The 237,723-nt window shown below is 45.7% G+C and overlaps 14 protein-coding genes across 38 annotated transcripts; 9 read left to right on the forward strand and 5 right to left on the reverse strand.

Moving 5' to 3' along the window:
* Nucleotides 1–9,378: 9,378 nt before the first annotated feature.
* CYTH4 (cytohesin 4) lies at nt 9,379–26,087 on the reverse strand. 2 transcript variants are annotated; one of them, XM_085048832.1, is made up of 13 exons: nt 25,774–26,087; nt 20,440–20,522; nt 18,050–18,154; nt 17,753–17,815; nt 15,636–15,754; nt 15,208–15,288; nt 14,470–14,582; nt 13,750–13,898; nt 12,674–12,785; nt 12,176–12,252; nt 11,739–11,810; nt 10,760–10,914; nt 9,379–10,440 (listed from the first exon to the last, which is right to left on the reverse strand). In XM_085048832.1, exons 1-13 carry the CDS (start codon nt 26,060–26,062, stop codon nt 10,368–10,370), a joined length of 1,491 nt encoding a protein of 496 aa, XP_084904958.1. In that variant the 5' UTR covers nt 26,063–26,087; the 3' UTR covers nt 9,379–10,367. The 2 variants fall into 2 exon arrangements, with proteins under 2 accessions (XP_084904958.1, XP_084904957.1); XM_085048831.1 differs by having other exon boundaries at nt 17,753–17,819; nt 18,054–18,154; nt 25,774–26,086.
* A 5,647-nt stretch (nt 26,088–31,734) lies between these two features.
* RAC2 (Rac family small GTPase 2) lies at nt 31,735–39,546 on the forward strand. The gene is made up of 7 exons (XM_085048834.1): nt 31,735–31,933; nt 33,854–33,925; nt 35,112–35,229; nt 36,702–36,764; nt 37,432–37,591; nt 38,436–38,570; nt 39,265–39,546. Exons 1-6 carry the CDS (start codon nt 31,899–31,901, stop codon nt 38,564–38,566), a joined length of 579 nt encoding a protein of 192 aa, XP_084904960.1. The 5' UTR covers nt 31,735–31,898; the 3' UTR covers nt 38,567–38,570; nt 39,265–39,546.
* Nucleotides 39,547–39,691: 145 nt separating this feature from the next.
* SSTR3 (somatostatin receptor 3) lies at nt 39,692–46,931 on the forward strand. The gene is made up of 2 exons (XM_085048833.1): nt 39,692–42,559; nt 45,421–46,931. Exon 2 carries the CDS (start codon nt 45,476–45,478, stop codon nt 46,679–46,681), a length of 1,206 nt encoding a protein of 401 aa, XP_084904959.1. The 5' UTR covers nt 39,692–42,559; nt 45,421–45,475; the 3' UTR covers nt 46,682–46,931.
* Nucleotides 46,932–55,292: 8,361 nt separating this feature from the next.
* C1QTNF6 (C1q and TNF related 6) lies at nt 55,293–64,198 on the forward strand. Of its 2 annotated transcripts, none has more exons than XM_085048836.1 (3): nt 55,293–55,520; nt 59,375–59,612; nt 61,154–64,198. In XM_085048836.1, exons 2-3 carry the CDS (start codon nt 59,381–59,383, stop codon nt 61,699–61,701), a joined length of 780 nt encoding a protein of 259 aa, XP_084904962.1. In that variant the 5' UTR covers nt 55,293–55,520; nt 59,375–59,380; the 3' UTR covers nt 61,702–64,198. The 2 variants fall into 2 exon arrangements, with proteins under 2 accessions (XP_084904962.1, XP_084904963.1); XM_085048837.1 differs by lacking the exon at nt 55,293–55,520 and adding an exon at nt 58,096–58,504.
* Nucleotides 64,199–74,472: 10,274 nt separating this feature from the next.
* Nucleotides 74,473–91,237, forward strand: IL2RB (interleukin 2 receptor subunit beta). Of its 2 annotated transcripts, none has more exons than XM_085048843.1 (10): nt 74,473–74,790; nt 76,089–76,186; nt 76,503–76,629; nt 77,871–77,973; nt 79,133–79,244; nt 79,554–79,702; nt 80,117–80,303; nt 82,072–82,168; nt 83,967–84,051; nt 85,421–91,237. In XM_085048843.1, the coding sequence occupies exons 2-10, from the start codon at nt 76,105–76,107 to the stop codon at nt 86,246–86,248; spliced, it is 1,770 nt and encodes a 589-aa protein (XP_084904969.1). In that variant the 5' UTR covers nt 74,473–74,790; nt 76,089–76,104; the 3' UTR covers nt 86,249–91,237. The 2 variants fall into 2 exon arrangements, with proteins under 2 accessions (XP_084904969.1, XP_084904968.1); XM_085048842.1 differs by having other exon boundaries at nt 74,476–74,790; nt 77,862–77,973.
* A 118-nt stretch (nt 91,238–91,355) lies between these two features.
* Nucleotides 91,356–109,170, forward strand: TMPRSS6 (transmembrane serine protease 6). 4 transcript variants are annotated; one of them, XM_085048839.1, is made up of 18 exons: nt 91,356–91,442; nt 93,036–93,192; nt 93,365–93,507; nt 93,671–93,738; nt 94,976–95,160; nt 97,860–97,901; nt 98,639–98,843; nt 99,156–99,292; nt 99,855–99,967; nt 100,258–100,367; nt 101,422–101,567; nt 102,499–102,597; nt 104,535–104,648; nt 104,934–105,050; nt 105,773–105,941; nt 106,346–106,617; nt 107,221–107,357; nt 108,051–109,170. In XM_085048839.1, the coding sequence occupies exons 2-18, from the start codon at nt 93,045–93,047 to the stop codon at nt 108,207–108,209; spliced, it is 2,364 nt and encodes a 787-aa protein (XP_084904965.1). In that variant the 5' UTR covers nt 91,356–91,442; nt 93,036–93,044; the 3' UTR covers nt 108,210–109,170. The 4 variants fall into 4 exon arrangements, with proteins under 4 accessions (XP_084904965.1, XP_084904967.1, XP_084904966.1 ...); XM_085048841.1 differs by having other exon boundaries at nt 107,221–107,397; nt 108,051–108,174; XM_085048840.1 differs by lacking the exon at nt 91,356–91,442 and adding an exon at nt 91,473–91,541.
* Nucleotides 109,171–109,540: 370 nt separating this feature from the next.
* On the reverse strand, nt 109,541–117,235 carry KCTD17 (potassium channel tetramerization domain containing 17). 11 transcript variants are annotated; one of them, XR_014849303.1, is made up of 8 exons: nt 116,549–117,147; nt 115,863–115,971; nt 114,056–114,147; nt 113,032–113,127; nt 112,533–112,658; nt 111,667–111,817; nt 111,199–111,271; nt 109,541–110,284 (listed from the first exon to the last, which is right to left on the reverse strand). XR_014849303.1 is itself a non-coding variant. In XM_085048849.1 (8 exons), the coding sequence occupies exons 1-8, from the start codon at nt 116,753–116,755 to the stop codon at nt 110,263–110,265; spliced, it is 1,026 nt and encodes a 341-aa protein (XP_084904975.1). In that variant the 3' UTR covers nt 109,541–110,262. The 11 variants fall into 11 exon arrangements, 10 of the variants coding, with proteins under 10 accessions (XP_084904975.1, XP_084904974.1, XP_084904973.1 ...); XM_085048849.1 differs by lacking the exon at nt 111,199–111,271 and adding an exon at nt 111,272–111,488 and having other exon boundaries at nt 111,733–111,889; nt 116,549–116,755; XM_085048848.1 differs by having other exon boundaries at nt 111,199–111,488; nt 111,733–111,889; nt 116,549–116,755.
* Nucleotides 117,236–122,126: 4,891 nt separating this feature from the next.
* On the reverse strand, nt 122,127–126,268 carry MPST (mercaptopyruvate sulfurtransferase). Of its 2 annotated transcripts, XM_085048862.1 has the most exons (4): nt 126,235–126,268; nt 125,755–125,828; nt 123,706–124,358; nt 122,127–123,138 (listed from the first exon to the last, which is right to left on the reverse strand). In XM_085048862.1, the coding sequence occupies exons 2-4, from the start codon at nt 125,793–125,795 to the stop codon at nt 122,840–122,842; spliced, it is 993 nt and encodes a 330-aa protein (XP_084904988.1). In that variant the 5' UTR covers nt 125,796–125,828; nt 126,235–126,268; the 3' UTR covers nt 122,127–122,839. The 2 variants fall into 2 exon arrangements, with proteins under 2 accessions (XP_084904988.1, XP_084904989.1); XM_085048863.1 differs by lacking the exons at nt 125,755–125,828; nt 126,235–126,268 and adding an exon at nt 124,835–124,923.
* On the forward strand, nt 124,943–133,237 carry LOC146443802 (thiosulfate sulfurtransferase). Its single transcript, XM_085048866.1, has 2 exons — nt 124,943–125,622; nt 132,754–133,237. Exons 1-2 carry the CDS (start codon nt 125,037–125,039, stop codon nt 133,050–133,052), a joined length of 885 nt encoding a protein of 294 aa, XP_084904992.1. The 5' UTR covers nt 124,943–125,036; the 3' UTR covers nt 133,053–133,237.
* Nucleotides 133,238–133,955: 718 nt separating this feature from the next.
* On the forward strand, nt 133,956–137,542 carry CIMIP4 (ciliary microtubule inner protein 4). The gene is made up of 4 exons (XM_085048870.1): nt 133,956–134,061; nt 135,775–135,922; nt 137,085–137,195; nt 137,406–137,542. The coding sequence occupies exons 1-4, from the start codon at nt 134,053–134,055 to the stop codon at nt 137,471–137,473; spliced, it is 336 nt and encodes a 111-aa protein (XP_084904996.1). The 5' UTR covers nt 133,956–134,052; the 3' UTR covers nt 137,474–137,542.
* A 16,426-nt stretch (nt 137,543–153,968) lies between these two features.
* Nucleotides 153,969–165,406, reverse strand: CSF2RB (colony stimulating factor 2 receptor subunit beta). Its single transcript, XM_085048872.1, has 13 exons — nt 165,148–165,406; nt 164,204–164,333; nt 162,068–162,252; nt 161,593–161,741; nt 160,692–160,863; nt 160,469–160,601; nt 160,209–160,369; nt 159,181–159,326; nt 158,906–159,080; nt 157,845–157,935; nt 157,513–157,582; nt 156,630–156,733; nt 153,969–156,350 (listed from the first exon to the last, which is right to left on the reverse strand). The coding sequence occupies exons 1-13, from the start codon at nt 165,215–165,217 to the stop codon at nt 155,147–155,149; spliced, it is 2,790 nt and encodes a 929-aa protein (XP_084904998.1). The 5' UTR covers nt 165,218–165,406; the 3' UTR covers nt 153,969–155,146.
* A 2,396-nt stretch (nt 165,407–167,802) lies between these two features.
* NCF4 (neutrophil cytosolic factor 4) lies at nt 167,803–221,205 on the reverse strand. 6 transcript variants are annotated; one of them, XM_085048857.1, is made up of 13 exons: nt 218,776–221,205; nt 207,393–207,542; nt 178,411–178,499; nt 176,505–176,589; nt 175,225–175,378; nt 174,849–174,919; nt 173,332–173,459; nt 172,269–172,326; nt 170,590–170,688; nt 169,717–169,847; nt 169,558–169,623; nt 168,570–168,794; nt 167,803–168,220 (listed from the first exon to the last, which is right to left on the reverse strand). In XM_085048857.1, the coding sequence occupies exons 3-13, from the start codon at nt 178,440–178,442 to the stop codon at nt 168,211–168,213; spliced, it is 1,059 nt and encodes a 352-aa protein (XP_084904983.1). In that variant the 5' UTR covers nt 178,443–178,499; nt 207,393–207,542; nt 218,776–221,205; the 3' UTR covers nt 167,803–168,210. The 6 variants fall into 6 exon arrangements, with proteins under 6 accessions (XP_084904983.1, XP_084904985.1, XP_084904986.1 ...); XM_085048859.1 differs by lacking the exon at nt 178,411–178,499; XM_085048860.1 differs by lacking the exons at nt 176,505–176,589; nt 178,411–178,499.
* On the forward strand, nt 198,615–210,598 carry PVALB (parvalbumin). Its single transcript, XM_085048871.1, has 5 exons — nt 198,615–198,721; nt 202,358–202,425; nt 204,353–204,485; nt 204,952–205,061; nt 210,381–210,598. Exons 2-5 carry the CDS (start codon nt 202,365–202,367, stop codon nt 210,407–210,409), a joined length of 333 nt encoding a protein of 110 aa, XP_084904997.1. The 5' UTR covers nt 198,615–198,721; nt 202,358–202,364; the 3' UTR covers nt 210,410–210,598.
* A 217-nt stretch (nt 221,206–221,422) lies between the features above and the next one.
* IFT27 (intraflagellar transport 27) lies at nt 221,423–232,628 on the forward strand. 3 transcript variants are annotated; one of them, XR_014849304.1, is made up of 8 exons: nt 221,423–221,736; nt 225,260–225,339; nt 226,400–226,459; nt 227,128–227,187; nt 228,129–228,246; nt 228,555–228,664; nt 228,866–230,703; nt 231,939–232,628. XR_014849304.1 is itself a non-coding variant. In XM_085048867.1 (7 exons), exons 1-7 carry the CDS (start codon nt 221,703–221,705, stop codon nt 228,962–228,964), a joined length of 561 nt encoding a protein of 186 aa, XP_084904993.1. In that variant the 5' UTR covers nt 221,423–221,702; the 3' UTR covers nt 228,965–232,628. The 3 variants fall into 3 exon arrangements, 2 of the variants coding, with proteins under 2 accessions (XP_084904993.1, XP_084904995.1); XM_085048867.1 differs by having other exon boundaries at nt 228,866–232,628; XM_085048869.1 differs by lacking the exon at nt 226,400–226,459 and having other exon boundaries at nt 228,866–232,628.
* The last annotated feature ends 5,095 nt before the right edge of the window (nt 232,629–237,723 follow it).

Here is a 237,723-nt window from a genome sequence, read left to right on the forward strand (position 1 = left end):
TAGGTATGTGTCTGGGTGTTGGTCCATGCACACTGAGCGGAGAGACACTTTCCTCAAGATACAAAAATCCTTGAGAATGAGCAGAGTGAAAGATGGAAATGACAGATTTGTTGAACAAGGGGGTTGGACCTGAGATGACTGATGTTGTCAGTGCTGGGAAGAGCAGTCAGGCTGGGCTGGGGAGACAAAAGGAGGGATGGAAAGGGCTGAGGCTAGGGCTCAGGGATGGAACAGTCCATGTATCTTAGCTAATGCTCTCTGGCAGAGTAGCAGCGCTAATGGATATTAAAAGTGTCAGCCTCAAGATTTAGCAAAATGGTACCTCTCCTGATGCATCTCATCCTGGCACACAGAGCCCAGAGCAGAGGGAAAATTAGGGCCAACAGGCTGTATGTGCTGAGTACAGGGCTGCCCTTTCCTCTTGTCAGGGACCTCGCTGCTGTGACTCCACACCTCAGGAAGACAATCCTGTGCTGTTTGCTGACAGCATGCCTGTTTCTAGGTGGGAAGCCATTCTCCAGCACCCACAGCGATCTGCTCTCCTCATCTGTGCCCAGTGGAAAAGTACCTTTTCGTTGAGAAGAACAAAGGGAGACACGTCCATCCCTCAAAGGGAAGGAGGAAGGTTGTGTATGGAGCCATCTCCCCTGGCTGCTGGCTGGAGCCCTGCTGGGTGTTCCCAGCCTTTTCTGGTCGCAGCACCATCCTCAGTCAGGTCTGATTTGCCTCTCTGCTCTGTGGCAGAGCTCTGGCAAAGGAGATACTGTCATTCCCCAGCCCTTGGACACCCTCTGTGGAGGGGTGGTGAGAGGAAGGGATTCACCCAGTTTCTTCATGGAGCAAATGGGAAACTGCTGCATGTGGGGCACCAAGAGGAAAAAGGGAAAGAAAAGATAATTCAGGGAGAGGAAGAGCAATGTAGCCTTTGCCAGTTCCATGCACTTCCCTCAATCTGCTCTGCTGTCCCCTTGTATCTGTGGTGAGCCTTTTTTGGCACAGCAGCGTTGGCAATTGGTGTCTGATTTGGTGCTGGGAGGAAAAGCTAATGAAGGAGTAATTTGACCCTTTCTGACCCTTTCCTGCTCATAGGAGCACCAGGATTCATTTCTATTTATCCACACCCCTGCCTCACCCTCCAGAGTGGTGGAGAAACTGAGTTTTGTCCTTCTGCTGCTTCGCCTGGCTTGACAGAGTTGGACTCCATCTCCCTCTCAGGTTTTCCTTGGCTGCATTCTGATTTGATCCATCTTTTCTTCAAGTGTCTGACTGCCACACTGCCAACACTGGAGATGGAAGACCTTGTTACCCAGCCAGCAGGGAGCATTGCCCCTGGGGCAGACAACTTGTCAGTGACCCAAGTGATGCAGGTTTTTTGCAAGCTTACTCACAGCTGAAGAGCAAACCCTGAGGTCCCTTCCTGGCTTCCTCCAGGCTAGAAAAGAGCAATGTGCATAGAAATGTCTCACAGCTTCCTTGTGCAAATACCCACTGCTGTCTCAGAGGTGGTCACCCTGAAACCTCCAAATTACAAAATTATTGCCATTGACAATAATAAATCTTCCTTTATTTAACTTACATCTCTTTTGCTTGCAGTCAGGCTCCTCCACACCTGAGCTGCACCCCAAAATCAGCTCTGTAGCACATGGAGTCCCATGCAACTCTTGCATCCACCTGTATTGCTCATATTATCTTCCTTCTAGGTATTAAAGCCTGAACAGGGGAAGGAGGCAAGGGATTAAGGTCTCTGCAACAGTAGGGAAACAGCTTTGCTTAGTGTTTGTCCCTCAGAAGGCATTTGACCTCCTCACCTCCCCCAGGGCAGAGGATTTAACAAGATGAACTCTCTTGGATGCTTTGCAGAGGAGAGGCAGATCCAACAGAGCAAATCCCAGATTCCAGATTACAAAGTGGGTTTTTGTAAGGGAAATACACCTTGTGGGAAGTAGTGCATATGTTCCCTCTAAATGTCCCTTTGTGCTCACCTGACTGCAAAGCCTTGTACAAACCCAGTGCCTGCTCTCCCACAGCCCCATCTCTTGGGTCCCTTTCCTCCCAGATCCCTGGCCACATCCTACTTTTTCTGAAGGCATCCCTCCCCCAAACCATTCCCAGCTCTTTCCCTGGAGCATCCCTCTTCCTAGTTTTCCTCCATGCCCTTCATTCTGATCCCATTTGACACTTGACCTGTCTCTTCCCAAGCGTCCTTTCCACACAGAGCTGACCCACCTTCCCAGAAACTCATTTCCTTGCTCCTCTTCCCAGGAAGCAATCTTGCCCTCTCTCCTTCACTGCTGAGCTATTCCCACCTATAAATGATGCTTAGCACATTCCTAAAAGGACCAGATGAGGAAGCCAACAAGCCTGTGAGACTTGGGTGGTGTCGAGGGGTGAAGTCCCTCCTTTCCTCCTGTACAGATATTCTTCCAAAGCCTCAGTGGTTGGGACACACACTGAAGGTGCAGGGAGAGGAGCTGGAGCCACAAGGATGTCTTGAGAGCATTCCTGCTGAGGGGAGGTGCTGAGCTGGTTTGGGTATTCTGGTCACAGCAGCATGCAAAATCCCATTATGGCTTTACTATGACAAGTTTAATACACCAAACCCTTCATGGCTCCAGCTGCCCCTGCCAGCCATCTCCGAAATTCAAAGCAACAAGTTTTCAATCTCTTAGCAATTCTCATCTCATAGGAGCAACCTGTCTGCTCTGAGGAGGGGAAATATGCAACAGTTCCCCAGCCTGCCAAGAGGACAGAGGCTTTCTTCTCCTTGTTTCCTCACAGCAAAAACTCCATGGGTTTTCAGAGGGTTACCAGAGCCTCATGGATTCACCTGCAGCTCTGGCTGCTCAGGCCAAGCAGCCTGGCTCTGAAGGGTGCAAGATAAATGCTGCCATGGGGCCAGAAAAACATTGGCTTTTCCTTGAAAAAAGCAGAAACCAGACAGAAAAAAAAGGTATTTCTGTGTGTGATTGTGAAGAACTGCATGTGGTGCAGAGATGTTTGGGGCAGGGGAACATAGGAGGGCAAGCACTTGGGAGATGTGAGCATAAGGGCACACCTAACAGCAGGAGTGGAGCTGTCTGATGAAAGGAGTGCATGGAAGTGATACAGATTCTCACCCTTTTCTCCTAAGCATCATAAAAATTATTAATTTCCTTAAAGCCCCAGCACCTGGAGTCGAGGTAATGAAAAGATAATTTCAATTCTCAGACCAAATATGAAAAGGAATGAGGGAAGCAAGATTCTTTTTCTTCTCTAGATGAACAAATACCCTCAGAATATAGCTAGGCAACATTGAAATACAATCTTGTGATTTTTTTTAAAGTCTGGTCTTATGTTTGGGGAAATTGATGATATTTTGGTCTAACTTGGGAAAGACGTTGTCCAATCTAAATCTACCCTCTTTACATTTAAATCTGCCACCTGTGATCCCTCGGGATGGCATTCCTTCCCAACAGTGTGTCAAATGCACCACTTGGCTCAGTGTCATCCACAAATCTCTGAGACTACACTTAATCTCTGTCATTAATGAAGATATTAATTGATGAGGGTCCCAGGAGAGGGCACTGCTCAATACTGGATGTCTGAAATTGCTTGATCACTGGTGGTTCACACCCCTGATGTGTTACCTGTCATTACCTGAATTTTAACTGCATCAGAGTGAAGGCATCACTGTGGGGACACCAAGCCATGAGATGTGAAGCTGTGCATGTCTGGGGTTTAGGGTCAGCTGGCATTCCCAGGAACCTGGAAGATGTGCACTTCTTCCCCACAGTGTGTGGCTCTGAGCTGCTTGCTCCCCTCTGTCCCTTTCTGCTGTCTCCCTTGAAGTCTCTGTACCCTCTCTGTGTGCAAAACACACTTTTTTCTCCTGAATGCCCTCTGGAGAGGAGACCAAGCAGGCCATTAGCTCCTGGATATGGAAATCACATCTCCAGAGCAAGGTGGTGCAGCTGGCGAGGAAAGTGGAGGGCTGAAGCAAGGAAAACAGAGTTCTACAAAACAGAGCCCCTGTGCTCTATGATTATGATTTCAGACTTGCCAACCCTCTCTTCTCTTGCCTCCCTTTTTCTTTCCTCCCCTGTTACCATGCTGTTAATTCTGGGTCTATTATAAGCTCCCACTTTTGTTTTTTTTCCCCCATCCCATATTTGCTCAAAGCCAAGCATAATACCACAAGAGGAAGGGGATATCTGTGGTGCAAATTCTGAGGATCTTCTCCCACTCAGGCACAAAAAATCCACAGGATGCTCTCCAGGAAGCAAAAATGTGCAGAGCTGTCTCTATCCCTCTCCCTCCACTGAGGGTTGGAGGGAAGCCCTGGAAGCCCTGGAGGAATTCCCTGGAATTTGGGGCGTTTTTCTCAGTCAGAAGGCAGCAGGCAACAGGCAAATCACTGTTATCTGTGTCTCTTCCTTTTCAGGGAGGGCTGTGTGTCTTTTTCATTTAGGTAATAACAGGCATTTGGCTGCACCTCCAGCACAAACCCAAGCTGCAGGTGAGCAGTAGGAGCAGAAGAGTTTGGCTCAGGTTTAACAGCTCACATTCCACTGGTAATAGGGGTTTTCCCAGAGCTCTGCCAAGGCAGGATGAGTCTGTCCAGGGAGCAGGAGGGCAGGAGAGGCTGTGTCAGGAAAAAGGGGATTTGTTGCAGGTTTATGGAGAGGGATGAGCAAAGCCCAGGGTGGAAGGTAAAGAGAAATGGGAAGGAGAACCCAGAGGCAGAGGTGAGGTGAGAGGATTAGAGCAGAGAGAAAGGGACAGAATGGAGGATTCTGGAAAGCAGCATGGATCTGGACAAAGCTGAGAAGGGTCAGCATTTCTGATAATGATAGAAAGTCCCCAAAGTGGTATTTCTGAAAGAAACAAAATACTGGCTTTCTGCACACTTTATGGCATGTTGGGGGAAGGGTAAATTATAAGCTCCAAGAATTTCCTGCCTATTATATGAGTTTTCAGAGTTGCAGGGGTTTATATTTCTTCCCTTCTTATTTTCTCTCCCATGTTGCAATAGAAGATAAATGAGAAAGCACACACACAAAAGAAACCCCAACAAACAAAAAAGCAAACATCCAAATCCAACAAAACCAAAAGCAAACACCCAAGATCAAACTCAGCCATGTGTTGTTTGTTAATATATTCAGACTATTTCAAGGTGTCTCTTCCAAGAAGTCAATTTTCAAACCTCAGGTTTTCCACTTCTCCAAAAAAGGATTGAATACAATTTTCTGTGTTGACATTCCACATGTACCTCTCATGTGCATGTGGAGGGTTATACCTTTGTGACCTTTTGCCCCTCTGGGAGATCTGTGACCCCCAAAGGAGGCTCTGGCTTACCTGTGAATGTGATCCCAATCAGATAGGGCTTCACTGTCACTCAAAAGCTTGCTGACTAGCAATAAATATTCATAGAACTGATTAGATGTTAATTGCACAAATCACCACCTCTTCAGCCAACTCCAGAAACCTCGCTGCCACCCACCCTAGTTAAAGAGGCAGCAGAAAACGTCTCTTTTGTAGGTCCCTTAAGGTCAGCCTCAGATGGAGGAGGTTAAGTGACTCACCTTGCCATGTCCCTCAGCAGCCACAGCAGTCCTTCCCCAGTGCTGCCCCAGGTGAAGAGCTGTGCTCCTGCTGGTGGAGTGAGGAGCCCTGTGGTCTCTGTAGACATCTCTGCAGTCTGTCCCCCTTTCCCCACACACTACTTGCTGTCCAACCCCACAAGGACCTCCCTTCCCTGCTCCTCTGTGATCTCTTCCTATACAGAGCTCTGCCAGGTCCATCCAGCAAGGAAAGGGCAAGGAGGAGCACTGGGCTGGGCTGCACGTGGCTCTGGGTGTGCCTGTGGCTGCCCAGATGTGCTCTGGTGTGTGCCTGTGGGTGTGCAGGACACAGCTCTCACACACAGCTGTTCCCTGCTTGCACTCCCATGTGGGAAGGGACTGTGATGCCATTTGTGCAGCAAGGTGCAGGAGCAAAGCACGCTGTGCTGGCAGCACATATGGTCCTCTCCCTGCACAGGCTGTGCCTCTGAGGGCCCATCTGCAATGGCCACCTTGCACCATGTCCCCTGCCTCCCTGCAGTGTTGGGCTGGCATGTCCAGTGACACAACTGGTCCCCACGGAATGGGACAGCTGTCGGACACCCCTGGGTGCTGTGACCCAGCAGCTGTGGCAGGGGTTGCAGGCTGCTCAGAGGGTGTTTGTAGCTTACATCTTCCTGACATTTGTGCTGCCCCTGCTCTGGAGCTGAGCTGCAAGCCCTGTTCTTCTCAGTGCCCTTCTCAAGCCCTTCTTCATTCACTACCCACACAGCCCCCAACTCTTCCACCCTCCCTGACTCATTCCTTGCATACCTCTGCCCCACCATGCACAGCCTCCTTGAACCTGACCCAGCATCACCAGCCTTTAGCAGCAAGCTGCTGTCTGTATCTGGGCTCACACACATGGGAATGTGATAACCTGGGACAGGCAACATTCATCTTCATTGCAGAGAGGCAGCAGGATTGGAGATGGCATGGCAAGATGAGGCTGCAGCACGCCCCTGTCACAGGCACTTAGAGCAGAGCCACTGCAGATGTGACAGCAGTGACACTCCAAGAAATCCTGGTCAGGTCTCAACCCCTGTGTGCCTGAGCTTCCCCCAGCCCCCCAAAATGGGCCATCTGTCAGGCTGGAGGCAGAAGTGAGCCAGTGCAAGGTGCAGCAGAGAGGCCATGGTGCCTTTGAGAGATGTCCTGCTGTCCACCTTTAAGCTCTGGCCTTTCTGTGTGAAATGCATATTCAAAAAATGTTTAAGAAGGAAGCAGTGGGTCCCCCACCCTGGTAGCCAGTTGCTTTCCAACCAAAAAAACAAAAGGGGCGGGAGACAGGAGGAGCTGTTCCTGTTGGGCTCACAAATCTGACCACATCATTCCAAGCAGCTCCCATGCAGCAGGGCTGTGCTTCTTTCCATAAAAATGACTGATCTCACAGGGACAAGACTGGCTCCCATCCCTCTGAGGCCACTGCAATAGCCTTCCATCCCTAGAGATTTATGGTATGAGCTGACAAACCTGCTGTCCCCTCCTGGGGTCAATCCCTGCCCAGCTGTGGAGGGGTGAGGTACATAGGCTCACAGAGAGTGTCACAGAGGGAGTTAAAAGGCAGTCCTGGTGCATATAGCCCTGTTTAGCTGGCAGGAAAGAGCTCCTTGATCTTCCTGTTGTACTGAGGGCTCTGTGACACACAGCTGAGCAGTTTCAGACCTGCCAGGAATAGTCTCTAATGGGTGCTCTCACCTTGCCACTGAACACCACTCCTAGCCAGCTTGCATGCAGAGTCTTGCCTCCATTTGCTCCTGAGCCCCCACCACCAGGAGCATTCACCCCCTGGAAAAGGACAGGTGCAGCTGATGTCCTTTGATTGCTCTCAATCCATAATTCAGCCCACTGTGTCTCCATTTGTAGGCTCTCCTTCCCCTCCACTTCACAGAGATTTTCTCTACCTAAGCTGTAGTGCATGAGGCTGCTGGCTCTCCTCACAGCTGCTCCATCTCTGTCGCTGCAAACAATTTCTAGAATGCCTTTTTAAAATGTATTAGACTTCCAAAAAGGAGCTGATAAACAGGGGGCAGGGGGACAGGAAGGAGTGGGGAGGAGGCAGGATGCAGTGATGTGGTCTATTCCACACATCTGCAGTATTCTCCTCCCAGCCCTTTTATGAAAATAGATGGACATTTATTATGAAAAAGAAGGGCTGGGTGTGTGCAGGAATCCTGAGGCAGGCAGGGAATAAGTGTCAGGCTTCTGTGTGTATGTCTGTGTGAGCCACATACACTGCCTGTGAGAAGGGGAAATACCTCTACCATCCAGACAGCAATCTGTCAGACTGAGCACCTGAGGGGCTGTGTGTGTGTCTGTCTGTGTGTCTGTCTGTGTGTCTGTACCTGTGGGAGCTCCTGCAGCTGCCCTCAGCAAAGAGAACGTGTGATGGTGGTCAGCAACACGTTCCTGGTGGTGCCACTTGAGTGGCACAAGTTGTTCCCATCCTAAATTTCCAAGGCCTCCAGGAGTGTCTGTCAAAGCACACAGAGTGGGTGGTGAGTTTTATAGACCTGTCCTGAGACACCAATGCCAAACACATTGGGATGCAGGAGGCATGAGGTCAAGGACACCACTCAGACATTTCTGTGGTGGTGCAGAGTGGTTTCAGAGCAACACATGCTCTGTCTGAGTGCTGCCCATCAGCAATGTAACACTCAGGCAGAGCATGTGTTGCATTTCCGGTGGGCAACACCACATACCATTGCGTTCATGACACTGAGGAGACTGGGGCATCATGTAGCAAGGAGTTCAGACATGCATTTTCTGTGCTGGAGCCAAGGAAAGGCAACTGAAACTCAAATTTACCGTCTGTCTCCCTCCCTACCTCAGTTTCTAGGAGAGACAAAACATGGTTCCTGACTCTTGTGGTTAGTTTGATGGATGGAAATTACACAATTGCCTGTCTCTGTGCATTGTTTTGCCTCTCTCAAGTTGTACTTCCCACCCTGTCCCCGCTAGGAATGATTTTGCTCGGCAGTGTATGGGAATCTAGAGGAAGAAGGGAGGAGAAAGGACACAGACAGCATGAAGAAAATTTGAAGGACTGGGGATGAGGAAGGACAGGGAAGAGCTTGGATAAACCCTGCTGTCATAGGAATGATCCAGGTAAAGTGTAGGGAGGGCTTAGCCTGGATTCCCTGACCCAGCACCAGACAGTGGGTAGGAGACAGACTCCAGACTACATTTGGATGGCTTTTGTCACAGAGAGCATAAGCCTGAGAACAGACATTTCTCCCCCCAGCCCTAGGCTCTGGGGCATCTCTCACCAACCAAACGTACATTTATATTTCTCTTACAGACATGGGGGGTGCTGCCAAGGTAAGGGACCACATTCTGACTTGTCCTGCACCTCTGAACACCAGCCTGGTCCCTGCACTGAACCCAGAGCAGGAGTGAGTGTGTGAGTGTGAGCACGTGTGCTCAAGAGCAGTGGGCAGCAAACTCACTCCGTACCACGTCAGTAACAAAGAGATTCAGCACAGGAGACATTCGCAGGCATGAGCAGAAGAAAACCTTCACGTTCCTTCTCCAGGGTGAGCGCGTGCCTCAACTCCGAGATACGCTCCCTGCCTCTTGAAATTAATTCAACATTCCTGTGGCTTGGGCGAAAATAACCAGAATGAGTAATGGGGATGTGCTGGCCCTGCTGCAGATTGCCTGGTAGATGCAGCCCTCTGCAGGAAGGAAAAAGCCATGAGACCGCAGCAGTGCTCTGCTGGGCGCAGGAACATGATTCTCTTATCTCACATCCTCTGACTTTATTGCAAAAATGATCGCGTTACCCTGAGCTTTGGACTTGTTTCAAGCACTTTTATTTCTTTCTGTACACAAGAGGCAAAAACCCCCAGACTCCAGATGATACCATTGTGTGAAGATGGGAATGAATGCCTCTGTGTGTGTGTGCTGGTGTGGGGGAGGTATATGAACCTCTTGTTTTTGATGCCATCTGGTTGCAAAACTTCAGATACAAAACCCAGGCCTCTGAGCTGCTCAAGGAAGCAACCTTTGTTGGGCAGCCATCAGCCAGAAGGAGAGCTAGTGTTTGGGTTTCTTCCCTAAGGAAATCCATGGTGGTCCATGAGTCTCAAAAAAGAGAGACAAAACACCCAGACCTGCTTCCCAGGTCCCACAGCATACCTGTGCTCAGTTATTCCTTATGTTGAATAGGGATCCAACATCTTTAACTTTTTTAAATCTATGACTCAGTCACAGAGCACAGAGCATGGACTGCCCAGGATTACAGCTCTCACTACAGGTTTTAGGAAGGGGGAGAGAGAGATTTCTTCTGAACTGAGGGCTTCTTATCTCACCTTGACCTCTGGTTTCACAGTGAGTTTCTAAATATCAGTGGCCTCCACCCTGCAACTACTACACATCTGTTCATGGAAGAGAAACCACTGGGGCCTTTCTGCTCTGCAACTGACTGGACCATGCTCAGCTGCAGACACTGTGCAGACATTCCTGTCCCCTCTCAGATCCTGTCCCACATGTCTGGGGCCGTCTGGGAGAACCCAAAGGGCAGTTGCTGTTGAGCCTTCACGGTCAGACATGGGCAACCCCATGCCCACAGTTCTGACAGTCCTCAGTGGATCACACCCTGCGCCTCTGCCTTCAGTTTGGAAAGGGAAGAAGCAAACAGGGCAAGCTGTCCTGTCAGTCATCTTCCTGCCCAGTGGGAGGCAGAGGGAACCAATGCTCCCAAATTTCTTCACTGGAAGGGCCCAGCATGAGAGGGAAGCTGTCCAACAACCTACAGCTTCCTGATGGCAGTGACCAGGTCACGGTTCAGTTTTTGCTGGCAATCTTTTTCTTACGAGCTGAGACCAGATCATAGAAAGGATCCTGTGTGATGCTGGTCCTGGAAATAAGAGGAAATGGGAGCAAAAGTGAGAGATTCAATGAGGGAAATCATCACAGATAACTGAACTGAACCTGCACAGAGACACCACTTATCAAAATGTAGGACTGGAGGTCTGCAGACTCACAACAGAGAATTTAGCTGTGGCTGGAGATTCTCCAGGACTTTGAAACTCTTTAAAGTCAAGGGCTACCATAGTTGTTAGACTGCAAACATCTCTCTCCACTCCTCTTTGCAAGCTCTGATAGCCAAATAAACTGAGTGATCATTTGTCCCTGGGGCTGAAAAAAAGACAATTCAGACCTCAAGTTCTGCTCACCGTATTGCCTCAATCCACTCATCACGCTCTGCTGGCGTGGCTGCTGAGATCTTGTAGGACTGATGCTTGCCTTCAACCACCTTCCCATCCCCATCTGTTTTGCAGGCTTTGATCTTCTGCCCTTTGCAGTTGGGATTGAAGAGTTCAAAGCAGTTCTGTCAGAAAGGGAACAAAATGGAGCAGTAGGATAAGACAAGGTGGACCAAGGAGAATGCTGCCTTCAGCCATGGGTGACAGGCTCAGAGAGCTTACAGAGGGGAGGAGAGCAGCCTGTCTCCAAAATGCAACAGATCCTATCATTCCCCACACCAAACATTTCTCTATGAATTAGATGACCTTCCTTCTTAGATAAATACATCCCTCCTGTGAAGGACTGGACACTGAAACAGGCTTTATGGAGAGATGGAGCAATAACATTTATCAAAACACACCTTCTGGGATCTGTCACTCCACTCCACCCATGAAAATCCCTCCCCGTTTTAAGTAGATGCAACATCCTTTTTTCTGCCTGCCACCACACAGATAAAAGGCACTTTTCCCAGAGCCATGACACATTGGAGTATCCACAAAAGACACACCAAAAAATGTGTCACTTCCTGGGCAAGTTCCCTAACACCAACAGTTCTGTTTGGTCTCCACGTGCCGTAACTCATCATGGAGAGTCCCGAGGAGAGAAATTAAACCCACATGCCCTGGTGCAAAGTAAGTAGGAAGTCAGCTGTGTGCATTCATCTCTGCCCCCCTACACACACGTACACATGTGAAAACATACAATACATTCAGCCAAAGGACAGCTCTCTACTCACACCAGAAATATAAATTAAAAATATGGTCATGTTTAGGTGGGAGCACAAGGCAGTTTGGAATGGCGCCTTCCCTCTGAGAAGCAAGCAGAGTAGGAGTGATTTGTGTGCATCTTCTCTTCCCTCTGCCCATCTAACAGCCTGTGTGGGCAGAGTATCAACCCATGGAGACTTACTGGCTTTTTGGGATCATCCACCTTCCGGACTGATAGGTTCTCCAAAGGGATAATGCCCAGAGGCTCTTTGTCCTGAAGGCAAAGAAACATGAATTAACACCCAACATGCTCCCGAAATCTATGCCACTGTTTAGAACCTCTCTGATTTCCCCTCGGTGTGCCTTTGTGGAGGTGGCAAGGGCAGAGTACACCTGGGAAGATCCCCTCCACTGACACAGTGGGGAGCTTCATCCAGAGGAGATCACAGCTGTGATCCAACTTCTCTCCTTCTCCAGAGTGGAGGTGAGGAAACAGCACAGGAGAGAGTGGAAGTGTGAGCTCAGTCTGGAAGCACAGAATAGAAGAGAAGCCTTGCCCCCTACCCTCTGCTCCTCCCTGCCCCCCTAGAGGCTCATAACCACCCAGAACAGCTTCCCAACCATGAGTTAAGCCTTTACCGTGGTATATTCAAAGTAATACAGGCAGTTATCGGTCAGAATGAACCAACGGCGTTTCCAGGTTTTCACACGTCCTCCTAAAGGCAGTGAGGTTCAGAAATCATTAGTCACACGTTTTTCTGTCCTTCCCCCCAGCTCCAGACATGCACACACAGTCACACCCACCCAGCTATCCCTGTAAGTGAGCCCCAAGGAGACACTGTGGTATCACTGAGGCGATACCATGTGGTGGACACTCACACACGGAGCCAGTTTTACTCTGATGGGGCTGGGAATGGGAAAGGACACGTTTCTGAGTCCCTTTTTGAGCAGACAGAGCCTGCAGGAGCTGGGATGAGGGAGCAGGCAGCTGGTTCCAACAGCAGGTGTCAGCCTCAGCCCGCCACAGCCGACAGGAGCAAAGGACAGCAGAGATGACAGCAGGTTCCCGGGGGAGATTTAGGGTGGGAGGCAGGCAAGCAGGGAGGTCAGAGGAGCCAGGTCAGCCCTCCCCCTTACCCAGTTTCAGCAGCCAGCCTTCACGGTTGGGGTTGAAGAAAGTGTGGGTGAGGTCATTGCCATCGTCCTCTGGTATGGAGAACGGCTCGTTCTTTATGCTCTCAAACAGGTTCTGCCCCACAGCGTTGGTGGGCAGGGAGAGAGAAAGGAAGGAAAAAATATTGATTTCTGGCAAAGCTTGTACACAGCTGTCCTAGGTCCATCTGCTCCATCACTATTTTCACAAGGGAAGCTGGGTGAAGGGCAGGGGAGTGGAAAGTAAGCACTGGGGGTACAAAAACCCCCAGTCTGCACCCCACAGGGTCTCTAGGGGGTTCACCAGCTCTTCTCTGCATCTCACATAATAAAAGGAGTCTCAGTTTGGAAAATCAGAGGCACAAAATGGTGCTTGCATAGCAAGACAGGCTGCAGTGACCAAACCTGGCATGTCACAAGTGCTGCTGTGGGCAGCTTTTGGGACTCAACAGGGCAGAGGTGTAGCCCTATTTAGACCCTGGGCTGGTGATCCCAAACTCTGCCAGGAAGTGGCATTCCAGAGAGACCAGCACGGAGAGCCACATGGCCACAAGGAGGTACATTTCACAGAACCAAAGCTTTGGCGCCGAGGGACACAAAGGGTGACATTCATATCAGCACAGTGACAGGGAGGCAGCTTGCTGGCTTTCAAAGGATACTGAAATGTTGCTCACACCATTGTGTTTGCCATCATTCATTACACAAATCCCAAGCCAAGGGGGAAAAAAATAGACTACAGGCTCCTGCAACTTCCCTCAAATTGCCTGCAAGAAATGACATCCTGGAGAAAGATCTGAAGCTTTTACCCTGAGGAGATGCTGCTCAGCAAACCCAGGTGTGGGATGTAGGCAGTCTCTTTGACACAAGACAGAAGTTATTTTGGATGAAGCCAGATACACAGGCAGGCTGCCCACCTCTCCCTTGCCTCACAGGGCAGACCCCATCCCTTTGGGAAAATGGGAAAATGCCAGCTGCAGCTTTGCTAATGGATGCACCCCCTGTCTCTGCACCTTTGATTCTCAGTGGACCCCAGGGGATGAGAAAATGGGAATTCTTCTCACCTTCAAGAGCTCTTCTGGCAGGTCCCGTCCATTGTCAATGCCTCTGTTGATGGATACAAACCTTTCAAAGTGAGGTTTGTCTTTCACATTGGGGTTGTGCAGGCTGGTGTTAAGCATGATGATAGAGAAGGAGAGAATATAACAGGTATCTAGCAACGAGAAAGACAACCAGGATGAGTGGCACTTGTGCTAGAGGGCAGATCAATCCACACCTAAGTGGTTTCTAGTCACTGAAGAAGAGAGTCACCCTCTCATCTGTAGGAGATGAAGGGAGATGAAGGGAGATGAAGGGAGATGTTCCTTCTGCTAGGAAAAAGAAGGACAGAGTTCATCTCCAGTGATGGAGGTGATTCCATGCCCTCAGGATAATGGGGCCAAGTTGGGCAGATGTAGTCTAATAACAGCTCTGCCAGCAGGGAAGTTTCTGCAGACTTACACCTGCCAGAGCTATCCTGGCTGTGATAAGGTAATACCTCCTGTGAGGCTGGGAGCACTTCTCCAGCCTATTTCCCATTGGGATGGACTGGAGCACAGCAGCAAAAGGAGGACTGAAGGTGCTCAGTTTACTGAAAAGCTTCACAGGGACTGGGCTGCCTCCTTCAGCTCAAGGGGAAATGCACTTCCAAGTGATGCTCCCCGTGCTTAGTGAATGGAAAAGGAAGGCTCCTCACTCTGGCAAACAGCTTTGCTCAGCTTTACAGGCCTTCTCCCCATAGGTACCTGTGGACTGGAATACTCCTGGGTTGCACTTGCAGTACCAGTTGGCAAATGCCTCCATCATCCTGTCAATCTTCTGTGCCTCCCCAGGCAGCCGGAAGCTCCAGAGGAACTGTCTGCCAGGAGCAGAGTGCCAGAGAGCTGGTCAGGGTGGGTGCAAGGGACACTGATCCCTTCTCTCAACCCATGCCACACAACAAAAATAAGAGAAGTGATCCCATCACACTGGGGAGACAACACAGGAGCTCTGCTCCTCTCTAGAAATTGCCTGGATATTTCAGCCTCAAACTCTCTAAATGCAGGAAGTAGAACTCCCAGAAATCATGGCTCTGCTTCCCTAAGGAGCACACTGCAAGGCAAGGAGACCTCAAGAGAAAGAGTCCTGCCAGGAGGGGCCCTGTAACAAACCAAGGTGCCCTAAAATGGAATGACTTTCTTATTGATGTAAAGGGCACTGCGGACAGACGTTTCCTGCTGCAAAAAATAACTTTTCCATCCTCCCAGACACCGAAGCCACAGTGACCCACTTCTCTGCACGGGGCCACTCTAATCAAGGGGCCATGAAAGTGTTTCCTGCCCCCCTGAGAAGCTGTTGACACCTCACAGAGCAACAGCCCTGGAGCCAACACATGCAGCAGGGCCTTGGGAAGCTCCCATTTCAATCCTGCCCTTCCTGGGTGGTAAGAGCCAGGGGCTGAGCAGGCTCCAGCATTGTCCCCTGCATCAGGCATGCTCACTCACCTCAGTGCCTGCACTAGGTTGAGGTTGGCAAACTGGTGACATGCCACAAAAGCCTGGAGGATCTGAATGTTTGTGGGGTCCCTGGGAGAGGATAGAGAAAAGGTCAGATGAGAGCTTTGACCCTGCTCAGTTTGGATGTCCCTTGGTGTGATGACACACACCTGGCTCCATCCCAGTCTCACTTCCTCTCTGACCAAGAAGAAACCAAGGTGCACACTGCTGTCTGGGAGGACTGATCCCATTACAGGCAGGAGGAAAGATAACCCATACAGCCAGCCTTTGTCACACTCCAAAAACCCTCCCAGGGTGCCCTGCCCACCCAGCCCACTGTGGAGATAAGTTCAGCCCTGGCACCTGGCTGAGGTCTGTCCCAGGCCATCCCAAATGGTATTTCAGAGGGGTCTGTCTCCTCAGCCTGGGTTGCTCACCTGCCACCCAGGAAATCCCCAATGGCTGTCTTGTTCAGGCCTTCACCCTTGTGGAGGAACCTGGCGATCTCCTGCAGGTCTGAGGACAACACCTGGTGCTCAATCAGGTACTGGATCCCCTGGGAAGGAGAAGCAACACAGTGCAGTAAAAGAGCTCTGTGGTCTAATGAGAAAGGAGGATCCCAACACTCTGATATCAGCCTTCCTTAGCTTTGATGGACTTGCCTCCTCTGTTCCTCTCTAGCCCCTTTATGGGAGACCAAAGAGATGTTCTCATCTTTATGCAATCCCTCTTCATCTGCTCTGGGTCATCAGTCCCATTTTCATTTCATCCCTAGGTTTGGCTAAATGTTTCACTGGGATGGTAATTCAAACAAACAGAATAGGGCATTGTAGATTGAAAGTCCAAAAAGGCAAAGTCAAAATAATTAATTTTAGTATTTTCAATCAAAATGTCTTAATGTTCTGATCCTAAATGTTCTTTTTTTTCTAAATTAACTTAACTTAAAGGAAAAATTGTTTGTTTAAAAGAAGGCATAATAAAAAAATGTATTCAGACAAAAACATGGGCTTGAGACAACTTAAAACAATTTTTTCCTAGATTTTTCTTCTATGCCACAGAACAGAGAAGTCTGCAATCTTTTCACTCCATCCCTCCTAGACAATAAGGATGGAATATGCTTTTTAAGGAATATAGAGGGTGTGAGTTGGGTTGTGCAAAGAGTCAATATCCTATTTTAGAGAGAACTTCATGATTTTTCAAATGAAGTTTTTCTCAGCCAGAGAAAAAGCTGAGGCTTTGTTCAGAAGATTCTTGACAATATCTAACAACACTGCAGTTCTCCAGACCACAGTGCAATTCTCCTTGCAATATGCAATAAAGGAATGAAAATTGTTTTAGATCCATCAGAATGCTCTATTTCAACAGAATTTTTTCACTTTGCCTTGTAATATATATGAAACTATTTTTAAAATGCCCCAAAGAAAAAGCAGTTTCAAAAGAAGAAATAGAATTTTTTGTGAGATTTTTTCCACTTTATTTTCCTTTCTTTTTCCACAGATGGATTTCCAGGAAGATCAATCTAATTTTGAAAAGCATTGCAGTGATGATGGGGCTCCATTTTCCAGAAGAAAATGTTTCTCCCCAAAGGTTTTTATCCTCCAGATGCCTAATGCTTACCTCCTCTAGCCTCAGGAACTTTCCAGGGGATCTTGGAGATAGATCTCATTTATAAGTATCAGCATTGCATGGATGGAGTGTAACCTTAGAAAGGAGGGGCAAAGAAATTTCCTTGCATTGCAGCACCTCCTGCTCTATGGCACTCAGCAAGAGGGAGGCAACGATCAGAGATCCACATAATGCAGGCACACAGTATATAACATTTTGACCAGCCTGGCTGTCATTGAACTAACAGAGCTAAACTGGTTTGGGGTTAGAATTAGTCTGGGTGCTCCAGCACAGCATGGCACAGTGCCACACAGAGAGATGCCTCGGGGGCTTCAAACCAAGGTCAGCCAGAAAGGCACAATAAAACCTATTCTCACTGTGAGTTCTGACATTACTGCTCTAAAACAGCTCCCACTGGCAGAGCCATGCCCAGGGGACGGGCAAGCACTCCAGTTGAGCTGTGGACACTGGGGAAGGCATCTTGACGCTCTCAGCAGGGCACAGAGGAGGAGTGAGGAGCTGTCACACAGAGCCGAGGTGTCAGCTGACACCCGAGGTGTCAGCTGTGGTGCTTAGCTGATGATCAGCTATCTCTCCATCACAGCTTGTGGTTTTCCTTGAGAGCTCAAAAAGCGCTCCGCCTCCAGGAGGAAGGAAGAGGGAACTTCTTTCTCACATCTTCTCTACTTAATCGTGATGGTTTTAGGACTTTCTGCAGAGGGCTGGAGGCTATGGAGTCTTGACACCACTGGGCAGAGCCCCAGAAAGTGGAAAAGCTCTGTTTACTCCACAGTTTAGCCAATGCCACCAAAACCAAAACTGTTTCCAAAATGACAGAGGCAGCTTGTCCTCTTCTGTTCTGAATGAGCCGAGGAACCTGACACACTCTCAGAACTTCTCACTTTCTTCTTAGTTCACCCACCTCTATCACATTACAGCAAACTCCTACCTTTTCAGGATCCATGTTGAATTTCTTCCGGCCCAGGGACAGAATCTTATCCCTCTGTGACAGCTTGCTGCAAAGGCAAAAGAGAAGGAAAGTCAAACTTAGAATAAAGGACCATGTCATTTCACTCACAAGGTGACTTGGGTGTCTGACTATCCAGGAATAAGGAGAAATCTAAGAGGAGAGAAAGGTATTCCTGGCCTCATTTCCCTGTCCTTGCTGTGAACCAACTCCCATCAGTGTTTTCATTTTCTCAGCTTCAAAAGGGAGACTTTGTAAGCAAAGGAATACTCATTCCACTTGCCTGGTCTGCTCTCCAGGATTATTGTCTGTCTCTTGCTTCTCCTCTCCACGTTGGAAACACTCGATCTCTGCAAACACCTCAGCAATCTCTTCCTTCAGCTTCTGTAAAGGAAATATCAGGAAGATGAAGGCAATGGAGGGGAAAACAGCAGCCACACACAGAGCATGTCTTACTTCTTCCCTCAGTCATAGGAAAAGGATAGATCAGGTGCTCAGGACCAGCCAAGGATGCCTATGAAAAGGGCCCTGCTCTGGAATGACCCTGCTGGATTCCAGAGGAAAACAAGTGGAAAGAGAAAGATATTCTCATGTCTGTTGTCAATCAAGACTGGGAAAGCCAAGCTCAATCAGTGTGGTGAGTGCCAGAGAACTCACCCCACTGCTGATTTCAGTTCCTCAAACAATGTCAGCTGCAAGAATGCTTCCATCGTGCCCATTTCCTTTGAGATTTTACTTTGCACAGTCCTGCTACACGTCCAGGAAAGGGGAAGTGGAACTGCTAACTGTGAGATCAGTGTGAACCTGGAGTGGCTGAATTGTGAAACACAGAGTTTTTGATGTACCTGTCATTCAAATACCACTGAGCTAGTCTTCAGGTATTTACCACCTGTCTTCAGGTGGAGAAAAAAGAGAGGAGGAGTAAAAGTAGAGTAATTACTCCCAAATTTTAGAAAATCAATTGTGGAATTCGCTTTTCTTTAGGCTCATGACAGACCATGGCATTCTTGGCTGGATATTCTGTGTTGCCAAGGAAATGAAGGTGTCTGTATCTCCTTGCTTCCATCCTGCAGTTGTGGTCCACCTCAAAGCCAAAGTGCATCACAACTCTCTTCCAGGAATCACCCAAATTCTTCCCCATACAAGGGGAAGAAGGGTTATTTTATGACAGATCCTTTCTCATCAAGGAATGGGGGTGTGGATGGAGCAGATAATCAGATAGAGAAATTGAATTTCTGCAATAATTTCTGCTCATAATTTGAAAGAGCTTCTAGGTTTCAGTTTTGCTTTGGCCACCTTCTGTTATGCTTCATTAGTCCCCAGAGCTGTGAGTGTTCCTTACTAAGCTTTAGGTGTTGCACAGATGTGACAAAGCCATGACCTTAGCTTGCAAATTTCAAATTATTATCAATTTTGCTATTTTATTCACTAATGTCTTTTGGCAGTGTTACTGACAAGCCAAGACCCATCCCTTCCCCCAGACATCCCCCCAGATCTTTGTGTTTAAGGGTATTGATAGATATTTTCTGAAAAAAAATCTCCTGGGGAAAATGTCTCTCATTCTAAGATACTCTTTTCACCTAAACTCATTCTGCTCCATTGGACAATCCATACCCCATTGCTTAATGGCTTTGGGTTTTAAAATATGGGTTTGTGCTGCTTAGCAACCTTCCTTTGTCCATAGTGGGCAAAAAAATGCAGTATTCCTATTCAAATATCCTGTGCCCATGGCCTGTTCTGAAAATTGAAGAGGGAGGAACCACACATGAGCAAAACACAGGACAATACATTCATTATCTGTTTTGCAAGAGGGGACAAGAGACCATTCTGGTTTGCAGCAGAGAGAGGGGGTCTGGAAGCCTGAGAAGTAATATGTCGTTTAGCTTAATCCTTTCGTCTCTGCCAGGAAATATTGCAGCTATTCCCCAGGCATCTGGACAGCTTCATGTTGTGGGAAAATCAGTCCAAGTCCAATGATTCAGTGCAATAAGCTCTCTCAAATGGGAGGCCACATTTCATGGTGGAGGCAGAACAGAATGGAAAGAGGACAGCACTGTGCATGACTGGGATGCAGTGTTACTGACTGGTTTTGAATCTGTTACTTTCAGACATTTTAGGAGTCATTGGAGAAATGGTTGGGTCTGCTAAAAGAACAGGAGAAAAGCAAGTTCAACCACAGAAACTTGTGTGGAAGGTCCTGCCATGAGATCTCTTCAAAGAGACAGGATCCTTCATGGAGGACTGGTTAGAGCTCCATGAAGGAAACAAAAGTTGGATAAACACAGGAGGATGCTGCAGGCAATTGGGACTGATATGCCATTGATAGGTAATCAGTGATTAAAAATAATCATAAATGCTGAGCCAGATGCCTGCCAGTATGATTTACTGAAGACACTTCTTTAATCCTAAATATGCAATCCCAGCTCATCTGTGCTCAGAAATCCGACCAGCCTTTCTCAAGCATCCCATTATGGCAGCTGATGATTCCTGCAGCAAAGAGTAGCACAGGCTGGTATACCCTGGTGGAAAACAGGCCAGGGCAGCCTGAAGTTTAAAACTGAAGCTAGATCATGACAGAGAAAATGTCTTCTGTGCAGGAGCACTTCTGCATGGCCTGGACTGTTATGCAAAGAAGGCTAGGCAGGCATGAGGGGCAGGATGGTCCTTACCTTAATGTCATCCAGAAGCTCCTGTTTGTGCTTCCTGATTGTCTCTATTTCAGCCACCTCAGCCCCACTCAAGTCAGTTGACTCTGGAAGAATAGAGATGCCTGTGAAAACAGTGCTGGGGCCAACATACCATGGGAAAAGCTGCCCCAGCCTCTCAGCACTTAAAACTGGTGGTTTTCATCTCAGTTATCTTCAGGTGCTGAAAGTCTGTGACCTAAATACTTTGTGTATATTCAAACCTCCCAAGAATACCACTGGCTTCAAGAATTGATCTGCCATAGCTAGTCAGGAACGGCTTAAGAGATAAAACCAAGGTTTTTCAAGTGTGAGGGCAGGATCTGGGGGATGAAAGCCTTGCTGAAGAAGGAATGTCTTTGGGAAGCTGCTGTTCTGTGCACCACAGTTAATGCAGAAATATTAGCAGGCTTCCTAGTAATGCACAGGAGCTTGAACAAAGAGCAGCAGAGACAAGGCGACCACAACATGACTCATAAAATACTTAGAAGAATTGAGGCGACTGCATTGCTGCTAAATATAATCCAGGTGAAACACAGCCTCTTCAGCAAGGAGAATGAGAAGGCTGCAGCCCTGGAGAGGAGGCAAAGCAGAAGGTGAGGCCCAAGGAAAAAGGCAGAGCTCACAAAAGGCTGAGAGGACTGGAGGTCACTGCTGAACTTGCAGACAGAGTCCTCACTGCACCTAAACACTAAAGCAAGATAAAGCTCCCTGAGGTCAAGTCACTGCTCCTTCTCCATAGTTTCATAAGCCAAAATCCCCTGGGCCTCCTGTCTTCCTGGAAAAAGGGGAAGTATTACCAGATGCGTTGGAAACTCTCTTAGTGTGGATCTCACATGCAAAACAACTACTATAAATACGAGTGGAGGAAAAAACGGGAAGGAAACAACCACGACTGACAGAAGGAAAAGGGGACAAGGGCACTCATCTTAGTATGCTTCTTTCCTGTTACGGCCACAACTGCTCAGAAAGACCTGCCTTCCCCAGTCCTAATCTTTGCCCCATCCTCCTGGCTGGATGGATTTCCATGCACTGAGTACATTCCTGTTACTTTTCCCTCCTGTCACTCTTCCTGCTGGTTTCAAGCATTGCATTCCCTGGGGAGAGGCTGCTGAGTCTGTGGGAGTAAAGCACTGCACAAGGAGTCAGCATGAAGCCAGGCTGGGAAGGACCCAGGTGCCCTCCCAGCCCTGCAAGAGGAGCTGCAAGAAGCTGACTGATTGCTGAAGCCAGTCAAGAGGGAAGGAAAGCCTGTGGCATCCAGCAGCTCAGGGCAGCCAAACCTGTAGGTGAGGGGAAAACCAAAGCAAGCAGGAAGGTTAGCAAACAAAGAATAAGCAAACGAAAAGCAACCACAAGAAAACCAACCAAAACCATGCAGTGGCTCTGATACTTGCTAGGTGTGTTGCTGACTTCCCTTTGAATGTCAGCCCTGTGCCTCTGAGCAGTGCCCTGCAGTTGTGGTGTCTGCAGGAGGGGAGGGCAGCCTCTCAGTCTCTCCAGCTGTATCTCTCTCAGTCCTGTCAGGGCTTGTAATTGTGGAATCACTGGGGTGATTCCTTGACAAATTACCACTAAGACCTTTTGCCCTGTGTTTCTTTCCACAAAAGCACTGTAGGAGGACAGACCTGAGGAACCTTGCCTTTCCCCTCCCCATCAGCAAGCTCTGTGGTGTGGCTGGTTGCTTTGTTTCAGTTGTTCTGTGTCTATTAAAGCAGCCTAAAGCATCTCAAAGAGTTATGAGGCTCCCAGAGGATGCCATCTCACCCACACGACCCCAAACAAAACCATAAATAATGCAGGCTCCCTTCCTCCTGAACATCTGAAAACCCCAACTCCCAACGCCCATCTGCCCAGTTTGTCAGAATGAGAAAAGTGTGGGAAGGATTGTGTGTGTGGGGAGAGCAGGGGAGAAAAAGACTGAGTCATGGGGAAGGGGGAGGAATCTAAGGGTAAAAAGGCAGGAAAGGGTGACACAGTATGGAAAAAAATGCATGGATCAAACTTTCAGGGCAACTTAGATGGAGCTGCAGAGAGGGTCTTTGTTAGGTTTCCTAGACAGCTTAAATTCTTGATTGCCTTGGAAAATAATTCTGAGGTCTGGCTCACTCTGGACACTCGCAGAGGAGTCCAGCCCTCTACCAAGAGATTGAGGAATGGCCTCAGCCTTGTCAAAGTCCTCAGCACCACCTCAGTTCCACTTCCCTCTAGGACCAGGTCAGCACACAGATGAAGCACAGCCCTGGTCAGGGTTCTCTGCACAGGGGGAAATTTCACCCTGATTAAGAACACAGCACAAAAACACCCGCTGGTTTCAGAAGAATGCTGTCAGCCCAACCAACACTGAGGTTTTCCAGTTCAGACACACACAGAAAAATGGCTAGTATGCTCTCCAGAGAGGGCATTAGGTTCCTGTTTGGAATTTATTTCCAGAGAGCAAATGTTCAAAGGGGGGTGCATCAGCATCACATTTGTGGGTCTTACACCTGCTCCTGAGGTTGTTTTCCCACTCCCAGGGCAGAGCCAGAAAGAAAGACCTGCCAGTTCTTAATGAACTAACCAGGACTGTTTTTTCAGTGCTGCCACTCAAAACAGTACACAGACTTCAATTCCAGTTGTGGTGACTTATGCCTTCAGCCTCCCCATCTGGAGGGCAGGTTGGAGTTACCCAAACATCTGGGGACTTGTGTGGCCAGCAGAGAGTTCTGTGTTTGCTGTTACATTTCCCATTGCAAAGGGCTGTGCTGAACCATCCAGGTGCTAACTGAGGCTTTCAGTTCCATGGAAAATTATGTGAATAGGAAGATGGCTTTTGAAGCAGAGATGTAAGTGGGAAGTGACCACCCAGGAGAGACTGCAGAAGCAGCAGGGGAAGGTTATGAAGGACGATTCTGTCTGTGGCTGCAGACCATCCATGTGTTACACACCCACAGTAGGACAGCACAGGTTCATCAGGCTAATTTGCAAGGCAATTAAGGGCTTTGAGTGTAGCTGCTAAAGGGTTTGGGTGCCTCTACCCAGGGCAGTGCACAAGCAAAGCAGCCTGATGGGCAGCTTCTGCCTGAAGGAGGCTCTCTGGTAGGAAAATTTCACCTGAAATTCCTTTTCTTTTATTATATGGCTGCTGTGTCATCTCCAGTACAGACCACCTCCACAGCCAGGTACCACTCTGGTAACAGGGATATGACAGAAAGCCTTTCAGCTGCTCAAATCCTTCCAACCATGTGTATCTCCACTCCACAGTTCTCTGCCAGCTTGTGTCAGAAGAAATTCAACAAAAATCCCAACAGGTTTCATTTGCACATTTCAGCTATTGAGGGAAAGGTGGGAAGAAGAATTTATGTTGCCTCCTGGTCCCCTAATCCCACAGGACAACTTCCATCAATCCTTCAGGAAAGCTTCCAGTGCCTTTTGACTGTGGCTCTTACCCCACCCATCCCAGCACAGGATGCCAGAGCTCCAGTCAGCTCTCCCATGTTTCACTCATCCAACTCAAGGGCTTGGCACACCAGCTCTGTGGCCTCACCCAGACAGTCCTGAGAGGCTTCTGAGAGGAGCTGGAAGAGGACACACACTGCAGGGAGAGCAGCCTCCCCAAGGCAGCAAGTCTTACCTGCAAATGGATGTGAACCTAACAGGACCATTGCATCTCCAGGTAGGAGTGGCCCCAGGGAAAGGTGTACATGCATCTCTGACCTTCAGGACAATCATGCCATAAAGCAATTCCAAATGCGTTCAGTACACTAAAGCTCACTGGAAAACTGTTTCTGGTTGGCAGCCTTGGCTCCCAAGGGAGTTCAGCATCAAACAATCGTACTTCTCAACCAGCTGTGGAGTGACAGGATGGGACTGAGCAAAAGTATCAGTCAGAGCCAGCACATCTCTCCAAGCATTGCCTGTCTCCAGGCTCTGCCTCTACCCAGAGCTGAGCAAACCCACACTGTGGCTGAATAGGATCTCATTGTACCATTGCAGTGTGTATACTTCATTGAAAGTATACTTGCTTGAATGTGTAACTTTCGAGACATATTTAACTCTGTAACATATAACTTGACACTACTGTGTCATAGCTTCAGTTAGGAGACTCTCTGTTTCTGTGGAAGGCACACCCCAAAATAAATAGCCAAATATGAGTTATCCCTCCTCCTGCCCAGTTTGTCCTGCAGAAGCTTTGTCCACAGTTGCTTTCAGCAGTGAGTGCTGGGTGATCTGAAGAGACTCACTTTCACCAGCATTCAACACCAGTCAGATGCTTGGGAAGAACTCAGCTCCTACAGCTAATTTCCCAGGTAAGCAAGGCTGGTATGTGGTTTGAGCAAGCCCTTTCCTTGGCTGCACACCTCAGAGCTAAAAAGCACACAACACTTGTTGAAACTGGGCACTGCTTTTTGCTTTCACTCTGTGCTCCATATCCTATACACAAAAGCCTGAGAGGACAGAGTCAGATCAAGAAGAGACATTGCAAGGTGATCCTTTTTCTTTCTGCCCCTTGTTCAGGCTGTTCCCATTCAGCTCTCCCTCTTTGCTGGCTTTGCACAGACACACAGTCAGAGCTTCCTCAGCCAGAAGCTGGAAATGTTCATTCTCACGGTGTGCCTTTCCTTGCTGAATCCCAAACACTTCATCCACCACCTGCCGAAGCAGGAAATAAAACCTAAGATCTCTCTCAGTTCCTCAGATGTGGCTTATTTCCCTTCACTCACATCTGCCCACTGAGATTATTTCAGGGCCAGGCAGGCCCACTTGTAGATCACTTGGAGTTTCTAGAACCCTAATACACTCATTTACCTTAAACATGGCCATGAGCAAGAGAGGCCTCAGTACCAAAGCCTTGCAAGAGCTTTGCACTGGGACACCAAACTGCATGAGGGGCTCCACAAAGGCAAACCAGCTCCTGGGATCTGTAGGGAAACACCACTGAGGAGCTTGCCAGAGTTGAATGAAGAGAAGCCAAAGCCTGCAAGTGCTCACCCTGAATGTCACACACACCATTGATAGCCAGGAGTCAGTGCCCAGCTCAGCCCAGCATCGCCAGGAATCAGATTCGCCTGAGGAATCCCAGCAGTAGCATCTCAGCACAAAGGGCATTCAGTGGGAAAATTTGTCCTGATGGGAGAGCAAGTGAAAAGAAGCCCATGCTTAATGCTGAAGGCTGACAAGCAATTAACTGTAGCACCAGGGATCTTCCAGCATGTCACTCCTCCAGCCACCAGCCGCAGCATCCACTCTGGCTGCTGGAACTCCACACTGCGCTCTGCTCCATCAAGCTGAGTGCACAGCCCTCACCCCCCAAAAAATCACACCATGGTTGAGGCTTACCAGCAGGACACAGGTCCATCCTGAAGGGCACGATGTATTTTCGACACGAGTGTTGTTCCTCCTTGTATTCGGCTCGTTCAGATGCTTCACAGAACTGAAACAACTTGGAGCCAGCGAGCCAGCCCGCAGCAGCTTTAGGGCGGGCGGGTTTCCCTGAGACTCCTCCCTTCCTTTCATCTCCCCCCGATCGCATGTCACAAGCTTGTGGCTGTGGAAACTGTGTGTGGATGTTTCGATGAGCTGACAGGGGCTCACTGGCTACTTCTGAAATGCAAGTGCACAAGTGCATTTCCCATCCCAGCAGCTTTTTGGGAATCTCTGTTTGAGGAAACTAAAATGAGCAGTGAGAGGCTTTAGTCAGAGATACTCAGAGGAGAGGAGGTGGGGAAAAGGAAGTTCTTGATTCAGAAAACCCATCTGATTGGGGAAGTGGTTTCATTTTAAAGGGAAGATTCTTCCCATGTTAATTCTGCAGCAGGTTGGGATGGGGGCAGGGATGGGGATGAACACTCCAGAGCTGGAGGATGGTTGGTGAGAGGACAATAAAGTCATCAGACTCTTCTGCCTCTCTCACTCCTCAGTAAATCACCTTAAGCCTTGCTCCTTTTTTCCCCCCAACAAACTGTTTTTTCTTGTGAAACCTTGTAAGTAAGGATATATTATCCTTGTAAGGACAGAGTGAACTAAGAAGAAATGCAGTCCTGTCAGGTTTAGCAATATTCCTGCTGGTGAGAGAGCTGGCATTAGCAGGACTGTTTTGAAGGCACTTCTGCTGCTCTGTTCTCCTGTGAGGCACAGAGGTGCTCTTTCTCCTCCAAGCCCTCCACACAGCTCCAGGAGGCTGTACACATCCCCTTGAGCTGCTTTTGGTTGCTGTGTGATTTATGTGGTAGACCTGTGATGTGGACAATGTGAGGAAAAATCCCATGCAGGAGAGGAGCATATTAGAGCCAGAAGAGCTGATGACTGAATAAATAGACCAAGGTCAAATTCAAAACTGGTGTAATGCCCAAGTGCTTTTGCCTCCTCTGGCAGGACTGAAGCTCTAGAGGGTTGGGTCCCTGTAGCTCCTGTGCCAGGAACCAGTTTTTCTCCCCAGATGCTCCCTGACAGTGCACAAAAACCTAAATTTGATTCTGGCAGTCAAGAGGGAAAATATCAAACCAACAATGTGGGTGCACTTTTCTACTACTTGGTACAGGCTTAAAATAACTGTGTAAATAAAAAGGAAATATAAATATTTCCTGGTATTTTCAAGGGGGTAAGGACAGGGACAAAGTGCCATGTATTTCTCTGTGCTGAACATATCAGCTGTATTCCCAGAACTCTCCACAGAGCAACAAAGCACAGGTCTGTTCAAATTCAATAGCCCCTTCAGGAGGCTTAGGCTGCCATTCAGGTTGGGCTTAAGGGCTGGAGTCTATTTTATAGGTAGAAAGATGGTGATTATAAAAGGCCACAGGCAAGAAGAAACCCTCTTATAAAGATTGCAGAAGGGTCACTTAGAGTCTGATAAACTTGAATGAAGAGCCAGAGGGATTTTTTTGTTAGACTTGAAAGTGCAGCAAGGCTGAAGCTTTATGCCTTTGAAATAAAATGGTAGAAGGGAAGCACAAGATTTTACTATGGTTGTTCAGGAAATATTAGTCTTGTAAAACAGAGTAGCTATAGATTTCCTTAGTACTCCAAACAGCTCTTTTCACTTCCCTGGTGCAGCCTTCCTATAAGACATCATCACTTATGAGAAAAGATATGGATTAGATCAGTATTTACAAAACACAGTATATCTAACATCTGATAAGGTATAAAGAGTGCTAGCAGGCAGGGGAGTCAGGCCATGCAGCTGACACTCAAGTTTAAATTTACACATATAGTCTCTAGTCCTTGTTACCTCCCTTTTACAACAGGCAGGTGAAAAATGTTGTTCTACAGTCTAAGCACCTTGTGGGAAAGAATGCACAGTCAGATCTTGATCTGTATTTATTGGTATTGAAGTGGCAGACTGGTGTCACCAGCAGTGACTGGTTGTCACTGGCTGAGAGTAAAATGTCTCTGGGAATGGAAACCCATATCAGCATCTCTGGGGATCTGCAGAAGTGCAGAGAACCAGATAAGGCCAAGCCATAGAAACCGAGTATGATTTATCATCTGTGAACAGTTTCTCAGCTGAAGGAAGTGTAAGTGTGAAAAAGCCATCACAAAGAACTTGAAGCCCAAAGGTTTGTGCCATGCTCTTCTGCTCACCCAGATCCATAATGTAAAAGAGGAGGAGGAGTTCTTTCAGTGCTCCAGGTGGGAAGATGGCAGCAGAGCTTCTGTTTTGGCCCAAAGTGGAAAGGCTGAGAACAGTCACACTCTGAAGACAGAGAAGCATGAATGACACAAGGTGTCAGGAATGGATCACCTGGCCCTGATTGCAGTAGGGTTGTTCTCCAGAACAGCCTGTGAGTAAAACAGGATCAAGACTAAGTAAGCATTTTTTGCAAGATGAGTTGCTTTTGATGGATGTAAATGTAAGTAATTTGTGTTTAGGGAGGCTAGATTGGAAGCTTCATTCTTTTCCTAAGCTTTTGTTTGATAGAACAAATTTAGGCTGGAGAAGAGGGCCATATCAGAAAACAGATTCTGTATGAAACACCCCCAAGCCTCTCTAAGAGGGACCACAGAACATCATCATCCACTTCAGTTATGATCTGAACTCCAGAGTCAGGACAGGCTTTTCAAACAACTGTGGCAGTCTGAGAAACCACAGCAGTGAAGGGGGAGGGAGGCAGCAACTGGGAGGAGTGGGAATTTTGGAAAAGAGAAGCAGCAAAGCAAGAACTAAAAGCAGGAGACAGATGGTATGAAGCTGTGTCAAAGGGGAAGTGGGAAGGCGCAAAAGGGGAATATAGGAAGTGGGGACAGTTTGCAGCCCAGTCAGGCTGAAAAAAATTAATGTTTACCCTGGTGGGTACCCAATGCACAGAGAAAAGTTCTCATGGCCACTCAGGGCTGCCTGAGAGAGAGGTCACATCAGATAAATCCTATCAGGGCCTACAGTAATGAAAAGACATGCTGTGACCATGTCCTGTGAGTGCAAAGAAATGAGCCTTGTGCTCTTCATGAAAGAGTACTCCCTGCTATTCTCTCTGTGCTGAAGGACAAGCTCTTGCTCAGCTCCTGCCCTCCTGTGCAGGTCTGTGATGTGCAAACCTTGTTTCTGAAAGAGTTCCCTTACCTTTTTCCATCATCCTTGGGTGGGCAGAACAGCACAGAAAGAGAGGGGGAGATAGGTGGTCCTCACTGCTTTGGATCTGTGGGGGGGAAAAACAGAATCATGCATTTCCTGCCTTGTCTGCAGTCTCACATGGGTGCCATGCAAGCCCAGCACACTCTGAGGTGACCCAGCTCAGGACCCTGAAAGCCTGCCAGAACAAAACTGAGCAATTAATTCCCATTAGCACCTCCCTCAAACTCAGCAAAGGGAACAAGAAACCCCAGATATGTGCCCTGCTGCAGAGGCAGAAGGAAACTTGTGTCAAGAGCACCTCTTGGTGGTGTGAGAACATCAAAGCAGTAGAAAGTAGAACATCAAACCAGCAACAGACCTGGATGTGCTCAGTCCAGGGCTATGGGCCTCTTTCCTGCAGTTCCTTCCCTTTCCTGTAGTCTGTACAAATGGAAGGTTTTCATGCAGAAGGTGCCAGTTGTTCTCAGAGTGATTACTATATGTGTTATTTGAGTGTAATATCCCATTTTTTAATAATCCCATTTAAATATGATGGAAAGAAACATCCTGAAGGCTTTCATGTAGATCCCTACTGTCCCTCTGCAGAAGGGTTAAATTCCTCCTTGCCCATCCCAGGCTGCCTGCCCAGCCTAGAGTTCTCTGAATCTCTAGGGAGTCTACCAGCTCCAGCTCCTTGAGCCCTCACTTGTCACCCAGATGTCTCCCACAGAAAGCTCTAAATATGTCAAATTATGCACAGAGTGGTAATGATTTTCCTCCTTCCACCATAAGCATTTTTAGAGCCTGATACACCTGCCTTCTCTTCTAACTGAGTCCATATCTCCTGGCCCACTATATTCTGTGCCTGCCTGTCCTTTCCAGCTCCTCTCTGTAAAAGCCTTTGTCCCTCTCTCTTATATCCTTCTCTGGCCTGTATTCCTGTGTCCTCTTCCTGCTCTCACTTGCAGAGGTGTCAGTGGGTTTCCTTCCTCCCCTTTCCCTACCACCCACAGAGGGAACACCTCGTACAGCTGGTCACTCTGTGCTTCTGAAAGAGTGGCAAGACTTGGAAACATTCCATGGTGGAAGGTTTTTGGGTTGTAGCCAGCACTGAGTGACAGCTGGGAGTGCTCTCCTCCAGAGCAGGTCAGTCACAACAGCCTCCTGTGGCTGCAGCAGCACAAAGGTCATCAGCCTCTGGAGAAACACTTCCCTAAGTCACTTCCTTCAGGAACATCCCAGCTGCAAACCCACAATTCTTGCTCTAACTGGCCTCCTGACAAAGCCTGGAAATTCTAATTAATTCTGTGCCACCATATCCCATCTTCCATAAAACCCATGTCCTGCCCATCCACTCACCAGATCAGGCTGGAGCACACAGATGTGCACTCATACACTCTTTTCAAGGCTTGGTGTTGCATGGGAGGAGAAGGAAGGAAGAGGAGGAAAACCCTTATTTTGATAATGGAAAGGAAGTAGAGCTTCCTGGGATCATTCTGCTCCCATCTCTTCTTTTTTAGGGTGGTTGCTTCCTTCTTCTTGGTGCTTAGCTCTAAAAATCTTTTCTGAGGACAATGAGGACTGCCTGAGAGAGTTGGGGTTGTTCAGCCTGAAGAACAGAAGGATCTGGGGAGACATTACTGCAGCCTTTCAATACATTAAGGGGACCTATAAGAATGACAAGGACAGGCTTTTTAATAGAGCCTGTAGTGACAGGACAAGGGGCTATAGTTTTAAACTAAAAGAGGGTAGATTCAGGCTAGATATAAGAAAGAAGTTTTTAATGAGGGTGGTGAAACACTGGAACAAGTTTCCCAGAGAAGGGGTGGATGCCTCATCCCTGGAAATGTTCAAAGCCATGTTGGATTGGGCCTGAGCAACTCTGTTGAAGATGCCCCTGCTCATTGCAAGGGATGTGACTAGATGGCCTTTAAAGATCCCTTCCAACCCTAACTATTCCATGATTCCATTACAAGATATAAGAGGTTTGGCAGCAGCTCCCACTGGCTGCTTTTGCACAGAAGTAGTGGAGAGGTCGGATAGGGAGAGACTGGTTTGCAGGGGCTCCTCTCATCCAGTCTTGGCTCTTGTGGTTCTGTAAGGAGAGAGAAAACTGTTCACTGCACCCCTTGATGAACTTGCTCACCTTCATGGTGAGCACTTAGGTTCACACAACACTTCTTTGTAGTAATAGTCTGTACTATCTGTTCCTCCCAGGTGAGGAAGGGGAGCAGAACTTTATCCCTACAATGGGATAAAGAGGGAGAAGGATAAAGAGAGGAGGGAGAGAGCAACCATTGGGTGGCAGCTGCTTTCTAGAGGTTGCATGACTTCCTTGTTCAGCCTTCACAGAAGTGTTGTTCCGTGTGATATTTCACCCTTGATGCTTAGCTGCACTGGGAAGACCTGAAAAACCTTCATTATCCCTCATCACCCCACTACTCCCACTCCAGATTCCCTTCCCTGCTTACACCTCCTCCAAAGCTAGGATGATAAAGGAGGGAGGAGAAAACCCAGCCCTCCACGTTCTCACCCCACTTCCAACCCTTGCTCAGCTCCCCGGGAAAAGCAGTTTGGTGCCCCCCACCATTCACTGGGACAGGGTGGGAAGGGAGTGGGTGAGACACACAGGGAGAGCAAGACATCCTACAGCAGTCATCATCCCAAGCGAGAAGTCACGCCTGCTCCGCCTTCAGCCACCAGCCTGAGCCACAGAGCTGCGGCTGCGGTGCAGGGGCGGAGGGTGATCGGCGAGTGAAGTTCCCTCTTCCACTTCCTCCCTCCTTGCAACCTGCTACTCGCTGTGGCAAAAGGGCTGATCCCACGTTTGCCCATCTCTCCCGGCTGACTTTGCCTTGGCCTGACTTCCCTTGGCCTCGGGCACTGCCCTCCGACACGCCACGGGTCCGGAGCCATGCAAGCCATCAAGTGTGTCGTGGTGGGAGATGGGTATGTACCCTGTGGGGGTGCTGGGGGTGAGGGGTGGGACAGGCTGTGACCAGGGACACGGGTGAAGGTGGCTGCTTGGTGGAGCTTTGCTTCTGACCTCCTGCAGGCTGGCTACTACTGCAGGCATGTTCAATTCTCCCTCCCCAGGGCAAGGGACATTCCTCTGGGGGAGTGTGGAAGAGGGCATTTTGCAGGGCATCTTCAGAAGGAGCACAAAAAGTGGTGCAGATCTATCCCACAAACAGGAGGTGATGGTGTTCCTGCCAGATTCAGCTTGTAGGAAGGAGTTAGATTGAAAACCCATGAGGTGCAAGTGAATTCCTGCAGGTGAATGGCTCCTTGAAAGCCATCTGCTCACTGGGAATGACTGGGAGAGGGCATGGCACTCTGGTCCTGGCAAGTTGTCCACCAGGGTCTCTGTGTTCAGCTTTTCTCAGCAGGTTATCTCTGTATTGGGGTATGGTGGAGTCTGCTGGCAAGGGGCCTCTGTGTGCACATGGAGAAGTTATTTCCACTGAGATAGGCACATGTACAGGCCACTTTGGGAGTGGGAAGGAGCAAAACCTTGCTTTCACAACATTGTGGCGTCTCTACCTATGTCCCCTGATCCCTGGGAATGGCCTGATCCAAGCCATTGATGAGTCAAGCAGTCATCACTGCTTGGGGCAGGAGGGATGGAGTGGACAGAGTGCCTTCTTGCCCTGTGGGATAAGTAAATGTAGGGGAGGGAAGGAGGAGAGTCTGTGCTTGGAATGGAATAGTTTAATTCCTGTCCATCTAGAGCCTGATCAGACTGTTATCTGGGGCAGCTGTAAGGTAGCAGATGAAGAGACTTTTACAGCAGTGCTGCTCCCCACCGTCACTTCCTCCTTTAGAGCTCGCCTGGGAAAGAAGATGTCTGCGCATGTAACAGGATGTGTCAGACATGTTCTCAGGGGCTGGGCAAGGGGACAGGGAGAAGGGATGAAGATAGACAGAGCCTCAAATAAAAACAGTAACCTCTAAGAAAAGTCCCCTGAAAGTTTGAAGCTGGAGCTGGATGAACAACTCCACTGGGCATTTATCTGTTACTCCCCAAGTCTGCCCCTCACACACAGCACTGACTCTGAAGCATGGCCAAGCTTTTCCAGGCCACACAAACCTGATTTGCTTTACCACACCTGTCTTGGCTGCTTTATTTTCTTCCGATTTCTCTGCCCTTCTTTCCCTCTCCACAGGCTTCACCTTGCCCACTACACCTCCTTTGTTTCTCCTTATCCCGCCAATGCTCTCACCCAGTCTGGACTGTGCTGCTACCTTGCACTCCACCCTGCTGCAGCATGGGTGTGTGGGAAGCTGAGGAGAGAGGAAGCACCAGTTTCTAGCTCAGGAACACCACCAGCAGCCTCCATCAGCCATGGGGGCAGGCACCTTTTTGGCTCCTTACAGCTCTCTGTGCGAGTGCTGCTGCAGCTTACTGTAGATGAGAAAGACTGGGTAAGTCAGGAAAAGTTGCTACCAGTCCTTGTCCACAGCACCTCAAAAGCAGGTGGGAGTGCCTGTGCTCAAGTGCTGAGGCTGGCTTGGCACATTTGTCATGGCACACCTGTCCTGGCTGTGAGCCTGCAGCACTGCATGCACTGCAAAATGGGCTCTCACCTCCATCTAGAGTGGCTGTGTTTTAGCTGAGTGATCTCTGTACTAGATTGTAAAAATAAGCTTTCGTGCTCAAAGACAACAAACATTTCTGGGTAACATCCTGTCCTCCTTCCTGCCAGTTTTCTAACCCAGGGTTATGCACTGTCTGGTCCTGTGAATGTGTTTCTGCTTCCAGGGGTCTCCTGACAGGGCTAGGTTAGAGGTGTGGAAGGATTGCCCCATCTCCATCTCACCCTAGCAAGACTGCCATGAATTCCTGCTATTGTTTTCTTTCTCTTCTAGGGCTGTGGGAAAAACCTGTCTCCTTATCAGCTACACCACCAATGCCTTTCCAGGAGAATACATCCCCACTGTGTGAGTAATGCATGAACAGGTCCTGGAGTGGGTGGGAGGCATGGAAAGCAGGATGCAAAGGGGTGCAGTGACCCCTTGTTGTGCACTCCCTGGGTCACAGTCTCTATGCCAAGCAGAGGAAGGTCTACCAAACCAGTGAAAGTGTCTCTAACTTTGCATCTGTCACCTTTCACAAGAAGCAGCCTTACAAAACCATGGTATAAATGGGATATTTGGGAGACTCAGGCCAGCTCAAGGTCTATCTGCTTGCTAAGTTTACCAGTAGCAGATGGGATCCTGCTAGGCAAAACAAACAGGCACTAGCGTACAACAACTGGGCCAGACCCAAGAGAAGGCAGTTGGATGGACATGGGTCTCCACTTCCTTCCTCATCCAAGGCCCTTGCTGGCATTGGAGCAGTCACAGAATATGCAAGGAGCAGAATCATGGAATTGGTTGGAAAAGACCTCTGAGACCATTAAGTCCAACTGTTAGCCTAGGACTGCCAAGTCCACTACTAAATCATGTCCCTTGTAACGTGGATATGCCATGAACACATTCACAAGACCTTTGTGTTGGTTCCTCCCTGTCACTGGTTTCCCTTAGTCTGGAAAAAAAAGTACCAAAGGACCAGGAAACAAAATTTTCTAGGATGAGGGTAGGAACATCTCTATGGCTTTAATATCCTTTTTTCCCATCAAGTCTTTACTCCCCAGCAGGAAATCCTGACAGTTGCTCTCAAATATTTCAAAGAGTAAAGGAGGAGCACATTGTCCTCAGCTCCAGCAGGGCTGTTGAGGAGTGCAGCGAGCTACAGAGACATGGATCCTTCTTCACTTCTAAGAATAAAACTAGGTTTTCGAACACAGAAGAAAGACAGGGGCTTGGATCTAGAGCAGACACAGATGTGGGAAGGATATTGGGGGGAAAAATGGGAAATGAAAGGGTTTGTGGACCTGCATACAAGGTGTCAAAGGTGGATCTGCAGCCAGGCACCTGTCCAGGACAGCTGAATGATGGGGAGGAGGTTGATGCTCAGTGGGAATTCCATAAGGTGGAGGTTCACAGGAAACCAGCATCACTCAAGTGAACTGAGAGGAAGAATCAGCACCCTTTTCTCCTCATGCACCTACTGAACCCCACCTGCACTACTGCAAGGGCTCTCTCTTCTCCTGTGTGAGCCATGGCTTATGTCTCTGAATTTCAGGTTTGATAACTATTCTGCCAACGTGATGGTTGACAGCAAGCCTGTAAATCTGGGACTGTGGGATACTGCTGGACAAGAGGATTATGACAGGCTGAGGCCACTCTCTTACCCGCAGACGGTGGGTCACCCTCCATGCCCCTCCTCCCTTCCTCCCTCAGCTACACCTTCATCCCTCACTGCAAAACTCAACATTTGCCATGAAACAGTGACAGGACTGTTATTGTCTCTCTCTGCCCTTTTCTGAGAATATCTCTGTTGATACACAACTGCCTTGAAACCTGAAAGTTGAAAGACATCTAAGGATATTTTGGAGCCTTTATCTAAACTCCCATTACTGGTATAACTGAGCAAGAAAAGGAGACATTCAGAGACACTTTTAAACCTAGCTGACACTGACTTTGTGTGGGGCAGGTGCCTTACACAGCCCCAGTAAAAAACCTTCCTTTTGTAAAGTTAAGTGGCTCATGGAACTTAGGAGCTGAGGCAGGAGCTTGTCACATTTCTGTGAACCCCACTCCTCTGGCTTCTGCCTTTTAAAAGAGATCTAAAGTGTGGGCATGTGTTTGATCTGCTTGTGCCTTTAGCAGAACAAATGGGTGCCTCAGATACTGTGTTCACCAGTTTTTCACCACACTGACAGAAGGATTTCAGGGTTTAAAGATCACCTTCCCTGGAGAATATTGTTTCAAGCAGTCTTTCAGCAAGCTCAGAGAGACCTTGCTGCATCCGACATTGGTCTGAAGGCTGCTGCCTAACCAATAAGGTTAGGCATTGATCAGAAATTATTTGTTTGGACTAGGTTTAGCCACCTAAAAATCAAACACCTGGTGTAAGGTGGTTTTACCTGCAGGCAGTGCAAGCAGGCCTACTTCTCAACATGTTTGTATCCATGCTGGGACATATCTCAAGGATGGGAAGAGGAATGTTTCTTCAAGCTTTTTGTCTCTGATGGTTGTAGAAGTATGGAAATGGATAGGCTGGGTCTTGCACCTCTGCTCCAGCTAGGTGAAGCTGGATAAAATAAATATATAAATATATAAATATGAAATAAATAACCTTGATGAGCTGGTATTGTTTTGGGTTTGTTTGGTTTGCTCTGGTTTTAAAGAAAATCTAAATTCTGCCATGCCCAGGAGAATTTTTCACCTGGAGAGCCGACACTGCCTCATTTGGGTCCTGTGTGTGCACTTTTTTGGGCTGAGCCCTGTTCTCTCCTAACTGTAGGCAAGATGACTTTGGCCTGAAAGCTCTCTGTTGTTCTGTGAGAAGCGAGCAGGATGCTGTCAGGCTGTTTCCCATGAGGATGAGTGTGCCAACCGCAAAAACCCCGTCCTCACAGTTGACCATTTGGCTCTTCTGATAATGGTGGCTATGGTTACAGTGACTCAGGGGAGCAGACATCCTTCTCTCCACTAGAGGCAAGAAGCAGGAGTCAGGACTTCAATATTATAGAGAAAGCTTTCCCAAGGACAACTCCCTGCTGCAGAGGGAGGGTGCTGCCCACACAGACCTTCCCTCCCCTCCCCTTCCTGCCTCATCATGCTGTCCCTGCTCTCATCCTAACTCTGCACTGTGGTTGTTTGCCTACAGGATGTCTTCCTGATCTGCTTCTCCCTTGTCAGCCCAGCATCTTATGAAAACGTGCGAGCTAAGGTGAGACAGAGTGTCCTGCCCCACCAGGGGATGGAGGGGGCTGAGACTGGTGGTGATCTTGCAAGAACAGTGGCTATGGGTGGAGACTACCACTAGGACATCTAGGTTCAAGAGGTCATATCTTGTTTCTGTTTGTCAGAAACCTCCTTCAGATGCCTTTTCTGCTTCATCTCAAAGAAGGTGGGCAACTCTGCTAGGGGGCTGATACTCATCTAGCTGGGCTGTTGTGCTGCCAGATCACAGACATATTTTAATGGCATCTGTCAGCCAAGACTGTCAAAGCACAGACATGCAGGACTGGTCCATAGGGTATGAGAAATAGGTACCCACAGCCTTTAGGTAGAAAGTGAGGGAAGAAGGGAGAGACTGATGAAGAGGAGAACAAGAGTATTTCCTTCCTAGCACTTTAAGGTTCCTCCCTGGGTGGGAGGGTGAAGGGCACAGAGCAGGTTGTGCTTTTGCTTAACCAAATTTGAGCTCCATGTCAGGGATTTTGCCTGAGGACCCAGAAACAGGAGCTGGCCTGAGCCAGGCTACAGTGTCCAGCAAGCGATGTGAGGAAGGACAGGCTGTTAGCTACCTTGCTGACATTTTTTCAGGAATGTCTCTTTGTTTTCCCATATGCATTACTTCTTCTCACACCTTTGGCATTTTGCTCTATTGCCAGTGGTTCCCCGAGGTGAGACACCACTGCCCAAGCACTCCCATCATCCTCGTGGGCACAAAGCTGGATCTCCGTGATGACAAGGACACCATTGAGAAGCTGAAGGAGAAGAAGCTATCCCCCATAACGTATCCTCAGGGTCTTGCTCTGGCCAAGGAAATAGGTATGTGTTTGGGGGGACCATTTTGGACCTGCTGAAAGGAGAGAGGCAGAAAATGAAGGCTTCCCCTCAGTCTAATGGGGCTTTCATAGAGGTATCTCACAGTGGTATCTCCGAGGGACACAAGGCAACTCATCCAGGGTCATGGGACAAAATGCAGTTCAGGAGACTCAGGAAGGACTTCTGCTCCTTGAGGAAGATTCAATCCCTCAGCCCCCTGTTTTCTGCCTCTTTCTGGCCACCATCCTCCCCATACACACAGAACTGCACACTCACATTCCCCTCCCCTTTTACTCTGCTACTTCTATCTGGGACAATATTGTTTCTGTGAAAGCCACAGCTGCACTGTGGGCAGAGGCCACTCCTCCATATCCGGAGAGAGGCAGAAGAGAGGTTTTTAACCTCCCTCAGGAAGAGTTGCAACTGCAGTTTCCTGCCCCTGCCTCTGTCTGCTGGGGCTCATAAATGCAATCCCAGGTATGGGTGTCTCACCCCACCTGTCAGCTCTTCTCAGATGTGGCACACAGAAGCAGGAGGGAAGGTGAGAAATGCAGCTTGAGGGAGTTTTCCAGGAGTTCAGCAGAGGGAGTGTGGCCAGGATGACACAGTCAGCCACACACAATGGCTCTGCTCTGGCTACAAGGGTAGCTAGTGTGCAAACCTTGGCAAGCTCTGCCCTGAGGTCAACACTGTCTGAGTGAGTGCAATGTGTCCTGACAATGTGTAACATCTTTGATCACCTGAGATGTGTTTATTCAGCTCAGACAAGAGCCTAGTGCCTTGCTTTCTAACCCAAGGAGCAGAAACCCGGGTATCCCCACTGCATCACCTGCTTTCCTCCCGACAGACTCTGTGAAATACCTCGAGTGCTCGGCTTTGACGCAGCGCGGCCTCAAGACGGTGTTTGACGAGGCCATCCGAGCTGTGCTGTGCCCACAGCCCACCCGGACAAAGAAAAGGGCGTGCAGCCTCCTCTGAGCAAGTAAGTCTGGCAGGGATCCCTGGGAGTGACACCAGCGGTGCTTTCCTGCTCCTGGTCAGGGTCTTCAATAGGTCACTTCAATATCCTTTGCTTGGGCAAAGGATAGGACATGGTGTGATGCACCCAGGAACAATTTCCCCCTCCTTTCTGCTTGACTGTGGGCAAGTTTGTTCCCACCTCTTGATGTGGGGCAGCCTAGGATTTTCCACATGTGCCCTCACACAGAAGAACTGTCTGTCAGCTTCTGCCACACAGGGAACTATGTCCAGGCTGCCCTGGGGATGACCTGCTCTGAGAGCTATGAAGCCACAGCCTTTGCCTATAGAAAAAAAAAAAAAAAGGGAAAAGAAAAAGCTGTTCCTTATTCGTGGCAGTTGCCCAGTGGCCCTTCCTCTTACCAAGCCCTGCTCACCTCAAGGGGTTTTTTGTGTTGTTCATTGGCAAGCAGCAGCTTATCGTCCAGGACTCCTGTACTCCTCATATTGTCCCTACCTGCCTCAGTACAAGGCAGCAGAGGGAGGAGAGACTTCAGGTCAGGAGGCAAAGTTGGTCAGATCCTGATGAGAGAGAAGAGTGAGAGCTTGCCAGTTTGGACCCTGTCCCTTCACACACTCACCATCACCAGAGCAGAGGGAGGGAGAGCAGCAAAGCAGTTGAGCTGGTATTATGAGGTCTGTCATGTTTTTGGCTATAGATCCCAACCTCGTCCCGATGCCAGGCACTGCCAAGGACACAGGATGTGTGTGGAGTGATGATTCCACCAGCCCAGAGCTCAGCACCTCGGGGAGGTCATTGCTTTTTACTTCTGCCGGCTTGAAAGACTGCAGTGGGTCTGTAGCCCTGGTTTGTCTGTTTGCACAACATCCCTGCATCACCTTACCCCATCTGCCCCTTCCCTTCCCTTCCCTTCCCCCTGGGCCCCTGAGGTTACAACCTAGTGAATGAGACCCAATAAACAGACTGTACATTCTTGTCATGTCCGTGATGTGTTGCACCTCAAGGGGACACAGCCCTGAAGCCACAAGCAATGGGATGGCTGGGCTGGAGACACCTTCAGCAGTTGTCACTTCAGCAGGGACAGCCCAGGCAGCACCACACGAAGCTTGGTGAGCCCCAGCTGCTGTAGGATGATGAGACCAGGCCTGATTCATCCTACAAGTTGCTCGTTCTCAGCTGAGCCCCCTGCATTCCTTTTGCCTTTCTTCTTCTTGATCTCCATGTGTTCAAAAGGAAAAGTGGTCTCCCCTCCATGCCACACAGAGGCTTGGGGAGGGGACACCTGGACCCAGACTCCTCTCCGTGGGGACTGTCACCACAGATTGCTGGGGACATCCTTTCACCAAAACATTGCTGCATTTATCCTCCTAAGCTCTGGCATTCACTCACACTGCCAGGCACAGGCAGAGCGAGAATAGGAGGGGGGAGGGCAGGGAAAAAAATTAAAGAGGGAGGAATGAGTCACCAGTCCAGACAAATTGCCTCCAAGACACTAAAATTAAGCTGAAGAGAGTGGTCCCAGCGGTGCTATGGATCTGGCAGCTGTGAGCACCTGCTTTCCTGATGCATTGCAGGGACTTGAGAGTGAGTGTTACAGGGTGGCTGCTACTGCCACTGCTTGCAGGAGGGAGGAGGGCTCAGGGTGTGATGATTGGCACTGAAAAATCCTGCAGTCCTAGGAGGGCACAGAGAAACTATGGAGTTCAGCCAGATTACTGCTCCTGGATGCAGCAACACTTCTGAGCTTCAAAGGCTGCTTCCTGCACTGAGGAGGTGCATTGGTAATGCCAGGTACAGCTGGCCACAGTGAAGCCCTGAGGTGCCCTGCTGCCAGGGAAATTTCTGCAATTTCAATTCATGATCAGATCTGAATAAGGCAGTTCATTCAGTGATGTGACACATTACCTACTGATAAAGTTCAGAGCAACCCTGGAGGGTGTCCTGTGGCAGGGAGTTCCACAAATATCTGCACTGCAAATGGGCTGCTGCATGAATTGCCCAGGCCCCATCCAAAGGTAATGTAAATTATGTCAACCTAAGTCCAGAAGAGCAAAAATTAAATGTCTAGTATGGGCATATACCTGTGAAAGGGCAAGAGATACAAAACACTTGAAAATGGGATCTAACCACCTTTTAACATCCTAAGCATGACTCAAACCAATATATTCCCAGTGGTTTATTACTTCTCTCCTGTTTTCAAGCCTTGGCTTTTACCTTTTTTGTCTGCCTCATCCCCCATCACATACAGCAATGCCTACCATGTGTGTGAAAAAAAATTCATCTATCTGCCTACCTGTGGGGGTGCACAGGCTGAGCTCTCCTCCCAAAACAATTTAAAGTTTGCACAACCCCACTGGAGCTGAGGCAGAGAGTGGGGCAGAACTTGGAGCATTGAGGAACTGGATCTGGAGACCTGGAATTTGTGATCCTATGACTGTGCTTATGCTAAAAAGTCCTGCAAGGGTTTGCAGGCCTGGGTAGAACTCTGCTGTTGCATGGCTCTGCTGCTTCTAGGACAGGAGCTCAGGGTCTTCTGCATGGTGCTACAGATACCTGCCCTGCCATGGTAAAGAAATCCTCTGGGTTCTACCCATGCCTTTCCTTCTCCAGTGAGGCTTCTTCTCTCTTATGTGTCTCCACACAGAGCTGTGGCCAAGTTCTGGCCTAAAGAGGCCTGACAGCTTAGAACACCTGTATTACCTCCATCAGCTCCCGTTTGAGCAGCACTTGTTGCACATAAACTTGCTTAAGTAGGTTTGGAATGATGTATTTTAGACCCTGGCTGTGTTCTGCTCGAGGAGATACTGACTTCTTTTGTCAAAGCTGGAACTGGCCCTAGGGGCTGAAATGCTCACAATCAAAGGGCCGAGTGTCAAGAATTGGGTGATGCACAGCACAAGGAGTCACTGGTGTTGGCTGCAGGGCAGGAAAGGGATGAGGATGACAGGGAAGTCCTTTGTGAAGGGAACGGGATGGGAAAATCCTCATGTCCTTCGTGGGAGAACTGGTCACACAGAGGAGATAAATTTATTCTTAAACCCATTTCTTCTGGGTCCGTGCCTTCCAGCAGAGATTGAATCTGTTAGGAAAGTTTGGGGCTGTTAAACTGGAGCATTTTCCCAATGAAGGTGCAAAAGACAAGAGATCATGTGTGAAGCCAGGGGAGGGAAGGAGTTGAAACAGACAGTCCCCTGTCTGCCTATCTCCCTTATCTCCATCCATCTGGAGGTGCTCACAGGGCAGAACAGCAGGGAGAAGGGTTTGCATGCTCAACATCCACCCCGATTTCTGAGCACCTTGCCAGCCAGAAGGTGCAGCTCTGAGCAGCACCAGTCCTGCCCGCAGGACGCTGGGAACAGGGGGTCTGTCTCCTAGGGGAGCCGAGCCGAGTCGCCCCGTCCTGCTCGCCACTCTCCCACCACACAGCTGCTCCCTGCATCCCTCTTTCCTTCCTCTCCCTGTTCCCTCCGCTGTCTTCAGCTTCTTTTACCGCACTCCTCATTCCTTCATCCTCCCCTCTTCCTCTGCCCCTCTCCTTGCGCCTCCCTCTCCCCCTGTGATTCTCCATGCCGCTATCTCCCCCCTGATAGGAGACACCGTTCTCCTGCCCTGCGGTCCATCCCCTCCTTCTCCTCCTTCTCCTCCTTCTCCTGCCGGTGTTTCCGTGCGTGGCGCCCATTGGCTGCCAGCCCCGTCCCCCGGTGCCGCCGCTCCGCTCCCGCTGCCCGAGCCCGCCGGTGCTGGGGGCTGCGCGGGGGAGACACCCACGGCCGTGGGGCTCAGAGGGGCCGAGCATCCCCCGCCAGCCCCCGGGCCCCTTCCCACGCCACGCACGGCGGGGGCGATGGGCAAGTCCGGCAAGAAAGGCTTTCGCCGCCGGTAGCCTCCGGTGGGGCTCCGGGAGCGCTTCGCTGTGTCGCGTTTGAGAAAGGGGAAACGCATGACACGGATTCTCCCGGCGAAGAGGAGGAAAATGTACATCCCGACGACATGTAAGTACCCGGCGGCTCTGCCCGCTCTTGCCAGATGTCTCCCGCGGGCGTGAGTCCATGCAGAAGTTAAGTCCGCAGTTTCCAGAGAAGAAAACCCGCCGACCACCCCCCGCTCCCGACCCTCCAACTCTGCCGGTGCAGCCTGGTCCCTTCGGGAGAGCTCAGCCCCGAGGTGACACGGGAGAGTCCTGAGCTGGACAGGGCCGTGGGGAGCAGGGGGACAGGAGGGGAGGGCATCAAGAGGGGCTGCAGGGCTCTGTTGTCCCTCCCAGCTTCTATTCTCGGTTTGCTACCAAGTCTAGGCTCAGCTTTCAGCATCCACCTCCTCTTCTCATTCACTGCAGAAATACATATATATTTATATTTTTCCCCCTAAAGAAAGCAGTAATATCAATTTCCTATCTCTTCCTACATCTCTGCCTTCCTCTTCTCCAGCTGCATGAACAAGACATATTCTGGTAGCACCTGTTAGAGAATCCCAAGCCTGTTGCAACAGGTGCTGTCCAAACTGGGGACAGATCCAAGTGGATGCCAACACACTGCCAGAGGCCAGGGCTCCTCACCAATCCCTACCTATGCATGTGCTGCCAAAGCAACCAGCAGAGTGGATCCAAACTTAGATGAAGCTCTGGTGCCCAGCAGTTTTTCTGTCAAACTAGCCAGAATATGTGACATGGTGTCTGAGCTGGGACATGGTACATGACAAAGTTAGAATGGCAGCAACAGACCACGCCTGCTTAAAGATCAAGTTTCTCCCCCACAGCTGCCTGAGCAGGAAAATGAGTTTATAGGAAATCCATGCTTTTTGTTGCATGCCTTAGCATTTTTGATAGGGCTTCTGAAGCCCTGAAGCTGGATTTACTGTATCAGTAAACCACAGCCTGAACAACCAGCTTTGAGGTCTGGACCCCAGACACTTCTCCAAATGCATTTCAGCCCTAGCAGGAGTATCTCCATCCATATTTTATATTTGTAAGGCTCCAAATGTTTGGCCTTTTTTTTTCTTTAAATTCCTTTGCATGACGGAGAAACATCCGAAGGGATTCCTGTCTATGTCTTCACCTTTTAGAGGATCATCCTTTTATGAACGTGCTGTTCTGGCCTCTACCACCATATGCAGGATTCTTTGTCCTTAGAGCAGCCTTTGCTCTCCTCTTTCCTCCAACAAGTGATTTGTGTCACTAGAACAGAGTTGGAAAAAATATCAGAGGAAAGATCCTTGAACTCAGAGCCCAAGGCACCTGAAAATTAAGAAAATCTAAACAATCCCAGTCCTTCAAAGCTCAAATGTGTTAAACCAGGAAACATTTATACAATAATCTGTAGAAATGGCCTTAAGACATAGTTGCTGAACTGTGTTTTTATGGGGCCTATCAGATGAGGTTCCTTCAGCATAAAACTTGATACATCTGTGGAGTCTGTTGGGTTTGCCTGTCTGATATCCAAGGAATCCATCTAAAGCTCAGGTCTCCCCTAAGGTTTCCACAACTTGGAATGTCATCTACAAAACAAACAAACAAACAACAAAAAACAACCAACCAAAAAAACCCCAAACAATGAAATATGAGACATTTGTGAAAAAAGCTGTGATGCTGCAGAGAATCACATCTGGGAGAAAAGTCTCTGGAGTGTTTCTGGCCTCCTGAAAGTAGTTAAGATTGGGAGTCCTTTTCTTTGACATCCCCAGTTTTAATTTCAATAGAAAAGGAGCTTCAGAACTCTGAGAGATTTGTTGAGATGTGTAAAGGTGAGCCTTAGGGTCCCCATTCACTTCCACCAAGTCATCCTCCCTTCCAAGGAGCTAATTCATCAGGAGGATGACCCTGTCAGTCCACACTTCCACAAAATTTTTCCAGAGCTGGAATAATCCTGAAAGAAACACAAATCTCCCCCAGCATTAGGTTTTCCAGGGTGTCTCTGGTCCATAGCGTGTGCTGGGCTCTGTATTTCACACATGGAGCCCTGGCAGAAGGCACATCCATCCCTGAACTCTCTGTTCTCCCCCTGCAGCTCCTCACCCAGTGTCAGCAGGGAATGGAGAGCTTGTTTGCTCAAGGCTCTCTCTGAGTGAGACGAGTGCTGTTTCCATGCCAAGCCCTGATGTGACAGGCAATTGGGCACCTTGGATTAGGAAGGCTGGGACACTGCTTTGGTGTCACAAACAGGTGGGGCTGGCAGAGTCTCTGCCATTAGCAGCGTGTTGCAGGGTGCAGAAGGAGAGAGAGAGAATGGTGGGGAGAACAAGAGAAAAAGAGACGAGAGGCATCTGCACTGACCCTTCTTGTTGTATCCAAAATAATCTTTCTTTACTCTCAAATTGGCATAACACAAACCAGCTGCCCTCCAGCAGCCTCCTTGCTTGGTTTCAGAGTGAAAGCACTTTTCTTTCTGTTTTAGGGCCAACAATAACCTGGCCAGTCCAAAAAGAACTTCAGCAAGCAGGAAAATAAATACTCAGAGAATAGGAAAGTCAGAGCTGGAAAGTCATTTTGTCACTGGATGCTTTTCTCCCTTAAATGAGAACCTCATAAATGAGAACCTGATGACCATGTCCTCAGTATTGGATCCATTAGCAGAAGATGAAAAATTTCCTTGTCCTTATCCTAGTCTGCTGTTCTTTCCCCAGAGGATCTTTCCCTAGGGAAGAGGCCCATGCTGAGCCATGTCCCTGTTTTTCACTCCATGTCCACTGTTCCTTGCACGACTAGATTCTCCTACATTTGCTAGCATCTGCAAACTAACCTGGATTTCCCATGCCTGTTCATGCCTAACACAAAGTTGATGTGGTGATTTTACCTGTGGCTTGTTCAGCCGTCATGTCCTCAGTACCAATGTTTTTTTTCTCCTCCTCTCACCTCCAGACTGCTAACTGATCCTGCAAGGACACTGCCCCCTGCCCTCTCCCCTGCCTCTGCTATGGACACTTCTGCTTTTAGCCTCCCCACGCCGGCAGTGTCGGAGGAGGGCAATGCCTCCAGCAGCTGGGCAGGCTTCACCACCCCCAACAGCTCCTCCACCGTCAGCCCTGGTGTAGTGGTCAGCGGTGTCCTCATCCCCGTGGTCTACCTCATTGTCTGTGTGGTGGGGCTGGCTGGGAATTCCCTGGTCATTTACGTGGTCCTGCGGCACTCAGTGAGCGAGTCAGTGACCAACGTCTACATCCTGAACCTGGCCCTGGCTGATGAGCTCTTCATGCTGGGCCTGCCGTTCCTGGCTGCTCAAAATGCCCTGTCCTACTGGCCCTTTGGTTCCTTCATGTGCCGCCTGGTGATGGCTGTGGATGCCATCAACCAGTTCACCAGCATCTTCTGCCTGACGGTGATGAGCGTCGACCGCTACCTGGCTGTGGTCCACCCGGGGAAGTCCTCCAAGTGGAGGACAGCACGGGTGGCCAAGGCCGTGAGTGCAACCGTGTGGGTGTTGTCTTCCATAGTGGTGCTGCCCGTGGTTGTCTTCTCAGATGTCCCTCTGGGGATGAGTACATGCCACATCCAGTGGCCAGAGCCTGCCTCAGTGTGGAGAGCTGGCTTCATCGTCTACACTGCTACCCTGGGCTTCTTTGGACCGCTGCTGGTGATTTGTCTCTGCTATCTGCTGATTGTCGTGAAGGTTCGCTCCTCGGGCAGGCGGGTGAGGGCTCTGTCCTCCAAGCACAAGCTCTCCGAGCGCAGAGTGACCCGCATGGTGGTGACTGTGGTGGCTGTCTTCGTCCTTTGCTGGCTCCCCTTCTACGTCCTCAACATAATCAATGTTGTCTGCCCTCTGCCAGAGGAGCCATCCCTCTTTGGCGTCTACTTCCTCGTGGTGGTGCTGCCCTACGCCAACAGCTGCGCCAACCCCATCATCTACGGCTTCCTCTCCTACCGCTTCAAGCAGGGCTTCCGCAGGGCCATCTTCAGGCCGTCCCGCCGCGTCCAGAGCCAGGAGGTGCCAGCGTGCCCCGCGGAGAAGGCTGATGACGAAAGGGAAGAGGGTGAGATCAGCAAGATCACCCAGAATGGAAACGGCAGGCAGGAGCGCCCTCTAAGCAGTGGAGAAGGAAAAAGCAATGAGCAAAAAGCACTCCCCGAGGAGCCTGCGGGATGCGAAAAGAGCAACAAGTTGCATGTCAGTTATTTATGATGAAAGGGGTGGTGCAGGGGAAAGAGACATTGGGACATGGGATCCCCTTCACCTTCTCTGTCTTCAAAGGCAATGGCAGACATCCATACAAGGGAATATTTGAGTCCAAGGGTCTGCTTAAACATGAATTGGGCCCCACGAACTTGTGCAAAAAGCAAGGCATTGTTCTTGGCTTTGGAAGAGACACCTGAAGTTTGTGTGGTACCAGTGTTACCAGCAATTGGTAAAAATAAAACCTCCTTAACACTAATGTCGTATTATGAAGCAGGCATTCTTTATTTGGCTGGATGCATGAGGGGAGATCTCCTCCAAAATATCATGCATGCTGAATATAGAAAAAGCTCCCATGTATATACTCTATTTACATACATGCTCATTGATTTTCCTGGAATAAACATACATATGATAATCATTTCCCTGAAATCATTAACATGTCTTCCCTCCCCTTTACACATGTGTGCTTCTGTCCTGGGAGTGTCTTTGGTGGTCTCTGGTGGTTGATGACCCCAAAGTCATACCTGGCTGCTTGGTGAACTGGCTAAAGTTGGCCCAGCTGGGATGGTTGCTTTCCAGCTGTTCTTCCTACAGAATTAAATGTTGTGCAGTTCCATAGGCCAGTGGCTTTTGAAGAATAAGCATTGTATTCACCACCGGGAGCAAACGATTTTTCTCTCTCTCCTTCTGCACCCTGCCAGATTTTTCTCTCTCTCCTTCTGCACCCTGCCAGATTTTTCATCTGGCAACAGCAGGTAAAGGGCACACAGCATTTAGGGAGAGCTGAAGAGATGATGATGGCACTCACAGCACAGAGAGAGCAAGGTCAGCCCTAGACTGATGATCTGCCCTTAGATGACCCAGCTGTGGAGGGCAGAGGCTGCCATCTGATGGTGGCACCTCAAGGAAGTCCCCAAATGGCACATAACACATGTAGGCAACCCAGTGCCTTGAATGTCCTCCTTATAAACATGAGAAGTGGTTTACCCTAAAAAACAAACAGGAAGGAGAAATGTCTGCAGCAAAGACATACCAGCCAGTTGCATGCATAGCTGGCCCCTCTCCAGCTCTTCAAAAAGTCTTGGGGACAGATTTCCTACCCAGGCAGGTCATTGCTGGAGACCACTGACTGCTCAAAACCTGCTCTTTATTTTCTGGGCTCTTATGGACTCTGGGCAGGATGACAAGACTTTCCTGGGAGAAAAAAATGGAACTTTTCATTTCTGCACCTCCCATTCTTCAGGGCTTTCCTGGTGCCTCTGCACCCTGGTGGGAGGTATAGCAAGGATAGAGAAGAAGAAAATGAGGCAGAGTTGAAGGCAGCATTTTTTTCCCTCACCTTAAGCTTTACTGTAAAAAAACAAAAAGCCTTAGGACTTACAAGGCCAACTGGGCAAAACCATTCTGCATGTTTAGGGAAAGGGGATGCTGTAGATTTGGCTCTCCTGAGAATACACAAGGTCTTTGAGTTGAGCCAATCTCTGTATGGAGTCAGGTGTGGGTGACACAGGACATCAAGGACATCAGGGCAGGAAGCAGGCAGAGGTCAGGGGATCTCCAGTGTATACGAGCTGTGTTTGCAAAGAGTCTGGGCAATGCTAGGAACTGATTTATCTTGTAGGAAGTGGTAGAGTATTTGGCTTAGGATGGTGAAGAAATGATGTTGTCTGCGTATGCACAAAGGGGGCTGTGGGCAAACCTTTGTTTCCTGGACTGTATGTGGACGGGAATGGCTGATGAGGATCAGAGACAGAGGAGTCAGGGCTGGTGGGAGATTGGTGCCATTCTTGGGCACTGATGTCCATCTGTTGGGGTGTGAACATGTGCACAGGGGCACTTAAGGGGCTATGCATGTGTGTAATGTATACAAACACAGATGAGGGAGTGTGTTTACGTAATTGCAGGATGTTTACGTGTGGCTGTGAATGCTTGGATAGGAGTTGGAGAGCAAGTGTGCTGCTGGGGAGCTGTGTGAGTGCTTGCTCCTGTGCACTGGTTGTTGGAGGGAAGTTGTGGGTGAGTCTGAGTGTGCAGGCAAGAAGAACAGCATTGTACAAGGGTGGGTGAGATGAAGGTCTCCCTCTCCAGCTTCATTCCTGCAGTTCTGCTAAAATGTCTGTCCCCACACTTTTAACTTCTCTGTGAATGCTCTTGCTAAGCTACAGCCACCAAAATGACCCTCACATCACAGCCCTTTTGGTCCCTTTTCTCCACGAAGAATTCTGAGAAATGGGAAGGAGGGACCCACCAGAAGGACACATGCCTCCCTGAGGTCAGAAGATGTTGCAGGAGACAGTCTGTGGAGGGTCAGTTCTGAGAGCTGGCTGGGTAACGGAAAGATGTCCCACAGGTCACTTGAGAGAAGGCCAGAGAAGGGAAGGGGTGGCATGGGGTCAGGTGTGCTGGGACAAAAGCCAAAAGCCCTGGGCTGGGAAGCAGAACAAGCTGCAGCAGCTGAGGATGGTGGGGACAGAACCACTTTATGAGGAAGCAAGAGTGAAGGTCACACAACGGCCATGTGAGAAGTGAAGGCCTGGCAGGCATCAGGAGAGCTGCAGTGCAGAGCACCTGAATCTGGAAAAAGACTATCACAGGGTGTCAGGTGAAAAAACATCTCCTAGCCAGGTTAGAGAGCAGATTCAGGGTGGGCAGGGAGTGCAGACACAACCAAAATAAAGACATTCAGCTGTGCTCTCAGCCACTGGTGCTGCCATTATCTCCACGACAAAGATTGTCCCCAGGAATCCTACATCTTCATGTTCCCTCTTTAAGCCTGGGGTGCTGGTGCCAAGCTGTCCTTGCCTGCAGGCTCAGCCTCTGGAGCTGAGCTGCCTGCCATACCACCCAGGAACTGCTTAGCTCCAGAGGCAGAGCCTGCAGTCAGACACCCAGGAGTGCAGGCTCAGCTCATAGGGAAAAGTGCTTGGTAGCCAGTTTCTATCCTCTGCTATCTCTTCACATCTCTGCCTCCTTCAATCCATGCATCAGCTTCCCACACTCTGGGCCCTGGTCAGAAAAGCAGCCAAACTATTCATGGGCGTGGGATACAGGCTGATGGACTAAAAAAAGCCTCTGTTTTAGTTTCTTGGGGAGCTCCTGCAACATCCACTGGATGAAGCACAACCAAGAAATCCTGGCAGAACGAGGATGGATTGCCAAAGCTTCTGCCTCTGTAAGGGGCAACAAGTGGTGGGAACAGTTAAAGGTCTGACTACCAAATGGTCAGATAGATGGACAACACAGCACTTGAATCTTGCAGAGAAGAACAGAGCCAGGATACTGCTGGACTCTATTGGCAGAGAAATCCCTGTAGGACAGAGGAGAAATTGTATTGTCTGAGGAGCTTGTGGCACTGTTTGTGGTTGATGACCAGGCACTGAAGAAGGCATGTGACAGTGACCAAGGACCTTGCAGGAAGCAACTCAGGTGGGTGGGGGGCAGGTATATCCTTATCCATGGAGTGGCTGCCCAGCTGCCATGGGGAGATGGGGGGAGTTCCCCAGCTGCCACCACACTGAACAGTCTCCTGCACCACCAAATTGAGCTGAGACTTCATTTCACACGCCTTTGCAGCTCCATCTGCTGCAAATCATCATTCAAGAAACTCCATCGACTGGTTGGCTTCCTAAAATACCAACATCCCTTAAGAGCCCAAGCACTGGAATGCCAGCACCGAGCAAGCATGCCAAGGAGACATCATTTTGACACATGGAATCTGAGCTCCCACCAAGCAGCTCTGCAGGGCAGCCTGCAGAGCTGGGGCAGATAAAATGTGTTCCAGGGAGACCTGCAAAAAAATGAGTGACTTTAGATGAAAAAGGAGTTTAAAAGAAAGGAGACAAGCATTGTATTTTTCTGTCTTGTGTTTGGGGTTTTTTTGCCCCCCTATGCTGCATCCTATTTTGCAGTGACAAACTGGGGAAATGAAAAGTGAAGATGAACAGAAAATAAGACTGTGGCAGGGAAAGGAAAAGGTCTTTCTTGCCCAACATTCATGAGGAGAAAACAAATGCCACAAAATTCTTCAAACTATCGCTGCTGATTTAAAGGCTGTTTTTCATAGGACCAGGCATTTGGAATGATGGTCAGGAATGGAATGAGGTCACTGCCTCCTGACCCTGCTCTTTCCTCAGCTCTGGCTCCCTGTTGATGAATCCCCAGTGTTTTCTGTGGTAACAGCAATAATCTGACTGCCCTTGTGAACCCTCTCCCTCTCCTTAGCGATGGTGCAGTTGACTCTGGGCAGCCCAGAGGCCAAGGGGACCATGAGCAGAGGCTAAATGAAAGCCTGGACATGTTTGGGGGGATTTGCTCCAGTCGAGTATGGAAAAGAGTTTTTCTATTCTGGGTGCAGACACAGAGATAAGGGCTCCATCAAGCCCTGTGCTGCACAAAAGGTTTCATTCTCGTCACGTAGTGATGGGAGCTGCAAGACTAGAAAGGGCCGCAATGATCTCAGCAGCATTGTGCAATCCTCTTCCCAGCAAACGTGTGATTACAGATGGGGTGACAGAGACACGGGGAACCCATCCTGCCAGAGAGCTCCTGTGCTCACGTCAGAGCTCAGAGGAGCAGACAGAGAGAGGCATTCATATGTGCTGTGTATGCCTGAGTGCAAATATTGCATGATTACATGTGTGTACATGCAACTGCATGGATGTGTGTAAACACAAATACATATTCATGCCTGTGTGTTCACGGATTTAAGCATGTCTGTGTGTGCATGAGACCATACATAGCCACCCACACAGATGCACACACACCAGACATGCATGTCACCCTTGGCCTAAGCATGAACACCAAGAAAGCAGCACATTCCCCTCAATGCACGGGCTCAGCCTGGGAGATGACATCTGGACCTTGCCAATGTCCCTCCACACACACACACCCCCACCAAACCCAACCACACAGAGGTGGTCTGGGTCAGCCATGGACCTACTCAGTGTGACCCTTCTGCTCTGCAGTGGATCTTCAGGAGAAGAAGTGGAATGGTGATGGCAGAGGGGCTCCAGTGCAGAGATCCGAGGGTGTGTTTCCAGGCTGTTACCAACACAGCCCACACATAATGTCATTTGAAGCTGTTGTTAGGGAGCTGCAGTGTTTGTCATCAGCAGGGAATCACAGCAACTCGGATCAGGCAACAGCAAAACTGTCCAGGCCATGTTCTGCCTCAGCAGTTGTACAGGGTTTTGGAACAAGGGGGTGTGTGGAGGGGGCAGGAAGCAGTCAATCCATTGTTGTAATGGGGTGGCCTGTGGAGAAAAGGTACAGGGGAATACAAAAAAAAGGGAAACACCTTTAAAAAGAAGATGCTCCCAGCTCTCCTGAGTATCCAACAGAGAACTGAAATGCTTTATCCGCTCGAACGAGTGGAAAATATGCAAATATTTGCTCATGAAAAATTGCTGTTCTTTGCCTTCCCAAGCATAAAATATGCAAACGCCACACACAACGCAGCCGGCTAGCGCAGATCTCACACTCACCACGTCATGCACAAACAGACACACGCGCACAGCCCGTACGTCAATGCAGCCGGGCAAGGACACGTGCCTGGGCTGCAGCACAGCAGCCTTCCTCCCCTACATGACAAACAGGGCCGCGGGGCACGGCAATACGGATGCCTCGACTGGCAAACCGTGCCTGGGCCGGCAGTGCCCCGCCGCGGCTCCCCGCCGTGCTCCGGAGCGGCGGCAGAACTGCGGGCGGGAGGAACGCGGGGGCTCATCCCGGTCCTGCCTTGCTCTCGGGCACAGGGGACACCCCCGGGGGACACGCAGCGGGGCGGGAGGGGCAGGGCGGGGGTGGCGCCGAGCGGCGCGGGGGATGCGGGAGATGCTGGGGACACGGGGGTGCGGAGGACATGAGGGATGCGGAGGACACGAGGGATGCGGAGGACATGAGGGATGCGGAGGACATGAGGGATGCGGAGGACACGAGGGATGCGGGCGATGCTGGGGATGCTGGGGATGCTGGGGATGCTGGGGATGCTGGGGATGCTGGGGATGCTGGGGATGCAGAGGACACGGGGGTGCAGGCGCTGCTCAGCGCGTCCTGCAGAGGGGGATCAGGCGCCGGCCGGCGGGAGCGGCAGCGCGGAGAGCCGGACAAGGCGGTAGGACTCCTGCCCTTCTCACTGGTGTGAGGATCAGGCTCAGGCAAGCGCTGCCGAGAGGCAGTGGAGCCTCTCCGTGCCAACCCGCCGAGTGCCAGACATCCAGAGGGAGCTGGGCAGGCACGGGAGCTGTGCGCTCCCAGCACAGAGAGCCAGTTGTGTTCTGGGCTGCATCGAAATAAACGCGGCCACAGGAGCCAGGGAGGTGATCCAGCCCTTCTGCTTCTGTCGGGTGAGACACCACCTGGAGTGCTGCATCCAGGTCTGGGACCCCCAACTTATGAAGGACAGGGACCCGCTGGAGCAGGTCCAAGAGGACAGGGATGTAGATAATCAGAGGGCTGGAGCATCTGTCCTATGAAGACAAGCTGAGAGAATTGGGGTTGTTAGCCTGGAGAGGAGAAGGCTCCGTGGAGATCTTATAGTCCCTCCCAGTACATAATGGGATCCTACAGAAAAGCTGGAGAGGGCCTTTCACAAGGGCAGGTAGTAATAGGAAAAGGGAGAATGGCTTTAAAATGAAGTAGGGCAGGGTTAGATTAGATATTAGGAAGAAATGGTTCACTGTGAGGGTGGTGAGGCACTGGCACAGGTTGCCCAGAGATGCTGTGGCTGCTCCATCCCTGGCAGCATTCAAGGCCAGTCTGGATGGAGCTTTGAGCAACCTGCTGCAGTGCAACATGTCCCTGCCCATGGCAGGGGACTTGGAATTAGATAATCTTGAAGGTGCCTTCCAGCCCAAACCACCCTATGATTCTATAAGGCTATCATGGCAGCCTGGTTCCCATAGCAGAAAACACCCATCACAGATCCAAGAGTTTGTGAACTCTTAAACACCAGCTTCCCTCCCCATTCACCTGCCCACCCCATCCCCCCTCCACAACCTTTTTGTTTCTTTGGTGAGAAAGCTCATGGGTGCCTCTGAAGAAAGTTTTCTCACCCAAACCGCTGTGCACATTTCTCAGTGCTACGTGTGAGAGCTGACATGCCCCAAGCAGTGATCTACTGTTGATAAGTGATACAAGCAGATCTAGGAGTGTGTGTAGCAGAGTAAAAATTGCTGGGTCTACACAGGAGAGCATGGGAGGAGGGGGCCTTCAGATGCATTCAATACAGAGAAGCAGAAGGCAGCAGACTTGGCTGAAGGTTATTTTCAAGAACTGGTTCAAACAGGCAACAATGTCACTTGGTATCTCTCACCCAGCCAAGATGCTGTGTCTACATGTTCACAAGGCAGCAAACCCTTTCTGGTTGCATCAGGGATAGTCCTTGTAGACATATGCCAGAGTTTGGGGTGCTCACCAGCACATTTCCTTGTCTCAGTGGTCTCACAGGGTCACAAAGTCGAGGTAAGAGGTGGGACACAAGCTGGAAAAGCTGCTGATGGAGAGAGGGGCAGCCTGGGTGATGCTCCCTTAGCTGTGAGGCTTTTCCAACTGATACAGCTTGTGAGCCAGTGTCTGATATGCTGCTCAGCTGTGTTAGACGTGTTGTGTCTTGGACTGGCTGTGGGGGCACTGGGAAGTGGGAGACAAGCTCACACTTTCATGCTCAGTTTCGAGAGACTGCCAGGTCTAGCAACAGCTTTGCTCAAGGAATGAGTGCAGGTGAACGCCTCTTCCAGCTGCTCCTCAGCCACGTGGCATTTCAGCAATGCACAGCAAAAAAAAAAAAAAAAAAAAAGAGAAAAAGAATCCTTGCCAGGCCTTGATCTCTGTGTGAGACAGGCCAGGCCGCCAAGCAGCACACAGCAGAAATCCCTGCTGGCAGAAGTGCCTCCAAACTCAGCAGCAGCCTACATAAAGCCAGGGAACGTGTCATTGCTGCATGGTCCAAGCCCCACATGGGCAGAAGTCTCAGGAGAAATGTAGCCATGCAGCTGACATCCAATAGGCCTGCCCATCCTCAGAGACGTAGAAAGTATTCTAAGCCAGTAATTTTGTACCATGTTGGTGCTCTTGAGTAACAAGGGCTGGCTGTTACACAAGCCCCATGCACAGACGTGGAGTCCACAGGCTGGAAAAGATTCATCTAATCAGAGAATCACAGAATAGTTCTGGTTTGAAGGGACCTTTAAAGGTCATCTGTTCTTCCCGACCTCCTCTCCTGCCTGGGCAGAGATGATCAGTGTTCCTGGTACAGCAGAGTGACAGCTGCTGTTACAGAATAACCTGAGGGCACCACAAATTACTGAAGCAAAAAACCACGTTGCCACCTTTCCTTGTCTGAGGTGTACTTTACTGAGGTGTGCTTACAGGCACTGTGGAAGGGCAAGGCAGAGGGAGCCAGGAGCAGTGGGGCTGTGATGGAGAAGAGACAAGTGCAAAGCAGTGCTGCTTATCCCTTCCCAGCTCTTGAAACACATGTGCGCTCTCTTTCCAAGGGTAGCGACAGCAGTAGCCAAAAGCCTGAACTTTGCTTCCAGAAGGAATCAGCTGTTGAGCTGAGCAAACTGTGATGCTGTGCAGGGTGGGTGGAAGAAGGAGGGAGGAGGGAGGGAGGGAAGAAGGAGAGAGGGAGGGAGAGCCAAGCCTGACACGGGCCAGAGCAGGAGGGGAGGCACTCACAAAGGCCTCGGAGGCAGGATGGAAAAGACAGTAATTACATAAGAGCACTTGGCGAGCATCTGGCTGCAGTCAGCTGGGCCCTGCCGGCCCTCCCTCCCGCTCTGCTAACCAGGAGCAGCTGAGGATACGGAAAACTCAGCGCGGGACCCTCCGGAGGGGAGCGGAGGTAAGAGGTGCTCCGCTTCCCCTCCCGGCTTGGCGTGCCCTTGGAGAGTAGGGGCACAGGAGTGGAGAACAGGGGGAAGGAAAGGTGGCTGAAGTGGAGGAGAAACTGCCAGGAAGGGGAAGAGAAGGGGCTCTTTCTCTGCCTCTTGGTGCAAATGATACCTTTGCTCTGGGGGTTTTGGTGAGGGAGGACTGTGTAGGGCCAGTGTTGGTGTGTGGATGTGACTGAGTGTGTATGTGCAACAGGGCAGACGATCCACATGTGCCACAGGGGAGCTGAGCTGTGCAAAGGGGGGAAAGCATCAATTTCCTTCCTCCATACCTGTGGTAGAGAGGGGTAACAGGATAGATGCAGCCACTGAGGTAGAGACAGGCTTTGTCCCCCTGCTTTGCCAGTGTTGTGGTGGCTGCAGGAAAAGGGAGGAAATGGAGGAGGAGGAAGCAACTGGTTTTAAGCAGTGATTGTTGTAGTATGATCTGGACAGTGCTTCCCTGGGCTGCCTCCAAGGCAAAGTGTGTGATGAGGGAGATTGTTGGGCACACAAGGTGCCCTCAGGCTTGGACTACACTTTAAAGCATGGCTGGCACAGGTTTACTGGATAGAATTCTCAAAATCTCCTGCAAATGTGGCCACCCTGGCAAAATAGTGCTGGTACACACTGTTCCCTTCAGGGAGCAGGGCAATATTACCCTAGCAAAAGTGTCTTTACTGGCATAAACTTCTGCCCAGCTGGGCAATGCCACCAGGGCAAGTCTTTCTTTGCTGGCTCCCAGCAGGTCCCTATTCAGCCCAGATGAGACATTAAATACAAAGTCCTGCTCACTGCCCACTGTGAGCTGTTCTTGCAGTCAGATGAGGCACAGGCAGAGGGCCCAGTTGATGAGGTCCCCCATGAAGAACATCTGCTTGGCTGGGAGCAACTCGGGAGTGCAGATGGAAATGTGGGACGGAAATGGGGACAATGGACTCCCTGCTACCTGTTTCCCTTGGAAAAGTGCAAGAGGCCAGGCATAAGGCCAAGAACTGCAAAAGTGGGTAATGTCATGTTTGGAAATAAGGCAGGCAGAGACAGGTCACTGCAGTAGCTTTTTTGGGACAGAGAGGGACTTTGTCTTCAGTGACAGTCTTGAAGTTTTAATGCACCCCAGAAAATTTATTTGCCTTTAGTAGTACTGTCAGCTGCCAAAATTCCCACCAGCAGCAGCCAGGAGTGAACAGCACAACTGATCACAAAAACTCACTTCTGTCAGCCAGTGAGGCTCCATCATCAAGAAGTATTGCCCTAACCTTCCCCCCTCTCATTTCCCAAAAGGGGAAACTTAGGCACTGGCAAACAGGGGCAACTTGCAGTGGATTTCACTGCATGTCAGTGCTGGAGCCCAGTGAGGAGCTCATTCACTCAGCAGTGAATTTCTCAGTCCCCTTCCTGCCTGGCTGGAAGGCATGTTCTCTTCGTGTTCATTGAGCTCCAGGCTGACAGGCAGCCTTGAGAATATCTCCAGGCCTCCCAGCCCCCATTCCTCCCTTCCCCCCCAGCTCACAGCACATATTTTCCCAGAGTTTTCCGCTTGCTTCTCCAGTGGTTCTGGGGTCCTGCCAAACGCCAGCCACTCTCTGGGAAGCGGGGCCTCCCATTCCTAAACCAAACAAATGGGAGAAGGGAAACAGGAAAGAGAAAAGTCCCAGCACACGTAGACATTCTCAAAACCCTCTTCCCCTCAGAAACCTTGGAGCCTTCTGCAGCTCCTCGTGGAAATTGCAGGAGGTACAGTGCTGACTTGGCATTTCTGACCCCTGCAGAAGAGAGCTATTGTCCATCCCAAATGGATTGTTCTCCCAAAGATCCAGATGTGCACACACCCCCCACACATAGCCAGGGTATAAATACCCAGGTCAGTTTTGTTGCAGGATAGAATCTTCTAATCCTCTTCCCAACAGACTCTGCAGTCTGAGAAAATTCTCCTGCCTCTCCCACCCTGTGTTCCTTCACCCTCCGAAATGCTCTTCATTCCAACGTTCTGGTGCAGCCACATCGTGCTCACCCCAAAGGCACAAGCCTGTCAGCCTGGCGCCGAGCTGGGGACAATGGCCACAGCCAGGGTTTGTTTCCAGATCCCCAGTTTTGCTGGCAGGAAGCTCCCGGCAGCCAGGCTGTGCTTCCGGCCAGGCACGCCCCTCCCGTCCAAAATGCTCAGCCCGGGACCTGAGCAGGGGACATGACCAGGGGATGACACGTGCTGGAGCACAAGCCTTGGGGCTCTGCCCAGGCATAGTGGATGACCAGAGAGGGAAAAAACTGATGCCTCTCCCAGCTGGCAGCTGCTCCTGCTAGAAATGTCATGCCTGGGGCAAGAGGCCACAGTGACGTGCAGAAAAAACAACGCAAGAGAGAATGAAAGATGGAGTTTGGGGACTGTGAGTGGGTCAGGCACAGCTGGGGAGAGAGCGTGGCCAAGTGAAGGACTAGTGCATGGGACAAGGGGCTAGTGCAAAGGACTGAGAATCCTGTAGCATCGTGCCTGAAGGAAAGTCTGTCTCTTGCACCAATGCACCTTACCTTGTCCATCCTTATGTCCATCCTTGTCCTGCCCTGCTGCTGCCCACCCTTTGCCCAGGGTGCCACCCGTGCTGCCTGTGCTTCGCTGAGCAGGGCTCTGCTGTGCTGGTTGGAAGTGCAAAGGCAGAGAAAAAGACAAACCAACCACACGAACAGCGAAAAGGCGCTTCCTAGGAAAGAGTTAAAAGACGCTGAAACCCAATCCGGTTTAGAATGGAGAGCACCCAAAGCCAGCGAGGGAGAAGGAGGGAGAGGAGAGGGGAGGGAGCCGCTCCAAGCCCGGCTAGTGCACCCAGCCAGCGCTGAGCAGTGCCTGTGCCAAGAACCAGCTTCCTTAAAGCCATGGGCCCGGGGGCCAGCCCTGCAGGCGGAGGGGAGCCGGAGAGCAGGGGCTGGGAAGCGAGGAGGGCAGCCTTGGGCCCCCGGGGTGAGCAGCCGCGCTGTGCCGGGGGGCAGGCAGCGGGATGGGGGGCACAGGCTGCCAGAGGGGCTTTCTCGGCTGCTGGGCGTGCGTGTCTTTCGTAAGCATACTTCTGTGCGAGCTGCAGAGCTTCACGTCCTTCACCCTCGACAGAGAAGCAGCTCCCCTCTGGTCTGCCTGCAAAGGAGCCTCTGTGCCCTCGGGAAGGTGCTGGGCTTTGCCTGAGAACCCCCTGGGCATCGTTGGGAGGGGACCGAGCCACCCGGACGGGTGGGATTTGATGGGGGAAAGGAGGGGGCTGGAGAGGACAAGAGACGTCTTTGCTGAGAGATATGGGCCAGAGTCCATGTGGCAAATGGGGATTTTTGCATTAGATTCCTGTAAAGAGTTGATATGCAGTGATTGGAGGGCTGGAGAATTTTTTTATGGAGCTTCCCACAGACTGAGCAGCCTACCAGGGCATGCTTTTGCTAAAGAACTGTTGAGGTTAGACTCAATGATCCTAGAGGTCTTTTTCAGCTTTAACAATTCTATGATTGTGTCTCCTTCCTCTATCCCAGCCTGGGGATTGAATATTCTAGTGGCCTCAATGGTTTGCCTAGTCAGCACCGAGCCTTATTCCAGGGTCACCACTGAGTCTCCACTGGCCTGGGCAGAAGGGCGTGGGGCATCTTCTTGTGCCATGTGGTTCCTGCTGAGATTGCAGCCTTGAGCATCCAGGCACTACAAGCATATAAACTCCCTCCACAGGACAATGCCATGTCATCCCACCCCTGTCTCCAGCCACAGAAAGATGTTTTATCATGATCTCTGTTCCATCCCTTATGTCCTCCCCCTTCTTATACCTCACTCTGGCACTTCCTCATATCTCCCCAGGTCACCATGGACATAATCTACCTGCGCACATCCCTGACCTTCCTTTTTCTCCCTCTTGTTGTGTTTGGGGCACCCGCTGATGAACCCAACCTCACAGAACCCAGCCCTGGTGCTTGCAAGCGCTGTTGTGACTCACAGGACTCTTCCACAGACACCCCACCCGTCCCTCCCAGCCACCACCACTTCCCCTACCCAGTGCCAGAGGTCCGTCCCTATATCAACATCACCATTCTGAAGGGTAAGTCTTTGCCCCGGGATGCCCAGGGACTGATGGCATTGCAGAGGAGGTGACAGCTGGAATGCTGGCATGCTGCTTGTGCCAACGAACAGCCAGGTGCCACCCTGGGGGATAAGTGACCACACACACTGTGCCCAGGTGTTTTGTGCTGTGAAGAGGAGTAGCCTGGGGGAATGGAGTCAGTGCATATCCCTGCTGTGACTGCTGTGTCTCAGATTGCTGCCTGCTACCAGCTCTTCCTCCCTGCTAACACGGGAGTGGCAGTGACAGTCCCTTGCCAAGCTGGGAGGACACATTCCTTGCCTCAGACTTACAGAGCCCTGTAGCGCCTGAGGGAGGGAACACTCCTTATCAACTGCAAAATAAGCATGTTTGGAGGGCATTGGCACCCAGGGAGGTTGGGGGAAACCTTCTCCAGCTCAGTGGGTCACATGAGTTTTGAAGGGGGAGGAGGGCAGAGGGAAGCAGCAGCTATTTGCAAGCTAAGCTGGCAGTGACCCCCAGCTCATTCCATCCTGCCGTGGCTGGCTTGGCTAACGGGAAAAGGCTCCCTATTTTAGATCAGCTCCTCCCTTCAGGGCTCCCCTTTTAGCCTTTGCTGCGGGCAAAAGCCTGTTCCCAGCTGGATGCTGCCACTTGCTTCTTGTAGCTCTGTGGTTCCTCTGGCTTCACTGGGCAGATGCTCTCCCTTCCCTGCCCTGGCTGGAAATAGCTGCAGTCCATCAAAGCTCAGGAGGGTGTCTAGGGCAGATAGAGGCCTAGACTACAGTGGGGTGTTAAAGGGAGACCTGAAATACCATGGAGAGGAGGAAAAGAACAAGACACGAATTTGAGTGCTGTCACTGTGTGCTGGAGGCTGCTCTGAGCTCCATTTTTTCTTCATATACAAAGTACATTCTGGTGCTGGTCTCCCTCTGTAGTGATTGGGCAACACACACACCCCATTGCAGAGCTGCAGTGTTAATTATACAAGATCCCCAAAGCATACTAGTATTGTCAAAGTGCAATCCCTCTAACTTGCACTGCTCCATCTGCTAAGTCCAGCTTGGATCTTTTCCCTCTGACCCACCCCACTGTCCCTCCCTAATCATACTCCCCCACAGGCATTAGCTGTTCTTCCCCTTCTCCAGCCTACTGCAAGAACACTGTGCATCCTGTGTGGATAATTGGATCATAGGAGAGGTGTGTAGATGGGCAGGGCTGTGCTGGAGGTAAAGCAGTATGGGGGAAGAAGAAGAAGTCAAGAGCTCCAGGGGTATTTTGTACTTCTGCATTCCCTCTGAGGCTGGAGTCTCCTAGGGACAGGTCCTGGTGCCTCCAGCAGAGCCATATCATCTGGTGAGCAGGGGATTCACAGTCACTCCCAGAGCTCTGCTAGCTCCTTTCCCATGGGGAGCAATGGTGTGACCCTCAGAAGTGGTCCTTCTCCTGGCATTGCCCCATTCTTGTGCAATCCTCTACCTCCTCACTAGGCTTTCTCACCACCACTCCCACATCTTCTGGTATCACACAGGAGCTGTGTCCTCTGCTTCCTCCTGCAGGAGAGAAAGGAGACCGGGGAGAGCCTGGGATGCCAGGGAAATGGGGCAAGGAAGGACCACGAGGCGAGCGAGGTGCCCAGGGCCAGAAGGGCAGTAAAGGACAGATGGGCATGGCGGGAGATCCCTGCAAGCATCAGTATGCTGCCTTCTCCGTCGGCCGCAAGAAAGCTCTGCACAGCAGCGAGGGCTTCCAGGTCCTGATCTTTGACACCGTCTTCGTCAACCTCTACAGCCACTTCGACATGTTCAACGGCAAATTCTACTGCTCCGTGGGCGGACTGTACTACTTCAGCCTCAACGTCCACACCTGGAACTTCAAGGAGACCTACATGCACATCATGCACAATGAGGAAGAGGCTGTCATCCTGTATGCCCAGCCCAGCGACCGCAGCATCATGCAGAGCCAGAGCCTCATGCTGGAGCTGCAGGAGAATGATGAGATCTGGGTGAGGCTCTACAAGAGGGAGAGGGAGAATGCCATTTACAGCGATGATGTTGATGTGTACATCACCTTCAGCGGGTACTTGGTCAAGCCCAGCATTGAATAACTGCCTTTCCTCTTCCTTGGGGCCTCTTAGGCCTTTTCCTCTTTTTCTTTTTCTTTTTCTTTTTTTTCTCTCTCTCTTTCTCTCTCTCTTTACTGCCCATAACCACTGCAAATCACTTGGAAATGGGCCTGTGAAATCTCAGGCACTGAGTGTGAAACTTGCCACACTGGCTCCCACCTCACGCTCTCTTGTAGCCAGACCTGTATCTGCCCACTTACATGGTGGCACTACCACCTCTTGCCCCTCACCCCATAACCCCAACTTAGGTTATTGGCTTCTTCTCAACCTGCCAGGGAGCTGCCTCTGGCATTTCGGGCTCTAGAGCAAGAGGAAAGCTACAATACTGTTCCTGGCCTGTGTCTCTCCTTGGGGCTTCATACACAAAGGATTCCTGTGGAAAGGGCTAGAAATCCCCACTGCTGAGGTGCATCCTGGCTCCTCTCCATCCCAACTAGGCATAGCAGTTTTGCAGCCTGAATCCTGGTCCTAATGTCACCTCTGACACCTGTAGTCTGGAGAGCAGACCGGGGTCTGAGGGTCTCCTGGAGCACAGGGAAGATGTAGGAGCACTGAGAGAGGGTATTATCTTTCCAAAAAGGGAACTGTTGGCCTTTCTAAAATGTGTCACTGGCTTTCCTTTGGCACCCTTCTGTGTCACAGAGTCCAGGCTGGCTGTCAAACCTAGAGCTGGTGGGATTGTCCTCCTCTGTGCCAGCTCTAGCTCTTCAAAGAGGGCCAGAACACCTGGCCAGAGCCTTAATGGGGATCTGCCATCGATTCAGGAGAGGCCACCATTCTGTTTTCACTAGGAAACAAGTACAGAACAAGAGAGAGAGAGAGAGAGAAATAACCCTTGAAAGCCTCCCTCCCACACCTCTCCTGGGGTGTTACTCAGTCTTGGCTCCTCAGCTGTGGGAAGCTTCCTCAGAGAGAGAACCCAAATCTGCTCTCTTTTGGCAGAGGTGCCATTTCACTGTCCTCCTGAAGGTGGTTCTCCCACACTGGTATTGAAGGACTGCTGTTTCAGGGCCTGAGCTGGAGGCTGTAGGGGCAATTGCAGTTAAATCAGTCCCAAACCTGGACAGGCTGCCTCTTCTTTGCCTCTGTGATGGAAAAATGATAGAGGTGATACTACAACACCTCTCCCAAGGGTTAAAAAGCTTCCCTGCTGAATGCTCTGTGCCCTTTTCTGGCAATCTCATCAGGGTAACTGAGCAAAGCATGTGGCTAAAACAAACCCTTGCTCTTTTTGTCAGGTTGGAGATGTTGCAGTGAGAAAGGAATGCCAGTGGTAGGGTTTTCTAGTACTATTTATATTGATCTCACACTGCTCCCACTTGCATCCCTCTGGAGGGGATGCTACAGCCTTGGGGGAAGCAGGTGAGGCTGGCTCAGCACTTTAGGAAACCTATTTCCACATGTTGTGATGCTCCCATAAACAGCAGGGCCGAGAGCTGTCTCCTTTTCGAGTCTCAGGGCAGGACAAGCAGGGGAAACACAGGTATTTCTCCTCTGCTCATCACTGATCATGACATCTCCTGACTTACCCAGGTTCTGCACACTCGTGATTAGCCATGGTCTCTGCCCATAGCACCTGGGACTACCAGGGCTCTCCCACAAGAAATGTGAATCATTATACAGGATTAAGTCTGGTCCGGGATGGCTAAGGAACAGGGACCAAGGGTAAATATTAAAAACCTTGAGAAAATTGCAGGGCATTTTCTCTCTTATCCTGTTTACTTACCCTCTGTGCTTTTCTAAGGAAGTTGTACAGACTGTAGTAAGTTTCAGGAACTTTGCTCTGGATCCTCCCCACCACTCTCAATGAGGTAATGGGCATAAAAACAAAGTTTCACTGAGGCAAGGCTGATTTTTTCACAGGGAAACATGTGATGAAGGGATCACAGGAATTAAAGAAGACAGTGGGTTTCTTCCTCTCCCTTAGGAGGTCAAGTGTGTGGAATTGCTCAGAGACAGGATTTCAGATGGCAGAGGAAGCAGCAAGCTGGAGGTGATGCTCAGGACCAAATCCCTTTCTCTCTTCCTCAACAGGCTGCAAACCCAGATATATTCCATTTACAGTGTGTAGTGCCCCATGCCTCCCTGAAGAGAAGCAAGCCTCTCTAACACTGAATATCTTCACAAACAAGCTTCCTTCTTCCTCCTTTCCTATTTGGTGACTGAATGCTGGTGACAGGTCTCCTGTGCTACCTATGAGCAGCCAGAGGGTGCCTGATGCATGTGAGAGAGGAGGGCAGGGGGACCAAAGGGTGTGTTTAACAGGCTTCTGGTGCTAAACAAGATGGCATTCCCTTGGTGCTAAATCAGATTTCAGGAGTATTGGGTGCTTTCTGGAAGGTGCAGTAGACTGAGTTGTGATGTACTCTGGAATTTATGGTGCTTTATGTAACTAAACCAAACAAACTCCAAGAACTTCTGTATATATATATTTTTTCAGTGGTATTAAACTTTTTTCCTTGGTTGTTTTGCACTTAAATCTGTTTTTCTCTCCCAACCTATTCCTTCTAGCTCTGGTTATTGCTGAATGGTGTGATGGAAAAGACACTGACCTGAAAAAGACAGGTACAAAGTCTAACTCAGCTCTGAAACTTCCCTAGGTAATCTTTGGCAATCTCATGTCTGTTTCCTTTGTGAAGAGCCATTACCTTAAAATATTTACTGCTTGAACACTTCTAATTATGAGGACCCTCTCATTTTTGCTGAAAAAGCTTTCAGCAAATTCAAAGAAGGATTCTTTGGAGATTACAAAAAAAAATATCCCAGGACAGTAGAGTGGGTTGCAGGAGTAGGCTTCAAGTATTTAATTAAATTGAGGAAGGCTGGGTTAATGTTGGAGTTCTCTTAAGGGAGATCAGATCCTTCATCTTATGAAATTTTTAGCACATTCTTCTCTCAAATACTTGGTAAGCATGAGAGTTTTCTGTTTTCCCCGTGACATTTTTCTTTTCTCTGCCAAGAGCTGAAGGCCAGGGAGTACAGAGTAGGAGGGATAGTAAACTGTTGATTGGACACTTGTGCTTCCTATCATTGGAATGAGTGGGAGTTCCAGAGTCAAGCTGGACACTCATATTTGGAAGACCTGTGTTCTGTGAGGAGAAAGGCCTGAGATTCAGGTCAGAGGTGGAAAGACAAGCAGCAACTGCCCATAAAGCTGGGGGAAAAGGGAAGACATGAGCAGGGAGTGGAGACTTGTAAGCTTGAGTGGAAGATCTGGAAGGAATAGAATCCCAAGGGCAGGGAGATGTCTTTTGGAGGTCTCAGTCCAAGTCAAAAGGGTTTTGCTTATGCTCTTTGGGCTGAGGGGACTCTGCTGAGGTAGAAGGATTTACAAGAAGCCAAGATGAGGTGGCTATATAGGACATTCTGTTTTGAGTTTAATTTGCCTTCACATAGTTTCTCCTGCGGTTTGATGTGTACCAGACACTTCATTTGGCAAGGAATGGAATACATAATCACACACATCCCTACAGGCCTCTTTGGTCCTGTGTCAGGCCCAGAGCAAGGGCTGTATATATCCTAGCCAGTGCAGGATACCTGTCAGGTCAGAGCCCAACCTTCTACCCATTTTCTATTTACTTCTGAGGAAAAGTTTTCTATGATTCCACCTTTCAGCCTGACACGTGAAGAGTGTCTTCAGCCCAATCCCTTGGGGCTAGATGCATGGTGACAGGCAGGGTCTGTAGCTGGTGCCACCCATCACAGCATGGATGCCCCACCAGGGAGTTGCTGTAGCTGAGGCTCAGCTCAGCTGGACCCTGCAATGCTTTGAAGGAACAAGGTCTGGGCTGGATCAGATCAGCCCTGCTGCCCTGCCAGTGAGTTCACCCACGCCCTGAAGGCCATGAGACATTCATTCACTCATTCGTTCACCCACCCCAGGTCTGTGTTCTTTTCCATGCAATGGAGCTACTCAGTGGAATGTTGATTCAGGGACTGGCTCAGCCAGTGTCTCTCTCTCCTGGGCAAAGCAAATGTGCCCTGGGATGTGCAGCTACAGCACTATCCCTCTCTTTTCCCCTGAAAGAGTGGTCCAAGCTCTGCTGCAAAGGGCTCTGTGGGCATGTCTCGAGGTTGTTTAGGGCATCTGTCACATGGCTGGCCCTTAAAACTGCCTTCATGCAGGTCTGTGGTCTTGCAGGTATGAAAGGAAGGGAGTGGGAGAGAGGACATGAAGGGCAGGATGTGGTGCTGACTCTGGGAAAGAAAGCACACTCCAAGGACAACTCAGGAGAAGCTGAAGGCCCTGCAAGGTCTCCTTGCCCTGTCATAGCTGTGGGAAAGGGGAAGAGAGAAGCAGGGCAAGGAAAGTATAAAGGAGACCTTTGACCCTGCAGGTGGGCACAGGTGGGTGTGCTGCACCCAAAGCACCAGGGAGAGCAGGGACACAGCACAGCAGGGCCTGGCTCCATGTCCCTTCAGAGCCTTTGTCACAGCAGGGGCAGTCACACGAGGTGTCTCTGCACCTGTCCCAGCTGCCAGCTATTGTGCAAGCTCTGTCCCACACCAGTGCACAGTTCAGGGGCTGCCACACTGTGCATTAGCAGGTTTCCCCTCTCCTATTGCCTCCTCTCCTCCTCTCCCAAACCACCCTGAGAACCTGCTTCACTCACACCCCAGTCTTGTTTATCTCCCAGAGTCTGGAGAGGGGGTGATGCAACACCCCAGCCAGCACCACCAGTGCCATAAACAGAGCTGCCACCTCCCTCCATGCAGCACAGTGCAGCCAGATGTCATCAGTGGATTCAACCTGCCCAGATCTCCTTTTCCTCAGTTTCCCTTTCCTGTTATTGGCTGGCAGCTGCCATAGGATTTGAAGGGCCGGATGTGGACCCTGCTCACAGCTATGTGGATGATGGGGCACAAAAATTGCTCAGCTGCATCTGAGAGCAATTTTTACACTGTCTTATGTGGTGTGGCTCTTCTCTGACCACAGTGGCCAAGCAGACACTGGCCCAGCCACGCCAGGCTTGGGAGGCCAGCTCAGTGCACAGCCTGCTGTGACACCCACACACAAATACACGAATGTACCAACCTCACATGGACATCTCTCACCTTCCTGCCAGCGGAAACTGTTGCCCTTTGCAAGCCTGGCTCGCTCTGAAGATGCTATCAGGAGGTGGGCAGAGGGGTGCTGAGGCTCCAGGCTTTTTGGGCACAGGCACAGCTCCCTCATCTCATGCTGTGCCTTCTCCTTCACCCACGAGCTCTCTGTGATCTCTCGCCTTGCAGTTACACCACAGCGAGGACCAGGGCGGAAGGTTTAAATCAAAGGCTTCTGGCAGTTTCTCATTCCACAGACCATCCACCCTCTTGAGCCTGTGCCACTTAACTCACAAATGACCCAGGAATTATTGCAAAACTTCACACTTTTCCCAATCTCTGTTTGCAACAGTTAAAATGGGAGGGAGCAGGATGGAGAGCTCTTGGCTTGGAGAAGCCAAGGAGTAGGGATCTCCCCACTGACCTGGGGAGGTTGTAAATAGAGCCCTGGGTGAGTGGGAGGCAGGAGGTTGGGTTCTTTCTTGATTCATTTTAACGTGCTGGCAGCTGGGCCAGTGTGGGTGAGGATGGAGAGGTGCAGAGATGCCTCCACTGATGAGGAGCCCAGACAGTGTGGACTGCAGGGCACCTGTGAGGGGGCAGATGTGCCCAAGCCTCACCACTTGCTGCTGAGGATAGATGCAAGGCTTCGAAGTAGCTAGAGGAAGAAAAAGACCATGGAGAAGAAGGAGGACAATAGGTCTCCTGTCTAACTGATCCACATCCTGCAGGCATCATTTTCACGGTTCTGATTGCCTGCTCTGAAGCCCTGACCACCTTCCAGGTGTCTGACACAGCAATGCCCTGGAGCAAGCATCTTCCATGGGGTGCCTGACTGTCACTGCATTGTCCTGTTCACCCCACACATACTTTTCTGGCCTCATGGCATTCTCACATTCACCCCTACAGACACTTCTTTTTCCTCCCCCCATGTCCTCAATTCTTCCCCTGAAACAGTGGAATGGGGCAGATGACTAGAAAGGACATTCCAGGTGACAAAGCCCTGTCACCTGCAGCCACAGCCAACGATTCAGCAGATCTTTAGGGCCAAGGGTCCACAGGATTACCATTCCACACACAATCCAAAACACTTCCCAAGCCCTTGTTTTGCCCCAACTCCACTATTCTATTGTGGTGTGCTGGTGGCATTTTTTGACCCTAAGAGCTGTACCACATGACTTAATTTTTTTTTAATTCTATTTGTTCATTATTTGGCAGGTACTGAAGCACTCCCCTGACCTTCAGACAGGCTTGCTTCTCCTCCCTCATCCCCAATGCTGCCAGCTGTGGAGGCAGAACAGCTGTGCCTTCAGTTCAATAGCTAGACCAGGCAGGGACAGTGGTGGGCTGGCTCAGACCACGACTCTCTTGTCCTGCAGGATGGCAACCTGAGCATGGTGGGAATGGAGAGAGGACAAATGCACAGCCTTCTCTTTGCTGCAGGTCTTTTTTTGTTTTTCACTCCCCCCTCCTCCTGTACATTCCCGTGCCAGTCCTCCTCACCATTTCAAAGCACAGTGCAAAGAGCTCTGGAAGTGCAAAGTGCAGGGGGAGCAGTGGGGGGTCAGGTGAGGACTGAGAAGGGCGAGAGGAAAAGGTCAGTGGCGCAAGCCCAAAGCGATGGCTCTGGGCTGAGCTGCTCTCTGTCTGACCGCGGTGCGCTATTTCTACTCGGCAGCAATTCACACATCTGGGGACCACAACTCCTTCCACCGCCCACGCTCTTCCCTCCCCCACCACGGGGGCTGAGGCAGAGGGGAGGGGAGAAGGAGAGAGAGATGCTGCACCAGCCTGCCAGCATCATTTCCAAGACCAAAAGGAAAACAATCCCTGAGCAGTCTTTTTTATTGGCCACCTTCCCTCCGAATGATGAGCATCTCTGATGGAGGAGAATGCAAAGAGGGTGGGGACAGTAGCAAGAAAGGGGGGGATCTTTTCTCTTGTGGTGCACAGAAGGTCAGCACTGGAGAAATGTAGTGACATCCTTGTCATTGAAACAAAAATGCAACAAGTACACATTTCCTACCAGAATTAAAGCTTCACCTAAGTTAGACCGTGGCTAAGAGAAGGGACTGTGGTGCCTGCAGACACTTGCTGTCCTTGGCCTGCTCCCAGGGTAAGCATTCCAGTGGAGCCAAGTGCCTGATGTCCTCCATGGCTCCCCTGTGGGCCTGAACTGTGCTCTGTGTGTGTTTGTGTGCACCAATGTGTGCACAGGTGTGAGCAGAGGGCAGTGACCCCACGGACCTTCCTGCAGCCTGCTCCTGGCTTTGGAGCACAACACCTGCCTAAAATAGCCCTGGTGGAGCTGCAGGGAGAGGGAGGATGAAACTATGAGCTGCTGCAATGCTCTGTGCCCTTTGCTGCCTCTCAGGTGGGAGGTACTGGAGCAACAGGGAATGGCGATACTCAAAATGACATTTCCCCCCTGCCCATGCATGTCAGTCAGGAAGAGAAGAGGAGGAACGTGTAACTCTGTGTGTCTTTGTCTCAAGGAACCAAGTCCCACTTTTCCTGAGACTTCCACATCCCATGTCCCAAACAGGGGTGCAGCCTATGGAGCAGATGGGGTGAGCTGCAGCTTGGCCTTTGTGTTTGGGCAACGAACCTGACAGGTTCCACATGTACAGAGCTCTGTGTTGCATCTCTCTACAGGCTCCTTGGAGACCACAGTGAGGAAAACAGTAGTGTCCACAGTGCTTGTTTTTCCTCCAAGTGATGGTCTTGCAATGCTCACCAGGATCTGGGTAGTAGCTCCCACTAACATGCAGCCTCGCCTACCTGGAGCCAGAAATTAGAATTTTCAGTTGATGCAGCCATCCCCAAAAGCCTCACCAAGCTGCAGAGCCTCTCTGCTACAGGCAGCTCATCTCAGAGGAGGGCTCCACAGGAGGAAAAGTCCTCAAAAAAGCAATCCCTGAGCTGAAACTCTGGCAGAGGTGCACTCCCAGGAGGGCTGAGGAGTCCTTTGGGCTGAGCTGTTTCACGGTAGTCGTACATCCCTTGAGGGAGTGACGTGCCCTCAGGTCCTTGGGTCAGGTGGGGGACCTGAACACCACCCTTCCATTCCTTCCATTCCTTACACCCAGGCACCCAGCCTGTCTCATCAGAGCTTCTGCCTCCCAAGGTGGGCAGCAGCAACGTTAGAGGGCAAATGTGAGGAGAGATGAACCTGGAAATCACAGAGCAGAGGAAAAATAGCTCCTCTGGCTGAGCCCAGGGGAGAAACAGAAATGCAATTCCTGAGCAGCGAGCTGTAAGGAGACAGGAAGCTGCCTCCAAACAAGTAATTTCTGTTCAGGCATTTTAATGACATGAAAGTTAATAATTGCCGCAGTCACAAATCAGTAACCCCCAGAAGGGCTGGAGGGGGAGTAGGGGGTTGGCCTTTGGATAAGCATGACATCATCAGCCACATTTTAAATCAAAATCAACAATCTAATTAACTCCCTTTCTAGAAACCGCTCAGGGAAAGAGATGAAGGAAACAGAGGAGCAAGGAGAGCTCTAAGCAGAATGGGGGTGGTGGCTGTAATGATTTTTTCCTCTAGAGAAGGAAGGGAAATGTGATTAAACTGGAAGCAAGCCTTGATAATCAAAATACCTGAGGGTTTATTCTCAAGAATCTCCTTAGAGTATCATGTCTTGCCTTCAAGCAATTTTGAATGTACAATAAATCCCTAAATTCTTCTCAATTTATTAGGTCTGGAAGCCATCATTGCTTCATATTAGGCTTGTCAAGTATTTGTACCCTCTAACTTTAAATAGAGAGAGATGTAACACATTGACAGGCTGAAAAACAGAGGAGGGCTTTATCTCTCCAAGACTGCCCAGGTAATAAGGTAATGATTTCCCTCAAGGACAAGAGCAGTCACTGATGCTGAATAGCAAATCAGGCAGCATTCAGCTCATTCCCTTGCTTGGGTATAGATTTGGTGTAAGGCTGCTCTCTGAGGCCAGTGCTGCCTTCCTGTAGAACATATCACTTGCACAGGCAATCCCTCTTCAATGCAGGTCTGTGAGCAAGCTCTGTAGGTATGCTAGCCATGCATCTAGCATTCAGTGCCAGGAGAGCCCTCAGAGACTTGCAGAGCCATGTTTTAATACTGTAAGTCAATAATCACCTGGGCAGTGGACACCTGGGTGTGATGCAGGACCCAGAGCCTGCTCTGTGAACCTGTTTTTGAAGAGGATGGGAAGGTGTCCTTTACGTCTCTTTCTCTGCTGTGGAAATTGAGACTCAGAGAGGATGTGAGAGCTGTACACATGTGCTGATAGTCCCACGGGTATGTCACCTTCCTTCCAGCTCACACTGCTGAGTTTTCCATCACAGCTGTGCCAGAATGAGACCATCTGCGTACACAGGCACCATGATTAAGCTGGCAGAGATCACTTGCCACACAGCTGTGCCTCAGATGATGCCTGCTGTGCCTCAGAGAACATGTCCAGGCTCAGACAAGGGTGTAGACCCTGGCCTTCTTTCATGTTGCTGAGCCTAAGGAACAGAAACAGAGTGCCAGGCCCAGGGTGACAGCTCAGGTCTTCCTTGAGTGTCTCTAGGGAGGGACTCTGGGTCTGAGCACCCTTGTGGCACCACAAGCACTCATCAGGCAGACAGGCTTCCACTCTTAGGAGCTCTTTTAAAGCTTGGCTCTGCTGCTGGGCTCCAGCCCCTCTGACCAAAGTGCTGACACTGCCTAGCTCAACCCAAACACAATGTGGAGATAGGGCTCAGGTCCCCAGCAGGGGCATCTTGTGACTGTCCCGTGCTCCTGCTCACTGTAGTGTGTTCACAGCCAGCCAGGCTAAGAGTGAAACTGCTTGAAAGCAGCATGCTCTCCCTCCCACCCCTGTTTCCCCAGTTCTCTGGGCCTGTGACCATCACTGTCAAGGAGTGAAAGTGAACACCTCCTCAATTGCCTCCCACCTGTGTCCCCACACTTGCCTCGAGTGAGAGTGCCTGTGAATGCCTCAGCTTCCTACCAGTTTTGGCCATGCTCTTCTATAGCCTACAGGGCTAGGGAGTCCCTACTTTTGGATATTGTGTGTATTCATGTGTATATTTGATGCCTACTGCTTTTATCAGGCATGTCTATCTGGACACTCTGTAGGGAAGAATTTGGAAGGCAAGAAATGCAGTAATATCATCTGCTCTATGGGAAGGCTTAGTACTTGCTGCCCAGCATTTTTACTCTGTTGTGGTACCTGATTCCAGATCTTAAACTCCACTGCTTAAATGCCTCTCCACTTAAACACAGTGATGGAGATTAACCTGAAAGCAGCATTTAGCCTGGAGCAGCAATATCCCTAGGGGCGATGGAGAAGGAGGCAAAAATCCTCCCTCAGGTCAGCCCAGGTTTACCATTTTGTTACAAAGTAAAGGCTCTTTTAGGCCTGTAATGTGCACAAATTCAATAAAGACCTCACTTATACACAGAACAGTGGTTTCCCACAAGGCCATTTTTACAGACATTTTTCGGAGTAGAACCACAATTTAAGGGGAAAATAACTGCAGATGTAGAACAACAGGGTAGTTTTGAGAAGCGCACGTATGCGATTGGCAGGAAATTCAATGAAAAGGTTAGAGTTAAAATAACATTATTTGGAAAGTACCAGAAATAACTTACAGAGCGTCTAGAGATCTTCACAGTGTATCCTGTCAGGGAGTGAACTTTAGTGGCCATCAGGGCATCTCTGCCCTCATCCCTTCACCTCCTGCTGGTTCTGCACTCTTAGCACCGCTCCACTCCAGAGGGCCACGAGGACAGGACACTGAGATGGATCCACTGAGCTCACCCCTGGTGATTTGGGTGGTTTGCAAGGCATCCCAGTTAGCCTGGCATTCTGATCCCACTGCAAGCCAGCAAAGAGAAGGGATGTCCCCAGCAAGGGATGTCCCCAGCCTAAGGAACACGATGAGCTGATGAATCCTGGGGTATTTTGACGCCACACAATGCTTTTGCCCTTCATGCTTCTTCTCTGTCTCTATTCCCCTGTTCACCTTTGCCATTTTGCAGAGACTCTCAGTGGACATGCAACTGAAAATGAGCAGTTTCAGCAGCGCTGCTCTTCTCTCATGAAAGCAGTGTGAGGGGAAAAATCTTGTGTGTAAGCACATGCCTCGGTCTTGAGTATTTTTAAAACTTGTGCTGCTCCTGAAACACCAATCTGGCCCAAACAACACCTTTAACCAAACCTCCATCATCACACTTTTACCTGACATTTCAACACTGAACAACAATGCTGACTGCAGAGCTCACCCATCTCAGCCACCATTATGGGGACAGGAAGGTAAAGACAAGAACACCTCGCCTGTGCTGCTGACGATGTGGTTTTGTTTGGCTTCTCACATTACAAATGGCACAATTCCTAACAACATCAGTGTAAAGGAGATAAAAATGCTGCATTCTCAGTAGCACAACATCTTGGGCAATCAGGTTCAAAAACTGTGCTGACAGCAAGCATAATTTATATGAGCCAGATGGGGTCTGGACATAACACCATTATCATGTCTCTTGGAGGAAACCCTTTCTTTGCGTGATTAAGAACTCATCTTCCTCCTACACCCTTTTCCCACTACCTGAATCCAAGATCCCTTTGTTGTTAAGCTAGGTCCCATCCTCCAGGTTTGTAGGGTCTTCAAACAGGACCTGCCTGGAGACTTGTGATTAGCCTCTGGCAACTTTTGGCCAGCAAAACCTTCTTGCCAGACCTGAGCTTGGGCCTTGAGCTGCTCTAGGAGAGAAAGGTGAGGAGCACAGAGTGTGGACACCACTGTGCATGTAAGAGGAGATTCTCACCATGTGGCCTCACACCAATAGCCATCGTTGGCAGCCCAGACCAGACAGGAAACGTGATGTGCTGCATTTCAGAGAATTGAATTCGTGTCTGGAAAAAGGAGAGGGGTGTGGGGACACGTATGCATGTCCGTGTCTATCTGTGAACTGGGCAACCATCAGGCTGTGGAGCTGCATTTGTTCATCTGCCTTGGCTTGGGGTTTGAAGGCAAAGAAATGGGCTACTTGTCTGTAAAGGCAAGGGCATGGGAAGCTTTGAAAAAAGGTGGCAATATTATCTGTGTCTGGCCCATTGAATGGACAAGCCATGCCAAACAGGCACTGCAGCTACTGCATTGCCTGGCTGGACTAGCTGCAAGGCTCAGGTCAGAGGGGGTGGTTCTTCCTTCTGTGGAGAGAATGGGGTGTGTGGCTGGGCAGGGAGGCAGTGGGATGGGTGTTCTCGTGGTGTCACACCATCTGAAAGTGTGAGGGTGTGCCTCCAACTTGTTCACACTCAGCACTGACCTGGTTCCACTCCCACTCCAACCCAGGATGGGTCCTCTGAAACTGGGGCACTGATGCCTGGTTTCATTCTGGTGTTGCTCCACAATTCCAGTTATTTTCCACAAAGTGGTCCATGGTAGTTCTACTGTAGACAGATGCCTGCTCCCAGTTTCAAAGTGATCTGTAAACTTGTGTGGACCCTGAGAGAAATGTGAGTGATCTGTTTGGGTGTCTGAAAGAGGAAGTTTTGGGTCTTGCCAATGTCCCAAGAGGACAGGTCCTTTTCACTCCCTCTTTTGCCTCCCAGCCATGGTTTGAAACTGGTCCCAGTGTGCCTGAGCAGTGCTAACACCTGACCCCTCTAACCCTGTTTCTGCACCTATTGCTTTATCAGCAGGAAGTAGAACGTGGTTTGGGGCTTTTTATTCTTGGCCTCGCTAGCCTTTTCGATACTTCAGGGCCTTGTCTCACTCTGACAAGGCAAGCAGAGCAGCAGCTTCCTGTGCACAGGTGAGAGGGAGAAGACAGAGAGAACATGCACATATGAGAGAAACAGCTTTGGAGCAGAACTGCTGGGCTGGAGGCACCTCTTCTCTCGTGGACATGCACTGAGCCAGGATATCTGCCTTCATCTCTCTCCCTTTTCCCCTTCCCCTCACTGTTTGACATTCAGCTCCTGCTGCCATCCAGCCTCACGACCCCAGGGATTCCCTTCATCTGGATCACTCAGTAACTGGAGCTGGAAGGTAATGGGGGCAATGCCAGCTCTCTCCCACATGGGGGTGGCTGATCTGAAAGTATCTTAGAAGGAGTTTCAATCTGACAAACTGAATCTTGCCGTTGGGAAGGGCTGAGAGCATATTTATCTCTCTGTCTCTCCACAATCCTCTCAAATCTTACCCCATATCTCACAACCACGCCACCCGCTTTCTCTCTTTCTCTCCCCTGTCTGCTAATGTGTTGTCATCATGTTTTTCTTCCTCTGAACCTAATCTTTTATCATGACGGGAATTGGTATTAAGTTCATGCCTGCCCTTCATAAACCTTTTCTTCCTGCTGCTCTGGCAGTCCCAGCAAGGTCCAGTGGGGCTCTCATTGTGTTTTGCTCAGGTCTGCCTGAGCTCCAGGGATGGTGAGAGGTGAGGGTGGTCCCTTCTCCTGAGGGAAAGTCAGATCTCAAGGTATCCAGGTGGATGGGGAGAGAGAGAGAGGCTTGGATGAGAAGACTGTAAGGCCAGTCTGTCTAATGTGGAACATGACTGTAGAAGCTTTGTAAGACAAAGAGGCTCCCTGGGTGCCTGGGCTGGATGAGGGCTGCGGCAGAATCTCCTAATCACACAGCCCAAATTTTCCAATGTGCCTAAAATCATGACTCCTTCCAAGGCAGAGCAAAGGTCTACTTGGAGGGGATGGTGCATAGTTTGTGCACAACTATGTCTTTGTTTTTTTTATATGGTAAATTACTTTCTATACCATATACTTTTATATGGTATATGGCTTTCTAGAACCTGATAAACACTCCCTTCTCCCTGATTCCCCCACCTGCCCCAAACACGCTGTTCCAAATCTGCCTCCCAAGCCATAAGCTCTGGAACTAACTTCTGTCAGTTGCATCCAGAGACCCTCTTACTCAGCAAGCACCTAGTAATTTCAGCCCAAGGGTTTACCAAAAAAGAAGCTCTTCAAAGCACAAGCTGCGCACAGCCCAGGCAGCACTCTCTACCTGAGTCAGCAAGCAGCCTGAGACAACTGCTGTGTGCTCACTCACTCACTCACTCACTCATGCGTTCTCAGGAGACATGACTCCTGCAAACAGCCTCTCTGTGCTGCCCTGGGAATAGCTTCTGCTGAGCAGAAGCACCCAAGGCAGGAGAACAGTGAGGTGCTGAGGGAAAAGTGCAGACTCTGGAGTTGAAGGGATTTCTGAACCTGGAAGACTGGCGCTGCATCCTAGGACGGTGGATACCTCCAGTGAGATGACATCTTGGCATCTTCCTAAGTTCCACTGCTGAGCTGTGTTGTGGGGGTGTCTTCTCTCTTTCAGTGTGTCACCAGCACTGATGAAGCCCTCGCTGCTGCTTCTGTTTCACCTCTGCCTGTTCAGCCTCATGCCTCCCTCATGGGCATCAGACTCAGCACAAGGTAAGAAGCAATTCCTTTCACCAGTGCCAGCTGTGTGAGCAGGGAGGGGAGTCAGCCAGGGCAGTGTGTGTGCCACGAGCCATGTTTGTGTTGTAACATACAGCCAGAGGAGGTTGCAATATTACAGGTCTCTTATGAGCACAGCAGCCTCCAAGGATAGAGAGAAATGAGTGGCTCTGCCTTTCTTACTTGGGCTGGTCCAGCAGAGGAGTCAGTCTGTAGTTTGGGATGGGGCAGAGTTGTCCAGGGTGATGATTAATGCCAAGCATCATTGCTAATTAAGCCACTTTGCTGTCCATCTCTTCTCTGCTGCCAGGTGCCTCCAGCCTAACTTGTTGGTATGATTCCCGGGCAGCTCTCTTCTGCGACTGGGACCCGGGCAGGGACCTGCTTGAAGCACCATGCCAGCTGGAGATTTTATCCAAGAAAGGCTTTTGTGACAGGTGGGTGACTGGAGAGGCTGAGGAAAAACAATGTCACTTAAAAATGTAGGTTCCTACTTCCCAGGCCAGGTGTAGTGGAGTCACAGAGCTGAGGTGTTTTGTCTTGAGCTCTGTCTCTAACTCCACATGGGCTGAGATGCTGCTCAGGGTTTGCCATCTGACAGTCCCAAACTGTCCAGTACAACTCATCTTCCAGCTCCATGGCTCTATCTGAACTCCATTTTCCAAAAAATCCCTCTTCCTTGGCAGCCACCCTCGGGACTGAAAGGCACTGTCAATGGAAAATGAGGTTGTGTAGAGATGGGGCTGGAGAAGGGTGGAATTGAAGTTATACAGAGACCATTTGGTGACTGCCAGGGTGAGCTGAGATGTTGCACCCTGAGCAACAATGAATGAAGAAAAATATTGTCCTCCTTCTCTCCCCTGGCTCTTTCACCTCTTCCAGTTCATGATGTTTTCCTCTCCCATGTGCCTCCAGGCAGAGGGGAGGTGTTTGGGCAGTTTGCACCGGGGCTGGCTGAGTCTCTGTAATCTCCAAACAGGACACAGCAGCCAAGAGACTTCCAGCCTTCCCCAGGAGTGCCCAGGGTGCCTGGCACAAGGAGAAGCTCAATGTGATTCTGGCATTGGGTGTGTTACTTGTGGCTGTCATAGTGACACCTCCAACGGGGTTGGATTGGCAAATACATCCTGGGGCTGGTGCACAGACATGGAAAGCTAAAATATTTGTGTTGCTCCATAGCTGTGAATCACAGAGACTGCAGCTGGAGTCGGGGCTGGGTTTGTTTGACCAGGGCTGTAGGAAAAACCTCTCCCCATGGTCAGCAAGTCCCAGGCCTGATGTGTCCTTACAGCTGGAACAGGCACTTCAGTCAGACACTTCCCCAGCTGCATCCCAAACTGCATCCCCACAGATGCTCTCCATCCTGTCACCCCCCATGCCATAGCCATAGCTCAGCTGGGGCAGTCTGGGCTCTGCATGCCCTCTGATATCAACAGGAAGAGGGTTTTGTGAAGTCTTTGAGACTGGAAATCTACTATTATCTTTGCCTTGAAGTAAGTGGGGTGCATTGACTCTCCATGTGCCAGCATGTAAAATTTGTCTGAGTGATACAATGGGGAGAGAAAGTAGGGTTGAATCTTTGCTGTAACCTGTTCAGCAAATACAATAGGATGTAAAATGCTTTGAAAGCCCTTTAGTGTTACATAATATTTGACTAACTACAAAACAGCCTTCCCAGCTCACTGGAGTATACTGAAAGAATCAAATACTGCAAACTACCCAAGGTAGAGCATATGAGAGGACTGAGGAGATGCAACAAGACCTTCAACCAGAACATTAATGTGAGTAATTTGTCTGGAATGTCGTGGCTAATGACAAGGTGGAAAGGATTTATATACGCATTTTGGGTGTACAAACAGGGTGACATCCAGGAGCAGCATAAAAAACCCACAGCTAATCCCAGAGTCTGGTTCTGGGATTGGGTTTGGTGTTTGCTGTAGACACACATGGCTCCTGTGGGTTCCCCTGCAGCAGGGATTGGCTTCATTGTGAGCTGGACCAGCTGTCCTGACACACACAGAAGAGACAGATCCCATGCAAGGTCCCTTGTCTCAATTACCTGGGTTTGGCCCTAATCACTTGCTCTGAGGAGGGGTGGGCATCACCACCAGCTCTGAGGTCACCTCTTGGTCTCATTTTCCTGGAAAAGGTCAATACCATTTTGCAGATCATTTACTGCTGTAAGTGAGGTTAGATGTGTCTAATTCAAGATGCAACAGCAACACATCGCTGGAGCTAATGATGATGAAAATCTTCTATTATTCTTTATTTAAATCAGTCTTATTTTAGATTCATTATGTACTTCCTTCAGTCATATCCAGAGTCACTGCAGTCCCCATGCTTTTAGAAAACACCCACCCAAATTTGAGCTAATATTTTTATTGATAAAGTCACAGCCAGTTCTAATGACAGACAAGCTTTCCTACATTTGCATATCATGTGCAAAGACAAATTGCAGGGTTGGTACATAGCTCCAAAATCTTTTCTTTCTAATCAAGCTAATTTTGCTGTTGCTTATTCAGTACTCTATGATGTATGTAGCCTTCAGCATCATTGCATTTCAAGTGTTACATTTAATACTAATGCAGTTCCAGTCTTTCCAGGGAACTTAAAATGTTTTAGTAAAAATGAAATTTCTTAATAAAACTCAGTCATAGAAAGTAACTTTTTCTGCTTAGTCAGCACATAGAGGAATCCCAGGAAACTAGTGTATCACAATATTTCGTGCCCTTCATGCCAATGGACAAAAAAAAAATTCAACCCCATGAAACATAAATTTTTGGTTCCTCACTCACCGCTGAGATTTATGACTTTCCACCACAGATATCTTCCATATTTATCGTTGAATATTCCTAAAAGTCTTATGCATAGGCAGTGCTTAGAAATCTGAGTGCCAGTTCATGAGGTTTCATTGTCACTAGTGGTTAATTTTCCTTGCAGATTCAGTGCTTCACCATTTCAGACCGTCTTGACTTGTCTGTCCATTGCCACATTGGAGGGAATAAAACCACAACACCTGTGCAAATCAAAAACTTCAGTCCATTTGCAAACAGTGAGTATTCATCTGTCTTCCAGCCTCTGAAGCTTTCCTGCGAGAGGATAGCCAATTTTGCTTCCTCAATCCACCCCTATGCAACACCCCCTGCCACCCAAATTACGTGCTTCCACCCTTCTTTAAGTCAGCTTTGGCATGAATCAGTCTTTGCTGAAAGGATTCAGCTCACTAATTCAGAAGAAAAACATCTGCTTGGGACATTGTTTTGCTATATGTGTGAGTTTACCTGTCTCAAGGAGGTGTCCTGTGCAGTCCTCATATCAACAGAGTTTGGGGGTATCAGCCCTGCTTGTTCTCTCTTTCCAGTAAAGCTGAGACCTCCAGGAAACCTTCAGCTGGTTAACATAACTGAAAATACCTCCAACCTAACATGGAGCCTGAATGTTTCCTCTCACTACCTGGAAGGGAATCGGGAGTACCAAGTGCGGTACCGACATGTGAGCCAATCCTGGGAGGTGAGTACAGACAGGGAAACTGGAAACATAGAAGTCCTGGTCTTGTTTATGTCACCCAGGACTTGCTCCTGAGCCTCCTCTCAGGATGGAACTGGTTTTGGTGACGCTGGAGAGAGGATGAGAGTCCCCACTCTTTTATCTGTGTCACCTGCTGCCAGTGTTTGGTGATGACAAGGAGGCAGATGGGGATCCTATTTTGCATAGTGCTGTCACAAAAAAAATTCAGACAGTTCCAGGACAGACCTGAAAGGGATGGAAAAAGCAAAGCAAAGAAGAATTTTCCTTCAGGGTGAACAGGCTGTGCAAAAGGTGTAAGGACTTGAGACAGGTCTTCTCTGAGGACCCTGGAAAATATGGATATGTGAAGCTGAAAACCAGTGTGTTGATGATGTTCTAAATTCTCCCTACTCCCAGGAGGCCACGAAGTTGCCCATTGAACAGGACCAGATGTGGGCAAAGTTTGAGAGACTCTCACCCAACTGGAAATACGAGGCAGCTGTCCGTGCCAGGCCAAGTGCCAGAAGCACCTACAAAGGCACGTGGAGTGACTGGAGCAAGCCTGTCCTGTGGAGAACACACCCTGACCATGAGGATCAGTCAGGTAGGCTGACCTGGAGGGGAAAATGGGGACTCAGGGCAAACAAGGATAGCCAAAACAGGGGGAGAAGCTGAAGGAAGATGTGTAGGGAGGATTGCGTTGACCAAAGAGCAATAGGAAGGTTGAAAACTGTACCTCCTGGTCAGTTAGGTGAGATCATCTCGGTGTCACAGCTTAAGGGCAAAGACCCCCTGACACCAGAAAAGCCCCTCAGACTTCCAGAAGCCAGGCAAAATCCACAAGGAATAAATCAGGGACTGCTTCCCCAGAGCAGGAAGGCCAGATGTGTGACCAGCAGAAGCAGTGGCTGGGGCTGGCATATTCCCAGATGTTAATGTGACTTAGGAGAATTCATCCAGCTTCCTAAAATGGCCCAGTTGAGTGGAGTTATTGATCAGTGAAATGCAGGGAAACAGAGCTCTCAGCTCCTGAGCTGAAGAACACCTGAGCCTGGGAAGGAAAGTCTCGTGGAAACTGGGAGAGACTTACTGACTTACATGCATGTTAAGACCCTTTCAAAAAAACGTCTGCTGAGACTTGCATCACTGCATGAATTTCCAGCCTTGAAGGATAGTGCCCTTCAGTGAGGGACTGGCTGTGGCCTCTGTCATTTTTTTTCCAAAAAATAAGCAGGTAGAGGTTATTCCTTCTCATGTTGCCCCCATCCTGCCCCTACTCAATCCCTCCCTGTTGTTCCTGGTGTTGGTATAAACAGAGGAGCTATGTTTAGAAAGGGCACCGTGTTGCTGTGGCGATCAAATTTTGACAGTGTGTGATGTCAGTGAATAGGATACAGCCGCAACCAGTTGCCATAGCAACCAAGACCCAAAGATAACCAGGGTACCAGAGGCAGAGGAGACAGAGTGATCTGAGTAGCATCTCAAGGACAGGGAAAGAAAGAATGTGCTAAAAATGTCTCCTCCGTCTTTCATTTCTCTCTGTTCTCTCATAACCACTCCAGAGATTCTCTGCATGACCAGAGCAAGGGACACGAGGGATGGCAGGAGATGAGGGGCAGGCAGAGGGAACAGGCACCAGAATAGCAGGACCAAGCAGAGGTGCACTGGGGAGATACGTGTGAATGAGACAGATTAGGAAAAGTTTGAGATGATGCCAAACAAGCCTGAGGAGTGCTGGCAGCCCTGGCAATGTGGGAACCCAGTCTCTTTGTCCTAAGCCTACAATCCAAGTACTAAAATATGATGTAAAGCTGTAACCTTCCCAGTCTCCTAATGCTTTCCTACTCTTCTCCAAAGTAAGAAGCCAGTCCCTTGATCCCCAGTCTTCTCCCTCCTTCTCCTCTTGCCTTCTCAGACACCTCTGAACCCCATGACTCCCTCTCCCCCACGGACCCTTAATGCTGTTTCAAGCCTCCAACCCCACTTTAGCTGTTTTTAGGAGTCCCTGTTTTCCTTTGCAATGAAACATTGGTGGACACTTCAACTAGCAGACTGTGCCACCTCATCTGAGGCAACCCCTAGCTGTGGTGCTGTTATGAACAGGGAGTTCAAGCTGTTCAGCACAAATTATCTCTTAAGCAATGCTTAGACTCTGAAACCTGTATCAGCTCAAAGGCATCCTACACAACACAGCAGAACTCATGGATACTCTAAGCTGTATATTATAATTCTATATAATATTATAATAGTATATAAAATTATAGCAAAGGCCTACTTTGATCCCATTGAACAGCCATGAAAGGGCTGCAGCTTCTAGCTGCAGAATCCTGGTTAAACTTTCAGTCATTTCCTCATTCTTTCTCATCTTCCAGGAACATCCCAGCCAGTCCTGCCAGTTCTCATAGTGAGCACTTTCATCTTCGTGATCATCGGGACTGCCTTCCTTATCAACTTACGGACCCTGAAATGGTAATTGAGAATCAAGCTTACACCTCTGTTCCTCTCCTGTATGTTGTGTGTATTCTCAAAACTCAGATTATTTTTCACCTGGTATTACTCAGGATAGAGACAGCTTTAAAATATGGTTTCTAGCTCAGCCTTCTGAGACTGATATTTGCCTGGGGACAAATAACACCACCCAAGATGATGCGGTTTCACCAGCTTTGTCATATTGTGCCACACCCCTGTGACCTGGTGCCATGCCCTGGTGCCATGCCCTGGCTAAATTTAGAACAGCTGCCTCTGCACATCTGTTGCCCAAGGGTTAGAGTGGTGTTTCCTGGCAGGGATGCATCAAAATTGCCTCTTCAAAAGCAGGTCACTGGGTTGAGCACTCTCCCTGTAGTGAGGACAGAGCAAGCCTGGGTACCACTGCCTTCTCATTTAAACATTCCAGCAAGAGCTCAGGCAGGATGAGGTGACATTGTTCTGCAGGAAAAACTCCTGGGTGAGGAATACAATTCTTGTTCTCCCTGCTCTGTGCAGTCCTCACACGCTGATAAAACCTAAATGATGCTTTAAAACCTCTTTGCAGTGTTTCTACCCAGACACTGCTTTTATTCAGGGCTGAGGGTGTCTCACAAGGTTACCCCATGCAGTAACAGGGACAGTGACCTGTCAGCTTGGTGAGGTTAGAAACAGGCACAGGTTTCTCATCTCAGGTCAGGGGTAAAGAAGCAGGGTGCTGATGTTGATGACATAGAGTAGGGAGGAATATTCTCACTGATGAAGCAGCAGAGGCTGGATGGTTTCTCTGTAAGAAAAGACAGAGGACATTTTGAAGGAAGGTGGACACTGAGAAAGTCACTGGTCACAGTTTTACCCTGAGTCTAACACAAAGGTGAGGGAGTGCTAGCTGTGCAGCACAGAGAGAGTTAAAAAGGCCTCCTTTCTCCACAAAGTATAATTAACCTAGGGGAATTGAATGCAGAATAATGCTGAGGTAAGATGCAAGGAAGGATTAGACATGCATGAATAAAAATAGCATCTGCAATGATGTAAGGTAGTTTATATGCAAGAACTAGCAAGTTCTGATGCTTCAAGAGAGTACATTGATTGCCTCCAGAGGTCAGGAGGGTTTTTCCTTAGAACATCCTACAGCAAATCTTCACCAAAGGGATGAAAGGATGATCTAACCATTCTGAGGAACTGAGGAGCAGATTAGATCACTTCATGCTGCCTCAGGATGGTTCCAGGGAAGGAGATACCTCTGGACCAATGCAAGGCATACTCACTCAGATGGCTTGCAGGGCCAGTGTGCCCCAGCTAGACCATGTAGCATCTTGCTAAGAGGGCAGAGAGCCATGGCAGAGCTTTCCCAGGGATGATCCTGCTCAGGCCACGCGGTCCTGAGTCATTGTGGTGGCAGCAAAACAAAAAAAGGGGCAGCTCCCAGCAGCTGGAGCTTGGAAACAAGGTGGAGCTGCTCAGCTTGTCATCAGGACTTAAGGGGCAGGTGGAGAGGTTAAGGTGACCAGGCAAGGCAGGGAGGAAACCAATAACACCAGGGGTTGTCCTTCCCCAGGGAAAAGGCTTAGGGAAGTGTATTTTCCAATGCCAGGTTTAACTGTCTCACCTCTATACCTCCCCATGCTGAGCTAGTGCATCTCAGACCACTCAAGAGCACGGACAGTCCTCAGGCTCAATCTTATTTAACCTCTCCCCCAAGCCAGGACAGTACCTGTGAATTGCAATACACACCCAGCACAGTGACAGTGGTCAGGATCAGGCCCTGCTTCATTGGTCCTTCTCATTCTCCTCCCTCAAGGTTTAAGAAGATCCTGAAGATCCACATCCCAGACCCGGAGAAGTTTTTTCCCCCACTCGTTTCGGTTCACGGAGGTGACATCCAGGTATTGGACTGGGGATGGAACCACAGGAGGGAGAAATGAGGGAAAGGAACGTCCAGCTGCACATTCCCAGGACAGACAGACCTACACATGCACACACATGTGCCTGTAGCACCAGCTGCCGGGTTCTCTGCTGAAGTTCTATTTTCTGACCTTCCAAAACCATGCACTCAGCTGAGGCATCGCTAATTGCAGAACCGAGAAACAGCAAACCACGCAAAGCACAGCACCCTGCTCCCGTAGTGGGCAGCCTGAGAGAAAACAAGGGACCTGCAGGAGGGAGTTTGGTATCTCAATATCCCTTTCCCTCCCAATTCAGTGCCTCCCTGCCTGCCCTAGGCTGCCCAGCTCTTCCCCAGGTTTCCTGCTGTGATCCCCTCCTCCTAGCTGCGAGGCTCTCCTCTGCTCCTGATGTGCATTGCCATCACACTGGATAGCACTTAGCTATTTCTTGCATTCTCATCTCTTTCCCCACTTCCCCCACTCCACTATTTCCCTTCCCCTAGGCTCTCTGTCAGCATGGGCAGCTGTGAGGAGACAATTTACCATTCTGTGCAGTATTAAAGGGAGCGTCAGATGCAAGATGTGGGAGGTGATCCCAAGGGGCATCTTGCTTCAAGAAGGATGGAAACAAACTGCAGAGGGTCCAGAGACAGCCAAGCTTTGAAAAAACCCAAGGTTTGAAAGGTTAGAAAGCTTAAACTGCAGGGAAAGAGCACACAGTAGGGGGATGGGGGTGTGCAGCAGGCGCTGAAGACACTTTATCAGTGCAGAAAGAACTTGAAAAATTTGCTTTACAAGCCATAAAGGCAATGGATTTGGGTGTCATCAAAACCAGTTTATTTTTAAGGATAATGATGCACTGCAGGATGTTGCTCATGATGAATGTGAAAATTAGGCACAAGGGGCCTGGAAGAGCACTTTAGACTAGAAATCTGCATATGGCCATGTAGATGTACCAGAAGCTTGTTCAGCACTGAGGAATAGATTGCAGGAGATGCATCTCAGTACTGTTTTTCATGCTTCACTTCATCTTATGGTCTTTTAAGGCTTTGTCCTACCTTTTTTTCCCTTTTTTTTTTTTTGCTTTAATTTCCCATCTTTAATTCCCTGCCCCAGAAATCTCAAAACATAGGCTGACAAGATCCACTCTTGATCTTAAAGTGGCAGAATGACATACTCTCTCTGAAAATCCTGCAGATGAGACATCATGAATGGGAATTTCCCTCCCCACCACTTCTAGTGACTCTTGCTTGGGCAGAGAACAGGTCACTTGGTTGCTGTGGTTACTCAGTAGAAGAAACCTTTGGTTCCTCTCTGAGTGCTGTACTTTGGATGTCACAGTCTCTCTCTTGTGTTTCTTCCCCATCAGAAATGGCTCTCCTCCCCATTCTCCACATCTTCCTTCTGCGTGAACAGCACCATCCCCGAGATCTCCGTGCTCGAGGTGATGCAGAAGAATGACCAGGAGTCCCAGTTTCTGCTTTCCAAGGGAACCCTGACCCCTGATCCTCCAGTAGAAACCAGCGTGCACTCTGGATCCAGCTGCTTCACCAACCAAGGCTACTTCTTCTTCCACCTTTCCAACTCCTTTGAGATCGAGCCCTGCCAGGTCTACTTCACCTACGAGCCTTTTGCCCAGGAGGGCAGCAGCAGCAGGGATGGTGAGTGTTACCAGGCTCTGCCCTCCCCAGACCTGTGCACGCTGGCAGAGGACATGAATGTGTCACCCAGCAACTTCTTTCACTGTATGGAGGCAACCCAGGGCTTCCAAAGCAGCTCCTTCAGGGAAGAGACAGAAGGTGAAGCCCAGCAGGCCATGGCTGCTCCTGGGGCTCTCCAGTCGAGTGAAGGCGTCTCACCAACACTGGATCCAGAACAGGAGGAGAAGGTGATGGACAAAGAAGTTTCACAACCTGTTGGGCCTGTGAGCCAGCTGGACACTGACATTCCTGACCCCTTGGACATGCAGGACAGTGGCACTGCCAGTGTAATGGAGGGGAGAGGGAAAGGAGACCCTCCAAGTGACCCCTGCACACCAGCAGCAAATGCTGCCCCTTCCTTCTCCCAGCCTCCACCTCTAAGGCAAAGACAGGACGAGGATCCATGCAAAACAGCCTTCCCCAGCCAGGTCCCAAACACTGGTGCCTACCTTTCTCTGAGGGACCTCCAGAGCCAGTACAGCCATTGCTCTGTGTAGGATCTGCCTGGAGGAGACCCACAGGTGGGAAAGGCCACCTCTGCAGGGGAGGCTGGATGGGCAGTTTCTCTCTTTAAGACATGAATGTGACTTCAGTATCAGTCCCATGGGAACTGCTCGCTAATGAGGCTGGAAAACACAGGCCATCAAGGTCTCACTGTCATAAATGAACCTGTTTTTCTGTTATTACTGGCTTCCATGCCATAGAAACTCCTCACACTGCTCAAGTGACATCCCAAACCTCACCAGATCATGTTTTCCTTCCCAGCTCCCAGTAGGAGACTGTGCCAGCACTTCCATGCTCTGCATTTTGGTGTAAAAATCAGCCTCACAGCTATGAGGCTGAGCAGACATTTGGTCCATTTGCCTCATGCTGGCCTAAAAACCTCTAACAGGAGGGAGAAATGCCTGAGGATGTGGATATCAGGTATTTTACAGGGAAAAATAGCACTGCCAGTCAGTGCTAGGGTTGATAATATGGATGAAGACATCTCCTCCTGATTGACCAAAGATGTGAATTTTTTCTGTGATGTCCCACTTCAGGTTGTAACCAGAGATTACATTCTAAACTACTTGGCCCAGCTTTAGACTTTAAAGTCTAAGCCTTAGAGTGTCTAAGGTCGGCTCAGAGCCACAACTGTGTCAGCTGTCTAAGCAGCACAGTGCAAGAAAGAAATCCCCATTATTGGGTCAAAAATACTGGGGAAATCCCCTCCTTCTCTTTCTTTCCTCCAGCTCTGATGGTGGCAGTAAAAAGAACTCACACAGTTTCCCATTCTTGCTACAATATTTTTCATGAAATCGAAAGCCTCTCTGCCTTGCTGGCAAACTACAGTTACTTGACTACGATGAGCTGATTGCAGAATAGCTCATCCCACATCCTGTATTAGTGGAAAACATCACAACGGCGCTGCCCATTCCTTCCATTGCTCAAGGGAAACCAACCATTGCCTAATTAGCGGCAAAGATGTGGCGAGTGAGCCCAGAAAACTAACCCACGAATCAGCACCTTTACTGAAAAGAAAACCCCAATCCACTTGCAAAGAATGGGGATAGCACAGACTTTGTTTTTCTTCTTCCTCTGCATGCCCTGATAAGAAAAAGCCACAGAGGAAAAGTGACAATGCAGAGGAAGACAAGTTCTGGTGACATCAATCCCTGCATTCACCATTTGTACCATCTCTCCACTTCCTTGCTGTATTTTTTGACTTTTCACCAGTGGGACAATACTAGCCATGTGCTAAGAGTTCTTCTTATCTCTTAAAAACTATTCTTAGAAATTTTATACCGAAAAGCTCAAGGATATTGAACTTGTTAGTACTTGTTAGTACTCACAGCTGTGAGTGTTAACTAGAACTAATTCTTTCCTATCTCTGTCCAAGCATTGAGATTCCTGCTCCTACACTGTCACCTGACCTTCCATTACGCATCCTGAATGTCATTATGAGTCCCAGGCACAGAGTCACCCACTGGCTTGGACTTCACCTCAAAAGAGCTGCTCAGGGGTGCTGAGTCTGCTTGTAGCTAGGAGGGCTTTGGGAATTCCCCTCCTCTCATCAGTTTCTTCACCTTCTGTCTCAAGACATGGACTGCTCCCTTGTGTGCAGGAGGAAACAGGTAAAGAAGAGCCCACAGCTTCCCAGATAAGGAAGCACAAGTCTTTCCCAGCTGTTTCCTGTACTTTGAGAATCTTCCCAGATGGACTTTGAAAAGAGACACTGACTCCCTTGCCTCTGATGGGCAGTTTGCTATCTTACACGGGCCAAGGACCCCAGTTGCACTATCCCCATGTAGACCTTCTTAAGATTTTCTGTTTTCCTTCACAGAATCATTAAGGTTGGAAAAGGCCTCCAAGATTATCTAGTCCAACTTTGGACTGGATACTACCATGCCCACCAAACTACATTGCAAATTGCCATGTCTAATTGTTTTCTGAACATTTCCAAAGATGGTGACTCCATCACTTCCCTGGGGAGCCTATTCCAATCTTTAACCACTCTTTCAGTGAAGAAATTTTTCCTGATGTCCAACTTGAACTGAGCCCCAAAACTGAGCCTGGGGAACTGTCTGCCAACTGGATTTAACTCCAATCACAACTCTTTGGGCTCCACCACCCAGCCAGTGTTTTACCCAACAAAGAGTACTCTCATCCACGCCATGGGCTGCCAGGTTCTCCAGAAGAGTGCTATGGTAGATAATGTAAAAGGTTTTACTAAAGATTGACAATATCCACAGCCTTTCCCTTATCCACTAAGTGGGTCATCCTGTCATAGAAGATCAGGCTGCTCAAGCAGGACTTCCTTTCCTAAATCCATGCTGGCTGGGCTTGATTCCTTCATTGTTCTGTGCCTGCCACGTGGTGGCACTCAAGGTGAATTGTTTCATGACCTTTCCTGGCACCAAGGGCTGTAGTGCTCCAGATCCTCCTTCCAGCCCTTTTTGTAAAGGGGTGTCACACTGGCTAACCTTCAGTCACCTGGGACCTCCCTGGTCAGCCAGCACTGCTGATTAATGATGGAAAGCAGCCTGGTGAGCTCTTCTGCCATCTTTCTCAGTGCCCTTGGGTGGATCCCATCCAGCCCCACAGACCTGGGAGTGTCTAAGCTGGTCAGTAACTGGTTACTAACTACTTCCTCCTGGATTATGGGGGTTTATTCTGCTCCCTGTCTTTCTCTTCTAGCTCACTGGGGTGGGTCCTCTGAGGATATCTGCTCTTCCTGTTAAAGACTTAGGCAAAGATGGCATTAAGTAGCTCAGCCTCATCCTTGGTGTCAGTATTCCCCTGCCACATCAAATAAAGAATGGAAATTGTCCTTGACCCTCTTTTTATAATGTATTTGTTATTTTTGATGACAGTGGCTAGATTGAGTTCTAGCTGGACTTTCTCCTTTCTAATTTTCTCTCTGCATGACCAAACAATGTATCTCTACTCTTCCTGAGTATATCTTGCTGCTAAGATGAGTACAAAAATCCAGGTTTGCTTCTTTGTAAGTAAACAAAATATTAAGTAATCTGCAGTGTTTTTTTTATCCTTTGGAGTGGGGGGAAATGATTAACAGCCTTTCTAAATAGGGAACTAGGTAAAGTTTTGCTCGGACTAATAAACCTTTAGCTCTCCTTCCTACTCCCTGCCCCGAGAGACTCAGACACCTAAAAAAGCAAGCAGAGTTAGAGGTAATCCTGCTGCAAGCTCCTGAGGACTGTCCTGCTGGCTCAGTATTTTTCCACCCCCCTCCTTTTTGTGAAAATGTTGACAGCTTTGGAGCTGGCGAGCTGCTAGCGCTGCTTTCACAGCCATGCTGGGTGTGAATGTGTGACACACTGCGGCAGGAAGTGCTCAGCATCAGATCTGGAGATAACCGGACCTTTCTTCCAGGAAGCAGAGATCATGTGCTCTCCTGTGTGAGTAACACAGGTTGTGAGCACCAGAGTCATAACACGCTCGGGGATCTGGGGACCTTTTGCTGCTGGTGCCCAACAGCTTTTTGGAAATGTCACACGGGGAGCAGTGGCCTCTTGAGCCCATGAGAGCACAGTGTGAGGTTTGTGAACCCCCAGAAACATGCTATGACCAACTCCATCAGTACCAGAGGCAAACCAAAGCTGAACAACAGCACTGTGTGGAAAATGTTGGTGTGGAAACTATCAAGCTAACAGCCACAGGCACGAGTCCTCTCTTTATCTTGAGCCTAGAGACAGCAGAGATAGCTGTCACATCTCTCATCTCCCTTCCAAGATACCTTGTTCATAAATAGATATCACTCTCAGCCTCCTCCCACATCTCTTCCTTTTTTTTTCACTGTGGAGAAACAGAAAGCAAGGGGTGCTTGCAGTAAAAAAAATTCCTCTGAAGTCAGATCTGATCAAGGGTATGGGTCCTTGGTTGATTCAAAAGCCTGTGGTGACAGATGTGGTATGCTTGCTTAGATAGATCAGATTGAGATTCTACATTTTTTGTTCTGCTGAAAACACCAGCAAAGCAAGGTTCTTCTTTCCAGGAAAATTTAATTCAAAAAAGTAATATCTTTGGCAGTGAGAAATACCCTCAGATGGGTTCTGACCCGGCATGGCAAGCCCTCACAATATAAACTCAGAAAAGCTATATATTAATATATATGTGCCTGAAGATGCAGCTAGTCCCTCATTATCTGTGGGAATTCTGGTTCAAAGCAATTTTAAAAAGTGAAATCAGGTCTTAAATCTCTTGAGCAGTTCTGAAAGCATTCCCAGTCAAACACTACAGCTTTCTATCTATATTAAATGTTTATTTACTAGAATCCACCATGAGGCAACTACAGCAATGGCTTTTGGTCTTCATGCAGTCCCAGACTAACCCGATCCAGTGGCAGAGCTGAAAATTACTATCCTTGCCCAGCTGCCAAAATGAGCCCAAGTGAGCCCTGGCCCAAATGAGCTCAACCCCAGGTTGATGTCAGTGGCTGGAGCTCAGCCCTGGGTCAGGAGTCACCCATTTATTGACAGAGTAACTCTGTTTGCTCTGCTCTAGCTGCTTTTTGTGACAAACAAAGGGGCACATAGAAGCTTGTGGGACTGTAAGCAGAAGGGGGTGCAGGAAAAGTAGCTGAGGAGGACCTGGGGCTGGAAGAAAAGCAGAGGCTGCAGGGAGGTGTGAGTGGTGGTGCAGCTGAGTGTGGGGAGCCCATTGTGGGGAGACTGCACAGCGAGAAGTGCAAGAAGACAAGAGGGAATTTCTCAGGTTGGCACTGAGAGGCACCGTGCTTTGCTTTCATCTGCACGAGCACTGTGGAAACCAGACCCACTGTCTGCTGCCATCTTCTCTCCTTCCATCCTTCTACACCTGCCAGCCAGCATCTTCTCCATTGCTGTGCTGGGGAGCACAGCCTGATGGGACCAGAGAGGGTGGCTGAGAAACACAACTGTTGCTCAGCAACTCCCTGTCCCCCGAGGGGGACAAAGTAAGCCATCTGCACCAGTCTCCTGGGCTGCTCTTCCCTGCACATCTGGAGGTGCTCCTACCTTGACTTTTTCTGGACTTCCCCTGCTCAGCTTGCAGATCTTCTCCCCCTTTAAGCCTCCAAACCCTCCATTTCAGGAAACAAAAACGCCACTGTACGGGGTGCGCTGACCCACCGCAGCAGGACGGCGCAGGACAAAGGCCGAGCTGAAGGGACATGGCAGCAGGTTATTGATCCCTGAGGAGACCTTGAGCTGGGTAAATAGCTGTCCTACTTTCCCCCCCAGTCCCTGTGGGTGTGAGCAGGCTGCTGTAGGGGTGTGGGCCAGGTCTCACAGGCAGCAGCAGGCTTTAGAGGTAGGTCTGCAGCTCTGGGGGAAACCCCAGTGCCTGCCATCAAATCTACTAACAAAGAGGCTCTTCTGCTGCTTCCTGCCCTCCCTCCCTTGCCCCTCCAGGTGTGGTTGGGTGCTTATGCCTGATGTTTCTCAAGGGATGCTGTGGTAGTGGAGAAGTGCCCTGGCTCTCCTGGACCACCCACCTTGGCTCCTTGGGGAGGAGATCCTTCCCAGGGTATGCACAGCAAGGTGCCCCACAAGGACAAGGGAGGGCAGTCTGTGCTGGGGCTGTCTGTACCTCCTGCCTCTCTGCAAGGGTGTGGATGTGGGACTGCTTGTCTGAGTGTGGATGTTCACCAGGCTGGGTTTAACATTCTGGAGTGAGTTACCTGGTGTTTCCATGTTCAAGGCAGCCTGGAGGTCTTGGGGCTCTGAAACTGGGGCGAGGAGGCTGAAAGCCCCACTCACCCTTATCAAGAGATGCTCAGTGGTTTCCACATGGGCTAAACTGTGTGTGAGCTCAGCCACCCCTTCCCTCAGCTGCAGCAAGTCCCTCCCATGCCCTCCTCTCCCCACTCTCACATGCACCACTGGGCACAAAGACGACTCACAGGCAGGACACAAGCATTCCACAAGACCTCCCATGTGGATGCATTCCCATCCCTTTCCTCTCCAGCTACAGAAACACAGAAAGCCTTTGAGGGCAGGTGTGCTCTGCGTGGTGGCTAAGGAAAGGAGGAGGAAAGGGGGTGAGATATCCAGCATTAATGTGCCTCTCTTGGGAAATGGCATTTCTCATGCTCAGAGTGTGGGGCTGGCAGAGGGGAAGCTGCCAGGAAGAAGCAGAAGAAGCAGTGTGGGGCAGATGAGGGGCAAAGGAAGACAGGTGTCCCCTGGCACAAGCAGAGGGTGGGGAAGGGCTGAACATTATTCAGGTGCTCTCTGCTCATTAGCTCAGCTATTGAGGCAGTGCCAGCATTGGCTTTGCCTGGGAACACACGGTCTGGTGGGAATGGCAGGGTTTGCTTACTTTTAAGGGATCAAGATAAAAATGGCACAGCAGGCAAAGTGCAGCTTCAGGCTCCCAGGCTGTGGCTGGTTTGTGCAACTTTTGCTCGCATTTGAGGTCACAGATTTTTCTCTTGCATTGATTTCTAGATCAATAAAATAGCAGTTTTAAAACCATTCCCAGCGTGGGAAGACAACACATTTGTATTCAGAGAAATTCATTATTGTACTCATCTGAGGTTTTGACAGAAGCAAAACCCTGGGAATGCCTTTGAAAACTAAGGGATTACCAGGAGGTGTAGACAGGACAGTCCTGGAAGCCTGTCTCCCACTGATTTAGGAGTTTTATTCACATTTGCTTTGAGCAAAGTCTTTGATGGTTGGCACAGAAACCTCTTGGGACCATAGATCTTGGGAGAGGAGGACAGATTTGGTTTAACACCTCCAGAGAGGGTGTAAAGGGAAGCAGAAAAACCAGCCTGACCATGGCATGCTGTGTCACCAGAATTGCCTGATGGAGGCCGAGGAACAGGAGGAAGAATCCAGCTCCCTCTCAAATGACAAATCAGACACCAGCTCACGTCGCTGCCTCCGCTATGTGCCCCTTGGGATAGCCCTTCTTGTGCTGGCTGGAGCTGCTGCAGCAACCTGGTATTTCCTAGGTAAAAATTCATGGTTTTCCCCCCTGCAGGAGGTGGATGTGGGGTAGCCAAAGCCATGCCCAGCCCAAAGCACATTAGTGACCCTGGGTGATCTTTAGCCAGTCACACACAGGGGTAACCCCCTCCTTCCTCCATGTCACCAGGGTAACCCAGCAGTGTCTTCTCTTGGCAGACTACAGACCATGGCACCTGGAGCCATCCATCCTGCAGTTCTACTGCGGCAGCCTGCAGGTCCTCAACCGCCGCTACTCCCCTGAGCTGGGGCAGGTGGAGTCCAGAGCCTTCTGGGTGGAGTCAGCCAAGCTCCAGAGCATGGTGAGGGCAGTTTCAGCACAGAGCCAGCCCTGAGGCTGCTCAGAGAGTAAAATGAGGAGGGGGTCAGGCACCCCCATCCAAGGGCAGGCAGCAGGAGGGATGAAATGTTGCATCAGCCACTGTAGCATTGCAGTGTAGTTATCAGACAACGTTTTCATTGCAGCTGAAGGAACTGATTGGTGCCACAGAGCTGGGTCGATACTACAACTCGAGCACGGTGTATGCCTTTGGGTGAGTGGCACCCACAGCATATTTGTCTGTTTGTGAGTCAAACCTTCCAGTGACTTGTACTCTGGTTTCACTGAAATCTGCCCGTGACAAACTTCTGCAGTCCCTGCCTTGAGCTCCAGGCTAAGCTGGACAGTCCAGATTCAGCATGGTTTCAGCATAACAGAGCTGGGGATATTTTGATTTTCCTGTTCATCCCAGGTCATGATGAAAAGCCAAAACTGAGAAATTTTTCAGAGAGGCAAAAGTTCAAGAGAGTTAAAAAAAAAAAAATCATTGTGAAGAGATTAAAAACAATTTGTCTTGGCATTGTCAGTAGAAACTAAACAGCTGGAAATGGATTTGTCTAATTCAAGAAAGCTATTTTATGGCCTGACTCTAGGCACCAGAAGGGAGAGGCCAGAATGCACCATGGAAAAGTTATTCCAGCCAAAAAACATGGACCACCTGGGAACAGGAGAACAGTGGAATGGGGCAGATGTGGGACTACAGCTTTGCAGGTCATAACAGTAGATCAGGATAGCAGAAACAACTTCCCAGCTGGTGGTCATTTGCTTCTGATTTTTTTTCCTATGGAAAACCACACCCCTAAATTTGTCCTTCATCTGAGGAACATTCCAACTTTGATGTGATTCCATTTTCAACTGGGGAAAGAAAAGTTTCACTTGCACATCTTCCACTAGCCTTTTACTGAAAAAAGGTGTGTTTCAACATCTCTTCACCCTCCCCCAGCCAAATTTCTCTGCCAGCTGGTTGAACAGATCTTTCCCAGTCACAGTCTCCTGCAGCTTTAGCCTGCCCAGCATTAATGGGTTGTGGTGAGGTACCTGGTCATAAATCATCCTCTTGTCACCAGTGGGAGGTGAGACAGTGAAGTCTTGAGCTTTTCTTTTCAATCCCTGGTCAGTAGCACACAAAGGTCATTTCTCTCTGAGATGAGACCACTCATTAGACTAGTCTTGATTAATTATCACATTAATTTGAGCTCATAGGGTCATCACTAAAGCCAGATGGCATAAAAAGCCTTCTTCCCCCAAAGCACTGAGCACTGACTCACACCATGGACACTGCAGCTCTCCTGCCCCACTCAGAGAGTTTCTTCTGGGTCACAGCAGCAGAGCTGGAAAGTCTACACAGATATCTCTAATTTGTGGAAAAACAGAGGGGAGGCTTAATCTCCACAATCCAGTGATTGTGGAGATGAAGAGCAAGAACATTTTACATGCTGTTTCTCTGTTAGGGAGGGAGCTCTGACCTTCTTCTTCTGGTTCACCCTCCAAATCCCTGAGAGTCAGCAGAAGGAGGCAACTGCTGAGAGGGTAAATGCAGTGCTCCACCAAGAGCTCTCCAGCAGATTCAACAGCTCGGGCAGCCTTTCCTACCAGACGGAGTACAGGGTCAACCCAGACTCTCTGGTTCTCCTGGGTAAGTACCAGCTGCTCAGCTGTGGCCTGAGCAATCAGAAATGCTCCATCATGTATAAGGTTAGGAGAAAAGGCCAGGAGTCACTACTGAAGGAGACAGAAAAGCCTGAAGAGGATGAGGGAAAGAGTAAGGATCAGGAGATACAATTACTCGCATTTCTTCCTGATAGAAAAGAACTGAAGTCTGATTTTTAATAAAAAAGCATCCTTCCTTTGAAAGATTAAAGATTATTGGAGATACAGATGACCATGATCAGCTAGGTTTTTGGGTTTTTTACCCATCAGCTTTGGCTCTTGTAGAGCAAGATCTCAGACAGGTCATGACTTTGATCAGCTCAGCTTGAAAATAGCAAGCATTTAGGTTTCCTACTTTCCTTTGGGAGACTATTCCAGACTATTTGATAGAGAGAACAAAAGCAACATATCTGAGTCACCACTAAGTCTTCCTCTGAGACAAAGCATCGTTGTCACTTCAGTACTTGATATATGATTTTAAGGATTATTTATTGTTTCTCACAATTAAGGTCACAGCCTGTTTAAAAAGCCACCCATACAAAACTGCTCTGAAATAAGCATTGGATAAAGGACTAGGGATGTATCTATAGTCAATGCATAGAAGTCCAATGGAATTTATATTTGATCTTTATAATGAGGCTTAACTTGTCAGCCTGGTCTGATCCCTCTTAGAGAGTCCCAAATCTCACAGGTTTTAAAATACGCTGTATTTCTTCTCTCCTCTTGGGATTCCTATTTCCAAGTTTCTTCTTCCCATGAGATATTACATCTCCAAGTTGTTTTTTTTTTTTTTTCTCTAGGCCTGCTATCTTGCATTATTCTAAGACAAAGCTTCTTTTATTACACCCTACCCATACTTTCTTTAACTTTTACCTCCACATCCAGGTTGTTTTGTGGGTCATTTTTTGGTGTCCGTAAAGAAAATTTGATTTCCTCCAAATGATTTTTACTCCCTCATCCAGACCATCATTTTAAAATCTTGCTCAGAAGCTGCATTAGCATCTGATCAAGACATCTCCTCCCACAGTTACCATTAGTTCCTTACTTCTACTTGTGATTTGTTTCCAGCATACCAGACCCATGCTCAGCCAATTTAAATGAACTTTCTTAACAACAATATCACAAGGAAATATGCTGAATCCTTCCAAGTCAGCACATCCAGCATTTTCCTTTTATTTGCTCACTTCACAATTCAACTCATAAACAAATAAAAATGATGGTGCCATAATGTTAGCTGTTCCCAGTTCCCTCTTATTTGTTCTGCATCTGTTTCACTGTTTTATTCATTTCAGCAGACCACACTTCTTTCTATTTTGGACTTAACACACCAGTTGTAGTTTCTCCAGCTCCTTCTGCTTCCCCTAGTCCTTTCCACCTCCCTCTCCAGTCAGAAGTACAGTTTGATAACTGAGGTGAAAGCCGGAAACTTCTTATACTGCTGAGCCAGGGTGACCTCCAGCCAGTGACTTAACCTCTGGTTTCATTTGCCCTGTATTTTTTCATTGTTAGAATGAAAAAATAGCTAGTTAATAGCAGGTCATTAGCACTTCATCTCTTTCTGACAGACTCTTGCTGGCCTGCTCAGCTCTAAACATTCACTCTGCCTCGAGACACAGAGCTGCTAACCATTGACCAGCACAGGAACCTCTCCAACGTCTCCAGGGCTTCATTTTTACCAGCAGCCACACTCACCCCAGGACACTAGCTTCCCCTTTCCCCAAAGTCTCTCAGGACTTCCTTTTCCTGACAGGAACTTGGGTGTATTACCTTCAGATAAAAGAGTGCTTACAACCAGCTCTGCACAAACTATTCCCTACAGCACATGAGCTTCTCTAGGATCCTGCCTCGTGCCTGTGGGATCCTATTTTCCACAACATCTGGTTTTGCTATGACAAAACCACTCATCTCTCCCCACAGAATTGCTTAGAAGCTACAGAAGACCAAAACCCTGACCTAGGCAAGCCCCCAACAGCAATCCTCACACCCAGCTGACCTCACAGTTCCTTTTTATTTTGGCAATTTTTTCCCAGTAGCACCTGATCTCTGGCTGATTCCAGTTCAGCTGGGAGGCTGGAGAAAAGCCCAGATTATTGTCCACACTGTGGCTGTTTTGCACAGATTTGTAGCCCTTGGTGGTCACTTTCTCTGCACCTCCCTTCTCCAAAGGTGGACTCTATAAGGATTACACAGAGATCATCAAAAGAGAATTCTTTCTCCACCCTCAGTAACTCCCGTATTTTCAAGTGAGAATTCTTTAAACTAGGACAGAAGGTGGTGAAGGCTCTGGGAAGTGGGGTTGTGCCCTGTAGTGAGGCTGGCAGAGGAGGGAGGTGGCTGCCTAAAGTGATGCCCAGCCCTCCTGGGAAGAGGAAGAAGTCCTGCAACAGCACACATAAATGGGCAAGGAAAAAAGGCAAAGAAGTCCCTGGTGGGCTGGAAAGCATGGATTAGGGCTGTTGGATTTGGGTCAGGGGCAGAGAAATTTCCCGAAGAGATGGACTGGGGAAGGCATGACACAAACAGGACCCTGAGAGCAGAGAGGTACCTGGAGGATGCCCTGTGCTGAAGTTTTAATGAGCCAGTTGCATAAGAAAGGAAAGGAGTCCTCACCTGCCATGCTAGGTTATCAGATTATAATTTTTTATCTTTTTGTTTATCTTCCTTTATTTATTTTCTTTCTAACAGAATCCAGTGTGAAAGACATAGTAGTGCTGAAATCCACTCTGGGTAGGCTACCTTTTCCTTTCATTTTGAGTTCATGACTTTATGGGAGGGATTTTCACAGGGGACAGAAAGCTTCTTGGCCTCCTGGAATTGTAAATCCTGGAAAGGGGAGAGTAGGAGAAAGGGAGCACCAGTGCTGTTGCTTGGCCAGATCCAAACTCCATGGCAGCTATGTACTGGATGGCTTAGGGCATCCCAAAATCTCTGCCCCAGCAGCCCTCCCATGGGCAGACATCCCACTCTGCACTGGATGTGCCTCCTTTAGGAGTTTGTTGTCTTGGCAATGTTTGAAAATGCTTTTAGCAATTTCAGGCAGTGTTGTAGGTTCTCTGTCTGGCAGCTTGCATTAGATATGTAATTAGAAGCTCACCTTTAAGCTGATATTTACTCAAAAATCCTGGTGAGAAAGTCTTCTGAAACCTGGAATTCAGATGAGGGAGATGTAAAGCCAGGAAGAATATGGGACTGTGAGGAGAAAGAGGTGAAAAGGTAAATAAAACCAGTGGAAAATAACTGTGCTGTGCTGACATTCAAAGCCTGGGTGGTATTAGCTTAACCAAGGAAGAGGGGACAGTTCTTATGGGGGGAAACTGGGGCAGTGGTACAAAATGATCAGTGCCACCACAACATACGTAAAAGTAAACCGAAATCCCTGGGATGAGTCAGCCTTACCCTAAAATGGGGCTGTTCCAAGTGACAATCCCGTATCTCAACCTCCCTTACAACCACCTCCCTTTCAGGCTGCTACAGGTACAGCTATGTCCAGGAGGATGACATCCTAAGGCTGGAGGGCCCTGACTACCTGGCCTCCAGCTGTCTTTGGCACCTCCATGGCCTCAAGGGCTTCATGATCAAGCTGCGCCTGGAGTGGACTCTGCCTGACTGCAGGGACCGCCTGGCCATGTATGATGCTGCTGGACCTCTGGAGAAACACCTCATCACCTCGTAGGTAGTTCCTGAGCAGGGAGAACACCGTGGGGAACACAGGCAGCATAGCACAGCACACCACAGCAGGGGAAGGTGTCAGACTAGGGCAGAGGAGGCTCTCTTTGATGTACAGCCTGCCTCTTGCTGATCAGCTGAAGGCAGTGATGTGGGATGTGTCTCACAAGGCCATGCAGCAGGAGCTGTGCTGCTGGCCCTTGGTTTGGTTCAGTTAGTGCCTCACAACTGCTGTGTGTGGATAGCACACATCTCTATTGTCTCTCTTTCTTTGTTTCTTGCTTCACTCCCTTCCTTTTATCCCTTTCCCCTGAGGATCTACGGCTGCAGCCGGCAGGAGCCCATCGTGGAAGTCCTTTCATCTGGCCCTGTCATGTCCATTGTGTGGAAGAAAGCCATGTACAGCTACTATGACCCTTTCATCCTCTCAGCACAGGTGGTGCCCCTCGAAGGTGAGGAAGGCTGGAGGAAGGTGGTTATAGGTACAGGGAAAAGACAGATCATCTCCTGTCAGCCTCACAGCTCCTAGAAGTCTTCCATCCCTGCTAGGGACAGAATTCACTCTGGATTGCAAGAGTGGTCAGTAAAAGGCAGGTTAGGTGTTGCTCCCTCACTTGGACTCCTGACCAGCATATGGCTTGAGTCTTTACAGCCCAGGGCTGGCAGAGAGAGCCTGAGTGACTGTGATGCTTTAGGAGAAGGCCAAGCTCTCAGGCATGGACAGACCAGGTGTGGCCTGGACATCACATCCACACACTTGCAGATGAATGTCAATTCAACATCAGACTCTAAGGCAGCAAAATACATTACCATTCCCCTTCTCTGGACAAGAGGAGGGGGCTAAAAATCTTTCTGGGTAGAAATGGTGGTTTGAAGGGAGATGTTGGAGCACCCCAGCCACCTTTAGCATCAGGCTTTAGAGTCCCTTCTCTCCTCCAGTGGGCTGGATACATGGCATCCTCAGGCTGAGGCTGACCTGACAGAAAGCAGGGCTTTGAATGTCTGTATTTCCAGCTTGTGAAGTGAACATAACTCTGCGGGAGAGCCTGGAGCCGCAGGGGAGGATCAGCACCCCTCACTACCCCAGCTACTACTCGCCCAACACGCAGTGCACCTGGCACATGGTGGTAAGAGCCAGCTCCCACAGGAGCATCCATCCTGTCCCCAATGCCTGGGCAGCACTCCACACATTGTGGGGGTACAGCCAGGGCGCTCATTAAGATCATCTTGAGGAGCAGAGGGTATATATATATATATATGTGTGTGTGTGTGTGTGTGTATATATATATATATATATGTATGTATGTATATATATATATGTATGTATATATATGTGTATATACATTATGACTTCTAGAGTGTGCTATAACACTCCTGGGAGCCATCTGGCCTCTGCTCTGCACCCCCTTGTCTGCAGGTCCCATCCCTTGACTATGGGGTCACCCTCTGGTTCGATGCCTATGCTCTCAGCAGACAGAAGCATGACCTGCCCTGTACCCAAGGCCAGTGGATAATTCAGAACAGAAGGTGCGTGGTGGGGTCCTGGTTTCTGTCTCCCACTTCCCACCTGGGATAAAACTGGGATTAAACCTCTCCAGGTTCCCTGCTCACTTCAGCCACTATATCTGAGGAAGAAGAGCCACACACTGAGCCACATTCATTGGCCACTGTTTGTGCTGGTGCCTCCTGCTTTTGTGCTTGTCTTGTTCACTCTCTCCCCAGTGAACACATTTCTTACAGATTTGCTTCGAGCTACCAACCTGCTTTCTCTGTCTTGCTGTTTGCATCAGGCTTCTTAGTTTTCTCCTGTGTGTGTAACCTTGGTGTCCTCCCACGTCTCCTGTGTTTGCAAATCTGCCTGTCACCACCTCTGCAATATTATCTGTGTGTGCCTTTGCCTTGCAACCACCTCCGTACAGATCTTCCCCTTAGCTCCATATCCTCCTGCTTTGACTGCAGCCACTTCCCCCTGCAGGACTTCCCACAATTAGCATCCACATCTAGCTGGGGCTGCTGCTCACCACTGCCCAGGTGAAAAGGATGGAGAGCTGTTGTGCTCCCATCTGCTCAAAGCAGGCTCGGAGATAGATGGACCTACAGCTTTTGGTTTTCCTCCCACTCCTGCAAAATTGCCTGTTTCCCTCCAAAACCTCCCCCGACCCATCTAATTAGTGTCTTCTCCATGGTTCCTGTAGAGGTAACTTGTTTTCCTATGAAGGGTCTGATCCAGAAGCTATATTCCCCTGGCTTAGGAATTCCACTTTTTCTCTGCCTGCTTTCCTCTCTTAAGCTGTCAGTGCCACAGTTTCTACAACATGGCTTCTTTGGGAAGATGACAAAGGAGAGTCTTCTTACACTATAAGAACTGAACTGCATGGCCTGATCTTGGTGCTTGCCTGGAAGTGGGAAGTGCCCAGAGATAGGAGGGTCTCTGTATCTCATGCATATTGAAGGCATTTTGTATTCCTGGTTTCCCCACAGCACCCAGTGTGTGTGACTCCCTTCCCACCCCAGCCCCACTGAGGCCCCTTGCCCTTCTCTGTCTCCTGTCCAAGCCACCTGGCCTGTGTTTGTCCCTCAGGTTGTGTGGCCTGAGGACCCTGCAAGCCTACGCTGAGAGGATCCCAGCGACATCTTCTGCCAACATCACCATCACCTTCACCTCACAGATCTCCTTGACGGGCCCTGGCGTGCAGGCAGCTTACAGCCTCTACAAGCAATCTGACCGTAAGCTCAGGTCCTTCCCTGCTCCTGGGCGGGGTGGTGGGGATCAGCAGCCCCTCTGCACTTGACTTGTGCCAGGAGAAACACAAGCCCTGAGTGCCATCCACCCTTCAGGAAGGTGCTCACAAATCAGTGATGCTCCTGCCGCAGATGTCCCCAAAAGAAGACCCAATTATGTGCCAAGCTGCTTCTGCACATATGGCCCTGCCTCTTATGGCCAGAGCCTCCATGTGACAAAACCCAAGGTCACAGGGCTGCCTAAAATCTTACCCTTGTGTTGACATCATGGGCAGGGAATTCAACGAGAAACCAGCTCTGCTTGAAGCAACATTTGTTTTGATTACAAGATCTCTTAGAGAGAGCCGTTTCCTGCTCACCTTGGAATCCGTGCAAACAGGAGATAAATAAAACCGCACACAAATGCACAAACACACATATGCAGAAGCCGCCCACAGTCTGTCTTTCCAAGGTTTCACCATCACCCTCCTAAAGGGTGCCAGTAATGCACACCAGTCCCTGAATACATACCCCTGTCAACGTGTCTGACAACAACCCCTTCAAGGTCCCACGTAAGTTTTGGTAACAACTCCAAAAAGCCTGTTTTGGTTTTTCCGTGGCATTCGGGAGATGTGAAAGAATGCTGATCCCAAGGTATGGCATGCCAGATGGAGTTATCTTGCTATTGCCCATTGGTACAATGCAAAAAGGGGAGAGCCCTCTTTGCCCTGGTGTGCAGCCTGGCTCCACATGCCCCTGTTAAAAGCAGATGATGTGGCAGATTTTGGGGAGTGTGGTGAGTGCTGCCAGCACATTGCAGCAGCACTTGTGTGGTCAGGAGAGTGTGCAGATCTGTGCTTTACTTTCAAGCCATGGTGATCTGCTGCCAGGAGGTTTCCAGTCACTAGGGACTGATTACTCTCTTTTGGTTTCACAGCCTGTCCTGGGGAGTTCCTGTGTTTGGTAAATGGTTTGTGTGTCCCAGCCTGCGACGGGATCAAAGATTGCCCCAATGGGCTGGATGAGAGAAATTGTGGTGAGTGATTTCTTCTCCCTGCTGGTCCCTGGCCTCAGCAAGACACAGACTCTAGCTTCTCTAAAGGCAGGGAGAGATGGGGAGGATTTGGTTGGCTGAGGCACAGCCTCATACCTCCCCTTCAGGAGCTTAAACCTCTGTGCCCTTGAAAGTCTCATCCCAGACTAAAGTATGGCTTTAGCCTGCTCTGGAAGGAGCAGTAATGCTTCTTGCTCCTGTGCACAGCTCAGCATTCCTGGGAGAGTCCCCTAGCAGCCAAGAGCACCAAGAGTTCCAGGCAGCCTGAAAGAAGCCTTCTACCCAAGCTGTCCCCACCTTGTCCTGCTTTCCTCCCACTCAGGTTCTGCAGCTAACCTCAGCCCGGGCCTACAGCCCCCTCTGCTGTCACACCACTCAGCACCCCCCTCCCCACTCACACTTCCCCAGGCCCACCTGCTGCCCTTCTCTCTCCCCTTTCTCCCCAGGCCATTTGGGACAATTGATCTGTACAGATCCTCACTCATCTAGTTTGCTCCAGTTTGGGAGCATCGAAGTCCTTGAGCAGCCTCAACCAGTTCTTCATGCCAAAAGAAGTTAGTGCTGATGCAGACTCCATCCTTAGCATCCCAGAACTCCTGCAGAGCCCCATTCTCATAGGCATAGCAATTCAGGTTTAGACATGACACCTAATTCATCTGTTCTCTCATCTCTGGTGTGACGGTTGCTGCCACCACTAACTTTTCATTAGTTGTTTCCTACAGATGTTTTTTCACAGAAAAAGAGCCCTGAACCTGTGGAAACAGTGGCCAATTTTGAAAGATTCAGAGGAAGGTGTGGGAAAAGTCTAAAGTCAAAGGAAGGAGAAATTTTTCTCAAGGAAGCTTTAATTCAGTGCTAGGAATGTGAGAGCTCTCATAGCATCGACAAAATTGGGTTTTGTATTTTCTACAGTCTTGCTGATAATGTGCTGTGTCCCATCATCCAGCTGTCTGGCACCAGGGTTTCCATGCTTCCCTCCTGTGCACACAGATACATTTGCATCCTTATGAATATCTAATCCTTTCTTGAATCCCAGTAGTTCCTTTGCCCCAGGGATATCGTGTCATTCAGTTCCACAAGTTGACACAGATCAAGACTGACAGAAACCCCACACTTTCTTAGTGTTTTCAAACATCACTTTATATTTGGAAAAGAAAATATAAACATTATGATTTCCTTCCTTTCTTGTACTCTTGCCACTGTTGCATCTCTGATTATTCACTCTATGTCTGTAAGAAACAGTCCCTGTCTTTAAAATCAAAGTTCAGGTTGCCTCAGACTTTCATGTGCCTTTAGTCATCTGAAAGCCTCATGCTAATTAATGAAGAAATTATAGTCATTGCAGTAAGAAAATGGTACACACAAACAGAATAAATTCCTGCTATGGAAATGTGTGATCAGAAGTCAAACTCTGTGATGGGCAGGCAGCTGAGACCCATCTCCCTCCTCCAATGTCCACCAGAACTCATGGATGTTGCAGAATCCATTGTTGCTCAGGACTCAGCTGCAAGGGGAAGTGCTGGTCTGTATAAAATGGTGACCCACAAGCTGAGGGTGACAGCAAGGCAGGAGGAACAGTGACCTCACCAGACAGGATGCAGTCCTACAAAACCCTAACAAACCAATCATATCAGGACTGGCAGTGGTCACTGAGGAGTCAGTAGACCTCAAGGCAAGTGCATAGTGCTGAGGCAGGTCTGAGGCCAAGACAAGAAAAATTAAGTCAGCAACAGCAAAGTGTAAGACGGAGTATAGGCACACCTACAGTGCAAATCAGGCAAAAGCTGCACAGCTGCACTGTACCAGAGCTGGTCTTAAGCACAGCTTTTTAGGTGGGGGAAGAGGCTGTCAGGACTTAGGAGCTTGACCTCCCACCTTGTCTTGCATACCTGATTCCTGTGTGCTTCCCTGTTGTGCAGTGTGCCCTGCAAAGTTCCAGTGCCCTGAGGACAGCACTTGCATTGAGTTCAGCAGGGTCTGCAACCAGCAGCTGGACTGTGTCAACGGGAGCGACGAGGAGCACTGCAGTGGAGGTAGGGAGGGGACAACGCTGAGATGACAAATGCCCACCCCTGTGGTCAAGCCAAGGCTGTCTGGAATGTACTTCCCACATGTGACAGAAGGGCACCAGATGGGAGTTAACTTGCCTGGCCTCCTCACAAAGTTTGGCAACTGTTTGTTTCTGCAGGAAATTCCCTGTTGTCATTTACGGAGTTCCCCCAAGCTCTTTGCTGCCCTTTCTCCTCATTTAAAGGACTTCAGGCTGCACCTACAACTGCTGCCCTCTTTCAGCCTTGGCTTCCCTTCCCTTTTTGCAGAGGTCCCCTGTGGTCCTTTCACCTACCGCTGTGCAGACGGGACCTGTGTGAAGAAACCCAACCCGCTGTGTGACACCACTGCAGACTGCCAGGACCTGTCTGACGAGAGTCACTGTGGTGAGGAAATGATCAGCCACACGTCAGCCAGGCAGGTTCAGGATGACACATAGCTGCGAGTTGCCCCCTTTTCTCCTGCCACCCAGAAGAAACTTGCCTGTTCCACCACCTTCTCCCCACCCCTGTCCCACAGTACCAGTGCCACTGCTCCTTCCTGCAGTGGCAGGGACAGCAGCAATGAGCCAGCTCTGTGCTGAGCTGTGAGCTGGCACTTGGTCTTTGGACAGCTGCTCCCTGCCTCCTTCAGAGGCCAGACAGACGTGTCTCACAGGCCAGGTTCAACCCACAGATTGCCTGTTTGACCACTGTGTTGGCTTCTATGCCATCGTACAAGGCTCCAGAGAGGAAAATCAGCTCTGTCTGCATGGTCACTGGCAGGGAGGGAGTTTATGTTTTGATTTCCCTACTTATTTTTTTCTGGAGCCTTGGTAGGCAGTGAAAGGGAATGACTTGGAGGGTTTCCTGACAGCACAGCAGGTAGCACAGCCAGCATGCTGCCCCAAAGGCATCCCCAGGCTGCTGCTGGAGGTGAGGAATGCTGGCAGGGAGTACCTAAAGCCAGTACAGAATGTTATCCTGGGCAGTACATAAAACATCTGCTGGCTGGGTAAGATGAGCAGTCACAGGTCAACCTCTTCAGTCAGCTAAGCAAGAAAGAAGGGCAGGCACAGAATATCATGTTTCCTTCCTTCCCTGAAGTACCTTCTGTGTCTCCTCCTCAGACTGTGGGATGCAAGCCCCTCTCAGCAGGATTGTGGGCGGTATGAATTCTGTGGAAGGAGAATGGCCATGGCAGGCCAGCCTGCAAGTTCGGGGACGCCACATTTGTGGGGGAACACTCATTGCTGACCGCTGGGTGGTCTCAGCCGCCCACTGCTTCCAGGATGAGAGGTAAATGAACGGGGGAGGTTCTGGATAGAAAGATTTGCATTGCTTTCCATGTCGTGCATGATTGGAGGTTCTTCTGACTGATGAAAATGCCATGGGGCAGCTGCACCCCTCATCTGGCACCTCAGCCATGCTTCTCCATGGCTTGCAGCTGAAGAAAGGAGTATGGATACTTGCAGCAGTATTTGGAGGTGCATGCAGGGAAAAAGGGGCAGTGCTGGGATTCTCAGAGCAGCTTTGAGGGGGCAATGGCAGCAGAAGATGCTTCATAGCGCCACCTTTGTTTTGGCTCTGTGTTGCCCCCAAGCTGCCACAACAATGGAGATGTCAGCATGTGCTAGGATGGGGATGGCATTACCTGCAAATCATGCTCTGTGGGTCTCATGCTCCTCTCCTGCGTCCTACAGGCTGGCCTCCCCCTCCATCTGGACTGTTTACCTGGGCAAATACTTGCAAAATGCCACTGGCCACACAGAGGTCTCCTTCAAGGTCATCCATCTCTTCCTCCATCCTTATTACGAGGAGGACAGCCATGATTATGATGTGGCCCTGCTCCAGCTGGACCATCCTGTGATCATCTCGCCCTTAATCCAGCCCATCTGCTTGCCTGCTCCTTCTCACATCTTTGAGCCTGGCCTTCATTGCTGGATCACTGGCTGGGGAGCCCTCAAGGAAGGCGGTAGGTTCAAGGTCTCTTGGTGGCCTACTGCAGCAGTGCTGAGGCAGAAACACTTTCAGGTGTGTCATAGGCAGAACAGGCTTCTGTTCATCCCAAAACATTGTGCCTCCTTCACTCCTTTTGATTTTGGGTAAGAGGTTGATCAAAGTTACCTGTTGAGTGCCCTGAAACCTCACTTGGAGAGGCAGGCATGACAATTTGGTAATCTATATGGAGATGCTGTGTGTTTCTTCATCCAAAGATTAGAATAGCCCTTCAGGTCATCTTAGTGCCTTCACCCACTCACAGACTTGTTCCAGCTGCTTCCTAATTGGAAACACTCAGGAGATGATACTGAACTGGACACTCCTGGTTGTATGCTTAGACAGAAGTGCACACAACATATCCCTGTAGTGAAAGGAATGAAGGGGAATTTTACTCCTTCCACGCAGAAAAAGTGCTCTGCTGAAAGTCAGAGATTGTAATGCTAGTGGAGAGCAGAACAGAAATTCTGATGGCAGGTTTCAGCATACAGCGAGGTAGGCATGGGCTGGGGGATTGTGGTAAACAGTGGGAAGTTTCACCACAGCTCACCTGCACTACTTTTGGTGCTCCACCTCTCAGGGCACATCAGCGATGTTCTGCAGAAGGTGGACGTGCAGCTCATCCAGCAGAACATCTGCAGCGAGGCCTATCACTACATGGTTACTCCCAGGATGCTGTGTGCTGGGTATGACCAGGGAGAGAAGGATGCCTGCCAGGTGACAGAGGAGTTGTGGGATCAGGGTTGACTTCCAGAAGGTGGGATGTGTCACAAATGCAATCCACAGCCTGAAATGAGGGGGGAAAGACTACATAATGTAACTTTCCCAACACTTCCTCTGATCTAAGCAGCCAACAACAGCTCTCATGACCTCTGCTTTCCAGCATCCTTGCCTTAGAGAGGATCCAAATACAGTGGAACATACCCATTTCTCATTTCAGCCCATTCTCCACTCTACCTCCCACTTTCAAGTCAGGTGACTGCATCAGTCTTTTACACTCTCAGCCTCTTTTGCACCTGTCATACACAGTAACATGTTCCTTCATTACTACCAATCCCAAGGAATTCCTCTCTGCCATCCCTCATGGAATCCATCTGGTTAAATTCCACCAGCTTCCTTGCTTGCCACATATTTGGAAATGTCATATGGAGCAGGAAGAAAGAGTAGAGCAATCAGCTTTTTGGGACCTGGCTGAGAGGGAGGAATTTGCACAATGAAGGCATAAATGAGTCAGATGTTTGCACTGGAGACTGCTTTTGACAGCTGCCTAAGATACAAGGAATGTTGCAGATGTCCCAGGCATGAGTTGAGGGGATACAGGAATCTGCATACAGAGGGGCTCAAAGACAGCATAATAAGGCAACAGCAGAAGCTGGAGGATCACCATCACTTTATTTTTCCTTTTTCTAGGGTGATTCTGGAGGTCCACTGGCCTGCAAAGAACCCAGTGGCAGATGGTTTCTAGCTGGTTTGGTCAGCTGGGGAATGGGATGTGCACATGCAAATCGCTATGGAGTATACACCAGGATCACTCAAGTGCTGGGCTGGATGAACCAAACCATGAGCTGAGAAAAGTGCATCTCTGTCTTCTCCCCATCACACCTACACTCACATGGCACTCATTCCTGATCTTGCTCACTTGCCTCTCAGAGAGAGAGAGTGTGGGATGTTGTCAGACCCAGGATGCTCTTCTGAACAGGGTAAAAAAAGGCTGCCACAAGGACTGTAGAGAAAAGCAGGCAGACCCTCTTCCCCATCAGTGCTTCCCAGGGAGCATCCCAAGGGGGTTTTAGGCCATCCATCCAAAAGAAGGGGGAAGAAAGGGAGGTGGGGGCAATGACATGATACACAGCAATAGGCCCAAGTTGATGGTTTCTGAAAAGAGGAATAAGGGGAGCTGAACTTTCCATGAACCATGTGATTCAGCCACAGTCTTATGTTGGAACATTTGCTGAAAGAAAATGTGACTGATGTAGTTAGAGATTCCAGTAACTGTGAAATCAATCTGCCTCCCTCTTCCTTCCTGCTGCTTATCCTTCATCCCCCTTCCCCTCCCATCACTCCTCCTCTTCCATCTCCCTAATTGCTTCTTTTCTTAGCTGGCGTGTGCTGTTCAGTGTGCTGTTCAGCTCAGCCAGGCAACTCTTCACGTCTCACTGACTCCCAGGCATGAGTCCAGCATTGCACCCCCAAGCACGTGTCCTGCCTCCCTGCTGGAGCAGCACCCAGCCTCCACTGCTGCACTTCCCCCAGTGGAAATGCTGGAGCAGAATCCCATTCCTCAGCCTTCCTAAATACCTTTAACATCAGGGCATCTCAACTGCTTCCATCTCCTGTCTCAGGTAATCCAGGAGGTGAAGGAAAAGGCTTCAGGGCACAGGGCTTAAACTGCATCTGCTGTAGGCTTGGTTTTTTAACTAAAGATATGTGTGTGTGTGTGTCAGTGTGTGTGTGTGTGTGTGTGTATGTGTGTGTGTGTGTACATAATTGGCTACTCTCTGGAATTAGAAATAAAATTAATTTGAGGATTTTTTTTGGCTCTAGTTTGTCTCACTCTGCTAAAAATTATCTTGAGGTTTGTAGGTTTTTCACCCAACTCCAGTCCTGGCACTGGCAACTGGCAAAAGTTTCCACACCCCTGCCCACCTCCCCACCCCAGATGTCCCTGGGGTTGATACGATCACTAAACAGGTTGTTCTCACTGATTGTTATGATTTAAGGGTGCAGATATCAATAAGCAAACCCACACAGACACAGTGGGAAGCACCTCCAGCCCCAAGAAAGGCACAGCACAAGCAGCTTCTGGTGGCTCCAGGTGATGAATCCAAACTCCTTTTCTCCAACTCCCACCCCTTTACACCAGCAATGAATTCTTGCCACTTGAAATGAGAGGCGGCAAGGAGGAACAGACTGTGAATTTTATTCAGGAGTCTTCAGACACAGCAGTGAAGCAAACACTCTGCTCCCCAAAATCGGGATCTCCTGGTGCTGGCTGACACAACAGCAGGTACCAGCATGTTCCTGGTACCCAGGCAGCACACCGTTTTCCTTCTCACACTGCTGGCACAAGGCTGCTTTGGGGGACAGGGAGGGAGGCACCAAGGAATGTGATACCCAGCACAGGGACACCTCCGAGCAAAGCAGGTGGCCCAGAAAAGGACGGTGGCTCTGCATTTGTCCCCAGGCCACCAGCCCAGACCAGCTGTCGGCAATAGCGAAAGGGCGAGGATTGGTCCTTCCACAGCTGCCACCACCTCGGCCCCCATTTGCATCCAGGGTGCTCAGGAAGGGACCGCAGGCTGCAGTGGCTGATCGCTTGTGTCCCCACCAGGGGCCACTGTGACATTAAGGAAAGCCAGACTGCTAGGCTTAGGAGGGGGCCGTGGGCTCTAGCTCCTACAGCAGCCCAGGGGCTCCATGGAGCATCTGCCCTCCTCCAGGGCTGGAAGCTCAGGCCTCCGAGGTGAAGTTTGTAAAAAAAAAAAAAAAAATGATTGCATGTGAAGAGTGAAGGGGGCTGGGGGCATCACTGTGGGACAAGGGGCTGCCATACAGTGCAGTACAAAAATAAAGATATAAACAAGAAATGAAAAGGCTGGAGTGGAGTGTTCAGATCACATCCTCAGATCTCTGGCTTGTAACAGCTAGAGAAGGAGAGAGAAAGAGAAATAAGATCAACGGTAGGAAAAAAAGCAACTGAGCATGGAGGGGAGAGTGAGAAAGAAAAAGGGAAATGACAGAAGAAACAAAAACAGAGGAAAAAGAGATGAGGAGTAAGGGTGGGGCAACAGAACAAAAGGAAGAAAAAGTCCATGTGATTAACATGCACCGACTCTTAAGATAATAACACTCAGGTCCCACACCCATAGACAAGGAGGCTTTCAAACAGAGGGAAAGAGAAATGTCAGCCAGCTAACAAGTGCCCTCCATCAGGACAGTTGGAGATTGGCACTGAGCACCTCCAGTTTAACAAGAGCCTCACAGTTTTGCAGTATGGAGAGGAATCCTCCTTCTAATGCTTTCCATACCCAGCCCCACGTACATCAGCTGGCCAGCCTTCCTCAGCAGGAGGCAGAGCAGAGAGACTCATTTTGCACACAGCTGTGAGAACATCTGCAGTGGCATCCAGCTGCTTCTGCTCTGCTTTTGCCACCTTTCCGACTGTGCTCTCGCCCTGGCAGAGCCAGTGGGGGAAAAGCCCAGGGAAGGGAGAGCAGGGAGGGAGAAATAACAGGCTGCCTTCTGCAAACTGCTCCCGAGCTGGCAGGCAAAGGAGCTGCGGCCAGCAGTCTGGAGAAGCGATCTGGCATGCGTGTCACGCAGACACGTGGCAGAATTCCACCCCTTCCCCGAGCCACCCCTGCCTGCTTTGCATTCATTTCCACCCCTCTCCCAGCTGCACACTCCTTTCTGCTGCCAGAGTTTCTGATCCAGAGCCATAGGATCTGCTTGGCAGGTAAAGGCACGCACAGGATGAGAATAGGTAAAGCCACCTTAGGGATGAGTCAACCTCACCTCCCTCCTTCCCCTCCCCAAGCTCTACAAACCAGGGCCATACCCACAAGAGGGAAGTGAGTCACTCATGCAGAGCTCAGGCTGGCAGGAGCTGGGAGTGCAGACAGGTAACATACCTGCAGAGGAGGAAAAGTGAGGAGCAGAGAGAGACAGGGCCCTGGGCAGAGACCACTCTGAGCCCTGGGGGACAAAGAGAGCAGAGGGAAGGATGCTGGAGGCTGGCGAGTGGGGCAATGTGGGAGGTAGATGACAGTGCTGGGATGGACACGGAAGGGAGCAGGAGGGAGGGTCCGCAGGAAGAGAGTTTAGCACAATCCCGAATAGATGGACAGTCTGCAAATAAAAATAAAACCGTAGATAAACCAAACAGTTTAAAATACAAAGCAGAAGCCATGGTAACAGCTCTCCCCTATCAGCTTTATCTCCAGAGAGACTCCAACTCCTGGAGAGGACAGCCCCCACACCCCACACCTGCTCTACTCCTTCCCTGCTACTAGCTGTGAGCTCTCACCAGAAAGGTGGACGGGTCTATGCCTGGGGGGTTATTTTTATCATTTTCCTCAGGGATTTGCTGCACCTTTCTCCTCTGCTTCTGCTTCTGCCTCTGCCACTGCCTCCTCCTCCACCTCCTGCTCTTCCTCCTCCAGGTTCTCCTCTGTGCTCTGTGGCCCAGCATGTGGGACAAAAGGAAGAAAGAGTGGAGATACTTGCAAGATGAGCCATGGCAGTTCTTTCTGATACATAATGGAATAAAGCAATTGTCATAACACTGGAATAAAAAGGGACCTTTCCCCACGGCCAAGACAATTCCAGGTCAGGGAACAGAGACTTATTTTCCTCTGGAGCATCATGTCAGGGGTGTCTAACCCACTTACAAGTGCTGTGACCCCACCGCCCAACAACTGCCATCAGTTGCTAGTGTTCCTTTCTGCATCGTGGGTGTCTGCAGGATGTCATGCACTGCCACATGTTTCTGTCCTTCCCTCAAAAGGGGAGCAGGAGATATCCACCCCTCAGGCTGAGACTCAGAAAAAGGAAAGAGAATGCCGCAAAACCTTCAGGGCAATAATGCCCTATAGGCAGTGACACACAGAATGGGCATGAGGAGGCATGAGGGGGATGTTAGAGTAGCATGAGAGGTGCCAGGGTGACTTGCTAAAGCCAATTGCCACACAGCCACACACCACCCCTCCCAATCCACACACTCCTCCTTTTGGGCAGTGGGTGTAGTGCCACGGTGCTGAACACCAGGACAGGCCCTTGGATTTCACCACTGAGGTGCCCCACTGTCACAGGGGAGAGAGAAAAGAAGGAAGAAGCAAAGAGCAAAGGATCTCATAGGTAATGGGAGCAGGGCCATAGCAAAGTTGATCTCACCTTGGCTTTGTGGCTGGGCTCAGAGCTCAAGCCATTGGGGGAGTTGTACAACTCCTTGGAGACCACGCACAGGAATTCTGTCTGATCCTCATTCCCATAATTATAAGATGAACCAATGTTCACAAGCTAGAAAAGATTAGAGCAAGAATCACAAGCACATATTCCTGAAAATATTCACTCCACCTGGGGAGCAAGGCAGAAAGCCCACCATGCAGTGTTGAGTCCAATCCATAATCCCAGTGGAAAGGCCTCATAACTAAGCTGAGGAGACAACACAGAGAACCAGGAGAGAAGTTAGCCAGGATGCAAAACAGACTGGCCTCACACAGTATCCTCTAAACTTCTAGAAGGGGGCAAGAAAGAGCCAGTGTGATGGCTCAGCCAGTGACTTACCCAGTATTCCCAGAGAGGGAAGAAGCCTTGCCTGGGAACTGTATGGTATCCATGATCTTTTCCCCAAAAGACAACTCCTTCCCCCCCTGCTCTGCCTTATCCATACCTGCTCAAAGCGCCATCCATCTGACATGGTGGAAACCATCTGAGTGAGCTCCTCTTCCTGGCACTGCAGCACACGGTAGACATGCTTAGGAGGCACCTGAGAACAGAATTGCAGAGCATACTGACAACAGTCACATGCTAAAAGCTGTTCCTCTCCTGCAGAATGAGGTGCTAACACCCCTCCTTGACAGACCTGTCCTCTTCCCCATGTTCCAGGTGAAAGCGGAGTGGAAACCACAACCCAGCTTTCTACTGTGCTGTCACTGGAGGCAAGAACAGTGTCCCTTCTGGAGAGGAGGGACTGAGCTGAGTGCTTCCTGCATTGTCCCTAGAAGACACTGGCCTCTTTTGATGGGGAGTTTGCACTTGTCATTACAAAATCATTTTTGCATAGGCAACAAGTGCTGATGGGGCTTTGAAGCACAAAGCGACTGTGCTGCTGGAGGATTACAACCTGAGGCAGACAAGAAAAGTGAGATAGCAGACAATCCTCCCTCTAAAACAGATTTTCAAAGGTTGCTGGCCACAACAGGGTGTGACCACAGGATCGATTCCTTGTCTGCATTTAACTCTTTCACAGCCATCTCTTCACCTATTTCCTCCAGGTTTCTCTACAGGTATTACCATGCTCTTCACTGTGATTACACTCCCAGGACTCCCTACAGAAGTCCTCCTCCCCATGACACCTCTGCTCTCCTCAAAAACATTCCTCTATACCCCACAGCAACCAACTGTCTTCTTCCAAAAGCTAGAGGACCTGATTTAGTTTCAGGGGCTACATCCAGCATTACTTCTGGGGAAACAGAAGTTTGCAGGCAAAACAAGCCTCCAATTTGTTTATTGTAACTAAATTGGTGGTAGCTTGTTCCCTGCAAGATTTTGCTGCATAAGGATTAGCACATAATCTCTAATTAGTTGCTTCCTTCCATTCCTTGCTGCTTCTCTCAAGTCTTCTCTCACTCTACACTCATCTCTCTCCCTTTTTACATTCCCTACTTTGCCCACCCCACTCTATCTTGCCATACCTGTGTTACTGTGTAGTCCTTCTCCTCCATTCGATCCTTGATTATTCGGATCAAAGGACCAATGTTATAGAACTCAGCTTCTTCGAGGATCCCTGAGAAAGACAGAAGGACCACAAAGACAGAAAGTTAGCAGCCCATGTTTGTTTTTTTACTTGCAAAAGATCAAGTCTGAGCTTCACAAGGTTCATAGGGAGAAATTATACTATTGCCTCAGTTTTTAAGAGGTTTGAAACTTACTGCAGAGAATTGAAACTTGGCTCTCTGCATCTTGTTTCTAATGCTCACCCTAATTTCCTTATGCTGCCTGCTACTACAGACACAGGCACTGCCAGTGAAGGCTTCTGCTAAGCACTGCCAATACCTTTCCCAGATAACTGGCCAAGGAGAACAACTGTAGGCTCCAGTCTCTCTCAATGACCACTTGTTACCACCTTGCTCAGACTCTCTTCTAAACACAGAGAACCACAACTTGGTGGTTCTGACAAGTCACCAAAAGACCCTAAAAAACCTAATTTACCTCCTGGGCCCCTTGGAGTTGCAGCCCCCTATGACTTTAGATGATCTTTGGCTCTCTTCCCTGTGCTTCAACTCAAAACAGGTAAACAGAAATGTTTTGGTTTTTATTCTCTCTGGTGGCTGCATCCATCACCTCTCCTGAGACTCATCTCTTTGATAACAAGCCTTCAGGAAAAGGGAGGTAGTTCCCAGAGGGTCAGTGAGGGAAAGTGGCTGGAAGCCAACACTCACATATCCCCAGGGCAGTACACGGAAAATGTAGGTGTGGAGATTGATCCTTCACTACCTGACACACTCTGACCTCTTCTGTGTCCCTCATTCAGCAGTGAATTGTCTAGTGGGTTAGTTTCATGCTAGCCTTAATGTCTGCAGTAGGAAAAAAAGCCAATGCAAATGAACTGTTTATGTTTTTATTTTAGAAATTTACTCCTGTTTATGTTTTAGATTTGATATTAAAACCTGCTGATTAACACTGTCTGACCTCATGATTACAAGAAAGGTCAAGTAGAAAACACCTCAAAATTGTGCTTATTACAATCCTGTACCATTAGTTGGGTATATTTTTGAAATTATAACTGCTAAGACTATTCTGAAGAAAACTTTCCTTGTTTTAGGTTAAAATGTGTAAGAGAAGCAAGAAGACTAATGGACTTGCAGAAACTGTGCAAACCCTAGCATCCAAAAAAATAAGAAGGCACTGTGGACTGCTGGCTGGTAACACTGTGATGTTACCCAGTCATCCTACTGGACCTACTGTCAACCTCAACTGAGGGATTGGTTTGTCTGGCTTGCTAAACTGGAATTGCTGCAGTCCACAACCCCTCAGAGCACAGGCAGCACACAGTGCATATCACTGATTAATGATGGCCTTTATTATAGTCAGTAGAAGGAATGAGCTCAGTTTTGTTTGGTCTTCTGGGTTTTTGTTCCTAATTAGAAACACTCAGTCATTAATAGGAAACTCAGTCACAGAGCCTGGTTAAAAGTAGATCAAGAACAAGCCAAAAATGGCTTATTGAGGCTCTGAGGTCTTGCCTACTTCTCTCTTGGTGACATCTCTGCTGGACAAACAGTCATGATGCCACAACACCTGCAAGGATGCCTTCCTCACCCACTCCAAACCCCTTTAGTAAAGGAGACATCATCATGCTTTGCAGAGATAGCTCTCTGAAATCCCCCCACATCAACATCTAAAAGCAGAACAAGACACAACAAGGTTCACAACGAGTCCTATTTTTTCCTGACAACAGCAGTGATGGTAAGTGGGAAGTTTCTGAGCTCCACAACTCACCCTCTTCAGCCATATCTTTATCCAGGACCAGCTTCCCATGACGGAGGAAATTCAGAATGGGTCCAAAGTAAGTGGGGTCTCGATCTATAAGGTATGCACCAGTTTCATCCTAGCAAAAGAGATGGATCACAAGGAGAAAAAACCTAAGGGAAACTTGTAACCAGCCCTCAAATGCCCTAGAACGTAAGGAAATACAAGCCTAAGCAAAAATGTCCACTATTTCTAAGATTCTTCGGAAACCATGGGCCCCTGAGAGTCCCTAGCCAAGTGAGCCCAGCTTAGATTTTAACTCCTGTATTGGTCTGCTCAGCATGAATCAACCCAGCTGAAAAAGGCCTCAGTCTCTTTGTGCAACTGTGCATCCAGGCCTGGTGTGCGGGAGCAGAGATCCCCTTACAGGGAACAAGGCTGAGTCAGGCAGACACAGCAGGGAAGCAGACCCAGGATGTGGGGTTACAAAGAGGAAGGAGAGCAGGAGCGGAGGGGAAATGACCTCTGGCAGGTGCCAAGCTACAGCACAGCAAGTGGGATCTAGCATGGGGAAATCCTTCCCGGGAGAGGAGGGGAAAGAGCAGGCATTTCTCACTCAGTTTCTCCTGCAGCTGCCGGGATCTGGCTCCATCCCTGCATCCCTCCAGCCCTCCCCATGCTCGGTGGGGCACGGGGAGGCAACCCAGCTGCCTTACCCGGTCCGACTGCAGCTCCTCGCCCTGGCACAAGCGACACAGGAAAGATTTCTGCTCCCGACACAGGGTCTGCCTGGTGGTGAGGAAGACGGTGCCCCCCACATTGAGCCTCACCCACTTGGCCTGGGTGCCAGCGGGTGGCGGGATGTCCCAGGTGCAGCGGAGCCTCACGGCGCCCTGCATCTCCTCCCTGCCCTCCATCCTCATCCTCACCCCCACCTCCCCCACGGCGTGCAGGGACTGCCGCAGGTGCTGCCTGTCGGAGAATGCCGGGATCTGTAGTTTATCTGCCTCCCCCTCCGCAGCAGCCGTGTTTCCTGGGGGCCAGGATCTTCCCTGGGATCCCCAAGGGAGGCCCGAGAGGAGGAAGGTCGCTCGGTGCTGGAGGATATCACTGCGGCTATTGGGGTGGGCAAAGTCACAGCTCCACAGCGCTGACACTCCCTGGCTTCTCCTCTGCTCCCGTTTTCACAAACCACGGGCCGCTCAGCACTCCGGAGGTACAGGGCGTTATGCAAAAATCGTCGGCATTTATTTCCCTAGACATCCTCTCTGACTCATTAAAAGGTTCTGGGAACTGTAGTTTCGCAGTGACACGCACAAAAGGGTGCTGGGAACTGTAGTTTTTCCAGCTCGCAGTTCCTGCAATGAGCATGCTGTAATGGAGGGGCTGCACTGCACCACACGACCCCAGCCCTGCGGCTGGCACTCTGCCTGTTCCCAGCCCTGGGTCTTGTCTGCAAGCTTCCTCGGAGACAGCAAGCACAACCTGCTTGCTGGCAGTCAGCAGATTAAGCACCCAGAGCTGTACTTCACAGCATTCCCTTCAGGACATCCATTACCCCAGGCTCAGTGCCGCAGCAGTTGCCATATTTTCTTGCAGCAAAACACGCAGACAATTGCCTGCTTGCTAACATATGTAGGGACGCTCCTGGGAACTGTATTCTGGATCTGCATGAAGGGTTGGCAGGGGGCTGGAATAATTTTTCTTCCAGCTCAGAAGAGTTGCTAACTCAGCAAACTACCCCCCTGTGCTGCTCTACCAGTACAAACCCCCCATGCCCTTCCCCTGAGCTCCTGCCGTCCCTGTTTGTGTGTGGATAACAGGGAGCTCAGACTGTAACTCAGCTCTGTGTTTTTACAGAGTTTTACCTCTGCCCCGGGCACATATCACCCGCTGAGGCTGATGTGCCAATCCCCTGTTGTGGAATCTGGCCCTGTCTCTGTCACTTGCTCCTGCCAGGCCGAGCCTGGTGCTCAGCAGTTCAGGCCCCAGGGGACTCTGTTCAAACACTCTTCTTGGCGCGGACACAACCCGAACAAGCTCTCTGTCCAGCAGCTCTGCCTTTCCCACTCCCACCTAAGCACAGCTGTGCTTGCCAGCAGCTCGAGCACATTGAGAATGGAAAGGCTGGTGTTTCACCCCATTGTGGCTCAAAACCTTCATCCACCTAAGCAACTTCCTGGCTCTTCCTTGACAGGGCAATGCAGCACTGCAGAGACACACACACACTTTCTTTTTCTTGCATCTAGATCTTAGTGCCTTTTGAGATGAGAGGTTATAGAGTGAAGAGGCTGGGTAAAGAGAAACATTATGTTTTACCCTTACATTCCTTTTCTACTTGTCCTTCTTTTACTTGCAAATCACTCCCTTTTATCGCTACAGGAGAAGGCTGCATCACCCTTCCCCCAAAGCACCCAGGATTTCCTTCACAAAGATGGTGTGTGTACTTTGCTCCTTCTGTGGAGGAGTGTGAAGGGGAGAAGAGGAAGAGAGGGTAACACGGAAAAGGTTTCAAGATTGCTGACCTTCAGCTAATTCAAGCACAGGAACAATTCAGCTGCTCCAGGGTGTAAATTCAAATAATTTGGAACCAGCACTAGAGTGACCATTAACAGAGAGAGAATGAAAAAATATTTTTGCCTACCTACATGGAGCAGGCTCTGAACAAAACTAGTGCCCAGCCCTTGGACCAGTGTCCATGGGCAGTAACATGCATCAAAGCTGCTCAGACTAACACTGACCCGAACTGAAACATCACACAGTGCAACACAGCTCTGGGCTGTCAGACTGCTGTCCTCCTAATTCTGGCTCTGAGCCAAATCACAGCAAATTGGAGACCTCTGTCCTGCCCCTGGTGTGTGAGGACTGCTAGACGCTGTCTGTACAGGCTGCAGCTCCAGCACAGAACTGGTGTGAGGACTGTGGCTCTCCGATATGAATGCAGCAGTTGGTGGCAGCCTATAGCCCCTTATCTCCCCATCCAAGAAATCTGCCCTGCCTTCATTTTTTTACCATTTTTTACCAAGGGCTCACCCTCTCCTTTTCTTCCTCTCACATGCCCTCAGCCTCTTGCCCCTTTTCAGCTCCATCTCTTGTTCCCAACACCTTCTTTTCCAACCTCTCCCATGACAATGCTGCTCATGAGTCCAGGATGGTCTATATTCAAGGCACACTTCCTTCCATCAATACCAGTCTCCACCTGTGGCTGGAACCTCAGGTCTTGCTCACCCCAGGGCCATGGGGTGAAAAGTTAATTGCTAAATCTAAATAGGTATATTGTGAGTAAGGAAAGATGTCAAGGAACACCACTTCCAACACCAGAGCCTTTTTTTCTGCAACAGACAGCAAAAAAAATCATTGAAAATGCACCAGGCCAGGACTACATACAGATGTGATTGCACACTATCACCAGATATAGTTCTGAGCAGTAATTAATATGCACCTGTTAAGGTCTCCTAAAATCAAGCAATAGAATACAGGAGATGTAAGTTTAAATAATCAGTGGTGTTCGGTCAAAGGTTGGACTTGATGATGTCGGAGGTCTTTCCCAACCTTAATGTTTTACAATTCTATGACTTGTTCCTCCTGTTTCTACAATAACTGTATATAAAACACATGTACTGACACAGAGACAAGACCTTTCAATCTTTCTCCAGCTCCTTGTGCTGCATGAGGTCTGTGAGCAATGTACCTGCATTCAAAGCAGTGTGTAAAGTCTCTGTGTGCTGCATCACTCAGCACCTCTGCTGGAAGACTGCTGGGAGAAGGAGAGAGAATGGTTATGTAGCACCCACTTGCAAGCTGAGACCAGGAGAGATGGGAGGAACATGAAATATCTGTGCAGGTAACAGCAATTATCATGGCTCATGCATTGCTCAGGCAGTGGTGCTGGTAGAAGAAGGGCGGCTTTAGAATTTGGAAAAGTTTGCAAGGGAACAAAAAGTTTGCTGGGAAATGAAGCATGAAATAGTGCAACCTGATTGCTAGGGAGCAGTATGGAAGGAAGAGGAAGACAGGTGACAAAGAAGACATGTGAAGAACAGGGGACCATGGGATTACTTTTGACTAGACCAGGCTGCTTTCACAGAATTCAAATCTCCTTCAGGACAAAAGTATTGCCGATAGTAAAATATACCAATAAACCACTAACGAGTTTACATGCTGGCTTGGGATTCTCAAATTTATATAGAGAGCTGTAAAAATTCTAGTCTCAAATTAACCACAGGTCAATGTGATCTCCCTCCTACGTCAGGGCTGTTATTTAGGCTACTTTTTGGCTACCATGAGCCCTATTCCACCAAAGATGAGCTATTCCCGTTTCCCTGTGGCAAATTTTCCACAGGAAAATCATGAACATTAGGGATTTGCATTATATCCACTTCTCCACAGCTTCCAGTTCCTATAGGAAACCCACCCACTGAGTCAGGGACATAAAGATCTGCAGAACATTTATAGCCCTGGTGTAAGTCCCCTCAGCTGTTCCATATGTCCAGTAGCATCTGCTATAGCTCAAAATAGGGTTTTGCAGTTTCCAGGCTTTGAAAACATTGTCTTGGTCTTCACAATGTTCTCAGCGCTCATGAGAACAGATCTCAACTTAAAGGAGGGAGAACATCAGAAGACACTCTTGGATAGATTTTTGATACATGATATAAAAGAGCATACCCCAGAAAAACAAAGTATCTTGCTGTGGGAAAGAAGTTCTCAGTTTCTCCTCTGTGGAGAAATCAAGGCAAAGCTAAGCATCTGGTAAAAGATTTGCCAAAAGCAGGGAAGAATCGCTGAGATTTTGTAGAGGAAAATTCAGCCTGGAGAAGGGCAGTTGAGTACTGCCAAGCTTGGCATAATTACCAGAGAGAGGGAAGGGCCCTGCTAGATGTCATCAAGCCACAGGGGCAAAATGTAAAGCAAGGGAAAAGGGAAATTTTGCACTTAGTTTTCAATCTGCAGGTGCAAAATTGGCACAGACCAATATGCTGTGCCACACACCTGCCTGCAACACACAGGACAGAGAAAAGCAGTTTGGTCTCAATAGGAAGCACAGAGATTCCCACTGACCCCAAGGACTGCTGGGTCAGTGGCACAAAAAAAAAGAATCACAGTGCTTGAGCTGCATGGCCAAACATCCTGGAAGGACAAGCAAAAGCAAGCTCCCTGCATCTATGGCAAATCAGTCTGAAACAGTATGTCAATTTCCTCTAATAACTAAAATTTCCTGGAGAAGCAGAGCAGGCAAAAGCACCTGTCTGGCCACATAATCATAAAAGCAGCCTCATTGTGTACTAAAGGGTCACTTGTTTCAGACCCCTGTCCACTCTGTATCCTCAGCACTTGCTGCAATGCCAGCCCTAAGTCCTCAAAGAGCTGGGTTGTCAGCCTGAATCCAAGCAGGGAAATTGCAGGCTGTCAGTCACTGGTGGTCAGGCAGAATGTGTGAGTGGGGAGGACTGAGGAAGAATTAAACTGGAGACTGAAACTCCAGCTCCCCAGGGTGAGCAGCTCCTGGTGCTCACCCCAGGAGGTGAGCAGAAATAGAGCTTGCATGCATGCGAACCAAGGCCAAGAAGAAGCAGCCAAGAGAGGTCAAAGGAAATGCAAAAAATAAACACTCAGCAATAGGGAAGAATCCAGTCCTTGCAGCCAAACCTGTCACAATAAGCATACACTGCATTCCCTAGAAAGGGCAACCCCATCATTCCATGTCTACAGGTACCTGTTGCTGCAAGCCCAAGACAGAACCTGTCTCATTAACTTTTAGGTTACCATTAAGCCAGAAGAGATGCAGGCTTTTTTGTGGGAGGGTTCTGTGGGTTTTTTGTTTAGTTTTGGGCATTTTTTGTAGAGGAGAAAATCCTAGAGAGAACAAATGCTTGAACATTATCAGGGATACCTGGTGTGCTTTCAATTTTCAGATATAAAAGAGAAAGGTTTTGGGGAAAAATAGGTGCTAGTGTGGGCTATTCCTCTGTAGGTCTCAGTTCTGCTAAGTTTTTAGGGGAAGGTTACATGGCAAGTCTCATGGAAAGAATGAAAATACCCACACAGTCCATTTCACAACATGTGACTTTTAGGCCAAAAAGCAAATGGACAAGGACCAAAAGGAAGAAGATGGTATAGAGACCCAAGAGAGAGGCATGCCATTGTCTTTCCAGGGTCAAAGAGGTCGTTGAGGATAAGAGGTGTGATTCTACCCATGGAGAGGAGGAAATACCTCATTTGAATCTCACTGTGGACAAAGTGATTCCATAAAAACAGAATTCCTGAAAAGGATTCACCCAAGAAAAGTCACGTAAGTTCCATTCAGCAGAGAGACCTTGAAACATGTTTATTTACATTCTTTAAATCCCAGAATCTTTTCTCTTTCTCAAGGGAGATTTTAGACCATGGAGCTACAAGGCTGGCTAAGTACATACTGCAGTTAGAGGCCACGTACAAGAAGAAATACAAATCAAGTCTCTAGCCTGAGTGCCAACCTGGAAGCCATATTTGCTCCTTTAACAGCCCTGTCTTTCCACAAAATTTTGCACTTTAAATGGCCATAAAGTGCATGGGTGGGACAGAGGCAGAGAGCAGGATTATGAGGCACAGTTATGTAAATATGATCATCCTGTGAATGAGCATGATTGAAAGTTCTGAATCAGGAGCTTTGCTTAACTCGATTAATTCCCCATGCTGGCAGCAGCACTCTCTGCCATCCATCCGATACGGTGAAACGATCACAGAATCACAGAATGGCTGAGGTTGGAAGTGACCTTGGAAGGACATCTGTTCCACCCTATCTGCTCAAGCAGGGTCACCTAGAGCTGGCTGCCCAGATCTGCTGTCATCTTTACCCTCCTAAGCAGCAGCAGCAGCAGGGTAAGGAGAAAGTGCCAAAGCACCATGTGCACATAATTGTTATCCAATGCCTTCACCTCAAGACACTTAACCAGGAGTGCTAAACCCAATCTTTTCCAAATCCTGTTTCAAGGCAAACTACCTGTACAGTTGGGAGACAATGCAGCTCATTACACTGTTTTCCCCTTTCCCTCAGAAATAATATTTTCAGGCTGTGCCCGCATGTACCATTCCACCCAGGCCCCGTCGTACACGGCGACGTCTGGCTTGCCACAGAGGTAAGCTCCCAGAGCCACGTGGCAGGCAGTGACCCCAGAGCCACACGTGGCTACCACTGGCTTTAAGAGGTCCACCTTCTTGTCCTGGAACAGAGTGCGGATCTGCTCAGGGGTCTTCTCTAAGCCAGACTCTGTGAGGAAATCAGTGAAGGGGATGCTTGTTGACCCAGGGACATGACCAGGCTCAATTCCTAAAGGAAAAACAATACAGATAGGAATTAAAGTCTATTGTCTGAGACAAATCTATTGCAAAACCTGTTCTGTTTCACTGGGAAGAATATTTATTGCTTAGTGTATTTTGTTAAAACAAATGCATTTTTTGTTACACTTTGCTTTACTAGATTACTGATTACTCAGGAAGGATGGCTCTATGTGAAACCTTCATGTTACCACATGGACACAACCCTGTCAAGTACCATTCTTTCTTCCAGTTCTCTCCTCATCAGAGCCACCCACACTGATGAAGCACCTCCACGGCCTGTTCAGAGGGGAAGAGTAGCACCAATACTTGAAGAGGCCACTGAGTATCTTTGGAGTGTATCAAAAGCAGTGTTCCTCACCCCAGCCCCTCTTGAAGGAGAAAAGATACATTGCTTCCCCACCGCTGAATTCTCAAAGAGTAGCACTCACTAGTCAAAAGGAGAGGAGGACAGGTGGACACACTGCCTCAAGTCCCATCCCATAAAAGACAGCCAAAGTGATGGGCACCTTAAATTAAGCCCCTCTTTATAATGCCAATGTCTCAGAAGGCACATTACCATCTCGGGGCTCTGGCTCTACTCCCCGGAACCGTCCTGCAGCGCGGGCATCCACTAGTTGGAAGTGACGGGAATCCAAGTTATCTAAGACATCCTCATATGTTTTCACCAGGGACTTGTCCAAGGTGGCATGGAACTCAGATGGAGCTACCTGGGTCTTCCCAGAGCTCAGTGCATTCCCCTCTCGCTGCCAGTTCTTCAGGCCGCCATCCAGAAGGGAGACAGCTTCGTGTCCAAAGACCCGGAACATCCACCATACCCGGGGCGCAGAGAAGAGCCCTTGGTCGCTGCCATCGTACACCACAACATGGGAATCATTCCCCACACCCAGCTTCCCCACATACTCAGCAAAGTCATTAGCCTTGGGCAGCATATGATCATAAGGCGAGGTTCGGTCGCTGCACTGGTCAATGTCGAAGAAAACCGCACCAGGGATGTGGCGCTCCTCAAACTCCCGCTTCGGGTCACGCTTCATCTTCGGCAAATACCAGGATGCATCCACGATTCTCAAGGCCAGGCCAGCTTGCTGGGACTTGATGGCTTCTGAAAGCCATTTTGCAGACACCAGAGCTCGGTAGAGGAGTTGTTGCGACATCGCTCCCGAGTCCTGGCTGAGATTAGCCGACTTCTGGGTTCTGCCTGAGTCTGCCTGACTGCAGAAGGTAGAAAATCACACATTAGAGACTTTTCAAAAAAAAGAGCTTTCCAGCCTTTCAAAAAGCAACTGGGCAAAGACGCATTTTGGGACCCGTGTCTCCACTGAGGTGCTGGCTAAGCCTGCACTGAGGGGCTTGAAATGGTCCAGCCCTGAAAGCAGTTTGCCAGAGCTCATCCCAAGCAGTGTCCCGAGCGGGACAGTCAGGGCAGTGCTGCCCTGCGCCCAGCCCCACGCAGCCCACTGGCCGCTTGACCTCAGGGACCCCAGCCAGCACTGACAGCACTGACCACATTCCCAGCCGGAGGGGAGCGGGGCAGCCCCAGGGACCGAGCGCCCCGGGTGAGGCGCTGCCCCACGGCTCTGCCCGCCCCGGAGCACACCTGCAGCCGGGGCCTCACCGGGCCCCGCCGCCTCCCGCTGCGAGCCCCCCCGGCCCGGCGGGGCCGCGGTTCCCGCCGCTTCGCCCCGTACCTCCGCGCTGGGCCTCGGTGCCCGCCAGCCACGGCCGCCGCCGGAGGGCGGGAGCGCTCGCAGCGGGCCGGTCCCGGCCGTGCGGCCGCCTCCGTGCCGCCCCTCGGGCCGCGCCTCCCGCCGCCATTTCGCGTGTGGCGGGCCGTGCCGGGCTCGCTGTGTGGGGAGCGCGTCCCGCCGGCGCCCCCGGCGCTCCCCCGAGATGGCGCGGCAGGGCCTGAGCCGGGCGCTGGTGACGGCCGCCTGGCTGGCGGAGGCGGTGCGGGCCGGGCGGGTGGGCGCCGGCCTGCGGGTGCTGGACGCCTCCTGGTACCCCCCCAAGGAGCGGAACGCCCGGCAGGAGTTCAGGGAGAGGCACATCCCCGGCGCGTCGTTCTTCGACATCGAGGAGTGCCGGGACAAGTCCTCCCCCTACGACTTCATGCTGCCCAGCGAGTCGCACTTCGCCGACTACGTGGGCGGGCTGGGGGTCAGCAATGACACCCACGTGGTGGTGTACGACGGGGACGAGGTGGGCACCTTCTACGCGCCCCGCGCCTGGTGGATGTTCCGGGCCTTTGGGCACAAGGAGGTCTCCGTGCTGAACGGTGGCTTCAAGAACTGGCTGAAGGAGGGGCACCCCGTCACGGCGGAGGTCACCCAGCCCACCCCGGCTGTCTTTAAGGCCAGGCTGAACAGGGCCCTGGTGAAGACTTTTGAGGAGATGGTACAGAACGTGGTGTCCCTAAAGTTCCAGGTGGTGGATTCCCGCCCTGAGGGCCGGTTTCGGGGGACCGAGCTGGACCAAGGTAACGGAGGTGGGGCTGGCACCTGCCCCAGAACGGGATCAATGTCAATACTAGACTGGGAGTAAGAGCTGCTGGCAGCCGTCAAACAGATTTTCCTAATGCACAGACATGTCTCAGCCTGACTTGATTTACCTTACAGGATCCACAGTTGCGCGTTGAGATCCCTGTGCCATCCCAGAATGCTTTTGTTGCAGTTGGCTATAAAGCTGCAGGAGGAAATAGCAGAAAAGGGCTGCAGTCATTTGGTTCCAGGATCTCCCATCCCACACCCTGCAGAAGTTTATCAAAATGCAAACATGGGAGGTGAGAGCTCCCAGGGGTTTGTTCAAGGTCCTATCTAAAACCAGCAGACACACACAAACTATCAGTATTCATACAGGCACCTCTCACCATAATGAGTGCACCAGCAAATGCCAAGGTTTTAGGTAATAGAGTAACCCAAGGGACATTCTCCTTATCGCTCTGATTCCCAGCAAATAGAGAATTTGCTTGAGCTGATCTTTGTTCTTTTGCTTATGTAAGAAAAGCCTGAAGCCTGTACTGAATGTATGGGGTGTAAGCCTCTCTCTTTTGGATGCCCCAAGTTACAGGAACAAAAAGTGATTTTGTTACCTCGGTTAAACACTGGACACACAAGCAGCAGGGGTGGGAGAAGTCCTGTGCAGTGGGGACAACAGGTAGAGCAGTGTGCCTGGAATGAAATTGAAGTTGGTTAAAGGAGGCCCTTACTGTGTAATTTAAGCCTTGGTATATCCCAGAATAACCTCCCCTCTGAAAGGGCATAGAGGAAACTTTCCTGACTGACCATTCAGGAGGCACTCTGGCAATCACACTCCCACCACCAGGCTTCAAGTGCTGGGACCAAAGCCCCTTCTCAGCAGGCAGCTCCACTGAGCTGATGGATGCCCCACTTGACTCCCTACACACCCCACACACAGAGTCAGACCAAGTTTCCTTACCGTCTCGAGCCTGGGCCTCCCTTAGCAGAGCCTCAAAAGTCTGGTTCCTTAAAGCAATTTATTCACAGCGCAATAACACAGAAACAGCTTGAGCTGGTGCCTTGGAGGAGGGACCTGAACAAAGGAAGCACTGAACTTTTACGCCCTCCTAGTCTTAAGTGTGACAAAGTCCTGGCTCTTCCAGCTGAGTCCTCAATTCCTGCTGTGTCTCTGTCCGGTCACCTGGCTGGGCCACAGGACCTGTGCCCTCTGTTGTGCAAAGGGTCAGTGCCAGTTCCTGGCCTCTTGCCTGGAGCTCTCACCACCCAGAGCTCAACCTGCAGCTCACACTGCAGCTGCACACCAAGCTACCTGCACTGAATGTATTCTTCAACAAGGGAGTCACAGAAATGGTTGGAAAAGAAAGCCAGAGCTTCTAGAAGAAAGCACAGAAATGCTCAGCAGTATCTGTAGGTCTGAGCAGAGCCCACGCTGCTGGAACATGCAGCAGGCTGTGGTCCCCTGGCAGTGCTGCACAGCTGCCCCATAGGTTGTTGCCATTCTGTTCTGGCTGCTCCCTTGTGTGTGTGCTGCTGTACAGCTAGTTAATGTGACACCATGTCCTGAAGTACATTCCTGCATCCAAACTTCAGAGTATCTGGCTGTAAATTACTCTTTACATGTGGGTGGCACAGTGTCTACAGTGAGCCCCCCCCAATATGCTTGACATGTGCAAAAACCATGTGGAAGGTGAGAAGGGTAATGGGAGTGATGGAGGAGACTGTGGCAGGGGAAAAGGAAAGTTAGGCTTATCATTCATTCCATTTCTTCTCCTAGACAGCCCATCAACGTGAAGGCTGAATTTTAACCTCAAGATGTGACTAAAATGCTCCTTGTTGAGAGCTGGTGGATTTTGCATTCCTTCCCAAGGTGAGGGTTGTCACCAGGTGACAAATACCACAGCCCCAACAGCATCTTCAAATTTTTCCTTTGAAATGAGTCAGCATGGAACAGCTTATTTGTGGTGGTCCAGTTTTGCTTCTCACAGCAGATCCAGCAGGATAAGCACTCCAGCTGCAGCTGCTCGTTCCACAGGAGCTTGACAGCTTTCTGAACCAAGCTAGCCAGTATCAGCACATCAGCCAGCAGTGGGTAAAAGACAGTGCTTACACCTAAAAGAACAGTTTGAAATCAATGCTGATTAATTGCAGGGGTCATCCTATCAGGGAGGATGCAATTTAGAGAAGACTAATGGTCTTTAGGTTAAGGAACTTGCTGCCTTCTCAGGTGATTTCAGTTTAATTATTGCTTCAGTTCTTGACTTCCTAATTAAGTCAATTAATCTCTTCTGTTCTATGAACTCCATCTCTAGAAGAGGCTAATTGCAGCTGACTCTTTTGCCTCTTCAGTTTTTCAGTTCATTGTGGTAAGAATTAATTGTCCCCATTTTATTTTTATCCTTGCTGGGATTTAGACCTCTGTACCAGTTAAGATAAGCCATAATACAGGACTAATTTTTACCTGCTGGAAGAGGTTTACTGAAGCTGCCAGAGCGGAGAAAAATGGACATTTCTATAAGCCAGGTCTCATAGGTCTTAAATGCAGGTATTACTTTGGATGAAAAGCTTGGATGTTCATGCAGAGTGTGCAGCATAAGCCTGACAGATGTGCAGCCCTGACCTATGCACCAGCTAGTTTGAGGTGCCCCTGCACAGTGCTGTGTTTCTGCAGGAACAAGCAGTCCAGGGGCTGATGATAAAAATAATTACATGATGGTTGCCAGTGCTGACCCTCTCTGAGTGCTGGGCACTGAAGACTGATGAACAAGAATTATAGTTAACCAAATGCATACAGAAAAGTTGTGAATTTCTGAATTCTTTTGCAGACATCTGAGAAAAGAGGGGCAAGTTGCCAGGCAAGAAGTCCATCATGTAAAAAAGAAAGCAAACTCAAAATCATTTCATGAACTTACAGGTATTTTTCTTCTCATTCTCAGCCCTGAAATAGTCCTTGTCTCCCTTCTGCATACAGAACTCTTCAGAATTTGCCCATTTTCCCAGCTCTCAGTCCTGCTGGCCCAAGCATAGAGCTTTTGCTCATCTTGAATGTTCAGTGGGAATGAGAATGAAATGTACATTTTTCTTCCTTCTCTCCTCCGAGAGGATTCTGCAGCTGGCAGTGGACTGGCTTTGCTTTGACCCTGTAGTAATACTTGAGGCACAGCAATGGAGAGTGAGAGACTTTATCAAAGTCTGTTTCAACCCACAGGAACCTACAAGGACTTTCAGGGAGCTGGCCAGGACCAAGCCTAAATTGTTCCTTACAATGTGTTCATGGTAGGTTAGACAAGATCAGTAATTGTCCCTTCCAAGACATGCCATTTGAATGGAAGAGAGAGATAAACAAGGAGGCAACAGAGGAGGCATTTTGAAAAGAACTATCTGCAGCCAGCACACTCCAAAGCCACAGGGAGTTAAATATGGGCAGAGCAAATCTTTTATCTTTTTGACATTAAGAAATTCCATCTGGAGCTTTCATCGCAAAGGGAAGGCCAGAGAGGAGGGGCTGTGGTCTTAGATAAATAGCCAACAATAAAAACAATATGTAAGCAGAGAATCTAACAGATGTGGAAAATGGGATTAAGTAGTGAAGAAGATAACATATTACAGGTTATAAATTGTGAGGAAGGATTGCCAGACACCAAGCTGAGTGAGACTTGGCAAAAGGAATTAAAACAAATAACAAAAACTTCTGGAACAAAGTGAATAAAAAGAGAACAAGGAGAGAAAGAATAAATAAGGTTGCTGTGCGGTTAGCAGGGGTTCCAGGTGGAAGATTATTTGTGTATGGTCTCAGAATTATACTGAGCCTTGAGTCTGTGCTACCATGTTTTCTTCTCTCCTAAGGATAAGTCTGCAGAACAGGGAGAGGGCTAACCAAAAGATATCCCTATACTCAAATTTGTGAGGCAGATGATCTCTATCCCAAGTATGTGTCAAAAATCAATCACATGACACTGCAACTTCATGAGGCAAGAATTTGATAAATTTAATCAGAGCATGATTCTGTGGGACACAAACAATTGCAAAGTTTATATTTAGAATACGGGGTACAGCACAACCTAGGCAGCTGTTGCTCTTCTAACACGAATAGACTGTGAGGCTTTCAAAAAACTCTACAAGAAAAAGTATTTTAAATGAAGGCAAAATTAAGTAAAATATGTTGGTAGATTTGCACTGCAGCCAAGGCTTTATTTCCTTGCCAGCAGAATTGTTTGGCCAGATAAGAGAAATGGGAACATGCATGTCTGGAAGTTATGTCTGATCTTTTCTTTGGGCCATTGGAAGCACCTACAAGGTAGAGGTGTGCCATTTGGACTTCATTAATACTTTGGACATAACATTAGAGGGACATTCATTAGCTCAATATGAGGAAAGGTCAAATAGCACAAGTACTGTAAGATTTTTAAAAATTGACTGCAAAGGAGATATGTGAGATAAGAATGGCTTGTACTGAAAGAAGATGTGTGGGGCTGGAAGTTGCCAGCATGGTCCCATCATTATGCTTCTGCGGTTTGTTTCATATTTTTGTGAATCATTGAGGCATTGAAAATAGCTGCTACTGAAATGTGCTGCTGGCACAGCCGTGGGAAGGTCTAAGTGATCATATGAGGATCATTATGTGAGGTGCCACCTGCAGATGTAGGAGTGACAGGAAGTATAACATTACAGAGAGCAAACTCGAATGCTTAGTAGCCCAAAACACTTGTGTTTCTCCTACAAGCTGATGACCTATGTTTGGAAGCAATAGAAGAGGATAAACTGGGATGATTTAGTTGGGTGCAAGAACCTCAGATGTATCCTCTCCCCTGTTCAGATCCCAGCTGCATCTAGCCTTGCCTTCCAGTCCTATGTTTCTCTGCTCTTGACCTAGCAGAGAGAGATAATAAAGCTTTCTCAGCCACTCAAGAGCACTTCTTAGGCAGTCCAAGGGGTTGTGGTTGTGCAGTTTCAGCTCTTTCTCTCAGCTGAACACCCACATATGTGAATAAATGCAGTTCCTACAGAATTCCCCATCTTTCACCCACAGAGTGCAAGCACTGGTCTCTTGACTCCTACAGACTTTTAAATCTCTGGAGCAAGAAAGTCTCACTATAGATCAAGGTCAAAACTTCTCTAAAATGAGAGTGTTTTTTTTCTGATCTGCTCAGCTCCTACCTGAAGAGTTGTTTAAGGGTGGTGAGTTGTCAGGCAGTCTCCAGTAAGAGAGGGGTACAAACCTATTTTAAGGTGTGTGAACAGTCTAGAGAAGCAATAATGATCATGGTGCCTAGGACACCTAGGAACTGAATCAATGGCTCAGCAAGCTTCTTTGTGCCAGAGTTTCCTTCTAGTTCATCCTCCAGGACTTCCTGATCTCAGTACACTTCCCAGTGCCCTGTGATGGCTCACAGACTTGTCTGCATTGGGGTGATCATCAGTACTGTGGCAGAGCCTTGCAGAAATCCTTTCCTGAATAGCAAGGTCAAGACCATTTACTCTGTGGGAAAGTGGTAGCCTAACCCAGGCATGTAAGAGGCTCCCTGAGAACTCTATACAAGGTTTTCTCCATTTTTGCTTAATTTTTTATTTCCTCTCTGTCATACAGACACTATTGATGAGAGAGTTTTGCAGTTGTCTGTACTGAAGTGATGAACTGTTGTTTTCTGGAACTGGAAAAAAAGTGGTGAAAGCATCAGTCCAAAATGCTGCCTCTTTTCTTTTCCTTTTTAAATGTTAGTCCCTGCAGAAGTCAGCAGTTTTTCTCCCAACTTCTCTCAGTAATGCTAAACACTTCTGAAGGATTCATGAGGTGACTACTAGACAACTGTGCCGTATTTCTAAGGCACCCGGGGAGGATGAATCAAGAGACAAAGAGGGTCCATCTGGAACAGGGAGAGAACTTGTGAAGCTGACTCAGGGCAGCTTTTATTGTCTTTAGGCTCTGTCTTTGTCCAGCAGAGCAAAAATCCCCTTCAATACCCTGCCAAAATCATTTTCCCTTGTATCTCACCATGTCATGATACCAGTCTCAATAGTGATGGAACTGCAGTGTCATTATGATGTCTGATGTCAGTCTCTGACTGGGTATAGTTTAATCATTGGACTGTAACAAAGTCAGATGATTAAACTGCCCCAATCTCTCCCACCTGCCGAGACCGGTTACCCTAATGATTTGGGCAAGTGGAAAGCTGCCAGTAAAACAGATTACTATTCATGTGATTTTTTCAGGCTTATCTCATTAGAAGTTCAAACCTAGCAAGGAATCATTCTCAGAAATGCATTTTCAGTGCAATGCATAATATTTCTGGCTCCAATGAGGCTTGATCCAAAGCCTCTCAAAATCACTGGAAAAGCTTCCATTATTAAGCCTTAAGAGTTTGAATTTGAAGGGTGTGATGCCAACCTTGTCCATCATATTTTTGTGTGATGCCAACCTTACCCATCATAAAGACCTTGTTTTGAGATGCAATTTTAAACTTGCCTGGTCAGATACACCAGTAGAAAAACAGAACCCGTGTTGATTTCATCCGTGGAGTACATAAGAAGTGATACAAAATCTAAATTCTGACTTCTCTGACCCCATTGTCCCAGGATAGCTGCCTCAGCGGTAGTGCGGCTGACTTTAAGGTTGGTTTATGATTTCTATTATTTACTTTCCTGAAATATGATTTTAAGGTGATGGAGGAATTAATTGTGAATGGATAACCACTTTCACAAATTCCACATACAGGCCACACTTCCTCATGAAAGCTCTGTCACTACACACCACTGGCATACTTGGGGAAGGCTGGAAATGCATTCTGATGCCTTTTTACAAAGGTGCCCCTAATGCCTGTGTTAGGGCCTTTTCTTTGGAAGTTCTTTGATTCCTGTCATGTCTAAGGCTTCTACAGATTTCCACATCTCATTGCTTTCAGTGAGGAAATAGTTTGCTAAATATTCTGGAAGTTTTGACTTCAGCAAAGTTGAATAATATTTGTCCTTTTTAGCCCAATACCACTTTGCATCTTCATCATCAAGTGGAACAAATGAGTCTTTTGGAGGGAGTGAGATTATCTGCAGTGATGTCTCTAATGTCTCTTGTGGGTGTCTTCCATCCCCCACATTAACGTGTCCATGCTCATGTTTCCTTTTCTGGTTCACTCCTGCAGGGTTGGAATCCGGCCACATCCCTGGCGCTGTGAACATACCCTTCCACTCATTCCTCTCAGAAACAGGCCACGAGAAGAGCATCGAGGAGATCCAGGAAATATTCCGTGCCAAGAAAGTGGATCTCTCCAAGCCTCTGACGGCCACGTGCCGCAAGGGTGTCACGGCGTGTCAGATCGCGCTGGCAGCCTTCCTGTGCGGCAAGCGCGATGTGGCTGTGTACGATGGCTCCTGGTCCGAGTGGTTCCACAGAGCCCCACCACACTACAAGGTCTCCGAGGCGAAGCGCAGCAAGGCCTAGAGGGAGAGCTGTGTCTGGGGCAACAGGGTGTAGTTGTCTCCAGCTCAGGGTGAAGCAAAAGGGAGGAGGTGGAAGTAAAGGAAACGGCTGGTTTATGTTTTGTCGATTTTTCTAAGAATGATCATTCGGTTTCTGTTTAACTTTTGATTTTTGGAAATTAATAAAGTCTTAGATGATGCACCTGAGAGTATTTCTAATTCTTCTCTGTTACCTGCGACCTGCTTGTGTTGGGTGGGAAAAACAACTCTGCAGCATGAAAGAAAGTTACACTCTGTGCCTGAATACCTGCAGAAACTCCAGTGGCCTGGAGTGAGAGATCGGGAGCAGAATGAATGAAAAGTCCAATGCTGAAATACAGCACTGGGTACTGGACATGGGAGGCCCAAGCTGTGGTTCTGTCATTGACTGTAAATCTTCTTGTCAGGCCACCATCTTCTCATTTCCAATGTGGAAAATGGGGGTACCTTCCATATGGCAGCTGGGCCCAACCCACAGGGACGTGTGTTGCCTCCAGGTAAAGGACATCAAAAAGAAATGTACAGTGTCAGCTGCCACAGCCCACTGATTATTACCCTTCACTAGGGCTCCAGGTAGGCAGCAACAAGGTCCCAACAAGAAGGCTGAGGGTCAGTGAGCTCATGTGAAGCATTTGGAGATGTTAAAAGATCCAGTTCTGCTGAAATACAGTCTTGTTGATTGTTGTGACTGTGTCAGGAAAGTCTCCAAGAAATGCTGTGTGTATGATGAGAACTTCTGGGCACAGCTATTTCATGAGACATGAGCCTTTTACTCTGCTCCTGGTTTATTTTTTCAGTCAGCAAGGATAACTCTTCTCTACACCATGTTGAGTTCTGTTTGCCGTGGATCTGGAGCCCACAGCTCATAGAGGGAGGGAGCCTTGTTCCCTAGCAACCATCTCTACTCTTCAGCCTTCATCCCACCTCCATACCTGGACTTCAGCAGGACCTGCCTGCTTGTATGGATCACCACACCAGGGATCATGGACCAGGTGAGAGAGGTAGTTATGGAAGAAGCTTTGCCTTTAGGTACATCATGGCTCTTTGGATTTCTTTTCATTAAAAAAAAAAAGAAAAAGAGAAATGTAATTTTCACATCCATTGGGCTTCTCAAGTCTGGAAAGTCACTGAAACCTCCTCATACTTTGGAGACCCAGTCTAATGTGGCATATCTATGAGACCACTCTTGGCCACATCTGGCGGCTGCTGAGAATGGCCAGTTCCCACACCTGTGTGAGGAGGTTTTCTGCCTGGCAAAAACAGCTCCCTCTTTCCTCCAAGGCTGTATGTCAGGAAAGTCAGCATGTGAGGCTATGCTAAACATTTTGTCAAGAGAGAAAGATCAAAATTAATCCTTTTTAGCTCTTTGATCAAGATACATCTTTTCATATTGGTTGCCTATTGTCTCTTGCAGAACTGCATAGCGAGGGAATAAGTAGACATAATTCTGTGGTTTCCGTTATCCAAGAGGATGGTAAAATGGCCTTAAAGTCCTTCTTGGCCTCAAGATGTAGGATTCTCTGAGTAGTGCTTTGACTTTGGACCTTCAAGGTCAAAAGTAAAATGAATAATAACAATCACATACAATTGCAATATTTATATAGGATCAGTGACAGCAACATCATATACAGTTACAAAGTAGAAAGTAGGAACAGTTGCAGGCTTTGGTGTCATTTTGTCCAAGAGGAACTGGAGAAAAGGAAGTTATTGATGAATGGGATTTGGGAAATGAGCACATGGCCTCATTACACAGAAATTCTGCTATGTTGGAAGAAATGGGAGAGGAGGAATTTCTACATCAGCAGACTGGAAAGTTCTTCTCACTGAATGTAGTAATAATAACAAACAGACATGGTTTTGTTTTAAGTAGGAGGTGGGAGTTAGCAGAGCAGTTTATTTAGCAGCAGATTCCTGCACTTTGGTCATGTGTAACTGTATGGCTCTTCTTTAAAAAGAAAGAAGAGTGATAGAGAAAAGAAGCAGATCATTCCCTATGAGTCAGGACTGTCTTCCTTCCTCTCTTCATCTCTTGTCGCCCTGTTCTTTTTGTGAGAGGCTCTACAGAGCCTGCAGACTGACTCCTGGAGTCTGATCCAGTAACTTCAGCTTCAGGACCCCAATACTGTGTAAGACATGGTGCTGCAGAAAGCAGGCACAGTGTAAAACCAAGCTGCTGGTTCAAGTCAGCCCTGGTGGGGCACTAGGCTTCCTGCCCCATGGGCTGCCACCTTCCATTCCCACAACTGCCTCAAGAGCAGAAGGTAAACCCTGTGTCATGTCCTGAGCTAATCTACCGAATCCAAAGGTACATCCCTACCTGATCCAGATCCCATTTGTCCTGCTGCTAGTGCCAACAGGCTCACAGTTACCATATTCACCACCACGGGCCGTGGCTTCAGTTTTAACTTGTCACAGCCTTTGCATGGGCTAAAACTGTCAAGTCCCACTGGCATGAGGAACACACACAATAGGCAGGACATGACAGAGGGTTACACAGACATTCCCTCTGCAGGAAAGACACTTCTCATCCTAGCTGTCCCATGCAAGTGCAATGCCTACTGAAGCCACTGAGGAAGACTCAGGGCAGACCCAAGTCCCAGGGATTAGTCACAGCTCAAAGAGCTATGCAGGGGTGGAAATGCCAGGAGTTAGCTGCACTTAGGGAATGTGAAATGACAGAGTTTCCCTGTTGTTCTTGTTTTCAGAAATGCCAAGCTCAGGACAGTGCAGCATTAGAAATGGGACAGAAAGGACTCAGCGATGGTACTGAAATGAAAAAAGACTGGTCGGCCTTGGCATCTCTTTCAGATTACGACGAGCTGAGTTACGTCTTGAGGTCAAATTTCTGGCAAGGTGAGAATACACACCACCTATCCATGACCTTCAAAGCTGGTTCCATCTATGCTTTGCCAGTGCTCAGGACAGACACATTGCTGTGGGTAGAGATCTGAGTAGAGGTGGTATTCACTTTCCCCTCTTATTCCTTCTGTGCAGTCTCTGCTTTTCCAGGCTGTGGTACCTGAGGAACTGGAATCTAGACCCTCCCATTTTATGTATTCTATCCCTTTCTTTTCTTTCACTCTTTTTTTTTTTTTGTTCCAAGGTGTGAAAAGTGAATGTGAATCATAGCCCCTGTCCTCCTATTCAGAGCTGTCCAAATGGATGTCATTTGCAATTCAGTGTTCCCTGTCATCTCCAGTTGCTAGTTACCTCCAGTTCCAGTGCCAACATAATTTCCCTTCCAGACTTTTAGACATGTGGAGCTCTGAAATATCTTTCCCAAACCTCTGTTTCCAAGATTTCCCAGGATCCCTCCATCTAAACAAATATTGGAAACTGAGCATTCATCCAAGAAACTCTGAAATAATTGTCCCTGGTTCTAGTTTGTCACATACCAGCATAAGGCAGATTCCTTTTCCTTATACAGTATGTTCCATGGCAAGGCCTTGCTGGTTATTGAAGACTGGGCATTGTCCTGGGTTTTGTGTAGTCACACAGAAATGGGAGACATCTTTCCTCAGGGAGCTCAAAATCATTATTTAGCTGTGATTAAAAGGGAAGGTGAAGAGGAAAGGATTAAGAGATTAAAATAAAGCCCCCTCATAGCTAGAAGTCAAGAGGGGATAAAAAGACAAGTCACAGTTGGGAACACTTTGTTAAGCATTGTGGCAGAAAAGGAGATCAAGAAGGCCTGGCATGGTGAGATGGTGGGGGTTTTGTGGAGCTGTGCTGCTAGTAGCTGCTAGGAAGCTGCTCACATGGATGAGGAGATTCAACAGGAGTTAAGTAGGCACTTGACAAAAGAAAGGGCACTGGGATACAAATAAAGTTGATACCCTACAGCACCCTCTGTGTGCATTTCATATTTGAGGATGAAAAGCACATAAATTGGCAAACACAGGCAATATCCTGGGTGATGATGGAGCTATTGCTCACCATGCAGCCTCAAACCTGATCAAAGGTACTGCAGTAGGGTGATTTCTACATACAATTCCTCACTTGCTCTTCCTTGCAGGTGGCCCACTGAAGATTCAAAGCTTGACGAGAGATTCCTTCACTCCTGATATATTTGAGAGGAGAATCATAGATCGCAAGCATTGGCATGGAAGGACAATTAGTGAGCTAGGTATGACTTTGTCCAGGAAAAGGACATTGCTGAATTCCTCAGATGGGTGCTGCTTCTGCCAAAAATGAAGGGTGGATTTGGGCAAAGGCACGAGGGGACTAGAAACTGGCATTTTAACAAGAGAGAAGCTCTACAGCCAGAATAATCCTTGGGGTATTAATAGCACTAGGAGGGAGGCTGTAACTGAACTATGATTTGCCTTCTTTACAGGGAGATGGTATGAGAAATATTTCCTAGACCTTAACACAGCAAGAGCAATGAAGGAGAAATATGGTTGAAGATTGGAGTGCATTCAGCAACGACTCTTTTTCCTCCACCATTTAATAAACCTACCCGTGAAACCTGCACCCATTGCTTGCTAGCTGGCAGATTTGTTCCTGGTGCTTTCTCCCCTCTCTTTTAAAGTGGCTCTGGGGTGAGCAGTGCAAGATAAGTCTGAATATGAATACAAAAAAACCCCAAAACAACGCTTTGTTGGTCACTAGTACAGTGGGAATTATTAGTGTGTGAGGCACACACCCATGCAGAAGGATGTGGTGGTGAGAGAAGCCCACACAGAAATTCATCTACTCAGCATGTAATTTGGAGCAGGACCTGTGAGCAGTGTAAGAGGGCAGTGGTGGAAGAGGGGTGTGTGTGTGAGCAAACTCATGTTTGCCAGAAGATTCATGATACTTTGACAGCTACCCCAGCACACCAGAGAGTACAGAAGATGCACTGGGAACCAACCAGGGTTGTCCCAGCAGCAGAAAAGTGCAAAAGCAAATGGAAGTTCACTTGAGGATGCATCAGGCTGTTGACAAAAGCTCACACTATTTTCAGGCCAAGCCAGTGGAAAAAAAACAAACCACAGCATATTCCACTTAAAGGGAACAGTAAAGCTGCAAGAAGCCTCAGGACTTCTCCAATGCACAAATCACCCCCCAATGGGCATGTGCCCTTACTGAAGCTCTCACAAGCCCTACTTGTCCCCAACAGCCCTTTCCCTAGCTCAGAGGTGACTCTCACAGAGAAGCACATGCATCTGCCATCCAGTCTGTACAACCTAAAGTTCAAAAGTGTATGTGGACAGTAAGTAAGGACCACCCAAGGCTTGAATGGTGCAGGATATGAAGGGTCTTAGAGCTTCCTGATGTGTTTTTCTCTCAAATTTAATTGTCTTTATTTCAGGTTTCTGCCTTCCAGCTCCAAAGCGTAGCAATTTGGTGCAGCAATCACAAAGTACATTTCTGGGAATTGCGATGCCCTGATCTCCCCCATCTGGTCCTAAGCTTTCACCATTTTAGAAGATTGATGCTTTGCTCTGTGATATAAACTGTTTTGGGACAGAATTAGGATTGTTAGTTCACCATTGGCTGGTGATTAGATAACAGTATGCTGACTTTGTTAAAGTAGTGAAGGAGGTTAAAATTTAACTAATATGATAATCAAGTGATAATCATTTTCCACCACCAATAATTAACCATTTGGACTTCAGATATTTCCAGGCAGATGTCCAAGTCTTTCAAATTAAGGAGACCAGCCAAATTGCAGCTTGTAGAAACCTCCCTGTGGGTTTGCTTTGTACATCTGTACTAAGTGGCTGCTGTCTGAGCACACGCCACTCTGGCCTCTGCTGAGCAGCACAGCTCTGCAGGAACAGCCGGTTCTCTGCGCTGCATCCAGCACTGATGGCCAATATAACTCCAGGTACATCATGAACACTGTCTTCTGAGATCACTGCAGCTCCTAATCCAGAAAACATGGAGCTGAACAGAAATTGAGTGGTGGTGTTTGGTATACTGGAAGCAGGGAGTTCAGGGCACAGTCAGCTAATAGACAACACATAATGTGTGATGAATCCACACACAGATTTGCAAATCTGTTTCTACCAGACATTAAAAATGCCTATTAGCCATTGGAAATAGCCATTAGGGCAAGCAGGCAGACTGCAGGATTATAGTTTAGCTGGAAGCAAATGCCCTTTTGCTATCCATGAAGGGCTCATGAAGAGAGCAGATCAGAAGAGAAATGGACTGAAAGGTCCTGTTGGTGCATCACTGCACAAACTGTGGTGTTTGCTTCTTGCAGTGGAATGAAGTCACTGTGTTCACCATTTACAAAGGAAAATATTTTATAGGCATTTAAGTAGTATAAAATGCTTGGAATTGTATAATGCACTCAAATGTGTGACAGCTGTTTGATGACAAATGAACATACATGTGTCAATCCCCCTTCATCTTCTTTGCTTTGCCAAACAGTACAGCTCAGCCAGGGACAAACGCTTTCAGACAGGTGGCACATGAAAGCTGCAGAGATAACTCAGATTACAGCTTTCAGTGAGGCAGCACAGCTCCTGGGAGCAATCAATACCTGAAGTCTTTGAGTGCTGAACAGACTAATTTAGCCACAACCTTGGCAAGGAGCATTTTCCTGTGTGGCACTCTGTGTTGTACAGTGCTTTGGATATGCAAACATGCATATGGAAAGCCAGCTTTGGAACCTCCAGGTATCATGTCATATGCAGTTAGACAAGAACAGAGCTGAAATAAGTGCTCGTGCACACTGCAGCTGAAATCTCCCTCCTATCCATTCTTCAGCTCTCAATGGTTCATTCCTTCTTGCTTGTTTTGTGCTGGTGTTGACACTTCCCTGCCCACACTCTGAACTGAGTCAAATTGATAAACCAGCAGAAAATCAATACACAGAAGGTAAAAGAAACAAAAACAAAGCCAAAGCTAACAGGTTAACCAATTAAAATTTCTGAGCAGAGGACCTTGTTGCAGACAAGGCACTGAGTGATGGGATATGCAGATGCTGGGAAAGGGGAATAGAAAGAGAGTGGAGGTGGAAATGACCTTTCACTGCCTTTTTTTATGCAGCGAGAAATTAGTTTGCCTCCACTGTGTTATCTTGGAGGACTCAGTGCTTTGTAGCCCGTATTTAAGTGATTTTACAGGGTCTGATCATTGGGTGGCAGCTCTGAGCCAGTGTTTTTATCTGACGGGTCAGAAATTGGAAAAAATGTAGTTTTTCTCTGGTTTAGCTAAACCATTGGCTGAATTTGCTATTTAAGAACTGTTTAGGTCACCCATAAACAGTCAATGCTCTTGAAATATTGGTAATTAGACTACAACGATTTGAAGCAGAAGAGACCAGTTGCATCCCAGCTTCTGCAGCACTCTTCTCACAAATGTTTCTAGCAGAAATGGCTACTTCCCACTTCAGGTTTATGTATCACTGCAGTTTAGGTACAGGTCATTTTGCAGGATATCACTTTTAATAAAGATTTCCTATTTTCCAAATGATGTTTCATTTTTCTTTTCATTTAACCCTCTGACCTCTACCTATTTCATGCTATCCTGCACAATTCTGACCTTTGATATCTCCACTGTGAATGACTTTGAATGGCTCATATAAAGAGATGGTAACAACTGTAAGAACAGAAGACAGATACTGCAAAAACTCTTATTAGTCTTCAGCTGACTATTCGATTCAATCCTTTGTGCTCTAAAGCTTGCATGGAAGTAAAACTTAAATTCAGAGCTACATCTATCCTGAGGTAAGCCCAGTATTCCTAAAAGAATGGAGTACTTACTGCTGATCCTGCCTATAATGGGATAAAAGAGAAATCCAGCGCTGCTTGAAGTGACGAGAGATCACAACAAAAAGGGAGCAGGTGAATTGACTTCAGTGGATTTCGCTCTCAGGCACTGGGTTTAAAATACAATTGTGTCTTGCATTTGAAGGTATGTAAAACTCTTATCCATCAAGAGAGAATGGTGACTTGAAGGTTAGGAATTACCTGTGGTGTTCCACTTGATAGTGGTAGAGCAAAGGAGCCAAGGAGCAAGAAATGTAAAAAACAAACCCAAAACTCAAATGGTCTGTTCCTCAGGGTTCACTTTGTGTTTTGCTTGCCACAGACTCCTCTCTGACAGAGCCAAGGCTTTGTGGACTGAAGCTGGAGGAGCAGTGAGCTGGTGTCAGGGGTGGGATCACTGCACTTGGAAACAGCTCAAGAGGCTTAAGAACAACTCCTTACAGATGGAGAATAGGCTCTCTCAGCTTTGGGCAGAACAGGGGTGAGGGCTACATTGAAGAATATACAAGAAGGTTTTATTGCTGATTTTAGTGAACAGGCCTACCAACTTTTATGCTGAGTTGCCATTTTGTCCCTCTTAATAACATTCCTTTTCTTTTAAACCCTTGGATTCATTGCTTCTGAGCAGTAAAACTGATTATCCAAGCTCATTGTGTGCCCAAGTGAAATAATTTTCTTTTCCTATAACCTGCGAGCCTTGAACTGAAATTGATTAACTATTTTTAGAAAGAAGCTCTAGCTAAATGTGACTTCTTCCCCTGCGAATCACACCTATCAGGGGAGTGCAAAACAAGCCTATCTAAATGCAGGTGCCTAGGAATTATGGCCTGTCCTTTTTACCAAATACATTAATATAACTAAGAAAGGGGTGAGGTTGTTTGAGATCTTTCACTGTGTTGGACTAGAAGCTGGAGAGGAGAGGTAGCATTTGTGGAAAGAAAATGGGATAACAATGGTGTTATTTTCCCAGTTTTTTGGTTTGGTTATCTAAGACCTCTGCAACTCCAACAGGCTTTTCTGAATCTTAAGGCTGGCTACTTTCCTTTTCCAACAGCTTTCTTTAGGGTTCTGAAGGCCCACAAATTGTCTTCCTTGGCACTACTGGATGAAGAAAGCACTTGGCTGCCACTAACATCTCTCTAGCTGGCAGCTCTCTAAGGTGCCAACTGCATACAGACAGGAGATGACCTAATGGGGTACACTGTCTTCCAGGAAGCTAGAAGGAACCTCTGGCCACATCTCTTGTACATTCCTCAGAAGCTGCAAGCCTCAGACTTTTCTGTGCCACAGGAAGAGGTCAACTGTTTACTGCCAACTACAAGTATTCCCGTTCCAAGATATGAAAGAACAATTCAGCTTTTGAGAAAAATCTCTGTTTTTCCTGTAAATAAAACAGGGGCAGGGACCATTCTCTGGCTCTCAGGTCTGCTGGCACAGACTGGCTGCATTTGCAGACTTGCTGGTCTCCAGACTGGCTGCATTTGCAGACTTGCTGGTCTCCTTGGTCTCCCACAGAGCCCCTGCAGTCTAAAACACAGCTAAAGTTCTGTGTCTCTTTTTTTTCAGTTCAAAGTGCACGACACACTGTGTTACAGCTGTACTCAGAGTTACAAAGGATGTGCTTTGCACAGCCTGGGTGCAAAGCCTGCTGGAATACTGCTGAAGGACACTGGATAGAGCCTAACCTGGTACAATTATGTCCATGTTGCTCAGTGGGAATGGTTGCTACCCTGTGCTATTTCTCAAACGGTGCCAGGTTGTTATCTTGGAGAGCACTGCTTGGCACAGGCAAAACCATGGCAGGGGGAGTGCTGACAACAAAGAAGTGCAAGCAGTTGCAAGGCAGTGTGTGATACTACATCTTGGCCCTGATTCATTTAGCACTAATAACTCAGGCAATGTGACTGCTAGCATCAGCATTTATGGAGCTCACGAGCTTTCAGGGATTTTTTGCAGTTAGTTTTTCAAAATAAAGGGCCCTTGTCTCTTACAAATACTGAGTGGGAAACTAGACAAAGGGAGAAAACAAAAATTTCCCAAGAAGCTGCAAACAAACCCATCTTTCCTTCACACGACTTACAAAAGTACATATTAAAAAGAGCTGACCCTTGCTCCTAAGAACCAGATAATTATCAGGAGACCCAAGAGTCAATTTAATTTGTGTCAGCTTCCCTGACTGCTCTGCAACCTAGGATATTTTCCCAAAGAGAGTGTTCTGATCACCTTCCCACTCTGTCTTTGAAGACATGACATAAATTTGAGGCATTATGGACAATTTGAAGCTATTTCTGATCACCTCTGTCATTTCACACACTGGTTAGGACCAGTGCAGCTCTTCTTTGTTTACATTCCACTTTCAAAGTCAGACTTTGCTTCAAGGAGCAGAAAGTATGTCATTTCTGAAGGATGAGGAGGTAAGGGAATAGGTGTGTTTTCATGAGAGAGAAGTTGTGTTCAGGTAAGCTGGGAGGAATTCAGCCAACAAGGTTTCCGCTGCCTTTTATTGAAACCTATTTCCAAAGGAAATGCAGAGGAAGAAAGGAAGCAGTTTTCTATCCTCAGATTTCCATCCAGGGAGATCAAGGTCTGCAGCTGCAGTAATTCCTTACTATTTCCATAGATGTTTGGAAGGTTTGCACAGACTTAGGAGATAAATAGGTGAAAATGCTTTGTGCTTTCCCCCCAGTTGCCATGGAGGATACCCATGTGCAGCCTGCTCTTACCCAATGGTTAGTAAGGAATATTAGGAGTAGATATTCAATATTGTAATCTGAGAATGTTTTAAATACTCAAAACTAGAGACAGGACTTAATATTTTACCTTTATCATTCTGAAACAAGTAGATATTTATCTCTGCCTGCAGTGTCAGGTGAAATTTGAAGTTGCAGTTTACCTGATCATGTCCATGGATGTGACAATTTGTCTGTTATGTTGTGCTTACACTAGAGAATTCAAAGAAGGGACACCAAAGAAATGCAGCCAGCAGTTGGGACAGAGGTTTTGTGAGGACTGTGGCACAGCAGAGCTCCTACAAACAGAAGATTATTTCCATGCAGACTGTGAAGTCCTTTATGCCACAGAACACTTCTGTGGTTTGAGACTTCAACCCACAGCAAATTGCTAACATTTAGAATGTGATTCAATACTCTAGGGATTGTAAGAGACACTTTCTCCATTGGCTTCACAGCTGTCAGGTCAATTCATGAATGAATCCTACAGCTCTTTCTCAAAAATAAAACCAAGGTAATTTCTTCTTACTCTTATGTAATGTGTTTTCTTCCCTCTTTCCAATCTCTCAGCTGTTTATCCCTCCATCTCCAGCACCTACTATTATACTTTTTCTCTTTCCCCAATCTCTTTCTTATTCTCCATTCCTTCCTCTCTCTCATACTTTCCAGTTTGACTGTTCTGTTTTCTTCTTGAAAGGAAGCAGAAGTAACAACAAGATAGTGTAAGACATATCTAGGATGTCTGAGAGGAAACCCAATGAGTCCAACAAACACATACAACTTCTGTTTTTCTCACAGTTTTTGTTTTGCACAAATGATTTCCACATAGCTATGCTCTTGCTGGCATAAGGAAGAAGCAGCCTTCTTTGCCAATCTGATTAGTTATTATCACCACTGCCTCTAGTGTAACACATTATTCTCCACTCACATGCAATATTAGCATGTCCTGCTGTATTGTGTGTGCACTCTCACAGCAAAAGCAGGGGAGAGTGATTGAAAAGCTAATGAAACCAGCTGGATTAGCATGCTCTGCTTCCTGTTCTTCCTCATCCTGTACAGAACCACCTTTCTCCCTAGTCTGGACATAACATTGGTATTTGCAAGCTGGATACTATGCTGGCTGCAAGACCAGTCCACTGTCCTTTTGCCCAACTCCATCTCTTAGGCTCATCAACCAAGACTCTTCAGGCCCTTCACTGGACATCAGCCAGGAACTTTGTTTTCACAGCAGTTGTTGTTCAAGAAATGGTCAATAAATGGTCAAGAAACGGTCAAGAAATGTAAGATTCTAGTCTACAACCTGTGCAGAAAAGTTGGAATGGTTTTCTAAGAGGTAAAATTAATTTTCAATAAATATTCTAATTCAAAAGATGGGTCTAAAGGGTTAAGCTTGATGTTTTTAAGCCTCATTAGGCTTCATGCCATTGAATCAAAAGGGCCTCATAACACTGGCTAAAACCACAAACACATCTTTCCCTTTCCCTTCCTCACCCCCCAAAAGGAATCACAGCCATTCTGACACAGTGAATTATCATCTAAGACTTCTGATTGTCCCTGTGTTTCTCTTCCTGAACTGCAGAGGCCTTATGCTCTATGAAACTCCAACACAGCTGGAAGGCTGGTCAAGCAAGTGTGAGCGTAACATAGCCTAAAAGATGATTACAGATTTTTTTAAAGCCAAATAAATGCTCTCACCAATCCACTGCTCTTGTAGCAGTCAAGAGAGATCTCAGTAAAAAGTCAGTAAGGGCAAGATACGAGTGAGGGATTTATTGGTTAAGGCAAAAAACCCAGATCCCTCATTAAGCACGACCTTCAGCTTTGCCTCTGTGGGTTGTTTTCATTTGGTGAATACATTGCCATGCCCACCAAATAAGCCCACTTGCCTTAGCAAGAGTTCTGCTTCTAGGAAGTCATATGCAAAAGTGAGAGACACCCACTCTGTTTAGCTACAAAGTCACAAGAAGGAGAAAGCTTCCTCGCAAGGAAAACGTATTTCAGAAACCTAGCAGCTGAAAAACTCGTGTCCCTCTATCAGTAAACAAACATACCTAATTTGCAGAGAACTTGCTTTTCCTTGTTCTTTTGTGAAAAAGATCTATGCAAGAAGGAGCTGTGTCTGTGCTGAGGAAAGGTCACTGTTAACCAGGGGAAATTAATGTGTCCTTCCCTGAGAATTCAAACTCCAAAAACAGGAGCTGAAGTTGTCTCTGCTGTCATGAGAACTACTGGCCCAGGATCAGCTTGGTTGAGAGCTCTGTTTTTCAGAAACAGCAGCCAAAAGATGGCAAGGAATGATTCTGCCTTTCCTAGCAGCCCAAGGGCAGCCTAATCTTGCAAGAAACACCTGTGCCTGAGCCAAGCCACTTTTAGGTCCAAAAAGTGAAACATGCTGCCAAGACAAGGTTATTTCAGCCTTCACAGAGTTACTGCTTGAGAGACCACAGAGTCCATGGCATTCAGTACTGTGAATCACATGTTAGGCAAGGGATTATAATCTTCCCAATATGTGTTTATTTCTGGAAAGATCGGTGTAGTGTAATCAGTAATGGTGTACTGGTTTTGGCCTGGATAGAGTTAATTTTTCTCACAGTAGCTGTTATGTGGCTGTGGTTTGGATTTGTGCTGGAAAGAGTTGATAATTCAGGGATGTTTTAGTTAGAGCTGAGCCGTGCTTACAGAGAGTCAAGGCTTTTCCTGCTTCACCCCACCAGTGAGGAGGATGGGGGTGCACAAGAAGCTGGGAGAGGATACAGCCAGGACAGCTGACCCCAACTGACCCAAGGGATATTTCATACCACATGGCATCATGGTCAGCATATACAGCTGAGGGAAGAAGAGGAAAGGGTAACATTTGGAGTCATGACATTTGTCTTCCCAAGTCACCATAACATGCAATGGATGGAGCCCTGCTTTCCTGGGGATGGCTGAACACTTGCCCTAAATAAATAAATAAATAAATAAATAAATAAATAAAATCCCTATTTTGTTTTGCTTCTATGAGCAGGTTTTGCTTTGCTTGTTTAACTGTCTTAACCCCCAAGCTTTCTGGCTTTTACCCTTGCCTTTCCCAGTCTCTTTCCCATCCCACCATGGGGGGAATGGTAGTTGCCAGCTGGAATGAAACCCCAAACATTTTCAATACCTTTTGTTTCAATACCTATTACTGAGCACCCCAGAGGCTCCAACACTTCTGAGTAATGGCTGAGTTCCTCACTCACACAGGTGCTGTGCCTCTGCTCTGCCAGCAGTGTCACTAAATCTTGACTTTAGCATAGGTCCAGCGACTAGGTTCCTGATCAGACGTCATGAAGTTAAGAAGAACAGGGAAGTAAGTATTTTCACTGTTACATTTTGCTTAACCAGTTTCCCAGAACTGTGACATTTTTCTGCAAGTGAGATGTAATGATCTCTTAACAGGGGCTGAATGTTGCTGCCTGTTCCCTTTTCTGTTGATCTGCACTCAGAACGAGTATTTTAAATCACCATTGTCTTGGTATGCAATGCTTCCTGAAAGGAAAATTCATTTCCATAAATTTAAACAGTTATTAAACAAAATATTGGTTTACATAGTGAATGTTGTCTTAAAAGCACATTGTTGTTGCTCAGCCTGACGTGTATAAAACTGTCTCCACTCAAATAGTAGCACTATTGAGTATGTAGTGGCACTATTGAGTACTTAATAGTAGCACTGTTAAATACAGATTCTGCTAAAATCAAACCCACACAGCTGAGGGATTAAAATTCAAGCCACACTCTGATTACATATTTTAATTTAAGTGATAATATCACTCTGCATCAGTAGCAGTGAGGCAAATACACTCAAATGGAGACAGTGTAATTTAACATAAATTTATCTTTTCAATCTTTGGGAAGAAAAGGGAGGGGCTGGTGGCATCTAAAGAAGTGAGGGGTGGTGAAGTCTCTTAATATTTTCTCTAACCTGGACTGCAGCCTCTGGGAAGTGAGTACTGCAGGTTTGGGCAGTACCTTCAGCAATTGAAAGTACCAGAGCTCAGACAGCTTTGGATTACATCTGCCACAGCACACACAGTTTCTTAGGAATCAGTGGCAGCTGGAAGTGCATCAGAAATAAAAAATTTAAAAAGCTGAAAGAAAAACAGAGTAAGCCAAGGAGTGGAAAAAGAAGGGAAAGCTACTTGACAATAATTTTAAGGTTATACTGTAAAAATGAATGTTGTACACAGTATGGACATGAGCTTGAGAATAGAGACTTTTCATCTTCATATTTCCCAAAGGGCGTGCATGCACTGTCCTCTCATCATGCTTCTTTCCCAGATTAAAAAAAGAAAAAGAGAGAGTGAGAGAGAGAGAGATATGTGTAATCTTACCCTTTCAGTTTCTTCTTAACAGGCAGAAGAATTATCCCACTTAGATGGAGAGACCTCAGTGGGGAAAGACAAGGACTGGTAGTGAATACTCATGCTCTATGTCTCTCAAAACTTCATTCATTCATAAATAATTGCTTTTTCTTTTTTTCATGCTTGTTAAACACAAGTCACACTCTGTGTGATTCCAAGCAATACTTTGTTACTCCTCTCACTTAATTTACTCCAATTAGTTTCTGGCATCCCTAGACACAAAGGATCTACCTATCAGATGGAGTGCTTCTGCAACAGAGCAATGCTTGGTGAACATGAGATTTAAGTTTCCTAGGGTGAAACTGAAGCATCTCTGCTCAGCCAGGCTGCTGAGCAAACTTGTGCTTGCGGGAATGTGAGGTGATCAGTGAGAGCAAATTCTTATGGCAGAGTCTGGCAGCACCAGTTACCTGTCAGTTTGCACTGAAATGACTGTGCCAGGACATACCTGTGCTTAAAAAGCCTGAAGAGCTTTGTCTTGGGAAGGTTGAAAGACAACTTCCTCTGCAGTCAGACTGTGAAGTGGTGCCTCTCTTTTTAAAGGTCACACAAAGGGAGTTAACTGCTGTGTTAATTCCCTTTCTAAAGTGAAATCCAGTTAGAACCTTTAGCAGCAACTTAGGGTAGGGGCTTGAGAAAACTCTTCTGATACAAAGAGCAAGTAGGAGAGATCAGTCTGTATCCCTGGGTTTCTCCTGCTCAATTTGCTGAGCCATAGTGAAAACAACTTTCATGGGTATGTATAAAAAGCAGTGGGCAGATTGCCATAAATTCAGTGGTAATATTTTCAGCACTACTGGGATGGGCTTTTTGATCACCAATACTTACATTAATCCTTTCAGGAAACACAGAATCTTGAACTGACAATACACCAGAAGTCCATCTGTAAATCATCTAAAAACTTCAATCCCCAAGTGAGACCAGTCAAGCCTTTCAACTCCAAGACAGGCCATGAGGATGAAGCCAAACCATTCTTCAGACACTGTGTGGGTATTGCCATATCTGCATAGGCCATCCACAGCCTCTCTTGGACCCAGTGGAAGTTTTGTCAGGCATGTGATGTCACAGATTGGGATCACAGCAGCACCTGCTGGAGCTGGTGTCCAACCCCAGGATCTGGTCTCTCACCTCCCAAAAGGAGATCCAAAGTTAGGTGAACACCACCAACACTGCCTCATGAGTTGCTCCATTACTACCATGTGCAGCAAAGGCTGAAAGGTGTCTGAAGTAGGATGGGCCCCCTTCAGGAGCAGAAAAAAGTAAAACATCTCCTTCATTTCTCATGACCAAGTAAATACAAAAATAGGCAAACGTTTTACGAGAAAAGACATGTGCAGCTGAAAAGATGACAGAGCACAAGGTATCTAGACATTCTCTCAGTACATGCCAAGAAAAACTCAATGGGTGTGGCCCAACAACAAAGAAACAGCAGGTGAGAGGTTCTGAAAGCAAAGTTTAAAGCAGGAGGCTGGAAAAAAGCCGTCCTACATAGTAGCATTCTTCAATGGTCCTGCTTTTATACCCTCTGTCAGATAACAGAGTCTTGCTGCATGATTGATTAAACTGTGTGGAGGAAAAGGGATTATATTTATTAGTATCTGGTAACATTTTGAAGCAGATTAAGTTTATATAAGATGGATTCCACCTAATCAAAACAGAATCAGTGCTGCTGACATTTAAGATTAAAGACACTAGGAGGCAATTTTAAAATGAAAACCGAGGAAATGATGCCAGATGTGGAAAATAAATTGTTCAGATTGATCCATTTGTGTGGTCTGAAATCACAGAGAGCTTATGACTTAGAAAAAGGGATAGAATAGAAGGTAAGAAAAACACAAAGAAAAACAGTAACTGGGGTAAGCAGATCATATAGAACTATGCAACCAAATCAAGACAAATGCTGCATTTTATTTTATATTATTTGCTCGTATGGATCTAGCCAGAGTCTACTTTTTTAGCCACTATAAATGATTGCTCCTTGGAGTTATTTGTTAAAGCACTCACAAGAAAACAAACAGATTTAGTCCTGAATAATACACAAGATCTGGTACAAGTTGAAACAATGAAAGGCACAAGTTTACTACAATAATGTTTGAAGGAAAAACTGGCAAAAAAAAGCCCAAGAAGCTGTTAAAGGATCAAATGTTTTCCGTAGACAAAGGAGCAGTTTAAAGAGTCATATACAAATTTAAGAAGTGAATTTAGACTTTTTGTAAGACTACCCATGCTATAAAGGTAGAGTTATTGTAGCCTTAATGTTCTGAAAAAGTAAATGAAGCAAGGCATGCAGGGAAAAATGATAAGTCATAATGACCTTTTCCAACTAAATTTTGCTGTTTAGTAAAATTTTCTTTTTTTTAAAATTTATTTTCTTTAAGCCTTGCATAACCTATATGATTACTCAGTTGCTTTCTTATCAAATAAATCTATAAAGGAACTTAAATATTCAATTCTTGCACAAGTAATTGAGGTAAATAATCAAAGGCTTTAGCAGGCCTCAGCATCAGAGAAAAAGAAATACCAAAGAAAAGCTTTTGAGGAGTACACAGAGGACAATCCAAGGACTAATCAGGATGCTTTTTGTACAGGATAGGCAATACAAACTATAATGAAAAATACAAAGAGTTGAGAAAAATGTTCTGGAGAAGTGTTAACATCTCTCTATAAAAGAGAGTTGTTAGTGCCTCATAAAACTGGTGGAGTTCTTGGAAGAAATCCAGAAGCAAACAGGTACAGAGTCATCCAATTAATGCCTCATACCTAGATGTCTAAAGGGCTTGAAGTCCTCAAAAATGCATTTCCAAGAAACTAAGAGATAAAAGGAGAGTTGTTGTGTAGATCAAAATTAAAGACAGAAAACAAATGAGAAAAACTAATGGTTAGTTTTCATATTGGGGGAAGGATTTAAGTGATTTTTTCCCAGGAAAATTATACTCTTCAGCATAATCATAAATTATCTGGCAGACTGAGTGGTGAGAGATCTCTCACCTGAGAGAGCTGAGTGACAGAAAGGCTTGGAAAAAGAGACAATTGAGGAATCATTTGGCAGAAGTTTGTAGCATCTCAAATAAGGGGTGGTGAATAAGGAATGATGGTTTATCAGTTCTCCTAGAACAAAAACTAAGGAGCAACTTACCAAGAAATTGGCACAAAATTAGTTAAGGAAAATGTGGGCATTGTTTTTTTGTTTGTATGATTTTATTTATAAAAAATTTATGAATGTTTTACTATCAGACATTAAGAAGCTAAAAATTTAGCGGTTTTAGAAAGGGATTTGTTGAATCACTAAAGGCCAGAGACATTAAGTACCTATTTCTAAACAGCTTAGATATAACCTCCAACTCAGGAAAGCTCAGGGCCAGGATTTACCTATTTACTGGATATTGTTCCATGTTTACCACACCTGAGCTTTAAGCATCCACTGCAAATATTGGCTGAGACAGAATCCTGGGCTAGATGGAATGATTGTTTAGATCATTGTCTAGCCCATCATTGTTTAGATTGTTTAGAATCCTGGGCTAGATGGAATGATTGTGATCCTAAACTACAGTCTCTTCTCTCCTCAGAAGGGAGGAAAAGGGTGTCTTCAGATGCTGAAACAGCACCATGAATCCATCCTGAATCTGCAGTGAATGAAATAAACACAAAAATGTGTGTCAACATCTTATGTAACTTTGAGTGCCGCAGAAGGACAAACAGCTTAGAAGATTAAAAAGTACTCATCCCAAACCTTTGCAATATAGTGCATACTGAGAGTAAGGAGCTGGAAAATTTTTGAAGAGAGAATAGGAAAAGCTGTCCAGTTGTTTCAGATAGCTTTACAACCATTTTTCTAGTAAACAGGTTATCCCTCAAAAATGAGGGCCAAATGCTTCCCTTCCAACAAGATGGAAAGCACATAACCAACCAACAAAGGCTTGGACCTAAAGCTGGTTTGTGTTGTACGAGTTTGCAGAGGAGTTTGGGTTCACCTACTGAACCTCATGGTGAAACATCCATTGTGCAGTATGAGGAGTTGTTAAGGTCAAGGTTGAAACATATGGAATCCTGGCAGACACTTGGAAGGACTTCTAAAGGGCCAAAAGAGGCATGAAGTCATAGTGCTCCTTACTCCCCAGGTACAGGTGCCATGTGGAGGTTCTTTTCATGGAAATTTTATCATCTCCCTAGTGAGAGCAGAGGGAGCATGTAGGGAGTGAAGAGAAGAGCCAGAGTGGAGTTCTGTGGGAATAAGCTTGTATGTACAATGTGCTTGTGAACAAGAAACTATGCAGGGACTTCAGGATGGGTTGGGTTTTTGTTCCATTACCCAGTAGAGACACAGGATTTTCAGAAATTCTCCACCACCTTGTTCCTTGAGGTCTTGGAGGGCTTTCCACTGCAGGTTTCTTCTTCTAGCAAACCATTCAGCCCCATTTTTCCTTGCTTACATAAGAGACTGCCCTCAAGCCAGCAGAAATACAGCAACAGACCAGTTCAGCATTGACCTTAATTAGAGCTACTGAGGTCGCAATATACTTCCTACCCCAGCCTCATGCAAATTCAGGCAATATGTTTCTGGTTGATGAAGATTATGATAAAGGAATAATAAAGTGATTACTTCAGAGCAAGAAAGAGGAAAATGCCTGCTGTTAAAACACAGGCAGAATCTTTTATGTTTGAGTATGCAGTAAGGAAAGGGTTGCAATCATCTCATAACTCGCTTTTTGACTATATAGGAAACATTGGTGACTCATCATGCAGATATACAGGCTGAGGGGCTGGAACTACTTAGTGAGAAGCCCTACAGGGAGGAGCATGTCATAATTGGCTCCTGAATCATCAGAATGATGATTTCTCTCCTGCATATCAGCACCTAGCACTGGGGAAGAGAGCAGCAACTTGTCTTTGCACAGTAAATTTGTGGATCAAGCTAATGATCAGGAAGCTGAAGACCTGGGACTCATGATTACTTCTAAATCTTGAATCACCAGGCTACAGGATTATAAAATCCTTTTAACCACCCATACTGCATCTGGACCTCATGCAAAAGGGGATGAAAGATTCATAGGATCAGCAACAGATGAACTTTATGGAAGTTTTGATCCTGCAACCCAGTATGAAGTGGATTTCTCTGGCAGAGCAGAGCTGTAGATTATGAACTCCGCTTCTAATGTTCATTATATATATTATTTAATGATGCTTAGGTGGATATTGAAGAAAGAGTCCCTAGAGCAGAAACTCATTCTGCCCAAAATGAATTGTTATAGCTGGAAAGCAAACCACTGCTCAGCTTCCCTGTCCTGGCATGTTACTCTGCAAATCCCAGGCTCCTGAAGTGATCTTCAGATGATAATATCACCTCTGTGGGATCATAACAAATGTGCTTTATCTGTAAATCCTGTCTCCAAAATCAGTCTCTGCAAATGCCCAGTGAAGTGCAGCAGAACAGAAGGAACAGAGAGCTCTTATAGTACCGATCACATATTAGAGTGCTGATCACAATGCAAATGGGCTTCATCCAAAAGCCACTGAGTTGAATAAAATTTCTCCCACTCATTATTCTTCTGGATTATTAAACTCCGGCAATTCAAGGCCCAGCAAAGTGATGCATATCTAAGACAGGAACTCAGATACAACATTTGCATATGAATTTGAACATCTCCTTTTAGGACATGCTTCGATAGAGCACAATTATATAGCCTCAAAGAAATTATTTGTGCCACTCATAAAAGGCTAAAGAAGAGACTAAAAAAAAAATCCATTGATTACAAAAGGTAAAAATTGAAAAAAAAAGTGTTCATCAATATTCTCTATCAGAGGATGTAACTGCCTGCCTTCTGCTGTCAAGAGCACCAAACTCAATTTGCACACCTTTCAGATTTAAACTGGTATTTACAAGGATTAAATTCTCGAAAACCCAAATAATTTCACTGTAATTTCTGAATCAGCACAGTCCCATTAACCCAGCAGGAGGAATCAGGTGGCACAAACACAGAACTCATTTTCTCTGTCAAATAATACAGCAAAATCAGGAGGAAATGTCCTACCTCACATGTGGCGTAGCTGAAACTACAGAATTTTTTGAGACCTGAGCAAATGAGCTAATAGAAATTTTATTGCAACCACAATATTTTAACATATGAAAGGAAATATTTATAGGAAGAAATAATGTTTTAACAAGTACAGATTTTTTATTTGAAAAAGATATATGTGTTTTTGGAAGTCAAGTCCACCTTCAGGTCTGAAACCAAAGCCTTTGCACTGATCAGAGCAGCAGTTATGAACAAATGTTCTTACCTTGCACTATTTTCTGTAATAAAATCTGGGAAAAAATATCTTCTCTTTCTCAATACTAATTATTTAGCAAAAAAAAAAAAACCAAACTAAGAATCAATTACATATTAAGATTACGTATATAATGCATAAATAGTAAATGAACTTAAAAGAAAATCAAATAGTACTTTAACATTTATAAATAGAAAAACCCAAGGCTTGTGCACCTTCCCAGCAACTCTTACCTGCCATTTTCTGTTATCTGCCCCCTCCCTCTCACTGAACCTTTGGAGCTCTTGGGATTTTTTTCAGTAATGTTTCTTCTTCCAAATAGTTCTCTACAACTCACTTTATGTGTCCCAGTAATGTTTCCTTCTTATCCTTGGAATCCACTGTGATAGGCTGCACATTAACATTAGGAAAGTATTCCTGGATTTCAACAATTTTTTTCTCATTTTTTATTTTTGCTTCCATAACTCTTTGGGTTTTTTTCACCTTAGACAATACCTATCTCATGCCATTGGGGAAAGGCAGAGATATGAAAGTTCCTTGGTGACTTTTAGAGCTATTTTACAAGTACAAAAAAGTTCAACAAAATTGCCTTTAAGAATATAACTTCTTGCCAAGGTCTCCAAGCTTGTCTTCTTCTGATAGCCTTTCAAAATGTTAAGTCTGCATTTCCTGCCACCAGTTTTGCCAGCAATCTGATATAATTGCAAGATGATTGTGATGGGTCACAGGATCATGAGGAGGATAAACTGTTCATCACGGATAAGTCAAAAAGTTTGAAAACCACTAAAGAGCTATATTTGTGTTGTCTTTCATGACAAATCTGTGAAGACCAACAAGAAAGACATTGAGCTTCTTCAAGTTTTTCAACACTTTGGACTGGAAGCTTGAAAATTGAACTGGTATTCATTTGTTCCTAGGTTTGAGGGTTCCTTTTCATCAGACAGTTGCAACCTCTTTCAGTCTCTTTGGTAGTCATTAATATTTACCCATTTAACAAATTTCTTTGATTCTCAAAGGTTGCTGCCAGGAAAAGTAATCATCTGCTTTCAGGTGTTTGAAAACCTGAATGGCCTGTATTTTTTTTCTTTTCCATACATCCTTTTCATTGCCAGTGATTGATTCATCATCACATACAGGCTTTCCAAGTGTTGTCTCACCTTCAGAAAGTTTCTTGACTTGGTGGTCGTCCTGACTATTATCCATCTTCACATTGGATTTTAGGCTGTGGAAGCAATAATCACCAATCTGGCAAAGGAAAACTGGCTCTGTGCTGTCAGGGTTTAACACCACCAAGTCACCCTCTGACAAAGACTGCTTTCTAGGACTACCATTTGCCTTCTGGAAGACAGGCAAAGAAATCTTTGTGGGTTCTGAACATTCATGGAGACCTTCAGGCACAGTAAGATAGTCTCCGAATGTATCCAGGTGCAATTCAGGAGATGAGGTTGGTGCTTGGCCTGAAACTGAGATGGTGACACCAATTTTCCCAGGAGAAAACTCATGGCCAGAGTGGTCACTGGGAGGCTGAGGCTCCTGTGGGGAGCAAGGTGACTCCCCAGCTGTGACAAGGGGAGGATGGCTGGAGGTGCTGGCTGATGGCAGCAATGGGCTGTCCGTGCTGATGTACTCCAAGGGACACTGTTGAGGAGATGTGGTAGAGCTGAGAGCCTTTGGAGAGTTCTGCTCTTCTGTCCCCTTGTTGGTGCCTTCCCCACAGGCTGGCGAGGCCTGCGAGTCTTCTTCCTTATCATCAAGGTGCTGCATCATTTCCTTCTGATCTGGGAGAAAGTCCTTTGGAGGAGCTGCTCCTGGCTGTTCTTGCCTCTGTGTTGCCTGGGCAGAGTCTTCCCTTGGGAGCATCACATACTGAAGGGAAACTGATTTCTTACTGAGCCCCATGGGGTCCCTTTCCAGGCTCTGATAGATATCAGGTTGAGAGGACACCACTGGGCTGTACAAGTAGGGACCATTGAAAGCAAAGCAAGGGATTGCTCTGTGGGAAGCAATATTTGCATCAGCACTGTTTCTCCTTGGAATGGGAAAGGAATGACCAGCACTCTGGCTTGAGCAGACAACTGGGGCATGCTCTGACTCATTTAAAGCATGGTATGAGTTCTGTAGGTCCAGTGTAACAGGGGTATCATCTGCCTTTTTAGTCTGTCCTTCAAGGCACTCTTCCAAGCCCTTCACCTGCCTGAATGTGGGAAAGTCAAAAGTTGCTTGTGAGAGAGATTATTGTGGTAACCACGAAATATAAACCAATGTTATCTGAAAACTAAAATACATAGCTACACACAGGCTTAGAAAAAATTTCTTGTAGATGCAGTTAGCTGTGTAGTAAAAAATTCAATCTCCTCCTCAAAAGCAACTTGTCTAGCTTTTTTTGTGACAGAACATTTGATTATATCCTGTCATGACACAGTGAGTTCTTAGAGACCATCCATGGTGTCACTACTATGTGCTGTTCACTCACCTGTCCACAACTTGAAGGAAGCTAGCCTGCTCCATCTTCTCTGAAAGGTTGTATTTGTTGAAGTCCAGCTGGCTGCTTGTTGACGAACTTCCCAAGTGTCCTTTCTGAAAACAAAAAGCAGATATGACCAAAGAGCAGTTTCTCACTGGCAGTAGAATCAGGAACCGCACATTCCTTGTGGACAAAGAAAAAAAATAGGAGAGCCTATAGCACCTGGCAAGAGGAATACAACTTCACTAATACGACTCAAAGGTGTGTTCTGCTCTCCAGAAGATGGTGTCTCCAAACCCACATTGCCTTACCACTGATCTAACTACAAGTGCTCAGTGAGACAACTAGGAAAGATACCTTCCTACACTTGTTATTTGTGAATGGAGGACTTGAGGGACTTGATAGTAGGTGGTTGTCTTGGCCACAGTGATCATTAAATTGTTGAGTTTTAAATTTTCAGAGTAATGGGAAAAAAGAAAACAATAGTGCTGCTACTCTGGATTTCAAGAGAGCAAACTTCAACCTGCTCAGGGAGCTACTTGGCAGTGTCCCCTAGGAAACTGCTTTTGAGAGTTTGTGAGTCCATAAGTACTGGGCAGGTTTTAAGTGCCACCTCTTAAAAGCTCAAGAGCAGGAAATTTTAAAGTACTGAAAAATTTTCTACATTGATTTTATATCACAATTGTGCTAGGAAGCACAGCACAAAGAGGTCTACTAAATATAAGAACACTGTTATGTTGAGTAGGACCAGAACTTCTCCTAAAATAAGGAATAGGTAAATGAAGATGTCTGTTCATTGCGGACTAGGAAACAAGAAGAGCTCTTAAGATTATTGGAAGTCCTGAAAAAGAGAGAGACATAACAAACCCTTCAAAGTACAGTTCCCTCTTACCCCCAGGTAGCTCTGGATCAGGAGACTCTTGCTGGGGTTTGGAATCTTTTCCTCCCACATTTTCTTCTTTCTGCAGCAAGAACACAGTTTTCAAGATTTGCTTCTCAATGTGGCTGCTACCAGAAAAGGCTGCACCCCACACACCATGCTGCTCAGCACTTTGAGGCACAAACCAGGCACTGGCACAGCACCACCCAACTCTCTCCCTTGCACAGACATGCACAAGGCTGCCCACCAAGGCCCATCTTCTCTCTCCTGGGGGACAAGAAATGCCTCAGACTTCATGCCACCCACATGGGCTGCTAAATCTCCTTGTTGCAATGCAAGCCTACCTGAGGAAATACCTGTAGCTGCAAAAGGCAGCTATTAGCAAAGGGATGATGAGAGCTGGGAGCATCACTGGGAGAACCACAGGTGCCAGAACTGAAACAGAGAGAAGAGAAAAAGGTATCCACCTGTAGAGTGGCTGTTTCCTGCAACATGTTTTTCACTCTGGTCACTATTCATCAGAAGAGATCAGGGAATGTGATATGTGGAGGGACAGGATCATAAGGCTTTCTAACTGTTTGGATAACCTCCTGAGTGGGACAGGCCAAATGTGGCCTGAACAACATAACTGAACAAAGGAGTTCATTGTTTCCTTTACTGTTTCACTTCTTAGCTTTTTCTGACATCAGAATGAAGCATTTGAGCTAATAAAAAGATGATTATGAGCCTTACTCCACCATGAACAATGGGCATGCCTTCAGACATCTCAGGTCTGCTTGACTCTATACAGTTCTGAGAAAATGGGATCTCACAGATTTTCTAAGAGCTTTCCCTGCTAACAGCTGCAACAGTACACCAATTTCTTCCTGAATACATGCATCAAAATTTGCCCACACTATTACCACTACAACCTTCCTCAGGATAAATCATGTAAGATCATATTACTTTGGGTAAAAAGATTGCATGATGGCAGACATCCTGCCTCTAAGTCCAGAAACAGCAAAAACATGTAAAGATTTTATCTCCAGCAGGCTCCACTGTGTGTTTTACACAACCTAATAGTCACTCTGCAAGTATAAAAAACTGATGCCTCATGTTCTATCTTCTTTAAGTATCAGGCTCTTTAGTCACTGACAGGAGACTGGACTACTGGAATCAGGAAACAATGATAATCTTTTTGGCTGGATGTCTTTGCTTCATTCTCCATGTGGAAAACTTAATGGTTAGCTGTACTCACCATAGGAAGGCAAGTAGGAAAGGAGCTTAGAAGGTCATTCACCTCCTTCCCTAGCACTGGCTATGGCCATGGCTGCACCTCACTCCAACTCCAGCTGTGTTACACTAAAGAGGCATTCCAGCCATTAACATCCACCAAAACCTGACAGAAGTAGCTCATGAAAAGTACCATTCTCAGTCTTCCAGGTGAACTCCTCACTCCATTCACTCCAAGGTCCTTCATATTCTGGAGGCATATTCACCCTTGCACGCATTTTCCCCCTATATTCTGTAGATGCTGCCAGCATCTGCAGGGTGAAGATGAAGGGAGGTTCATCATTGCTGATATTTAACTCCTGGAGAGTCTGGGAAGAGGACAGGAGCACAAAGGACAGAGGTGAGAAGAACTGTCTTTCCATTTGGCCAGTAAAAAAATATCCATGACTCTTGCACTTTGTAAGTTACCTTTTCATATCGGTCGTTTTCCCAGTACTTGACTTGGTATCTCTGTGTTATGAAGTCGTAATGGAATTTGTGTTTTATCCACTTTAGTTCATACTCTTGGTTCTCTGTTGCTGTCACTGACACATTTGCAGGCGGCAGCACCCGAACTGTAACACACTGAATGTCTCAGAGCACTTACCAACCAACCTACTGGTCCTACTGGTGCTCTCTTTCCCCACTGTGAATCATTTCCAGGGACTGAAAACTAGGTTGTTTTGTGCAATGTAAAATGGCTCAGCTTTTTAACACTTCTTAACTCTCTGCATCTTCATTTTCTAGTCAAATACAATAAACCAGTAGACCACTAACTAACAAAAAATCCATACCCATGAATATTGACAGCACTCCCTGTGTACAGAAAAGCAGCAAAGCAATAGTTGAAACATCTGTACAGGTCCACCACGTTTCCAGAGATTTTCAGCTCTCTTGGAGCTTCCTCCTGATATTTTCACCCACTGCAGGAGCTGTTCTAGTTTTAAAGTTTGAACAGTTACCTAAATACCTTCAGATACATACAGGCAGAGATGACCTATCTGGTGCATCTCACTGGGCAAAGGATTCCTACCTCATCCAGTGTTCCAGGGGCCATTGCACAAACCCACAAGAACTCACTGGCTTCTAGAAAAATCACAGTGACTCACTCCCACTCCCCATAAACACCTCTCACCACAGTCACCTGTCACCTCATGAATGTCAATCAGAGAAGTCAGCAGAGTGGCAATTGCTCACTGAGAAGCTCTGGGTCACAATCTGAATTTCTGCCCAAGTTTCCATCATTGTCACCTTCCTCAGAGTAACAAGTGCCACTGAGGAACTCCACACCTACATCCCAGACCTCTGACCTGATTCAGCTCCTTTCTTCATCAGTGATTGCTTCTCCCATTTCCCACTCACTTTTCCTCATCACCACTGTGCTCAGCCCCACTTGCTCAGACAGGCATCTCTCCAAGAAACAAGAAGGAGAAGTAAGAAACAATGCAGGAACTCACTGTTCTTGTGGTCTTTAATCAGCTTCTCCTCTGTCTTGGGCCGGACAGACACATGGTACTGACTCTGGCTGCTGGAATTGTTAACAGGGATCTCACAGCTCTGGACCATATATGGGCTGTGGGGCAAACTCTTTTCATGCACAGGTGAGCACTCCTCTTCTCTGAAGGGAAAAATGAGGTTGAGCTGAGATCAGGGGAATGGGACAGGCAGAAGCCCCATGGGAGAGGCACAGAAATGCTGCCCCGGACACAGAACATACTCTGATGTTGGAGTGGCCCTGAAGAACAAGCCAAAGAGGACAGAGGTGGTGATCACTTTCTTCACTTCCCAGCTGCATGTCAGATGATCTCTACCATTGAAGAGGCAGCGAAGGTTCCTGGGCTGAAGGCCACCTTCAGAGAGCACAAGTGCAAGCTAAGTGACAACAAAGTTCTGGCTTCTCAGCTGCCAACCCTGCACAGCCCCACTCCATCCCGTGCTACCTTCAGGGGTCTTCCATGCCACCTCCGTGCTCCACTGGCTGTACTGCCCAGAGAAGCCACTGGCCTGCCCAGGTCTGGCTCGCACACGGGCAATGTAGCTGCTCCCTGGGATGAGGTCCTCACTGCTGAGACTGCAATGTGTGGTGTTGGAGAGCAAGAGCGAGGCAGCTTCCTGTTGTGGGGGGAGAGGAGTGAGAGGAAGGGAGGGAGGAAATTGGGGAGTTGGGGAACAGAGAGGTGGAGAGAAGACAGAGAAAGAGTGAGAGGAGTTGACTGCCGGGCTGTATCTCCAACAGTGTCATGCATGTGATGGTGCATGCATGTCCTGCCATGTGGTGCTTCCATGCTCCCACATGAGAGGGGCTCCAGTGCATACTTCCCTTAAAATCTAAAGATCAGGATGGCAGGTACAGAACAGAAACATATGCAGATCCAGGGGAGCAATAGGGCAAAGGATATGGACTCCTAAAAGCTTTTTAAAAAGCAACAAAAAAAAAAGAAAAGCCCAAAACATATCTGTCTCAAAAGGGGAGCAACATCAAATATATTTTGCTATTTTCCCCACATGAACCCACAGCCTTCTGTTGGAATGTGACTTAATTCAGTTTAGGAGGGATTCAGGGCAAAAACAATTCTAACTCAAACCCAAGAACAATGGTTGTGGGGTTTTTTGAGTGGAGAAGAGACCTTTGCATTCAGCTCAGGACAAACGGTATTTCACTGGGCAAACCACTTGCAAACAGAAAGAGATCCCCTTCCACCTGACCCAAAACAACACTTGTATCTCTTCACAGTCCCTGAGAATGGAAAGACCATTTATTCACAAAACTTTTACGATCGACTTTCAACCACCCAAAATGGTGCAGCTCAAACCAGGACAGCTCAGCTCATCCACTCTTACCTCCCAGGACTCCCATGCCCGCTTGTAAGTGACTTCAAACTCCAGTGCATGTCCCAGCCCTTGGCTTCCATCAGATGTTTTCCAGGTCAGCAAGAAGTCTCCTGATGTCATTGAGCTGACTGAGAGGTTTTGAGGTGGGAGGGGCTGAACTGGAAGGTGAAGGTACAATTCATGAGAGAAGAGTAAGGAAAAGACATGAAGAGGGGAAGAAAACATCTTGGTAACCTTCCCCATTTTCAGAGTGTCTTATCCCTAACACACCAGGCACCTCCTGCTTGACTAGCTCCAGAGATGATACCAGGTCCAGGTGCTCCCAGAAATTTGCCTTCTCCTCTTCCCACCCAACCCTCTCAAAGCAGAACTCTTTGGCAGTTCTTACAGTGGAAGTGTAATTCCCTTCCAGATGAACAGCAAATACATTCTCCAAAATCCTTAAAATTCACTGGAAAATGAGAATTTGGTATTTAAGCCTTACCATTTTGGAAAAGATCAACATCCAGTTCTGCTTGAAGCACTTTGTTAGGTTTGAAGCCGTAAAAAGAATTTACCCCTATGCCAAAAAATTCTGTAGTGTTGAGGCAGACCCAGTGCACATACATGTCTGGAGCTTCATGCAAGCCATTTTCTGTCTGGCGTTTGCAGAACATCTCCTTGTTCTCCCTGTGTACAAAGTGATCCATAAAGATCTGATTTTGAGACCTGTAGTTAGAGGAAAATTAAACACCTGAAACCAATTTCACCCCCTCCTGTTGTTGTAATTCACAAAGGCACTTATATCCTTTTCTCACTGTACTTATTAGTCCTGGTTTGCATCAGTTAACACAAGAAACATTTTTAGCACCAGAATTTTGCCTCCCCATTTCAAAGTTGTGCATAGAATGGTATGGTACCTGTTCATTTTTGTTACTTTTTAGCCTAGCTCTATGTAATCTCCTATTTTTAGGTGAGAAATAGTATGATGAAAATTAATATCATGTAAATACACCTTTTACTCAGAGTGAAAGGCAGTAAAGTTTCTGATGATCCTAAGCTTCTTGAAGACTTTCATTTTGCAGTAACAGAAAGACCCTTAGAAAAAGATTCACCAACCAAATGTACTTCTGTATTCTTAGTAGTTCTGTTCCACCAAGGGACCTTAAGTATTCATTAAAGATTTTTCAGATAGCCTTTCTCCAGGCCAAGGAGCATTATGAAAATTAGAAACAATTTTTTAAACCGGGCAGGAGAGGATAATCTTTGTGTGGTGGCAGTAGCCTTAGCTGCTGGAGAGATGCACTGCTTCTTTATGTACCCTCTGGAATTTTGTTTGTGCTTATGGCTTCATGCCCAGTATATTATCTTGTTCCAGCTCAGATGAGAAATATTAAGTTGTGAATATTTAAGGCCAAATACTCTCTTCCAGGATAGGATGGAGTCTTCTAGCCAACTATATGTCAGCAAGCATTATTCAGCACTATTTCTATTTTTATAAGTTGGGTATTAGCAAGGAAAGCAGGGATATTGCTGAAGTATGGATTGGATGCTGCAGGATGTGTGTACCCTTCAGCAAAAGAGTCAGCCCAAGGGCTGTGAAGCCCTGAAGATATTTCTGTCTACTCACCAGCACTACTTTACCCCAGTATGGGGTTTAGTCAAGTATTCTTCATCTATGAGCTGACCTTGATTAATTCTTGGCCATTTTGATTTCAGCTGTGTGACTGTCCATGTTTAATACCTACTTGCCTGATTAGTTCACCTCACTAATGTTTCATGATCCACACACTTCATCGTGTAACAATGTTCCAGAGAATCCTCCAAAGGTCCAAGTAACTTTATATCATCCTTTCCCAGAAGTATTTAACTTCAAGGTCCTGCTCCAAAGTTCTTCCCCTGTTTTCATCTGCTTTTAGGTCTATTAATCCCTCTTGTTTGCAATAAAATCAAGAGTTTGTCCTCTTTTCTTTTCTGTATCCCCAGACTCTAAATCGTTTTCTTCTCAACTATCCATCTTTGCCTTCCTCTCACCCTTTACTATTCCTTCATTTCTGTTCTTTCTTATCCTTACCATTGATCCAGTCTGGTGATTCGGTTCCTTTTTCAAAAGGAAACAGATGTAACAGAGAGATTCTGTCATAAACACATCAGCATCTCTGGGAGGAAAACTGATAGCACAGATAGAGAACTTACCAGTCCTCTCTATCTCATAAACACACAGTCTATACATATTTCTCACATGTTATCAAAGCCACACTCTCAGTGATGCTCCTAAATGGGCAAAATGACAGGAGGAATGTCTCCTCCCTTTAGGGTTTACAATCAATACTCACACTTTTTCTGACACCATCTTCTCCCCTCCATTATTAGCATGCTGTATTTCCCCATCTTATTTCATAGCTGTGATCCCACAAAATTATGGAAAAAATTGTAAAGGTGATTTTAAAAACTCCACTAGCATAGCCTATTCATTCTTCCCTTCCTAGATAAGGCCTGAGAAGCAGGCACAACTTTTGCTTTAATCAAAAAGAGAGAGGGATGTGCTTTCTGAAAACCTGACTGCTAGTCCCCAGGATTCCAAGTTATGGCGAGTTTCTCTTTGAACATTTATCTAGCTCAGCACATTTCAGGTACTTACATTATAATATCATTCCTTTGGTAAAGAATCATACCAACAAGGTCATGAGCCTCTGAATGCTCCATCCATGTGCAGGTCACCTGTGACTTGTAGTCATTGTAGCAGTTCAAGCTTTTCATTGGGATACTCTCTGGGAAAGGAATTCATGCAAAAAAAGAAGATGCAGTGATTACAAATATAAATAGAGATAGCATGAGGTACAGAATGGGTAAGGCACTGATAACAGTACTTTCCTCTAGACACCAGAAAAATCATAGAATAATTTGGGTTGGAAGGGGCCCAAAAGATCATCCAGTTCCAACCCCCCTGCCATGGGTCAGGACACCTTCCACTGCACCAGTTTGCTCAGAACCTGGCCCAATCCAGCCCTTAGCACCTCCAGGGATGGGGCACAAAAATCTGTGCAGAGTTGTGACCATTCTGAAAGCAAGAAAGAATGAAAAAGAAAGTAGCTCTCCTTGCATAAAAAAGGAAACACAAGCAATGGATATGGCAGATGGTCTCTTTATCTGTCAGCTATTCCACATGAAGAAAATCAGGTCATCTGGATTTTGCTCTTGGTAGCCCCCACCACACTGTTTTGTGTCTGGCCACATGCCTCCTGTGCACTACCACCTGAACTGTGCAGCCCTTCATTTTCCTATGTTTTCACTAACTACCAGGGTCTACTCCCCCTTCCCATTCACTCATTATCCAATCAGCTTGTTCATCTCATCCATTTATCCAGTATTTCACCTGTCCATACCACCAATTGTCTGCACATGCACCTGCAACACACTGGTTTCGATCAAGATGTCTGTTCTCTTGCAGTTTAGAAAACAGGGGAAGAAGGAAGCAGAAAAGCAAGCAGAAAAGGAGGAAGAGCATTAGCTGAAAGAAGGAGACAGATACGAAAAGAAAGGCAATTATGGAAGGATAAAGTAGAATATGAATTTGAATCTCACCTCGAGTGGCTTGAACATGGAAGACAAAATACAGATTCAGCAGCAGGATGAAAATCTCTTTCATCTTCATACTGTCCTTTGCACACAGGCTTGATTGTAATTCAGAATTTCAGAGTTTTCATTGCCCACTGGCTTCAGAGTTTCTTGCCCTGCTTACTGTGGGACTCTGTTTTCGTTTCACAGAAAGGGAAGTAAAACTGAATAAGGGAACTTCTTTAAGATTACGCTGAAGTGACATTCAGAAAGAACTTCTACCAAGCATTTATTGTAGGACAAAATCCATGTCTTCTTGCTGTGTGTCGTTAAAAAACAAGCAAAGAATGAAGTAAATGTACATTTCCAAGGAAGTGGAGGGATTCAGTCAGCTGAGTGGCAGCAAGAAACAATCCTAATCTGTGAAGAGAACTCATCCTTAAAATCTATTCATCTTTCTGCACCACAACAGTGTTATGGTTTTCACCTTTCCTTAAAATTATTATCTCAATCACACAGTTCCTGGGACCTATACTGGTTGAATTTCCACATTCATTCATTTTGAGAGTTTCCTTCAAGATGCTACTTTTCTAGGTGCCCCCAAACAAGTTGCAAAATACAGACATAATACCAAACAAATTAATTTTTTTTTTTTCTGGTAATTGTAGAGAGTGACAGTACATTGAACAGTTCCAGGACCCCAGACCACACTGTTCAATACCAGAATTTAAGTCCTTTTGACTATCTCTCATTGGTCTCTCAAAATCACAATACACTCACCGGCTTAAGTACATTACAGATCTGAGACTTTTTCTTCTTTAACAGAGCAGGGAAAAATTCCTTTTAAATTCCTATTGACTTTTAGATTCCCAAATGCCACTTGCTTGCACCAGACACAGCTGGCTGAATACTTGAATAATCATTACAGCTAAGGAATCCCTCAGTAACTCACAAGTCCTATGAGAGCAGACTCTGCCATTGTGCTTCCCCCAGGAAGGAAGCCATTCCCTTACCTGGATCCAGGGATGTCTGTGAGGCAGATGATTCAACATGAAGGGTGACTCTCCCTGTCCAGCCTCCCCCCCACAGCACCAGAATCCTCTGATGCAGAAACCAGCAAACCCACACTTGCCTAGAGCTGGAGACAGAAGTATGAACCAACCACAGGATTTTCTTGGCAAGTAAGTCTTCAAAATAACTGCTGCATCTTTTGTGAACGTCAAATGCCACTTTCAGAGAAGCAGACACCCCCTTTCAAGGAAAGTCTGTCCAATTGCACAAAATAGGAAGTCTATACTTCCTATTTTAGCCCCCAAAGCATGCACTTAGATGGGATTGTTAGGTTAACTGGGAAAGGAGGGAAAGGAAATTTGTCATTGCCAGTCTATGTGTTGGCAATTACCAGATCATGGGACTAATGTATTTTAAGAATTCTCTTAAGAAAGAAAAAGGACTGACTGCAGCAGAAGTAAGAAAGATGAAAAAATAATTTTCTGTTTTTCATTCCAGTGCTGTTTCTTGCATTATTCCAGACTAGAAAATCTGCATGGCAGGAATCACTCTGGACTTTCATTTGTACATCTATATTGGTGGAGAGTGAACTACCTTTATCTCTGTAACCCTTTAATTTGAGTAATACTTCCTAGTTTTACCTATTTCAACAACAATAAATAATAAATTATAAATACTATAGTACCAAGAGGAAACAAAAGAAAACTGGTGAGAATAGTTGATCTGAAGTTATGCTACCCCCAGGACAGCCTGGTCTCTTAATCCAACCATAAAACTTAGCCCAGTAGCCTTCAAAAATAAACCTTATGAAAGTTAGGTAGTTATAAGGGAAAGACAATGCTCAGGTTTGCATTCTCAGGGATAAACTATGGGGGACTAAAATGAGTCCCCAGATAGAGAATATAGCTGCCAGAGTCTGTCTATCCTGCACTGCTACTCCTCCTCTAAATCCCTATGGTACTGACCAAAACCACAGTCAGCACAGTTATTCTCTCACCAGAACTGCATCAATAAACATGCAAAAAAAAATCTATAATGTCAATAAGGGAAACACGCAGAGCAAGGCAAAGAATAAGAAGAGTATCTGAGGAAGCTGTGTGTCAGAAGGTGTCCATATAAAACCTGCAGACCATTACAGGAATATGTGACTTGGCTGGATGGGAAGAATTTATTTTTCATTGCAGTTTAAAGGCAGAAGGGGATCATCCTGCTCTGATTTTCAAAGGCTGGTGTGTTTATGTTCTTCCCCCACCCTTATAAAAGAGGACAGTTGTTTCCCAGCAGACATTTTGCCTCCCTTTCCTTCCTCATTGAAAATGTTCCTCCATTTTCAGAGAGACGTGCTGAGTTGCTGGTTACATCACAGGACTAACTGTCAGTGAAAACCTTCAGGTGCTGCTTGCTCTGTTGAATTCCAGGAGCAAGTAACAAGGAATCCTTCACACCAGAAGCTTTTGCAGGCCACACACACCATTAGGTTTCAAACTTAAAAAGCATTTTCTTATGCATCACAACTTGTAATATCACTGACACAGTCATTGCATATTGCTTCATCTCCTTTATAAACTGCATTGCTACATGCCTTCAAAGCAGGAAGCTACATTTTGTAACATTTTAGTAAAATAATGTCAACTAAGTCTCCCCTCCCAAAAAATCACTTTTAAATAAAAATTGATGAACTAATATTTAACTTTATTTGTTGAAGAATCTGATACAGTAATTTTTTGTTAGTTCTACTTTGAAATGCAGTGTCAGAAAGCAGATGATAGAGAAGAAATTGCTGTTTGAATAGGTATCATATGCATTTTCCCAGAACATGGAAGCAAGTAGTTTGTACAATTACATAAAGGTCTATAAGGAACACCACAGGTGTACTAGCTTTGATTCACAGAATTCAATATATCAGTCAATATATCAGAAAAGAAGAAAGCTAAAGTGGGCTGCAATTTCTTCACTAAAATCCAAAGAAGTTTTCTTGATGCTCCTAGGACAAACTCTGAATGCCCCGTCAGACTCCAACGTGAGAGAAATAATTACATACTGGCACACAAACCTTCAGATCAGCAAATGAAGAGAAAATTATGGGAGCCTAGGAAAAAAAAATAAAAGCTTATGAAGACATTCTGGACAAATAATTAGCCCCAGGAGTAAGAATGGAGATTAGAGCAGGTCTTAGGGCTCAGGACACCTCTACTGCATCCTAACACTGACTTGCTTTGTGATTATGGCCCATGATTTTATTTCTCTATTCCTCACCTTCTCCAGTGTCTCTGCAGATACCTCTATGGCAGAGGAGTGCTAAACAGCTGAAGCAGTTAACTAACTATGGATTTTACACTGAAAGGTAATATATTACTACAAATTACTCATTTCAAGGTCACTTCAAAGGCATGTTGAAGGAAACTGCCTGCAGAGAGGAAAATCTATATAGCACTTACATTGCTCCTACTGTTTGAGTAGCACCTATGCCTGGACTAGTGTTGTAGACATCCAAATCATCTTTGTGAGTGATGTGCAACTTCCAAGGGAAAAAGTGCTTCTCAGAGGGCCTTCTTCTGCTCTGAGCCACCATGAGTTCAACATCCTCATCAGAGAGCAACCGGATCAGATCACCATCAAGGTCCCGGTAGTTCAAAACAATGTCATCTTGGTTAAATTCCTGCCTGGTAGAAAAGAAATGGATTGATCCTCAGAAATCAAGGAATGCCTGGGAGGTGCTACATGGTTAACAATATCCTGACAATCTAATTAATTCTGAAAAAAGCTACACAAAGCCTTGGATGTCTTGGCATTCTTGATACAGCTAGTACTAGAAATCATACAGCCACATTCATGCTGTGCTGTGTTTAAGCTAAGACACTTATCAGAACCAAGAACCATTTCCAGTAACACCACATAAATGGCACAATTAATCCATGTGTTTGATGGAATTCCCCTACAAAAAAGCTGACTTGTTCCTACCCACTTTTGCCTACTTATTGTTGCTCTTTCTGAGGAGTGTAAGAATATTAGCACAGGTGTTCTATTAGTAATATTTAATGTTCCAAAGTGTTGATGTTCAACACTAGATTAATCTCGTTTAACAGGTGTTAGAAGGCCATGTCCTGCATCCTGAAGAAGAGCACCTGGCAATAGATATTTTCATGGGCATGTGACTGGGATTTTAGAACAAGAAATGGAAATTTTTACCCATCATAATTGAGTCAGAAGGGTGTGTCATTCCTTACTCATTGACAACCCCAAGGAGGACTAGTGTCTGCACAGATGGCCCTGGACCAAGTCAAAGTGCAACTTCCTCAAGACATTTGAAAAGTATTTCACACACAAAACATGGTGATGACCAAGCAGAATGTGGAAAATCTCAGACCCAAATGAACATGACAAATGTTTAAGTATCAAATATACAACTAACTGCTTGCATTGTACCTTATCAATTCCATTAGATCTTTGAATTTTGGAATGCTGCTCAGATCCTCTTCCACTGAGATATCCCTGTATTTAGAACACATCCAATCATTACATGTCACGACAAAAGAATCACTGATGTTTCTTCAGCAGCAAACCAGGAGACTATTTTCTTATTACCTGATAGTGCTCATGGTCTCATCATAGTAATAACAGCGGACTTTATTAACTGTGTCTTCCTGCTGTGGTAAATCTTTTATGATCTTCACAAAAGCACTTGGGAAAATCCCAGTGGCACCACCAGCAGCTCCCTGGAATGAGAGGACATGTCAAAATCAAGAAAACCATGCTGTTTTGGCCACATGCAACAGGTTCTGGAATTCAGTGAATTTACATAGAAGCAACAGTGAGAATTTTTCCACTATAACCACGAAAAGAAAGTCTATGGAAGTGACCTGATGGCATCCCTACAAAAAGATTATACAATTACATAGTCAAATACCAGGCAGGGGAATGAAACAGTGTGTAAGAAATGAAAGTCAGATGGTTAGCAAGGAAGGCTGTGGTGTTTGAGCAAGCAGAGATATCATATCAGCAAACACACAGTATGTTCTCCTCATCCTTTTTTTCAGAACACTGCTGCATTACCCAAGTTCTCTCTAATCAGGCTGACGTGTGTTGTGGTATGAAGCATGAAGCATACATCCACTCACCCTGAGGCAAGAAACCAATTAATCGCTGAAATGGAGTTTCCATCTCCTTTCTGTGGCCTTTCTGTGTTCTAATCACTTCCAAAGAATTTAAAAACATTCCAGCAGAAGCAAATGAAAATGAAAACTGAAGTCTGGAGGGCAGAAAATTTGTAAGCTAAAAACCATCAAGGAACCAAACAATTACAAATTTAGAATCAAGGATTTATTCCTGACAGTAAGACCTGATTATGATACAATTTCTCCTTGAAAGGAAGAGACAGATCCCAAGGACCAGGAGAGCCCTTTCTACTCATATATGTCAAGGTATGCTAATAATTCAGTACTGCTATTGCAGTCTTACCTCCAACCAGTCTTTGTTTACTCTGCTGAGTAGATAGATCAAATCTCCCTTCTTGAATCTGAGTTCCAGTTTATTGTTTCCAGGAAAATCAAACAGTGCCTGTGGAAAGTAATAACATTCAAATTATTAATTCACAGAATTACAAAAGCAAATCTTTCCATTGTGTTCTCGAGCTGAAAGCATAAAGCAGCAAGATAGTGTGCACTTTGTCATCACATATGTATTTCTGGGAGAAGGTCACATATATTTGACCGCAGTCTGCAGTCTCACAATCTCTTCTCCTACTCAGCACACACAAAAATGCTTTGAAGAAGCAGTGAAAGCAGTAGGATAAACATGGCCCTGAGAGAGCTACATGCAATGATTCTTAAAGTGGCAGAACACTGAGCATGAGAGAAATAAATATACATAAGTTGAAAGCACTTAAGAGCAAGTAAGACAACAGAGCTGAAGACAACTGACAGCTTGAGATCCTGAGAATTGAAAAGATATATTATTTCTGGTTGCAGCTTTACAGCTTTTAGATTTGCTGCAAAATATCACAAAGAGCCTTAAAAAATGCAGAAATATTGCGTCCTAATTTAAGGGTAACTAACTGTTGCTTTTACATCTAGCTTTCAGATCTATATGTTGAACTGGGAGATTTGGGAAAGCCTGGGAGATTGATATGTTGTTAAAATGGAACTTAGATGCCCTCTTCAGGGAAAAAAAAAAAAAAAAAAGGAGGCAAGTACATGCTACCACCCTAACAAAATGTTGGACAACTAAAGTGGCTGACTTATCAAAAATGCACATCTCCCCCATTGTCCTTAGAGAACGTGGTAGCCATTTGAATGCCCTTAGAGGAGCAAAAATTAAAAGGTGTTCACTCTGCATTGCAATAGTTCTTTTGGTCTTGTTAATGCAAGAGTTCTCCTAATAAAAAAAAAAAAACAAAACAATGGCTACTGTTGTGCTAGTAGTTCATATGTTTACTTAATAGCTCTTTCAAAAGCCTTTTTTCACCCATTGAAAACTTCTGGTAGATGAATTCAATCTTAATAAATTTATAGATAAAACCCAAGAGATATGACTGTTCCAAGACCCATCATTCTCCATGTAAAAAACAAAACCAAGAAACCTCAAAGCAGTTGCACGGGGTTTTTAATCTTATATGGCTAAGTCACATGTTCCAGGAAGCAAGACCCTGCTCAGACAAGTACTGGTTACAAAGCAGTCTCGTGTGCTTAATACTGAGAAAATATACCACAAAGGACAAGAGTATGGGCATTTTTCACTAGAAAACTCATGTTACAGAAAGTATTAAGTTGCCTCACCTGCAAAGCTTTTAAATATATGCTAAAGTCAATGAAGCTGAGGCTTATGCCTGTTTTAAATTTAACTTACGGGTAACACTATGCAAATGTGGACCATTTGGCACTAAGCTGTACATGTCTCAGCTTTGAATCTCCTGTCATTCTGATTTCACAATGGACCTTCTTATTACTCAAGTGATGAGGAACAGAACACCTCTTTCCATCCTTTGTTTCATTCCCTCTTGTTAAAATCAATTGCTTTTCTCTGTTGATTTCACTTTCTTCCCCCAAGCTCTAATTAAAAAAGGCAACTTGATGGATGAGATACCAAAGTAAAACTGAGTTTAATCTCCTGTCCTATGACAGGTGGTGCAGAGTACTCACCTCAGCCCGTGGAGCTGCTGTGCGGTCAGAAATAGGCACTTGATCTGAAACGCTTTTACTGCAAAGAAATGAGACAACAGGGAGATAAACAGATCTAAGTCATTAAAAATGCTACACAGTCAGGAGTGCAGTGTCTGTGTTTTTACTATATAAGGGATGTGTAAGCCACAGATCACTGGAGAAACTGCAGGAGAATCTGTGTGCAGCACTGAAGTAAATAAATATGGATACAACAACACTGCCCTAGTTCTCTCAGTTTCAGTGCAGAGCAGCAGCAATCTGACGTTGTCTGCTGCTAAGAACAGATGGAATTTTCAATACAGGCAGTATTCTGGACCTCTCTTCCACAGCACTGCTCAGCCCCTCTACTCTGCCTTCTGGGCATCTCTGCTTCTAGCATTTATGGCAGTTAGTTCAAACTCTGCCATCATACACACATGCAGCTTTTGCACTGTTTGAGGTAAGTGAAAAGGAAGTGAGTCCATCTTTGCAGTGCTGAAAGGAGAATTAATTTATCTGAAGGGTAATGAAGTATGACATCTACTTAGCAGTTCTCCAAAGGGGTGTCAATGCTGCTATGTAGGACAGGCCCCTGCTTAGACAAAGGACAGGAACAAATTAAGCGTTCAGTTTCATTTAGTGTCTGAACCAGATCTCACTGAATTCAGTGCTAAAACTCACATTGACTTCACTGGTGCAAGCCTATGTCCTTAAGCTTGGCCTGTATATTCTGCACATAATAACAGAGGTTTCCATTAAAGAAATATAGGCAGATAGAGCTGGAGCGTATTTTTAAAAAGCAAGGTGTACTCTCATTTTGGAAATTTTCCTTTAATGCAAGTACCACACATCCACCTTAAAAATCTGAGATTACTGACAATGAGAAATTTTCAGTATTTGAGAAAATAATGAGAAAAAAACTCTGTGCTCCCTCCACTCTCATATTAGGAATTCATGGATTCACTTGGGAAACACAGTGGTGATCCTCATCTCTCTCTCCCCCCGAAACTGAACAGCATCTCTTACATCAAGCAATGCTGAAACAAACACTTCAATCACTTACACCCGGCGTGTCCGTGGGCGAAGCCGTCTCAGTCTGTGAGGCACCTGCTCACCATCAAAGGTGGAGTGGTAGAAGAACAGCCGTACATCCTCATCCATCAACACCCAAGCAGGGAGGCAGAGCAGGTTCTGTGCCAAGAGCAAGCAGGAAGCAGGGTGTAACAGCGGGAGAGACCAATTCTCTATTTATTTACATGTAACAAATATGCCTCTCTGACCTACGGGATCATGAAGGATATTCATTACTGCCAGAAATCTCCCTCCTCTCCCTTCTCACTCAGCAGGACACAGCTGAACAGCTGACAGTTTCTCCTCTTTACTCCTGGAGTTGGCCAATGTATTGCTTTGCGCTTTTGGTACCTGATTTACTGCAGGAGTAAATTGCTTTTTGTGTTTCTCTTCAGAACATGAATGACTGTAGAAAGAAGGCAATCTTAAGTAGTGGAAGTCTTGGCCAGTGCTTCACACTTTTAATGATTTAAAGTCAGGTCTTCAGTTAACCTGCACACAATGTATATCTCTCCTTGATGCATGCTGCATCTTCACTGTAGTTCAGCTACACTCAGAAGCCCACCTGTCTTGATTCTGGCTGTGAGAGAGTCAGTTTTCCTCTTAGCAGCTGCTACAGTGCTGTGTGTTGGATTTAGCATGAGAATTATGCTGCTAACACAGAGATGTTTTAGTTGTTTCTAACTAGTAACTTACTTAGTCTAAGTCAAGCACTTTTCTGTTTCCCATGCTCTGTCAGTGAGGAGCTCACAAGAACCCAGGAGGGAGCATGGCCAGGGCAGCTGGCCCAAGCCAGCCAAAGGAATATTCCATGCCACAGACCACCATGCCCAGTATATAAACTGGAGGGAGTTGGCCAGGAGCCACTGATCACTGCTCAGTGGACTGGCTGGGCATCAGTCAGCAGGTGGTGAGCAATTGTATTGTGCATCATTTGTTTGTTTTCTTTTTTAGTTTTATTTCTCTCTGTCTTTTTTGTTATGCCCCTTCTAATTACAATTATTTGTATAAGTATTATATTTTAGTTTATTTCAATTATTAAACTGTTCTTATCTCGACCCACGTGTTTTGTCTTTTCCCAATTCTTCTCCCCATTCCATTAGGGGAGGAGGTAGTGAGCAAGAGGCTGTGTGGCACTTAGAGGGTGGGTGGTGCTAAAGCACAACACACACACCATTCTCCTAAGTCCCTTGGGTGCACACACCAACTCTGTATTCATGCAACACCTGGAGATTCACCCTTTCCTCATACATCTTGGGGGGTTTTGGTAAGGATATCTCTCTGTATATGAAGGCAGGGAGTGAGCCTTTGTGAACTGCATACTTTGGCGGACCCTAGAGTGTGAACAATCTGCAGGTTGTACCACAGTGTGGGATCTGTGTCCTCAGGAAAGCAGTACAGAGAGAAGCAGGTACTTAGGACTCTAACAGTACTGTCTGTCTTAGCTTATTTCAACAGGTAAATATCTGCAGTGCTCAGTGCATTCTCTACCTTAAAATTAAGTTTTACCTTCATGTAGATATTCAAGACAGGAATCCTGCTCTCAGCAATTTCCCTTTTGGCACCAACAAAAACTTTCCCTGGAAAATATAAAACTCTTGACAGTTATTGAAGAATAAAGAAAATAAGGAGGGTGTCTGAGAAATGAAGCAATCAGGAGAAAGTAGAATCTCAAAAAAACTCCACATATTTTCTAAAGGATTTTAGGTTTCTAAACGAACTTAACCACAACTGAAGAGACTGTCAATGGAACATGACTCCTCTGGCATCCATAGCTGGGAATTAGTTCCTTGTCACAACTACTCCTCTCAATGCATTCCTCCTTAGGACAGCCTGGAGCTGAGAAAGCTGCTAAGTATGCAAAGATTTGGTGCTGACAGCTTACCTGGCAATACAGGGAGTGTGCAGGTAAATGGGCCATTATTGCTCTCTGGCCCATATCTCTCCTCTAGTTTGGTGTGCAGGGCATAGAACTCACGATAGCGCCGGAAAATCAGGTATCTGCCACCTCCTTTAAGCTTTACTTCAATGACAAACATCTGAAACAGCAAAAAGGGACTCAGGCTGATGTTCACACTTAGAAATACTTAGCAAATGAATGTGAGGGATAAAATAAGAACATAAGCTCCATTACTGGGAATAATCTCTTAGGGGCAAAGAGAAAAGCAAGCCTTCAGTTAAGCATCTGCAAACTCAAGAACTAGAAAATAACAAGTTAGCACCAGTGTGGTATTTGTGTGGGTCCAGCTTTCACATGAAGCATGTTCCTGTGGCTGTTTTCTGTTATATAATCTTAAAAGGAAACATGAATGACTAGATTTGACTTTATGCTTGTGCACCTTCCCTCAGTGACAAATACATTAGGGAGATGAACGCAAATATTTTACAGTAAAATATTGGATGCCTTGGACATCTAAATCTAGAGACAGACATCTAAATGAATTGATTTCAGAGTTGAAGGCATTCATACTACTTTTTGACTCTAAGGTACACAATTTCAGAAATTATGGTCCGACCTCCTTCCACCACTATTTTATTTATCTCTTGACAAAATTGCTTTGCTCTAAAGGAATCCACAATTTCCATGCACTGACCTCTGAGTCACATTGCAGCCAGATCCTTCAGAAAACATAAAAACAGAGCAACCAGACATCACTGCAGTGGGAAGGTTTTATGAGCAATGTCTCCAACGGAAGTCAGACTGAGCTGGTCATATTCAGAACATTCAGAAAATATTAGTCTCTTTCCCTACTATTCCCTTCCTGTGTGCTCTTTCGTGTCTTAATATGCTACCTCCTGTGAAGATGGGAGCATCCTAACCTGCCAATACCATGGAATAATGAAGCAAGACCTCTGAATTCCTTCCCCACTGTCTTCATCAAAGATACCACATTCCAACAGGAAATAAATCAGATATTGGGAATGAATTATGATGTTAGAGGATCTCTCTCACATTTCGTTCAGAAAACAAATTTTCAGACTAAATCTGTGATAACTATCCTCCATTCCAGAAAAAAAAAAAAAAAAAGAAGCACTGAGAAGCACTTCTGCCTGGAGCTACCCATACCAAAAAGCAATTGCACCAGATTAACTGCATTTTGCTTCCCACAACCAAACCAGTCACAGGTGAAGGCATACAGAGGCAGGATAACTCTCCCTTCTTACATAGTAATTAGTAAAGCCTTTCTTCTCTTCAATATCTGCAATGTTAGCTGAAACAGGTACATCATCTGGAAGCTGGTCAAAATCACTGTAAAGCAAGAACAGAAGTTTTAGGTTACTCATACTGTTATTAGCCTTTGAGGTATCTATGCCATACAGAGCAAAGATAGGCAATATCACGTTTTCTAGTATCACAATCAAGACGTTAGAAACTTGTGGTGTCATTCTCTTCCTCTGGAGGTCTGATCTTGAGATGTCAAGTTTCAATAAGTGCAACATAAGTCAGGGACAATTGTGAAGATTAATCACGCCTGAAAAATACCCCTATCATTCCTAGGCTTGCTTGAGGAACAAGACTACAAAACAAATGCTTGAACTGCTAAGCTTTTCCTGAGAAATGTGATCAACTGCGGATGCATTCTTAATCCTTCCTTAATCTAGAAGATTTGCAATAAGAACTCTGCAGCAGTAGATCTTATTCTAAGGAGATCATTATATATCATGATTTATGGTGTTATTATTACTGCATTAATGAAGGGAATAGGAAACAGTTCTGAGAGAAGAACTTGTTGTGCTATGTGCTGTAGAAACTGACAGCCCAAAGCTAAATCCTAAAATCTTTATACTCTGTGCAAGATGTATAAAATGTACCTACACCACTAGTCAAAATGTTGTCAAGTTTTCTTTTAAACATCACAATAAAGCAAACCCTTAAAGAGGCATTGAAAAAATAATGAGTAGGCTAGCAAATATTTAGAGAGAGACCTCCCAGTCACAGCAGACAAGATTCATCACAGAATCACAGAATATTTGGAGTTGGAAGAGACCCACAAAGATCTTCAAGCCCAACTCCTAAGTGAATGGCCTGCACAGGGGTCAAAGCTGTGACCTTGGCATTAATCTCCCAGTCACAGCAGATAACCTGAAGCAAGCACCAAGATACTTCTTTGAAAATGTCAAAAATGTGTGAAGGAAGACATGGTAGTAGTCAAGGTTAGAATAAGATTTGCAGATCCTAGAAAAGATTGGATTTGAAGTGAGAAGGAAGGATCCCTGCAGGAACACCTAAGGAGCAGCCATATGACCACACAGTCATGCTACTTGTCTTTTTTGTCCAGACAAAAAGCCAGCATGGAAAGCCAGGTGCTTTTTCCTCTGTGACCTTCTCCTTGGTGCAACAGCTTTGACAAGCAGCAGACAAATTCACCTTTGCTTCAATCTTATAACTCAATGCTGTTAGAGAGGTATTTATTTTAACACCTGAGTAGAAGGCACCAAGAATGAGGAAAAAAGGATAACAAATGAGATAAAGAGAAACATTTGAAAGGACCATCTAAGAAACGCCAAGCTGACATAATGTTAAATATTTTGATAATACAAAAAAAAAAAAAAAAAAAGGTGGTAGTTCTCTCAGTCTATTCTGCTAAGAGAATATTCCAAGCAGGGGTTTCCACAAGGCGTAGCCCATTTAGAAGGCTGAAGTAATGATGCAATGTCTTGCAATGGTTTGCTGTATGAGGAGAATGCCATGAATCAGCACCACCCACAACACTGTAAATACTACTCCTTACTGTGAAGAGGGATGTGGTTATGGAGATGAAGAGATATAATTAGTCATATCACAAACACTCATATCATACATCCCAGTAAAAGGGAAACTGTCTTACAGCTATAAAGAGGACAATGACCCACTATGTCCTAGGTGGTGAATATTCCCCACAAAAAGAAGAAAGTCCACTCCAGTGTAAGAAATGGTCTGCTCCACCTTGAGCAGCCTAATAGTGTGGATGTTACAATAAAAAGAAGCCTTTTTGGAATCACCAAAGATGCTTACACCCAAATGAAACAAACAGATCACAGCAGTTACATGAGGCTTGTGGGGAGGCAGGAGAAGGGAAATACACATTACCTCTTTTCTCGCAGCTGTCGGGGAAGAGACATGGTTTTCAGCTTCTTAAATCCAGATGACTAAGATCTATGCCTCTACTTGGGCAGTTCCTGGTTGAATAGGATGAATACAAAGTCAAAGTAATTCTCCCTACGTGAAACAAGACTCCTTTGCAAGGCCTCGGAGATCTTTTTTTAACGTTTCAGTATCAGACGATTTCTGCTGTACCTCCCCACCCCCACGAGTTTGAGGAAGTACCAGGGAAAAACAGTAATAAAGAAAGAGTGTTCTGTGATGTCTGTCATGTCTCAAAACTGCCACAGTTGAGAAACTGAAAGCTCAAGAAAAAGCAGAAACTATGAGCCACCTATTCCGTTGTCCCCCCTCCACTGAAACATTTGCCTCTGTTGAAAGCCAGTATGAGTGGGCTCAGCAAAGCCTGCTTTGCCTCAGCTAAAATGCCCCCATATACACCTCTACATTAATATTTGTAAGCTAGGATAAATATTTCTGATGCCTTCTTGAGGATCTGTGATTCCCAAGAATCCTCCTTTTCACAGACCAAGAGCCAGGAGGTGGAGCTAAAGAATAAATTTTAAAATGGGAGCAGAAAGTATCATCAGAAAATTCAACCTTGTCAAACACCAGGGTATCGGGCAGAGGAGATGAGCTTTGAAGGTTGGATCGATGAAAGTAAGACAGGAGTCCTTTAAAGACCAGAGATCTTTTCAGCTTCATGTGCTCAAAACAGCCCACATTTGCCACATACAAAGACAAGGTAATAGCTCACCCTGGCTTGTACTCAAATTGTAGTGACAAAGCATTTATATAACATCGGTTGACAATCTTTCAAGAAGAGAATAAAAGGAAGAAAGTGACAAGGAAACCATGATTTCTTGACAATGTGGCTAAGTTGCAACACAGCTTATCTGCCTTAGTCAAAAGCTGTTATGTGTATCCTTGCCTCTCCATTTCAGTCTTTGACTCCCTTTCATTTTCGTGTTCAATACATATTTGCTTCCTTCTCCTCCTTCCGCTGCCAAGAACAAAAATTCCCATCTGAATGGAGCAAAAATCAACCAGCATCCTTCAAAATAAAACTCTATTTACAACTGTAATCATCAGCCTTGAGAGTAACTGCATTGCATTGCATTTTAATGAAGTAAATCCTTCACCCATCTCCTTTCCCCAGATAACTCTAAGCACCATGATAGAATCTGAGAGGGGATATAGTGTCTCTTGATCAGAAGGGACCAGGAGAACCTACAAAATGTTGAATTGTATTTTCTGAGTGATCTGCTACTCTGCTACATATTATAGCTTTGACAAGATAATCATAAAAAGGGTATTCTAATTTTTTTCAAATGTCTTGAAAGATAATCTGGATACAATGAAGGTACATCTTTTAAAAGACAGAGGATATGACACCATGCAAAAATACATGCTCACTGTTTATCTAAGGACTTGGTTTTTGAATACAAGTCAACAGACAACTCACAGACAAATTGTCTATGCAACTGCTTTGCTATGAGTAAAATAAACTGAAAGCAGCTCAATTCCATCACTCTCTACTAGAGATTACAGCTAGTAATAATACTAACTTGACAGAATTATGCTAAACCTACTAAGAAAGTTTATGATTCTGCAGTATTTTTTTGTTCTGAACTCAGCCAGAAAAAATACTCTCTCTTCTGGCAAAAGGCAGATTTCTACCTCAGGAGAGTGGACAGCTGATTGGATAGAGGGATCACCAAGGCTGTGAGACTAAGATTGGAAACTGCTTTGCCATGTTCTTCTGTGCCAAATCAGTGCCTCGACTACCACGTGTTTTCTCTCTATTTCTTTTGTCTCTATTTCTACAACAGTAGACTGCTGTAGAAATAGACTACTATAGTAGAAATAACAATTTCTATTATTTGGGCTGAGAAAATAGGCTGTGTCTAGTCAAACACACATTCTATCTCTGTTCAAATAATTATTTTATGAATGAAATAAACGTCCATTACAAAACTGATACCCTAATAACAGTGCCCATGTCAAGAGATATGCCTGCACTAGGAAAGCATCCAATTTCATCAGCTGATGTGACCAGCTCTCAGTTTTGAGAAAACCCATCCATACTTTCTGGCTGGCACAGTCATTGTGGTGCTATGCACCCACCCTTATACATGTGCAAGAGAAAGCAGGAATTCATCCAAGTGCAAGGAATACAGAACAAAAATTAGTTCATTAAAGGAGACTGCTAAGAGAATCCTCAGATGACTGAATCAAGACCATATGCTGCCACCACTACATGCCTCTTCACAGTTCACAACCTAATCTATTATTTTGGACATGCCTGTGAGCTGTGAAACTGTGGCCTTCTGTCCAATGCACCTGTTGTTAGAAAACACATGTACAAGGATACATAACACCCTGAAAATCTGAGAGTATCAGCTAGAGCCAAACAACCAAAGCAAGTGAGAAATTTTGATGAAAAATAGGAATGGAGACTCAAATCACTACAGATACATGAACTACTAATAAAAGGTAAATATAGCAGAAATACTCAGCTGAATCAGGTTTGGATGACGGCACTACAAACCATATCTACTAGGGCAGCAGCTACTATACCATTTTGCATGTCTCTATAGAATAATAGGTTCTCTCTGATGCACGTGATGTTAGAAAGGTGCTATGCAGTTATGCTCAATCACCAGCCACAGAACAAACCTTTTAAGTGATAGGATAAAGTGAACAAGAATAATATTCTTAAAATATGTCTGATCTCATCACAGATTAATCTGCAAAAGAAATAACCTTTAACCATCATTGCAAGGAAGCTGAACATCAAATAGAAACATATACAGCAGAGTTGGCTTGCAAAGTACTTTCATTCAACCTATTGTTTTCAAAGGATATGTGGAATATTTGTTTCTGTAGCATGTACATCATTAGCAGTTGGGTGTCTTGACTCCTGTGGTTGCTTGAGACTGAGCTGCAACTGTAATAATACTGATCTGGGAAGTGTTTGTTGGGAAGTGTTTGGGGATCTATTCCATTTTTCCTCCATGGTTACCAGCAGCTTTACAGAATGCTTTAATAGACTTTTACAATATTTATTGTCAAATACAGCCATGTTTAAACTAGTCATTATTTTTATTATAGCACATGAATATTTAATTACAGTTCTGTAAAATTTTTGGACAAAAGTTACATTAGATTAGCTATTCATGTCTGCTGTGCAATCTTCAGAGCTCTTCTGCAGGTAGTACTACAAAATCCTTAGGAGGCAGTTGGCCCAATGGGAAGTAACAAGACCCTGTTCCTTTCTTATATGCTTTCAGGACAGTTGAAAATAAAACTACTTAAAAAAAAAAAAGTTGAAGTTGTCCTATCTTTCTGAACTTCTTGGGAAAAAAATCAGAGGGCATAAGTTGAGAACTGAGCTAAATGGTTTTGTATTCTTCATTTGATAATGGCTCAATTCATAATGTCTGAATGTATGGATACTCTCCCTGTCAAGGACTGTGTTGGGATTAAAAAAGCCACAGGAGTATAGATTGATAGAATTTGAAAATGTGCTTTGATTTAAATCTGGACGCAGATTCCACAAATCCTTTTTTAGGGTGAAAAGTAGCTAGTAGGCATTTGCAGAAAAATACTTTTTTCATGCCCTGCTGATATAAACGCAACTAAATAATCCATCTTGGACTGAAGAAATTTAAAGGTCAGCATCTACCACTGCTCCTGACAGTGAATTTAATGGTGTCATTTCCAGAATAAATTATTGCTCAACATGGAAGAGGTTTACAGAACCAAATGTTAAAGAAAGAGCAGCATTCTTTTAAACGGCATTTTTCTCAGAACATCAAACTAAATTATTTACCTGAATCTTGGCTTTTTCACCTTTATTGCTTGAGCAAAATAGGGAATAAGTATTGCAGGGAAAAAAAAAAAACAAACCACCCCAAAAAGTGAGGTATTTCTTTTGACATTATCAGCTATTTAGGAAATATGCAACCAACATTACCATTCTGAGGTTTGATAGTTCATGATTCAATAGGCAGGTCTTGCCAGCTTTTCTTATGCAGAGCAATATCACAAGCTTGTGATCTTCCTCTCTGTGGAAAGCAATTCTTCTTTTAAAATAAACCTGCATCATTCAAAAATATTTTTTAAATATGCAGGATTTCTTCCTGATAGAGTAGAATCACTTAGGTTGGAAGAGTTGGAAGAAACTTCTCCTTCATGGGTACTGGGGCTTTTTGTTCTTGCAGAGCTCAGATGGATATTGAGGCCTAGGACTAGACTAAGTGAGAAAAATAAAAGCTCAGAAAGAGCAAGAGAACATTTCTTCATCCAGATCACATATGACTTCCAGGATAAAAGAGGCAAATAAGGAAGAAGTAGGGCAGAGCTTGTCACTTCTATTGTGCATGACAGATGTGGGCTGGAGGTGGAGCCCTGTGCTCCAGTCAGCTTCTCCAGTGTCAAAATCTGGTAAATAGCCATTGCAGACCAAAAAAGCAGGAAAGCTCCATTCAAGAACTCCTGAGAAAGTTACACCTACAACCATCCCTCCAGAACTTTAAAACCTAGTTTTAGTGCATAGCAGCAGTGCACCTTTGTGGCAGGAGGGTCTTCGTGTTTTAAGTCTCCTAATCATCTTGAGAATCAAAAGTCTGTTATTGCTACTCAAGACAAAGAAATTATTGCTTCATCTATTTCACAAGTTCAAAAGACCAGTTAAAATTATTCAAAACAATTTCACTGAACTTCCTCAAATGGCAAAACAGGGTTGGGATTTGCTAAAATTTGTGCAGTGATGCATTCAAATCAGCCTACACTGTTCCTAACAGTTTAATTTCCCTATCCATTCGAAGAAATCCTGTGACCAAATTCCTTTTACTTAATTTAGAAACTTTAGTTAAGTGTTTTTAGTTAAGTGAAGTTTTCTGAACAGTGAAGAGAGAGACAAGCACCACTGTCCAGTAAATAAGACCTCAAGTGGACCAATTCTCCCTATGAAGGTTTTATCTGTCTCCCAGGAATATACATGAAATATGAAATGGCTATATTCCCAGTTTTGTCACCTCAGGTTTCTAAAGGTAAGGAAATAGATCTGCCCCTTACTGTGGACCTAGTTATTACTGGTACAAAGGTACCTTCTCATTCGGGACTCAGCTATATTTGGATATGCACTTTTACACTGGTATAATTGTCTTTACCCTAGGGGAGTTGTACTACTTCAGATACACTTATATAGTCAAAGAAGCACAATTTTCTAGTGCAGAAATATCCACTTTGCTCATTTTAGAGAGTTTATGGCTCATTTTCTAATGGTTCATAAACTGGGACAACATTCCTTAATAAAATCAGGGGGCAAGGGGGCCTAGAGATTAGGATAGGCAGGCAAATATAGAGGCAATAAATATCAAAGTCTTGTGATTTTGAAATTTCTGTTCTGTCCATTCCTCACAGCATATACTCACAGCCTGTCTCACCTGCTGCCTCACCTACTGGCCGTTTATTGCCTCAGCCTTCATTCCTTGAAAGAGAAACTTGTGGAATTGATGCACCAATCAACATTTCAATAAGCAATTCAATCCCAAGTCAGTGGCTGGACTGTCCATTTCAAGTTGGAAGGCTGGAGTTCATGTCTCCGTATCTCAATAGGCAGAAGGCTGCCTCATTATGTGAAACCAGGTCTGAACAAGAGACCTCTTAATTAACTGGCATAGCAAGTTCAGCCACTGGTTTGCTGTGTGTGATCTTTTTCTGCCTTTGCTTTGCTATCTATAAAATAGGGCTGACTAAGACTTTTCTCATGAGGGGAGAGGTGAGAAGGAAAAATGCTCAGTAAAGGAGTAATTCTTGGGGAAAATCAGGTAGAAAGTGAGAAACTATAACCATTATCCTGAGCAACCCACCTGCACTCAATATCACCAGCAGTGCAAACAATATAAAAACATAGCTCTTTTAAAATGTGCTAGTAATGCTCCAATGTCAGGCCTTAGAACAGATTCCCAAACCCTCAGAAAAGACTGTAGTGGCTAAAATATCACATATGTTGAACAGCAGCAGCCAAAGGGCCTGTCCTACTACAGAAAAGAACAAGGAATGAAATGAAGAATAACTTTCGCCCAGAGTGCTGTTTAATCTCGGAATACCTCATCATGCTTCTGTAGTGTTTCAATAATCCGAGCCAAACAAAGCTACCAGAGAATTTCAAAGCTGTGATCTCAAGAAATGAGTATATGGTTATGGTATCAGTTTAGGAAATTCCCTGTTTTCACATACTCTTTCTTTTTTCCTGCCCTACAGGATGGCACATCTGAGGCTCTGCTGCAGAATACATCGGCTAACTAAGCCAGCGGTAAAAACACTTTTTTAAGCCACAGATAAACTTCCCAGCCCAGCTCACAGTGCAGACATCAACACGATGAGGAGAATGAATGGGGAGGAATACATTAAACAAGCACTACCTGATAACTTTGTCTTAAAAAACACTCTGACAACACAGTGTCTGTGTGTGTATGTACAGCCCCAAACAATTAATTTTGTCTCCTGACAATCCATCTCCCCATGCAGATACTCATGCAGCCTCTTTCACATGTATGCTTCAGGGCAATCTAACAAGTGTGTGTGTGTGGCAAGAATTTTACCACTTTTATGATGTATGGAAGAAGCCAAAACACACCCCCAAACCATGACCTTTTCTGTAATAGCTTTTCTGAATGAGATAGCAGCTACTGAGGTAGTATCTATAGAACACAGTGCTTGAGTAGCTGCTCCTCTCTGCTTTAGTGCCTTTGCCCTGTTTGCCATCACTTTATTCATTTTTCCAGATTTCACTACAAACAACTTGTATAAGCTGTGGCACGATGTGAATGTAATGTCACAACAGTGGGTTTCTCATCAGGAATCATAACACAGGTAGGTGGAAAAGAGGGCAGAAAACTGTATGTCAACAGCACTTTTTCGTGACTGAAAAGTGTTTTCCTTGTGAAAAGGCAAAAAGAAAATTTCAAAATAAAGGAAAATGAGGAAGTGAAGGGGAAGGAGGGCTGGCGGGGTGTAAAAATCAAACACGCCTGTGACTAAGACACACAATAAAATCTATTTACTACCCAAATAATTCTGAGTCCAAACGAGGTTGTTATGACACTCTCAGATCTGTCTGCTGAAAGACAGTAAAAGGTAGAGGGGGATTGATGTCCTGTTCCAGTTCTTTCTGTTCCACATCTCGCCTCTTGAGTTCTGCTGAATGTGACATTTTTCCCTGGCACCTAATACACCGAACTCTGCTGCTAATTTTGTGCACAGAGTTCTCATGCTGTGTAATTTGAGGCCAGAGACTCCTCCAACAGCCTGCCAGACGGAGTGCACACCCTTCAACACTGCTTCTGCTGCAGAGAAATGGGGGATGGGACAAGGAAATGAGCCAAACAAGAAACAAGAAACAAGCTTCCAAACTTGTCCAAAATGTTTAGCTGATTTTTGGCTCTTAGATCTACCAGGGATCTATCTCCAGCTCTCCCTGTCCAGTATGTCAGCAGATCCATCCAATGGATTTGCCAGCAATTGCAAAGACTCAGTCAACTTAAGACACACACTTTTCCCTTTTTTTCTCATATTAGATTCTGTCTGGCTGCTCTAAAACTAAGTCAGGCTGTTGGCCACAAGGCTCTTTCAATACTACCCTGATGAGATAGAATAAGAACTGATTTCTGCAATATTATAATCAAGGATTGAAAAGAGATTTCTCTTTCTCTCCACCTTGGTTAACATCTCTGCATCTCACAGAGATACTCTGCAATGTAATATAACCTACTAAAATAAGAATGGTCAAGTAACCTTCAAATCGTGGGCTGATGTACTCAAAAGGGGATCAAACTGGATGTATCCCCATTAATTAACCAGAAAAACCAGATACTCCTCTTTGCTTTGAGCCAATCTGAGCAATTTTTGCTTTTAGTGTAATCATCACTTTCCACAGTATTGAATTAGACCCATTTTCAATACTATTTACAATACTATTTTTTCCTTCCTTGGTGCTGATAATGCCAGAAGGAGAACACCTCACATCACTGTATTCTCTCCAATCTTCTTTCCCTTGACTGTATCAACAACAGACAGTGAGGGGACTGCAGGATAAAAAGACCAAAAAAACCAAAAACAAACAAACAAACAAACAAACAAACAAAAAACCTCAAAAAACTTTGATAACAAAATTATATCAATAACATCTACTGTAAACACTTTATGTCAGAACAAAATAATCTGCACTGCCTAGAGATTTCTTTGGATGGTACAGCATCATCCTCACTAATGCTTCCTCTCTGATAATTATGTTGACCAGCAGTATCAAGCACAAAGTTGGTCTGAAAAAAAAAAAAGGGATCTCAGGCCTTGCTGTACAGTGAGTGCTATAACAATCCACAGACCCATCTGAGACTAATTTAAATCTTTCTTTAGAATTTGAGAAGAGCTGGGACATCTCCTTCTGCTGTTCACCTGCAAGAAAGCATCATGAGGTTTGACATCCAGAGAACTTTCTTTGAACTTTCTTTGCAGTTCATCTCATTGTGAAATATGTGCCTCTCTAGAGAGAACAAGGGAGGGAAGTCTGGAGAGGAACACAGTCCTTTATTCTTTGTATGGGAAGTTGGATAAACAAAAGACTACACATTAAAGTCAGATAACCTCATATGCAGATCCACTACAACCATTAAAATGTTCCACTGAAGAAAAAGAATGAGAGTAAAAATAGGGACAATGCAAAGCTGACAAAAAAAAGGAACAAAAAAAGTAAAAATAGGAATGTGTTGTAACAATCAAATGTAAGGAAGAATTGGGAAGAATCTATCCTTTCTCTCAAGAAATGCAGTGCACTTCCAAACTTGACCCACATGTGTCTGGCTACTTAATTTATGAGATGGGAAGCTGACCACCCAGGAGGCTGGCTATAAATTATATCCCTCAGATACTCCAATATGATTTACACTGGGAGATAGGAAGGCAAAGCTGATGAATAAGGATCTTGACCTTACCCTCCGGGGAGCTGCCTGGAATATTTTCTGTTGGTACCTGAAAGTCTGGAGATGCCCCGAGGTAGTAATATTCCTTGCCAAGACCTCTGCATCATGGAAGGTAATAGATCAGAGCCTTTTTTCCAGTCTGACAGCATGGCTGCCTAGCACAACTACAGTCTCAGATCCACAATATTTTCTATTTTGCTAGCCAAGCTTTGCTCAAATCCTTGCTTTTTCCTCTTCTTTCATATATCTTCATTGTTTATATCCTTTATTTCTCTCTATACTTGTACTTCAGTTTGTTGGGAGGTTTTTTTGCACTAGCAAAACAGTAGCCAGTAGGTCCAAATGTGTTTATTTTTCTTGTCTAGTAAATGCTTATCAGGCTGTATGTGAAAGACTCTAAGACTGTATCTGCAATACTATCACTAGTTTCAGACCCTTGAAAACAAGAGAAATATTGACAGTCTGATAGAGCTCAACCAAGGACAAATAAGACTGGAACATATGATATACAAAGAAAGGCTGAACTAAATGACTCTGTTTAGCTTAAAAAGAAAAGACTGGGAGGGAGATATAATTGTTACTCCAACTAAACACAGCGGGATTAAAGAGCAGACACAGCTAGACTCTTCTCCCAGGTGGGCAACAAAAGAACAGGAGACAGAATCTCAAGCTGCAACAAGCCAAAAAATCTCAGTGAACATAAGAAAAATAATTCAACATTTATTATTTGGGTCCAGAAAGATTATGGGAACTCCATCTGAGGAAATGTGCAAACTTTGACTAGACAAGCTTAACCTATCCTTTATATTAGGTCAGCTATGAGCCATTCATTGCATAGATGGCATCCAGTGACCCTTTCTAACCTTACTGATTCTATGTTCAGATACCAGATGCTATCTTCAGACAACCAAAGTCACCAGCAGAGTTACTGGTCAACATACCCCAGACAATCTGCTTGACCTAAATTAAAAACTCAAAAGCATTTGGCAACTGTGAACACTTCAGACAGTCTATGGCATGGTGGTACAAAATTAAATTTCTTGTATTTAAAAAAAAAATACAAAACAAGGAATGAAAGGAAACCCAAGTTCTCCTAAAATCAACACTTCTAAAATCATTACTTCAATAGTTTCATAGTAAAATGTATTGATGCATATTCTCAGATAGGATTGACAAAAAGAAATCAACTGATCTCTGTGCCTTGCTCATACATCCTACCTCATGCATCTGCAAATTCTTTTTTCTTTGATGACCAACTTTTTCCACCTCACCATTTTCCCCTTGTGGCACTCGTACATCTCCAAGCCCATCTTTCTCCTCAACCTACTTTCCTCTTCACATAACCTTTTTTGATCCCAACCTTTGTTCCTCTAGTCTTGAACCTCTGAGTTAGAAAATAATTCCTCAAGGCACCTCCCCTAAATAGCAGCTAATTACTTGGCTTTGGGCCTGCTCCTGCTTTGTCAGCTCTCTTGTCATCAAGTCTATCAAGTGTGTGGGGAAGTTTTGGAATGACCAAGAACCCTATAAACTGACCTGGTAATCCCAGGGAAAACCTGGTCTGCATTAGTGATACTTGTAAAATAATCAAGAGAGCTTGATGCCTAAAGTTCCTTTGAGCAGCCTTCCTCAAATGTTGCCTGACATATCAAGTATTCAGTGCTCGAAAGGGGGAAGGAGGGAAATATGTCTGCCATGAAAATGAATAGAGACTAAAATTATGCACCACACGAGCACTAGAGCTGCACTAATTTTATTAGCGATTAATACATTTCTTCAGGTTTTATTTTGTCTTAGTAGTCTGTCTCCCATTACACTCAGTCTCTTTATTCTTGCTAATGCTGTGGCCTTTAGACATCAAGAGCCTTAGTATAAGAAATAAAATGGTTATAGGCACTTAGCATGCCTGGCTATATGCCTGACACAGTGAAATAAAGGGTGAAGAAACATTTACACTACTTGAAATTGGGCTCTTTAGGCTGTGAACTAGTGAGCAGTCAGAAAGGCTCACAGAGTTTTATAAATAGACCTGATTCAGAGAACAAGAATCACAGAAAATAACACTTTTACCACATAGCTACATAACTCCAACTGGTATTTTAGAGATATAACTTGAAAAACCAGTGGCATTTTGCTCTCAGTTATAGAAAAGTTACTGTTCATATTTTTTGAATGCCAGATATGGGGCTTACCACTTATATTTACATCATCATGGAAATATACAAAGAGTTTATGAATATCTGAAATTTTTATACTAGAAAAATTATTAGTTTCTTTCACTCTCGAATTCATATTCTGATTCATCAGAACAAACCTGTATTTTTAATCTGAATACTTTCTTTCCAACAGTTGCAAAACAAACAAGAAAAAAAAAAAATTGAAAACTAAACACACTTGCTTGACTTGGCAACATATTTCACTTTCTTTCAGATGACCGTTTAATGCTTTCAAAGTCTCTCAGATTTAGCCAGGCTAACAACAGACACTCTACTTTTGCATATAATCCCTCTGTAAATCTCAAAACTCTTTGCTAACATAATAGCCATCCAGCTGCTAAACCCACGAGATAATTAAACACTCTATGAAAGGACATTTCATTTTAAGCAGATTGAAATTTTATCAAATGATTGCTCCCTCTTAGTTTGAACAATAATTATTCAAATACTTTTTTCTTTTTAACCTTTTCTCACCTAAGTTCTCTCTGGGGCCCTTGGGCAATAGAAAAACTAAAAATGTAACTGGGGGATAGCAGGAGGCAATGTGAAGAAGGCAGGGAAAAAAGGCATTAAATAGTTACTTCATTCTCATTTAGGCTCCAAATGTAGCTTTAGAGGGACTATTAATAGTCTAAAAGTTAAGGATAAAGAAGAAGACTGTGCAAGATCACAATGCCTTTGGCATAAAAATTGTTTCTTGCTATGAGACAATTAAGTACAATGCCTAAAAAAGGCTCCAGTTACAGCTGGAGCTAGAAAATTTGATGCAGCATGAAACAAGTGAGAAAGAAGCATCTAGGAAGAGAAAATTCTAGTAATTTACAGTAAGTCTATTCTCAAAATAAATATCTAACTGAGTTTTCTTGTATTTATTTGGTTTGAGTCTCCATTTTGACCAGACATATGAAGTACTGCTTAACCCTATTTTACTAACCACAGGGAAATTTAAGATGTGGTAGCCATTCTTAAGAATTTACACTTGAATTAATTCTGTCCAAGAAGTCCAAAGACTACACAAACATGACAGTCTGTAAAACAAAAAATAACATAATGGGGAAAAGGAGTTAACAGTAACTATTTTTAAACTATCCAGAACCACAGGAGAAAGGTGTTTGCTATATGCTACTGATTCCAATCAAGATATCCTCTCCTTCACTTTGTAAAGGGAACAACCCCCTTAAGCACACATTTGGCTTTCTTTCTTCAAGTGTCTATATCTACAAAATCACTTCTTGCCCAAAACCAACCTATTCATTTCTCTACAATATAACTGTATGGTGTGCTACCATTCTAGGGGAGACTCTAGCAGATGTTTTTGTTTTGCTGTCTCATCTTCAGGCTCCTTTTAAGGAGCTATTAGACTTCCCTAATCCCCCAACTAAATTTATCAGCAGTTGTTTGCAGCCAAGAGTTAAGCTAAATTAAACTTTGAAATCCCTGTACAGTGTATCAGATGCACTTCTGGTAGGGGAGCAGAAAGTTCCAAATGTTCCACTTATCAAAAGGTAGGAGAACTATATTTTTCTCTACAGGTTTTTCAAAGCTTCCACACATATTTCAAGATGACCACGATTTCCCTGGTTTTATAAGAGCAAGAACTCAGCTATTGAAACAACTTATCATTTAACTCTACATCAGGTGTGTACTTGCATACATGCCTGTAATTTTTCACATAGGTACATACTTTCCTCTACAAGTGTAGATTATTTGGGGAGGAGGGATATATACACACACACTTAGGTTAAGGCTGCATGCATGCTTGAGACATCTGTTCCAGCTGACAGCCACGGTGAAAAGGTATTTATCTCCATCCCTCTCTCTCAGCATGTATGTATCAGTTCCCCCAGTCTTCATCCTCACACAATCAATCATTCCCTTGTTTGCTTCTCTCACTTATTTGTATTTACCAGAATAGATATTCCTCCCAGTCTTAGTGAGTAATAAAATACACAGTGTTTTAAAAATGTGCATGTCAGTACTTGGTTAGTTTTGGGGAAAACAGATGATAATTTCTCATTCCAGAACTGTGGACTTCTGTGGTTCTTTTATGTCAGAAGGTGGGCAATTATGTATTCTTATACACACACAAAACCAAAACTAAAGCAAACACCACAAGCACAATAAAAGCCTCAAAATAAAAGCACAAAACAAAACATAAATAGGACAGTCCAGTATGTACTCTTTCTTATAAACAAAAGAAGCAGATGCATAAAATATGGATTCTTAAGAAGAAACAGCTCAAGATAAAAATCTTTTACCTGTTTTTTCCTACCTTTAGATTACAGTCTAAAACATCAGTGGTTTTCAGCAGTCACTGATACCTAACAAGAGATCAGTACCCACATAGATTTATGGTGTCAATGAAACTCCTAACCAATTGGCCTTCTCTCTACAAAGTAATTATGCAGTGGTACTAACTGATCCCCATCACATTGCAGTTCCTGAGAAAAGCTCCAGAAGAGGAGCCTGGTGAAATCTCTATTAAAAACACCACAAGAGTCTCAATGACAACCGTGAAAGATGGCTCAGACCCTCAAAAGACAACTGAGTTTAGACTGCAGCTCTCTGGATGTAAAAGCAATTCTTGCAAACCAGGTTATACTAATGTGGTGAAATAAAAACAAACTTCCTCTCCAAAGACTTCATAGCATTTACTCTGAGGCCAAATCAAAGGTTTGTTTCCAAAATCATTTGTCTACTTGTTCCATCAGGTTTCAAGTGTTTTTCAGGAGAGAAATTGTGTGTGAAAAATGTGATTTCTGCTGTCTGTATTCCCATGGCTACTAAAAACTGCTAGAAAGGGAATTGGACACATCACACAAAATGTCAGGTTAACAAATACCAACACAACAGCTCAGAGAAACAGACACTTTCTCGCACCTTCATCCTCCCATATCACACTAAAAGAAAAGGAAAAAAAATCAACAGAAAACTAGCCAAAACCATGAAAGGCAATCAAATACATCCTTCAGAAATGTAAACTCATCTAAAAATAGGATGAAAGTCTAAGCAAGTCACTTGTTTTTACTCATAACAGTAATAAAGGTCTTTGCAAGGGATTTGCACAAGTTCTGTGCTGTTACAGTAGCATCTGTCTCCTCATTGCTGGAGAAAAACGGTGGTGAGGATTTAGAGCATGTATAACCTGAGAGAGAAATCATCTGTCATTCCCTCACAGGGCATTAGCAAACTTTCCCTCTCCTGGGAGAAGGAAGAGCCTTCTCCGTCTCTTGTGAACACAACTTTAAGCATTTTTACAATATGCTTGTGAATATAGTCTTATGAATAATATTAATAATTGGAGCAAATCTAGGTCTATTAAGAAAGGGTAAAAGAAGCCCAGTTGAAAATAGACAACGTTCTGTGCAATACACAGGGTGAACCTGGTAGCAAAGAAGAGGCCAAGTAACAACCAAGGGATGATCTCTTTGCTCCACCCAAGTGAAACTGCTGTCACAAGCTGTACTTCTCACCATCAAGATCTAAAGCAACTAAAAAAGAAAAGGATGGTCCATTTTGAGAGATACCACCCCAGCACAGGATGCAACATGCAATTTCTTGTGCCACCATACTGTGTGGTCTCATGTAAACAGTTGATTTGCTGGCGTTTCAGTTGTCTGCCCTTTAACAGGAGAAAGTGTCAGAAAAATAAGTCCCTAGGCAGCCAGGCGATAGTAACAGAAGACATGGATGTGCACTACCTCAGAGATCAACAAGGCTTTTAGTATGCCCTGATACTTGCTTTTTCCCTCACAAATTACAGAGCAGAATTGCCAACAGAAGTGCAGAAAAATAACAGAGATTATAAATTCCAGAGGCAAAATGCTGCCAACCAGCACATCACTTGCGTCTTGCAAATCTCTGGTTCATCCACAAGCAAAATATTAATGATCAATTTTCTCAAATATCTCATTCTTCTTCAGGACAGCAGCTTCTCTGGCTTTTCTTCTCTTAGAAATATTCCTGCTTCTCTTAGGAATATGCCTGTGAGTCTTTATTTTAAAATATTTTTTCCTGAATGCAGAGGATATGGATGTTACATGAGATAAGCTCAAATTTTCAATTTGACATTTACTGAGGGGATCCCAGGTGAATGCTGCTGGACAAGCTAACACTTGAATGTCTGTCCATTCTCTTAAGAAATTTAGCGCAGGTAGCAAGAGCAGAGATTTCCTTCCTATAGTCTTCCCTTTAGGCAACCTAAAGATATGAAGAAGTGAAAATTTCCTTCCTATAGTCTTCCCTTTAGGCGACCTAAAGATATAAAGAAGTGAAAGCACAGGAGAATTCAGTGTTTGGGTCTGATTCAGGCCATGAACCCCATGGAGCTATTCCTTCAGTGCAAATAAGTCCATTTTGTGTCAATTTGTTTATTAACAACTGGACTGATGCTGTTAAACTCATTTAATCAGGGTGACTGAAACAGCATTACAGAATAATGACTTTTATTTACTGGTATCCTCCTTAGCTGGATTCAAATCACCACTTAAACTTGAGAAGATGTCTCATTTTCCAACTGTGTAAATGGGAGAACTGTTTTGTAATGAAATATTGACAATAAATAAACAGCTGATATAACAGTGCTCCTGTTCTGCTAATAGTTGTAGACTTCCTTAGCTAGCAATTTCCACTTGGGAGGTTGGCAGGAAAGCCCCAACTTGCCATTTGAGCATCCCAGCTATAAAATTCTTCCCACTTGCTGTTAACCCAGAAAGATATGACTGCTTTACAAACCTCTGACTTTTAAATCCATCTCACTGGGCACTAACAGCTCTGAAATAAATTATAAGGGCATTAAAAAAAAAAAAAGGAAAAGGAAAAGTCCCCAACAGATTAATTAAAGAATAACTATCAAAATTTGAGTTACCACAGGATTCCAGCTGCTAAAACTAAAGTCCAATTTCCCCAAAAGCTGTTTAAATACTTTGGCTGTTCTCCTACCAGCAGCCTAGTATAAATAGGAATAAGTAATGAAACCATCTTTCTGCTGTGCTAGTTTTTCCGGAATATAACCCCTGTGGTAATAATTACATGGGGCTTATCCATCCCAGTGTGAACACCACCAGAGTGTCAATTATGACAAATGTCTGATACCCACAAGTGTCTGTTGTAAAGAAAACCAACTGTTTCCATTCTCTTAACCTTGGGGTCAGGGTTTCCCACTGGGACTAACAGCTTTTTTTCCTGCTGTAAATATCCATTTGAGAGTTGCTAGGAGGTGTTATTATACACAGACCTACTCTTTCAGCACTTGCTTTTTTCTTGTTTGGTAATTTGAACCTAACTCTCACCAGGGGTTTACACCTTTCTCTGTTTTTCATTTGTATTATCTCCTTTGGGTGAGACATTTCACTTTCTTTTCCACACCATTTGCAATACAAGCTGAAAAGCCCCCAAAGCCCACGGGTAGCATGGACTAGTAGTGACCTATTTCTTACCTCTGGGGTATCTCTTGTAGTCATTTGCTATTTTCAGCTTTTGAGACAATTATCAGAGGAATGGAAAAATCAGTAAAAATGGAACCACTGAGCTTCAATCCTAGGAATACAGACTTCCCTCAGGCAAACCCGAGAACAGGCCATTGCAGAAGGAAATTATAGTTAGTATGTATAAAACAAAGGACATTTTCCGTGATGTAAACAGTGACAGTGGATGTAGAGAGTAGTGTTTGGAGGAGCACAAGGCAATCTGATTATGACACCTTCCCCTAATCCTATCCCAAATCACAACCACTTTAGCTCAAGAACTTCACAAGCTGGATGTGGCCTGTAGGAGTTTGATAACTTTAAGTGGATCTGTCTTCCATGAATTTCCCCATTCTCCTCTCCGACACATAAAAGCACTCATCATAACATTTTTGGCAAACTAAATGTATTAGATGCTACATTCTTCAGTAAGTAAATGTATCTTTTGAAAAAGTTGTACTCAGGAGCCTGAAAAGTTTAGTGGTGCCTTTGTCAGGACAGGTTTACCCTAAAATTCTCTGAAAATTCTAATGTGGTATTGACATTTCATCTTCCCAATGATTCCCCATTGCGTCATATTAATTAAAACTCATATTTACTCCAATCTCTCCAAAAGACTTTCAGTACAGGGTTCCTGGAATCCTGAATCACAGTATTATATGGTTTTTACAGAGCACCTAAGGCTCTGTTAAAAAATCATCTCATTTCAGCTAAAGACGGCAATATGGTATTTCTTACTTTTCTAGAATTAATATGAAAGGGGACAATATACCTAGGACCTTGTGAAAAGAGGCAAGTTTGATAGCAGGAGCAGGAGGAAGAAACACACACCTATGTCATAACTCAGAGGGAAAACACCAAAGAAAACACTGCCATTGTAAGGATTCCTATCCTGTCTCCAAACATGGGTGAGACAGAGAGCAAAGAAACTCCATATTATGCTGGGCACCACAACACCAAGAAGATGTCAATGAAATCAGGGCAATACAAAAAATATGAAAAAAAAAATTGTAACATCCAAAAATTTGGGTACATTGGCTGATAGGGACCTGGAGCACCTTATTATTCAGATTAAAGTTATTTATATGTGGTGGGAAAGAGAAAAAGAAATTATAATGGATGAGCATCCCCAACTGTGTATTGTATATGTATCCTAAAGGGGAAACCCAGCCCTAATCTTTTCCTGAATCAACCTAATTGAGGTGACAGTAAATATGTAACCACATTACCAAAACTGACAAGAGCAGTAACATAAACTTCCTCCCTAAATTCTATCATTTCACGTAGGTGAACTCTCAGTCAGCCTGCTGTCACAATTCTCCACATCTTCCACCTTCAGGCAGATTTGTATATGTGTCAGAATTTGATTGTATTCTTCTTACAAAAAAAAAAAATCCCAACAACAAAACCCCTTTTAATTGATTAAATACTTGACATGTAACAACGACCTCACTATATGCACAATGTGGTCTCTGTAAATAAGCCTTAGTAGGAGCTAACTAAAAGGATAAGAAAGAATTTCCACCAATCAGGATTGCTTTCACACGGCTGAATTACACAGAGGAATCACAATGACTAGCCCTGCACTTGCTCTCATTTCACCAGTGGACAAATGCACTCATTCCAGTGGAGTAGACAGAAATGGAAGTCACACTCCATTAGCCAAAAAGACAGTCCTACAATCCTTATCCTCTCTAAGCTGCCAAAGGAAGGTAAAAATGTTGTTCTGCCAGCTACCAAATGGAAATGAAGCATGCAGCTAACAACCATGAGAAACTACTATCTCTAAACCAGAATCTAGTCTTGGTACTACATCAAGGTTTTATAATGTGACACCTTAATGCAAATGCCACATCGCTGAATTTAGCAAACAGCATACAATGACTCACACTGTCCTAAAGGCAACTGGTGTGGTTCAACACACCAGTTGGTTGAAACATCTGGACCCACAAGAGCCAGCTACCTCACACTGTAATTATCACCTGCTCTGAGCTAGGGTATGGAAACAGTGTTTGGGAGAAATTAAGGATGCTACTGAAATGTATTATTACTTCCCATACTACTGGAGCACACTGAAAACTCAAAAACCACTACAGGAAGTGTAATAATAATAAAACAACAACAACAAGACACAGAACACTAAAATGATTGAATTAACCTTTGTCGTGTTTGATTCAATAAAGTTGCTGGAGTACTTCCAATTTATCACTGAACTGAGCATCTAAATTTTACTGGCAGTAGAGAAATATTTTTAAATATTCCTATCCCGTACATACCTCAATTATCTTTCCTCACTTCTAGGATCAATTAACCAAGCCAGTAAAATCAGATCTCACTTTTGCAGCACCTGCCTTTCCCAAAAGATAATTTCCATTTAATCCCAAAAACTTAGCTGCTTTTTAATGTAGGAAATGTTAGGTTTAAGTGCTGAAACAGAAAAGACTTTTTTTTATTCCTAAATGTACTACAGATAAATACAATGCATAATCATTTATAAAATGTTTTCCCTTGCCAGAAAAACATTAAATATCAGGAAATGTGTCCCCAGATGGATCACAGAATGGCAAATACATTTCAACGGCATTTTTATTGTTATTATTCCTTGGCAGAGTAAAAATAGAAGTGTCTTCAAAGGTGTCTTTCCCTGGAATGAGCAACTCAGCATAAAGAATATTTATATGCTGAAAAGGTTACAGTCAATGTATTATGGCTGTACCTATAGGATCTCTTCATTTACAATTCCCTGTCTCTCCTAAGAAAGCGCAGGTTGTAAATTTTTTAGACTTCTACAGTAACTTGCCCAGTTACTGTAGAAGTAATGCAGATTTTGCATGCCCCTGTAAGTATGAGCAATCAGAATTAAACAATTGAGTTTGCTGTTGCCTGCAGGAAAAAAAATATTTCTGACTCCCTTCAAGGCCAAAATATAAAGCTGAATGTTGTCGCTTCAGGTGCAGGAGACCTGTTCTATTTTGTTTCAAGTAGTATCTGTCAAGGCTAAAGAGAGAAAAAGGAAAACTCTGGAGCCTATCTTTGCTTTCCCTCAAGCTGATGAGGGGGTTATATCTCCTTATTCCCTCCATGAGCAGAATCTCAGCTCCCAAACTGAACTTCCTGATGCATCGTGGTCTCCCTGATGCCACTTTCATCTGATATATGATCCATGGTCCTTTCAAAACGTTTTCCTTTACCAGAAAAACATTAAATATCAGGAAAAGTGTCCCCAGATGGATTACACAATGGGCAAAAAAGGGCTCAGTGGCATTTTTATCATTGCTATTTGCCTATTTGTCCCCTAACAGCTCACTTATACTGCTTGCCTCTCCCCTTAAACATTCAAGTTTCAAGCAGACCATCAGTTTGCCAATGCAATGGGTTTTCACAGCCAGGGGAAGGTAAGAGCCAAGGATTATTAATAGTGTTCCTCGATTAGTTAAGGGAAAGATAAATGTGACACCACCAACAAAACCCCTGAATATCTGATACCAGTGAGGAGTGGGTATCACCTGCTGAAAATAGAAGGAGCGAGAGAGATTATATAAGTGGGGTTCCTAACCGGAGTTCCATCTCTTTTTGACCACTTCCCTATCTAACACCTTTTCAAGCGTGATTACGAGAGATCCAAGAGGTAAGTAGCAAGAAAATGCTCAAATTTCCACAGCAAACGTGGATTCACCCGCTCCGAGCAAGAAGCAGGACCTTCACAGATAAGGATATCTTCCATCACTCCAACCCCATCCCCCTTTCCACCAACAAAAGCCCGGAAACAAAGAGATGCAAATCTCTCAAAAACTGAGGAATGGCTTCCCGCAGAGAAGACTCCAAACGAGAAGAATAGACCATCAAAAGGAGTAAATAGGTGAACTCATTGAGGGGGAATGGAGGAGAAAAGCGGGGGAGAAGGTGGAAATGACAAAACCGGGAAAGGGAGGGACGAAAGTGAAGAGAACACGAGCAAGGGCTCGTGAACCGAATTTACTGAAATGGCCAGCTGTGAACCGAAGACAAAAAAACCCACCCAAAACACGTCGGGAAATTGCATCTCTCTTTCTACACTGATGATCGTAAGCGAATAGATGAAGTTGCTCTCTTTGGTGTGGTCACTAGGAAGCTAAAGGAAATGTGTCATCCTTTTTTGCAAAGGACTGCAGTCCTTCTGCTTCAAATCTTGATGTGAGCTCTTCGTGCTGTTCAGGAAATTCTCCTTGAATTCTTGGCTTTCGGCGAGGGTGGGCAGATTTCTACTTAATTTATTTGGTCGTTTACTTATTAACAGTATCATCACTCTGGCGCTGGTGGAAGGGGGAGTTGATCTACACAAAAGTTTTGGTGCAGACAACTTGGAAATCCACGGTGTGGATTTTGCGAATAGTTCGGGCAGGAAAATTGGCAAAATCTCAGAGATAAAGGAAAACGCGTCATTCATCTCTCGGATGATGAGAAAAAGATGAAGGGGTCGAGTGAGAAACTGTCAATTCGTGAAACGCCTTTTTTTTTGTTAGAATGACAGTTTTGATTACAGGTTGGTGGTTTAAAGCTTCTGGAAGTTTGCTAGCTGTCCTTAAAGAGAGACTTCTGAGGTTAGAGCTGGGCCTCAGCCGCTCCTCCATGTCAGATCCCAGCTGTCCGCTTCGCAAACCTGTGTGTCGCTGCTTCCCCATTTCTGGCTGCGGAGGGTACACACGGCTTCTGAGCTGGGGGAAATGTTATTTACGCTCTACAGATGGCTCCACCTGATCTGAAGCCTCATTTTTCTGACACCTCTCACTTTTCGCCTCCGCAGCATGATTAGGCCGTAGAGGCCCGGCAGATCCGATGACGGAGGGGAAAGCTGGGTAGTTCGCGCATCGTTAGGGATGCGGAGGGAGCCGCCGGGCTCCCATCCCCGGGACGCAGCCACGGAATGCGCCTCTGGCCGGCTTGCTTGGCATGAGGCTACTTAACCTGATCGGCGTCTGCCAGCACAGCAGGCAGCGCTGCGCATCGCCTCTGCCAGCCATCGTCTCGAATTCCCCCCGAGGGCAGCCTTCCAAATGTGCTCTGCCTCGTCAGCAGAGCGGGGTTAACACCGAAACACGAGTCACCCGGTAGGAGAGCATCCTCACTGGCGGGCGGGCAGGTGCGTTCCCGTTTGTAGGGATCTAAAAGGAAGCTCTGTGGCTCAACAGAGGGTTTGCAAAAGGTTCGGAAAAAAGGGGAAAAACCTGCGGAGGCTGAGGCCCAACTCCTCTTCTGACCGCGCCGGTGCTGGGCGCAGCAAAGCAGGGAAAGCAGAGGGCGATGTAGCATTGGGCTGGCGGTGTCTGCGCTGGGAGCAAAAAGAGATTCTCCTCTCTTCCCTCAGTTAACAAAAAGTAAAGGGACGTCAATTTCATAAACATGATACATTGATCTCTGGCAAATAGCTGCATATTGATGGATCTGCACTTAACCTACGTTTAAAACGGACTAACAGGGTTTTAACCTAACAGTAGGGTTTTAACCTGTGCTTTCCAAGCTGACCTCTGCTAAAGCAAGAGACCTGAGTACCCCTAGTGCTGTCTTTACTGCAGCCTCCAAAACAACGGAGGCCGAGAACGTGCGGGAAAGGTGCGTAGAGCTCTTCTGTGGGGCTGATGTTTATCTCGGTTCAGCATCCCAGCGCTCAATTCCTCTTTCCCTGTAGATCGGGGAAGGATGCGTTCAGCCTAGGGAGAGGGACTTTGCTCCACCATCCATCTCCTTGTTTGTCCTTGGAGACAACTAAGCATCTCTTGCAGCTCAGGAAATACACGGAAAAGAGAGGCCGGGGGAAAGTTCCAACGAGAGAAAAACGACAGTCCCTCCCACAATGAACAGACGACTTTAAAGAAAGACAAGGAGAAAAAAAAAAAAAAAAGGGAGGGGGGGACCCCAATGTCACCTCCTCCTCCGTCCTTCTGCGTTCAGTGGCATGGTAATGACTTACTCATTATAGCTGAACTTGGGCCATGGGGAAAAAAAAAAAAAAAGAAAGGAAAAAAAGGATGAAAAAGGATGGAGCTCGTACTTTTAAAAGCACCGAGCAATTACTGACAGCACGACCCGAGGTTCTGCACCAGCCGCCCCCTTCTCGAGGCTGCTCTCCGGCGGCCCCATTCAGAGGAAAGGTGTGATTGTGGCAGCGGGACCGGGCCGTACCCGTCGATCGCGCCCGGGGATCTCGCTGCCACCTCTCTGTCCTCCCCCGTCTCTCCTGGAGCAGCGATGCCAATACTCCTGCAGAGATCTGCCCTACTACTGGGCCCTAACCTTGGCTACCTCAGGCTAATGGCTCCTGCCCAAACTCTGAAAGCAAGTTGGACTACTTGCCATATTTTATGTGAAAAATGGGCACAGATTCTTGGAGGAAAAGAAATAACCCTAGAAAACACATTACAAATCCTAAATGCTGCTTTTTGCTTTTTTTTTTTTCTTGACACTAATGGGTAGTGCCCTGTCCTGCCAGAGAAGCCCACTACTGCACAGGAGCTCCTCACGAGTGTGTTGTCACCTCGCATCTCATTTTGCCATACCCCTTCACAGAAGATTCTGCAGCATATTGTGCATTACAAACGGGATCTGTAGGATTCGCAGGGATGTGATAATTAATTCAGTGAGGATGATGCTTAATATGGACTGGCCCGAAAGAAACAAGGTCTAAAAGGAATATGTGTGTGAAGGGGGAAGGGAAAAGAGGGAGATGTTTAAAGTGATTGAACGGTAAGGCAAATGTTCAAAAGCTACATTACATTTGCTTCCCGACCTCAAGAGCAGCTTGAAGCTTGGCATATGCTGCAGCTCCTTATTCACCACCGAATATAACTGGTAAAGCTCATCCTGACTTACTAAAGGAAAAGGCTCTGCTCTGCACCACTAGTTTGTCCACTGCACCCGAGGACTTGACCTTGGCAAAACTCTTTCTCCAGCCGGTATCACAGCAGACTCTGGCACTGCGCCAGTAAGGCTCAGACTCCAGCCTCCCAGGGAGCGACCCCCACTCACGTCCTCCCCCACCCCAGTCCCCACAAAGGCATCCCCGTGCCCTCTCTTTAGCTGAACCCTCTTGTGTGTGGACTACTTGGTGCTCTGCAAACTGGAGAGCGACAGCCCACGGCACTTATCCACGCAGAGCTACAGAGCTGGCACGGGTCCAGCCTTTCCCGGTGTGCCATCCCCACACAGCACTGCAGCTTTGGTCATATGAGCAGAAATGATGAGAAAAGCACTTTTTAATCTTTTCGCACTTGCTTCTCTGTTCAAACAGTTGCAGGATGGCTATGACTGACTTGCTCAACGCTGAGGATATCAAGAAGGCTGTGGGAGCCTTTTCAGGTGAGTGCTTTTTTTCTTTTTTTTTCCTTCTCTCTTTTCCTCCTTTCATCTCTTCAGGTTAGGATAGCTGCGCATTTATTTTAGCTATGAGAAGATTAGAGGAACTGGCTAGACAAAATTTCAAATGTGGATGTGTTTTCAGATGTTCAATGAATGCCTCTGACAGGTTTATGAAGTACAAGGCTGCATCCTCAGCAAAGTTGTTCTGCGTTAGAGAGGTGAAATATTTATTTTAAAGGAAAGCAAGCAGTAACTGCGGACAGACTTTGCTTCTACCGAGAGGATACTTTCAAAGGGAACAAACCCCTCGGCGAACCAGGCTGCATTATATCTTGGTGTGGGATAGAGGAGTCAGCAGTGGATGCCGGCAGCTTCCCACTCATTCCTGAAATTTAGTTTCAGATGTTACAGGACTGCTGTTTCCCGTTCCAAGGATATAAGAAACCTCTCTTGTACTTCCTATGCAGAATCCCCGGGTGGGCTTTGCTTTTCGGGATGGAGCAGAAGGCAACAGTAGAGCAAGCGGGTGCACTGCTCGACTGCAGGGACACCCTGCAGGTCGAATGGCTGCAGTGGTCCACACTTCCCTCCGGGTATCAGATGTTCCCTACCCCCTCACTCATCGCGACCCCTAAAACTGACAGCAAACCCTCTCCGTGCTTACAGAGATTCAGCTAGTTAAGGCTGCTCTCAAAGAAACGCCAGAAATCGTGCTCCGGGATGCTCGTTATCCCCCCCCTCCCCCAAACTACCTGGCTGACCGCACCATCTCGGGGAGGGAGCCGCCTCTGTCTGTCCTGCTCTGTGCGATGACCTTCCCGAACAGACAGAAGCGCAAGACCCGCTGAGCTCGACTGAGCTCAGAAGCCGGAGAGTCAGAGGGAGCGACAAATTGCTTTGCTGGATCCAGCAGCTGTTTTACTCATTAGCTTCCACTGTTCTATGGCCATCTCCAAGTCCCGGAGCAGATGCAATTAGCAGCAACTAATGACAGATCTCAGTCAGGCAGATCACGAAAGATTGAGCCTCCTTAATTTTATGTAATGGGAAAATTCAATGCGGCGGGAATAAGAATGCACGGGGAAGAAAAAAAAAAACGTCCACCGTACGTTTTGGAGGTCACTGTATGGTATTTCTAATCCACATCAGAGTTGTTAGGCTACCTGGGTGGGACAAAAGCGGGTGCGGTTAAAGGACGGGGAGGTGGAGCAGGTAAACTCGGCTCCGATTTCAAGGGCTCTGGGTTGTTTGTTTTTTTCCTCCCCGGAGACAGCTCCTCACAAGGTCTTGCAGGCAGCGCGCCGTGCAGCACTCCCTTGCAGTGTCTGAGCTCACACACCACGATTGCACATTCCTTTAGCGGGCGAGATGCAACACTGATTTCTAGTAAGTCTCCAGGAAAAAAACCAAACTGTGTTCTGAAACACTTCTCGCCAATGTTTGAGCAAGAGCATTTTTGGGTTTTTTTTTTTCCCAGGGGTGGAAGTCAAATAGTGACAGCTATCTATTAGTCAGAGTCCGCTCTCTCACATGTCTGTCCTAGTGTAAAACTTAGCGCAAAAAAAAAAAAAAAAAAAAAGGTATAAGGCATTGAAATGAGACCAAGCACATCAGACCTCAGCTCAGCTCCCAAAGCTCCCAAGTCTATCACAGACTTCTTGTGTGACCTTGGGCAAGTCTCATCCTTCTGTAACTCAGCTCTTCATCTGCAAAACAGAGACATTGCCTCTCTGCCCCTTTGTTATTCCCATTAGCACCTGTGAAGCACGGACAATCACACTGCGTACATCCAGCTCCTAGCACAGCTGGGCTCGACTGTTCCTCCCAGGGTAGGAAAAACAGCAGCATGAAAGAAAACCAGGGGTATGTGTTGGGGTATGTTTCAATGACTTTTCTAAGCAGTTCTCTGGTTTTTCATCTCTTACAGCGGCTGAATCTTTTAACTACAAGAAGTTTTTCGAGATGGTAGGATTGAAAAAGAAGAGCCCGGAAGATGTGAAGAAAGTTTTCCATATTCTTGATAAAGATCAGAGCGGCTTCATTGAAGAGGAAGAATTGAAGTTAGTAAAGTTACATCCTTTCTCAAATAACCCCATCTTAAGAGCCTAATATCCTGTGTGTTATTTTTACAGGACTCTAGGTAGTAACATACATACAGTTCAAGCTCTTGACTAGTATTTGTGTGCTATGCCAGTTGTTTGCTGAGGATATGATCAAAAGGGTGCTTGAGATAGCTAGTTGTCACTTTGATTGCAGGATCCCTGAAACACATGAATTGTCAATATCTTACAGATAGTTCTTCAGCCAAATGCAGTTTCAGAGTAAAGTGCTTTTCCCGATCGTTAAAGAAGGTCAACAACAGAAGACACAGTCCTGGATTCCAACTTGTGTCTCAAATCAGTGGTACAAATAGATATGAAGTGTAATTGTTCTGCAGAAAAAAACCCCAAACCCAAACAAAAAAACAAACAAAACCAAACAAAAACTCCCTAGTAAACCATCCTTTTTTCCGTGTCTCCTCTTTAGATTTGTACTGAAGGGCTTTACCCCAGAAGGAAGAGATTTATCAGACAAAGAAACGAAGGCTCTTCTGGCTGCTGGAGACAAGGACGGTGATGGTAAAATTGGCGCTGATGGTATGTAATTAGAGGAGTAAACTTTGACAGTAACAACTGAATATTACCCTTACACACAAGAACTGGGGAAACCTAGGAATCACTGGGGGCTGTCACCTTGTGAAGGGCACGACTTGGGTTTAATGAAATGCCAGGTCCTGCTCCATTTGCCATATCTTGCTTGCTTGGAGGCGTTAGAGGAAGAGGAGCGGAGTTGTGACACTAGAGGGGGCAGGAGCTCACAGAACCCGGCTGTGGGTCGGGCGCTCCGCAGCGCAGGGCTAAATACCCAGCCAAACTCTACTTCAGTTACTGTAATTTCTCTGTTGATATCAGCGGAGTGAGGATCAGGACACTGCGAGTTCAGAGGCTGAGGCTTGACTATAAAGCTTGAAAGAGTAAAAGCTGAGTGCCAGCATTTCAGCTTCGTTAGCTGATTTGTTTTTAGCATTTCAGATTAGTTAGCAGGAAAGTAGTGCATGACTTAGCAAAGCAATGCTCTTAAAATTCAAAGTACACTCATTTTGCTACAGAATTTCTATACAATAACAGTCTATCCAGCTTCTGCTAGTGTTTACGTGGGTCTTCACACCTAAGAAAGCTTGTCACTCCTTTTTACTGAATATGAGAAATACAAGAAAAGAACAACTTTTCCTCTCACAGCATTGCTTAAAAAGCCAGTGCTGTTTTCTGTTTCCCCTTGGGATGAATCAGCTTAGCCCACATACAAAATTTCTCCTTTTTCCTCTCTTTGGGAGGTGAGAGTGAATGAAATACGTTGAAAAAGACAAGAAAAGATGCAATTATAAATATTTCCTCATTGCAGGAGACAGAAACAGAAGTTTGTGGCCAGAATACTAAATCACGTAGAGCAGGCAATTGCTAGGGTTTTGCTGTACTGATAAGCCATATCATAAGCTGAAATCTAACAAAATACCCAAACATCCTCATACCTCTCTGTGTTACCTAATTTCTGCAATTTGTAAAAAATGTTATCTCAAAAAAAGTCAGTTAAAAGAGAAAGAGAAAGCAAAATAGTTAGCCAGCACAGTCTCCCAGCTTAGAAGATGATACATGAAATCAGTCATTGACATATCAATCAGGTGATATACAGTGGCACATCAATGATTATGGCCCTGTTCCTTGACCAAAGCCAATTTCTTAATTTCTCCGGTCATGACTATATTACGGTTTAGAGGAAGCTGCTGCTAAACTTCAGCAGTGCTGCTGAATCCAACGTGGGTGTCATTACTTGAAACTTCACATTTTTTATTATATGGCCCTTCTTTATACACACTAAAATTAGCGACGGTACTACTAAAATCACTGGGCAAGTTTTTCAAGAGAAAACTTAATTCATGTAGGTAAGCTTACACATGATCCACCATTCTCACATCAGATAAATTTTCAGCTATTTCAGAAGGCTGCAAATCAAAACTAGTCTTAACCAGAAAAAAATAACTACATTGCATAATGATTTTGGCTTGTACAAGAAAATACAGCATTAACCTTTATATTTGAGACTACCATAACTCTTTTCTTTGAGTTGAAACAATGCCTGAAATCTATTACATTGTAATAAAGCAATGTGAAATGCCTCTTCTCCTTATCTCTTTCTTCTGCAGCTTTCACTGTTCCCTAACTTTGAAATGGAATTACTCTGCATTTATTCTTGATAATGAGAAGAGAATGATGTGGTTTTTTCTTTTGATTCTTCTGACCATAGCCCTACCACACAACACTTCCAGTTTCTTTTCCGTTTCTTAAATTTGACTTTAACAGCAAATTTTTATACCAGAATGACTTGAAATACATACAAAAGTTAACAGTTGGGACTGTGACCAAAGGACAAGCAGGACAGATACTTCCCAGCTTTTCTTTTGGCCCATAAATCCAATTCAAGAATATAACTGCCTATGTAAATAAAATGTAAAGTCATGAATGTACATCACATTCATATTCAGTATTGCAATGCTGTATTTCTGTTGCAAACCATTTTTGTTTCCCTGCAACTGAATTGTCAGGCAACACTACTACCCCTTGTTTCAAACGTCCTCTTCCTAGGTCGCTAGAGGATTGCAAACAAGCAGCCTTTCACAAGGGTTAATATTGATTCTCCTGATGGCCCTTGAATGCTGTTCCTCAGGAGCCCACAGCAGTTGTAAGAATTTATATTTAGGGATTTTTAACACCACAGTGACAACTTTCTCAGATCACAAACATTAATCCCAACCTAATGAGCCTTCTTCTAGCTAGGGTCTCACATTACAAATTTTCTCTTAGGTCTCTTGCTCTAAACCTTTTCTCATTCCTGCAAGACCATTCAGCTCTGAAATAGTTTCACCAGTTTACCTTTTGTCTGATCACGATTTGTGATTTGTGGCTGATGGACCAGTTTCAAAGAGCCGAAAACTTGGAGCCAGTTCATGAAAGACGTGATCACCTTCTGTGCAGTGTCAAATCCTCTCCACATTCCACCAATACGGTCAGAAGATGATGAATCTGAAAAAAAAGTTGTAGGTCAAGGCCAGGTTACCTAATAACAGTACCAACCTTAGCTTCCAGATAGGGCTGAAAACTGACGCTGAAGCAGCCCTGCCAGCTTCAGGAAAATATTTCTAAGAAAGACAAGGAAAGAAAATTGATATTTCTGGCCACAATGTTGTTTTAAATCTATTTTGTGTATTGGCATTGGACATGCACATAATGCCTTTTAGTTTCTAGATATTAATATACTTGAGAAAGTACATGGAGAACTTTCAAAGATCATGAACTGTAGGCAGCACAAATCCAAATTTTTATCCCCGTAAATTAGAATCTTTTACTTCAGACGGAACTAACACCTGCAAACATTTTTAAATATTTTGATTACTTCCTCTAAATGTTGTAAAAATGTGGCATTAGGCATTCAAAATTACAACTATTAAGTCATGACCTTGCCAGGTAAAAATCATAACAAAAAAGGGAAATCATTTGGAAGTCCATCTTTTCTTATCCTGCTTTGCTCTTCTATCTCCTAAAATAATTAGTGTGAGTCATTACTTATGAAGTTTCCTAAACAGATTTGCTATTGCAAAGATAATATAAAAAACACAATCTGATGAGAGAAATCATGAGCCTTCAACATGTCCTCTGTAATCACATCTGTCATTTCAGTAAAATACTAGAGGGCATGTATTAGGCTGGTATATAGTACTAACTGTACTGAACACAGTGAAACAATCCTCTCCTTTTAAGTCAGAGCTCTGACACAAAGCAGCAAATAATTTATTTTATGGGACAAAACAGTCTGAATCCTTGCAATTTAAAGCTACTATTTGTGCAAAGAAAGGCATAACTTAATTTTGTTTGGAAGGGAAACTACAACTGGAAACAAGGATGTAGTAAATCACAAGGATTCACTTGCTAACAGGCCAGTCAGAGGCAATAACCATTTACAAGGGACTAATATACAGTGCCTTATCTCAGAAGTTTTGCATATATGAATACACTTTGTAACAATGCTTCTACAAGCCACCTGTGGTTGGACTAACCTTCATGCAAAAACAAGTAATGAACTAATTTACAAGATTATTCAACTAGAACATTTTTGAAATACGTAGAATATATTGAAAGTCCTGGGAAAAGTTAAATCGTGCTGCAATTATTCAAGGAGCATTTTATGGTTTGCTGGCTATCAGAAAGTACCTGTGAAATATATTGCTATTAAGTGATAATAGCACTATCAAAATGTATTATAGAAAATATTTGGCTGCAAGTCTGAATAACCTTTTCCAAATATATTCTGTAGATACAAATTATTATAAAAGGGATTTAATTTAACTGTAATAAGTATGACAACCTCTTTTAATGGTACATGCATAGCTAGTTTTCCCTTTTGGAAAGGTTGCATCCACTGCAGGTCATGTTTCTCTCTGCAGGATTTATTCACACAGATTTAATAATCATAGCCTTTCTCCTTTTCTGCCCAGAATAGCTGGGTTTTTTATCACAAGCACTTTATGTTATCTCTTAAATTCAGTTTGCAACACTTTCAGTCTCTGTACCCACCATGTACAGGATTTATACATGTTTTGTGTTAAGTAATCTGCATCACTAATCCTAATTTGGATTTACATCTTTCAAAACGATGGATAAATTTGGAATTAATTTAAACCCTCTGACACTTTTATTTCCCAGTCTGGTTTGTCTGCATTTGGCAACATGTTTTTTGGACACGTCACCAAAAGTCCTATCTGTTTGCACACAACAGTCAATTAAGATCTCACTTGTTTAGAGCTTAGCATTTTTCAACTGAACACTAGAATATTATTTCAAATGCTTGATTTTCATCTTCTATCTTTTTTAGTTGCCAAACACTACTCTTCATTATGTCAAACTTCAGTAATTTTTTCTTAAGCCTTTACAGACGACTGCCTCCCCTGTTTGTCATTTTCCTCTCAGCTGATTATGTTAAACCCATAAACCACTCTCTCTGCATACCCTCTAATCCCTTTATCGTCTTTGTTGCCCTTCTTGGGATTCCCTCCAGTCTGTCATTTTCAGTGCTCTGAGGCACATGCAACTGTGCAAGGTATTCTCATGTGTAACTCTTCCAAGGTTAGATGGAGTTAGGAATTATAACCAGGCAGCTATTCACCAGGATACAAATGTGCCTTTTCCATGCTTTATCTCCCTGCTGAAAGGCATTATATACCCTAAAGCACAAAATAACCCCAAACTACAGATAGCTACATTTATGTAAATATTATGGATATTACACTAATAAAAGCCACAGGGTAAAATCCTGGCCCTCTGACACCACAAGCATTTTTCTCATTCTCAACAACGTGGTCAGGATTGCTACGTAGGTTGGTACCAGCCTTCTGGTTTTGCAATCTGTCATTTTCACCCAATTTACAATTACAAAATTGAGTTTTAATGCAATATAATTATAATACGGGACACGGATACTTTGAAAGACTCATTAATGATTCTCTTTGCCTAACTCTGATATAAAAGAAATTTATCTCACTGCAAGATTAAATTTCTAGTTCCTGCCTTCATCCCATTGAGATTTACAAAGAAATAACTGAGAACTAATCAAGTTCTTCAGATGAATAGCATGGACAGTCTTACAGTCTGGCACATACAGCATTTCTCCTTTACCCTCAAAATTTTTTTCATTTCACTGTAAGATTTCCCAAATCATACTTTCCCTTTAATTAACTTGGATTTCTTTGCTCTTCTGTTATTGTGATGTTTCTGCTATACCAGTGACTCTGTATTCACTGTAATATGCTTCCTCCTTCATTAAATTTTGGCTTTTTAATATTCTTTAAAATTCTTTCCCTTCTCCAGAATTTGCAACTATGGTGGCTGAATCATAAAGGCTTTGACCAATGCAAACCCTTCACCCATCCTTCACTGCCCAATTCCAACCACCTCCTGCTGACTGCTTTGGCTCCTGTTCTATTTATTTATGTTATTTTATACTCCAGCTCTGTTCTCTGCAATCCTGCAACTCTGTAATTGTGCTGAAAGACACTGTTAAAATAATAAAGGTCACATCAATCTGGGCTTTCTTCTCTCTCACTACAACTTGTTTCTTATTTCATGTAGGCTTGGCACACGCTGAGAGAAAATGTTACTGGGTTTCTTGCTGACATCCCTGCTGCTTTATCCCTAGCTAGGGTAAAGTAGGAAGAAATTTTAAGAAATATTTGGAATAAAACATGCATATAATGAGTCATTCATTCTAAGTTCTGAACTGTGGCAAAACTGACTGCATTATTTTTAAGCCATCCCTGCTAAATGGATGCATACTCATAGCCTGGAAAATCTCTAGTGATGGAAAATCTCTAGTGATGGCAATTACCCAACTTCATTTGGCAGTTTGTTCTTTCAACTTAATCACTGTTATAGCTGAAAAGTATTTCCTAATATTTAATCTACATGTCTCCTGCTGCATTTTGGTGATCAGTACATTGACCCTTGTCTGTATCATTTGTTGAATTTGCCCAGTGCAGGGGAATTTTTGCATTAAAGGTTTGACAGGAATATCAGTTGGTGCCAATCATACATGGAGATAACTCTGTAAATTGCTAAAAAGTGGTCACTTCTGAAACACGGGGTATGTTTTCTAGCGATGTTACAAAACTATCTAGGACAGGAAGAACGGAATACTCACAAGAAATAACAAAATGAATTTCAGAAAAGGGAACACCGAGATTCACGTGTGACGCTGCAGTTGACAACCCCACTGTTAAAATAGTAAATCAAAAAATCCCAATAAACTTTACCAGAGAAGTGAATATCTTCTTTGGAGTTACATATAAGAAACTGAGACTTATGCTAAGGAAATGATTAGCCAATATTAAGCCTATGACAGAGCTCAATACGTTTTCCCCAACTCCTATTCAGTAACTTTGGCACCAAGCTTATGCTTTTTACCTGCGTTGTTGGGGGTGTTTTGCTTTTAAAGCAAAGACTAAAGCAGGGGGGAAATCCTTTCAGGCTCCATCTCCCCACATCGTGACAGAACATTGCTTATTACTGCAGTAAAAAGGAAGGATATTTTCCATTTCTGTATACCAAACCATTCCCCGCAGCAATAATACCTTGTTCAATTTAGATTTGTTATCACTAATTTAGTAGAGACAAAAAGATAAGGCTGAAACCCTGTCATCATCACACTGTACAGAACACCATCCTCTGCCACAGCGATTACCCAATGCTACTCGGGAAGCCAATAAACGTTCCCTAAAGCCATTCTAGACCCTCACTCAGTAGTAACTTGCAAGGAAGACTTTTTGCTGAAGATGCTGTGCGTTCGAAAGAAATCCTTTGGTTTTGCACATTGTATATACGGTTCTGAAGGATGTATTGATTTTTAAGTATTCTAAATAAAGCAAATGAAAATCGGATTGCGGCGGAGCGAGTTTATTTCCTGCTTTTTCTCGGCAGCTGCTGACCTCGCGTGGCGATAAAAAGGCATTACAGGAGCACACAGGGCTAAAAAGCTGGAATTTTATCCACGACTTTAGGAAAACAAACAAAAAAATAGGACAATATAGGACAATAGAACAAATAGAAAATAAATAGAGGCATAATGAGTCTAAAAATATTAATAGTGGATTACGTGAAATAAATCAAGTTACAGCAACATCAATGGGGATATTTGACTAGCATAGAAGTGTGAATACCCCAATGATCCCTGTTTCAGTCTTTCTTCACTCGGTTACTTCAATCACACTGGAACAAGCAACACTGAGTGCCTAATTTGGCCCGAAAATTTTCAGCCATATAGAAATGGATAAGATGAAAAGAAATATGCTTTGTTTCCAAACTGAAAAAGTTACAATGGGTAGAGAGACTTCCAAAAGACCATCTTTACTTTTCAAGGTGACAGTGCAAGATATTCTAAGCATACATTTGGTCAGTTTATTCAGATATGGAACCGGTATACTCAAACTCTGTATTCTGAGATCTTATACTCAGAATTCTGAAAAAAATCTATTTAAACATACCTTTCCCCCTACAACTGCATTTTAAATTGAAAGCTCAAATTTCAATATGCATCTATCACCAAAGGAAAAAAAAAATAAAATACAAGTGTAATATAAGTAAATCTCTGCCCAGAGACAAAATGAGTGTTTTATCAATTACCATCAAACTATTGCATTTTTTTTCACTGCTGGATCTTCAGTGTTTCTCCCAGCCTCTTACTTTTCCCATTAAATTTCTTTCAAATCTTCTCCAAATCTTCAATTGTTTCATTTCCAATTAACAAAAATTTTCATAATTTTCCGCTAGTTGGATGTTATCTAGACATGACTCAAAATACAGCAAACAAATGCAAAATTTAAAGTTACAATAAAATATAAACCGAAACCTTTTATATACAAAATATTAAATTATTCTTTCTCATATTGCTGTTGCTTTAATGTTCTTGAGACTGTCACAGAAACTACTGTAAAGCCTGAAGAAAGCACAATTTGCTACAAAATTTAATCAGGCTTTCTGCACAGTGTGGATTTTAGTATGCTTGACAAATACAAAAATCCATATTACACTTCAATTTACTATTTCATGAAGAAAGATGTTTTAATTTTCAGATGCATAAGCAAAGGAGCAAAATTACATTTCTCCAAGAAACATTTACCTTAAATTTCTTAATAGCCATCTTACATCTTCTTTACCCTGAACAGTAAGTGTTCCATAATTTTCTTCCCTGCTGCAATACAGTAGAAGTAACGAAAGAAAAAAAAGAAAAAAAAACCACCTCAGCCATCCTGCTGAAGAAAAATTTTTAAATAATCAGTACATATCCTTTACTTAGATTCATATCCAACGGTTTGTAATGAGACACAATTAGAGACATTAAAAAATAGACACTCCTTGTTCACCCTGGTATTCTATACTGCTAGAGACAAAATTGCTCACTCTGAGCTACAACTCCAGAGGAAAAAGTGTCAAATCCTCAAGTCATAGCTAAACCATCATTTCCTGACAAATGACACTAGCATTTAACAGAAAGGGTTTGTATCAGCAGATTGTCACCAACTCTTAAGATTTCTCCAATCACCATTTACCATTACTAAATCCTTAACCAACAAATGCATAATTGTTTATGCTTTAAGGGTCCTGCCAAGCTCTTAATGGAGTTTCATGGATCAGCAACTTTCCACATGTCTTATTTTGGGAATCAATGGACTGGAGGCCATAACACCTGTTCACTTTGCAGAAGCTGAGCTAGGATTTATATTTACAGTCTATTCACCAGTCCTGAGCTCAACACTGCCTAATGTCCTGTGATTGGTTCCACACTTCCTTCACTTTATCAATGAAAAGCTTGCTTGTTTGCTTCTTATGCCTTTTCTAACTACATTAATATTTTCAGTTTAGTTAGAAGACTGGTAAGGCAGTTCAAGTTTCCCTTTCCTGCAACGCACACATAGTTTTAGCAGATCCTCTGTGCTACAATAGCTAAACATTAACAGCATTCTGTTCAAAACAGAGTTAATATTGTTATGGAATTACGAACTGCAGCATTGCACAATATTTGCAACAAGTCTTGCCTTTAAAAAAATATCAAAAATTATGCCTAAGGGTTTACTGAAGTCACAAATTAGCCCACAACATTGTTATTAATGAGTATAATGTACAAAGTAACTTCATTTGACTCTAAAATCCTAGACTGAGATTTAAATGGCTGGCTGATAGGGAACCCGTTCTTTTAGTTATAAAACAACAACAAATGAAAGAGAAATTATATGGCATGCACTAGCACACCAAAATCCAGCTGTGGTTAAATTACATACTGACATCCTTGTTCTAACCCCACTCAGGAGCCACAGGGAACCACAGAGAGAAGAGCACAGGCTTTAGTACAGGCTGGTGATTAAATACCTCCTCTAAGTCCTGGACTCCCTCACTGACAAGGTGGCCTTGAACCTGAGCTCCTGCTTCTTCATTCTGAGCAGGCATTTTAGCTGATTCCCTTTTCCAAAGAGACACACCCTTTATAAATCCCAACACTCACTAGGGCTCAAACATTTAAAATGACATTTCTCCTAAACACAGGAAAGTGAAGCCAAATGTGTTTAAACAGGGTTAGCTGTCTGCATGACAGATCAATCATCAGAACTTTCCCAGACTGCAGGATCTCCTAGCGTGGGATAATTGCTTCACAAGGGAGGAAGAACATTTCTGGTTACTGCTCCTCTGGCCAATAAAGTAGCAAAGCTTAACAAAGGTTGATGTACCTTTAAAGACAGAAGTTAATATAAATACAAATACTGGAGCCCCTTCTCCAACCACCAGAAAAATAGAAGGAGCTACAACAATAAATGGATCAGATGATCCAAATATAAATACTGAAAGGCCTACGGAACTAACAGGAAAGCCTAAACTAATAAGCCTATGGAACATGCAGCTAGAAAAGATGTTTCTTTCATAAATTCATTCAGTCTTCCACCTAGGAAAACCTACGAGAGAGGATCTTGTCAGTGCCTGAATCAGCTTGTTCAGCTTGTATTGCAACAAGTTTTTAACTCCAGGAGATGCTTTGTGAAGTTTATGTACAAAAATACAGTTGGTTTCACTGGTATTGCAGTAGCACTACACTGACATTAACCTAGGCCTTCAGGGAGTAGGAATACAGTAACACTCTATTAAAGTGCATTTAGATTAGATATTAGGCAGAAATTCTTAACTGAAACAAGTTGCCCAGAGAACTCGGAGATGCTCCATCCCTGGAAGTGTTCAAGGCCAGGTTGGAAGGGGCTTGAAGCACTCTGGTCTAGTGGAAAGTGTTCCTGCCCATGGAATTAGGGCTGGAATGGGATGACCTTTAAGTCTCTCATAGCACAAACCATTCTATGACTCCAGAGAGGTCATGAGGGATGCAGGACCAGAGGTGAAAGGCTTTACCACTGATTACTGGTGGGAAGGTCCATGCATTGCTCAAAACCTAAATGGTTCAGAGATATTTTCAGGTTTTGGAAACATTGTCTGGAAGGATTTTTAATTATAACATTTTAATTGGTAGCAAATTCTACTCCCCGTATAGTCAAAATGCAATGTAGTTTAAAAAATGTATCACTAGAAAGATACTAAAATATATAAGTAAAAGCAAATTATCTCACAGTTATTACTGCTTTATAAAGAGGAATAAAAATTATGAGGCTGTGCTAATTTTATGCTTCGTTCTGCAGATGAATGAAGATTTTCTGTCTTAAAAACATTTGCATTCCTCTCCTTTAAAGCAATTTTCAGTTTTGCTGGATACAGCACAATTGCATCTACTCTTTCAGCTGCAATGGGTTGTTGAAATTGAGCTATTGCCCAGCACCTGCTCTTAGTCAGACAGCTGAAATCAGAGGTTAGGGGAAAAAATAAAGATTTTATGTCATTGTAATGCAAGTCTCCTTTTAGCTTTGCTGCAGTCAGTGTTCAATTATGTTCTGTAACAACCTCCATTACTAGAGCCAGTGTTTTTCTGTTCTCTCTGCATATATTAACTTCCTTGTTCACACGTGAGAGCCTTCCTAGCAAAGCAGGGTCTCAAGAGACATTTTCCCATAGGTTTCATGAGTCTCTATCTTTTTTGGGCTGTTGAGAATCCTAATGTTCGAATATATCTTGATTTTGAATGCTCAAAAGAAAGGTAACTGCTACAATAGAAGTTAAATTATCCCCTGCCGAAGGTCTGATAGGTCAAAATTAACCTGAAATTCCATCTAGTCTGTTGAATACAAAGCATGGAACAAGTAACAATGAAGGGCTCCCACGTAATTCTTCATCCTATTTTTACAAGCTCTGAATCCTTCTCCTTCAGAATTTTTATCAGTTCACTGCGTAGCCCAGAAGCTTAAGGCATCATCAGAAGCAGAAATCAAGGCCCTACATCCATAGGAAGAAAGCCACAAAGATTTTGACCAGCAAGGCTCAGCCACAAATGGGAAGGAAGTAGCTGGTATGAGCAGCTACTGGGAAGGCAGGGGCAGGAGCCTTCCTTCTGAAGTGGGAAATCAATGGACAGAGAGCTCTGAGACAGAAGTCAGAGGGTGAACAACACTGAAATTCAGGGTTTGAGGAAAAGGAAATCCAGAGCAGGAAGTATTGGAGATCATTAGAGTGAGGATTTGAAGAGCTTAGAGCAGTAGATATTTTATTGTAATATAAATCCATTATAATAAATTGACCTTGAAAAGAAAGGACATAACTAAGGTGGAAAAGATGGTCCCCAAAAATTTAGCCTGTTATAAAAGGCAAGAGAACAGAAAACAGAGTGTTGTAAACTTGAAAATTTAATTAGGAGTCTCAAATATTCCTCTTTTCCTTCCTCCATTAAGGAGGAGGTCAGGAGTCACATGGTTGATTCTTGGTTTTCAGCAAAGGGAAAAAAATTCTAGCTATCATCCCTGCAGAGAAAATCTTGAACATTCAAACCCTAAAAATATAAACAGGATATAAACCCAAACAGAAACTTCTAATTTTTAATAAATCCCATTATTTGAATGTAATCTGTCTTGCAGTTTTTAACATAAGCTATAGCATTAGTGAAAGCCTAGCATCTGCCTTCTAAGCAGACAGCAGCTAGAGATCCAAAAAAAGATCCCCAGCTGCTATCACAGTCATCATCAGCACATAATGACTGGCATGCTGGAATTATGGGTAGCTCATTTAAAGCTGTCTTGTATTGCTGTATACTCTGTTTGGCAGATTAACCCTTTCCCCAGGATGCAGAAGCACATCCAATCCCCCCAATATTCTCTCTCCAACATCACTCCAATAATGCCACTCACAGCTCAGGAAGGCTCAGGCCACACACAAGGCCACAGCAAGCCCTCAGTCTGTCACAGACACTCCCCTGTGGAGAGGTCCAGACAACTTTCTGCGTGACATTCCGGTTCTCTGATCAACAATTCACTATCTGCTGCTTTGGGGAGTATTAGTAAAAATTAAATGAAGATTTCAGGGTTTCTTCCTGGTGTTTTTTCAAGCTTTTGTGTGCACAAATGAGAAAATAAAGATTCATGCTGGAATTTTTCCAGACATATGCAGAATAATTACTCGCCAGAAATTCATCTTCATCCTTGTGGGTTTGAATGCATCCTTGAGAAATCTTTCCCTCTTTTCATATTAATCAGAAGAGAGGACATAGTTTCAATTAGCATACTCAAACCAAGTTTATGACTTGTAGATGTACCTACCCTACATTTAGTAATTTACCACTTTCCATTGATGCCACAACTGCCACCCATTTCTAACTTCCACTCTCCCAATGGAGCAGATCAGAAACAAACGACAGATATGCCAGATCAGTCAGAAGGGCTGTTGTAACTGCCAACAAATCCTTTGGCTGATTCAACCATTTTATAATCATCTTACATTTCAGTGCACCAGCTCTCAGCCAAAAAGCCTTCAGATCTGTGTCTCAGCCCCCACCACAAAAGAGCAAAATCTGAAGACCTGAACTAGAATGGCGTTATCAACAGAGCTAGAGAAAGCATCCAAATTCTCACTTCTGTACTAATAGACCCACTCTGAAGAGAAATAAAAGCCAATTTTGGGGGATGCCAAATGAAGTAGCCCTCAAAATAGATGGAGTATCTATTTATTCCACCGCTTGGGGGAAGTGTAAAGAATGGAAATCTACAATAAAAATTACACATCCTTTCTTGCAGTTTTCACAGCTCTCCAGACATACCAGTAAACATTTATAGTCAATCCAATAATAATCTATACAGATTTAAAAAGCTGCGTGAACTCTGAATATTCATTCACAAGATACTTCTGATGCCGTTTTGTCACACTTTTTCTCTTTAGTAACATAAGATTTAAAAAAGTACTGATGAAATACTTTGTATTTAAGAGATTTCTTACAGAAAGACCTACTAATTCCCTTTCCTCAACGTTAATGCCCTCCTGAGAAGCACTGCTTACGCCAAAGAAAGCTACAGTTCTTTCTCAGCAGCTTTTATCAGGCAGCAGGTTCAAGTTACAGGTTGTAACCTGCTCAGTTCTGAACATATCCAGAACGTTTGCATCGATACGTGAACAACTATGAAAACAAGTCCTAGGAATATTAGTGAATTCTGCCTCGCAAAAAATCACTTTTTAACAGGTATGCTCTGTGAAGAAGATAATGTAGTGACCCATGCAGTGCCCAAAAGGATCTGGAACACCAATCATACCTCAGTCTAAAAGACTGCACGACCTCCATTTAATCCTCAGTGTAAAGCCTTACCTTGTGTCTGAAATTCCTTGCCACTCCTGCTGGAGCTGCAGCTCCACCATCGCTGCCTTCTGCAGCCTGATGAAATGCGAGCCACACACCACACGTGCAGCTCTGCTGCTGTTTTGTGACCACTGCCTAAAGGAATGTGACTTCAAATTTCAGGGTCTTGTGGCTGTCAGGGAAACTTATCCTGCTTGCAGGAGAGAAGGGACAGTTCCCACTCAAAATAATCTTGTTTTATTTGAGGGAAGAATTAAATGTGTGAATGAAAAGAGTGCTCTATTTCTCCTTAGCTGCTAAATACAGGATTTAACCTAATAAACACTTCTGTAGGATAAGGACATAAACCTCTGTTGTTGGGTTTTTTTTTTTTTGTTTAAATCCACAGGGTTCCTCTTCCCCTCTTTCTCACGTATTCAAGATGAGAGAAGCTTCAGTGAGCACAGCTACCAGCATTCCAATTTATTCAGCACCAACCCCTGTGGACTGCTAACAGCAGACTGCGATTCTGTTTGGATTACAAGGTGCAGATAAGTAATTCCATCCTTAATCTATCACTGTCAATGCTGGTAGGGGAACAACTTATACCTGTGAGAAGTCAGGCAGAGGAAAAGATAGAGATTGGGTAAAAAAAAAAAATAGAGCAGGGTAAAAGGACAGAAGAAATAGAGAGGATACAAGTCCATTAAGAGTTCTGTGCACACATGCATGCAGAGGTAGGAAATGAGGGAATGGGATAAAGGAAGAGGGTGCTAATAGGAAAGCAGCAAGCAGAAAGGAGATATCCAGACTCCAAGCAGAATTTTTTGATAGCAATGAAAATCTCATTTCCAACATAATCTATGCCTTCCATTACAGTGATCCCAGTGTAAAACGTTCTGGGATGTTTGCAACTTGACTAAATGCTAATGGATACCACCACACTGCAGCCATGATCAATAAACCTCAAGTACATCATAATGGAGCCTCAAAGCCTTTGCATGAAGACCTGTCAGTAAAGTGGGGCAATACTACTAACAGACAACAAAGGATAGTGCAAAGATTGCAAAAATGGAACAACGCAGAGACAAGTGAATTTCTTGGAGGATGGAGCGGAAGGTAGAAAAGATGAAAGAGGAGTTAAGCTGTTTAGACATAAGTGATGGAGAACATCAAAATAACCCACATCTGTTTTATGTGATGGAGGGTTATTCAGGGATGGAAAATGGAGAAAGTAATAATGACACATAGAATTAATTTTTCTTTTCCTTTTTAAAGGAACACCTAGTAGTGACTCCATCACTATATTTCGCTACAGTCATCATCAACAATTAAAGTCTGCTCACTCAGGCTAGTGAAGTCCCTTTCACGTTTTTATCACAGAAACAATGTTCTTTTCTGTGGATATAGAAGACTCCATTGATTTTGCTATAGGTTCTCATTATTTTTTGCTTGCCTGGCTAGGTAATGTCACACAGACATGTACCTGGCAATATGTCACACAGTCCCAAGCATGTAAAACAGGTAATTTATCCCAGGAAAGGTAAAAAAGCTGCTTTCTAAGCAGGCACTACCTTGACATTAAAATGAAACCCGGAAAACTTTATTTTCAAGCAGCATATCCCTCGGAATGTCCAACATTATAACCCAAATACAGATGCGTTCTTGATTATTCTGTTCTTCCCAAGCTTACTCACTACTTTCCACTGTAGGCACATTCTGTGCTTCAGAATAAACAATCCAAAGTGCAGCCAAGCCAAGTTTAGACCCCCAAAAATATATGGATCGCTACTAATGGCATGCTTTCTAATGGCACAGATCTTTTAAAGAGTTTGGAAGGAAGGCAAAACCCAGAAAGCTTCATGGTCACCTTTTCTGGCTCCCACACAAATCCATGGGTTTGGATCTCTTAAGGATGACAGAAAATCAGTTCAAAGAATAAATATAGTGCGTAGAAATAGTTTAACAGTAGCCAAGGGAGAGCTTAGTAGAAATAATTTTAAAATAGGAAGAAACAAATAAAGAAATCAACCCACTGCAGTGTGAAAGACTACAAAAATTAACAAAGAGGGGGGGGAAAAGAGGAACGAGATTCTGAGATATTAAGAAGAAAGCAGTTAAGAAATCAGCGAGCAAGAGAATCTCCGTGAGCACAGCAACACAAGTGTTCAGTTTGGCTAAACTCAAGGCAAAGTGCGCACCGGGGCAAAGCAGAACGGATCAGCTGCCGACCCGGGCAGGGAAGGAGGGCATCCCCACTTCCCCAGGGTCACAGCAGCCTCACAAAGCACCTATGTGAGCTCCCGAGGGGGTGCCCCGGCTTGTGGCCGGTTTTACAGCCGCCGCAGAGCTCGGGCCGCGCCGCAGCCGCACCGCCGCCCGAGCCCTGAGCGGAACGCCACACAGCGCCCAGGCCGGGCTCGCCGGGCGCATGCGCAGCAAGGCCCCCGCGGCAGGGCCCTTCCGCACGGCACAGCGCGGGCCGTGCGCTCACGGGCAGGAAGGGGCGGCTGCTCCCCGCGCTTCCCGCCTTGCTGCTGCCGCAGCTCAGTGCCCGCAGCTTTGATCGTTTCCTGCCGTGCCCCCGCAGGGTTCATTCCAGCCCCGCGGTGCGGTCCGCTATGTTCTGCCCAATAACAAGCGGGCTCCCGATGTCGTCCTTAGTTGCCGGGCAGAATTCCCCTCCGCGCCTCCCGCACACCGGCAGCGCCACGGGAGGGGCGGGGCGTCGTGTTTGATTGACAGTAGGCTGGTGGGCGGGGGAAAGCGGAAGAACCAATAACTACCGCGGATGGCCTTGACGAGCAGGTCCCGCAGCCAATGGGGATGGGCGGTGGTGGCTCGGTTGCCAGGGCCGCGCGGTTGCCAAGGCCGCGGCTCAGCGCGGTGACAACCCCCGCGAACACCGGCCCGGCCCGCCACCGCCACCTCCACCTGGCCCGGCCCGGGCCGGCGCGATGGTGAAGCTCGCTGCCAAATGCCTGCTGGCAGGTGAGTCCGGCCTGCCCGGCCCCATCCACCCCGCTGCCTGCAGGGGCCTAGGGCGGGCGCCGTGGGGTACGGCGAGGCCGGCAGCGGAGGCGGCCGGGCTGCCCGCAGCCCCTCGTGGAGGAGAGGTAGGGAAAGAGGCGGCGGGAGAGAAGTGAGGAGCTCGGCTGCGTGGGGACGGGAGCGGTGGAAGTGGTGTGTGTCATTAGCACTCGGGATCCGCCCCCGCCTGCCACGTGGAGCCGAGCTGTGCCCAGGGAGGGTGTGAGGCGTAGTCGGACCGGCTGCAATGCAAAGGCGGGATCGGAAAAAGAGGGGAAAAAAACCCCAAACCTTAACCAAAAAGAGTGTTTCTGCAGTGTGGAGAGGTGGGCGCAGAGGATGGGCAAAGTCTGAAGGGAGTAGGGTAGGCGTCTGAGTCCGGCCTCGTTGGTGAGTCTTGCTTTGGGCTGATGTCAAAAATGAATGTCAGAATTAATGTCACACTCTCCTGAGTGTGATGGAAGGGTAAAGCTTAAACCAAGAGTAGAAGGATGAAGCACGTGCATTTCACAGTGGCGTCTTTTGCCACAAGCAATTTGGAGACTAACCTAGGAAAAAAGTGAGGTGAAGACACCAATTTATTTAGTCAGGATGGATTATGGAGGTGTTGAAAATAAGTGCAACTGGCTGTTAACACTGCGTGAAGAAAAGTCTTTTTTTCCCCCCCTCTCTCTACACTGAAGCTCTGTGCAGCTTTAGCCAAAAGCGCAAAGCCGTGTGCAGTCAACTCCCAGGTTTAACTCTTCGCTCCAAATTCTTTCATCCAGAATAAACTGTTTGCCTTTTTTAACCTCAGAAGCAGCTGACCATCAGCTCACACAAAGCCAGATGTGGTCTTTGGCAAATGCAAAAGAATTAATCTCCCTTGTGCCTCTACTGCTGTGGACAGCATGAATATCTTGCCTGTCTTCTACATTTGAAACATAGGCAACACTTCCAATTTGGAAGTTTCCTGCTCTCAAAGTACTTTTGCAAAAGTCTTTTCAGTTAGCAAAGGCCAATTCCACGACCATTTTATAATCTTTGGTGGACCTGTTTATGTCCCTAATCCTTATTGGGCCTGGAGCTGCCTCAGCATAAAGAACAGGAAGGCCCTGTCCCATATGTTGTCCTCCTATGTGCTACAATAATATCTGTACATTATTAAAAATAATAAATTTATGAAGCAGACCAGGCAAAATAGATTCTCTCTGGCATAAGAGAGCAGTATAGTGAAAGGGACCTAAGATATGAGTAACCACAACAACCCAAAGGGAACAAGAAAATGCATTTGCACAGGTAGGAGCAAAGCCATGAGAAATGGAACTGGGAGCTCTTGTGGACCTCAGGAAATGGTTATGAAGAGCCAGTGACTCACAGAATTGGGAGCTACACCAAGGTCAAAGAGAACAGGGGAAAAGGGCTTCTATTAGCAAAACAGAGACTATTAAGTTGACAATAGAAAATGATTCCTGTGTTATCTCAGGGGTAATTTACAGACACAAAGTAAAAGAATCTCTTGTCTGAGCTTGCTATGGAGACGCTACACAAAGGTTTTCATTGTAAAGAGGCAGCTGGCAGTAGCGGGCATTTCAGAAAGACACTACGGATTCTGGCAGAATAACAGAAATATGGATAGAATATATACTGTGGGATGCACTACTGGCACATGAGACTAAGCTAAAGGGCAAGGAAACTTACTTTGAGGCAGTATAGTGATGTGATAGACTAAAGAGCATGGCAGAGAATAAGAAGAGGGAAAGAACACCTGGGGCTGTTGAGTGGCAGAAAGGCAATGCATTAGTTAAGAATTTGTGCTGGCTGATGCCTGCACAGTTTGGAGCAATGTGTGCCTCTCTATCTCATTTTACAAAGACAGATCTAATTGTCTATTGAAATACAGAATAGCTTCCACTCAGAACAGAGTGTTGTCTTCCGCACAAGCTTGAACTGATCAGAGAACAAACAAGCTGACTTACCAGATTTTCCTGTCTAAATATTATGAGCCCAGCTCAGCTCAAAGTAAGCAAGCATGCTAAAAATGTTTAAACAAGAACTACATTTGGTTAATGCATCTAGGGGTAATTGTCACTATCCAAAACACCCTTCCTCCTCTGTCGTAGTATGTGAGCAGAGATCTTTACCAATTTCCTTCAAAACACCATTAGGAAGTTGTAATTCAGTCAAAAATACCTTTTTCTTGGCTTATTTATTAACAACATAATGTAAAATACTTTTTTTCTGGGTTTATTTATTAACAATAAAATGTAAAAGACTTGTGTTCCAGGCTTGGCTGTTATGGATGTGCCTTTAAGGGTAAAGCTTGAACCACGGAGGTATTTAATTACTGGCTCTTGTCCTTTTAACTCTAGTGAGACATTATGTGAAGAAACAATAACCTCTTTGGAAGCATTAAGTCTTTGTTTTGCAAGGGTTATGATATTTTTCATGAAGTAATATGGGCATATGTGAGTTCTGCAGAGCTGGAGGAAATGGTCTGAAGTTGTGTCAGGGAGGTTTAGGTTGGATATCAGAAAAAGGTTCTTCACCCAGGGTGTGGTTAGGCACTGGAGCAGCTCCCCAGGAAAGTGGTCACAGCACCAAGCCTGACAGAGTTCAAGAAGTGTTTGGGCAATACTCTCAGGCACATGGTGTGACTCCTGGGGATGGTGCTGTGCAAGGCCAGGAGTTGGACCTGGTGATCCTTGTGGGCTCTTCCCAACTCAGCTTATTCTGTGATTGCTTTGGATCTTACAGAGTTTTGTAAGAGCAGGCCAAGGCAGGCAGCTGCCAGGTTTGCCTGAAGTGTTTTGCAAGCCATATCAGAAAGCCTTGGCTCTAGAAGAGCAAAAACCAGAACCTCTTGGTTTTCCTTCCATCCAGGGATGAATCAGCAGGCTCTTCTCTCCAGCCATGTGCTTTCTCTCTGACGTTTGCTTCTGTGTATGCCCAGGATGCTACTAATGAGCCACCAGCAGCATTGAGTCAGCAAGAGTTGCTCTCTTAGCAGGGTCAGCAGGAAGATTTCATTGAGCAATGTTACCACCTTTAGCAACTTTGTTTCAATATATAGCAAGGATTTCAGTCTGGGGAAATGGGTAACACAAGGAGAGGAAATAGCCTTGTGAGAAGCTCAGTGTCCCTTATCACATTGTTTTTCTCTACATGATAACATACCTGGGAAATTTTCATTCCTAGGTAAGGGCTATGGGGTGGGCGTGAATTTTGGAACAAACAGCAGTTTCACCCTCATCTGGCAGTCCTTTGCTGTTGTTCATAGATCAGAAATCAGATGTCAGCACCAGTATGCATAATGGCAATATTCATTTCCTCATGTGGGTATGACCTTTTAGATTGTTTCGTGCTTCATATGACAGTTATCTTGCCTGTATTCACAGTCAGAACATCCAAGCTCTTACAACATGTAACTGGAGAAAAACAGAACTGAAGAAAAATAAGATTCTCTCGTATGAAACAAAAATGGTTTATGTTTTTCGTTTTGCAGGAGATCCAGCTGTGGGTAAGAGTGCTTTAGCCCAGATGTTTCGTAGTGATGGGGCTCATTTTCAGAAGAACTACACACTGGTAAGCATACAACAGGCTCAGACTGCTGCCTTACATTTTTCTAAGATGAATGGGAAAACTGAGAGGCCTAGAACAAATTAAATATGATTTTAAGTTGAGGCATTCAAGGTGGGATCTTAGAGGGTTTCCTGTCTTACACTCGAGATTCTGAAGAGAAAGCATTTAACATTCTGTAAGTCTGCATTATGTGGGTGTTGGTGTTGAAACTTAAGGCAGAATAATTCAGTTAATTTTGTGATTTTCCTGCTGAATCAATGTTTTCACATGGTTTTGTGGTGTTAGAGGGCTTCTCCCTTTGGGGAGTACTCTGTGAAAAAGCATTGCTGAAGGAGAAAGCTTTTAATTCCAGCTATTAAATGTGCATGTGGACAGTGCGCTTATCACTGTGCAAACACGAAGATGTGCTGCATAGCCCCAAGATAATTATAATCTACAGAAACTGTTCCCAGATGAAGAGGATACAGTTTGCAGTCTTTCAGTGTAAGAATCAATGGTGATGACTAATCAGAAGCAGGATAAAAATAAAAGTAAATATAAGTAAAGTAAAAAAAGGAAAATATGAGTGTGGAGAAAAAAAACCCTAAAATATGTTTATTCATTGAAATAAAGATGGAAACCACAATTTAAGGATAGAAATAGAACAAACAAATGAGCTACAAAGCAGAATGAGATAAAAGGTGGAGGAAGCACAAATAATCTCAGTTCCATATGTTAGCTCATCACATGGTTGGTGCAAAACGTTCTGAGATGTGCATTAGAGCAGCAGTGTGAGAGTGAGCGTAGGCCTGCAGACTTCAGCTAATACTCTGAGCTGTATATAAGCAAATCTCTTTGGTTCTCCTCCTTTTTCCCCCAACTGAGCAAATCTATGAGTCTTTGACATATTGGTGAGATTAGGTTACCAGAGCTAGGAGGAGTATTGCTGAGTTTCCGGCGGTGCATGTTTGATGGAATTGTAATGATTCACAAGAATTGCCTCAATCCAATGCATAGTTGGTATGCAGTTGGACAGGCTCTTAAAAACTCTCCTGATCCTCATTTTCCTGATGCTTCTTGACAGACTACGGGCGTAGAACTGTTGGTGAAGGCTGTATCAGTTCCAGAGACAAGTGATAGTGTGGTGAGTTTTTCTGTGACATAAATTGGGTCAGAAAGAGACGTCCAGAACTCAAACCCCACATGAGTCTCGTTCTGGTGGAAGATCACTGTGCATGTTCATAGGGCAATTAAGTTGCATTAAGGAAATGAGGCTGATCATGTATAATTGCTGATACTCCAGGGTTAGTTTAGTCTTCAAAATGTAATTTTTATATACTTGTATCCAACACAACATTTTAAACCAAGTTATTGCCAGCTTTGTTGAAATTCTGTTCTGTCTTTCAGGGCATTCAGGTTTAGTTCATGATTCTTGGAACTACAGAAGCTGAAGCTTATTTGTTATTTTTCCTTAATGCCCTATACTTCCAGTAATGGAATGTGGACCACATGTGTAATTTTGTATAAATAGTACAGGTTACTGTCCCAGCCCACATATTCTTTTTCTGCTAGGGATGAAAACCAGACTTAGGGCCTTGGAAGTAACTCTTTTATTGGTTATACTTGAAAAATAGCTATTTATTTTCTCACACTAACTGGAGTTTTCTCAGTGCGGGGAATTTGTCCCTTAGGGATGTGACATTGCTGCACTGAATAAAATGTTGGAGTTACAAGTTACAGTATTTACTTTCAAAACCTTTCCCTACACTGCATTTTTCTTGGCAAGAGCCTTCTTTCTGTTTCCGCTTTCAGGAATTCTTCATTTTTGACTCTGCAGGAAAAGATCTATTTTCTGAAATGCTGGAGAAACTGGTAAGTCTTATGTAACAGTCCTCTTCTTCCAAAGAAGTGCTTTTGCTTTGAAGATCTGAACTCCCCAGTCTGGCAGATGTAGCAAACTTTGTCTTTAGTGTAAATGGGAGCAATTACCTCAGTTGCCAACGCATCCTGTTCTAACTCTCTAAAACTTGTAAAAGTACTAGAAGAAATACTTTCCAGAGAAAGGAAAGTAGATTGGCAGTTTTCTTACAAAAGAAATAGGCATTTTTAACTGAGAATTTTTGTGTACTGTTGTTTAAAGCTATTTTTATTTCTTAGGAAAGCATCTGTTTTGCTGCAACTTCAGCAGTGGGAGATTTTTTGTTACAGTGATGTGTTTGATCCAACAGGATTCATTCTTGTCCTTGAGCATAATCCTGCCCTTGGGTTTTTTCCTTCACGTATTTGTGACCTTCCCTGTACAGTTCTCTACTGTGTTATCTCATTTTAAGAGGCAGAATCAGTTAATTGATGTGAGCTTTCATAAGATGTCTAAGGCAACCTAATGGATCAGTGTCTACAAAAGTGATTCCACTTTTGCCCTTGTACTAGATCTGGTTTGCAAGGGACTCCTCTAGAAGCTGGCTCAGCTTCTCAAACTGGAAGAAAACCTTTCTACTTTTTTTCTAGGATTAATTTTGTGCTGATTGAGCATGAAAAATCAGCTTCCCCAGGGATCAGATGAGTGCTAGAGCTGATACAAGTAAAAGGGCAGGACTGTACAGACAGGACTACGGAAGAAAGCAAGACCACCTCTCCCATTGCCAGTGATTTAGTTGGGTCAACTGAAATGTGAAACCTCAGCCAGGGCATAGCATTCCTGGGTGTTAGGCTTTTTATTTTCATCTTAGCAGCTGTGTTTGCCATGTTTACAGCCTGGCTGTTGACTGCATTGGTTTCATTAGAGCTGACAGTGTTCCTTTCTTGCTGTGCAGTGGGAGCAACCCAACGTTCTGTGCCTTGTGTATGATGTCACTAATGAGCAATCCTTCGACAGCTGTAACAAATGGTTGGAGAAGCTGAGGACTCAAGCAGTTGGGGTGCACATCCCAGGTAAAAATGGGTGTGATTCTTGTTATCTACTCCCCTCTTGTCTGACAGCACTTGTTTCTGTTCAGCTGTGGCATATTTATTTTAGGTCAGGGACAGACATGGCTTCCTCCAACTCCTTTGCTTTTATCACAAAGCAAATAAGACTTGAATAAGTTTCCTTTTTGGAACCTTTTTTAGGTAGTTATAGACTGTTCTCCACACCTCCAACTTTTTCAGCTACTTCTACAAATGTTCCAGCATTTATGGCTTACAAGTCAGCATTGATGGGCTGGGTTTTTTTCTTCAGTTTCATGTCTTTTTTTCTTTAGGTGTCTTAGTAGGGAATAAAACAGACCTAGCTGATCGTCGTGTTGTGGAGCAGAAACAAGCACAGCAGTGGGCTGAGAAACATGGCCTGGAATACTGTGAGACATCAGTGGTGAGTATCTGCTCCTTTCACCATCTGTGGAAGGGGATGTTTGTGAAGTTATCTTCCCTTTCAGACAGAGAAAAATAATTGGGGACTCTCTTCTCCTTGTTTGTCATCTAATTCAGTTTTAATCCTTCTTTGGTGAAGCAGAGCAGAAATAGTCAAATGCTTATTCCATCTGTCGTTCACAACCTTCTTATTTCTTTACAGAAAGAAATGAAAAATTTTGAGGCCCCTTTCCACATCCTGGCGAAGTTATTCCACCAATTGTACAAAGAGAAAGTGGAAACTTTTCACTCACTAGCATGACTGGTATGACTTATTTATCCTCTAAGCTTCTTCTAGTGCCGAGAATCCTGCTGGACTGAATACGGAGAGAAGAAAAAATATGGGCTATTTGCTTCTTCATGGTCATCCTCTGGTAATTCAAAATAAACTAGAAATAAGCAAGTGGAAAGACACTCTTCTGAAGCTGCTACCTCAGCATTCCTTTCATGTCCTCTAACTTGGTTCTCAGCTCTCTGAAAGTCTGCTAGGTTGGAGGAGGCGGAGAGTAAAAGGGGAGGGCAGAATGGAAATTGCCAGCTCTTTGCTTTGATATCTTTTTGTCTGAACAGACTTCCTGCTGCTACAAGCAAGGATTTAGAGGCTTGGAAAAGGAGAGAGGAAGCTGACAGGATGGTTTTTGAGTTAAGCCAGCCTTGATGCATACACTGCAGGGCAGGAGTGATTTGGCCTACCTCTTGAAAAACATTTTCAGGAGGAGGCCTGTGCCCTAAAATCAGCACCTGGAGACTGAGATATGTGGGGACAGAGCTGGATTTATGTGCATTTCCAGGAGTGCCCGGAATTGGAGGCCAGTTTTAACAGTGTGGCCCTTATCAGTTGTAGGACTGATATGCTGGTGACTAATACATGTTTCTAATTTCTAGAATCTGTTTCTTTCCTTCGGTGCGGCTCTCTGTCCCTGCCTGGTGGGAGCTGTGTCGCGTCCAACCGCTGTCACTTGGTGACGCAGTGCCCTCTGCTGGTCCCAGGTCACAGGACTTCTCCAGAGGCTGCCACCTCCCTTGAAGTGAGGGGGACGGATCTGAAGTGAGGGCACATCCAAATTGGCTTCACTGCAAAATGGAGTCAAATTGCAAGGATACCTTTTCTGTTCTAAAGACGAGACTAAAACTTGTAACAAATTACCTTTCCTTCCTCATGTCGTTATCATCTTACATATTTTTGTGTCATTTTTGTCAGCTGAATTTGGCAATACCATCCTGGTTAGGTTCAGTTCTCAATCTCAAAATCAGAGTCCTCTTATTAAACTCTCTCTGCTTGTCATTGAATATCGGATAAAAGATCACGGTTCTGATGTTGCTAGTGGAAACAGGACTAAGGAAATGAAAGACATTCTGGCTAAGTTACTCTGACTCAGCTGTGTCTGGCTGGAAGTTTCATATTTAAAAGGGTAAAAGCCTAGAGAGAGACGCACTTTTGTGTGAAGTACTGATGTTGCATGTGTCTTTGCTAATGCTTTATGCAAAAGCATCTGTGGTAAGGTACTGCCTTGTAACTGAGCCTAACACCAAGAGTTTCAAAAATTTAACCATTCTCTTCCAGCTTGTGGTAGACTTCCTTGGGAAAGGGAAGCCAAGTTTTGTAGACACCAAGCACTGAGTGATTTTTCAGGCAGTCTTTTTAGGAATCTGTGTTTCAAGACTTTTGTATGTGTGGTTTATAATGATTTTTAATGCCCAGAGCTGGGAAAACTACATTGAATTGAACATAAGAAATATGGCTGCAGGTGTTGTAGCAGAGTTTATGAAGCACTTCAAGAATCTGGAGAAGCTCTGGGCTCATTTCACTGGCAGCCGAGTGTTGATGCTGAGAGCTAGCTAGGAAGCATGGATACCAGCTAAAGAGGATGAATAGGAGCTCAGTCTACAAGAAATGAAAACAAGAGGTTCTTTTGCTAGATGCCAACTTGAAAATGATGGACCTAGCTGGGAAAGCTCCTGCTTTCTCCAAAGAAGGAAGGGTTGCTCCATGAACTTAGGGTAAGTAGAAGATTCAGTCTCTTTTGAACTGGATTAGCATTACTGGCAGTTGTATCTTACATGGGTTGTCTTGTTAATCCTGGGAGCTGTCTGTTGATTTACATATAGACTCTTGCCTGCAGGTGCTGGTACCTCTGACTAGTAAGAATAAAAGTTATTTTGGATGCTGTGCTGATCTAGTTAAAGAACTAAAGAAGAACTGTTTTAATTTGGTATCTCATTTCCCCCTGGTTCTATTGACTATGTGATTACAAAACAAGGCACATATTTTTTCATATTGAAAATAATATACCAGATGTGTATGTCACCTGTGACATTGTGTATCCAGGAAGGATGAATGCCCTGGGAATAGGTAATAAAATGAATTCTATGCAATCTTTAACCAGGGAGTTCATCTTTCCACACCAGAAGGACCTCCCATAACTTCAAATAAACACTCTAAATGCACCAGTAAGATGAAGATTGGTGAATGCTCTTTTATAAAATGAATGCAAAAGCTGGAGGAGCTCATTAAGGGAGTGCTTGCAGTGGTGATTTGTGATTTATGGGGAAGCTGCTTTTGAGAAGTTAGTGAAGAAAAATGCATTCCATGCAGGGGAAGATGTATTGCCTGAGAGTGGAAATATATGATCTAATTAGCTAAAGTAGGGATTCACCCACTGCCCCTTTCCCTCTTCCACAGGCCATAACTACAATTAGAAAAAAAGTTGTGTCTAAAGCATGTTATCCAACTTGCTTTTTACAGGACTATTTCAAGCACTAATATGGACACAATTTAATGTCCTTCAAAATGATGTGTTTGACAATAGCCATCTCAACACTTTCAAATGCATTTTAAAAGCATAATATATCGTCCTTCCTGGCTAATATACTATATAATATCAGCTTGATGGAGGTGGTGCTTGTTGCTATTTTTCTGGCTTAATTGTGACCTTGGTTGTAGAGGCTTGTAGTGAAGAGTGGGTAGAGAACACGGGAGCCAAACATGGGAATGTTGTGGGACATAATTTTGTCTCTGTGTGAAGGAGTTCAGGGTGAGCTGGATCAGAGGGGTGAGTAAGAGTCTGGAGCCATTATTGAGTTTCTCGTCCCTGTTTACTAACTGGCAGTCACTTCTGTAGGGTGTTTGCTGTTTATAGGCTTAGCATCAGTCTGAATTACAGATGCTGTGGAGAGCAGTGGGAGGAAGACAGACAGCCTGTCTGCTGACCAGGAAGCTTGTTGTCTTCTTACAGCTCCCCTACTTCGTCCAGCTGTGCAGTGCTGCAGGTGCTCATCATGAGTGTTACAACACAGAAAAGACCCAACTCAACCAGAAATGAAATTTCAAAAGAAGGGGAAGGAAACCAACAGGCCCTTAACTGTTTTTAATAAATATGTAGTCCTTTTTCCTGCTTGTTTGATTAAACAAAACCATTTCTCTCCTCCTTGGAGTCCCTCCTTCTTACCTTTCCTTTGGTCCTCATGGGTCTGCACAGAATCTCTGTTATGCTTGTGCCCTGCTTTACTTAGCTTGATACATCACCAGCTGATTTTTTTTTATCCTTCTATTTTCTGCATTATCTATTCCCAAGGCTGCAAGACATTTCTTCTTAGATTAATAGACGAAAGGAAACAAAAGGGAAATTTTTAGTCATATTGTCTTGGAAGAAAAAGCCTTCAGAATCTGTCTGACATTCTGAAATTTTACTGAAAATTCATTTGTGTAAAGTTGTCATATTAAAGATGCTTTAATGGTTTTGTTTTGTCTTGCCAGACATAGTCTACTGTGGAGTGAAATTCAGGATGTAAAATTCCAGAAAGATCAGGTTTTATTCTGGGAGTTAATAGGAGTTTCAAAGCTGATTGTTCTGTGATAAGATGTGTTAAGTCTTAACAATGGAGTGGTCAATGCTATTCATAATAAAGCATTAAGTATACTGAAATAGGGCTGTCAAAACAGTTTCTTCTAGGGATTTGTTCATTTTAGAGACTTGAAACTTAAGAAAGGACATCTTTTAAAAGACTGATCTGATAAATGACACCATTTGGACCTGGGTTATTTCTGATATAACTTCAGTGGCTTAAAGGGCTGGATTTAGTCTTTTATGCCAATTGACTCCCCTGGGTAAGCTTCATTTCTTTACCCACTATACATCTTGGACCGATCTGACCTGATAGCAAAAGACACATGATGTTGTTGAAAATGAAATACTGCCTTGGGGCAGAAGGATAAACTGTGTGGCCTCCTGAGGTCCTCCCAGCAATACTTTCTATAATTCTATTAGATTAAGTGAGGAAAGAAGTAGCGTGGAAAGCACAAAACAGGCTAAGTCATAAACTAGCAATTAAACTGGGAGCTGGGCTGGGCTGCAGCAGCAAACGTACAATCTATCCCAATTAAGAGCTGTATCTCAAGAGAAACCGGGAGCCTGACGCAGGTGCTGACAGCAGGGAAAACACTGCATTTCAGTTCTGGAGGCAGCAACTGCGTTCTACTGGTGCTTACGCAGATCTGTGGGGGTCCTTACCCAGCTCGAGGCTGTGCTCTGCTTTTAATAATTACTGTATCTGTGATGTTCAGGTGGCAGTTGCTTGCAGTTGTGGTCTCATCTGCCTGTACAAAGTCAGCAGTGTCATGGCAGATTATTTGCTAGTGGCAGGAAGACATCCCTATTATTGACACCTGCGTGATGGGACCCCTCTCTCCTCATGCATTCTCAGTCCTTCTGTCTCATATCTGCTCCTTGATGGAGAATATCCACCTCTGCTTGCTCTGAACTAATTCTTCCATCTTGTAGAGGGTACTATTCTGTAGAACCTGGGGCTCAGGGACTTTTAGGACCTTCTGCAGCGGAGGTGGAGTCTGAGCAGGAGCTCTTCAAGGGCCGTGTTGGCCTCCACAACATCTCTTTTGGCCTAAGGGCACATCATCTCTCTACTTCTTGTGTCCTATTTCCTCCTCCTGCTGTCATCTTGCCTGGAGAACAATGTCTTCTGTGCCAGTTGCCCTTGGCTCTGATGACCCGGAACAGCAATGGCTGGGGGAGGGAGAGAGAAGAGAGCAACTCAATCTTGAGTCTTTTCAGGCTCTTTAGCTGTTGTGACTCCCTGTTGAAGTCACCTGAGAGATGGGGATGTTGCTCAGTCTAGGGTGTAATTTCCTGGCAGGAGACCACCAGCTGAGTCCTGGCAGCCTCATCTTGGCTCTTCAGAGCTTGCTGCAGTTTAACTTCATCAGACACTGGCTGTTCTTGTTTTAACTTGGAGGTTTGGTGGGGATTTTTGGTAGGTTTTTTTTTACTCCTTGGATGTCTTTCTCTCATTCTTGTGTCATGGCTTCACATATTTCCTCCCCGGAGGTGTTTGTCAAGAGAAGCTTAGAATTGCTCTCTTTCCTGGTCTCTGAGATTTAATCTGGCAATGTTTAAAAGGGAAATGTGACAGACCCTACATGTCAAGCTTGGGTCAGGGATGGGGTCAGTTTGATCAGTTTCCTTCCAGCCAGATATGCATCAATTGGAGAAATGTGGAGCCTGTAATTTTTCTGCACAAGTACTGGAAAAATAGACAATATGAGGGCTGCAAGTTAGGGACTGTGAGGAAAAGGGAATAAAGGCAGAAGTGATCGAATTCTGTGTGTCAAACAGGGGAAATGCAGGAGCAGTGGGGAACAGGAATATGTAGGAAATATGTAGATCTATATTCCTTCATGGGGAGGCCAAAGGATTTGCTCAGGCATGTTGGGAGGGTGGGATTTAGGTACGGGAAGACCTAAGGTTTTTCCTGCCTTTTAGAATGCTGTATGGAAATTAGGTGGGAGGAAAAGTAATTTTTGCATGAGCCACTGAGGGAAAATGAGGATACAGAGTAGAGCTGGATGACCTTGTAGGTGGAAGGGTAGGTGGTAAGAATAAATAACTGAAAGAAGATTTTTCAGGGCCAAGCTCTCAGGGCCAAGGGCAGACAGGGGGATTCAGAGCTGTGAGGAGGAAGGTCAGTGGTAGGCATCAGTTTAGGCTGAAGATGTAGGGCCTGCATTAGAACAAGGCAGGAAGAGTTAAAGTCTGTGTGACAGAGTTGACACTGGGATTTGAAAGGGCAGTAGTGAGAATCCAGCATGATGAACCTAGGAATAGTGTGGGGAGATAAGAAGAGCAAGCTGTGATGCTGTGAGCAGCAGTGGCTGGAGACAGTGTATCCAGGTGAGACCAGAAAAAATAGAGTAGGTAAGCTAAGGGCACTATCAGACTATCAGGATGAAAGAGTGTGAAGAGAGGTTGAAAATTCATATTTTGAGTACAACTCTTCTGAGGGAATTTGTGTGTAGAGGGAAATGAATATCTACAATTGGTACCCACGCATTTTCATAAACACATTTAAAACACAAATTAATTCCAGCGCTATCTCTATTTTCCTTTGCCTGAAAGTGTCGTGACCCTTAACTTGTTTTTTTGGGGGGCAGGGGGGTGGAGTGGGGAATAACACACAGACTTGCACCCAATTGTGATGTTGCATCATGAATACATTCAGGGAATGGAAAGAGAACCTGCACCTCACCTGACCAAGCTGAATTTCCCTTTACAACTTGAGCACTGATCTCTCACAACAGAAATGTCATGATCAGTTCATACAGTGGAAGGATGGAAGGAGTATTTTCTATGTTGGTTTCCCTTCTCTGCTTTTGCTAGTTCATTTTGATTCCTGTGAAGTGTTATTCTCCCTTAGTCTAACAGTTATGGGTGACCATTGTGAGCCCATATCTAGGACTTTGTTTCTGTGATGTTGGGTGACTTCAATTTGAGGACTGTGAAACTGGAGGTGTTGAGATTCAGGTTGCAGTTGAAGCATCAGGCGTAAAATCAGCTTGTAGGCACAGCAGAACAGAGTATCTAGGAAAGATTTCTTGCAGGGTTAAAATAATACTTTTCAGTGCTGTTGTCAGCAGAGAGAGACAGCAATGAATGTGAAAATATTGGATGAGGAAGGAGCACTGGTGGTTTTTCAAAAGGTAACAAGTATGGGTTTCTTCTAACAGGTAAATGCAGAGGAAAGGAAGCTGCAAGTCTCTGGATGGAGGTATCTGAGGAGATAGTGGAGGAGGTAAAGGAGCATTATTGGACAATGCCATGCAACTGAGTAAGAGCAGGAGGACAGTTCTGGTATGAGCAAAAGCAGAGTAATGCAAACCCTGCAAACTTTTTTCCTCCTGTCTCTGCATGTGGAGGTCTTATACGTCCCCACAATTCTGCTACACCTGCCATGATATCAGCCCTCCCCATGACCTTAAGACTGCTCAGTTTCTCCCATGTACTTCGCTTTCCAGGATTATAAGCTGTGGTCAGAAAAATAGCCACTGGTCATTTTATCCACTACCACCCTCTCCTACCCCTCTCCTCTCCATCTGGTGCTAGGAAAGAGCTTGTGCCCTGTTCAGCTGGCTAGATCTGGCACAAAGCTGGACTGGTATAGGAGCGAGAGGGCTGTGCCCACGTCGGATGTGTGTCGGTGCGGGTGAGGAGCATTCGAGGCAGGCACCCTTTCCTCCTTTTATCAGACTGTGCTCATTTATTATACCATCTGTTTTCCCAGTGCTGGAGATGATGCTGGGGATATGTGACTTGGGGCACTCAGGCAGAAACTGGCCTGCACAAGGCCGGCCATGTGTTTGCCTCCTAGCAATGCAGCGGTCAGCAGCAAATTCTTTGCTGCCGCCTCCTCTCAGTATGGGAGAGAGCAAGTGTGGGCCTGGGTGTGTAGGAGACACAAAGATGAAATGTGGTGTGGGGAGAAGGGGAGAGTCGCTGGGGTATGCACATATATACCAGCTGGAGAGAACTGTGGGAAGGAGGGACAAACAGACAGATGGGCAGAGATGGGGAGAAGGAAGAAGAATAGATCGAAGGGAGGAAAAAACATAAGGAACTGTGCAGGGAGAGACAAAGAAATGGACTGGCTGGGGGGCAGCAAGAGAAAGGCTGTGAAGGAAGGAAAGATGGACTGATTTGGCAGGGTTGTGGTGTGGAAATCAATGGATTGTCTGTGGGAGAGAGATGTGTGCCAGCCAGATACTACGCTCGTAGGTAAGTGGATAACTAAGGAGGTGGAGATAAATTCTCTCTGTGTGTATATAGGCCTGTGTAAGGGTGAGCTGAATGAATGGCAGGAAGAGGAGCCATAAGGAAAGAGGAGAGCGAAGGCACAGTTACAAAAGAACATGGCTAGAGATGAACCCTTGGAGAACAAACAAGAGCTGGCATCAGGCAGTGGGGAGGAAGGGATTTGTACCAGAGGAAGGGAGACTAACAGCACTCATATGTTTGAGGCTAATGTTTTCTTATTGGAACCTGAGAGAGAACGCAGGGCAGACATCAGAGCACAATTCCCCAGTACTAAACAGAAGCATTTTTATGCATGCAGGGCTCACTGCCAGTGCACAGAGAGACCCAGTGGACCCAGGAATGTAAATGCCACTATGCTAGTGCAGACTGTTTCCTGCTTGCTGAACTGCAATGTGTTTGCAACCTGTGGACTGCCTATTTCAAGCGTATCTACTTGACTATTAGAAGCTGTTTAAGATGGCAGCTCAGGCATCTATTTATCCTCTTTTCCCTTTCCTCTTGCCCTTTTCCTCACAGTGTACAATAGAAAAGGAGACAAGAAAAGGCAGTGCCTAGATTCACAGTCACTTTCTTATGTCTTCTGCCTTGTTTCATAGACACCACTTTGCTTTGCTGCTTGATTTGACCTCCCCCTCTTCCCTTCGACCATTTCTTTTCTCTTCTGTTCTTTGGTCTGCCTTTTTTTCATCTACCTCTTTCTCTTTCCCTTCAATTTTCTGTAATTTTTTATTGTACCTGTAACTCCATCCTCCTTCCTCTATTGTGTTCTAGAGCCCTGTTTCTTTCCTTCTGCTCCTTTTCTCTCTGCCCAATTCCTCCATCTCCTTCTGCCTGTGCCTGTCTGCCTGCTTTCTCTCACTCACTGTCTGTCTCCCTTGAACTGGGTTGTGAATTCTGTTGGCATCAGAGCGGGACAAAC

Source organism: Lichenostomus cassidix, chromosome 1Aa (assembly GCF_008360975.1).
Source record: "Lichenostomus cassidix isolate B80296 chromosome 1Aa, HeHo_3.0, whole genome shotgun sequence".
NCBI classification, from domain to species: Eukaryota; Metazoa; Chordata; class Aves; order Passeriformes; family Meliphagidae; genus Lichenostomus; species Lichenostomus cassidix.

Coding starts and splice junctions, on each gene's coding strand:
- CYTH4 (XM_085048832.1), bottom strand. CDS start 26,062: ATGCACTTGTGCACTTGCATTTCAGAAGTAGCCAGTGAGCCCCTGTCA. Junction 17,816..18,049: donor CTGGAGAGCAGACCAGGCAA/GTGGAATGAGTA, acceptor CTTTGCAGCAAG/CTGTCACAGAGGGATAAGAT. Junction 12,253..12,673: donor AGGCTGGCTGCTGAAACTGG/GTAAGGGGGAGG, acceptor CACTGCCTTTAG/GAGGACGTGTGAAAACCTGG.
- RAC2 (XM_085048834.1), top strand. CDS start 31,899: ATGCAAGCCATCAAGTGTGTCGTGGTGGGAGATGG. Junction 35,230..36,701: donor CACTCTCTTACCCGCAGACG/GTGGGTCACCCT, acceptor GTTTGCCTACAG/GATGTCTTCCTGATCTGCTT. Junction 37,592..38,435: donor TGCTCTGGCCAAGGAAATAG/GTATGTGTTTGG, acceptor TCCTCCCGACAG/ACTCTGTGAAATACCTCGAG.
- SSTR3 (XM_085048833.1), top strand. CDS start 45,476: ATGGACACTTCTGCTTTTAGCCTCCCCACGCCGGCAGTGTCGGAGGAG.
- C1QTNF6 (XM_085048836.1), top strand. CDS start 59,381: ATGGACATAATCTACCTGCGCACATCCCTGACCTTCCTTTTTCTCCCT. Junction 59,613..61,153: donor CAACATCACCATTCTGAAGG/GTAAGTCTTTGC, acceptor TTCCTCCTGCAG/GAGAGAAAGGAGACCGGGGA.
- IL2RB (XM_085048842.1), top strand. CDS start 76,105: ATGAAGCCCTCGCTGCTGCTTCTGTTTCACCTCTGCCTGTTCAGCCTC. Junction 77,974..79,132: donor CCTTCAACCAGAACATTAAT/GTGAGTAATTTG, acceptor TTTTCCTTGCAG/ATTCAGTGCTTCACCATTTC. Junction 79,703..80,116: donor ATGTGAGCCAATCCTGGGAG/GTGAGTACAGAC, acceptor CCCTACTCCCAG/GAGGCCACGAAGTTGCCCAT.
- TMPRSS6 (XM_085048838.1), top strand. CDS start 93,021: ATGCTGTGTCACCAGAATTGCCTGATGGAGGCCGAGGAACAGGAGGAA. Junction 95,161..97,859: donor AGACTCTCTGGTTCTCCTGG/GTAAGTACCAGC, acceptor TCTTTCTAACAG/AATCCAGTGTGAAAGACATA. Junction 105,942..106,345: donor CACTGCTTCCAGGATGAGAG/GTAAATGAACGG, acceptor TGCGTCCTACAG/GCTGGCCTCCCCCTCCATCT.
- KCTD17 (XM_085048848.1), bottom strand. CDS start 116,755: ATGAGGATGGAGGGCAGGGAGGAGATGCAGGGCGCCGTGAGGCTCCGC. Junction 115,972..116,548: donor AGGAGCTGCAGTCGGACCGG/GTAAGGCAGCTG, acceptor CTCTTTTGCTAG/GATGAAACTGGTGCATACCT. Junction 113,128..114,055: donor AGGACTACACAGTAACACAG/GTATGGCAAGAT, acceptor TTCTGTTCTCAG/GTGCCTCCTAAGCATGTCTA.
- LOC146443802 (XM_085048866.1), top strand. CDS start 125,037: ATGGCGCGGCAGGGCCTGAGCCGGGCGCTGGTGACGGCCGCCTGGCTG. Junction 125,623..132,753: donor GGGGACCGAGCTGGACCAAG/GTAACGGAGGTG, acceptor TCACTCCTGCAG/GGTTGGAATCCGGCCACATC.
- MPST (XM_085048862.1), bottom strand. CDS start 125,795: ATGGCACAGGGATCTCAACGCGCAACTGTGGATCCTGTAAG. Junction 124,359..125,754: donor GCAACTGTGGATCCTGTAAG/GTAAATCAAGTC, acceptor TACCTTCTGCAG/TCAGGCAGACTCAGGCAGAA. Junction 123,139..123,705: donor AGAGCCAGAGCCCCGAGATG/GTAATGTGCCTT, acceptor TTTTTCCTTTAG/GAATTGAGCCTGGTCATGTC.
- CIMIP4 (XM_085048870.1), top strand. Junction 135,923..137,084: donor GAGGTCAAATTTCTGGCAAG/GTGAGAATACAC, acceptor TCTTCCTTGCAG/GTGGCCCACTGAAGATTCAA. Junction 137,196..137,405: donor AAGGACAATTAGTGAGCTAG/GTATGACTTTGT, acceptor CCTTCTTTACAG/GGAGATGGTATGAGAAATAT.
- CSF2RB (XM_085048872.1), bottom strand. CDS start 165,217: ATGAAGATGAAAGAGATTTTCATCCTGCTGCTGAATCTGTATTTTGTC. Junction 161,742..162,067: donor TGTTGATCTTTTCCAAAATG/GTAAGGCTTAAA, acceptor TTCACCTTCCAG/TTCAGCCCCTCCCACCTCAA. Junction 157,936..158,905: donor CACCTGGAAGACTGAGAATG/GTACTTTTCATG, acceptor TCTCTGTTTCAG/TTCTGGCACCTGTGGTTCTC.
- NCF4 (XM_085048857.1), bottom strand. CDS start 178,442: ATGTCTCTTCCCCGACAGCTGCGAGAAAAGAG. Junction 173,460..174,848: donor TCTTGAATATCTACATGAAG/GTAAAACTTAAT, acceptor CTCTTGGCACAG/AACCTGCTCTGCCTCCCTGC. Junction 169,624..169,716: donor GAGACCATGAGCACTATCAG/GTAATAAGAAAA, acceptor TTCTAAATACAG/GGATATCTCAGTGGAAGAGG.
- PVALB (XM_085048871.1), top strand. CDS start 202,365: ATGGCTATGACTGACTTGCTCAACGCTGAGGATATCAAGAAGGCTGTG. Junction 202,426..204,352: donor GGCTGTGGGAGCCTTTTCAG/GTGAGTGCTTTT, acceptor CATCTCTTACAG/CGGCTGAATCTTTTAACTAC. Junction 205,062..210,380: donor TGGTAAAATTGGCGCTGATG/GTATGTAATTAG, acceptor TCCCTTCTCCAG/AATTTGCAACTATGGTGGCT.
- IFT27 (XM_085048867.1), top strand. CDS start 221,703: ATGGTGAAGCTCGCTGCCAAATGCCTGCTGGCAG. Junction 225,340..226,399: donor TTCAGAAGAACTACACACTG/GTAAGCATACAA, acceptor GCTTCTTGACAG/ACTACGGGCGTAGAACTGTT. Junction 228,247..228,554: donor AGTTGGGGTGCACATCCCAG/GTAAAAATGGGT, acceptor TTTTTTCTTTAG/GTGTCTTAGTAGGGAATAAA.